At 43.7% G+C, this 285709-nt stretch overlaps 4 protein-coding genes and 1 non-coding gene across 7 annotated transcripts in view; 2 read left to right on the top strand and 3 right to left on the bottom strand.

Moving 5' to 3' along the window:
- C19H1orf159 (chromosome 19 C1orf159 homolog) overlaps window positions 1–21771 on the bottom strand; it is a 27811-nt gene extending 6040 nt beyond the window's left edge. Inside the window, exons 1-8 of one of the 3 annotated variants that reach the window (XM_034753404.1) lie at window positions 21678–21771; window positions 19734–19860; window positions 14002–14159; window positions 13752–13842; window positions 11287–11362; window positions 8741–8845; window positions 7332–7397; window positions 5322–5456 (exon numbers count right to left, since the gene is read on the bottom strand). In XM_034753404.1, coding sequence (XP_034609295.1) covers window positions 5322–5456; window positions 7332–7397; window positions 8741–8845; window positions 11287–11362; window positions 13752–13823 — 454 coding nt within the window. In that variant the 5' untranslated portion in view covers window positions 13824–13842; window positions 14002–14159; window positions 19734–19860; window positions 21678–21771. The remainder of the gene's footprint in view (window positions 1–5321; window positions 5457–7331; window positions 7398–8740; window positions 8846–11286; window positions 11363–13751; window positions 13843–14001; window positions 14160–19733; window positions 19861–21677) is intronic. The other 2 variants (XM_034753405.1, XM_034753403.1) reach the window with 2 other exon arrangements.
- Window positions 21772–64634: 42863 nt separating this feature from the next.
- Window positions 64635–225826, top strand: TTLL10 (tubulin tyrosine ligase like 10). The gene is made up of 16 exons (XM_034753514.1): window positions 64635–64797; window positions 158889–158983; window positions 170054–170204; window positions 172473–172679; window positions 173760–173949; window positions 180940–181601; window positions 196329–196497; window positions 197564–197682; window positions 199794–199914; window positions 201642–201727; window positions 202770–202941; window positions 208356–208527; window positions 213353–213493; window positions 215650–215766; window positions 223693–223786; window positions 224569–225826. The coding sequence occupies exons 2-16, from the start codon at window positions 158954–158956 to the stop codon at window positions 225369–225371; spliced, it is 3234 nt and encodes a 1077-aa protein (XP_034609405.1). The 5' UTR covers window positions 64635–64797; window positions 158889–158953; the 3' UTR covers window positions 225372–225826.
- A 4695-nt stretch (window positions 225827–230521) lies between these two features.
- On the top strand, window positions 230522–245746 carry LOC117868112 (pleckstrin homology domain-containing family N member 1-like). The gene is made up of 12 exons (XM_034753722.1): window positions 230522–230791; window positions 231287–231365; window positions 231626–231685; window positions 232029–232175; window positions 234448–234534; window positions 235402–235474; window positions 236076–236212; window positions 238309–238455; window positions 239810–239896; window positions 240835–240910; window positions 241531–241607; window positions 242262–245746. Exons 1-12 carry the CDS (start codon window positions 230703–230705, stop codon window positions 242331–242333), a joined length of 1131 nt encoding a protein of 376 aa, XP_034609613.1. The 5' UTR covers window positions 230522–230702; the 3' UTR covers window positions 242334–245746.
- A 4809-nt stretch (window positions 245747–250555) lies between these two features.
- Window positions 250556–262444, bottom strand: TNFRSF18 (TNF receptor superfamily member 18). Its single transcript, XM_034753720.1, has 6 exons — window positions 262190–262444; window positions 259198–259341; window positions 256874–256961; window positions 256280–256377; window positions 254998–255123; window positions 250556–253614 (listed from the first exon to the last, which is right to left on the bottom strand). The coding sequence occupies exons 1-6, from the start codon at window positions 262353–262355 to the stop codon at window positions 253472–253474; spliced, it is 765 nt and encodes a 254-aa protein (XP_034609611.1). The 5' UTR covers window positions 262356–262444; the 3' UTR covers window positions 250556–253471.
- Window positions 252198–252270, bottom strand: TRNAK-UUU. The gene has a single exon. It is a non-coding gene; the product is annotated as a tRNA-Lys (tRNA).
- Window positions 262445–285709: the final 23265 nt, after the last annotated feature.

The raw sequence follows: 285709 nt of genomic DNA, 5'->3' as shown, positions 1-285709 counted from the left end.
AATACTCTTGTACTGATGTCTCCTCCAAAGCAATGGAGGGAGAATTCTCCCTCAAGTGTTAGTTTGGATATTGGGCCTATCGGATTGTTCATTGTGAAGAATTTCTACAATACATAAAAAGCAACAGAGGGTCCTGTGGCACCTTTAAGACTAACAGAAGTATTGGGAGCATAAGCTTTCGTGGGTAAGAACCTCACTTCTTCAAGTGAGGTTCTTACCCACGAAAGCTTATGCTCCCAATACTTCTGTTAGTCTTAAAGGTGCCACAGGACCCTCTGTTGCTTTTTATGTATTGTAGAAATTCTTCACAATGAACAATCTGATAGGCCCAATATCCCAACCAACACTTGAGGGAGAATTCTCCCTCCATTGCTTTGGAGGAGACATCAGTACAAGAGTATTTGGAAATCAGAGCACGTTGCCCAGAAGATGCTTTTGTGCATTAAGGACACAGGATTCTCAAGCTCTCCAGGAAACAGTTATTTTTACAGGGTTAAATCAGTTCTTATTTTGCTCCCTGAGGAGGCCACCGGAGCATCACTTGGCTTTGAAGGAGCTGCCATGGAAGAAAAGCAGTAGAAGCTCGCTGTCAGTGCGTGAAGGCAGCAAATGGTGTGGAGATAGAAGGATATAGCAGTCAGAAGCAGCAGAAGAAACTGGGAGATACCAACCTTTACTGACAACAAAGCAAATAGCCAGGCAAAATGAAATTCAGCCTGGCAGAAATCCTACGAGATTCCCTCCAGTAGGCTCTGAACTCTTCTCCCTCAGATAAAAACCTCGGTTTCAACATTGTGACATGTTAGCACAAAAGGGAACTAGCAGCACAAAAAAGTGGAAATTCTAGTCTAGATGTAGTTAAACATCACAAGTTTGGTGACCTGCCAGATTAGATGTCACAGCATGATAGCTCTTGACCCACTTATAAACACCCAAAGGGAGACCTGTGGTACCTAAACCTATTGAAAGAAACTTGTAAAAACAGGTTTCAATTTGTCAGTTTTCATGATACTAACAGTTTCTTTAGCACAAAATAGCTTAGCATCTAGGTGTCTATTATTGTACACTTTATATTAAGTGCCACCAAATTCACTGGAACTGTGTTATGCAATTAAGGTTACGTGTCACTTTGATCTCACGTTCCTCCTTGCTTGTGTATTGCTCTTATTTACTGATTTCTGTTGAGACTGTCTTGTTTTGAATTGGCTCTGTTAGAAGCTAAATGGAGGTGAGGGGGTACCCAGCTGATCAGTGGATGGATCTGACTAAGAGTAGCTCATTGTTAAACTGGTAGAACCTCTTAAATGGCAGCTATTACACGTGGGGTTGACAGAGAAGGGGTCGGGACAAGTAGAGAAATACAGATACATTTCTATATTATTTCAAAATTTGTGCAGAAGTTGAGCTACACTATATTTACACACTTGCTCCCTGACCAGGAAAAGTTAGGGGGCAATAATGTACACAGTATTGTTTTACACAGATTCTGCAACTGAAGAGAGAGAGTGAAAAATCCAGCTGATTCCATAAAAATTACATATTGGGCAAAATTTATACCTGGTATAATTCTACTGGCTTTCATGAGTTACCACAGGGATGAATTCAGCTCATTAGATTATAGCTACACAGCTGCATTTCAGATTTACATTTCTTTCCAATATTGTTCTACAAAAGCAGAAACTAATGGTGGGCAGGGGAGAGCTCGCAATAAAATGGAAGAATTCCTGTCATAAAATGTGTCATTCCTCTGTTTCTGGGGCTCCCAAATAATCCCACGTGAAACACAGAGGCAAGTGTAGTGGTTAGAGCAGAGGAATAACCAGGAATCTTTGGTTCTCTTCCTAATTTTGCTGCTGCTGCCTCATCTTGGGTAAATCCCTTGTCCTTCTGTGCATCAGTTTCCCTATCTGTAAAGCTGGTATAAAACATCAGTGTGTGGGGCTTAATAAAACTTTCCAAAGTGCTTGGAGTGCCTTGGATGAAAAGTATTGTCAAATTCTCTAAAAATGCTGCCTGTCCACATAGCATTAGTGTGTACCCTAGATATAGACCATTTAGTACCATCTAAGGTGAAGGGCTGGATTGTTGGATCCTTTGAAACCATAAAATAATTCAACTGGTGTTAGTCACTGATGCTGCACAAGAAGCATCCATGCAAAAACTAAACTGAAAATAGTTCTGTATTGCCACAAAAAATATACATAGAGTGCAGAGGAAGTGTTTACTCCATGTATAAGAACATAAGAATGACCATACTGGGTCACAACAATGGTCCATAAAATCATAGGACTGGAAGGGACCTTGAGAGGTCTTCTAGTCCAGTCCCCTGCACTCAAGTATTATCTTGGACTAAGTATTATCTTGACCTTCCCTGACAGGTGATTGTCTAACCTGCTCTTAAAAACCTCCAATGACGGAGATTCCAAAACCTTTCTAGCCCAGTATCCTGTCTTCTGACAGGGGACAATGTCAGATGATTCAAATGAAATTAACAGAATAGGGCAATCATCAAGTGATCCATCCCGTTTATCCACTCCCAGCATCTGGCAGTCAGAGGCTTAGGGACACCCAGAGGAGTTGCATCCCTGACCATCTTGGCTAATAACCATTGATGGACCTATCCTCCTGATGAACTTCCCTAATGTTTTTTTTAATCTATTTGTGGTTTTGGCCTTCACAACATCCCCTGGCAACAAGTTTCACAGGTTGATTGTGCGTTGTGTGAAGATGTACTTCCTTTTGTTTGTTTTAAACCTGCTGCCTATTAATTTCATTGGGTGACCCCAGTTCTTATGTTATGTGAAGGGGTAAATAACACTTCCCAAGTCACTTTTTCCACACCATTCATGATTTTATAGACCTCTATCATATCCTCCCTTCATCATTCCTTTTCCAGGCTGAGCAGTCCTAGTCTTTTTAATCTCTCCTCCTATGGAAGCTGTTCATAAGAACATAAGAATGGCCAGACTGGGTCAGACCAAAGGTCCATGTAGCCCACTATCCTGTCTTCCGACTGTAGCCAATGCCAGGTGCCCCAAAGGGAATGAACAGAACAGGTAAGCATTAAGTCATCCATCCCCTGTCACCCATTCCCAGCTTCTGGCAAACAGAGGCTAGGGACACCATCCCTGTCCATCCTGGCTAATAGCCATTGATGGACCTATCCTACATGAACTTATCTAGTTCTTTTTTGAACCCTGTTATAGTCTTGGCCTTCACAACATCCTCTGATAAGGAATTCCACAGATTGACTGTGCAGCTTGCAGGGATTTCACTTTTTGCACCTTTTAATTTCTAACTAACTTCCTCAATTTTGTGTACTCCCACACTCTGAAATTAAATGTTACAGCATTGTGCTGCTGTGGTGTTTTCCCCACCACAGGGATGTTAATATAATTAAATTTATGGTCACTGTTACCAGGCGGTCCAGCTATATTCACCTCTTGACCCAGATCCTGTGCTCCACTTAGGACTAAATCAAGAATTGCCTTTCCTCTTGTGGGCTCCAAGAAGCAGTCATTTAAGGTGTCAAGAAACTTTATCTCTGCCTCTCGTCCTGAGGTGACATGTACCCAGTCAACATAGGGAAAGTTGAAAGTTGAAATCCCTCATTATTATTGAGTTTTTTATTTTAATAGCCTCTCTACTCTCCCTGAGCATTTCGTAGTCACTATCACCATCCTGGTCAGGTGGTCGGTCATATATCCCTACTGTGATAGTCTTATTATTAGAGCATGGAATTACTATCCACAGAGATTCTATGGTACAGTTTGGTTAATTTAAGATTTTAAAATTATTTGATTCTATGCTTTCTTTCACATATAGTGCCTCTCCCTGACCAGCATGATCTGTTCTGTCTTTCCAATATTAGTATTGGAAAGTATTATTGTATCCCATTGATTATCCTCATTCCACCAAGTTTCTGTGATGCCTTTTATATCAGTATCATTTAATATGAGGCGCTCTAGTTCATCCATCTTATTATTTAAACTTCTAGCATTTGTATATAAGCACTTAAAAAGCCTGTCACTTTTTAGCTGTCTGCCATTACATGATGTAATTGAATGGGACTTTCTTTTCATTTGACTGTTTTTCATCAGATCCTACCTGTATTTTATCATTTTCCATCCTCGTCTCCTTACTAGGACATAGAGAATCTCCATTAATAGATCCACCCTCTAAGGGATGTGTCTGTTGGAACCACATGCTCCCCTGCACCTGTCGGCTTTCCCCCAGCCCTTAGTTTAAAAACTGCTCTGCGGTCTTTTTAATTTTAAGTGCCAGCAATCTGGTTCCATTTTGGGTTAGGTGGAGCCCATCCTTCCTATATAGGCTCCCACTTTCCCAAAAGTTTCCCCAGTTCCTAATAAATCGTAATCCCTCCTCCCTACACGATCATCTCATCCATGCATTGAGACCTTTCAGTTCTGCCTGTCTAACTCACCCTGCGCGTGGAACTGGAAGCATTTCAGAGAATGCTACCATAGAGGTCCTGGACTTCAATCCCTTACCTGGCAGGCTAAATTTGGCCTCCAGGACCTCTCTCCTATCCTTCCCTATGTCATTGGTACCTACATGTACCACGACCACCGGCTCCTCCCACACACTACACATAAGTCTATCTAGAACCCATACCCTTAATCATTTTTGTTGCCCTTCTCTGTACTTTTTCCATTTCTAATATATCTTTTTTGAGAAGGGTCAACCAGAACTGCATGCAGTGCTCAGTATGTGGGCATACCATGGATTTATAGAGTGATATGATGATATTTATGGTCTTATCTATCCCTTTCCTAATGGTTCCTATCATTGTTAGCTTTTTTGATGGCCACTGCACATTGAGTGGATGTTTTCAGAGAACTATTCACAATGACTTCAAGATCTCTTTCTTCAGTGGTAATACCTAATTTAGACACCATTATTTTGTATTTATAGTTGAGATTATGTTTTCCAATGTGCATTACTTTGCATTTATCAACAATGAATTTCATCTGCCATTTTTGTAGCCCAGTCACCCAGTTTTGTGAGATCCCTTTGTAACTGTTTGCAATCTGCTTTGGACTTAACTATTTTGAGTAATTTTGTATCATCTGCAAATGTTGCCACCTCACTGTTTACCTCTTTTTCCAGTTCATTTACACATACGTAGGACTGCACTGGTTCCAGTACAGAAGTGCACAGAACAGATTACAATATGTACATTAAAAATAATGTAGATCATGGAACTCCAAAACAAATGGAAAAGATTTTGGCCTTCTCTCAAATTCCCAGCTAAACTGTAAATAAATGATGAAACGGAGAATGACTAAGAAACACTTTACCTTTATTTCTTCTGTAGAACATATTTGGAAGTTTATTGGCACGTTTGAGGTAGAAGAATGAAGCCACAGACAGTATCAGGAATAAACTGATGAAGAATGTCCCTAAAATGAGAGAGGCTGCCACTTCTGAGCCCCCTGTGAAATCAGAGGAAATAGCCGGTTATTTACTAGAAACCACTAAGATACAAGGGGCAAAGGGATTTATTCTCCCATCACTACTATAGAGAATACAGAGTAAATATGCTTACATTTAGATGAGAGAAGAACATTTATTTTGTGTATCAAAATATCAAACAGAAAACCTCATCAAAATTATTAGGAAACATCCTCCAATACTAATTTTCCTGTGTTTTAGCCTCTACCTACACTATTTTAATTATGTTTTCCTAAAGATATCCACAGATTTTTGTCCCAAGTGTTTCCTTCTTTATCCTTTTCAAACCCGCGGTTGCCAGGCATTGAACAAAAGTGGATTAGTAACCAAAATAATAAGAATACTTAAGGTAAATTTAAATTGCCCAATACAGGATTGAGTCAGGCCATTGGTCATTAAATCTGATATTCTGCCTTCAAAATGGCCAATCTGTAATACCTCAAAAGGAAGTTAGACACTAGCAAAAAAATTTCTCCAGAACATTTGCTCAATTTGCTTAACTTTTATTTTGTTTAAGGTCATGATCACATGAGGTGGCATAGATTTATTTTACGAAGCAGAGGAATGCTGAAATTCTTGTGTTCCGGACACAGAAACAGCAGATACACCACATCTCTGGTATTTACTGTAAATGGAATACAAAGACTTTACTTCAGTACAAATTCTGGCTTCATTCTGTTTTTAATTTGCTTCATTCAGGGCCAGGGACAAAAGATGTTTAATGAGATTTTAAACACTTGGGATAGTGAGATTTTTAGTACAACACTACATAGATTGTCTTAAGTTCCCAAAGCTATTCCCTAGATCTTGCAATTCCTTTTTTTTTAAAAAGCTATATATTAGTCCTCAGTTTCCCTGGGCAGGATAGCTCTTCTTCTTTACCATTTGGGTACAAGTTTCACAGGGCCAGATGCAAAGGCGATTTACCTCTATTACATCACACGTAGTATAAAAGGAAATAAGCAGCACTTGTTTTATACTCATAAATGAATTAGAACTTGATTGAGAAACCAGGAATCACTCACATCCAAGAGCCCCCACTCCCCTTCTGTGCAGATCATAAAATAACACAACTGGGCATCTCCGGTGGGCTCTGCCAGAGAAGTACAGGGATACAATAGCAAGAGGTCCTGCAGGTCAAGATTTATGTGCACTGGCAGAGCTGTCTGGAAGGAGCTTGTATAGCACCCAACTATATGTGAATATTGTTAATGACTATACCATTTACGCTCTCACTTCATGAGCATTCACATTAAGTGGTTATTCTAGAGTAGATCACTGAATCACCTTGTCTGGGATCTTACCTCCAGTAGTGGGCCATACTTCAGCAATCTAGATATTTTCAATTTATATTTGCTTGCAGTACAAGTACAAGTGAAACAATACATGTAAGGAGTCAAGTTGAAGTAACTGGTATAGTTTACAACCAGCTCCAGAAACAAAAAGTTTCAAGCCCTAGAAGAGCCAGTCAGAGTCATTAGGCATCAGGTCTAATTAGAATTGGCAACTGGCATACCAAAAAAATCCCACAACACTTGCTGCAGCATCAGGTTTAAAAATCAGCTGGCAAGTAACTGGCATAACTGTTTCTCTCTGAGCAAAATGCATCATGACAAAACACCATCCTGCAGAAGAAGTGCAGTTATCTCAAAATTTGGCTTTTTTAAAAAATGTAATAAAAACTCCTATAGTCTGGAATAATTAACAACTCTAAAACAGCTGCTACGCTTAAAAATATGGGAGAAAACATCTCACCGAGATTGTATCAAATGCTATGTTGTCAAGCGGATGCAGATGACAACAGGAAAAACTTTAGAGTGGCTACCCCCCAATACAAGACAATTCCATTTACTTACCTATATTCTGTAGAAAGGGGGTTACGGTACTTATATTCATTTGAAAATTCATTCCTCTGGTATCAGCTATATGGGGAAAAATGCATTTTTATGAAGCATTAAATTCAGTGCAGCTTTAGAAAAGGTTTTGAGTGACATAAGTCATCATATCATATCTGATGCTTGGTTTCTCTCATGAGATAACAGCACCTCTACCACTTCCCGGGAGAAATAAAGAAGAGGCGCATGATCACCCTCTTCAGGCAAAAGTTCATTACTGCATTGCCCTTACAGGAAGCCTCTCAAGCTCTTCTGCTAGTTTTGCTAAACAATTTATTAATTAAATGAAATGGACTGCTCAGAGGTAGGGTGACCAGATGTCCCAATTTTGGGTCTTTTTCTTATATAGGCTCCTATTACCCCCCACCCCCATCCTTATTTTTCACTTTGTTGTCTGGTCACCCTATGCTGTCTGGTCACCCTACTCAGAGGAGAACAAAAATGAGAAATGGGGCCTCTTACATATGGGATAGTGCAGTCCAGCTTCCTGAATAAAAGAGTTATTTGAGGTCTGAAGGAATCCTTAGTATGTGCCTATGGTAAATGCCTGTTTCTGAAAATAGTGATTAAATCATTCAAGAAATTCAATGTTAATTATTTGTCTGATGCAAGTTTGTTTGTTCTTAAAAAACAACACCACATTTTGGTATTTGTTTGAGTTCTGCATGTTACGGATACTGAGAGTTCTTAAAAGCCACAGAAAGATATGGGTTGGATATTGCATTTGATTGTAAAGATCAGATATTCTAATACAGGGGTCGGCAACCTTTCAGAAGTGGTGTGCCAAGTCTTCATTTAGTCACTCTAATTTAAGGTTTCACGTGCCAGTAATATATTTTAACGTTTTTAGAAGGGCTCTTTCTATAAATCTATAATATATAAACTATTGTTGTATTTAAAGTAAATAAGGTTTTTAAAATGTTCAAGAAGCTTCATTTAAAATTAAATTAAAATGCAGAGCCCCCTGGACCGGTGGCCAGGACCCGGGCAGTGTGAGTGCCACTGAAAAATCAGCTTGCGTGCCATCTTTGGCACACGTGCCATAGGTTACCTATCGCTGTTCTAATGTGTAAACAAAAGGTGTCTAAAGAAGATTAGGAGACAAAAGATCATCGATTACGGGATGCTGTGCCTCACACTGCTCTACAGCAGTCTCTGCTGGTTGATTTCAGGAAAGTTCTCATGGGTTTGTCACCCAAAGGTGCAGTAGGGCCTCTGAGAATGATGGAAATTTCAGAGAAGAAAACTAGGAATGGAAATCCTCAGAATCTTTTACGGGACAGTCTTGGTTGAACTGAATGTGTATAAAGAGGCCCCAGTGCAAAAAAAAAAAAAAAAAAAAACTGGACCGGGGATGGCAGATGACTTACTATTTCTACAATCGGTCAGATTGTAAGTTGACGCAACAGAAGTGGTTTCATTCTTGCATTTAATGCAACTGCTACTCCCATCCTCATTCCACTCTCTGTAACAACCTGCACAAGAACAAAATGTACACTGAGCTGGAAATGGCATGAGAAATGTCAGGAACATCCTTCTAGTCTCCAGAATCAAGCACCTGAGAACACAGGCTTCCTGCATAAAATGTCTTACTTACTTACTATCATACTACACAAAAAAAAAAAAAAAGCTTTAATTTCTAATGTGCCTGCTGCAACAAGGAAACAAGGTGTTATCCTACATATAAAGGACATTAAGGAGAAATCAGTTACAAGCAAGCACATGCTAGGAGGTTATTTTCATGTAGCTCCATTCACCATTTAGTTTTTTAAATTATGAAAAACAGGAAAATTTTCCAATCCCTCCATGCCATCCCTTCAGAACTCCCAGAAAAGAAGGAACCTCACTGCTTATATTTTTCCTGCCCTCTCCGGGTCCCCATCCAGCTAAAACAAGATTTAAGACCACGTCTGTGTATTATATCACAAGCTAAGGTAGAGAGAGAGGCATAAAGATGCTAAGAACGAGTAAAGGAGCTCCTGCATCAGGATATATTGGACTCAACCCTGTCAATCACTCGAGGGCTAGTAACGAACAATATGAAGTTGGCCTATAATACAGTATTTTTCTATTGCCCAAACTTCTTTGGTATTGTATAGTTTGCATCAGTTTACAAGCACTTAATCCTGTTTGAACTATTCCATGACAGGTAAGTGGGGTCTTTTATATCAGCCATCCTACCAATGAGGGCTGAAAACTGATTAAATTTGTGTCTTCAGTGATATCATTTGTCTCTCAATTTATGTTTAAAGGCACAAGTTTCTATCTTTGCTGAGACAGGAAAAAAAGTTAAGGCACCTCTTCAGCACTAACTTTATTTAATAGAATAAAGCAGTAGTGGCTTCATTCTGGGTCTTATGACCCAGGAGCTGGATGATTAGAAGGATATTCCTGCTAAATCGTGTTACAGTCTAGATCAGGGGTTGGCAACGTTTGGCACGCGGCTCACCAGGGTAAGCACCCTGGCGAGCCCAGCCAGTTTATTTACCTGCTGACGCTGCAGGTTCGGCTGATCACAGCCCCCACTGGCCACGGTTCGCCGTCCCGGGCCAATCAGGGCGGCGAGAAGTGTCGCGGGCGAGGGATGTGCTGGCCGCGGCTTCCCGCCGCCCCCATTGGCCCGGGACGGCGAACCACGGCCAGTGGGAGCTGCAACTGGCTGAACCTGCCGCGTCAGCAGGTAAATAAACTGTCCCGGCCCGCTAGGGTGCTTACCCTGGCGAGCCGCGTGCCAAACGTTGCCGACCCCTGGTCTAGATTCTAAAGCAAAAACTCACTATGTAGGCTAAAATCCAGTCCTCCACAGCCTTTAGCCAAACTGGAATCAATTATTCCATAAAGCACACTATTAGTAAAGCACTGATTGGAAAACAGCTCTGCTGGTAGGTTTTCCTCCGAGGGAAGCTGCACATTTGATGCCCTTAGTAATAAATTACACCTGACATTTAATCTAAACACAAACACACCCACTGTAAGGGCAAAGCCTTTCTATAGTGAATAAGAAGAAAGCAACAAAGTATTTTATCTGACACCAAGATTTCAATAGTTTAACATTTATAGCATGATGCAAGAAGATGTGAATCTATAAGATTTATGGACAACAGTTTGTGCCACATCTCAGATCATTTAAGAACAGAAATGAATGTAGTAATCATGTAATGTTTAAGTAACTGAGCAGCAAAGCATTTAGCTTAGAAAAATAATGAACCTTAAAATACCTTTTAATATTTAATATGAGGAAAAGACAGAACCCATGGTTTTAGTCATAAGAAAGAAAAAACGTGATTTTCAATTCTTTAGTTCTACAAAGAATCAGTAATATTGAAGCATATATGCTATCCTACCGATCTTGAGTCTAGAAGAGTTTGGTTATTTTTTAAAACTTTCCACTTCACCTTAAACAAAGGTGGATTTTTACAAACATTAGATCATCTTTTCTCCTGGCATTGTTGGAGAATGATAAAAGGAGGTGGGAAATCAATTAATATTTCTCTGAAAGTCTGCTTTAAGTGGCACAAAAGGGAACCCACATCATTTCCTCGTAATAAGAGATAGTACATTTGCATCATATTAGCCATGGGTTAAGTCTTTCTTCCCACCCCCTTAGCTGTATATTACTGTATTTTTGTATCACATGTGCTTGTAAATATTAATTTATAGTACACTTTGCATCATACCACTTTATGGTATGTGAAAACTGAAGAAAGAGTTCAGCAATGCCAGGCTACTATCCTCCCCATGTGAGCATACAGTTTCCATGAGAATTGATGAGAGTTACATGTGTTCATACAGAGAACATTCCTCAAGATGCATGTGTACGGTAACTTTTCTTTCCTTCCCTAATTAATTATCTTCTGTGTTTTGCCACTGGCTACAGAAAAATGCTCTGGGAATTTCTCTTGGACAAAGACACTACCTGGACTGCACTGGTTAGTGACTGGACAGGTGCTGTTAGCATCCAATACATCCATACAGCATTCTGGCTGTGAAACCTAAAAAGAAAACATTACAGCACATTTCCCACAGCTCTTGGCTTTATTAAAAACACAGCTCAATCTTACCCAGTACATAACTAATGAAAAAGGAACAAATTACAGCGGCAGCTGAAATTGTATCAATGAACACTTCATTGTCAATTTTTAATAATCAGCAGTAGAGGATACAGAACAGTTTGGATTACGTCAATGAGATCGTTTTGACCAGTCAGCAACTGCCCAAATTAGGGCTTTGCGAACAAATGTAAAAGAAGGTACATGTCAGTGTTGATTTTGGATGGGACCTCATAGAACCACTTTGTAAAAGCACTTGCCAACTTTTCTAGAACAGTGTACAGTTCATCTCCATGGGCTGGATCACTCTCTCCTGAGGTAAAACCCTGGAGGAGATCTCAGCATGGTTGCCATTTTCCCTAATCATTTTCTTTGGCCCTTACAGAACAGGCCATAGGACTACTCAAAAAGCTGCAGATTCCAGGGGGACAGGAGGCCAGGATCATCCATGGTGAGGGTCTGTGCTTCACAGCAGCTCTAACTCCTGGTAGCCCCAAGGACTCCCCAGGGACACAGCTGTCCCAGAAACCCTCTGCAAAAGAGAATCCCCATCAGAAAGGGGACTCCATAGTAAATGTGCGGGATGATGCATGTCTACCTTGTCTCACTTAGTCCTCATTGCTTTCACCTGCACAGATCTTAGACTAGCAGAGTGCGCTCTGTGGGCTCTAGGGGGACTGCTGCAGAGGCAGCTAAGACCTCTGTGCACAGATCTGAGGGTCCTCATTCCTCCCCCATACTCCAAAGTGAGGATAAGGCTGATTTTTGATTAAACTTCACATTTGCATTGGAATTTCCTAATTTCATAGAGCACCTTTAGAAAAGGGAGATTTGCATTAATATTATAGGTGAAAAATATAATGCATGTCAGAATCATGGCAAAAACCAATCTCATATGAAACAGCGTCCTGAATAATACTGCTCTCTTTTTGACGTTTATATGCAGAGAAAGTAGAACTCAGTTATAAAAAAAAAAAAAAAAAAAAAAAACTCTCTCACTGTTAGGATGTCAGTACTATAAAGTGAAAGCACTCATTAGAGCACTTCATATTCATGTAAACAAGCCAAACACCAGATGCTAAATTTTAAAAATAAAAATGTGTGGTTTTGCAAAACAGATACTACAATCATAACTCCTCCCTTACAGAAAAGCCATTCTGTCTCTGGATATCCATGTTGCAATGCATGAGAGTGTCATTTAAGCTACACAACCTCTTCCTCACGGGGCTAAAAAAACAATATGGGCTAGTGGACTGGGCACAGAGGTGGGAGCCAGGAACTTTGCAGTTTTATTAAATCTGATTTTTTTTCTCAAAAATACCAAGGTGTTCAAGTCTCAAAACTCACAGATTCACTGAGCTTGGTGGAAAGTAACTCAAGATCAGGCTAGTATCCAAGCATATGGCTAAAGGGTCAAAGTCAGTCTAAACCAACCCAGCACAGAATTTGTTATTACAGGCAGTCATCAATTAATCAAGCAAGTGATGAGGTTCAAGGATATCAGGAAGAGTGTATCATTCATCCCTGACCTGGTTGAGATAATCAAACTTGTAATGACTGCGGCAGACTTCACCCAGTTAGTCAAGTGTGGGAGGGGAAGTCAGGGAACACTAAAGAACCAGAAAGGCTCACAGTCAATGAAAAATAGGCAGCTTGGTACATACAAAGGCTTATAGGTCAAACTGTCCTGGAGACAGGTTATAAATTTCTGCCCATTCACTGTGTAATAGGCAGCAGCAGTTTCCTGTAACCTTGGGCAGCTTTTTAAAGTTGATTTTAGCTTTCCATATTTTGGACTACTTTTGTAGCTATTGTACTGCCAAGCAGCTAGAAAGATTAAAAGCTTTCAAAATCATGATTATCTATGTTTTTCAGAGTGTGACCAGCTGCATGTCTTCTAGCCAGTGGGTTTGTGTCAGGGTGGGCGGGGGGGGGGGGGGGGGGAGGAAAGTCAAAGCATTGACAGGCAATCTTCAGAACAAGTTCACCCTCACAAGTTGCCAAATTGTCTAGACAGAGCATCCAATCAATACTGCAATTTTGGGGGCTAGATCTTCATTCCTGTTGGGCATGATTTGCTCCGTTGACCTACCATATTGCTCATTGGCACAAACGCTGCTTGGAGGAAGGAAAAGCTGATATTAATTTTTACAGGCAAGTTCTGGGTGTGCTGCTTTTTTTGTGATCAGAAAATCTTCTATAAACAGCATTTTAAGGGGGAAAACCCCCACTTCCTTCCTAAGATAATTTAGCATATAAACAGGCAATTTTAACTCCATTTCATTCATAGCAGAATGAAATTTCATGCAGAGCTATGACATATAATACATACCAAACTTTCAGTGGATTTGCTTGTAACTTCAGCTATGAGTCTAGTTAGGAGAAGGATATATGACATTGCCATGCCCAGGAATGAGAAATGTCTAAATAAAAAGAGAGAGAATGGAACACTATATTAAGGACAAAGAAGATAGAATCTCTCTCTCTCTCTCTCTGCATCCAAAACAAACTTCTGATGAAATGTTAATTTTAACTGAACATAAAGGCTTTTATATTCAGCGTCTCAGAGGAGAAAGACTTACCTTGTTTAAAGGTACAAATTTGAGACACTCAGAATTTTCACTCCAGCTGCAGAGGGGCAGGTTTCTGGATATGGCAGACTGTGTGGTTGCTAGGAAACAAGGAGCCTTATCAGTCTGCTCCAAACAGGGCTATGCAGAGACTATTCCACACCCATGATCTAAAAATCAATGGGATTGCAATACGAACAGTTACTGCCTGGCACCATCGCTGATAAACCTGCCCACAACAACCACCGACTCCTCTGGCTGCAGCACTGAACTGCAAAGGATTCGTATCAGGATACAGAGTAACAGCCCTTCAGAAAGGTAATGCCATAGTTATTCTCCCCAGCACAGAGACCTGAAGTCTTCATAAAGTTTACAAGTTAAGATGCAACATTAGAAGTTTAGCTAGTTAGGATTTCTGGCTGCAATAATTTAAATTAGATTATTTTGAAACTATCTCCATATAAAGCAGAATGTAGTTTTTCAAACTATTGTTACATACATGTGGTGTCTTCTCTTCCCCACTTTTTCCAGCCAGGCCCAAAATGACCCTAATGGAAGTCAATCCCCTTCTCCCAGTCCTAATAAAGTTTAGCTAACCAAAAACGTATCCTCAACTCCTTGATCTGACTGTGCTGTTCAAACACTTGCTATGTTATCACCATGTTATCAAAACACTCTACAGGCAATACAGTGTGTGGTAGCCAGACCCATTTCCCTCTGAAATACTATGAAAAAAATAAACTTTCAAAGCAGCCTACCTGCAGGGAAAGTATATCAGAGGAAACATAAAAGACCCCCCCGATATAAGTCTAATAAGAAGAAAAAGCTAAAAAGGGTGACTGCAGGCTGAAAGCTCCAGATGGGCCTTCAGTGTCATTTAATAAACCGAAAGTAGTTATTGAAGTGTTGTTGAGTAAAAAGGATCCTGTGAGTGAATTTTAAAATAATTTATGATATTACCAAATTATAAAATCGACAAATTATTAAAAAAAAAGCTAAAGGAACCCACATAAACCATGTTAAACAAATTTGACTTCTATATTGAGAGAAAACCTCCTTAAATCTTAACTTTTATAAGTCTTTCTGTTAATACCAAACGATAAAGTAGTCAGACATACTTCTTGTCCCTAACTCCAAAAATTGGACCAAACGGTTTGGTAGTCTTGGTAGGAAAAGGGTCTACCCCTCACAGTGACCACTACTATAATTAGCCCCCTTCACAGCTCTTTCAGACCTAGAGACTGAGGACTTGAATGGGCTATGGAGACACACTCCTCTCTTTCTCCTAGAAGAGGTCCCTCCAGTCAGGGATGATTTAAGCACACGGGCAGAGCAAAGTGGGGGAAAAGACTACACTGCATGCTACCTGGTACAGTGGACATCAAAGAATGTCAAGTCTCCAATGGTGTCAATTCAACAACTTCCACAATTCCATTAGTTCAAATTTAAATTTACACACATGAATAAAGTGGCACTACTGCCAAATGATAAGCAGTCAGTTCAAGTTCATTATGTACTTGGCACTATCTGACATTGATAATTGAAGACTCCAGAAAAAGACTGAGCACTTGATTAGACTTGCTGTTACTGGTGCAGATTACAGTATTTGGAGACAAAGTGTATGTATCCCCCATGAACAAGATGGTTCTCCAAAATGAGACATTTATAACAGAGAATTAATGAACCTCAGGAACGACAGTTACACACATCTTGCTTCTACGTTATGAAGCGCATGCTGAATGCACTGCATTAGGAAGGGAGATCTTTGGGTCACCTCAAACTATAAAATGGGCTATTGAGGGGAGATACGTCAGAAGAAAAAGTGCATTTGAAAGGACTGGAAAAGATTCAGATTTGGGGATTACAAAATTGGACATCTTTAGGGCAGGATGGAAATAAATTTGTAATTCACAAATAGGTCCCCAAACCACTGGTGAAAACAAGGTATATTATTCAACAGCATGTTTAAAACCTCAATCGCTAGTTTTAATCAAAACCTCAATTATCAACATTCTTCTGAGATTACTTAAGAAGACAACTTGTCTAGAGATCAGAGTATAGAAACAGGTGCCAACAAATCCTAAATGATAATACTGCCTCTGCCACTTATTTCTTGTACAGCCTTGGGCAAGACACTCAATTTTCCCCTCCTCAATTTACACATTTGTAAATAGAGATCACACTTACCTATCCTCATAAGGGTGTTCTGAATATTAATCTTTGTTTGGTATTATCAAAATGTAAAATGGTTATATAAATCCTAAGAATAATTCTACTTTGAGTATGTAGATGCAGCTTTGTTTCAAGTATAAAGCCTTTCAATAACAAGTCTCCATAGGATTTAGTTTAATGTCCTCTTACTGTGACAAGAGTCTAGAAATTCAATCGTACCAGTGAAAAGGTAAAATAAAATACCAGTACACTAATACTATAGATGAGATGCATCCAGTGGTCAAGTCTGAGTGACAAAATTCCCTCTAGTAAGAAAATGGAATAATGGAGATTACACAGGTTTTATCACAAGGCAAGGGTAAACATTTCAAAATGACCTACCTTGTGGAAAAATATTCCAGTTTAAAATAGCCTATGTTTTCCACGTTTTTATAATAAACAAAAAGTTTTAAAGCCTTCGCTTGTAACTCATAGTGCAATTGACAAACAAGATCCAAAAATGTCATAAGATTAAAAAAAAATAGTTTGGTCTATTGCCCAGACTGTTACTAAAACCAAATCCAAGTTCCTTGTGGGCTATAAGGAAGCATGTACCCTAGAATTTTCAGGTGGTAGTAGACCAGTTTCTCATTTTTAAACACTTGACTGAAAAATATATTCATCACATGGACTACTTATAGAGCTACATGCAAAGGACACATGCACTTTAGGCCAGATTTTCAGCTGCTATAAACAGACACAGGGGAGACAACACTACTCTTGGTACTTTTCGAGGCAGTTCAACACTGCAATCAATTGTATAGCTTTAAAAAGCATGTTGACAGTGTGTATAGCTTTAATATTTTGAGTTTCATTAATATAGCCAACTCTCAGAAAAAGAATTTGTCTATCTTCTATACCTCACACTCCTCAAAAAGGTAAATATTGCTTCTTTGATTATATATGACTTCCACTGAGAAAATGTCCTCAGCTGTTATAGTCAGATGCTGATCAATTTTTCATCACTTTGGACTCTACACACAAATGTCTGTCAATACTTGCTTCATTAGTATACTAAAGTTAAATATTGGAGAGTCAGAGAAGAAAACTATTTATTTAAATAAGTATTTTCCTGTCATCTAAATATATTTATCTTTCAGGAAAGAACATTTTAATATCTTCTGCACAAGAAAACATCAGTAACTAGATGCTTTCAGAATGACTGGTACTCATTCTTGTTGGACACAAGTTTATGGTATAGGTTCCACACACCTCTTGTATTTCCATCCCTGAAATACATTAGAGTACTAATCAACAGTGAGACAATTACATTTACAGACAGCTACTTGTTCAGAGCTGCTAATGATTGTAGTGAAATAGAACATCTTTCCTGCAGCTGTTCCAGCAGAAATAGGAAATTGGATAAAAATGCCTTTGAATCTTTCCAGTGAATTGATCTTTCTCCCTCTCAAACTATAAAGGCATCTTTTATATTTTATTTGAACCAATATTTGCGCTCAGAGAAATATCTATGAGCAAATAAATGCAGAAGAGTGGAAACCTGTAAATATATTAAGAATACTTGATCGGATTAGGCATAGGACATTCAGTGAAGCGATGCTGGTAACATAATATATTTTGTTTAAATGAAAAGTAATGCTCATGAAAGGAGTCAGACAGAATTAGAAACTCAAATTTGTTATTAATAAAACAGGTAAAACATATGCAAAGTTCCTTAAACTTTGCTGCCAGTGTTTGGATCCCTTGTGCAAAGACAGCTTGTAGTAAGTAGTTCATTCTCCATGCTAATCAAAGTGCAAGACAGCCAAATAGGGCACCAACTTTGATGGTAGTTGTGCTGTGGACATCCATCCACTATAAATCAAGACCATACATCTCATTTTACATGGGCCTTTAGCTATCAAATACTAATAGGCTTATTACTAACACCATGGTCAGCACTTGACCAGAGGGAAAAGACTAGAGGGAAAAGACACTGCATCCCCTATGCAATCAGAAATGTAATACTGTTGACTTTAGAATGACATTATAACAGGAGGAGATAGCTTATTCAGAATATAATGCATAATGAAACAAATTACATCCACCCTGATTGAATTGGCCCTGTCAAAACTGGTTCTCCACTTGTGAAGTAACTCCCTTCTCTCCATGTGTCAGTATATAATGCCTGCATCTGTAACTTTCACTCTATGCATCTGAAGAAGTGAGGTTTTTACCCACTAAAGTTTATGCCCAAATAAATCTGTTAGTCTTTAAGGGGCCATCGGACTTCTTGTTGTTTAAATAAATTAGAAAAACAGTTCTCTGGTGAGTACTACATTTGGCAGGACTTTCACTTTCGGTTTAAAAAAAAAAAAAGACACACAAACTGGAGCCCAGACCATAAGTGCCAACATCCTTTATTTTGAAAACACAGATATTACAATTAAACATTAGTAAGGGTAAGATTCTGTCACAGTATTTTTAGTAAAAGTCAGGGATAGGTCGCAGGCAATAAGCAAAAATTCATGGAAGCCTGTGACCTGTCCCTGACTTTTCCTAAAATCCCTGGGGGGAAGAAAGAGGGGAGGCAAACAGAGTGCTGCCGGGTTTGCAGCTGCTCCTGGGGCAGTGGCTGACCACTGCTGCTCCAGCCCCCAGGGGGCTGACCCAAACCCAGCTGCTGCTCTGGCGGGCTGAGAACCGCTGCTCTGGCAGGCCTGGGGCTGACCCCTGGTCAGTTGTTTGGCAGCCCCAGGGCTGACCGCTGATCAACTGTTGCAGTAGCTGGTCAGCTGTTCAGTGGCCCCGGGGTTGACTGGGCAGCCACCGCTCTGTCCAGCGCTGACCACCGGCTAGCTGCTCTGGCTCTGCCCCAGAAGTAGTCCCGGAAAGCCACGGAATCCGTGACCTCAATGACAGAATCATATCCTTAAACATTAGATACTTCCTATCATAAAATGCTAAAAATAAAAACTAAAACCTTAAGTTATTGTCAGCTCTGATCTCAAGTGCTCGAATAGGCATGAGCTACATGCTTTACATTTTTACTCAGCAGTATTTATTTGGCTCTTGTAGCCTGACAACCAGAAAATTATCCCTTTCCTGGATGCAGGGGTGCTTCTGTAACTCAAGGTTTATTAAAAATAACAAAACTTAAATTAAGGATAGTCATTAGTTATACTAGCATAGGTGTATTTTTAGCATTGTGTCCAGTATTACAATCATAGAATCGGAAGGGACCTCAAGAAGTCATCTAGTCCAGTCCCCTACACTCATGGCAGGACTAAGTATTATGAAAAAATTGTATCCGCAAGTTTGTTTGTTTGTTTCCAGATACAGGTCAAACAAAACAAAACAAAAGAAAAAAAAAAAGGAAGGGAGTGGGTGGTAGAAATTTGGTGCATACATTTCAGGTGGATTCAGTTCCCAGATAAGATTTTGAAATTTTATCATCTCCATTCTGCTGCCAAATGCATTTTTAGTTCTGACCTTTAGTTGCTCGTAACTGTCAGGATATCAGACAGGCAAAATAAATTAGATCCCAGTTTCATAAACCACATACTTGCAAAGGCCAAAAAACTCCCACTTACCAAATTTTTCAGAGGTTCATACTGAAGTACTGGATCTTCCATAAACGCTTTTTATTCAGGAAGGAGGAATTTAACATGGTGTACTGCTAGGTTCTCATTCATACTGCAAATACATGTAGCAAGACACCTACACAGTAGAAGGACAGGCAATTATTTGGGCTGTGCTTATCACAATCCCTTACAAAGGAAAGCTTTCTTAAAAAAAGACTTGTTTTTCCAGCTTCTGTTACCTGTTTTTCCTGATCTTCTAACACATACCCATGATAAGGACAGTGCTAGTTTAGTTGGGACCTACAGAGTTGACATAAGTATATGTGAGGCCTCCTGTAAGCATTGAAACAGACCCTCATTCTATCTACAAGAGTGGAAAATTACACTCACTTTAAGCCTTGTTTCTACTGAAAAGGAGTTAGTTACATGGTTCGAACGTGCCTAAAGCAGCCACTGGGTGACCCAAAACTGCCATCATTGTTCAGTCAGAAGTTTGCAATAACTGCTTCTACAATGACAATTGTTACTGCTACCTTCAAAGTTTGATGAGAGAAATTAATGTTGGCAGGGTTTGTTGCCAAAGTATAGTTACATACTCCAGTTACAGGTGCTTTAGAAATGCTTTTAGATACTTACTAAGCCTGCTCTTGTGCAATTAAAGAGATTAAACTGGTAAACACACTTTAAAAAGTACTTCCTTAAAACAAAACCTAAAATCCAGGACTGCCAAACTATGATAATTTGAAAAAGTGGGGTTTTTTTTCATAAGAAGAACATTACAAAAATTCTTTCATTGGAGAGAGATTCTGTACTGTCAAATCGGCCTAAAAATGTGGGCATTTCCTGGTCTTAGATTTGGTAGAGATCTGATTTTACATAATTTATTTGTAAGGATTGGGAAGAAAAGAGATTTCTATTTTCTTGGCTTCCCCTTACATACCAAAATGCTGCAACCGCTCCCCGAGTTAAAATGTACAGTAGCTTCTTTGCCAGGGAATGTATTCTCCACACCCCCTATTTTTCTGTGGTTCACATTGCTTGCTAAATATATTACAACAAGCTATTTTCTGTCTGCAGCTTTGAAACCTTTGTGTAACTTTCCCTCCCTATACCCACTGCAGGAATTTCACTAATTACTAGTGTTAAGACAGGCATTTGTTTTTATTAAGATTTTGGGTTTTTTTAGAAGAATCCTGAGATGAATAATTTTTGCCGTGCCTGTTTTAATGCCAATTTTTAAGTCACATTCAAGCTTAGTTTACTTTTTAAGCCTTCTTCATTCTGATTAAACTAGGCTGAGCAAAACCCAGTAAAATGAATCCCAAAAATGTGAGCCCCCCCCATCCCCAGAAAGATGGGTGTATTGAGGGGGTTACAGGACAAGGCACCAGGGCCATTTGAATCCCAAATATGTGTCCCCCACTGTCCCCCTTAAAAAAGGTGAGTATATGGTGGGGGGGAGTTACAAGAAGAGACACTGGGGCGTTTCTCCTCCTCACGCCTCATCCCACCAAAGGAAAAAAAGGGGCATTAGTCATTCCCCATCCTCTTGTTGTCTCCCCCACGTATAGAAGATGGGGGCCCCTGACCTTCACTCCGACTTGTCCCCCACAAAATATGGGGGCTTTGATCTCCACCCCGTCCTCCTGATTCCCCTCCCCCGCGACTGCAGAGGGAGGCAAAGCCTTTGGCCCCGCACCCCAGAGAATGTGGGGGGCCCAAGCCCTCATCGCCCCCTCTTTCTACACCCCAGGATGCGGGGGAGCCCGAGCCCTCTCCTTCGCCCCCCTCGCTGGGGGACCCGGCAGGCCTGAGCCCCCAGAGCAGGGGGCACAGGGGCAACAGCGGAGTATCGCCCGGGCATCGGAGTGACTCTGCACCCCCGAAGAGGGGGGTTCAAGCCCCTGCAGGCCCAGGAGGGATTCAAGCCCCTCTCCACGGCCACCCCCTCACCTGAGTGAGGAACCTCCAGAGCCGCCACCAGCAGGTTCCCTTTCGTACCCCCCGCCCTCAGGCGGCGTCCAGCCCGCTCCCTCCTGCGCCTCCCTGGGACTTGTAGTCCTGCTCTGCCCTCCAGCCCACTGGCTCTGGAGAGTCTCCCCGGGTTCGGAACTACAATTCCCAGCGCCCTTCGCGCTTCCCCCACCTGTGTCCCCTCACTCCACAGGGAACCCCGCCGCGGCGCCGCCTCGACGAGCTCCCTTCTCCGGCGCGCGGTGCCTACTGGGAAATATAGTCCCTCGCTTCGGCAAGGGATGAGCGGCTCGCGGGTCTAGGACTATAATTCCCAGAAATCGCCGCGCGGGCCAGCCATTTTGAGCGTTGCTAGGAGACAGAGACGCCCCTGGAGGAGGAGGAGGGAGCAGGTGAGGGGAAGAGTTGCTGGGTAGGGAATAGCCCCTTATGCTGGGGAACCCGACGAGCCTTGTACTGGACCTTGGTGACACTTGGGTTGGGGAGGGTGGTAAGTGTGTGTGTGTGTGTGTGGGACACAGAGTTGGACCCTTTTCCCCCACCCCATCAAGTCAGTTACAAAATGGGTGCAAAGAAATGGGGTTCAGACAGAAGTTTTCAGGATAAATGGGTGGGGGGAGAGGGAGATGGTCCTCCAGGATTTTTAGGGGCTGTCCCCATTTTGTAGGGAGCTCCCCCAAATGCTGCAGAAGTTACGCAAGTGTCTTGACCTGGTTGTGCCATGACATCTGCATCGCAACTCTCGTGAGCACCCCGATTTCAATGAAAGATATGTGAAATATGGGATAATGCTTATTTCTAAAAGGATGACACCCACCCTGCAGAGTTTATTTACACAGACCTACCCTGGTATCAGTGTCTGATCCTTTGACTGATTATTGCTGAAATATGAGACAAGGGGCATTCTCTCTTGACATACTAGACCAGGAGTCAAAATGGGCTTGAAAGGTGGCACTATTCTTTGGAGACTGCCATTTTGTGCTCCAGAACCTAAGCTTTTACTTTAAAAAAAACCCCTTTAGATCTTATGGGTGCAAAGGGAAATCCAAGTATAAACAGATATGGTGTCTGCAGACAGAGTACAACCATTATCTCTGAGAGATGTGAACATCTCAATGTGATGTTAACTCCGAAACATGATACATTACATGACATCACTTGACTATTTCACTGTTGATGTAAGCCAGCAAGAAGAGGAACAATCACATTATGAAGATGTACAGAATATTGTTGATGGCATCTCATTTTGTTCCAATGAGATTGGGAAAGTATCATGATTTATTTCCCCCCCTCTCTGACCTGTGCATAGGACATGGAGACATTATGTTCATTTATTCTGTAGGATAACAAATAATGGACATCTTTTAAAATAAGGGAAGAGCAATTACTCTCCCTATGACCAAGCAATGTCATTGTAATGGAACAAAAGTTGTCCTATAGGGCTACCTGATAAAGGCAACAATCTTATAAAATCCTGTGTTCTCTGACAAGCCTAGATTATGGAAAATTAGATAGAGACACTGCCAGTTGGCTAATTAAGAAAATTCCAATGTCTGAAAACTTCTTTTAAATACTATGTCCAGTGTACATTTAAAAAAATACTTTGAAAATTGCTCTCCTCTTGGTATTTATAAAGGTCTTTTCAGCAAGGGAGAACCTAAGTAATTGACTAATAGAGACTAGTGAAACTGACTACACACAAAATATTGTCAAATACACACAGGTTCACTGTAATATTTAGATGACTGAGTAGATGGAAAGCTGAATGGAGCTCCTAAGAAAATTTTCACAGTAAATTTCAGCTTTACTTTTTGAAAATTGACATTTTTGAAATTTCTTCATTAGCAACATTGAAAAGCAGTTAGAGAACTAGTTACAATGGCTAAAAAGCAAAACCAAAAATCAAACATGGAGGGACTTTTTTTAATCACACTGCTTAGGAACAAGGCCAAAGAAACCTCAGCTCAAAAAAGTTGCTGCTGCTGAACTTTGAGACAGTACCCCAGAGCTTCATTCACCCAGGGTGAACGTACTGTACAAGCCATCCCACCTTGCTCTTGGGACGTGAGAAAAGATAAAATATTTTGAATTTAAGCTTTCTGCATTTTAATTTTGTTTGGCACTTAGACATTATAGTGAGAGATGATTTATAGTAACAACTTCAGATAAACAGATGTACAAAGTAAATTGAAAAAAGCAAAAAAAAAAAACAAGTTTGCTTTTCTGCTAACTTCTTGCATGTTTCACAAATAAATCACCTGTGAACATAAAGTACAAAAAAACCCAAACGGAACATCAAAATTATTACAGATCCAGTGTATTTAAGAGGCAGTCCTTTAAAGCCTATGAATAGTTTTTACAGTTCCACAACTTACTACATTTTTCAATATATGAAGGCTTTGTAAAACTCAGCATCATTTCTGTGTAAGGCAAGATATGTCACTTACAAGTTTACAGATGGAGGGGAAAACTGTGCTGTTTAAACCTGGAATCAGTGAAACATATCAATAATTTACAAGGTAGAAGAAAATTCAGGCACTGACAAACATACCCAGTTCTTTAAATTGTTCTGTTTGTATAACTCAGACCAGCACTGCTGTGAAATAAAATTGCTGGAAAAGAACTTTCTGAATCTTGACACTGCAAATGAGTACACTAAATACCCCCTCTTTAATGCCATTCCCATATTCAGTACTACTGCAACATTTTAAAGTTAGAATAGGGTTCTCTCAAACTAGCTGTATGGTCATGGACACAAATTTCATCAGCTAGCTAACTTTCAGTAGATTGAGTAGATAAACTGGGCATGCAGTCCAGTTAAATTTCTACAGTGATCTTTCCAAGTGAGGATGGTGGAAGATTACATCTTTTTGGGTGCAATATACAAGCTAATAGGCATACTGTGGCAATTAACTACATCTGGTTGCATGATTTCTATAAATTTGTTCTTGAAATATAGCCAATGCATTTATAATATTTATTTTTAAATAATTCTATAGTGGTGCAGTATGGACTCCGCAGCTCTGCCTATCAAGGTTTGTCCATGTAATGTGTCCAGACATCTCCCCAAGATGTTGGCAATCATTAAAATAGACAAAAGAATATCTACTAATATATGAGTACTTGAATGGAGAGGTGTTAGGAAGATAACAACCCCTTGAGTAGATATTAGGGAGAACTATAAATAAGTTTGTTTCTAAATTAAGGAAAACATATTTGTGGAAAGAAAACACCTATCTTACTACATGTGAATTAGCTGGAAGATGAGATCCCAGATACTAAACTATATTTATTAGGCTATGAGAAAGGGAGCTTTGGCTACAGCAAGAAATTTTTCTGGACTATTTTATCTTCTGTCTATCTCCCTATGGTATTTCTATACACCGTAACATCTAGATGCTTACTAAAAGAAAGTTTTCACTGTGAGAAGGGAAGATGCTTTTTCTGATGCATGTAGGTAATATTTCAGTGTTCTGGAACTAAGTCTTGTATCACTTCTGCACTATTTTATTAAATAGGTCAATTTTTTCCTACTTTTTATGATTTGTCACTTTCTATACAGTTACCAATAAAGTATCCTTTCATTTATGACTTCTGTAATTGTGGCTCAGAACTGTTAATTGGACACTCACTGACAGATGCCTGAGGTGGGGGGAAAAGGGGGAAGAAAGGAGGAGAGAGAGAGAGAGAATGAACTCTGACCTTGGTTGTGGCAGAGCCAGGAGAATGCAAGGCCTTAGTGTAAGGTCTCTGATGCAAAAGGAGCTGTCATGGACCACAGAAGGGCTGGGAAAGACCAGGAGACCCAAACAATGTACAATGCGCATGGTTACATGTGCAGTAGTTATTTTTGATAAGCATATTACTGTATGCAGTGATTAACTTTACAGAAACAATATGAAGGCATTATGTAATGTTGCAAAGGGCAGCCTGACATGTAACTTGAATTTTTTTTAACTTAAGACAGAAAAAAATAACAGCTGCTTTTTTTAGGTTATGCAGTGAAAGGATGATTTGTTTTGGGTTTGATTTTTGTTTTGTTTTGAGGGGGCATGAGGCTGAGGGTTATTGTAGAAAACTAGAGGCATCTGAGCATGGTCTGTCCCTTACTAATCTGGACCAATAGCATATTCCAATGAGTTTCAGATCTTCTTAAGGCAAAAGATTTGAGATATTAAAATCAGACTGTGTGCGATATGCAAATTTCATTCATGCTGTCATTATCCGAGAACTGTTTCTAGCATTTATGTCCTATTGTTCTCCATGTGGGTACTTTTAAATGGATGCAACATTGTACAAGCTTCATGTGACTTCAGGTTCTGTTAGGGTCCTCTTGGACTATTGCCATACTGTGCAGGAAGTGAAAGGTTTCTTCACAGAGATTCAGCTATACTATGCAACTTAGAGAGGCTGGAAGTGTCGTCCTTATGATTGCCCCTCACGTCTCCAAATTGCCAGAGATTAGTCTTGATCCCTAGCATTTTACCTGGTAGTTATATTAGGCTGCCAGCAAATCCACTTAATTGCCACAATTTCAAATATTCAAGGTGATTCTCTTAACTAAAAAGTGCTTATTTCTTATTAGTGATACAAGATGGGTGAGGTAATATCTTTTATTTGACCAACTTCTGTTGGCGAGAGATACAAACTTTTCAGCTTACACAGAGGTCTCATTTCTTATTGACCATTTAGATCAAACAAAGCTAAAAGGTAAGTTTCAGGTCTCGATTTTCCTGTCTGTTGCTTGCATCAGGTTTACCCTCGTGTAATTACATTGATTTCAGTGAATTTACACTGGTGGAAAGATGAATCACACCCTCAATATTTAAGAAAAATCTTCACTGAGTTATTGTTAAGGGTCTGCAAAAGGACACATCAAACAATACCTGCCAGGTGGCAATGATAGTTTGTGTTTTGTAATGTATTTGCTCATCCTGTTATCTTCCCTCAAGATTACTTGGGTGACATATAGTTGGACACCCAGGCAGAAAGCTATCACATTTTAGCAGGAGTGACCTACATACCCAAAGTAAAAACACTAAGGCTTGCAAGTCTTTATGTCTGGTCCAGAGAATCTGTCCTAAATTGCCATAATTTTATGGTCCACTAAACTCGAAACAGAATTTTGGTATCTCAAACAGGGAAGCATCTCAACATTTCTGGCATATAAAGATACTCTTGGGAGGACTAAATTACATATTGAATTTGGTAGAACTGGTTAGATTTTTACCAGCAATATTATACAAATCAGACAGTTTCACAGTCAGATATATCTTGAGTTTCCCACCTACACTGTGAGAATTGAGTCATATGCAAGATGTTATCTTAGTTGACTTCTATTGCATGGTTTCAGAGGGGTAGCTGTGTTAGTCTGTATTGAATTGGCCTTGTTAGCACTGACCCCCCACTTGGTAAGGCATCTCCCAGCTTTTCATATATATCCTGCTTATTGTATTTTTCACTCCATGCATCCGATGAAGTGGGTTTTAGCCCAGGAAAGCTTATGCCCAAATAAATTTGTTAGTCTCTAAGGTGCCACAAGGACTCCTAGTTGTTTCTACTTCATGGTACAGGAGGAATCAGAGAACTTCCTAAGAGCTCTTAGTTATTTACTCAATAGCCATTTGAATTAAAACTTGTGTGTTTATCTATTCATGTGGACTATGTTAGCAGAGTGTAGGCCAGCTCGTCTGAAGGGTGTCTAATGGCTGGTTTAAACAATTAATTTAGTCCTTCCAGTTGCTGGTTCTATTTTAGATACAATGAGAATATTTTTGGATCAGTTTTCATAAAATATCTGGATAGCTTGGATCTAATATTTCTCATATTTACTATACTGTTGAAGTGATGAGTTCCAACAGGATTTTTAATGCCATTGGGTGTCACATGCACACCACTTGGCTCAGCAACTGTATTTTAATTACAAGTTTACTTTTTCATAATTGCAGGTCCAAAATAGTTATCTAGAAAGAAGCATGGAATCAGGAAGGAAGAGAAACTGCTGTTTCATGGTGTATCTTGAAGGTTTAGATCAGGAGAAAACTGAAAAGGAAATGGAGACTGTGAGCATCCAGAAGGCATTTCAGAAGTTCAGAAGAAAACGACAGGTAGGCATGATTGATCGGTGTCTAATTGATGTTGGGGTTTGAGATCAGTAATCCAGATATTACCTCTAGTCTAACAAAGAAGAAAAGACATCTAACAAAAAAACGATTCCATAGTATGGGGATGCATGTGTGTCTGATGTTGGTATTAAGCAGAATTGCAGAACTCAAGTGCTTTTCCCCCCCCCAGGATGGAATTTCCTTGTATTTCTTTCTGGCAAATTTGTTAATTTTACAATGTAAAATGAGAAGTAGACATTATTTCTATTTGAAATATTTGTTTGTATTTTTAAGTAGTTACTATCAATACTATCTCAAACATACCAGAATAAAAATTTGGGAACTTGATCCTGCACAGTGCAGGTGGTGAAAGTTGAGTCTAGAAACACATCATAAAAATTAACGAGCAGTGCAGGAATCGTGTGTTAATGAAAGCCACTACTTTACAACTGAAGTAACTCATGCCTAGTAGCATGGGGAGCACATCATTGTGTGCCTGCTGATGGTTACACTTATGTCTCTTCATATATGCCCATTGTCTGCCCATGTCCCATCTCTTTTTGGGTTATATATATGCAACTAAGAGGACTGTTATTTAGGGGAAGTGAGACTTATTACTGCTCAATGTAGAGGTCCGTGTCAACGGTTAACCTAACTTGTGCCTGTGTGTAGCCTCTGGTTGCAGGAGTGCAAGAACCTTGCACTTGCAGGGTCAAGGCCTCTAGGTTGCTGGATTGATGGGAATTTCCAGAAGCCATATGTTCTATTTACAATCAATTTTATTATCTGTAAAATATATTGACCCTATAAGCCTATCACTGCTGGTTTTCCACTGCACTTCCTCTACTATTGTATTCTATTGGTCTCAAGTTGCAGTGGGGGAGGTCTAGGTTGGATATTAGGAAACACTGTTTCACTAGGAGGGTGGTGAAGCCCTGGAATGGGTTACCTAGGGAGGTGGTGGAATTTCCATCCGTAGAGGTTTTTAAGGCCCGACTTGACAAAACCTTGGCTGGGATGATTTAGTTGGTGTTCGTCCTGCTTTGAGCAAGTGATTGGAGTAGATGAACTCCTGAGGTCTCTTCCAACCCTAATATTCTATGATTGATGTCAATGGAATGTTAGGACATACGCAGTGTACTCCACAGCATAGCAGGTTTATTTTACAACTGGTCAGTCGCTGATAATAGTTCTATTTATCGCTTTTGCTATTGTGTGTGCATATGCGGCATATTCAAGACTGAAATTACTCTGGTGCCACATGGGCATCTTGCCACATCATGGCACTTCTGTTTTTTAAATATGATATTTCTGGTATCTATCTTGGGACTTTTAATGAGGCCTCTTTGCAGCCCATTTGAGCATCTGTTATGATCAATGAATCACCATATTAACCATGGAAAATGAGTCAACTGTTCAGTTGCATCTGATGTTTTTTCATCATAGTTTCAGGCTGATTGCACCTGAGTAATGATATGCAAATTTAAAATCTTTTAGATTCCACCCAGTGAATGGGTTTCTTATGGGTAATAAACTGGATTGCCTGCATTGCCTGGTACCCAAAGAGTGTTACTTGGCACATAAAGCTAACAGGAAAAATGACCACATGGGGATGAACCTGATAATGTCACATGAGCATCATGTCTAAATTTTACAGATAATTTATTCAAAAGTCACAGAAACCAGTTCCATATTCAGGCTGGTTTTGGACCATTCCTCACTGCAAGCAATAATCAAAATAAATCTTCCTAGCTGGCAATAAATCTTCAGCTTTGAATTTATTTACTTTTCTGGGTTTATGACATCACCTCTAAGTGTTCACATTTTATTTTAAATAATCGTATGGAAGACTGAGATTTTTTCATACTACTGTGGAATAACCTCTGGACATATTAGGCTGGACTGTGAGATACTAGCCTGGCTGTACAATTCCTAAGTCAATTTGATGACATCTTGGATGGAAGCATATACCACGGCTCATGGCGGTGGCTATAAATGCTTAAAATCATTAGCATGCTAATAATTTTAGCTCATGAATGAGGAATATATGTGTTTCCTTAGAAAGGACCAGTAATTTCTGCTGGTGGGTGGAAAGATTTGAAAAACACACAAGTTACACAAATTGTTAAACTTCAATACTGACCTCCAGGTGTAACAGAGAAAAACATGACCCATAACTTCAATAACAGGAAAAAGAATGAGGAGTACTTGTGGCACCTTAAAGACTAACAAATTTATTTGAGCATAAACTTTCGTGGGATAAAACCCACTTCATCGGATGCATGCAGTGGTTTGCCTGTTGCTAAAAATCAAAGTAATTTCTTGCCTGGAAAAATACTGAACAAGATTAACCAATCAAAATAGATCTGACTAGATGGATACTACAATGAGTGGGAAATCCCACAGAGACCCATTGTTTAAGGAAAAAAATGGGAAAAACTGTTACATTAGTGGGCATACCATCAGCTGCATTTTAACCCCTGAAAAAGATGGCTTTCCACTTAATATAATAAATTTGAACAGTATAGCCAAGGTGGAGAGTTAATTTCTTCATGTTGTCTCTAAATAAGCAATCTGCTTGTTTAATGCTGTGAACTGTTATTCCACACATTGTATTGTAATTACTGTTAAAATGATAGTGTTTTTTCCTTCTTATCTACTCTTGTGTTGTATTCCAGATTAAAGCTTTGTATATAATTGTACTGAGTTTTTGTACACAACCATTTGTGAATGTGCGCAATGGTAAAGTTCTAAAACCTGTAAGACCAATGAATCTGTTATTCTTATATTGCATTTGATGGTGTATTCAGCATTTATATATAAATTATATAAATTACAGTTTAAATGCTTCAACACTGTAAAATGTTCATGGCAGTTTACATGACATATATAGCCCAGATGAGGGGGAAAAGAAAAATATTGAGGGACAAATATGTAAATTTGTCTCTCCAAGCTCTTGCTACCAGTACAAAGATTAAGTACAAGTTATATAAAACATACTAGGGATAGTATTAAAGTTTTAATATTTCTAGTAATATAAAGGTTTCATTATTAGTACCTGGGACAAGGATTTTCAGTTATATATTAGCAACTATTGGAGTGTTATTAAAAATAAATTTCATTTTGTTTGGGTAGGATTTTGTTTTCATTTGAGCTGATGAGCACAAAAACTTGATACTAGTGAAAATACAGTTGGGTGTTTTAAGGAAATCAATTATAAAGGGCCTCAAAAGATATAGTATATACTGGCGTGCTTCATAAGTCTTTAAATTAAACAACGTACTTGCAAATGAATGAGCAGCAGTTGATCTTACAAGATGAGCGGCAATGTCTCTCTCCAAGCTGAGGGTGAGCTGAGCACATAACATTCTTGGGGCAATCCAAAGAGAATTTAGTTACTGAGGCTGAAATAATGTATCATCAAATTCTTACAGTACTGGAGTTAATTTTGTGGTGTATGGTTAATTTGCCAGAAAACTGCTTCACTGATCAGTACTTCTTGCAAGATACAGTGCAGACTTATCATGGAAGACCTACAATTGCTTTTCACTATTTCACTAAGTATATACCAAAGCAAGGTATATAGAGTCTACAGAGAACCGCCTGTAGGAAGCAAAGCATTGCATTTAGTTATATCTCCACCTGGTCTGAGAACCTGGCACATAACTTCTGTGCTCTGCTTTCCTTCCATGCCTTGCTACACCTGTTCTAGAGCAGAAGATTCCACCTTAACCTGGTATGCTGATCAGGGCCGGCTCTGGCTTTCTGGCCGCCGCAAGCAAAAAAAACACAAAACCTGCGGCATGTCCAGAGCCAGGGTGCCAGGGTACAGGGGAACTCCCTGCCCTGCAGATGTGCCCCGGCTAGAGGGGGCAGGAGGAAGGAGCGGGGGGAGAGAGAGAAGGGGGTGGCCAGGGCTTCAGCGGGGCCCCTCCTGCCGTGCCCCCTGCCGGGAGGGCTCTGCATCGCTCCGGTCAGCTGGGAGAGAAGGACGCGGGCTGCCCTGCCAGGCTTGCTGCAGAGCGCTCCCGTCCTCCACGCCGCTGCCCCCTACAGGGCAGCCAGAGCGGAACAACAACAACAAAAAAAGCAGCCGTGCCGCCCTAGGATTGGGCGGAATGCCGCCTCCTACAAGCTGCCACCCAAGCACCAGCTTGCTCGGCTGGTGCCTGGAGCCGGCCCTGATGCTGATTTTCAGAGTTTACTGTGTACCACTTAGGCCTGGGGCTTCCCAGATTTCATTTGAAAAACTATTTTTGGCTACATGAAATTAGATGAACTCAGATACTTTCTCAATTGCATCATGGCAAGACTTATACTGAATGTTAGCCATTGTAAGGCATCATTTGTAAAAGCAGCACAGACACAATACACAATTACAGTGACTACAGATTGGCAAGGAGAGTCTTGGCTGTTGAACTATATGGGAGCATTGAAGAATACTGCTTTATTGTAGAAATTTTGTTATATACTTTGTAACAGGCTAGATGCTGAAAGAATTAAGGTTACACACCTATGCCTCCCCTCCAGTCTCCCTAGAAATTATTTTTTATCAGTTGAAATGTTCTCATTTTCAAGCTCTCCCTCTCTCCCCCGCCCCCTGCAAAAAATATCATGGGCTTTTTCCTGGTGCGCACTGTAACGACACATGCACAGAAGCAAACTCAGCTTTCCTACCCTGCCAGAGGATAAAATCTCAACTACAACTCAAACAACTGTTCTGTCCCTGATACAGCTGTGAAATAATCAGAACAGCACATCTTAAAGTTCTTTTGGGGATCAAAGCAAGTTTCCTTCAAGGATGTCTTTGGCACGTAAGCCACTGCAGTTTCACCATACCCTTCTGCGTTTATCACGATTCATCATCTTTCATCTCTCCTTATTCAGTGCCTCCTTAACCGAGCACTGAATGCTGTGAGGCACAGAAAGATCAGCTTGGAAGGTGAATACCTACAGATTTCCCTGACCCTGAATGAACAAAAAGAATATCTAGAAGAAAAGTTTGAACAGCCCTTGGATTTAAAAGAAGGAGAAAGGGTAGAAAACAAAATAAGAAAATCTCTAAACCCTGCACAGCACTCATGGGATTGATTGTTTTTGGTGAAAAACACTAGAACGGAAGTAACAGGGAAACAGATTTGCGCAACAGGATTTCCTTCCAAGGGGCTTCTAGCAGCTACTGAAGTTGGGTAATTTAATAGCTCTCCCGTCTGGGTTTATTAAGCATGAGGTTTCTACCATTTATCAACCTGTCTTGGGGTTTCACTTTTTCTTTTCCTGAGCAAACAGTTGATAATCTGTAAAAGCCTCTCTCACCTAGAAAATTCACAATGTATTTCAAATAGTATGTATGTAGCTATATACTGAGAGTTCTCTCAAAGGTGAAGGGCATTGTGTCCGTTTAGCACCCCTATAAAAATGGTTATTTCCCCGCTCCCTCCCAGTTTTCAGGAATATCACCATGTGACATCTGTCCTTCTCTAGTTCACGTCTCTGCGGTGGATGCCACCAGCAAAGCAGAGGGCGACTTTAGTTTCTAATATTTCTAAGAGCAATTCACCTAAGAATTATGCCAGCTCCAGAATTTGAATTTTGATTTAAATGGTTCAGTTATAGCAAGGAAGGCTCTAGATGAGACCCATTCACTCAACTTAGATACGTAGGACCCTGGCCTAAATTAGAAATAGTAAAAAAAACCCCCAAAACATGAAACAGTCACAAGATTGGTGAAATCCTACAAAGGAGTTTGCTCAGTAGGATATAGCATCCATAAAATTGAATCCAATTTTTTTTCCGAAACAGAATTATGAGTCAGGCAGTCATCCCATTAGGGGACAGTATAATAGTAGAAATAGCTGAAGGATGGAAATACTAAGGAGGCAGAAGAATTTTAATGTGGTACATGGAGATACAGTTATAATTTGTGGAATCAAATTAAGCAAATGAAACTTTAGGCTGAGTTTTGGGGAAAGTTTTCTGACAGTGAGGCCTGTGAGGTGGCGGAATAGTCTCCGAAGGGAAGTGGTGACAGTTCTGTCACTTGGGATGTTTAAAGTCAGACTGGGAGAAAAAAAAAATATAAAGCACTGGAAGCACTCATAATCCTGCATCTGCTGGGAGATAAGCTGAGAATAGTTCTGTTATGTTTCTAACATCTATGATACTGTCCTTCTCTAGGGTCTTGCTATCATTCAGACAGCCAGAACTAAAGCACTTCAATAACCATTATCCCTGCCAAGAAGTGGAACATTTCCTTCCCCCCTTTTCAAGAAATAATTTTCATCTAGGCTGTTGGATGTCAGATGCCCACTGAATCCAGTACGGTGCCATAGCTCATATCTTCAACATATTTGTCCATCACTAAAAGCCACAATGTGTAATCAGCAGTTTAATTACCCACTCTTTAAACAGTAAGCTACCCCTACCCAGGACCTGTGTTCTGAGTGAACAAACAGGACAATCTCACATTTTTTTCTATATACAGGCTTTAGAAATGTGACCCAAGATACAATCCTAAAAGGCAATTTAGGAAACTGCATGTATCCACAGTGCAGACATCTTATGAGTGTTACACCTGGGGAAATTCTGCGCCACTGCGCAATGCAGAACTTTGCAGAAATTAACGTTGTGTGCGCAGAATTTCCTTTCCCCCACAGAAATGGGCTGCAGGGCTTCTGGCTGCCACTAGGGGCCACTGGACCCAGCAGAGCCCAGCTTGCACATAGAAGATATTGCTGGGGGGGGGGGGGGGGGGGGGGGGGGGGGGGGGGGGGTAGCTAGAGGGTTCCTGGCAGCTGCAGTTCCCAGCATGCCCTAAGGGAAGGAGATGGTGGAATGCAGGAAACTCCATGCAGGCCCGGGACCAAGCATCAGGCTGTTTCTCTCTCTGGATCCCTGGGCTCTGAGAGGGAGGGGGCAGGTGTCTGGGCTTGGGGGGGGGGGCTGGGCGGGGCCCGGGAGGGGGGGGGATGGGGAACCGGGGTAAGGGGGGCACAATGGCTGGGTTCGGAGCAGGGGGAAGGGGAAGAGAAACAGAAACTGTCATAGGGGTTTCTTTAACTCTCTACTCCTGGGGGAACTTTTGAGTGTGTCTATATTGTTACAGACATACTTGCTGACAGGTATTTTGTCAAAATAACACTACATAATCACATCAGTTTCATTTATTTTGTTAATTTATTTCAAACAGAATTTGCAGAATTTTAAAATATTGTGCACAGAATTTTAATTTTTTTGGCACAGAATGCCCCCAGGAATAGAGTGTGATGGACTCACAGGTAAACTACAAGCTTTCGCAAGAGCCTGAGAGACCTTAGGTATGTAGCAGAAGCTTGTTTCTATTTTAGATCCACTCCCTGGCTACTTTAGATGTTTCATTCTAATAAAACTATCATAGGTCCCTACATTTACATAATCCACCTCTTGTCAACCAGGCTCTTGTAAGCAGAAATACTGAATTTTTGACCTTTAAAGCCTTATAAGCATCACATGTAACAAAGACAGGAGTACAGAACTAAAACTGAGCTTTCTTTACTTCATTTTACCTGCATTGACCCTAGCCCTTGATCAACCCAGACAGAAAAACATCCTGCTGGGCTTCCTATGTATGCTTACCTGCTACCCCATTAACATCCTCTAAAGGGGCACATACATCTGCATCACTTAAATATCAGATCACTGCACGGGAGTTTTTAACCCTATACTTATCTTGCATTACACAAAAGATAAAGCTATTTCTCCCCTCCGCCCCCAAATGTTTCTCTTCTATTTTATAGCTAGTATATCTGGCCAAACAGCTTTTGACACAGTCCACTGTGTCATGCCATAAATCAAATTCCCTGTGTCCTTACACAAAGGTAATCCACCCACTAGGCCGTGTTCAAACACTTAAAGATGATTTTCTGGCCTAAGACTTTCTGAAAGTGGAGGATGATTAAACTAGAAAACGGTAAATCAGATCTATGAAAAGACTTAAACCAGAAAATGACAGCATCAGTTTAAAAATATAAACTATAAATATAAAATGTATAGTTTTATAAATTTCCAATTTATAAAAATATGCTTTCTGTGTGGCATCGTTGTGCAGTTACAATTTAAAATCACCATCAATGAAACTGAATGCTGTCTACCAAAAACAACAGTTTACAGTCACCTAATAATTAGCACTATTCAGTCTTAGCAAAAACAACAACTAGGGTGACTAGATAGCAAGTGTGAAAAATCGGGACGGGGGCGGGGAGTAATAGGAGCCCATATTAAAAAAAGCCCCAAATATCAGGACTGTCCCTATAAAATTGCAACATCTGGTCACCCTAACAACAACAACAGGACCAAAACCTCTGTCCCCTAACCTCAGGCAAAAGCTTGGGTAAACACATAGGGTAACATTTTCAAAAGCACACTCAGATTTTGCCTGCCTTGTTTTTGGAGTGGCCAGCTTGAGATACTGTGGGTCTGATTTTTAGCACAACTGTGCACCACAACTCCAGTAGAAGTCTGTGAGAGCTAGGGGTGTTCAGCCCCTCTGTAAATTAAGCCTCAAGGCCCAGACCCTCAAAAAGGTATTTAGGTGAACCTCAAAAAAGTATTTAGGTGCATAACTCCTATTGATTTCAATAGGACTTCAGCATCTACATACTTTGAAGATCTCACTCCAAGTATCTCCGATTGGATACCCAAAACCTAAAGCAACTAAAATTAGAGGCTACTTTTGATTATTTTGGCCCTGGGAGGGACCCAATCCAACTCACTTTAAAGGTCTTGGTAGTTTTCCCAGTCACTTGAATGGGAATTGGATGGGCTCACAGGTCTTGTGCTCTGCTCTGAAAGTTAACAGACATGGGGCTCTGTCACACACATAGAGGTAGCAAGTTCCAGAATTGAGGAAACTTCTGCCCCCTCAGGTTAAAATCTAGCTTCTGTCAAGAGAAGACTCTCAGGAGATCTCATGTGTTGGGATGGTGCATGTAGAGAGAGAGAGAGAGAGAGGGCTGACTGTGTTGTATCTCTCAGGAGACTATTTGAACTTATGGTAGCCTTGTGTGGCTGCCCCTGAAATGTTACAGAGCACTTCTCTGCCCCTGTCCGCAACATGCCATGCCCCATCACACCCTTACATCCAAGAGGGAGTGGCATATATTGGTACTAAACTCCTCCTTTTCCAGGGGGATCTAAGCCAAGTGCTCAATGGAATAGGAACAGAACATGCTCATGATTAGATCTGAGGCATGAAATGAACCTGGTTTGGACTGTGGTCTGTGTTTCAACTTTCTATACAGTAAATTCTGGGACCACCAGACTCACTGAGAGGCAGCTTTGCCTAGTGGACAGACAGCATGGGGCTGGCAGCCAAGAACTCTGAGTTCTCTTAATTCTCTATATGTACAGTGTGGATAATAATCCTCCCCTACCTGATAGGGGTGTTTTGAAGATGAATTAATTAATGTGTGTATAGCACTTTTGAGAGCAAAGTGTTATATAAGAGCTAGGTCTTATTACTGAAGCTGTTGGAAACAGGAAATGAACAAGAGAGGCAGGAAGTAGTTTTGCACAGTCATGGGTTTTAAATCCATATTACATAACTATTATCACTAGAATGCTGTCTTCCCTGAGCCATATTTCAAATGAATGGAAAATATGTGTTGGAGAGTGGGATAAAGCACTGCTTTATACAAATGGGTACCTTCAAAACAAAATATAGCTGGAAACTACCACGTCTGTGAACACTTTGATTATATATTGCATGCCTTTTCGCTATCCTTCATCTGCCTTGAGTCTTTTTGCACTGTAGGCTCTTTGGGGGCAGGAACCGTATCTTCCTATATAGCTGTACAGGCCCAGATCTTCACAGGTATTTAGGCTCCTAACTTCCATTTAAATCTTTTCCCCTTCCTCCTCCAAAATACTCAGTTCAGACATGGCACAGCACGGGGCAGGCACCAAAATTCTACTTTATGACATTGCAGTTTGTTCCCAGATAAAGGATTCTATTACCAAGTCAGCATTGTCATCTCGCTACCACTGAAATATCCAGGAGAGAATATTTGAGGTGAGAGCTTGTATATCATTTGTACTGGTTCAAGAACATGTATCATAAACATGAACTATGTGAACAATAAGCATAACAATAAAACTAGGGTTTGTTACATTCCCTTTTGTTGCAGAATTCCCAACAGCAGAAACTGGTAAAACAGCAAGAAATGTACAACCAACTCTTTTCATGCCTTTCAACAGTTAAAACACCCACACCAAACCACTTTCTTCAAATGTGCCAACCCTACAAACACTTATGCGTGTGCACAATTTTTCTTACGTAATTTCTCTTGAAATTAGTGGGAATACTCATATGCACAAAGTTAAGTGCATGGGTAAGTGTTTGCAGGATTGGAGTCTAAGATCTAAATTGTATACCTGAAAAGTTCCCAGATGGTATCATCCAGGTGCAATTCAGCAAACTCTTTCAGGCTACTGAGGAGGGAGTTCAGAATCAGTCTCCAGATCCTATAAAAATTCAGGGCCTCATTTCTGATCATAGCTGAACATTTTACAGAGGAAGGAATTCTGCCCCCTGCTCTCTAATGTGTGCTACTTGGCAGCCCAAATCTGCCCCCACACTGCAAGCTCTGATGCACAGAGCATGCCAGAAGTAAGATGGAGTGGGTCTATAAAACTGAGCGCTAAGAGGTATTGTGTGAAGCAGCATTCTGGAGTCTTCTGTAAATTAGACCAGTCCTTAGGACTGCCCAGAATCCAAGAGTGAAAAGATGACTTATATCCCTTATATCTCCTTTATATCCCTCCTCCATGGGCTGCACCTTCTCAAATGTACCTCAGCACAGAATTTTAGCCAAAATATTTAATAATGTAGATCTCTCTGAAGTCACTATATGATTGTCTTGAATTGAGACACTAAAGATACAATTCCTTGTTGTAAATGAGCACAGACTGGGACCTTTCTTTACCTCAGATCGTCCAGGGACTGAAAATCCCTTTAGTGTTAAAACAGATTGACAGGAAGGAGGGCACCTAATCTCAGAAAGGATCAGTGAGGGGTCAGAACCACTAGCAATGAACCCAAATTTACCAGGGTGCCTTATATGTGGGAGAGAATTCTGGGACACATTTATATCTTAGATCTGGGGATATTCAAAGCCTATGAATGATTTTGTACTGAGTCTCACATATCCCGAGCTTTAGACATATCTTTTATTCCCTTTCTTCTTCTTTTCCATTTGTCCCCGTCAATGGCACAACCCACAGAGACCTTCCCAGAGTTTTTTTCACCTGTTCTCCTACCACAATTTCTGTTTTGATCAAAGGCCTTACATAATAGAGATCGCTCCCCTGCTGATGCCTACCATATCTATTTATTTTCCTAAAAGAGACTGTGTTAAACCTAACTTAATCTGCTCACAAATCTGGAAACTTATCAAGTGTCATAGCTGAAAATGGGGGAGGAAGCGAGGGAAGAAGGACCTCAGGAGACCATGGGAAGCTTAAAGCTCTTCAAAGGAAAATAATTTGTTTATCGCAAACATGGATCGTTAGCAAAGTGGCAAAATAGATTACAGAAAACCTGATTATTTATTGTGTGCCAACAGTGCGCTCTGCATTGTATAAACATGTAAGAAACCACTTAGGAAAAGCAGATAGATGTACAGTTAGTTTAACTGTTGTTATTGATATACACATTGCTAAAGCACCCATCATCTGGGCATGCATTATGTACATTAGAGATACATCAAATTCCCATCAAGGGATCCTTGCTCTGCTTTTCTCCCTCCTCACTAAGAACTGTTTACTTGAAGAAAGACTAAATCCAGATGGTGGCCATCCAGGGGGACATAGCCAGGGCAATTGTGTAACTGCTAGGAGAAGGTCTGGACAAAGAGATAGGTCTTGCAACATGACCTAGTAGTGGTCAGTTTTGGTCTCAGTTGGATCTCTGACCGAAGAGAATTTCACAGTTGGCAGCCCTACTCTGAGGTTCCCCTTAAATATTTTAGTAGAGAATGATGTCTGATGTATCTGTATTGATGAGTTTGGGGGTGGAGGGTATGTGGAGGTGTCTCTGAAGTAGTCAATCAATTTAGAATTGTAAAGCATGCATGTATGTATATCAGATGATATACATACATATGAAAAATGACTATTGAGTTCATGAATTTCTCTGTGACTTTGGGAGTTTTGTTGCTGCTGAATCAATATCTAGAGCTTTATCTTTCTATCTGGTAACTAGCTGGAAATAAAATATGACTTACTGGTATCCATTCTCTGTATACACCAGAGGGATGATTTCTATAATCACGTTGATTACAGCAATTATATTTTAGTTTCAGCAGAGCCACGCTTCTGTGGCAATATAGGTTGTCAGATTTCAGCCGTGTTAGTCTGTATCAGCAAAAACAACGAGGAGTCCTTGTGGCACCTTAGAGACTAACAAATATATTTGGGCATAAGCTTTTGTGGGCCAAAACCCACTTCATCAGATGCATGGAGTGAAAAATACAGTAAGCAGAACATATATTATAGCACATGAAAAGATGGGAGTTGCCTTACCAAGTGGGGGGGGTCAGTGCTAACGAGCCAATTCAGGTGGAAGTGGCCTATTCTCAACAGTTGACAAGAAGGGGTGAATACTAAGGGAGGGAAAATTACTTTTGTAGTAACAAGGCCAATGCAATCAAGGTGGCCCATTTCAAACAGTTGACAAGAAGATGTGAGTATCAGCAGAGGGGAAATTACTTTTTGTAGTGCCCCTTCCACTCCCAGTCTTTATTCAGGCCTAATTCGATGGTGTCCAGTTTGCAAATTAATTCCAGTTCTGCAGTTTCTCGTTGGAGTCTATTTTTGAAGTTTTGTTGTTGAAGAATTGCCACTTTTAAGTCTGCAAAAAGAAGAACAGGAGTACTTGTGGCACCTTAGAGACTAACAAATTTATTAGAGCATAAACTTTCGTGTGGGCTGTAGTCCACGAAAGCTTATGCTCTAATAAATTTGTTAGTCTCTAAGGTGCCACAAGTACTCCTGTTCTTCTTTTTGCGGATACAGACTAACACGGCTGTTACTCTGAAACTTTTAAGTCTGTTATTGAGTGTCCAGGGAGGTTGAAGTGTTCTCCTACTGGGTTTTTGAATGTTACAATTCTTGATGTCTGATTTGTGTCCATTTCTTCTTCTGCGTAGAGACTGGTTTGGCCAATGTACATGGCAGAGGGGCAATGCTGGCATATGATGGCATATATCACATTGGTAGATGTGCAGGTGAATGAGCCCCTGATGGTGTGGTTGACGTGGTTAGGTCCTATGATGGTGTCCCTTGAATAGATATGTGGACAGAGTTGGCAACAGGGTTTGTTGCAGGGATTGGTTCCTGGGTTAGTGTTTTTGTTGTGTGGTATGTAGTTGCTGGTGAGTATTTGCTTCAGGTTGTGTTTTCTTCACAGCGAGTGACAGGAATTGATATGCTGAACTCTCCTTAGCACCAGATGCTTAATCCTCTGAGCTGCTGAGTGCCCTTAACTTCCACTGACTGCAGTGGGAGTGGACAGTGCTTAGCACCTCTGTGGATTAGGCCTTAAGCTAGTTAGAGTAAATATCCAATGCATTTGGAGGGGACTAAACCTCATGGCAGTTACCTTTATTTAGAATGCTGCAGCCCTGGCCTCTGCATTGCAGGAGGATCTCATTGTCTAAAGCAGTGTTTCTCAACGACTGGTTTGTGGACTGGCACCGGTCCCTGAGATCAACCTGACAGAGTTTAGGAAGGCAGCTGATATCAAAAAGGTTGAGAAACACTGGTCTAAAGTACAGTAGGAAAGATTGAATTTGCATTGGGTATGTAAACTAGTGTTCGTAAGTGCCTAAATCCAGATTGTAAAAGGTTTACACATCATATACAAACAATGCCATCTTCCGATTTACTTAGTTATATGCACATGGCATTACTACATTCCTTCATCCTGACCCAACAGATGCAGAAGGCTCTAAATGCAGTCAAACTGCTGTAATTCCATTGTGCATGGGGCAGATGGAAAGAGGCATTCCCTGAAGTTTGGTCTGTGGCATCTTTCTCCATGGTACCATGGAGGGAAGCTTGTGAGGTAGTGGATGTGCATAGCCAGTGGATTCTCAACTACCTGGATCTAATAGCTAATGCCAGACCCCCACCCCAAACTGTAGTAGCTGGTGCATTACTGCTTCATTTCTGTCCCTCCCAGACCCTAAAGAGCTTTCACAAGGCCCAGAAAACTTATCAGCATCTGACTGCAATTCTTTGTGTAGCGGCACACTGGGGCCTCCCTGTCCTGTGCACTGTACAAAAACGTAAGAAAACATGGTTCCTGCCATGAAGAGCTTACAGTCTAAAACATGCACTATACGAAGGGTGTGGCAGGAGGCTACAATCAAAATCAGAACAGCTCTTAAAAGAACAGTCTATATTTGTATGTGGCTGCACGTGCAAATATATCAGACACATCAACCCTGCCCAATTTTCCATCAGTCTGTTTTTCTCTGTAAATAGAGACAGAGATCCAGATCCTTGGCTAATATACACAGGTGAAGCTCCATTGACTTAAATGGAGCAATGTTGATTTACAGCAGCTTGAGGATCTGACCCAGCAAGTTCTTTGATTTTGTTCTTTCCGCTATCACTATCACTAGATTCCACATTATGAAAACACTCCATCCTTTAAAGTACAACGCTACCCATTCTACAGTACATCTAGTCTAATAGAAGTTATTGAGCCGATTGAGAAACGCGAAGACAGCACGGGGGCAATAGCCACAAAGTATTTTATTATATTAATCTACCAAAATAGCATAATAAATATGTATATGAAAGGTAGGAGAAATATATTAAAAGGGTGTCACTCGTGATCTCTCTTCGCCCTTTGGCTCATTAACTGAACTGATGATTCTCACCAGTGCTCCGAGTGAGAGTGTGTTTCTCCAAAGTAGTTCTGCGTGTCAAAAAGCATTTGTGCGCAGAACCAGAGCTGAAGATTAAGATATAAATTAAGCATTTATGAAGGCACAAAAAGCATCCTGATGTCCTTTTTTATAGCTTCATATAAGGGTAATGGTAATAAAATATTTGACATGCTACAAGGACACTTCACCCTTGTGCGAACACTGATTGCTTTACTTTGTTGCATCTCATTGGGATTGAATTTATATCTCATCCCTATGTTTATATACTCCGATTAGGGCAAGATTTGCTTGTTTGTCCCGAATATATTCTTTAGAATTAAGGCAAACTGAGTTCTTCTCTCATAGACAGGTATATCACTGATATTTTCTTTTACTGTCCAGTATCACATCTAACTTAACTGGCATAGCCCTATCATGCCTCTAAACAGCTGAATGATTCATTGTATATTATGATAAAACAAATTAATATCAAACTGCAGGTATAATTACAGGAACCAAAGCTATGAATTCTTTTGAGTTATGTACCGGCCATAACTGACCACTAAATAGCATTCAACCACTGTGCACAGAAGATCAACTCTGTGAGTATTTCAGACACTCAAGGAGTGCAAAACAAATCTATAGGCCATATATCCTAGGTATAAAAACAACAGTGGTGATATGTACACGGTAAGTATCTTTGTCCCAGCCATCATTGTCCTGCAGGGCTGGTGAGAGGCAGGGAAGGGACAATTTCCAAGTGAGATGTCTGGGCATTTGGGAAAAGCAAAAAAGACAAGGCGTACCTCCCTACTATAAAGTTTTAGGAGGCTGTTATGTCTCAAAGGGCTAGAGCCATGCTGCTGCGGGGTACACAGCCTGACCTGGAGGTATTAGGCTTGCTCAGTGCAGGAGGAGATGAATGCCACTAAGTGCTGACCAGTAGAGGTGACTATACATGTATAACAGGTGTAGTTTGTAGGGGATGTGTGAGAGAGGGGTTAGCATCAGGGTCACATCATTATCCAGTCAAACACTACCCACTAGTGTTCTTCTAGTGAAGTCCCAATCTGCACCCTCCTCTCCGTGCTCTAGGGGAGTGCAAGGCACCAAATAATGGCTGCTTCTTGTGAGAGCTGGGGATAAAGGGGCTCCCTGTGCCCTCTCCCCTTCGAGGTGCCATAATCTGTCCCTGAGGGTTTTTTACATATAATCTGAGCCATTTCCAACAACGCATTTTTCTAGGCATCATAATAACTCTATTTGAGAGATCTGGGAATGGTACTTCCCAATAATAGGATTGTAGAGCATGATTCTGTGTGCTACTCAGCACCATCCACTCCCATGAAGTCAGTTGGAGCTGAGGGCACTCTGCACTTTGAGAGAGGCACTCAGCAGTTTTCAGGATCAAGTCCAGAGAGATTAGAAACAGGAAAGCACTACTACTAGTAGGTCATCTTGTCCAGATCTCTGCCAGTTGAGGATTTGTGCCTACAATAGATTCTCAAATATCAAGTACTTTGTCCAATCTAGTAGTAAATGACTCAGGCAGTGAAGCTTCTATCATTTCTGCTGGGAAACAATTCCCCAGGCTAATAGAGCTCATTGTAAGGCAGGCTGCCACAAGTACTCCAATTCTTTTTGCGGATACAGACTAACACGGCTGCTACTCTGAAACCTATCTTGATAATCAGCCTCATATTTTAGCTGCAACCCATTACTCCAAATTATGCCCCCTCTGACCTCCCAAAACAATGTTAGGGGCTCATTTCAAATGCACTTTCAAATCATGACCGTTTTTTGTACTGCTCTCTTGTTTTCCCAGAAAATATGCATTGCCCCTCCAGACACAGGGCTAGATCAATTTACATCATGGGCAGGGTTGAGATGGCTTGACACACACCCTGCTTGGCTATTGATGGCCTTATTGTCAAAACATCTTTTGTGCTACTTTTAGTCCTGTAGAATGAACCTAGCGAAAGGGAAATTGAACTGTTCTCAGTGGCTAAAGTTCTCTCCCTACTGCACATTTTGAGCAACTCAGCTGGGCACTGGGTGGATGGTAGGGAAGAATCCTCTGTCCTCAGGCTACTGAACAGGAGAAGAACCACCCTGTGGCTGATATTCATGACAAATGGCTATAATACAGCAATTCTCAAACTGTGGGTCATGACCCCAAAGTGGATCGTGATCCCGTTTTAATGGGGTCACCAGGACTGGCATTCGACTTGCTGGGGTCTGGGGCCAAAGCCTCACTGCACGGGGCCAAAGCCCAAGCCCTTGGGCTTCAGTCCTGGGTGGCGGAGTTCAGGTTACAGGCCCCCCCACCGGGGGCAGAAGTCCTTGGGCTTCAATTTTGGCCCCACCAGGCTTTGGAATTGCTGCCTCTCCTCCACCCAGGACAGTGAGGCTCAGGTGGGCTCAGGCTTCACTCCCCACCCCTGGGGTCATGTAGTAATTTTTGTTGTCAGAAGGGGGTCCCGGTGCAATGAAGTTAGAGAACCCCTGCTCTAGTAGCTTCCAAAGCACCTTTCCAGGGAAAGAAGAACCAGGGGTAGATATCTCATCTTTGTTTCTCCACCAAGTCCACATGCTCCCTGCCCAAACCACAACACAGCACAAAGAGCCTCACAGAACTACAGTGGGGTGTGTACCCCTACCATGGTCTCCTCAAATCATGCCCCAGGACCATGAAACTGCACTAGTTGTGCTGCCACAGCGGGACAGCTGCATCAGCAGTGGAGAGAAAAGGAAGATTTGCCTCCCTGTGTTTTGGGGATTATGACGAATAAATAACCAGATAACACATCGGTGTGAATTTGGGCTCTGATTGACAAAGGAAACTGTTAAGGAGTTCATCAAGGGACAGCTTGATTCTCCCCTAGCCTGCATGGCTTTCTGAAGAATAGAGACTGCCAGAGTAAAGGATATATACAGTGTTGTTGTAGACATGTTGGTCCCAACATATTAGAGAGACAAGGTGCGCGAGGTAATATCTTTAATTGGACCAACTTCTGTTGGTGAGAGAGATAACTTTGGACTTTACATAGAGCTCTTGTTTCTCTCACTAACAGAAGTTGGTCCAGTCAAAGATTTTACCTCACCCACCTTGTCTCCCTGAATAAAGGATGTCAACAAACAACGCACTGTTTATAAACTGAAATGATAATACATATTATTAGTGTAACCAGAGATTTCATGGTTGTGGAAGCTTAAACCAGAGACAACAGGGAAACAAGTCCCACAGACTGTCAAAACTTTCTGCCCAGCCACACTTTAAAGAGATGACGCATTCTGCAGAGGTAGATTGGAATAGTGAGCAGTACTTGAGTGACACCTAGTGGTGAACATTTGATTTACAGCCCAACATGCTAAAATTGTATCAGTTTTTTTATATTTTTCAGAATCGATTCAGAATCAGATCGTCAATGGTTCTTTCTGCTGCTTGTTTTTCTGAATACTCACACACTATCCCAGTTCATTGTTGTTAGTCTAAAAAATCCCTGTGCCCGATTCTCCTATTACACCTATGTAAATTAGGAGTAACTCCACTGAAATCAATAGTTACACCAGTATAAAATCTTTTGAGGAGAGAATCAGGCCCCTTGATCTTTTGGATATTCTGGATATACATTATATTAGGGTTGTACTGCATCACTGCTGTGAAATGACAAGATGCGAGGTATTAGACGTCAAAAAGAAAATCAATCTTTTTGATTAGGTCTCTCCAGTCTATATTTATAGCAGATCAAGAATTAATTCAGCAAAACTGAGCATTTGAAATGTTAATTGGCTTGCTTGGTGAATAATTCCTAATATGTACTCTAGAGATATAAAATAACTGGGATTGTTTTGTTTTGCTGTACAGATGGTCTCCTTCTTCTACAATGCAATTTCAGTAAGGAAATTTATTTGTGATTGAGAGCGAGTGTCATAAATAGAAACCTATTATCTGCAGTAATGATAGGAGAAGGGCCTCATGTTAGAATGATCAAGAATGAGGAGAGAAAAAAGCCTAATGTTGCAATTAACTTCAGTTTGCGACCTGTCAGAAACCTCCTTCTTTATAAGAAATTCTGTTTTGGGAAAGGATGAAAGGGGGGGGGAGGGGTAGAAGGAAAATATTCTTTGAAAATCTAATTTAAAGCACATGGTGCCCTCAGATAACAGAGTAAAAGATAATCTGGTTCTACAGGTAAATATCCTGTCAAGAGATTCAGAACTGAACTATGATTAAAATGAACAGAGTGTATAATTTCATGAATAATACACATTTCCACTCAATATTCTATATGTCTGATTTCACAACCAAAGTTTAACGTCTGTGAACTTCTGTAATACAGATCCTTCAGCGTTTCATTTCCTATTTTTAAAGCAAATTTAGTGCTCAAGATTGGTGCTAGATCGGCAGCTTTGATGACCTCTAGTCATCCACAGAGCAGTGCAAGCTTCCCCCCACACCACTTCACCAGTGTGTCTGAGTCTAGATCTGTGATACAGACACCAGTCCAGTAGGAACACAGAAACATCAAATCATTTAACACTGGCAACTGAGCAACCATTATAAAAATAATGCCCTCTAGCTCTAATCTATATCACATTTCATTGGTTAACCTCGGAGCGCTTTACATCATTATCTCCCTTTTACAGGTGGAGAAACTGAAGCATAGAGAAGTGATTTGCTCAGGGTCACCCAGCAGGCTAGTAGCAGAGCCAGGAATAGAACACATATCTCCTGAGTACACAGGCCAGCGTGCTATCTACTAGTCCACCCTGCCTCCCTCTTATTTGGTAATGTTTTGTTGTTTCTGTACTGTCAGGGACTAGATACAAACTGGTGACCTAGTGATTAAATGTTCCATATCACATTACCAATCCAACTGTGATCTATTCCTTTCAAATATAGGATCTCCATACTGCCATCAAAAGTATAGCCAAAAATAATTGGCTAAAGTTACTAAAAATTGTTTTGTACACAATAATCCTTGATTTAGAATGTTGTTACCTATATTAAATGATGATTTAATATGAAACGGCAATCTGTCAATAATAATAGATCTCAAAAGTAGATTTCAAAGAGCTTTGGAGAGGCAAGTAAACATGATCATTTTCATTTTAAAGATGGAGGAACTCAGGCAGAGAGGAGTTACAGTTCAAATTTTCATTCACCCCTGAAAATACAGGCCTGAGGTGTCTGAAGTAGAGCACTCAGAAACTGAGGTGCCCAAAATTATGGTCTAAATGGAAAGAATCACCATTCTGCAGGACATTGGATCAGGCCTATAGTGGCTATTTTGGAACATTTGGGCCTAAATGACTTGCACAAGGTCACACAGCAGACCAGTGGCAGAGCTCAGATTATATCCTAGATTTCCTGACTCCTCCTTTACGCCCTGCCCTCTAAACACATTGTCTCCCCATCTTCTTTTGTGACCTTATTCTATAAAGAGCCGCTTCTGTTGCGAACAAGAGCTGGTGATGAGAAATAGCCTGTCTGGCTATTGAGCGTACTGACATGGTAAAAGGTTAGACTGGCCCTTTGCTATTTAAAAGTTGACTACCATGAGAGGAAAACATAAAACCACCAGAGCTACCCCAGGAAGATCTACAACATGCAAATTGTCTTAAATCAGTTCTCTGTATGCAGGTAATTACATTTTTATGAGGGAGTAAATGTTTAATATCATTGTTTGTGTGTCTTAGGCTGGTAAAACATACTTTAGAGTCTGCAATGCTCCTACTGCTATGGCAGTCCCTTCTAGCAATGATCAACACAGAGGGGTTTCTGCTGCAGTTCAGAGAGCTGCTTTTGCTGTCATTTGAAATTATCTCTGCATTAAGTATTTAATTCATATACCAGAAAGGGGGGGGGGGGGAGAGAGAGAGACTTGCATGGAGGGATGCTGCAAGCCTGGTAGCTCCCAGATTTTCCCACCATTTCTCCGTCTGTCTGTTTGCAAAGTCCATGTAGCTCTTTAAGGTCATGATCCTGTGCCATTGATATCAATGGGAATTCTGTCACTGACTTCATTGGCATGGGATTGAGCTCTAAATCCATTTCTTCCCAAACAAATGTATCAATGCTGCAGCACATTAACATCGGTGTTTTAGTCATAGTTTTTCCAGTCCCTGAATACCGACTGCTGAAGGAGCCATCATGGGCCAGCTGAGCTAGTGAAACTGACGACCAACTGCTGGGCATCTGAAGCATCTGCCTAACCCCTGACCAAGCCTGACAACCTCCCCTCCTCTACAACTTAATCCAACACGAGTCCTTCAACTAGCATTCCCCCTTTGCCTGGAGTCAAGTTCACAGGAGAGCAGAAAGGAGGAGTGGTATTGTTAGGCTGAGGAAGAGGAGGAGGACTGGGTACCTTGTCTTTCATACATACTACCTAATATGCATCAAAACTGTCTCCTGACATCCCCAGCTACCGTTCCCATGACTGGTCTTTGTGTTTCTGCTTTGAAAAGCCTACCACCCTACATTGCACTCATGAGCAACCTTACAGCAAAATCCAATCTCTGCTCAGCATGGCCCTGTGCTGCAAACTTGGGACCTGGATATCAAATGGCCTATCGTTTGTGGTCATGTGGAGCTGGGGTTTTGGTGCAGGCCCACCTCTAGTGGGAGCATTTGGTAAGGAAACAAATTTCAGTATAATGCTTTCCAATGGGTCCTTACGAACAGGAAGGAAAAAGATTTTCAACTTGACTATGTCCCCTTAAATGACTGTCATAGAGAATTGTTCAAGAAAAAATAAATAAAACAACCTCTCACATATTGTTCATACCAGTATTTCAGGTTTATTTATGACTAGCTGACCAGTTAAAGAAATTGCACTGTCCGACTGGGTTAGCCCTTTGAAAGAAATATGATGTGAGAGGATAACAGAGCTCTACAAAATAGTACTATAGTACATCACTGCTTGTGTGATACAAAAGTGTTAAAAGTAATAATTTTCAGTACATCAAGGTTATTATGTACCTATAATAAAATGAAACAATTAACCCATGCACATACATACACTACATCCAGAATAAACAGTTAACTAAGGGTATATAAAAGTGACGGATCAATGACATTTGAAGAGAAGCTGTTTGTGAATTCTCCCACCCTTTTAGCCTAGCAGAAGAATGTAAACTGCTCCTATCTTCTTTTTCTGCACAGTCATGCTGAACGGAGTACATCAAGCTGAGACCAACAAATCCATTGTATTGTTGGGCTCAAAGTGAAATCAAGTGCTGCCTTTTACTTCCTCATTTCAGTCTGGTGATGTGCCCAATGGTAGTATCCTCATTGCAGAGTACCCTTCCTCCAGAAGGATTATAAAGCACTTTACAAACTATACCATGAATATGGCCCATGTTTCAAGGTGAAACATAACAATTGTTCAAGAGCAATACCATGTAGCACTTTACAACAGGAGGTGAAGAATACTGTATCCTTTGAAGCTAGAGAAGAATATCTAGATAAAAATAGTGTAGCTACCCAGTTGTCCAGGAAACAAGGATGAACGTCCCTGCTGTTGCAAAAAGACTTTACATGGTCACATGTGGTTAGGAGGACCTTCTTGCTGCACGTGAGTCTTCCTCAGAAGTTTCCCAACCATGTCTTGAGCATGCCAACCCCTGCCTGGGAGACCTAATGAAATCACAGACCAAGGTAGTTTGGCTATTAAACCAAAGAAGGAAGAGGAAGAAGCATTTCTAAGCATTCTGGCTCAAATATGAGGAAAACAAAAGTGTTTCCATGAACAGATTTATGGCCTCATGGTCCTCATGTAGTTTTATCCCAGGATATTTTCTTAGGTACTGTAACATTCCCATCTGTTTTATGAGACTTAGAGAACAAAATCACTAGAGTTTATGAAAACTTTATTTCTGCTTCTGGAACTCCTCTAGAGCCTACAAAATGTTTTGTAACAAAGGTGCTCTACATTTTAGTACCATGCCAATCGCATAGAAACCTTTTTTAGAAAAGACAATATGGCAAAACTACACCTTGTTGCCCTGGCCCTATTCCATGTGAGTGCCAAAAGTCCTATTGATTTCAATGGAACAGGATCAGGCCCTTAACCAGCAATGAGACCCTATCCCACACTACTCATGTCATCTAAAGGCCATGTCATGGGTTAAAGACTACACCTGTAAAAATGAAGCCCAGAAGCAATTATATTGTAACATGAACAATATAATATATGCCTCCTTAAATCCCTTTTATATCATTTTTACTTAACCCCCTCAATCCCGTTCTTGAAGTCTCCTAAAAAAATCTAAAACCATCTGCCGGGCATAATAAGGATAGCAATAAGAGTAAATGATAATAATGAACAGCCAGATGTGGTAGTGGGGGAACCCTAGAACGCAGACTAATGAGCAGGGGAGGGGATTGTTGACTTTCTCCAAATAAACCCCAATGGTTAGTCAAGGGCTGCAATAATGCCAGGCTTATAGCTCAGAGGGTGGTTCAATTATGCAGTACACAGTACAATTAACTGCCTGCAATTAGAATGAGTGCCTTAATTACTGTGTTTACACTTTGTAACCTCTTTGCTAAGATCAAATAATGTCTTCTCTGCATATTAAGTTGGGCATAAACATATTTTGCTTTCCACTCCTGATTTCTTACCATATGTTAGTTAGCAGAGCCGAGATGGAGTTTGGAGAATGATAGTTACAGTATTTGGGCTGGATGGAGTATAATGTAATAGAAATTGCAAAGTTTTGTTAAAGGCAAACACCAGACTGAAGTGATTTCATGCTTAATAAATATATATGATGATGGTTTTCTATGCCTTTCACACAAATGTTCATAACTACTCCTTCCGTTTCAAAGGTTCATAAAGCAGACTTTTATCGTTTGAAGCCTCTTAAAATATGTTCTCTCTGGTGTACTATTTCCATGTCCCTTTGCATTTTGGTTGGAAATATACTTTTGGCTGCTAAAGGAGCTCTGCCGATGCATGTAAAAATTGGTGTGTTTTTCCACTACTTCCAAGTGGCTGCTTTTTAAGATTTGTGATGTCACGTTGCACAAATAATCAGGGGCGGCTCTATGTATTTTGCCACCCCAAGCACAGCAGTCAGGCGGCTTTCGGCAGCATGCCTGTGGGAGGTCCGCCGGTCCCACGCCTTCGGCGTACCCGCCACCGAATTGCTGCTGAAGCTGCGGGACCGGTGGACCTCCCGCAGGTATGCCGCCGAAGGCAGCCTGACTGCCGCCCTCATGGCGACTGGCAGGCCGCGCCCCGCAGTTTGCCGTCCCAGGCACTTGCTTGGTGCGCTGGTGCCTGGAGCCGCCCCTGCAAATAATGATGCAATATTTCCAATTCATACGAGGCCCAGTCTAGCTGCCATTGAAGTCAATAGCAATGTTCCCACTGAGTTCAGCGATGCAAGCTCAGGTCCACTGTGATTATTCGATCATTTTGGCTCCAATTTCCAAATGTGGGCATTGAAAGCTGGCCCCTATACCACATTTCAACACAAGGCGTCTAAATACCGGTTTTAGGTGTCCAATTTGGCACTTTAATGTAGAATTGCTTTAATTGCTTACATTTATGAACTCAAATTTAAAAATGTAGGCACATTTTTATTTGCTCAGAATTAATGTATGAACTAAAGGAATCCAACAGTTCAGAAAGTGCAGATTCCTGTCCCCATTAGTCAAGAGTGACACAAACATGTGGTAGAGAAAACTTCATTTTAGGACCCAATCTGGCAAGATGCTGAGTAACTTTGATTCCCATTGGACACTCCAGAAGTTAGTTAGCACTTTGCAAGATCAAACCTTATAAAGAAAGTATTATAGTTTCAGATCACTGACAATGGTTCATTTCCATTTTCGTCTACCCACCTGTATACAAGGTCCTATTTTCTTGATACTAGCCTCCAAAGAGAGTTGCATTTTCCATTAGAACTTTTGCCAAACACAGAGTTTTAAATGGGAAACCGAACTTTTCAGTAAGGTAGGAACAAGACTAGGAACTGTCTCTGAGGAGTACACACCTGGGATTCATATACCTGACCACTAGATGTCACCAATTATCAATAAAGCCAGAGCCAAAATGGCTGTCCTGGAGCAGTGTAAAAGGCACCTATAAGATGTCGTATGAGGATAACCAAGGCATAGAGTGGTGATGTGAATTGCTCAAGGTCACACAAACATCAGTGGAAGAATAGGGGATGGAATGTAGGCCTCCTGACACGTAGTTTTCTGCTCTAACCACTACATCCAGGGCTGTCCTTAGGATTTATGGGGCCCTACGCAGTATTATTAAACTGGTGACCCTATGCCCGACTTGGGGCACAGCCACCACCTTTACCTGCAACCCCCCAGAAGACCTCCCCCATCCCTTGCTGACACACACCAAGCTTTGAATGCAGCAAATGCTGCGGCAGCCTGGGCTTGCAGCCTGGGATGGGAGGGATGAGGCAGCAAAGGATACCGAGCTGTCTGTCCCACCTCACGGCAGCAGAGAGTCACAGTTCCCCGCAGAGACCCCCATATCCTCTCCCTCATGCAGAATGTGCCGCGCCGGTGCATTCGACTCTTTGAATATGGCCCCGGCCTAAGGAGACTGCAGCACACTGGGTGTGCAGGAGCCAACCCACTCTTACCCGCTATCCCGGTGGTGCCCCAAATTTTCGGGTGCCCTTCGCAGCCACATATGCTGTGTATGCCTAAGGATAGCCCTCTATATCTGACCCAAATTTTGGACTATTTTGGGAAGTTTTCTGAATATCCACAGAGTTGCCTTTTACTTTCTTTCATGTCTTCTATCTTTAAATGTTTTCTTAAAAGACATTAAACAAATGGCTGTGGTTTGCTTCCTATAAGGAAGTTGACCATGCCCTTGTGATTAGAAATATGCTAATAACATTTCAGTTTTGCAAGAACACATAATGGATAATGGCAAATATATAAATCCATGTTCACTCAGCTTCTCAGGCTTTGCTTTTAGTTAATGTGCAAATATATGCAAGACTTAGCTGGAAAAGCAGGACTTGTTTAAGAGGTTCACTCTTGTAAGAGGAAGCAGCCCAGTGGCTTGGCTTTCAGATCCACTCAGAAGTCTATGTCATCAGATGTCTTTGCAAGAAATGGTTTTACCCTGATGCTTTTGAATTAACTTATTACTTGGCTGTTTTCAAATCTTTAAAAAGCAGCATCTTTTCATGTTCCCGAAGATCACATTTAACTTTCTCGTTGATAAAGAAACACCTACATATACCCTGATGGCTCCCTCTGCTGCAGTAGTTAAATGATAGATGGAGACTAAAATATTTGGGTCAGATCTTTAGCTGGTGTAAATTTGCATAGCTCCAATAAGGTCAATGGAGCTCTGCTTGCAATCGGTATAGACAAGACAGACAGAGAATGGGAAAGAATAAGTATTATTTTCATCCTCATTTTACAGCTGGGAACTGAGGAACAGAGAGATTAAGTGATTTACCCATGGTTTCCTTGGAAATTTGTGGAAGGGCCAGGAATTGAACCTAGATCTCCTAAATCACAATCTAGTAACTTAAATACAAAGCCGTCCACCTGGGAGGGATAAGTAAATTGTAGAGGATACATGTCCTCCCCCAATCGGTCTTGCCTATGCAGTTTTATGTTCTAATGCTATCACTAGTCTTGGGCCCAAGCCAGAGATCAGATCTGGATCTGAACTTTCCTACAATTTAAGGGTGTTCATATCTGGGGTGATAGTTCAGGCCCATTTCTTGTTGTTACATATGGCTCCATGTCAGATGAGATGGCTTTATTTTTTCCTCTTCCCTTTGCTCTACAAATGACAGCAACCATTTACAGAAAAGATTATGCGATCAAAGAGAGGATCATTACCTCCCTGATCCATTCTTTGCCCTTGGCTGGCTGATGGGAACACAACAGAAAATCACAGGCTAGCCATACAGCAGAAGTTCAGTGGTACTTTGAGGTCTGTGGGAGAAAAGGTTAAGTGAGAGATGTCATGGCCCACAGTTGGTGCTTCAGGGCAACAGGAAATGAAAATCAGTACTGTTCCCATCAAAAGTTGACAAGTAACAAACCCAGATATGTTTCCTGAAGACTTATAGAGAACCAGGTTGAACACACCTTGTAGTTTGTTTGATTGGTTTCATACTTTTGTCAGTGTCTTGTCATGTAATCAGACATCCACCAGAAATATAAACAAGATTCAATTTCATTAGTAACCTTTCCTCTCACATCAGACTGGGATCCATCTGCTACCTACATCAGCCGCCTTGTTGCTAGAATCTAGTGCTAACCCAAATAATATTGATTAATAGATTCATATATTTTAGGACCAGAAAGGACCATTCTGATCATCTAGTCTGGCCTCCTGTAAAACACAGGCCAGAGAAATTCACCGAGTAATATCTGCATCAAGCTTATAAATTCTGATTGAGCTATAGCATATCTTTTAGACAGATATCCCATCTTGATTTAAAGACTTCAAGTGATGGAGTAACTTACCTAAGGAAGTGGGATTCTCCAACAGTTAATTACCTTCTGGTATCCTCTGAAGCATTCTAGCAAACCAATCTGAAATATCAGGAGAGCTATTTCTTATTGCTATCCCTAATAGGCATTCCCAAGACCTAACCCAGGGCAATGGGAGGTACCACGGGGCAAATATTTACTTTACAGACTGGGCTAAACAGGATGAAGATACAGAACTATTTCATGCTCTAATTGTAGTAAATTATCACATTATACAGGTAAATTGACATAGGAGAGGTTACTTATCTAGTTGCCTTATCTTAATGCATACTCACAAATGGGGTGAGGGCAGAGATAAGGATGAGATGGGAAGGGAGAGGAAGGCTGAGGGGGGAAGAGGTCAGATAGCAAAGGGGATGAAAGTGAACCAGCTGATATCTGAATTTCTTGAGTCTTGAGGGTTGAACAGAGCATTCCATTAGCATAGAGATGGGCTCCGGTCTGAACACCTGCAAACTTTGGATCTGGAGCCGAACTTTGCAGCTCAGCTTCACCAAAAGTCACGGTAGAGTCTCCCTCCCTGGCAATTGTAGTTGTTAAAGATATGGTGTAGTTCAAATGGAATTATTCTGGAGAAGTTCTGTGGCCTGTATTATACAGGAGATAAGACTAGGTGATCACAAAGGACCCTTCTGACCTTGGACTCTATGAATCTCTAATGAACACAGGCCTATTTTTTCAGAAATGACTAATGATTTGTGGCTGCCCAACTTGAGACATCTTAAATGAGCCTGATTTTCAGAAAGTGCTGAGCTCTTGTTTGTGAAAATTGGGCCCCGTTATGGTGTCTCAAATTAGGCATCCAAAAACCGAGGCACTAAATATCACTAATTACTTCTGAAACTGTAGGCTAGAGTTTATTTCATTGCTATAGCAGTGCAAACAATAGGAAGTGTATTGTCTTTCTCATGTTGTTTTCTTCCTCGCTGGAGATCTCTTTCTCCATAAAGGAGCTTTATATCACTGGACATTAATTGCTCTCTAGTGAGAACACTGAAACTGGGCTCTATAGATGGATTTGTGACTGCGCTGATTGCTTCTGTGAGGTTTTTGTTTTATTCTCTAAATGGATGAGAGTAGGTCAGTGAACCGAGTCACAGTTCACATATACTTTTTTTCCTTTGCTGAAGATGGGGTGACCTCTTGTGACTCTGGGCCAAACACATTACTGGTCTAACTCCATTGCATTCAGTAGAGTTACACTAGGGATAAACTTGCCCTTCTGCCTCTTAGCAGGATGGCTGTGAATGAGAGATGGAAAATAAATACAAAGAACGTATAGTTGTTATAGCAATATATTATTTATTATTTGTATTCTAGTAGTTCTAAATGGATCCCAACTGAGATCAGGACGCCATTGTGCTAGGCACTGTGAGAGACAGTCTCTGCTTCAAAGAGCCTGCAATCTAAATAGATAAAAAGTGGGAGGGGGAAAGAGAGGCAGCTAGCCCAGGCTCACAGTTGGTCAGTGGCAGAGATGGGAACAGAACTCAGATCTCCTCAGTTCCAGTACAGTCTTAACCACTAGATGCGTCTGTCACCCTAAATCATTTCCTTGGCATAGCTCTGAAATATCTTCTCTTTAAAAAATAAAACACTACAGCGCTTTTAAAAACCTTGGGTTGGCTGTTTCACAGCCTCTCTGCCTATGTGCCAATCATCTAAGGCACCTATCACAGTGGTATCTGAGCTACTCATCCTTTTTAAAGAACAAATTCTCATAATAAATACATTTTAAGTCACAGACTCTCTTTTTATATTCCTCTCTCATTGGGCAGGTATTTACATACATAACTTCTGCTATCTCTGATGAAAGTTCAGGGGCGGTTCTAGTTTTTTTGCCGCCCCAAGCACGGCAGGCAGGCTGCCTTTGGCGGCTTGCCTGTGGGAGGTCCCTGGTCCCGCGGATTTGGCGTACCCGCCCCTGAATTGCCGCCAAATCCGCAGGACCGGCGGACCTCCCTCAGGCAAGCCACCGAAGGCTGCCTGACTTCCGCCCTCGCAGGGACCGGCACGGTGCCCCCCGTGGCTTGCCGCCCCAGGCACGCGCTTGGTGTGCTGGTGCCTGGAGCTGCCGCTGTGAGAGTTACAAGATGCACATACAGTCAATACCCATTTGTTCTGTTGGAAATACAGCGCCTCGCTTGAAAAGGGACTGGCCACGTGCTCAGGGATCAGAATAAGCTTTCTCACAGGGTCTCACACTACAATGAATGGGAGACGTGAACTCTTGCGTCTCCTGTTCCATGACATTTTGATGCTTTTTTCAGCCATTTGGTCACCCGGTTCTTCCAGTGGCTGTAGAAATAATGGGCTATTTGCTCAGCTGGTGTAAGGCAACATCACTCCATTGAAGTCAATGGAACTACACGGATTGACACCAGCTGAGGATTTGGCCCAACATGGTTTGTAGCTAAAGTCTATCCTTTGTAGTCTGCTTGAGTTCAGTTACAGATACTCTGAGCTGTTCAACTGTAGCTAGAAAATTGTAAAAAGTGTTCTGGAGCCATTTTGCATTGTGGTTGCATTGGGATTGTCCTGGTATCTTGGTTGCAGAGCAATGGTGTCACATACTTAACAGAATAAGAAACCACAGCCCACTGTAAAATTTCAGGGGACTTGCAGATTCAATGTGGATTTCAGAAGGGTTCTTGATCGTTTGGATTTGCAGACATAATGAGAAGCTCTAAGCTGGACTGTATGCACAGAGACACAAAGAGCTCTGAAGTATCAATGACACATTTTCTAGCAAACTTGCTAATAAAATGGAGAAACAAGAAAAAGGGTTGTGTGTGAATGAGTATGCCAGCTGATCATAGCTAAGGAGGGAGTGATTGGTTTGCTGAGTGTAGTCTGCAACAGAGATGACTTAGGTCTGGTCTTCTCCAGTGAGGTATTTTTGTCCATCCGTTCCCTTGTTTCATTTGGATGCAAATTGCCAGCGATATCTGAGCCTGGCCTTCCCCACCACACTATCCATTCTCTAACAAGGCTTCCTTGAGACAGTGATTAAGCTAAAAGACAGGACTGTCAACACAGAGGACCTATGATTTTTGCATCCTTCCCCCCTTCCGTTTTGCCTGTCATCTCGCCCTTCTGCTCCCTCCTTTCTCAGCAGAAACACAACTTTACCTTCCGCTTGAGCCTGTGCGGGCATACAGATTTAGGGTAAGGCAGTGCCCTTCTTATGTTGGCCACTCAGGGGCACCAGAGTGCAAGGCACGTTGCCCTCTTTGTGTCCCGAAGAAGCCTGAAAACATGGGAGGTGCTAGATAAAATGGGGGAGAAGTTATGTGACATTTTATTTAGTATCTCGGCTTATTCAGCTCACTGCGGTTCTGAGAACTTTCTGGGTGAACACCCTGACAAGTTGGTAGAGGCAATTTACAAAACAAAGTGGGCAAAATGTATCTCAAGAGCCATTCCAGTGAGATGAATTTAACCCATTGTCTTTGATCAGGATGGCTTTTCCCCCAAAGTCTTTATTGTCTGGCTTGCAGCATTAACTTTCTTTGATAACAAGAAACAAAAGACCCTGCTTGGACTGCAGCCAAAACAGCCCCTTTTCCTTTTGATGTCACACTCTGCTTCAGAGGATTCTCCCCTGTCTGAGGCCCAGGCAGATATTTTGTCTAATTATCCCATCATTCTACAACTGCAGGGAATTGGGATTTAACACTTTGCCTGCTGCTGCCTGCATAAGGCATTTGCACCCTGTCAGAAATCATTATTATTTGCTTGAAAAGTGTTCCTTTACGAAGAAGAATGAATAAAGCTTCTTCCCTCAGAGCAAGTTAGGATCAGAGCTTGAGTGTTACTCTTAAAACGATGGGCCAAATCCTGAAAGGTGCTGAGCACCATCAACTGGAGTTCAGGGGGGGACTGTGTGTGCTGAACTCATCAGAGGATCAAACTGGTATTCCTTGAGTAGTTTAGCATGCGTCATGTGTCAAGCCAGTCCTGGATTCCAATATGCAGATGAACCAGGGAGAGGCAGCTTGGCTCAGTGGATAAGGCACGGAGGCCTGGCAGTCAGGATGCTGGCATTCTATTCTGGGCTCTGCCCCAGAGTCACTTCCCCATCCCTTGCACCCTTTGTCTTGTCTACTTAGATTGTAGGTTCATAGTACCTATTTTTAAAAAGGGGAACAAAGAGGACTTAGAGAACTATAGACCAGCCAACCTAGTGTCCATCAAGATACTGGAACAAATTATTAAGCAATCAGTTTGTAAGCACTTACAGGATAATAGGGTTATAAGGAATAACCAACATTGATTTGTCAAGAGCAAATGCCAGACCAACCTAATTTCCTTCTTTGACAGGGTTATTGGCCTAATGGCTGGGGGGAAGCTGTAGACATGATGTATCTTGATTTTAGTAAGGCTTTTGACACAGTCCCATGTGACATTCTCATAAGAAAACTAGGGAAATGTGATCTAGATGAAATTACTATATGGTGGGTTCAAAACTGGTTGAAAGACTCAGAGTAATTATCAAACTGGGGGGTCATATCTCATGGGGTCCTGCAGAGGTCTGTCCTGGTCCTATTCAATATTTTCATTAACGACTTGGATAATGGAGTGGAGAGTATGCTTATAAAATGTGTAGATGACACCAAGCTGTGAGGGGTTGCTAGCACATTGGAGGACAGGATTAGAATTCAAAATGACCTTAATAAATTGGTCTGCAATCAACAAGATGAAATTCAATAAAGACAAATACAAAGTACTACATTTACAAAGGGAAAATCAAATGCATAGCAATAGGGACCAACTGGCTAGGTGGTAGTACTGCAGAAAAGGATCAGGGGCTATAGTGGATCACAACTGAATGTGAGTTGAAAACGTGATGCAGGACAAGAAAGAAGTAATTGGCTTAGGTTTCTGTTAGATATTAAGAAAAACTTTATAACTCTAAGTTCTGGAATAGGCTTCCAAGGGAAGTTGTAGAATCCCCATAATGGGAGGTTTTTAAGAACCGGTTAGACAAACACCTATCTGGGGTGATCTAGGTATACTTGGCCTCTCCTCAGCAGGGGAGGCTGGACTAGATGACCTCTTGAAGTCCCTTCCAGCCCTATGAATTTATGTGCATGTACAGTGCCTAGCATAATGGGGCCCTCTTCTTGGTTGGGGCCACTAGGCGCTACCGGAATACAAATAATAATTAATAAATAAATAACCAGGTGGAACATTCCAAATGTAAAAGATATGGTTACATTTAAACTTCCGCTATAACAGCACCATCACTTACAGACATAACCCTGCCTCCACCACTGCTCCTTAGCACTGGCAGCTGTCACTTTATAACCGCCTCTTCTGTGCTAATAGGCTTTGGAAGGCAGGCTCGTTAACACACTGACTGCCAGGGTAGTGCTTTAACGAGCCTTTCTCAGCACTTCCTATCTTATCTGGAACACGATAAGCACAAAACGTCCTCACAAAGTTGTTATAAATCATATTTTATTGATGCACCTTTTCATTTAAAACGGCTGCCTGCACTGCAATATGGTTGCCTTGGTTTGCTCTGGAGGAGGTGATATTGTATAATGAGCGTGCTGCAAGGTTATTTTGCACCCTCATAGGTGATATGGGATTTGGTGATTCTTTGGGGTTAGATTGTCCTCTTGAGAAAAGTGGCTTTAGCATTGGTTGGAACTGCCTGGCGATAACTTCACCAGCTTGTTGGTCCTGCCCCAAAGGGCATTTATTTCCATTTGTTGCAAATTTTAACGGATAACAGGAAGCAGGGTTTGGGAGGTTTGTGTTTTGGGGATTAAAGCTGACAATGTTAAAAGAAAGGTTTACTGTTTACATAGCTGGTTCCCACAATGAACATTTGTGTGCCTCTTTGTGTGGGTGTGTGTGTGACAGAGAGAGATTGTATTTTATTTGTTGTTGTGAATGCTATGAGGAAACTCAAAGGCAATGACATCTAATGCAGTTCTAGGCTGCATCTGGCAAGGTATTTCCAGTAGAGATAGGGAAGTGTTATCCTCATTATACAAGGCACTGGTGAGATCTCTTCTGGAATACTGTGTGCAATTCTGTTCTCCCATGTTTAAGAAAGATGAATTCAAACTGGAAAGGTACAGAGAAAGGCTGCTAGGGTGATCAGAGGAGAACCTATCTTATGACAGGAGACTTAAGGAGTTTGGCTTGTTTAGCCTAACAAAACGAAGGCTGAGGGGAGATATGATTGCTCTCTATAAATACATCAGAGAGGATAATCCCCAGGGAGGGAGAGGAGTTATTTAAGTTAAGGGCCAGTTTGGCTCAAGAATAAGTGGATATAAACTGGCCATTAATAAGTTTAGGCTTGAAATTAGACAAAGGTTTCTAACCATCAGAGGAGTGAAGTTCTGGAACAGTCTTCCAAGGGGAGTCGGAGCGGGGGGGGGGAACCTAACATGGTTTAAGACTGAACTTGATAAGTTTATGAAGTGGTGGTATGATGAGGTTGCCTACGAGAGCATGTGGCCCATTCTTGACTGGAGATAGGACACTAGAAGGGGAGAGCTCTGAGTTACTAGAGAGAATTCTTTCCCAGGTGTCTGACTGGTGGGTATGACTCATATTCTCATGGTCTAAATTATCTCCATATTTGCAGTCGGGAAGGAATTTCCCCCTGGTCAGATTGGCTTTCACCTTCCTCTGCAGCACAGGGCATGGGTCATTTGCTGGTTTGAACCAGAATAAATGGTGGATTCTTTGTAACTTGAAATCTTTAAATCAAGATTTGAGGACTTCAGTAACTCAGGCAGCAGTTATGGGCCTTCTACAGGAATGGATGGGTGAGGTTTAGGGTTGCCAACCCTCCAGGATTGTCTTGGAGTCTCCAGGAATTTTGCCATGTAATTAAACCTCCAGGAATACATTCAACCAAAATTGGCAATCCTAGTGAGGTTCTGTGGCCTGCAATGTGCAGGAGGGCAGACCAGATGATCATGAAGGTTCCTTCTGGCCTTAAAGTTTTTGAGTACAGAGTTCTATGTATATAGAGATCAAGTTATGATGGTTCCATTAGTCCTATGTTTGTGAGATTTTGTAAAAATGGTAAATTCTTGTATTCGCCTGTTTTATTTTGTAAACTCCTGCATCTTGATCAAATCTTGTTCTCCTGTGTACCTTAAACATTATAAGGAAAAAGTTATGTGTAGCTGTCACTGATGACATTTTCCAGGTATCAATATGGGCCTGTTTCTGACCTCCTTTAAGATGTGATCCAAAGCCCTTTGAAGACAATGGGAATCTTTCCATTGGCTTCAGTGGTGTTTGGATTATGTCCTCACATGCAATTTACACTGATTGATTTCTCTGGAGTTACTCCTGTTATACACTAGTGTCACTGAGATCAGAATCCAGCCCCATGTGTTTTATTGCCATTGCAAGAGTTATGTGTTTGTCATGATATATAACAAATTCAATATCCATCCATTCCTAGCAGCATGCAACATTTAGACACATATTTTTGGCACCAGCCACCATTTTTGCTAACCTGCTTTTTGGCATGCAATTGATGGTGCCCACAAAAAATCTGTTCCAATTTGACATGCAAAAATACCTATTTGCATTTGTAAAATGGATGTGTGCCTATTTTTGCAGGTGCAATTATCTGTGTGCACAAATGTGGTGGGTATGTAGAAGTGGAGTTAAGTTTGGGTTTAAATTAATGGACAGGATCTCTTTAAGTTGGTCTGTTTCTCTTCTCATGCAGTATATCTGGCTACCTGATTCCCAGTTCACACATATACAAACTCATGAGGGAAGGCAGGTGCACCTCGTGTTTCATCCTACTAGACCGTGCATGTTGTATGGTCTTTGCACAAAGCCAGAGGGATTTTTGTTCGATTTCTTTCTGACAAACCCAAAGGCCTAATTAAATTGACTTTACTGATCTAGCATTATGTGATCATCATGAAGAGAGTAATTTTAAATGGATATTTTAATGGGGCTTTAATTGTAATTGTTGAGCACCTGCAGAGTACTAGCCCTAGAGCTTTCAGTGTGGAAAAAGCCAGGTGATAACTTGAATTTAAATAACAATGAAACATACACTAACAACAACATAATGCATTATGAAAAGTCCAAGATTTTGCAATCAGGCCCTGTTGGTATTTTTAGTGTGTCAGCTTTGTGGGGAGTGTGTATGTGTGTGTGTGTGTGCCTGTGCACATGCATTACAGGGTAGGGGTTAGTTTTTGAATCAGGTTTTGTTTTCAAAATAAGCTTAAATTAGCAAAAGGAATCATAAAAGTTATTTAGAGGCGAAGAAGTGTGGTGATGATTAAATAAGAAATTTAGAAATATGTGAATGAAATATTCTCATGTTCTTTTGATGCAGACATTAGATTGTGTCTTTCATCATGATAATAGGGAATTGATTGCTGTGTTGGAAAAGTGTAATTGAGGAGCAGCATGGGATAGGGAAATGAGCATGGGACTGGGAGTCAGGAGATCTGGGTTTTAGTTGATGCTCTCCCACTGGCTTGCTGAGTGACCTAAAGAAACAATCACCTAACCTCTGTATCTCAGTATTCCTAGCTGTAAATCAGGATAATCTGATTTATCTATCTTATCTGAGGAAGATTTTTCAAGGCACAAACAGGAGTTAGACATCTAACTCCTGTTGACTTTCATGTACTTAGTTGGTTTTTGTGCCTCTGAAAATCTACTTTATAAATGCTTTTGTTTGTATAGTTAATGTTTGTAAATGTGCTTGGAGGATTAAATGTGTTATATACAGTAAGGACTTATTATTGCAATAATTTTACTATATTATTATTTATTTAGAGAGGCAGCATTGTCCAGTGGCTAGGACATTGGACTAGGATTTAGGGACCTGGGTTCTACATCAGGCTTTGCCGCTGATCTGACCTGTAACCTTGGGCAAGTCGCTTCACCTCTCCTTAACTTTTATTCTCCTCCCTCGCTTTGTATATTGTGTCTTCCTTAGGGCAGGGACTGTCTCTTACTAGGTGTTTGTACAGCACCTAGCACAGAGGGGCCCAGATCTCAGTACAAATAATAATAAACAAGTTAATTGTAAGTGCTAAGTGTTATTATCTTTTATAAATTCTAAGTGGGTAATTTGTTAGCAACAAATCAGTGAAACCAATAACACTGAATGATGACTGAGAATTCCCACAATAATTTATATTTCTTGAAAAGCTAAAATCTTTTATGTTATGTTTTTTCTATTTATTGTCCCTGCAAAGCAATCCTTCTGTGATAGCTACTTATTTCTGGGGGTTGTCAGGGAGGTGGGGAGTGATACATTTTCCCCTTTATTTTAGGAATCCTCTTTGTGTGAAGCATCAAACTGAACGGACAATACGTGCAAGACCCTGTTTTTCCTCCCAGAGCTGAAGTTAAAAATTATTCAATGTAAAATTCCTGGCCTGTGAAGCAGAGGCTCCGTACTGTACCAGGCAAAGATTTTCACCAGCATTCTCTTGCTTAGCCAAGGCTGAGATAACAGACACTGTAAAGCATTTGCTGGAATAAATCTACTCTTCTGAGATTCCATCGGGGTGTTCATCTTCCACCTTGTTTTTCCTTTGCTTAATAAGGTATTGCCTGAACTTACGGTTGATATTTGAATTGACTTTTTTATTAATATGATCAAGACTAAGTGAAACTCAATCTCATTTTTGTTTGCTTGCTTTTAAATGTCAAGAAAGACTGCAAAGAACAAGTAAGTGGTAGATTGTTGTTTTTTTTTTTTAAAGCAAGGTTGCCTTTCCAGTCAAAGAGTAATTGTACTTTGCAGTGTATAGTGGGAGTTTTGAAAAATGTTTAGGGGCCAAAAGTGTGAAATTACTGCACTTTATGTACGACTCTCAGGAACAGTGAAATAAGGCGGAAGTCTTTGTGATCCAAGACAATTTGCTTGATGCGGTGATTAGTGGTGTAGCAGTTCTGATCACTGGCCTGTTGTGTAAAAAAACCCAGCCAGAAGTTCCTTCCTGGGTTTTTGATCAGTTCTAGAAGGGGTCAGGGACTGTGACACTTTTCAGAAACAGCCAAGGAGTCACCAACGTAGGAAACAGAAGGAAAGGAGTGGAGTGGTTTTTACAACAAAATGTTTAAACTAGAATTGATCTGTAACAGGTATTGATTACAATCAAACCTTTGCTATTTACTTTGAAGTGACATGAACCTCCAGCATCGGCTTATTACCATAGTAATCAGTCACCTTGTGAAATCATCTCCTGTTCAGTGTGATCCTACATTTCTGGTATGAAAGTATTAGCCGAGAACCCTTGAGTTTTCTATTGCTGCACATATTTTTGGATGGGGATATGCAGTGCATCCTACAACAGAAGCTAATTTAGCATCCACATTCTGTTCTCTTCATCTGAAAGGTAATAAAACAAGAAACATAGTTGGATGGAGGGGTTTGGTACATTTCTAAGGCAGGTGAGCGATAAAAATTTTGGAGCATCTAATCCTTATAGATGTTTCCAAGTTTCCATCTGGAAACCAAGCACTGTTACTGATTTACCAAACATTTCTCTTCTTTCTGGGACATTTTCATTTGGCTAGTCCAGTTATCATGGTAAGGTGAGGCCGACAAAGAGAAACATCAAAAACTAACAAATCCAAATAACTTTCTAGGTGGGCAAAACCCAGATAAAAATTATAACTTGATGGAAGAGATGTTAAAAATGTTTCCTAAAATTCTTGTGATCTTGATACTTTCAGTAGCATTTCTAGACAGGCTGTGTCACAATCTAGCATAGTGCTACATGACCTACATGTTAATAGTGATTATCATGAGTAAAACAGGGACAGTAGCACCTAGGATAGCACATCAGAGGTTTCATCTTCTTTGTTTCCACCAGGACCTTCTTAAGTTTGTTACAATAGGCCAGTTTCAGTGCTGGTGTATGTGATCAAAGCTTTATTAAAGACAAAGGAGTTGCACCTGTTCAGATCAAGATTGAATTTGACCTAGTAAGTTTGTTATAAACTCTTTTTATTAAACACCTCCTAGTGTTCAGGACTCCTTTTAATCATGTTAACATTTCAGCTAGGGCCTGCTCCAAAGCCCATTGAAGTCAATGGAAAGATCCCACCAACTTCCATGGGCTTTGGAGCAGGATTTAGCTGACTATCTGCAGCCTTTTCTTTTTCTTTTTCCCAAAAATGTGAGATATTTTGTTCCCTGCCTCCAGTGGGAAAGATATTTATAACAGTCATCTTATCCAGCGGTGACAGCTGAAATGAGCAAACATTTCATGAAAGGATTTTGCCCTTTCAGAAAAAAGTTCTCAAATCACATATTGCAGCACTGCAACCTTGCTGTGCACTTGTTCTTGCTGTGAAAAGGAAATATACTCCTGTCAGATGCCTTTGTTGGACTGGTATGTGCACATACATACTCTTAACATGGTAACTATACTGACATTAGTTATAGATTCCTTTCTTGAGGATGGGATGTTGATTATATGTCCTATAAATTTATGAGACAACCTGTCCCTCCCTCTCCCTCTCATTCTCGGTCTCTTCTTAATCCATCATTGATGGTAGAATTTGGATGGTTTTCCAAACTCGAGGATTTGTACTGTTGCTAGATTTTTCTGATATATACCCTGAAAGTTTAATTAATTCTAGCCCAGAGTGATTGCCATCAGTTAAATTTTGTGCATGAGTGTGTGTGTGTGAATCTCTAACACCATATATGCAACTATGACCCTATATGTGCAATTCTGCCCCCCTATTTCCATATGTACATCTCTCTCTCTCTTTCTCTTTGTCCTCAAAGAGGTACTCTTTCTTCTTGATCCTCAGTGCTGGACATCTCGCCACCTAACTCAGAAGGCCAAGGAAAGTTGGATCCCTTCAAAGCTCATCCGTGCTGCTCTTTCTTTGATTTCTTTGGCTCAAGGCATGACTCCTCTAGGGTATTAATATGCTGCCTTCATAGAGTTCCCTGGGCATCAACAGTTACATGTTATGAACATTTGATGTGGGGCTGTTGCTCAAATTAACACATTTCAAGCAGAGTATCAGCAGTGGAAGCAGAGACAGTGAATTTATTTTCCTATAAACCTAGTTTTAGTAGCAGTTGGTATAGAAATATAGGAAATATTGTCAAGTTCTTAGTGCATACAACTGTAAAACAAGTGTTCTGGATTCAATTCCTGGCTCGGTAGCTGACTTGCAGTATGAGTATGTGCATGCAGTATGAGGAAATTTTCTAAGACTCAGTTTCCCCATCCATAAATTGGTCATAATACTCACTATACAAGGCTGTCATGAGGCTTATTAACAGTGTGCAAAATGCTTTGAGAAACCTGGATGGAAAGCTCAGTATAAATTCAATGTCCTATTTTTAATCCTAGATTATGATTTTATTATACTATACAAGCCCAGGATTAGAAAGAGTGCTGCCATTCAGTGGACACAATGTGTTAGATTCTGATCTCAGCTACACTGGTGTAATTTAGGAATAACTCCATCACATTCCTTGGAATTACCCCTGGGTTGAATTTAGCCCAGTGTCACAATCAGAAGCACTGAAGGACCTGATCCTGAATTCAGTGGGAGTCTTTCTGTTGACTTCAGTGGGCTTTGGATCAAGCCCTAAATGAAGATTTTAAAAACTAGGATTTCTACACCTAGGAAATCCACAGTTTGAGCCTTTGAGATGTCATTTGTGTGGGCCAAAAGGGAATGAAAGTTTTCCTGGGGATACAAGACATCTTGTTGTTAGATTTTATCATGACTTTTAAACTTTCTTGGGGAAGCAGAAAGGGGTTGGTTATTAGAAGCAAATTTTGATGTTTGCTCCCAACAAAATCAGCCTGATTACAGTTTAACTGACCAGGGTTTGCACTCAAAGCCAGAGAGACAATCTCTCATGATAACATCTGACACCCTGTCACTTAGGGTAGCTCAAATATGCACCATTAGGTGTTTGTATGTTTGTTTTGACAAGCAGCTCTTAAAAGTAGAGTGCCCTTGTTCGCTTGAGACAAGAATTGCTGCTTGTTATCCTAGATGCAGAGGATAGGAGTTTTTGATTCCATAATCATGTACAATTCATTAAATCTATGGGCACTGGGTGCCTAATTCCCTTAGGCCCCTTTGATTATCCCAGCCTATTTTGCTCAGTCCTGCATAGTAACTGAGGCAGATAATTTTACTCTATAATCTTGAGCTGTATCTATGTGTGAGAAGATAGCAGTGACTTCATTTACTCTTTTGGGGATAGTAGAGTGCATGTGTGTATGCACATTACAACAAGACTAACAGTTAGCCAAGCCCCAAACAAGAGAAGGGATCCAATCCCCCAGAGGTGGGGGAATAGCACAGGATCTGATCCCCACTGCAGTCTCATTGCCAGAGTGTAATAAGGGGTTTGGAAATGAGTTGTTTTCCCACCCCCTGAACCCACTGTTGGAAAGGCAGGTAGAGCCAGACCGTGTTTTGCAGAGCTTGCATGGCATGTGTGGCCCCCAGAAGAGCAAGGCTGGAGAAGTTACTTGCTTTGCTTGTGCTTAAAGCAGCCCTGTGTGTGTGTGTGTGTGTGTTTGTGTGTGCGTGTGTGTGTGTGTGTTTGTGTGTGCGTGTGTGTGTGTGCGCACAAATATGGCACTTAACCTTTCCAGGTTAACCACTGGCTCTTGTGCCAGCAGGTGTCTTGGGGATTTCTGTCTGGTGGAATTAGGGATATATCTGGGAGCAGGGCTGCCGAGAGTGGGTTTGGGCCCCCCAGCAAGGGTGGACCGGCTAAACAGGGCCGACAAAGCCAGGCCCCGGGCCCCCTTCCGGCCCGCTGGGCCCCAGTAATTTGTACAAGCTCCCCTCCTCCCGTCGGCCCTGTCTGGGAGGAGGAAGGCAACGCCCTCCAGAAACTGGGTGGGGATGTAGTGCAACTGGTACACAAAGCCGTAGAAACATTTGTATGCAGGGAAGGATGTGAGGTGAATGGCTGCCAAGATGCAGGTCACATGGAGGCAACTCTATGAGGGATACAGAGAGTTGGAAGGCAGAGTAGGCTGGATGTCTGATGGTTGGACAGACACAAAGTGCCAGCAACTGAGCCAAGGCTCTTGACCACAGAGCAACTGAATCCGCTCCCATCAGAAGGGTATGACTGGATGCTAGAGAAGAGTGGAAGAGCTTGCTATCAGCTGCATCTCAACTGCACTACACATGTGGTACATCTGTCTGAAGCAGTTAAAGGCTAAGGTGGTCCCCTTTCTAGTTGTCTGTAGAGAAAGTGGAAAGATCAGAAAAGACAGTGATCTGAAATGCCCCCCCTCCTTTATTCTTGAGCATTGTTGGGAAACCAAGCCCACTTGTACTGTCAAAATATGGGAGCACGTTTCTGCTGCTTGCCCTTTAGGGGTTAATGAAATTACATTAGGAAACTCTGCCTAAAACCTAGTCTGCTCTCTGCCAGACATTCCTCCACCCCCTTGATAACTCACTGGCATGGCTTGCGTTTCCCAGCTGACCAGCCAATAGGAGCAGAGTACGTGTTAGCTCTGAGTCAGCAAATATGTCGGTTTGAAACCTGATACCAGGTGTGCTGCAAGTAGCAACGGTTTTTGCTCTTTTAAGATTTATTTTCCCCGATGAAAGAAACTCCATGTTTCTTCTTTGACTCATTCGTGACAAAGTTTTGCTTTTTAATAGTCAATCTATTAGTACACAGCAGCGCAAGAATTCAGCCTTGCAGTATTGGTTTAACTGGGAGGGCTGGGAGCATCTACCTGCAAAACTGACTTGCTTCCTGCCACTTAATGCAGGTGAGCAAAGTATTTAGCCCAGATCTTCAGCTGGTGCAAATCCGTATAGCTCTGTTAGAGTCAATGGAGCCATGCTGATTTACACCACCTGAGGATCTGGCCCATTATATTTATAGCACAAGTATGGCTCAGGAACTCCAGGCCCATCTCCCCTTCATGCACAAATGACACGTTTGGTTCTTACCCTGATTTCAGTCCTTCATGTTCACTTTCCTTTGTTAATTCAAAGGGATATGAAAGGACTTCTTTCTGCCATTGCCCATAACAATCTTCACCAAGAGCCAAGTGAAAGGGTTGCCCACATGGTCTGTACCCATGCATCAGATTATACCAGATTCTTTCCCTTGGGAACTGCCTTGAAGCAGGAGGCCACAAGGCTTCAGAACAAGCCCCAGAAAGAGACACAATTTGAAAAGAGCATTTATAGTGCCTGATCCTATGCTGGTCCTTTCAGTATAATCCAGTCAGTGCCAGATCCTTGGCTGGTAAAAAATAGCATCAATGGAGCTACACCAATTTACAGCAACTAAGTGTATGGCCTTCATTTTCCTTTGGATTCAGTATGCATTTTTGAAGCATTCAAATGTGGTTGTATAAAAATGGTTACAAATCCCATGCCTTGCAGATGTCTTTGTATTGATATGTAGAACTGCAATTGATCTTCTCAGGAATCAACCACTTCAAATTTACCGTATCAACCTATTGCAACAAGAAGGTCTCGCAAGGAAGCTGGGTCATTCCTCAGAGTCCTGCTGCAAGTTGCCACAAAACAGGGCTGTTACTGGGCAACTGGGCAACATAAAACTTTCCTAGCAACCTTTTACTCTCCCTTCATGGGTCTAGAGGAGTACATTGACATACATATTTTAATTAATAGGGGGTTATGTTTCCCAAAGAGGTAAAATGACCCAACTTTGTCCAGATAATCACTTAAATTATGATGTGCAAATTAAAATAAACATATTTTGAAGCACAGCACTCTATGCAGCTCATCTGTAAATCATGAGACTAATCTAGCTGCAGATCAAAATAACCCATAATAAAACAGCCTTTTTGGCTTAATGTGCTGAATATAAGGTAATGAGGAATAAAGATCTGATGGACTTTTGGTTTTCAGGCTTGGGGTTATATATTGTGGGAGGTATTGGTGTTATCTTTAAAAGCAATATCTGCTTGTTATATCTACATTACTAGCTCTTTAAAACCTCTCCTGTGCTCCAGGGAATTTTCAGCCCTGAAAGATAAATTCCAATGAATAACATTGAGTTCCTGTAAGAAAAAGACATTCCCTTTGTGTAGGACAGGAGGCATTGCAAAGGATCAAGACAGGCACAAACTATATCAGGGAGCTGACTTGGAGTTCACCTATGTGGTTCCTACTTCTGGATAGATTTGAAAGATGGGGAAATCTAAATATAGTGTGATGATATTGCACACCTTGCAGTAGTAACCACAGATTGAGGTGTCTGAGATGAAACACATTCATAGAGCCCAACTGGCCTCTTACATCAGTGCAACTCATTCTGACAAAACCAGCCTTTTGAGATGTCAGAAGCCAATAGGGTTTGCTGGTAACATCAATGGACTCGTATTTTAAACTTATTAGCTGGGCTCACAACAACCAGCCAGTCATAAAGGAATGTTTATTTTTAGTGGTAGCAATGGAACAGTATGGAAAATCCACCTCTAGCTTCAAAGCTTTCAGAATAAGGGCCTGCAGCCAAGCCTGAGACCAGCTAGTTGACCTACAGCTGAACATCCTGATTGACCAGACACCCTGGTTGGTTGAGAGGTGTCACTAGGCTTGGTCTTAAACCCAGCAGCAGCACCAGGCCAGTGGCTGCTTAGTGCTTATGCCTGCAGCTGCAATTGCTCCTATGACAACCTTGCTTGGTTCCTGACTCCAGCTCTGACCGTTGGTGTTGTTCTTTGCCTCTCAGCACTAGGCCTAACCACCACTGCCCTGGTCTGTGACAAAAGTCTATCACTAGGAACAAGGGACGCCCCATCTGAGTAAGATTCTTTCTGTTATATTGTAAATCTGGGTCCATGGTGGGAAAATCAGGATAAGTAGCTAAGGTAGCTACCAAATTCATTCTCTGGTGATCCCCAACTCCCACCTTTTCATGTTCTCTGTATGCGTATATATATCTCCTCACTATATGTTCCATTCTATGCATCCGATGAAGTGGGCTGTAGCCCACGAAAGCTTATGGTCAAATAAATGTGTTAGTCTGTAAGGTGCCACAAGTACTCCTATTCTTTTTGGATACAGACTAACACGGCTGCTACTCTGAAAGTTATAAAATCCAGACATTAGTGCATTTTCCCACTTGGCTTCTTCTTTCCTCCTACTTACAAATGCACCATCATTCTGGGAGCAGGTTTGATACATTTAAAATGACTTCCACCCCACCCTGCTAGGACTCGCCTTATCTGGCAAATTGCAGGTGACTCAGACTAACTCTGTGTTATTTGTTTTAGGCAACTTTGTTTTAAAATACTTTTATTTGCCATCTCTTTTCAAACCCATCCCTCTCTCCAGATTCGGCCATGGTAATCTGACTACAAGTTAGGTAAGCACTGAGTCATATAATTAATCCTTTCCCGCCTTTCACCTTTTGGGACCGCTTTGATTGTTGCCTTAGCTAAAGGGACTGAAACCTTGTTAACAAAAAGGCACCCTAGGTTTATCACAGAGTCTGATTTTATGTGGAGCAGCCCCAAAATACTTGCTCTGTCTCCTGACAAGTATCTTTGAACCAGCTACACTAGTTCTGCATGGTAGTAAGGGACTTATTCTTAATCATAAGAACAAGACAGTGCAAGCATTTTATTGACTCCCTGCAGGCCACTGTAGACTTGGTATGTTCTCTGAATTGCCCTTTCTCATCAGCATACAAGGAAATCTGGCTTGGTTAATGCCTCTGGGCAAAGCCTGTTTATCCTTATTTTAGAGCCAAAACTGAAGAACTCCCCCCCCCATTCTTCTTGTATCCAGTTATCTTGTCTAATACAGACAGAACCTGCAAGTCCTTGGATTAGAATTGTACAGAGAAGGCTAGGTTCTCTGTTATCTCCAGTTTCTGCTGAGTGCAGCAGAGATGGTAGGGGCATTCAGAGAATTGGGTATGGCTCCAAAATTCTCTACCCAGCCCTGTCCACAGGCAGCATAGGTTAGAAAAGTCTGGGACTGCTCTAACCTGTACTGGCTTGGCTAGGTTCCCCAAGGGGCCTCCTCCAGCTGGGGACTGCCAGGACACATCATGCTCTTGCACTTCTAATAAAACCAATAATCAGGATGATATATTGGGATTATATTTCCCAGAAGGTGGGACTATCCACTGAATAACTAATAGAGGCAGTATTGCCAACTCTAAATGTTCAAAAATCATGGTAGGTTCCTAAACATCACTGGATTTGGCTTAAAAATAATCACATCCTCTTAAAAAAATATAATAAATTTGAGGTTCTTGTTAAGTTCTTTTTTTCTGGGGGAGCCTTTAAGGTACACTTAGGTCACGTTTCAAGCTTTCTGTGTGACCATGAGGGCTAGGAACTGCTTTTTAAAAATGAAATCTGAGATTTTCATGCATTCACATGTTTCCATGAACTTTAAGAAAAACACTACATAGCAATAGAGTTGGCAACCATGTCCTGGCTTTACCAGTTTGCAGGATTAAGGGCTCTATGATATATTTGTTAAAGACCGTTTGGGACCTTTCAGCTTTCTCTGCAGTATATATTTGCTCACTGCTTTGTGCTCTTTCCCTTTGACCTTTCAACAGTTTATAATACCAGGCATTAGCTGCAATCGTTCAACAGATTTTGGCTGTTGAGAAAGTGGCCATGTCTCAGGCCTTGTAAACTTCTTATAGTTGCTGCTGTGCTCATATCACACAAGGAAAAAATATTGCATCCAGTGCTCCTCCTGGGGAGGAGACGAGGGGAGCAAGACTCATCGAGGCAGAATTCTCATCAGATTGTTCCACAGGGGAGAGGCAGAGCAGGATTTCCTGTCTCTCCCCACCATAGACCTGGTGAAGCTGTGCTGACAAAGCTTCCCCTGAGGGTCCTTTAGTCTCCACAGCAGGGAGGATTAAAGCACTTCTCTAAACTGTGTTAATTTCTGAGTGAGTTTCTCCTGGGCATAGTGGGGAGATGATATGCCACCCCAGGCCATGCTCACAGTCCACCCCTTCTCTTTGTTCTTCCCATGCGTATGCTGGATTCTGTGGAGAGCTCTCTTATGAGACCCTCAGAAAACCAGGGAAAGGAAAACGTTAAAATGGAAAAAGGCACACACAAAGTTTGCTCACTATATAGATCCCCATGGGGACATCTGGTCCGTAGTGATTAAATCTCAAAGGGATTGGAATGTAACTGATATGTAGTAAAATAATCATCCTGTTAAATGTCAGTTCAATGGACTGGACAAACGCACAACCCCGCAAGGGGAACACCTTTATGGAATTCATGCTTGTTCTTTCACTCCAGCGCCTGGCATAGAGAAGTAATGCACTCAGACCTGGAGAGGAGCGATTCACCTCACACCACATGACTGATCTTGCTAGTTGTCTTAGAAGCATCAAAAAAACTCCTGGAGGAGTTGCATCCTACCCTGCTTAGCTGGGAAAACAGTTGGCCAATGCTGGTTTGAACATGGGTGGAGGTGGTTGGGGCATTACAAGGGGCTTGAGGAAAAAAACTTACTTCTCCCAACCTCTATCACCCAGGAAAAATCTGAACTCTTTGCCTATTTGGGAAGCCTATGAATTACCTGAAATTCCAAAAGAATTAGATACTAAGATACTGAATGAATCCATCATATTTAAACTTTTTGCCCTTATTACTAAGAATCACTAATTAAAACTCATTTTCTGCTTAGTGTAAAGAGCTGTTGAACGTTCAAAGGAGCAACTTGTGTATAGTACAGAAATTATGATAAAGTATTTCAGATGGAAACTTTGATTTCTCGATAATTATTCCTTCTATTTCTTTTTAATATTGTAGTCTACTATGCATATATTTGCTTTTCGGGTTAATTGCTCTGTTTTGAATATGCCTGTTAATAATCTCACTTTGTGCTTTATGCTTTCATCATGAGTTAATCATTTTCAGGATTATATACTCATTGGGCAATAAACTGCAGCTTTTTTAGCATCATTCGTACAAAAAATCCTAAAATACATTACAGTGAACTTCGAGTTTTGTGTTTGGATCATTTTGGCAAGAGTTGTGTACACTGTACAGGAGCAAGTACTGTAAGAAAGGATGATGTTTCTATCTGTAATCTTGGAGGCATACATGTTGGAAATGGGGAACTAGTGCTTTAAAACAGAGGCATGTTATAAAAGGAGGGCTAAATTTTGAAATTGAACAATTGTGGACTTATATTTGCATGTGCCATAACCATGTCCATTTGTGCAGATCAGATATTTGTGTGCGTGTAAAAGGTTTATTAGAGCTCAAATGGCTATTTGCAAGCTCAAATATCTGATTTGCATGCACTATCATGGTAATTGTGCTCACAAATAATGTGTGTACAATTATGAGCACATTTTGCATATGAACCTCTAGCCTCCCTTTCTAAAATGTTGAGAAATGCAAAAAATACATTTTCAAATAATAAGGACACTTGAGACTTCAAGGAGTCTACTCCTCTCTTGATGAACACACAGCTTCTAGCATACCCTTAAAGTTATTGAGCATGGAATTGATCCCTGCATGAGTACAAATTTGTTTTCTTATTCATTGCAGTAGGAATGATCATTGTAACCCTCAGCTGATACTTAGGTGGGGGTCATTGGTGCTTCCTTTCGTTGTCTCTATTTGTAAAAATTGGGATGGTATTTTGATCATGAACGTGAATCATGGACTAATATAGTACTGGCTAGAACCTGATATAGATGAGGCAAACACTGTGTTTGCTTCAGCTCACAGCTCTGCCAAATTCATTACAGTCCTAGTCTATAACGCTTTTGGCTTTTCTATTCTTTGTCCCTGCCCCATCCCCACAGCTGTCTGTATACCTCTGTCCTACTCTTCCACACCCTTACTATTCCAGTCCTGGCCCCATACATTGCTCTACCAATGTACTTCAGTTCTGCCTACAACATACCTGCTATGTTTTTCCTGGCTCTTAACACAGCTCTGCCTATAAACCTCATTCTTGGTCTGCAAAACTCCTGTTATCCTATTCCTAAAGCCCCAGCACAGCTCTACCAATGCACCATATTCCTGGCCTCCAACACCTTGGTATTCCAGTCCAAGGCCTTTCCTTGACAAACATGCCAATCCTGTCCAAATGTGTGCTACTTTCATGTGTGAGCCTAGATTAAAAGGAAAAGGAGAACAAAAGAAGCATACAAAACAAAGGAGTGTCTGTAAAGGGTTAAATCCCCAAGTCCATAGTATTTTTTCAAGGCAAACATCCATTGAAGTCAATGGGAGATTTGGCTGAGTAAGGACTTCCAGACGTGGCCCAAATGAAATAATAATAAATTAACAAAATAATGACAGGGAATAAAGAAAATAGATTATAAGACCTAAGACCAATGATAAACCTGAAACAACTGTCTTATACCCCATTCTTCTTGCTAACGCATTAGCTTTCGCAACTATTCAAAGTCAGATCCCAAATGAAAATGAGTTTAGTTTGTGACATTTTAGTGGACTTTTGATCTTTGTACGTAACTTCTCAACCTAATTGACTAACGGAGACAGCAAAATCAACGTTTCTGACCTCTTCATATTTGCTAGGTACTTTAGCTGTCTTTTAAGACAAATACGTCTTTTAAGCTATGGGCTTCTTATTATGGAAAGGCATGTGAATGTCTTTTTACAATAAATTAATTGTTGATTGATTGATTAAGGATCTCATCCTTAATCTCTCTGTGTGGTTATTTCTGGTGTCTGTTTCTGTTTTATGTTCATTAAAAACCCCACTTTAAAAAAAAAGAAAAGAAAAAGCAATTAAAGCACACTTAGGGCCAATAAAAATAAGAACGTACAAACATAAGAATGGCCACACTGGGTCAGACCAATAGTCCATCTAGCCCAGTGTCCTTTCTTCCAACAGTGATGAATGTCAGATGCTTCAAAGGGAATGAACAGAACAGGGCAATTGTCAAGTGATCCATCCTCTCAGCCAGTCCCAGCTTCTGGCAAACAGAGGCTTAGGGACACCCAGAGCATGGAATTGCATCCCTGACTATCTTGGCTAATAGCCATTGATGGACCAATCCCTCCATGAATTTACCTAGTTTTTTTAACCCAATTCTAGTTATATCTCTGGCAACTAATTCCACAGGTTGACTATGTGTTGTGTGAAGAAATACTTCCTTTTGTTTGTTTTAAACCTGCTGCCTATTAATTTCATTGGGTGACCCCTAATTCATGTGTTATGTGAAGAGGTAAATAACACATCCTTAGTCACTTTCTCCACACCAATCATGATTTTATAGACCTCTATCATATTCCTTCTTAGTTGTCTCTTTTACAGGTTGAACAGTCCCAGTCTTTTTAATCTCTCCTCAGATGGAAGCTGTTCCATACCCTTGATCATTTTTGTTGTCCTTCTCTGTACCTTTTCCTTTTCTAATGTATCTTTTTTGAGATGGGGCAACCAGAACATCATGCAGTATTCAAGGTGTGAGTGTCCTATGGATTTATGTAGTGGCACTATGGTATTTGCTGTCTTATTATGTATCCCTTTCCTACTGGGGCCTAACATTGTGTTAGCTTTTTTGACTGCCGATGTAGTGAATTATGTAGCATGAAGTCAATAACTGTTAGCCTGCGTCAGGAAATCATCACAGCAGATACTCTGGGTTAAACACAGTACTTGATCACTTTATATCCATTAATAACATTGGTATCTAGGGAAACTTAGGTAATAAGACTGATCAAAACTTTAGTGAATAAAGTTGATCCCCTGCAGGGACCAGGAAGATTTTTCTCTTCTCTCCCTACAGCATTGCACAGTGGCTATGTACATTAAATGTTTCTTGTCTCACTTGCTCTAAAGCAGGGGTCGGCAACCTTTGAGAAGTGGTGTGCCAAGTCTTCATTAATTTAAGGTTTCGTGTGCCAGTAATAAATTTTACATTTACAGGGGCCGGCAGACGGAACCCCAGACTGGCAGCGGGCTGAGCGGGGCCGGCGGACGGAACCCCAGACCAGGAACGCAGGCGGCAGATGGAACCTCAGACTGGCAGTGGGCTGAACCTGCTGCCAGTCTGGGGTTCCGTCTGCTGGCCCCTGCCAGGAGGGGTCCCGACCACCGGCCCCGCTCAGCCTGCTGCCGACCTGGGGTTCCGTCTGCCGGCCCCTGTAAATGTAAAATTTATTATTGGCACACATAATCCCGGCTGGCAGCAGAATGTCACTAAAAATCAGCTCATGTGCTGCCTTTGGCACATGTGCCACAGGTTGCCGATCCCTGCTCTAAAGCATCAGTTACTGGCCACTGCCTGAGGCAGAGTGCCAGACTTGACAGCCCAGTGATTGCATCCAGTATGGCAATTTCTGTTTCTTGTACTTACACCACTGCACCTAACCCCCTTTCATGTATTTAGTTTAATTGCATTGGTCCACATTTTCAAAGGTGACCACTAAGTTTATGTGCCCAACTTGAGATGTCTAGTGAAAGTATAAAGTCTAGTGTATCTAAATCTCAGGCATCTTCGTGACTCCACTAGAAGTTTTGCTATTTCAATGTTTCTAACAAAATGCTTCTGTCTCAATAAGGACTATCTACACTCATTCCTGTTCTGGCACATGAAGCATTGACATCTGAGCTCATAAGTAAAAAAAAAATTCCCCCTGTATTCTACTGTTCAGATATATCACACTCTGTTTGCATTTGATTTTGGAATGTCTCAGAAAAAAACATTGGGCCAGATCCTTAGCTGTGCCAATTAGAATCGGGCCAGTGGGGAAGCATGGCTAATGGATCAGATTTATAAAGGAAGGTGCAACATTTCAAAGGGGAAAACCAGCAAGGTGAAGAGTTAACATGCTCTAGGGTAATTTTTTCCAGTTCAGCTCAAGCTGCCATTGGATCCGGTTCCAGGGCTTGCTTAAGTTCCTGTACAAACCCTGATTAAACAGGAAAAACCTGTGAATTGTTGGTTTTGAATCCTGGATTGGGGGCAGGGTGCACTCAGGTAACATATGAGTCATGTTTCATTTGAATTTCTAAAACCTTAGAGAGGAAAGGGAAAATCTGGAGGTTTCTATAGGATTAATAATAATAAAAAAGATTTAATCTGTGTTCTCCCTGCATTCTTTCCATTCTTTTGTTAGGGTAATACTAAAAAAGTCCTCCAGACTCACATACAGTATAAGCTTAACTTCTACAAAGTTAAACTTTTCTGTAAGTGCAAAGCAGCATTTCTGTCTTTAAGTCCATTTCTGTACTAGGCTGCAGTTCATCTAGTGATGAAAATGATGTCAGTACTTTCAGTAGTTCTAATTTCTTCTCCAAAGGAGCCATGCATGTACCTGTCTCTTTTCCAAAAGATCTTTTCCCTGGTAAAATCTGTAACAATGTCCTAATACAGGAATGCCCTTTTTGGCATATCAGGCTCGTTTTCTTCTATTTGAACATGATGATTCAGAAAACTAGTACAAGACAAATAAAAGGTGCAGGCTTTCTATAGCTGGTTATAGTTAACCCCTGGAGATCCTGTGGATGTGAAGCGTACAGGAACACAAAGTTATATTCCCATGATATATACTTTACTTTCTTCCAATTGTCCCTTTGCAAAATATTGTGGCCTGGACCTGTCTGGGCATGATGTTGAAGGAGTTAATTGGGACTAGTGAAACAAATCTTTGACTTTCAGGGCTGAATAAATGGGGACTATGACATAGAGGCTTCATAGAATCATATATATATATATGTATATATATATATTAGAAATGGAAAAGACCTATTACTTCATTGATCATAGAATCATAGAAATGGAGGGCTGGAAGGCCCTTGAGAGGTCATCAAGTCCAGGCCTTTGTGCTGAGGCAGGACCAAATAAACTTAGACCATCCCTGACAGGTGTTTGTCCAATGATAGGATTGATTCCACAATGTCTCTTGGAAGTCTATTCCAGTGCTTAACTACTCTTATAGTCAGAAAGTTTTTTCTAATATCTAACCTAAGTCTCCCAGTTTAATCCCATTAAATCATCTAGTGCCTCCCTGGATACTGCCTACAGTATATTTGCTACTGCTTTGTCTCATCTCATTTTCAATACTCTAATTAACTGGGTAATGTGCATGTGAAGCACTGCCTTCCTGCCCTCTACTGGATGGAAAAAGAACTGATCAACTGTGAGTCATAGGCCCTATACTGCTAACAGCCAATGAAGATTAGGCGACATGTAGGGACCTGTGCTTTTGTGATTTCTATCCATTCTGTAAGTGAGGTGCATACACAAGTTGCCATGGGATGTAGTGTAGTTACAACTGACGTTCCTAGGAGATTGTTTATTGTAGTGATTTCACTGCAAGTTTTATAGGGCAGCAGCACATTTTGTTTTTCATGATCTCCATGGAGCACAGAGATTACCTTTTACCCCCAGTGAAAAGACAGAAATCTCAGATACATTTTGTTTCACATCCTGGGAGTATATTTTCTCATTTTCTAGGGGAAGTCATTACAAAAATCTAACAATTAATATTGGAAGTAAGGCTACACTTTGTATAACTAAACATTAATATCCTGCCAAGTGCCACTGAAACAAAACTAGTGAATGGCAAAAATGCCAGAAAAATATCGACAGCTTCCATCAGGCCTAATCTATGCTCAGTGATCAACATTTCGTGACCAAAAAGTGATTTGAATAGTGTAGCTTTGAATCACAGCTTCCTTCCCTGAATTATTGCTGCTCTGATTTTATTTGCAAATTAGGGCACAGACACAGAGATAATTGTTATTTTAATATTAACATTTTTTGGAAAGCAGCCTGAGATGCTGTAAATCAGGATAGCTCCATCGACTTCAGTGGAGCCATTTTATACCAGCTATGGATCTGGCCCAATTTCTTTCTATTTCCAAAAATTAAAACAAGATGATTTCAGATTAATTTGCTTTGAGGTGCAGCTATTTTCCGCCTATTCATTTTGTGCAGACCACTGAACTGATACCAGTATAGCAGGTCAGATATAAGGCATTTGCGCTTTGGCACATAACAGCAGTTTCATATGCTCTGGTATCGGAAGAAACTGAACAATATTACTTGTACTGTGAATGACAGTGAAACAACCACCCTACGCCTACACTTTATTTCCCAGTTGTCAGCCTTGAGAAATGAACTCACTGCTTAAAGGGCTGTGCAACCATCCCCAAATAAAGAATGCGGAGCTGATGTATTGATCACCACTAACTGCGAGGGGCACATTTTCACAGCAGTGGGAAGGGACTTACCGTACAACTCTCCTTGACTTTAAGGGTAGTCGTGCAATCACATTCCCACACCCTATACCGTTGTCACTCCTCCAGTCTTGTACATTTTCAGAGAAGTTAAGATTGCCAGGCTCCCAAATGAATGTAGCCGTATGCTTGTTATTGTGGCATGTGTAATGTGTAATGAAATGTTTTTGTTTAAATAATCCTTCACTGCCTTCCTTAATAAAAATCACATTCTGGGCACTTACTGTGGGCCAGCTCCTCAGGTGCTGTAAATCAACGTAGTTCCACTAACATCAAGAAAGCTACGCTAGTTAAACTTGGCCGTACAAGCCTAAGAATGAATAAATCTGGGTGACCTGTGCCCGTGGGGATAGATCATGTACCCCGATCCCTCCCAATGGAACTAGGGTGTTAGGGAAGCCATGAGGGTGGAGACCAGAGCTGGTGTGGAGGCACAGCACCTCCATCATGTTGCTGGCCATGGCTTCTCACAGATTGCTGGGGATCTGCCAGGGGTTTGGAGTGAGGCTCTGCACATGACAGTATGGGGGAAATCTGTAGGAAGGGATCTTGGTGAAGATTTCCTCCCACAGGGCCACTCCAAGGTGTTTTAAGGTGGGAGTGGGCAGGGAGAGGACAATTGGGCCATGGTGTTTTGAGCGCCCTCTACTTGTAACTGTAATTATACCTTATCTTAGAACAGGTATTTACCTATTGGATTATGCTACACAGAAACATAACAGGCAAAGGCTGTGTTTGTGTTTGGAGAACAGGGGTGCACTGGCAAGGCAGAAGTGGGAAACTTGCACTGTAGCTGACAGCTGTTATTCCTAGTGAGAGTCTGGTGTCAGAGTGAAAAGGTTCATTACAATCACAGAAGAAGATGGTGTGTTCTCTTTCCTCCCTCTCAGGCCTTTAAATCTCTCCTTCATGGGATCAGATAACAGTTATCACTTTGGGTACCAAGTACCAGACTGGAATGTTTGGCAGGAGGCAGACGTATTTTGGCTGCAGTATGCTTTATGGAGTAATGTTTTGCTGCCCACATGTTTTCAGACATTAACCCCGGAGTCAAGAAAACTCAGATTTGTTGGATTTCACATTGAGGGTGGGTTCTGTCATCTGGATCACCATCTATCAGAAGCAAAGTAGTTCAGGAAACTCATACTCACTTGTCATCCCATCTAAATTTGGTCCTCGGAGAGGAAAAGCCCCACTGAGCCATCCCAGGTCCTCAGACCAGGGGTGGGGGCAAGTGGGGCAATTTGCCCCAGGCCCCGGGCCCTGCAGGGGCCCCCACGAGAATATAGTATTCTAGAGTATTGCAACTTTTTTTTATGGAAGGGGCCCCCGAAATTGCTTTGCCCCGGGCCCCCTGAATCCTCTGGGCAGCCCTGCCTCAGACTCCTTTTAGAGTCCATCAGAGATATTTACAGTCTTAATAAATGTACAGTATTCACAGTATCACCAGAAAAGCTTCAGCTTTCACTTAGATTTAGCTGGTTAATGAGAAAAAGGGGACATATCTGAAATTCTGTCCAAGACTGATCAGAAACCATCTAAGCTTGAAACATGTACAATTAAGTCTGTTCCGGTATAGTGGATGGAGGCCTTTCCCCCTCCCTACCTTTCCACCACAGGACAAAGCAATAGTTTTGGCTCTGTGACCTCTCTAAGCACAAGGATGGGATGGGTGACAAACTAACATTGGCATCAATGTTCAGTGCCCCAGAGTGTGCGTCTCTGGGCAGGATTGGGAGTGAGGGAGGGGTTCATCAGGGATCTCCCGTATAAAGACACCATGGTAGAGCACATGCTACATCACTGATGATGAGTCCATACTTTGCAATGCCCCACAAATATAATGCCTCCAACCACTGCCACTTGGGTGGTGCTCCATCTGACCCTGGTCGTGCAATATGTCAGTGCATGTCTGTTCCTCTGGATATCTTGCTTAGCTCAGTGATGAGTTTGGTGGGCATCCATCGTTCACGTATCTCAGTTCAGAATGCTAATTCTAGTTGGTGCACTTCACAAAGCCACTGTGCTACACGGTTCAGTACAACTGGCAGGGCACTTCTCAGGAGAGGCCCAGACCTGGACTTGTAGTGGTGTTGATGGGCAGGACTGAGATACATAGCCACCTCTGCATGGAAAAAGGTTTACAGGGTGCATGCCTGCATCACAGTACCCAGCTCCAGCCCTGATACTACTTGTTTCACTTTTATGAAAAGTAAATTAACTCAAAAATATAGTGACTGAAATGATATATTTCTTTACAGTCTTTTGATTGCTTAATCTGGAAGGGTCTTGGCCAAGATGATAGTTAATTACTCACTAGCAAATGGAAAATGTGACTAGTGCAATATTAACCTTCAGCTGGCTCCAACGTGAAGTTTGGCAAATATAGTTAACTTTTTATCGGTTTTACTCAGAGTTGTTCATTGTGTAGCTTAAAAAAAAAAGATCTGGGCTGGTGAGCAATTCCAGGAATTCCACAAGAACATCCCCCAGCAGACAGGCTGAGTTTTAGGTACTTTTTACTTGTATGAGGGTTTTTTCTTTGCCTGTTGTGCCTGTAAAAATGCTGTTGCTTCTTCTTCGGACACCAGTGTCAACTCTCTGCCAAGCATGGCAGGTGGCCAGCCAAGGCCTCACAGGTCAGCTTCCCAGTGAAGGAGAAATCAGTGACGAAGAGTCCTGGGATATTCTAAATATAACTTGTTTTATTTACATATATACACCACTCCTTGATCAGAGGGGGGTCAGACACATGCAGGCAAGCTCTCCTTGCAGGAATCTAAGATCAAGACTAGCAGCCACTTCCCAAGAAGCAACCCTTCCTCAAGAACTGCTTCTTATCAAAGATCAAGGCTGAGAACAAACTGTCCTGCTGCTCACGTGGTTCCCTCTCCAGGCACTGTTGCCGCTACACAAAACCTTGCATAACAAAAACTAACAATGCAGCATGTCCCACCAATACTGAGCATTGGCTCAGACACTAAGAAAAAGAACTTGGAAGACTGTGTGTAACAGAGCCACCTGGTGACATCTGCCATAACAGACATGAACATTAAAACAGGGCCAAATCCTAAAATCCTTACCGTGATTTTACTCAGGTGATTTCTTCAACTCTCACCCATTATATATCCCCCTCATTCCTGAGCAAGCTGATTGAGACACTTGCCTCCAACTCCCCCTAAAAGCTGCTAATATGATGGGCCCCTCCGAATCAGGCTTCATGCCAGGACATGGAACAGAGATGGCATTGGGAACACAGATGGATGATTTCCATCATTTCTTTCAGGTCACACCCAAGAAAGTTGCGCTAAGCACCTCCAAGTCCAGGGATCCTTCACTCCCCCATCCCGTTCAATAATCCATGTGAAGCCACTAAAGGAGTCTGGGAAACAATATGGACTAAAATGCCAGCAAAACGCTCCCTATGCTCCACATAACCATCTCACCAAACCATGTCCTTTGTCTCCTTCACTCGCTGCAGACTTCATGCCATCTTCCATGTCACCAACGTGCTTGAGACAGCCATCCAGGTAAAGTATCTCAAGTGCTCTTCTATGCCTCCTTCAGAAAATACTGAAGAGCTCACCATTTCTGCGAAACATGTTGGATGTAATGATCTTTCAGCAGTCTATGTTTCTATCTTATTGTACCATAGGTTATTGAACCTTTAAACTTGATTCTCTTTAGGACAAGGACTCTGTCACTTGTTTGACACATTTTGCCTACTGTATATTGCCATTTTAGCTGATGGCACTATATAAATTAGTAATGATAATGATAACTGAATTTGCCCAGGGCTATCCCAAACCCACTTTGCAACATACTGCTTTCTGATCCCACATTTGCTTGCTTCTTAAAATACATTAAATTAGGACTAGTGTTGGAGCGCCCTCTGCCATTGTGTGCCACTGCATGCCGGCCTAAGAGCACAGGAATATTGGCATCTGTTGGGCCCTCCAGAGTGGTGCTTCTGATTAACAAAGCAATTGTGGAGCCGATTAATACACTTTGGCAGGCCCCCTTCTTCCCTCCCAACTATAGCTAAATGGGCAGAGAGGAGATACTATGTCCCTTCTAAAGGTTTTGTAAACCCCTGCTGTCACTCGCCCCAAGCTTTTTGGTGGTGGCAACAGCTAATGAGTGGCAGAGGTAGGGGCACTGAGCATTGACAACGAGGGGTAAAGAATCAAAGAGGCTGGCCTTCTTTTGGTCATAACCTTTATTTGACAGGAGGTCTACAGCTTGGAATTGCTAACCAGCAAGGTCTCCTAAGTCGCTATGACTTCACCCTATGGGAAAATATCATGAAGTTTAAAGACAGGCTACTAGAGGACTCCAGACAGGAGTTGACTCCGATAGTAGAGGAAGACAAGCTGGTGGCAAGGACAGCTCTCCAGGACAGCTTGGGTGCGGTGGACTCAGCAGATCCATCCATGGTGTCTGCCATATCTCTGAGGCAGTGTTCGTGGCTGCAGTCATACAGTCTCCCTCCTGAATACAGAAGACCATCCAGGACTTGCCGTTTGAGGTTCCCTCCCTCTTTTTGAAAAGATAGATGATAGGCTGCATAGACTAGAGATTCCAGGGTAACACTGAAGTTGCTTGGAATCTACACACCAGTGACAAAGAGGAAGCAGTTTCAGCCCTAGCAGGCTCACAGATCTCAGCCCGATGACCTGCTGAGAAAAAGGGGTGGGAATTATAGGACACAACCTCCACCTCCCTCATCATCTGTGACAGCAGGTTCCTCTCAACCAGCGGCCCAGTAGAAACATGCATTTTGAAGGATTTGTCGAGGGCAGGACACCAGTACTTACAGACCAATATGTTCCTACCCATATCTTTGCCAATCATCTATCCCATTCTTGGACTCCCATCACATCGGATTGCTGGGTCCTTAGCACACTGGATCTGGGATATTCCCTTCCCACTTTCTTTCCTCTACCTCTTCAGGGACCATTCCTATGAGACCGTTCCTCAGTGGGAAGTTCCTCTGTTCCTCAGGGAAAGGGTTTTTATTCCCATTATTTCCTTATTCCCAAAGCAAAAGGTGGTCTCAGACCTATTGTAGAGCTAAGAGAGTTAAACGGGTATCTGAAGAAAATAAAGTTCAGCCTGATTATTCGAGCTGCCACTATTTTTTCCCTGGAACAAGGTGACTGGTACGCAGCCCTTGACTTAAAGGACACCCACTTCCTTATAGTGATCTATCCAGACCACTGGAAGTTTCTCACATTTGTAAAGAATGGAACCAACTACCAATTCATAGTACTTCCTTTTGGCCTATCAGCAGCCTCTCTTGTTTTCACAAAGTGCCTGGCTCCAGTAGCTGCCTATCTGAGGCGATTGGGGATTCATGTGTTCCCCTACCTGGATGACGGGGCTGATGAGAGGCTGGTCCAAGTGTCAAGTACTGTACAGTGTCACCGTCATCCAGTCTACTTTCAGTGCACTGGGGCTGTTAGGACAAATCAATTCTAAAAACCTGTGCAGAGAATAGATTTTATAAACCACAGTGTTTCTGTCCCAGTCAAGTTTCCAAATGCTCTGAGACTTGGTCTTGGCTCTAAAAGCATATCCCATTACTGCAGTGCACTTACCTCAGACTTCTGGAGCACATGCCAGCATGTACCTACGTAGTACAACACGGCAGACTGTGCCTCAAAAGGCTTGAGAGATGGTTAGTGCCAGTGTACGTCCCCTCGCTGAACTGGCAGACCAACCCTTGGAATGTTTGTGTGGGAGTTCCCTTCGTTTCTCCACACCCAGTTCTCACGCTGGTCATGGATGCTGTGACCGGTTGGATCACAGAAACCCCCTTGGGGCTGCCAACTGATGTGTCAAGACTACTTCTGGCCCTGCTTTCCCTGTCAGCTTGGGACTCCAGCACCCTGTCTTGTTGAGCCAGACACGCCAGGCTGCTCCAACACAGGCCCAGGGTCTGACCACATGCCCCAAAGCTGCAGACTTAACTGAAAGCAATTTAAGAAGTGTTCCTGTCTTTAACAGTCAGATGCCCAACTCCCAATGGGATCCAAACCCCAAATAAATCCGTTTTACCCTGTATAAAGCTTATACAGATATATATACAGGAAGACTTACATGTAAAACGGAGCCATCTACAGTCAATTGTTCTAGTTGATGGGAGCCATCAAGATTCCAAACCACCATTAATGGCCCACACTTTGCATAATTACAATAGGCCCTCAGAGTTATATTTCATATTTCTAGTTTCAGATACAAGAGTGATACATTTATACAAAAAGGATGACCACACTCAGTAGATTATAAGCTTTGTAATGATACCTTACAAGAGACCTTTTGCATGAAGCATATTTTAGTTACATTATATTCACACTCATCAGCATACTTTCATAAAATCATATAGAGTGCAACATCACAGATGCCTCATCCTTGGGCTGGGAAGCACACATTGGAATCTTGCAAACTCTAGGGCTGTGGTCCTCACAGGATCTGAGGACTCATATAAATGTCAGCGAGCTATCTGTCTAGGCTGTTTGGCCTTCCATTCACATATTGTGGGGGGGAAATCTGCTAGTGTTAATGGACAACACAGCAACTATGTTCTATGTAAACAGACAGGGAGGGGTATGTTCATCCTAACTATGCCTGGAGGCAATTCTACTTTGGGAGCTCTGCATAACCAACTCCATTCACCTCAAAGCTGATTACCTCCCAGGAAAGCAGAGCATATTGGCAGATCTTTCTCCATTCACTATTTGTACATCAAGACAGGGCCAGGTCCATCTTTCAACATGAGATCAAGCAACCCGCAAGCCTCTGACCTTCAGGAGTGTAGTCGAGCACCTTAACCACCTCACCACCACACCTCAGTATGTCTGCATTATGCAGTGGGATTATTTCTTTATTTTATTTTTAAAGTGACCCCTTGCTTAGGGTCCTTTCAACATTATTAAAACATAAGAAAACCGAATTAAAAAAACCTAACTTTTAAAAAGAGAAATGAGTCAGGGAAGCAAACTCCAGACTTGGCTTCTCGTTCTGCTCTTTAGGGAACAGAGTTACCTTGGATTTACAACCACACTACAGAGAGAAGACTTTGGCCTGAAGAATTCAACTCAACATTCATTTTGGGGTAATCTATTATTATTTTTAACTTGCACCCCTGATATTTGGAAGCACAGATTCAGTGACTTGGGGAGGATTAAATTGACTGTATCCTTAAAGGTAACAGGAATCAATCCTTTAATCTGCTGTTACGGTGATAATAACGTACTTTAGGTTGCTCCTTAAAGTGTTAAGATAAAATTAAAGCATGAACATTTTTAACACTTAATTTAAGTTTCCCTTTTAGTGACATCATTGACAGTGTGACTGACATCAGATGGGATAGTTCTGCCTTTTGTTTCTCCTGCTGTGGTTTACTCAGAACTACAAAGTAAAGTGAAAGACAAGCTAATCTACAGTTGGTTGCTGCAGGATACTATTTTATTCTGTTAATCATTTAAAGCATGACTGACTGTGTCCCAGAAGAATGGAATACACCATCATTTTTTTTTAAATGTGCAAATTCATATCAAATGTGAATATTTGCTGTAAGTATTTTGATCAGCATTTCTGAGAGTCACTGGTATATTCCTTGTTGTGGCTGGAAGACTATTCAGATCATGCTGTCTATAACAAATCCCACTCCTTTAGCTAGAGTAACTGGCTAAGCAGAAATGGGGTTATTTCTTAAAACAAAATGTCGGATGGGATGTTCAAAGCATCCTAAGAGATTTAGGTGCCCATTTCAATTGGATTTGGGTGCCTAACTGCCTTAGGCTCCAATGAAAATCCCACCCATAATGCCCCAGGGCTATCCTCTCCATACTCCTGACCAGGACTTTGGAACATCCAAAGAAGAGACACCTGCAGAGGAGCCATGCTGGGCCTTATATTGAGCCCAGTGCATGCTGGGTCAGGATTCTGGGAGATTAGCCAGCATTGCAAGGATGCCCATACAGAACAGACAGGATCAATAAAGCACATAATAAAGCTCATGATTGAGTCTCAGCCCCTTGATTTAAGGGGCTCCCAGTCAACTGGGGCGTAGCACAAGACATGAAAAAGAAAGAAGATTTTCCGTTGTTAACTCTAGAATGCAAGAAACAAGGGCTCCTTCTCTTGCACAGATTATGTAAACCCAGTGTGCATGCTACAATGCTCTAGCATTTGGGTCTAACCACCTACAAACATTCATAAGGGGAAAATTATCTTATTTCAATTGAATTACAAGACAAATGGCATGCAAAGCAATTAAAAATAGAATTGCAATGCTTTGAATGGTCTTCCAGCAGAACCCTCTCTACTATAATCAACTAAGCTACATGCTTGTTTTGGTTTTACGTAGGTTTATTTGTTCTAATCACTAAAGGTTTAAATTAGGTGGCGTGAAACCATTAGAATACACCCAACACAATTTAATCTAATTTGAGAACACCTGCCTTCTCAATTAGCTTTCAGGTAGTTTTGAAATGCCAACATCATCTGGGTACTCAACTACTTCTAATGGCAAAAGAGAAAACAGGTGCTTCAGTCTTTTAAGTAACCAATGGGACATGATTGTGTGTTGCTGAGCAACAGTTGTGTCATGGATTGTTCATTCATTGCTCTAAAGTCAAAATCATCCCAGATAATTCATTTGGCACTGGATTATTTCTTTAATTGGAAGGTAGAAAATGCGTGACTTGAAAATAATCCTTAACCACCAGACACTTTTGCTGTTTCAAGACAGTCATTGTGTGTTAAACTGGTGTAACCTTTCCCACTCTCACATGGGCTCTGTGTGCACACACAGCTGGGTCAAAGGGGATAGAATTTTGCCTAAGGAAGAAAGATACCCAATTCCTTTTGAAATTAAATAGGATTTAGTTTCCTAGCTCCCTTAACTTTTTGAAAATCCCACCCTTAATCCCTGGAGTTACACTGGAATTTTAGGAGTTTTAGGGTTAACATTTCAAAAGCATGTCTATATGGTGTGGCAATGCGCACTATGGGGTGTGGTTTCTAATGCGCACAAATGTGTTGTGCACTAATTGGTCCATGTAGACCCTGCTGGTGCACACTTAAAGTTCCCTAGCATGCTTTAAAGTGCACAAGGGAACACTTAGTTCCATTGGCTTAAGCCAGTGTTTTACAGGATGCAGCCTGGAGGTTCCTTGTGTTACTGCTAAGTAAAAAGAAGGCCAAGGTGGCTCTTAGGGGCTACCCCAGCAGGGTCTACATAGATCAATGACTGCATAACACATTAGTGTGCTTTAGAAGTCACACCCCCATAGTGTACATTGCTGCACCGTGTAAACATGTCCTAAGTAATTTAGGAGCCTAAATACCATTGACTTTCAGTGAAATTTAGGCTCCTAAGGGCTTACGGTACTTTTAAAAATAGAACTTAGGCTACGAAGTAGAGCTGGGTGAATAATTGATTTTTCAGTTTGGTGGCTGAACTGAAAAATCGGGGGTGGGAGGGGAGAAACAACCGACAATTTCTCAGGTTTCTTTTACTGAAATGAAACCCCCCCAAAAATCCATTTTGGGTGTATTTCACCCTTTTTATTTTGTTTTTGTTTTTTTCAGTTAAATCTAGCTAAATTCCAAAATAAAAGATTGTTTCAAGACAAAAAGTCAAAACGTTTCATTTTGAAAATGTCAAAACAAAATGTTTTGACTTGTTCAGACTTTTTTTCCCATCCATTTTTTTTCCAGATTAAACTGTTCACTGAATTAGACCCAACAGTTTCAGTGAATCCAAACTTCATTTTTATTCACCTATTTTTTTTTTTTTTTTTTTTGCCTAGCTCTACTCCTGAGTTGCTTAAATGCTTTTGCAATGCTTACCAAGTTTGTGGGATGAATTTGGTCCATTGTGTCCTTTGTGTAGGAGCTGCCTGCCTGTAACATTATCAACTCACTGATCCAAACAGCTACTTTGGGAGAAAAAGGAATTTCTGTGTTTTCAGAAAATAGGAGGTAAGAGCTCAGGGAAAGAGGCCATAAAACAAATTAGCATGGATCCTCTAGGCATTAGCTCAAAACATTTCATTCCTTAGAGATGAGGTACCTTCGGGGAAACAGGAGCAGCAAAACAAATTATAAATGGAAGTCAGAAGATGCAAATGATGAAATAAAAGAACAGAAACTGCAGGAAAGTGGATGGTGTCTGAGAGTTGCTTTTGGGCTGAAAAGGCCTATGCAGTTTCTCCTGCTTTTCTTACTAAACAAGGATTCTGATATTGTTACTTAACCTGTTAGTCATTAAAAATACCCATAAGCCGGGAGTGCTTGTTTAATGAGTTAACTGCAGAGTTTTCTGGAGCCCATCCAAATTATCCAGTGCTTTGTGGAGACCCCATCCTTGAAAAATGCACCTTGAATTAATATCTGAAATCAACAAACTGTTGTAACTAATCCAGAAATAGAAATAATTTATTTTCAAAGGTATCTTGACCTTCACAATGCTTGCTGTGTTCTATTAATCTCTTGCCACTTTCTGCTATGTGTGTTATCACATCAGGCTGATTGTGCTGCGTCACATAATACAAACAGTGCTCTGCAAGTCAAGATTGAATGGCAGTTACAGGTGGGCCTAGTCCTGCCCTGGTCAGTGCTATGAGTCTGATTCTGCACCATTGAATTCAGGGGGCGATTAAGCCATGAGAGTGACCAGGAGCACTGACCAATGCATCCTCTACTCCACAAGTCCTGCAGGATTCTATGGGATGGGCTACAGGGATGCATAGTGGGACACATTTTTTAAGAAGGAACTGAGTGTATCCCTGGCATAGATAGTGCATAGAGCAGAATGCAAGTAAGGGGGCAATGGGGCTGGCCCCCTGACTTCTACAGATTGGTACTGAGGTAGGGGAACCAATTAGGTTACATAGCGTTTCCTTGAAGGCTACATTGAAATCCATCCATGTTGTTGCATTGAATGGGTCAGAGGGAATTGTTCCCCTACCCACTAAAACACCCATGCAGCACAGAGTAGGATCCTGCCCTGTACTTGGATATTTCGTATGTGGTCAATGAATAGCTGTTTCTAATTCTGCCAACTGGCTGGTGGGAGCAGAATGGGGCTCCTTGTGACGAGTGTTGTGCACATGACTGAGAGTTTACTCAGCCCCAAATTTTGGACGACTACGCAGTTGCTCAGGCCTTTTGGATGTTGGTTGGAGCAATGTTTACATCTGTGTTTCAACCAGCCTAAAAATGTGAGTTCATGATTGGAGCACAGGCTCATGCCATATAAATGAACCCTTACAGGGTGTCAGAAAGAAAGAAAGAAGCTTGTTTAGCTGCTACATCTCATATCTGAGAGACAGAAACCAGAGAGAACAGTACTGACTCCCTTGGGGCATAGCTGTTCTCATCTCAGACTAGTGCAGGGAAAAGGCGTTAACTCAGAGCCCAATTAGGAGGCCTCCTTTGAGACAGTTGCGTTGCAACAGGTGACGTGACTCCAAAAAACAATCAAAAAGAGAATAGGAAAATACCAGACACACACCCTCTGGGTGTACCAGCGAGAAAATCGGGGGGGGGAGGGGGGAGGGAAATGATTAGCTTCCCTCATCATGGGAAGATACATCTGCTGACAGCTATACAGAAATCATGTTAGACAAGTGTCTACTGGTTTCTACCTAACTGCAACTCCTTGCCATTTTGATTTATTGGCTGTGCCCTCCCATGTCTCCCCACCTCTTAAAAAAAAAGAAAAAAAAAAGACTCTTATTTTGAAGTATTGAAATGAGTAGGGTCAGTTCATCCCTGGTAGATCTATTGTCTTCAGTATATTTGCTCCAGCAATGAATTTCAGACAGTGAACCCAATTCTGCACTGAGACACCATGAAAACTACTGACCACACCAGGTTGCACAGAATATAAATCAAAACTGAATTTGGTCCTATTTGCATAAGGAGTTGCTTATTTTCATATCAACTGTTCAGGCTCTGCAAAATGTACACTAGAACCTACGTTCTTAATGTACTAGGGCCTAGTGCACATTAAGAACACAGGGCCATTTTAATATGCAGGACCTGATTCTGACAGTGGCTTTATCACAGTGGAATTCCACTGACCAGTAAAGTTCCTCCTGATTTATAGTACTCTGAGATAGAATCAGATTCCATATGGTGAGCCTCAAAGTAACTTGAGAGCGACGGCATTCATCCACTGAGTGCTGACTGGTGTTCTCAACAGCCTCATGCAATACAGCACCTCTTTTAAAGAAGCCCTTCATTGCTCATCGTCAACTAAATTCAAGGGATCAGAGTCTGCTACCCTTCCTTGCACTGAATAGTGCCTTTGGTTGAGGTTTTCAACGCTTACTAGAGCAGGGACTCTGAATCTGGGGGTCACAACCCCCAGATAGGGTAGCAAACAGGTGTCAGGTGGCATAACCATCTGGCCTTTCCATATTGCTAAATGGGATTGGAGGAGGATTATAAGGGGGTTCTGGTGGGAAGAAGGAGTCACTGCAGGGAAAACTTTGAGAACATCTGGACGAGGGTTGTTAATCACACAACTCCCATTAATTTCAGTGAGAGCCGTGTAGCTAAATTCCGTAGTTGGCCATGAAAATTTCAACCTTACTGTGAAAGTAGTATCATGGAAATCAAGGAAGTACTGTTCAACTTGAGTGAAGATGGCAGAATCTGACCTTATATATTCAGGAAAAAAGCATTTGCTTTTTTTCCTGTGTACCTATTTCCTGATTTTCTACCAGCTACACCTTTTATTATAATGATCCACCAACATTAAAAAGAAACTGGGAATCTCTTTGCTTTCAATTTAAAGTCTATGCATTCAATTAGCTCAATGGCGTTCAAAAAAGAAATAAGACGGGAGGAGTAGCAGCACAGAGCCTGGCTTGTCTAATGAACTCAGCTAAACAAGGGCATACCAAGGTCATCTAGGTATCCTGTGTGATAATGACTCACCCAGGGAGCTTCCAAGATGGCCAACACCCATCCTTACTGACTATGCTAAAGACAATGATTCAAACTGCATAATGCAGCCTGCTGCAGCTACAAAGGGAACTGATATTTCAGAGTGTCCTTTGTATAGGGGTCATTTGGAGGTTGGCAACTGAGAAAAAACGGGCATGTTCTAACAAGTTGTATTTCATTAATGTAATTTCATTTATTAAGCACAAATTGCTTTGTTTAATTGACACTGAGTTTGGAAAATAAACCAACAAAAGCCGGGTAATTCAGGATTAAGGGTGATTGCTTTCTCCTTAACCGCCCCTTCCAGATTTTTAGTGGATTGTATCAAAACATCAGGCCATTTGCAGCAGATCTCCTTTTTTACTTCAGTGGAGAATTATGCTTAAATATTAATAGCACAATATGGCCATCACCTTTATGCAGTCGGATATTCCTTCAGATTTCAATTATAGAGAAAGAAGAAAACTGAACAGCAAAGGCGAAAATTCCTCTCTCACTCCTATCAGTGTAAATCTGGATTAATTTAGAGGAGTTACTCCGAATTTACACGGAGCAAACGTGTTCATTGTCTTACTCTGATCAAGCCTATTATCCCATCACAGGATACAAATTCCTCCCATTGAAGTCAATAGGAGTTATTCATATTTTCCAAGTTCACACAACCCTTATTCATCTCAGTTAACTAGAGTGGAGTTTTGTCTGAGGACTTCAGCATTGGACTCTATGGATGTCATTAGTACAACAACACAATTGAAGAGACACAGGAAATTAATTGGACGCAATATTTTAGAAATTAATTTATGTCTCATCAGAATGTTTTTGTGAAAAGTTGAAATTAAATGGTATAGATCCAGATGCCCCACTCCTTTTCTTCATCCCTTTTGCTGATTTCATTTTTCTCAAGTTATATTAAGCTTTTTCAGAAATTATTGGCACCGAAACATGGATTTTTATTCTCTTTTCTGGATTGTTAAGTATTTTGCTTCTGGTTCTCCTGTTTTGTTTGTCACATATTGTTTGGTCTTTTTTTTTGTGATTGTTGTGTTTGTTTCTTTGCAAAACCAGGTGACTAAAGCATTTGCAATAAATAAATTTCTATGCAATTTACTAACACTATCTGCTATGCTGATGTGGCAAGTTGATGAAAACATGCTAAATATATTGGACTGGCATGCAAACAGATTGGGTTTACTGTACGTCATTGGTATTACTGGGTGAAGAATTTCTGCTATCTCAGAACTCTGTCTCAGATGCCAATAATGATACATTTCAGAGCCAAATTTTGCCCTCAGATATGTGCATGCACAACCCCACCCAAAGTCAGTGTGTGTGCATTGGAGGGCAGGATTTTGTCCTTATTGTGGACAATATTCTCTCACTTGTGAGAAAGGGAGAAATAACCACAATTATTAGTGTTAAAGACTCCATTATTACAAAGAGAGCTTTCAGAGTGACTGAAAAATCATCCTCTTAGCCTGGTCAGGGAGGGATGCTGAAATGGTTTATTGCCTAACTTATATTTGCATTGGCTGGACTCTAAAGACAAAGTAAAATCTATGAGTACAGAAGCCTACAAGTCATGCAAAGCTAATTTGATTCAAGGGTTGTTGTTTGCCATTGCGTGAATATGGGTGAGGGATGCAATGGCCAGAGTGTAGTTTGCATAGAGAATAAGTGGAAACAAAGGGCCTGATCCAACCCCACCGAAGTCAGTGGAGGCATTGACTTCAATTGGTTTTGGATCAGGCCCCAAGAAAATGACCCAGGGAGAACAGAGAGCGCAATCAGTTTTAATCCCCTCCTCCCACCAAATAGCAGTTTAGAGAATTCAAGGTGTTTATTTGTTACTAGTTCTTTTCTTGCCCCTTTTGGCCCCTATGGCCTCACATCTTTGAAACCAACTGTTACACAATAAAGAATTTCCCATAAGCCACCACCACCACTTTGATTTAGCGGTTGCAGTCTTCTGCCAGTGGCCCCTCCTTAATCCCATATATTGCCAAAAGCATGTCAGGAGATGCTTTCTGTTGTGCTCCAAGTACCAGCTCTGGTGAGCCAAATTCCATTGGCATTCACTCTCTGCTGAGAATGGTTTGCTAGCAGTAAAGCCTGTGAAGAAGTAGGAGCTGTAGCAGTATCCCATGTAAACCAATTAAAGGACAAATTGTGTTTGACTTTTGCACAGGTTCATAAGTGAAGGAGAGTAAACAAAGAGGCTTTCCCCCTCTCATTTGCACCTGTGTCCAAGAACCAGACTTAATCCCAGTATTTGCCTTCCAGGAGTACAAGGAATGTTCAAGGCTAGCCATGACAGCTGTGCTAGCCTTCTGAAAGGAGATGGGTTGGCACTTGGTGGAGCACCATGACTCCTCTCCCGCCCGCCTCCCCTCCTCCCCCCTCCACTGCACCAGGCAGGAGAACTGGTCCCACATAAGAGGAATGCATGCTGCACCCTGCAAAAGGGTGTAGCAAGTGTTGCTGTGGTCAGCACAATGTGTCCAGGAGCTCTCCTTAGGAGGACACCTCCTCATACCACAATGCAGGCACAATCTAGCCCTGAGGAACTAGATATATATAGGACAGGCTGTGTATCAATCAGCCAGGGCAGAGAGCTGCAAAACATGATGAACACCAGAGCTGGGGAAAGTTAGCAGAACATCACAGAAGGTGCAGTTTGGTTTCAGATGGAGGCGTGGTTCAGGTTTTTACAGTCTTTGGATTGGGCTGCTGATCCCTAGAGTGGCATGAGTCTACATCTTGGCCTCATTTGGGTTGGGCTGGCTTTTTTGCAATAAGATTTCTCATCAAAAAGTGCTGCAGATCTAAGGAAAACCTCATCTAAATAGTTGATTTATGCCAGCTGCCCAGGCAGTTATGTTTACACAGCGGAGGCTGCGAATGAACTGTCTTCCCATCTGTTTGTTTAAAAAAATAAAACCCATTTGACAGCTGATGTAAGGCTCAGTCTCTGTGCAACATTAAATTCATGACTGGAATGGAAAAAGAACTGGTGTTAATTTTCTCCATTCTCCACACCTTGCAGCCCAGGGCACGTTCATGCCATTTTCCTGTCCTTCAGAGACCAATTACCTCAGGTGAAGTCAGATATGGAGGCTGCGTTGCTAGGAGTGGGCAACGGGGACTCGGGGCTTTGAAGATCTTTTTAAGACTAGCAAGATGCAGAAATCTGGAATTAACCCTTTATCAGCCCACAGGAGGTGTTCGTAGATTGTGAATCACTGAGCAGTCTGAGGAATGGAGCATACACCTCCGCTTCCATACTGTAGAAATGTACTGATCCAAACTTCCCTTATCCAAATCCCACTGGTGTCCCAAGCATGGGCTTCTCTCCATGGGGATTGAGATGAATGACACCTGGATGCTGTTCTAAGATAGCCTATGCTTTATGGGGAGCTCAGGTCCTGGAGCGTGACTCTGGAGGGGGATGATCTGGTGAAGATGTGTGCTGTTGGAGTCCTTGATGCTTCACTCTTATGGAACTTGGAAGACTTGCAAGAGTTCCTCCAGTCCCTATGGCAGGCTCTTCCTCCAGCAGCAGGGGAGTATGGGTATGTGTTTGTCTGCCCAGCTGTCAGGGCACCCTGACCACAGGCTCCACAGCATGGTGGCCATCTCCCCAGATAATCTGAAGCTTCCAGGGTTTTGCTGCATATTAACGAGTGTCCAATGAAAGCCAGTATTACCCTTGGAGACGCAGCAAACTGAGCATGAGCTTTTCAGTGTAAAGACACAATCCTCATACATATTGGACCCAATTCTGCTCCCTTTGAAGTCAGTGCCACAACTTTCATTGTCTTTAATGGTGCAGGATTGGATCCATGCTAAGTCAGTGACAGCTAAGTGCCTTGTCTGATAGTGTTTTCTTAACCCTGAGACAGTTTTCTTGTTTTCACTTTATTAGGCAAATGAATAGTGCATGGTGAAAACCACATTAGTATAGTCTAATACTTCAAAGTATGTATAAGACAAAGATTCTGTGTTGACAATAGAGGGGCCTATTTTTACCACTTGTTGCATCAGCAAAGGCTTCTCCTTTGGTCTAGTGGTGGCCCTTTACACTGATCTCTTGAAGGGCATTGGTCAAATCACAGAGAAAACTCTGCTTTCACTTACATCGGTGCAAACCTCAAGTTACCCCATTGATACCAACGGAGCTGCACCAGCTTTGGTTTAGCCCAGGAGTGGCAATGAAGACCATCCAAGGCCAGCCCCTTCTTTGAGTTAGCAGAGGATCCAGTCGGGAGACGTAAGGAAATCCATTGGCTTCAGTGGAGTTATGCCTGCTCACACCAGCATGGAAGTTGGGCCCTGGTTGCCTGTTCACACCAGCTGATAATGTTGCTAGTGTGCTCCATTTTCTCTCCCCCGCGTCCCTTTCCTGAGGTGACAGATGTTACATATTTTCAGCTACATTAAAAACTGAATCCTATCTATGGCTTTGAAAAGATGTTGGAACCCCATGTGGCCATTTTTCTGTCTGCCTAATGGGGAAAAGAAAAGCAGCTGTGGTGAAGAAAGGAAAACACTGAGGGTACCAGTTCTGTGATCTCCTCCTCTTCTGATCACAGTCTTTTCTTGGTTTAGACAGTAAGGGCTTGTGATGAGCATGCTGTTCTCCCATTGACTGTGCAGCTAGGCAGATGCATCTCAGAGCAGTTTACTCCTGTGTATCTATATCACAACTTCTTTCCTGAGAAAAGGCCTCTTTTTTCTGCTTTGTTCCCTGTAATTATATGCAGCACAGAGTGGATGGAGAGAGAAGAACCATAATTAGGATGTTTCGACAATCATTTCCTGTGCTGACTACTAATCTCCTGCCAACCCTACCACTACTGCCTTTTTTACACTACCTGCTCCCGCACTGAATTTAAAGCCATTGACTAGGCCAGCTGTCAACAAAACGCAGGTTGCATCCTCTCACGACAATGCATATAGCCGATTTTCCTGCACCCCCTTTCTAACTGGGATGGTGCTTTCAAATAAAGAGTGCTATTAGGAATTACAGCACTTTGCATTCCTGGAGTACTTGTTCACTGGAGTCTCTCAGAGTGCTGTGCAAACATCATTAGGCCTTTGTGAAGCAGCTAAGTTTTATTGTACTCATTTCACAGATGGGAAAACTGACGCAGAGTGAGTTTCCAGGTGAGGCCGGGACAAAGACAGTGAAAGAACCCAAGGGTCCTGTAATTCATTCCCCTTGTCCAACCAAAGATCTCTTGGAATCTCCATGAGAGCCCTGCTGAAGTCAGTTAGGTTAGGTTAAAATAGATCTCCTGACAGGTTTTGCAATACCATGATGTGAAAGGGTACATATTCATTTCTTGCAAACAACAGCTACACCCTAAGAAAACATGCTGCATTTTTCAAAGACTATCAAAAGTTACTTCATTACCAGCCATTAGAATAAAGAATAAGAGGTGGAAGCAACAAAGTTGCAATCCTCTTCTTTACTGTTGTTACAGAGCCCCAGTGGCTGGGGATTTCTGGACAGCATTGGGGCTCCAGCTGTGACACCTTCCTTCCCAGGCATGACTCCAGCACCAGAGGCCAGGACTAGAGCTGGGGCTTAGTCATTAGGGCATCGCTATGTCACCCAGGGATTCTCCCTACATTGGGGGATTTCCCAGGTAACTGCTTAAGCCATCACTGTGGCTCCTTTGCACCCTAGAGAGGCACAACGAGACTGGAGCAGAGCCCAGGAGCCAGTCTGCTCATTGTAATTAAACTCTTTATTTTTCCAATATATTCCAGATTTGAGAATGAGAGAGAGAGAGAAAGAAAGAGAGAGAGAGAGAGAAAGGAGGGTTATGCCATGGGGACTTTTCAGAATGTTGCAATAAGCAAAATGGGTGAAGTTTTCCTTGTTTGAAATGTCACTGGGACAAGCTGACATCTGGTCTTTATGAGTCTGATATGCAATTCCCCATGTCATTATAAATCATTCTAACAGGAAGGAACAATCAATGTCCATCCATTCCTGGTTGACTCAGGGATGTCTCCCTTTCTCTTACCCAGCGTGCCTCTTGTGCAGAATGCTTGGTTTGAAAATCTATATTGATATATTTAGGAGCTAATTAAAAACCCCAATTAATTTCTAAAACACAAATAAATTTGAATGTTTCCTCTTGGATCCTAAGGCTAAGCAACTCCATCAGCTTCATTTTACTGTTCTCAAAGCCTAAGAAGGAAGAAGTCACTGCTCTAGAGAATACAATTTGGTTTTTTGTTATACCTTTCGTAACCCGGCTACTCCAAAGTGCTCTTTAAAGTACCGAGTTTGGCACTAGTGGTAACAGTGCAGCAAAATCAAGCCACTATCAGGTGCTTAACATATCTCACAGGCAGTCTTTGACATTATAACTTGATTCGCTGAGAGGAAATGTTAGTCAGGACACTGTAGCTTTCTCCTGCACTTACCAGAAAGATCAATGGGATCTTTACATTCCACCTGGCCAGAGAAAATCATCTCTGCTCAGGGACAATCAAGTTTAAGTTTCCAGATAGGTCATTAGTTCAGTGACCTGGTCAAAGTAACTGGGGTATAAGTGGGAGGAGACCCAGGCCCACAATTTCAGTTGAAATGAAGATGCGTCATCTTGGAGCAGAAAACAAAATTATCTTTTTGGAGAGGTTTGAATTGGATGAAACAAAAAAAGAGTCTCTTGGTTTTTTTATTATTTGCCTTTTTAGACTGAATTCTAGCATGAACACGTTGAAAAGGTCACTGTCCATCAATTCGGATGCTGAATCATACTCAGATGGCAAAGACTTGTGTTTTCTTTGCACTGTCATGGGATGTGTCTTTGTAATTTTTGTGTGTGTGTGCATTATTTGTCATTTAAATGCAGAGAGTCAGTGAGGCACCAGTTACTTTCCTCATTTGAATTATCCATGCAAACTTGATTTGTCCATTTGTATCTGAAAACTCATTTCACTGCCTGTGTTTTTGTTTTATTGGTTGCTGATCCATTGCATGTTGGAGAACATAGCACTCCCAGGGATACCATCCAAATACTCTTTTCCCAGGTATCAGAATATTATGGAGGGGGAAAGCCCGGAGATATAATTTTCCTTAGGTACAATAGCTGCTTCTGACATTCCAGCTTTTGAAGTTTTTATTTAGCCAAATGGCGATCTGCTAAAGATTCTCTTTATTTGCATCAAGGATACATGAGGCAAGTGAGCATTCATGAGCTACTCACCCTGCTGGTATGTCCCCACCACAAACCATAAAAGCTTGAGTGAAGACTTAATACCCACATCCTGTTCCTTCATGCACTAAACCTGTCATTGCAATATTTTGCTTAACATAATACATCTCCCGGAGACTTTCATGGTGAGAAAGCACCCTTCCTCCCCCACCACCTCCATACAGTCTCTCTCTTTGTTGTTATTATTATTTATTATTTGTTTATTGCTGACTGTCCGCTCAGTGCTGCACAATGCACAAATTAAATCAGTCCTTGCCCTGAAGACTTGCATAGATAAGAGAACCACGGTTGAATTAAGGCAATTTGGGGACCTTATATGGGTCCCCCATGGTCCTTGCCCCATGTGGCTCTGCCCCCAGGATGTAGTCCCACCTCTCCTTGGAGTGTCAGTAGGTTGCAGACTTAAAACAAATTGAATGATTCATACCTCTTGAGCTATTTCTTCAGCCTTTCTGCACACCCAGGCAGGCATCATTTACCCTCAGGTTACATTTTCAAACTGTTCTTTGCATCCCTAGAAACATAATTTTGTTTTAAAATGAAAGATGAGATTCTGATCTCATCACATGACTCCAGGAGCTGGGGTCATGGCATGGCTCTATAGTGCCTATGCTGTAAACTAGTCCTTAATGGAACACCCTGGGAAATTCAGAGGTGGAGATAACTTAGAGGGTTCCATCTTCCCATAGTTGCCATAAATTCATTTCATATGGTCATTACACAAGAAGTGGGTCTCTATGAGGTATATAAATGAGGAAAGGATAGTGGTTTGACAAATTAGCCTTGGTAGTTCAGTGCACACATAGGGAACAGCATGGCAAAATACATGGAGATGAGATATTATTGATCCGTTTAGCAGCTCCTTGCTTTCCCTTGTTTCCTGTTATTTCAGAGATTCATAGAGTTTAAGGGCAGAAGAGACCATTATGATCATCTAGTCTGGCCTCCTGTGCATCACAGGCCAGAGGATTTCATCAAGTGTTTCTTCGGTGCAGTGGGTCAAAGAGAAGAGAAGAGGAATACTGACACGTTTTTAATGTATTTGCATTGTGAAATTGTCTTGTGTCTGATCGTGGTAGGCTGGTGGTTGTTGTGTGAAGCACCACATCTGAATGGCTTGGAGAAAGGTCTCCTTCTGAATACAAGAAGTTCTGAAGGAGTTACTTATCAGGTGGTGTGCCATTTAAACATTAGTTGACCACTGAAGGACAAGAAGGCATGGCTGTGTAAATGTCAGCACCATCCACAGTTGATGTACAATGACAATAAATAATAAAAAGAATAACATTGGCAGGCAGTGTAAGTAATGCAAGGCAGGACTATGACGATCACAGTAGCACAAACCAAGGAGCAATTTTGCCTCAGAACAAGGAGCAAGCACTTCTCAATGCAGAGACAATAGCTGCTTCTGACATTCCAGAAGGGAGGAGAATTAGTTAACTTCCATGGAGTTTAGAGTCACCATACTATAGACTTTCATCAACTGCACCCTTACCATAGTCATCTTTGTGGGACAGAAGTATGATACAGTAACACCGGCCCGATTGTTCCCTGCCTCACATTCTAGGCAGACATTTACACTAGTGCAAAACAGATTGAAATGCTCCCATTCTGATCTGGTAGCATTTTAGTCCTGCTTTGCAGTTGCTTTGCCTATGTGAAAATTATGACCCAATACGCAGTGCAGTGAGAACAAGGCCCTGTCAGTCTTTCAGAAAACCATTACCGAGTGATTTAGGGCCTGACTCAAAGCCATTGAAGTCCATGGGAATCTTTCCAAGATTTTTAGTGGGGTTTGGATCAGGCGCTGTGTTTGCAGTTACAACAGCATGGAGATTTCAGATGGATTTTGAAGAGCAATGTTTAAGAAATTGAGACGTATGGGCCTGATTCTGATCTCACTCATACTTTTTTTTTTTTTGGTGCTGGGGTAATTCCATTTCCCTTTGTGGATTTACTCCTGATTTATTCCAGCGTAACTGGATGCAGAATCAGAACCTAAGTATTTTTCATTTAATGACAATACCAATAGAAATACATTTGAATTAACTTCCCCATCCCACCCCAAAAAACTGCCCCCTCCTGCCAAAAAATAAACCATATAAACAAAAGAAATACTAACAATATACTTTATGTCTGGGGGAGAGAGGGTTAAAGATGCAGTGAATGAACGTGACTTCCTTCTATTTGTTTTGTCATGTGTGCTTATGAGATTGTATGGGCTTGTCTAGGGAAGCCAGTGTATTTGTATTGTAAATGGAGATGGCTGAATAATCAAACAAGGGCTTCAGTTTTATTGTTTCCAGTACACCTGCAAAAAAAGAGTCTGTATTCTCCACCCCATCCAACTTCCTTTTACCTTTGCTCATGTAACTTTATAGTGACTTATTCATCTACTGCATTAGACTTTGAAACAAAAGCTCCTATTTGCTGCTGAAATAATACATGCACTTGTGGAGCGCCTGAAATCCATTTATTTGAGCTACCCTTGCCCAGTTAGTGACATCACTGACTGCATCCAGCTGGTTGGGGATGTTCATTCAAGCTATGAATTCTTGAGGTGGCTCTGTTCACAGGGATATATGAATCATTGAGACAGATGGGAACAATGCAAACGGCTGCAGGTGGACAGGTGCAAGGTATCCAGAGCCAGGAAACTTGTTTTAAGTTTAACAGCCTGGTAGTTGGTTGGAGCTGGAGCAAGCCCGTAGAAAATGGTCTTCCAGATATGGTTAGGTTCTTGAGCCTTCATTATATTGAGCTCTTGAAGTCAATAGAAATTGAGGGTGCTCAGCACCTTGGAAGATCGAGGCCCAATCCCTTGATGCATGCCTGCCTACTTCCTGTTTATACCACTGGGAGTTATCCTCATGCACTGTGGGAGAATAAACACCTGGGAGCAAAAACAATTACTACGAGCACTCTGGGCCCTCCCACCTGGAGCACTTTGATGGAGCCTGCCTTTGTTTTCCATAGTTTGGATATTCAGTTTGTTGGCATGAGGCAATGCTCTCATTTCCCTGTGCCATTTGCATAGAGTTTGTATTTTATAAGCTTATAATGAGTTTTTCTTTGTCTAGGTCTGGCATCTCGTTTGCAGTTGCATGTTCACCCTCACCCATGCCCTCCCTGCTTGCTGTGATTTGAATGAGTAATCCCTGACATTTTATTCTGAAGCAGGTGGCTCTTACACATCCTGACTTCCACATTCAAATGCCACAGGGAAATAGAGGAAGGCACCTGGGCTGTAACTCATTCCATGAAACTGAATAGAACCATCAGCCAGCCATTTAATATTAAAGGTAAATGTACTCATGGAAAGGTAACGTTTACTCTGAATAAATATGCCTCTTGTTCACAGTGGGCTGAAGGGACATTTGCTATTGAAAAGGTTGATTGCTACAGAAATAGTAGGTTCTCACCTGATCTTTATCTGCTTTACATTAAAGATGTGCTCAATAAAATAAAAACCCATTGGCCCTTGGATCTGAACTCCCATGAACTTTGAGGACATCAAATTCTGAACCTGGAGTTGACCTGAATTTTGTACATGGATCCAAACCAAAACCCTAGATGTGGGCTGTCCATTTGGGGATGTTCAAAAATCAGAAATGGAATTACGTGCTACAGCTTGAACCTTTCTCTACTTTAGAGAAGCATTTAGGGTAGTAACTTAGGCTGGAGCTTTGAGAGGTCTTTGTCCTTCACAATCTTTTGAAAGTGTGTGTGTGTTATTCCAAAATTACCTCGGAATTAGAGATTATCTTCTGAATGGTGCAAATGGCTGGCTATATGATGGTGAAGCAAAGCTGAGCAGTTCTGTGCCAATGTCAGAACTGTGACCAAGACCCCCTGTAAGTCAAATACCGGTGAACTTCAGAGCAAAATGCTTCAATACGTTATAGAAATAGTCCCTCTCTGATGCACTCAGAATCATAGACGTTTGAGATGGACAAAGCTCGTTAAGTCATCTAGTTCACTTATCTGTCAATGCCGGATGTTCTCTGTTGTACATTTGTTTGTGTTCCCAAGTCTGGTTCACATGGTTATACACTGCCCCGTTTCATAAGGAATCCTCCATTTAGAGGGCCAGATTCTAACTTCTGTTCCAGGAATTTTGCACTGCTCAGGTTTTCCCCTCTGTGCCCAGCGTGCATATGGCCACCATAGTGGCTGGTTGTTACCCCCTCACTTGTGCCTTGGGGTAAGGAACATGTCCAGGAAAATGGGTGTAGCTGAGGCATTTCCACATCCCAGTCACTTCTTGCTGTTGGAATGGATCCTAAAGGCCATGGGCAGCTGGGCATAAGATAGAACAGCTGTCAGGCTGTCCTAATTTACATCTAATTTGCACAAGACAGTCCCAGCTTGTGACCAGCCCTGGGATCAGGAAAGTACAAAGGTGGCTAACCGCCACTTTTGCCCCCTTTTTCTCATTGGTCCTTCGCCAAGCCAAACTCAGCTAGACCAGAGAAGCTGGCTCAGAATTAGGAGGTTGCTCCTTAGTGCCTGAAGAATGGATTGCCCTAAAGTTAACTGGAGATTTGGGTGGAGAGCCCTCATGCCCCCAGCATACAAACCCCAGCTACACCCTCACCTGGGCATGAAAATGCCTTTCTCCACTCCAGGCTAGGAATCAAATAATCTAGATGCATATTCAACACAACCCAAAGAAATAATTTGTGCTAATAAAATAGTAGCTGGGAATCCAGTAAGACAAACCCATTTTATTTCTGAGGTCCCTTTGCATAGTCGGTGCTAGGCATGCCAGACCCATACTGCCATTGCTTTTGATCTCCTGCCTTTCCTATATAGCAGAGTCCCTGGCTCAAAGGTGGCTGTGCATATCAGACTCAGGTAAGAAGCCACCAGGAAATAGGATTTAAAAAAAAGCTGTTTAGGGAGGGGATCTTGTGTTTATTCAGTGCAGTATGGAATTGTACGTCAGGGCTTGGGTTAACAGCTGCATGCGCGCTTTCTGCCCTTTTAAAGAAGCCAGAAATGAAACTCTCTGCGTGGTCATTTTGTATTCAAGTGAAGATGTTTCCGGGCCAGTGTTTGAATCTACAGAAACCACACGCTGCTTGGTCTCCCTTAATTAATTTATTTAGCAAGGGTTTGGGATGGGGGATATTTGATCAAGTGACATCCTTTGTTTCCGCCCCTTTGTAACATGGAGCGTCATGTCTAGTGCAGCAGGACTTAAAAAACAACTAAGTCCACTACCCTGCTCACAGCATTTGGAAAGCAAACGTGACAAGTCATGTAGGCATTTCTGAAGCCACATGATGCTGCAGTGGTACGGCCACCTAATAAAAGATTGTATGACTGGAATCCTTCTACCGTACTGCACAAGCTTAGACCATACGTTTAATGTACATAAGAAAGCCCTGACTTTGAAAGAGGCCTCAACTCAGCCTCTCATTATGCCTCTCCAGGGAAGAGTGCAGTGTACGCGTCCTTCAGTAACATGCTCTGTCAACTCTGTTCCTCAAAATGGCAGCTTCCCAGACAGACAGAGCTTTTAGACATTAAAGTTGAAGTATATGGAAAACCAAGTAATAAAACTATATAACGTACACTACAAGCTTTGTTAGGGTTAACTTGGTTCCTGTCTTCACTTCAGAGCTCACATTTGTGCTTGTGGGGTTAGAATTTTAAGAATGGCGCTGTATTCACTCAAATAGTATATAGCTCCTTTCTTAGAATTCTAACTTGACTATTTAAATTAAACTTGACTATTAATTAATTATCAATTATTAATTAAAAAGGACCTCAAACCCTGCTTGATTTTGTGCCTTTCATGGTACATACGTAGGTTCTGCAGCTGACATTATGTTACAAGAATTCTATTCCCCCTAGCCAGTGCATCCCTAATTTTGATGCAACCTGGATGTAGTATGCTCTGGGGAGTAAAAGCTAGATTCATTGTTGTAGTTTTATATGTGTTTACCTTGTAACTGGGTGACCTGAGCTGCTATGAACCTGTTTTAACTGCAGAGTTAATGGGGAAGATTTTTCAGAAGGTAAGGTGTGTCTTTACTGATTAGCTAAGATGAAAGCCACCTGACCCTGAGCAAACAGCTTCTCATCTGAATTTTACTTTAACCTTATTTACTTAATATAGAAGGTTAAATCAAGCAACAGCAAAATGTGTTTTTAACCCTATCCCCTCCGGTGTCTTTCATAGTTCTACCAAGTATCTAGTCCATGAATTTATGTTAAAATGTTAATCCTATTGTGGAATTGGCTTTTTGCTGTTCAGCAGATACATAGGTGCGGTATTCAGAGAAAGTGGGTACGTATAAAGTTAAGTTTCAACATGCAATGGAAGCGCAGAGGGATGTGGGGGGACTTATTCATTGTGGAATATTGTGTGCTAATGATTCAGACTTCTGTGCAAAACAAGTTGCAGCTTGGAGGCAGCTCAGTGGCAGAACTGGTATGGTGACTCTCTGATTAATTCTCACTCCTGGCACCGGATGCTGGTGAAGTCAGGGTAGTATTAACAGTGTCACGCAATGTAATCAGCTCCGTGAGATCAGTGACTGATCCTTGAACCATTAAGTGTGCATAAGAGGTTAAATCATCCATATGTGTGCAGAGATCTCAGCAGTACCAGCCTTGCTTCTACAAGTAGGTGTCTCCTTAGGGAATGCAGGCTCTATTCTGTTCTCTGCCATTGGCTTCCTGTGTGATGTTGGCCAAGTCACTTCACTTCTCTGGGCCTCTCTTTCTTCATCCATAAAATGGGAACAATCAGTCTTACTTGATTCACAGGGAGTTGTGAGGTTTAACTCTGTAAAGTGCTTTGAGATCCTTGACTGGAAGGTACTAAAGAAATGTGCATCATTGTTATGATGCTAACATAATAACAAACATTGATGTCATGTGCTCTCATCTGGGGTATTGTGGTACATTTTGGGCTCTTCTCCACACTGCTGAGAATGACGAGGTCTTTGAGGTGTGGTGGATTGCCCATCACGTGACATCTTTACACTAAGACTGGATGTCTTTCAGAACACTGTGCTTTTGCTCAACCACAAGAATGGGCTTGGTACAGGAAATACTGGATGAAATTCTATGGCCTCTATTGTGCAAGAGGCCAGACTACATGATCATAAAAGTACCTTGAGGCCTTAGAATCTAAAGTCGGTGAATCAACAACATTTGCAATTACTTTAAGTTAAAATAGGGGTAATCAAATCTCGTGATTGAGAGTGTCAACATGATTTCTGCAGGACTGAAACCATCTACCTAAGTTGAAGCTGTGCAGGATACAATGGGTGGAAGGGGATAAAGTACAGAGTATATTAATTCAGTATCAAAGAGGAAGAGAAACCCCAACTGAACAAGAAAAGCTCATACTTATTAATAAAATGTCAGTTCCTTCGCGCTTCAGTTAGTTGTTAATCACAGAGACCCCTGTGCTCTCTGCGTCCTCATGGGAGGGCCCAGGGAATCCTCATGTGACCCTCCCTTCCCTTGAATTACAAGAAAGGTTCATCATGCATTACCTTGGCTCTGACAGTTCTCAGATCCTTACAGTACCCTAATTCCCTCTTCTCCCCTGCTGGGGCTCCCTCCTTGGAATAGTCTGCTCACCTCTTCCAGCCTTGCTTGCTCTCACTCCTGAACACTAAAGCTTTGCAAAATGTTTGAAACAAAACCTGAGCCAGCATGAAATGTGGGTATGGTTCTTTACGAGCACAAAATGCAGGCGAAGTTCATTGAAAGGTTTACTGAGCACATGGGCCAGATTCTCTGCTCATGTAAACGGGTGCACAGCTCCATTGGCTTCAGTGGAATTTTGCCTATTTACACCAGCAGAAAATGTGGCTAGGTATAAGTGCTTGTCTAGCTGGATAGACATACAGACAAACCAACCAACTGACCCTGGGCAAATCTATGGTTTTGCATCAAAATCCTTGCATGGCCCAGTTTAGAAGATTCAAATTCTGTTCTTAGTTACACTAAGAACTTAGGTGTAAATCCATAGCAACTCCACTGATTTCAGCACAGTCACACTGGATTTATACTAGTGTATCTGAAAGCAGAAACTGGCCATATATCTTGAACCATATAACTATCAACCCCTAAAACGAAAACCTGTGTTAAATCAAGTGCTTATAGTAGGAAGCGCGTACAATTTATGCATTAACATGGATCTAATTCTAAATAACTACGGTGATATCATCAGGCACTCTCTCCAGCTTGTTCTGAGAGATGTATGTTTTGCTAATATGATAATATGCATGCTATGGACAGGAGAGTGACATTTAGAGCCAGATAATATCTAAAATTCTAAACCTATATAATGCATAGGCCAGCATGCAGTTTGGAGGAATTATATTCTGCCACACTCTCTGGACTTCTGACATCACGTCTGCGTTGCTATTTGAAGAATCGTAAACTCCTGTTCTGTGAAGGACTTGATTGTTCTATAGGATTTAGAGCCTTCTAGGCCACTGGTTCAAATCCAGTTTAAATTGAGTGGTGAAAAGTAATGTCAAATGGCTTGGGTGAATCTACCTATTTCCTAGTTACTTGTCCACACTTCTTCACCACAACTGGTCCTAACTGGCTGTTTCATTGTCAGGATCAGCAGAGAGAGACTGAATTCCCCACTCACTGTAGAAAAGTCCCTCCAGAATAAGACTGTGGCATGACCGCAGGAAAAGCTTTCATGTGTACTTCTGTACGACACCTGTTCTGTGGATAAGGGGAGGACTTGAGGGCAGCTTCGATGTCTTTAGTTACATAGAGGGCTCTCATCACCATAGTGTCAGAAATACCTTTTGCCAGCAATAAATTCACCCTCCCCTCCCTCCCAAAAAACCCCTTTCAAACTAATTTAACCCCCCACTCCATAGCTTTTCCCTTAGTCCTGCTTCAGCTAGTGAAGGGCATAGGGCAGACCTTTTTTAAAAGGAGAAAATATAAAGGGAGGGAGTGGAGGAAGAGGGGTTGAAATTTCCAGCAAATTAAGGAGCATTCAGCATGGCTTGTGTGTGGAGCCAGAGAATTGCCTTCCATTGCAGCTAAATGTCTGGCTCCATTCACCTGTCCGGGACACAGAAGCAGTGGCTGGGACCATATGAATGTACAAGAGATTAGCAGTGTAGGAAAACACCTGCTTCCACTTAAGTGATCAGAGAGGAAACAAAAGGCAAGAAAAGCTATAGCCTGAGCAACACGGGATTGGATGAAAACTAATATGAAGCCTGAGATTGGCAGTTGGCAGCCTTACCCATCAATTTAAAACAGTTGAGAATGCACCAAATCTTTGGATTTGAAGTCTTGCTGCTATGAAGATGAAAGACATTTTCTTCCTCTTTTTCCACTTGACTGGGGGAAAAGAGGAGACCAACAGGAGTGGGCAGACAAGGTTAGGCAGACCAAGGTGCCAAACTGTTATGCTTTATAATAGTCTGCCGCAAAAGGCTGATAATGCAACAAGAGGGGAAGAGAGGAACCACTGAAATGGTGGTTTAAAAGTTCCAGCTAAGTTTCCCTTTCCTGCTTTGTAAAGAAGCATGCCTTGGATGCCTTAAGGGCTATCTGAGACTCAGTGCATTTGTAATGTAACCCTCCATGACATGTACCTGTATATGTAATGTAACCGTCCATGTCATGTACCTGTATATGTAATGTAACCCTCCATTTTTAAGTGCCCAGTTCAAGACATGGGGAGCCTGATTTTCAAAGGTGCCAAACACTGAAAGATCCCATTGACTTTAGTTGGAGTTTTGGGTGCTCTTGAAATCAGGCCCAATGTAGGTATCTCATGCTGGATTCTGAAACATTAAGACACAGCAAATCAAAGGCCACAAAAAATAAAATTATTTATGTACACACACACACACACACACACACACACCCTATATATATATTAACCTCTCTGTAGCTCACTTTTCCTGTCTGTAAACTTGCAATAACAATGCTGACCTACTTTATGAAGCCTGATGCATAAAATGCTTTGAGATCCTTAGAAGGAAGCTGCTTTAGAAGCACAAAGTATTATTAAGCTTCATTATTCCGCTTGCTGTAAAGGCCTGAAAAGGAACAGCATGTGCTTCTGGCTTCTGACAAAAGCTGGTAGTCTCAGACACTCACCATAATACTTCAGACCGTGCCACTTTGGGGATGTTGTGCACGGACTACTAGCACGTCAGCCAGTGGTCGCTCATAGTGCTCTCATTAATGCTAGAACAGGATCCTATCCTGCTGTATGAACAAAAGAAAAGAGGCGCTCTCTCTCCCTTCTTCTCTCTCCCTTGTGCACCAGTACAGTACATGGCACAGTTTCTGCTCCCTGGAAGTATAATCCTATGCTCTGTCCAGTTGGATTGCCTGGCCTAACTCATCATCTAGGTGAGGGAAAGAGAAGAGGCTGTCCCCTTGTGTTTATCAGATTCAAAAATTCCTTTTTCCTTGTGCATTCAAACTGGTCCTCAGTCCAACTTTCCTTTCTCTTCTCCACTGCTTGTGCTGCCTTAGAATCGACCCAAAATGTACCTCTGACCTTACACTACAGCTCAGGCAACATGTTCCACTACAAGGTGTTTATGTCCAAGCCTTCCCTCCGGGTTACTGCACCTCTCCAAACACGAGGAAGATCATTATGTCTTTCTTCTCCCCCTTTGCTTGCCTAACATGTTAAGACACAGAAACCTGTTGCGGCTATGACTCTGATTCCTGACCCGACAGGTGGTGCCGTGAGTTGAACTTTGCTCTCACAAACAGTCGGTTTCACGTATCACTCTCCCAATTAGTTGACTCGCCCATCTGTGTAGAATTTAGTAAACCCGTTTATTGTGTCATTTAGTAATTCTGCTAACATGTACAGCTGCTGTGATCTCAGATGATGTTAAGGAACTTTGCTTGAGTATAGGGGCCTGTATGCGTAGGCAGAGTGGGCTCAGGATTCCACCCACAATCTAATCTCATTACAAAGCTGCAGTAAAACTAAGTCTCGGCTCTCACACTGGTAGCCTAGGAGTGTCCCCAAGAAATCCAGTGTTACAGGAAGTAGTACAGGTGACTGTGTGCCTCTTTGCTGTAGGTCAGTACTAGGAAAAGAAATTGCCATACCAGTTCAGTGGTCCAACTAGTGCAGTAGCTTGTCATGAAGAGTGGCCAGAACAAGGTGCAAGAAACCTTGTAATGATGACTATGAAATACCCTGGCCATAGGGGATATTTCCTCCCAGGCCATATTGTGTTTGACTTAGTGAAGCATGAAAGTTTATATATTTTATCCTATCTAATGTAACTGTGGGTGTTCTCATTAGCCATCTAATGTCCAATTCTTTTTTGATTCCTACCAAGCTCTTGGTGTTGATGATGTGCTGAGGCAGGTAGTTCCACAGGTTAATTATGTACTGTGTAAAAAAAACCCTTTGAGCAGTTTTAAATATTGCCTGTCCATTTCATTGGCTGTCCCCTTATTTTTGTATTATGAGAAAGGTTAGGATGTACTCTACTGCTGAAGGTGCCAAATGTGTTACAGGTTATTAAACAGACGCTCGGCCGTCATTAAAGATCCCAGAGCACTGTTTTTACAGAATGTGTTGCTTTTACCCCAGTTTCTACCCATCTTTGACTTCAGATGCAAATCCTGCAATCTTTACTCAACCTCCACTTCGGCAAGACTCTCATTAATGTCAATTAGGGTTTTACCTGAATAAAGATTTAATAAGAATGTCAGGATTTGGCCCACTGTTGTTTAGTATTGGTGGCACAGATTAGCTGATGTGTTTAATAATCTCAAAAATCACCGTGTTTCAGTAGCAGATGAAATAATCTATACGCTAAACACAGTGAGATCCTGTAAGGTCAAAAATGCAAAATACATATAAGGTTTTATCAGTGTGCTCTTATTATGGAGTTTTATGAGCCTGGAGCCAATGTCTTTAGAAGAAGTATATGAGAATTTGTACTTTGGGGGTAAAAAACAAACACAAAAAACCCTGTCAGAATGTTCCTCTTGTCCAATGCGGCATTCAGGTGATCTCTTGTTTCTTGCTGGTAGGTCAAGATAACAGAAGCTCTAAACTGGAATGCCCAAAAGCACATCAAAGTTTTTGTAGGCACATAATTTGGATCTATATATACAAGCTGTTTTCTGTATGCACAAATGGCTGGTTAGGTGCTGAACCTTCACAGCCACCCTCCTTCAACTTTACCTGTGCAAAACCATAGGTGTACAATATTGAGTATGTACATGGCAGTGTTGAAGCCCATGGTGTTTCAAGTTTTTGCTATCATATCTTACAACCAGGTTGCAAGGATCTTGGGCTAAGAAGCTTAATATTGATCAGGAAACAGTTTGGCAATCAAAAGGATCTTCATGGATGCTTAGAAACGGCATTTAAATCCTTCCCTTTTGAGTCTGATGCCAAGCCACTAATTCTGGCTATTAGCTAACCCGTTTATTGTGTCATTGAATGACAGAGCTTTGTCAGAAACCTGAGCTTTGGAGGTCATCAAGCCCCGAGGACATGCCTCACCTCATCAAAGAAAACAAAAGGATTTATTTACAGTTGTTGTTACCATGAGTGTTAAAAGGCAACTTCAAAGAGGTTTAACCAAAATTAGATCATTATGATAATACATCAGTATGTTTCACCACTGGTGCAGACCTTTTCTGTGTTCCTTTGCTGTGTTACATAACAGCCCCAGGACTGTTACTACTGTTTGGTATTCCTTTTCCAGGATTGATTTCATGGACATTTGAACACTTTAGTAGAATGATGTCTAGCACCCTGGGATCCCCCAAGTCCATGACAAGGGACCTTTGTGCTATGATACTACGAATCATATGTAATAATAATTATTAATAATATTGATAATACAAATTAGAAAGATAAGAAATATAAAAAGCTTTTTTTAAAATTTCATACTCACATAATAATACCAAGCAGTATAATCTAGTGATTGGCAAACAACTATATATATAGTATCGTGAAAAGGAGTGAGTGTTTAAAGAGAATGGTCATGTGGTTAAAGTAATGAAGAAGATCTAGGTTTCCTGTCTGCCACAGGCATCCTGTGTGACTTGGAGCATCACATAAATCTCTCTATGCTTCAGTTCCCCTATCTGTGAAAAGGGCATAATAATGCACCCTTATATGGGTGTTGTGAAGCTAAACTCATGAAAGGTTGCGGAGGTGCTCAGGTACTATGATGATGAGCATCGCAGAAAAGCCATAGTATCTCTGAGTGATTTTGCATGGCTAATTATATGCTTAACAAGCTTGTATTTCCTCCATCTCTAGTGCTTAGCGGAATCAATGTGGATTTCAAATGGAAACTTTGAGTCATAATTCTCATCAACCTCTAGCTGCCTCCTTCAAATAGGGCCCTCACTAGCCTTGTTTATTCCTTATGTTTTACAACATGTGATAGATGGATTGATATCCTTTTAAAGGTAAATGGCTCAAATATGGAATAATAATCAGTCTGAAAGTAGGATCAATATAACAGAGAAACGTGTACGAGAATCTGCCAAGAAGTTTGGCGTGTGTAAATACAGTTTATCTGCCATCAAATGGCTCCTGTTTATTAATAAAGAATGGGGACACAGTTTTTTGACGATGATTCATTAGGAGTTTATTGCTGATAAAACCAAAGCATGATATTTACATTTGTGTAATCTTTCCTTTCCTAAGGAAATAAATTATTATTTTATCTTGATGTATCATTATGAGACTGAAACAGTCCTTTCTGTGGGTTCAACTTCTAAGCCCTAGAATGGCTAGACAATCATCACATCATAATAAATGAATACAGGATATGCAACTGCAGCTGAAATTTATAAAAAAAAATGTGCACAGTGACTGGTTCTCCTTGGAATTGTACCTGTATGTTTAGAATATGTATAGTGAACCTTTTGACTAAAGGGTCTGATCTTTTATCCCTAGGACAGTTAAATTGTGGATTCTTTAGCTGTGACCCCTCCCTATAAAACACGCAGACAGTATACAGATAATGTTGCACATTCTTGTATACTTCACAAATGGATAGTGACACTGGGCCAGATCCAGAGCTAGTGTAAATTAGTGTAGCTTCATTGACTTCACGATTGACTTCACTGAAGCTACGCCAATTTACACCAGCACGGGATCTGGCCTCCTATTTCTCTTGGTCAGTTATCCCTGTTGGTTCTAGCGTCTAGAACCTTATAAATGTATTTCTTCTACTAATTCAACTGGCTAGAAGCCTCTTTGCAATGCGTATGGATGATAGAAATCTTTCCAGCTCTATTTGATTATTTTTTAGTCCATGTAATTTGTCTTAATGATGGATTTATGTTGCCTGGGCTTGTCCAGATTAGGAAAATAAACTGCATTTAATAAATATGTTAACTAGCAAGTAAATTAACATGCTTTTAATCAGGATCAGCTTGTTGGTAAGCCCTACTGTCTTTGTCTGTATTAGGTGCTAAGTGTTAAAAAATTGTTAATTAACACACCTTTGCTTTGAAGAGTTTATCTGCACACCTAGAATTAGGTGGTGCTTTATCCTCCCACCTTTTTAGCAAAGCCCTGATCTGGTCCTGGGAAGTTCTGCTTGCAGATCTGCACCCTCTGTGAAGATTAGAGGTGAGATTTGGCAATGAAACTGGCACTCTGGCAGGATTTTAGTTGGGTATTTGTCATGCAGAGTTTGAAGAGCAATCCTTATGAATTATATTTTGAAAAGCAGGTCTTTATACTAGTGCCTACAATTTTCACATGTACAAATTCAGATGTTGGATTGAGGCAGCTTCAAATATGAGGCTCTCTATGTCCGTGAGATTTCAAATGTCATTGTCCCGTGAAATGATCTGGCTTGGTTATCCTTTGGTGGGGCAAACCCTGTTCCTGCCCACTAATACTCCTTGAACCTGTTTCTTCTTTGTTGTGGTACAAGGCCCAAAAGACAGTAAAACTGGTGTCATTCAGCAGCACAGTGAGGCAGGATGAAAGGATTGGTACAGGTTTCTGCATCTCCGGCCTGTATGCAGAGCTGTGCTCTGCAGAGACACCCTCTGTCCTATTGTGCATGAGTGGGCAGAGTGAGGGATGGATCGCCTGGCATGTGTGGATCTGCAGCTCCCCAGGTGGGAGGGGCTGCAGCAGTCACTAAGCCTACAGTGGCCCTGAGGCTGAAGTAGCAGCCAAGGAGTGGCTCTACTGCCTCTGCACGGCTTGTTGCAAGGATTTTGACCAATCTGTGACCTCCAGAGAATACCCTTGTGTACAGCCCACGTACTGGAGCTGTGCCCTGGGAACAGGGTTGTCTCTGTACACACTGAGAATTATCCATCATAGATCGGGTCAGACCATAGGCTTTAGTTACTATCATATTCATGGGTACTAAGCTAATGGGTGCTCTGTTAATGCCCCAGATGACTGGACAGATAGAGCACAAGGCCATTAATTAATTATAGATAAAATAGCAATTTTCTAAGGAAACTGTAAAGGGAATCCATATAATGTTTCAATATTGTTGACAGGCTGGATTGTCTGTTAGAAGTGTATCTGTTTTGAACTAACTCTTATGTACTCTCATGATCTGTGCTCTAGAGATACGAGAGAGAGAAAGATGGTTATAATCTTAGCTGGGCATCAAACCTGTGGTCCAGTCTGACATCTCAACCGAGCACCTTTGCCTGATTTTTATCAATTGGCCACTTGGGCAATCAAATGTAGGGGATACATTTTCAGGAGGGTGGTCATCTTATTTATTTTTAGGTGCCATTTGCAAATGAATTGCAGACAGAAATCAGGTACCTGGAAACCATCTCCTCAGATTTGCATCCGCAAATCATTTTGCAGGCACAACAATTCAGATGCAGCTATTTCAGGCACAAAACTGGGGGTTGGGCTCAGCTCAAGTGAACATTTATCCCTTCGATTCCAGCTCCTGTGACTGGTGGAAGAGAAATAAAAAGCTGACTTGTTCAAAAGCAACAACATCCCTATGCCGACATTATTATCACACTGCATGTTGTCCCTTGCTGGAGAAATCAGTCTTATGCAATTAAAGGTTTCCAAGGTTTCTGCCTGAGTTAGTTATTGAGGATAAGTTGTGTCTTAGGGGAATTTTTCTGCCAGTTACACTAATTAGCACGATAATTTGTCATTTCATTAAACACATCTTCCATGGGAAACAACAGCATGTTTTCTTCACAACAAGGAGCAAACATTTTATTTATTGATTGATTTTTCTTTCCTTTTTTGATTAAGTTGCTTAGAATTTCCTTGAACGTGGCTAAACGATGGTATTTTAAAAAGCCACAGCTTTCATCATTTGTTTTGCCATCGCTTCTGATTGTGTGCTCGTATGTTACATGCTTTTATTTAAATGGTAGCGCTGAGAGTCATCCCAGTCTGGGCACAAATGTTCTTTTCATCCCACATCTTGCTCTATTTATTTCAAGTCAAATGCAGGATATGTTTTTTTAAGAGTTGAAATGAAAGAGTTATTTAACAACTAAGAGTCCTGTGGCACCTTATAGACTAACAGATTTATTTGGGCATAAGCTTTCGTGAGTAAAAACCTCACTTCTTATGCATCCGAAGAAGTGAGGTTTTTACTCACGAAAGCTTATGCCCAAATAAATCTGTTAGTCTTTAAGGTGCCACCAGACTCTTTGTTGTTTTAACAGACGTATTGGAGTCCAGATGCCTCCGACGAAGTGGGTATTCACCCATGAAAGCTTATGCTCCAATACGTCTGTTAGTCTATAAGGTGCCATAGGACTCTTTGTCGCTTTTTACAGATCCAGACTAACATGGCTCCCTCTCTGATATTTAACAACTAGTTACTAGCCTAAAAGCATGTACTGTGGGAGGGCAAAACATGGCTTGGTAGAAGAGGCAAAAAAATTTAGCCAACATTTTTAAAAATAGTAGTCTAAAATTAGCCTCCTGAGTCCATACTTAGGCACCTAAGAATGGAATTTTCAAATGTGCCTGAGTAACTTAGGAGCAGAAGTCTCAAGAATGTGTAGCCTCCAGTGTGCCTGTCATCCTAGTTCCACTCTTAGCTACCTAAATATGGACATAAGAACCTGATATTACATCCCTGTTTTTGAAAATATTGGCCTGAGTCTGGAGATGTGAGTTGTGGCTGGGATTTTGAAAGGCACTCAAGGAGTTTGGCTCATAAAAAGTAATTGGGAGTGGGACACCTAACTTCTCTTTGTGCCTTTGAAAATCAGCCCTTCTGTGCCTGAGTCTACTAGCAAATTTCTGTGTGCCCAGTCCTTGGGCAAGACATTGAATCTCTCCACTTGTGCCTTAATTTCCCCCTCTCTATGCTGTTTTGTTCAGTGAGAGTTATTTGAGACAGTTATGCAGCAAACACATCTATGTCAAGTAAGTGGGATGGGACTACTCTGGGTTAGGTGAATTCAGATAGCTCTAACGGAGCAGTTAAAGCAAATAGCAGCTAATCAGTAGGTATCAGACTTGTACTGAATGAGCGGTTACTAGTACAGGACTCTTTTGACTTTTTTTTTAGCTTCAGTTAAAACCAAACAGATGGGCAAAAAGGAGTAGAAATTGTTACCTTCGTGAATAGTGCACTAGCACATTTGGGACACCTAACAAGGCAAAATATTTTCCTTCTTCTTTCCTTTATGTTTTAAAAGACACATTTTTAGTAATATATTTTAGTGAACACAATGCTCATAAAAAGCATGGGCCCGACAGTCATTGAGAATGAAATCCTCCATCCACTGAACAGGTACAGCAAGCTTCCCCTCCATGTCGCAACCCTCCCTTGCAGTGACCAATGCATGTGGGGAGGGAGGAGTTCATTTCCATTGCCCATTCAGTCCTTGTCCTGTCTGCTGAGATTACCAACAAAGGCCAGAAATTGTGGTTTGAGTGACCATTCCCTATCCTTGATGCTGTAGACTACTTGAACATGGCAGCACAATATAATGTTCTTATTAGAGATGAATATCTCCCTCTCTGGCACATGGTATTCATAGCAACAGGAGGATGGAAATTGTTTCCCAACAGAATTGTTTGTCTAAGATTATTCATTCCCTCATAAAACCTTAGTTGCCAGTTGGCCCACATTCTTAAGCAAATCTGAAGGCCAAGCAGTCATTTTAAGATAGAAAACTGCTAAGTTTTGTACAGCATGTTGAACCTGGATCTTCACCTTTCAGAGAAATTATTATTTATTAAACCATGGGGAGAGGTGGGGAGACTTGAATGCCTACTGCGGGTCCATTATCATGAAAAGCATGTCTGCGTCATGCACGTCAGTTTCACTACTGGCCTATCCCAAAACTTCAGGACACACCTGTTAATGGCTAGAGGCAAGCAGATTGGTTGGACATAAAGAATGCACCTGCGCAGGGAGGGGTGAAGAACTACATGTAAGCCGAGCCCTTAGACATTCTCTGTCTCTTCTCAATTCCAGCTTAAACAAGCAATATCGCTCTGGGCTGTGAAGACAATCATGCACATTTGAATCCTTTGCTTTGCTTTACTTTTTTTTTTTTTTTTGCGGGTTTATTTTTATAGTTTAAAACAATTGTACAAGTATTTTGCTTCACTGTGTATGATTTTTTTTGTTTTGTTTTTTGTTTTTTTTGTTCATTTTGTGAGCATCACGCCAAGAAAACCATACGGTCCAAGTTCGTCTTTGCCAAGACGTGGAAAGATCTGAAGAAAAAAATCCTCGCACGCACTTGCCTGATGATCATTACTTCCTTTTTGTTACCCACTTGAAGGTTGATCTTGGTTTGGGAAAAGGTTATTGTGCTTTCAGCACTGAAGTTACTTAAATGTATATGTTTTCATGGTCCTGTAAGCCATAGTGTCCTGGTATTGTGGTGTAGACAGATCAAACTAGCGCTAAGTATGATTTTGATACTATTTGCAACCGTGTAAATCAAAATTCTCCTTCCTTATGTTTTTTTTAGGAGACTGTCTTTTTTTCTTTTCTCTTTCTCCAAGTAGACTGAAGGGAGGGGGAGGTTGTGTTAAAACTGTATCAGGTTTTGTCTGTTCTAAGTTGGGGGGGAGGGGTAAAAGGCACATGAATTCAAATGTTCATTTTACAAGTAGCCAAACCAGTTAGGACAGGTAAATGAAGAAGCAGGAAATTCAATAGGAGGGAACCAATGGGAAAAAGCCAGTTTCACTGAGTAGTCATGGCGAACTTTGAAAAGAGACACATTTTGGAAAGGTTATTGTGACTGAAATGCAGCATTTAGTATGAACTGAAAAGGAAAATTCAAACATTTCTTGAGTGATCAGATACTGAAATGAATCAAACACAGCCAGCGTACGTATTGGTAGCTATCCCCATTTCTGGTATGAACTTATGTTATGGTCTCCCCCGCAATTTGTTTTATTCATTTACATTTTTCAGTTGGTTTTAATTGGTTTGTATTGTAATATATTTTTAATAATGTTGCAAAGAAACCCATGCTTTTTGTTTTAGACGTACAATTAATTGCTATTATTATTATTATTATTTGTTAATTGAAAATAATATTCAAATATTGTACAGGGGATGAAGGAAATTAATTTAGATTTTCCATATGTCATTGCTATTATTTAAACTAAATGGGGGTAAATGAAAGGCCTTTTGTTCCAGCTCAGAGTCATCAGTTTCAGCTTATGGGCTTGGAGGAGCCATTTTGGGTTCATTTGTTTATTCTTTTCTTTCCTCAGGCTTTTTTAGTACATGACAAAGTGAGCATAATTGAGTCTTTCTGCTTCTTTCTAATCTTTCACTAATTCACTCAAGTTGAAGTGGAGCGCCTGTGCCATTCCAGACTTGCCTTTACTTGTGCTGTCTAGTTGGACACTAAAAAAAACGAGACATCAGATAAAACAAAATTAGCTGCTTCAGTTTGAAGCATGAAGTCTAACTGTGGATCAAAATGGCATTGGATGGCTAGTCTGCTTTCTCAGTACCTGAATGGGAGAATAGTTGTAAGAGTGAGGCCCCATTTTTTGTCTCGGCTTTGGCGTGACGGCTGTTGGGTGCTGTTGTTGACACAATAAAGTGGGTGAGAGTTAGGTGTGTTTTGTAAGCATGGAGACTTTTCTCACAGTTCATTTGTCCACATGCAGGAAGACGCAGCTAGGCTTTGTGGACATTGAGGGAGTCAATGGAAAATGTTTGCTCAGCCTTCCCCTCCACCCCTTATTAAAACTGCCTTCTGGAATGTTCCAGGCCAGTATTAAGTCAGGCAGAAACCTTTTTAGACTGTTTAACCTTTCACAAATGCGGAACCTAAATTTGGCCTGATTTAAATGCTCCAAAACGCCCTGGATTTCAGCAGGGGCTGTACAAGCTCACCTCCAAAAAACTATTGTCCTGAAAGGCACAACTCAGGCAATATTACAGGTCTGCCCAGACCATTTTTCACGGAGTCCCATTAATTAAATTTCACCTACATTTTCCTCTCACAATTGGAGGCTTTGTAAATCCAGTTGAATGTAATTTTTTTAAATGATAAGAACAGTGATTTACAAATTATTTATTATATTATTATACAGCATTAGTATGGAAGTGTTTGAGGGCCCATTTATTTGCAATAATGTACGGGTGGAAATATTTACTCATAAACTAAGTTAGCAGCAGTGCTTACTGGCCAGTTTATTTTGATTCGTGAATTTAGGGGTGCTCTTAATCTTAACATAGTCTTGATAGTTCTGAAATGTATTTATTGGAAAGTCTGTGCTTCAAACTGCAAATTTTCATGAGCACCTAAAGTTAGGGACCTAAATAGGGACATAGGTGCCTAATGGCCAGATTTTGAGGGGAGGGATAGATCAGTGGTTTGAGCATTGGCCTGCTAAACCCAGGGTTGTGAGTTCAATTCTTGAGGGGGCCACTTAGGGATCTGGGGCAAAATCAGTACTTGGTCCTGCTAGGGAAGGCAGGGGGCTGGACTCGATGACCTTTCAAAGTCCCTTCCAGCTCTAGGAGATAGGATATCTCCAATAATTTAATTTAATTTTTTAATTTAATTTTCAAAAGCACTTAAGTGAAAGTCTGTGGGATTTAGCCAATGCTTAAGTCACTTTTGAAAATGGGACTTAGGTGCATTTGAAAATTTTATTTTACATCAGAATTGAGGTCCCTTAAAACAGATATTTAGGCTGTTACAATCCAGATTCGAGTAGCTAACTTTGTGAAATGTGAAAATTTGACCCCTAGAAGATAGATGTAATGAAAAAAATCTAATGGAAGCTAGGATCCTTCACAGATTTATGAACATGCTTAACTTTCCCCACTTGAGTAATCCCAGGAAAGGCAATAGGACTAATCACGAGTAAAGTTAATTGCATTTGTAAGTGTTTGCAGGATCTAGGCTCGATAAACAAATCATGTTTTTTCCTGAAAGTAAAATTGAAAAAACTCTAAAGGCCCGATTTGCAGAGGTGCTGAGCCCCTCCAGCTCCCGTTGCAGTCAATGGGAACTGTGTCCGATTGGCATTTCTGAAAATCAGACTGTAAACTATAGATAAAATTATGCTATTCTAGATTTCAGATCCTGTGGAAGTTGGGAAGAAATTTGACATTAATTTCCCGTGAAGTCAATGAGTTTAAATGAGTGTAACTGAGAGCAGAATTTGGCCTGGTGCGAGTATTTTGTTTGCACTATTGAAGGTCCTATAAAGATTAAGAGGAGAGTTTTCTTTTATTTTTTTAAACAAACAAACAATGCTGATTGCTATTATTTTAGCCAGAGACTAGAGTGAATGAAATTCCAAATTAAAATATGCTTAATTATCCTACATAATATACTAATGAAGTGTCTGCAAATTGCTTCAATATCTTTTTCAGAAAGGAAGTAAATTTCCACTTCAGCATTGTTAGGATCCCTATGCCTTTGAAGGTTTACTCATCTCAGTAATGGTTGGGTTTTTCCTTAAAGCGCCCTTAGTCCAAGAGAAATGCAGAAAGGTCACCAAAGTGACAATTTAGTCCATGTCTTATCAAAAGGCAAATAATGAGTTTTAAAATTACAAAAATGCAAATTGGGGATAAAATATGGATACAGTCACATGTTAATTGGTTAGATGTTTTGTTTGCTAAATTATACTGTCCTTTACATATTTTGGGCAGGTGGAAGTGGCCTGAGGAAATTACATATTATAGGTGGGATACACATTTCACTTTAATTAGACTTTTTTTTTTAATGGCACTGTCATTAGAAAAAGATACGTTAGCTCACAGTTTTTTAGCCTGGATAAAAAAGAATCTTAAATAGTCAATAAATAGACTGAACTTTAGAAACAAAACTTAGCCTACATTCAAGCTTTTAGGCTTACAAACAAACCTGCCTGTCCTTTTAGACTCCAGGTATAGCTTATCTGATGAAGCTCAAAGATAAAGGCTTAAGTTTCACATGCTTTGTTCTTTTCATAGTCCCTGACTATTGATTAAGGCTCAACCATACAGGTTAACTAACAAGTTAGTTTTTCACGCTAGAGTCACATTCCTCTCCGAAGCTGCAACTACCTGGGTGAAAACTGGAGACTCTGCATTCTCCTTTGGAGGATAATTGATACCTGATTGTTTTAAAGCTGGTGGAACTTTGCCTGACTGTGTACTTCAGAAAAGAGGAGGGGGAAGGTGAGAGAGTGGAGGAGGGAGGAGAGAATAAAGGTAATGCAGGTACAATAGCTAAATACTAGTGCTGAAAAAAAGGGAGGGGGGAAGGGATTCATTTAAGTTCCTTGTTTTCCGCTCCTCTTCAGCCATTCTTTCCTTTTTCTCAAGGCCTGAGCATTGGTAATAATGGTGATGATTAACTAAATGAAGTCGGTAACCTGGGCGACCATTAGGGTGGGTTTATATTTCATGGGTACCGAATGGCCAGAGAAAGCGCACTATTGAGGACTCAGAAAACTGAAAGATTTTTGGCGTTTTGTATGTTTTGAATTTTGCTTTGCATTCTTTGCCTTGATCTTTCGCCACGGTAAGGTTACAGCCACTTTCTTATTCCTTGAGGATCCCCTCCCTTTTCTCTTTCTCATTCCCTCCCTCCTTGCAACTCTGCTGCCTTCACTTCATTCAGAAGGGTCTTTCTTCTGCATGTGGGCCTACCTTAAGGTGGTACCATATTGGGGTGGATGAGTTGGGGAACAACGTGTATTTCTCCGTGTATTTCTCTTATGCTAGTTTAATCTGTTTTGAAGTTTTTCATTACATGGCTTGGATTTTTACTGCTTCCACCATAGCAATTTTGTGTTATCTTTCCAGGGAGAGTGTTTAATTTTTTGTTAGGACCATATTTGCATTTAGGACACTACAGGTGAGCTGTATGCTTTGTAGAACAAGAACTTCATCTTGCTTGTTAGGCCTTTGCTGGGCATGAATTGCTTATTTCATTGGCAATGGTGAGAATTGTAGTGGAACATTGGTTCAATATTATTTTTGTCCTTTTCAGGACTGATAACTTTATGTGTGCAGCGAGTATTAAATAATACTGGCTTAAAATAGAGGTACGTAAAAGTATGGAGTGAATTCTGTTATCAGTCCAAATAGAAATAACTGTGCTAGCAGTTTTTAAAATGATAGTAAACTGGATACAAATAAATGCTTGTGGAATTGAATATTATAAAGCTAAAGCAATAGGGTTACTCTTGGGTGTGAAATAGGGATTCATCTCAGTAACGCATATATTAAAAGTGGTGGCTGCTTTCATTTTCTCTCTCCTGCGGGCTGAGTTGGTTAATGGAATCCATAATTCATGTGTATAGTGCTCCATGCCTTTTGGGAAGTTCTCCGTCTTTTACTTTGTCATTGCCATGTTGTGGCTTAGAGGACACTATAATATGTTGGTCAGTTAGTATTACCAATAGCACTGAGTGACCTTCTTAGGGAACATTAAGAAGGGCAATATTTCAGTTTGTGTAATTCCTGGCAGCTCTTTTAACAAAGAAAAATGATTGTGACTGTTTAATACAAAAAGACCGTAGTGAGTTACAATGATAATTAAGATACGTTTAATTGTTCAAACAAATACAATAGCCTGGCCAAAAAAATTGCATTTATATATCCAATTTTAGCCAATAATTACAAAAAAATCAGACAGTGGTTTATAATAATTGCCACTAAACTTGCATTAATTAGTAGATAGACCATGTATGATGAGAATGAAGACGTATCTCTTCAAAGATGTGTGTGATAAACTTCTAGAGCCATCTTCTAATCTCAGCTGCAGCAGCCTAAATCCCATGTAGCCCCATTAACTTTATTGGAGTTACTCTGGATTAACAACAGTGCAGCTAAGATCAAAATGTGGCCTCCAGTCCTTTAACTGCCAACATAATTTTAAAATGGCCACATTTTCATAAGCGATGTACACGTCTTGCAAAACCATGCTAATGTTTTCCTTAAATTCAGTATTTATATTTCACTTTTCAAATCTGCTGTTCCCTATGTGGAATATCTTCTGCATGGTGATTACCAGAACAAGAGAAATTAGAGTAAGCAGATACAGTTTTGTGTGGACAAAGACTCAAAAGGCTCTTTCTCTTGCCATGTGCGCTACTATTGTTTGCAGTCATGCAAGACCATGCAAGGATTATTATTTGAATGGATTTGTTGTAAAATGGCTACAGCAAGAGATCTGGGAAGAATTTAGGATTCCTCTGAAACCATATCATGCCTGTTGTCTCTTGTAATAGCAGACTATGCAACAGAAATCAGTTTCCATTGCAGAACACTAATGTGCAGACCGTGAGGGACATAAAGAGAAGGAAATTTGCCAGCCATTGTGGGGCTGAATAATCATTAACACCACAGCAAGGTGTAAGAAACAGTATGCAGTTAAGAAATAAACACCGTTTTATAACTGCTTGGGCACACTGGCATTTTCCAGCTTACCCTTGAAACTTCTTTGGAAACAGTTTTTTGTTTGTTTTTTTGAAAGTACTAATGCATTCTACTGAATATAGCAGAGTTAGTTAAAGCTCCCCTTGTCTGGTTATATTATTGAGCCTACCAGGTGCTGAGTTTTCATTGAAGAGAATGCAGGACAAAGGGGGCCCAAAAGAAGGATTTTCCTTTGTTTCAGTGTGAATAAGAAAAATCATTGAAGCTCTGCTGTCTAACTTACCATTTTATGAAGTAAGAGTTTACATCTCTTTTGAAATGACAGAGGAGCTACAATGTGTTACATTTAACTTTGTTCCCTCTTACCTTACTACAGACTCAACTTAGCTCCCATGAACCAATGGGGCCAGAATCAGGTCCTACAGTCAAACAAGAGGGAGGTTCCAGAGAAAGATATTTCACACTAAAGGTGATGGAGGCCATCAGGGAGTATTTGTGGTAACCCCAATCTATACAAGTGACTCCTGTTCTTTCAATAGTATTGACACCAAGCACTAGAAAATGTGCTGTAGCTATAGTGAGGGAGGAACTGGATGACCTAACAGGACTTTTCCCCTAACTTCTCTGATTGCATGAGTTCCTATTTTGGAAATGTACATCGAGTGCTGTAGTGTGCTTCCCTTTCATGGCAAATTCTGTTCCCTGTGGCAGACTTGCGCTCCGGATATGCACCTTGTACATTTAATGGCTGTTTGAAGTGGGTATAGAGTGGCTATGTTTGGGTGTGGAGCATAATGAGTGGATATGATGATGAGGATGGATTGACCCTCATTTGGTGAGATTTAATGTTCAGGGAGTTTTTGGTTCCAGTTCATATGATCCAACGGAGAAGGTCTCTTGGTCCCTTTCTCGTAGTGAGAGAATGATGTCGCTCCGGCTCACGCCTCCTGGTACTGTCGGTTGCTGATGATGTGCTCGATGTAGATGTCCCTGGACCATCGGATGGTGTCTGAGACCATGAGGTGCCGCATGAGCCGTGTGTAGTGTCGACCGATCCCGCAGGTCCGCAGCACACGCTCATTGCAGGGGTCCCAGGCGCCCAGGGCTCCAACAATCAGGGCGTCCATCTGCACCTCATAGCCCTTCGCTCTCAGGGTGTCAGCCAGGGGGGCATACTTCTCCAGCTTACGAGCTCTGGCTTCGCGAAATGCCGGGGTCCTGTTCTCAAAGGAGACCGTGACGTCAACGAGGATGATCTTTTTCTGGACCTCGTTTAATACTACCAAGTCAAAATTCTCTCTCTGTTCAGATCAATGGAAGCGTTTTATACTCATTTCAGGCCCAATTAGCACCAGTGTGAATGATGACACAAGAGGCTGAGCTATGGAGAATTGGACTCAGAATCTTAAATATATACAGAAGGGTTTATGAAGTCTAGACATCCACAAATAAAAACAGAGCCCATGTTCTTTCTTTCTTTACTATGAGGAAGTATGGAAATCACAGGGGATTTGGTAGTGGGATATAGAGCCTTTCATCTCTGGCTAACTGTTATGACTCTAGTCTAGGTTGATAGTTAATTGAAATCATTACATTTGATGTCTCTTTGGTGGCCTGTTGGTGGATCTAATTTCAGTGCCTAAGAGACAAGTGTGTCCACCCCACCAAACCCATCAGCAATTGAATGAGGGAGGGTAAGAAATGAATGGGCATTACATTTAAAATAGGCAGCTAAATTGTTTTCCATCTCTTTGAAATGGTGCCTCTGCATGTGAGGCATGTTGGCAGGATACACCCATTATAGAAATAGAGAGCTGTAGTGCTGATGAAAAATGCCATATTGACCACACTGGAGACCAGATTCTCTGCCGTCATTGTAAAATGCACATAGCTAAAATACCTACAGTACCTCATGAAAAAAATCCTTGGACTCCTAAGCAGTGTTAGCTGAAGTGTATTTCAGATGAGAGGTGGAATTATGCTGAGCAGTTCATTTGAACTCAGATTTTTCCTATCAGGAAATGACGGTCTGAAATACAAAGCCTGCTCTGTTAGGCATTTAGGGCCAATTTCTGATCTTAGTAAAGAAAAGAACAGTGGAAATTTCATTAAATTTTGCCCTTTGGGTTTTACTTTTCTTTGTCTGCAGATCTGGCAAAGGACAGGGATTTCAACTTTGTGCCAGACAGAGCCTGTGCCCAATACTAGATGCTGTAGAAACCTTCTGTACCTTTTTCCTTATATGTCCACCTTATGTATATTGTTTGCATTCAGATCTAGAAGGCATTTCCTGATTATTTCTTTATTGGACATAATAATATAACAGTGAATAATAGTTTATGAGGAATAAGTTTTGGCTAAATTTTCAGGACCCAAACATCTTAGTCAACATACATTATGTAAAGTATGACCCAGATATGCAAAATACTGTACAGGTATGTAATAATTGGCCACAATTTTCATAGGTCATTCATTATGGGGGGGAGGGACAGCTCAGTGGTTTGAGCATTGGTCTGCTAAACCCAGGGTTGTGAGTTCAATCCTTGAGGGGACCACTTAGGGAGCTGGGGCAAAATCAGTACTTGGTCCTGCTAGTGAAGGCAGGGGGCTGGACTCAATGACCTTTCAAGGTCCCTTCCAGTTCTAGGAGATGGGAGATCTCCATTAATTTAATTTAATTTAATTTAATTTACTTTTAGAATCACAAAGTATACAGAATCCAGAAAAATGGTATATCTGACCAATATATATTGCAACACAATGAGCCAAATTTTTATATGATGTAACTTCTTTGAAGTCAGTGGAGTTACATCAAGCATCAGAGGCAGTGTTGCTGAATGGATAGAGCATTAGTCTGGGACTCAGGAGACTTGGGTTCCATTCCTAAGTCTTCCCCAGGCTTGTTAGGTAACCTTGAGCAAGTTACTGCACCGGTCTGTGCCTCAGTTTCCCCATCTGTAAAATGGGGATAATGATACTGCCCCACTTCATAAAGCACTTTGAGATCAGCTGATAAACAGCACTATATAAGAGCTAAGTATTATTAATTATTATTCTGAATTTGGGCCATTCTATTTACGCAATATTTTCAGCTGGTTGTATTAGCTGGAACAGGGTATTTGGAGATATGAAGGATGCAGATTGATACGTACTGTATCTATTACAGAGGAAGAAGCTGCACAGATAGTCGTGTAAGCCATTCACTGGTTGTACAGATACAAATATATCCTGGGAGTGATGTACACAGTGTACCTGAGATCTAGCTATAAACAAGAGAAGTGTATAAACAAATACTCAGTTATTGGATACACGCCTATGCAGGATTTTACAGGACAATTATCACAACTCTGAATTTCCACAGTAACTTGCATGTGTTAAATTTTTCTATATCTTTCAGATGTGACACAGAAAAATCTTTTGAATTCCTAGTCTGATCCCCACTCTTATTGACACTGCAGTAAATGAGGAGTAACGCCATTAAAGTCAACAAGCCAGATACTGAATTGGTATAGAATGGCTTAGCTATGTTGATTTCAATGGTGCTACATTGATTTACACCTGCTAAGGATCTGACCCAGCGATGTTACACTGGTAGAAACCAGTTTTAGTGAGATTAGAATCAGGTCTTTTCCTCTTTTGGCCAAAACATTCCTCATTCTGGGACCTCCCCCATCTCAAATGAGCAGATAATGTTTGGGAAATGGTAAAATACTGACAGATCAGTATTTTGGGCTTGTAATCTCTCAAACAGAGAAGTGTCTGGGTGAATCTCAGGGACCGTAGACCTCCAGTCATTCTCTTCATGATACAAGAATCGGAGTTAGTGCCAATGAAATTCAAACTGAAAAAAATGTTCATATGCATGTTACAGTTTTGACATGCCCTCTGCTTCACTGTAGCAGTTGTGGCTATTTGAAAGTGTTCAAAGGTTTCAGCAGTAGAGATCTTTGCCTGTAAAAAAGAACCATTGTGTAACAAATGAGCGGTCACTGACAGATGCCATAATATTCTATAGTATATTGTTTGATTAGTTAAAGTGGTCTTGGATCTCTCCCTAGCATTGTTTTGCTGTCGCAGCCTCAACAGTTAAATTATTTATCTTTCTTCTAGACCACGATCCCACCAATTTAATTGTTTTTGTCCCAAAGTAAAGTGTTCCCTACAGAGCGAATGGGATTTGAAACAAGGTAGTGGGGCCTGGTGAACTGCCAAACTTGCTGGGCCCAGCCCTACACTATCTAAAAGAGAGTGTGGCTGACTTGGATTCCCCCTACTGTATCTTTGACATGGCATCAGAAGAAGCTTAGTGAGTCCAGAGGCCTTTTGGCTATACCCGTGTGTCTCTAGTTCCCTGGAGGTTGACGTGAACTTGTGATTTATGACAGCACATTCAAATGTGCATGTACAGCATTGGAGCACCTTGGGTTGTTGTTTCACTGATTAAGTGATTCAAACTAGATAGTGCAATGTTATGGCTGAAAATGTAAACGAATGAAAAGCAGGAGGCTGTTCTCAGCTACAGTGGTCATCTTTAAAAAGATCTCGACACTCGCCAACAGTTGTTATATCCCAGTTATTTCCTACTCTAAATTTAAGGGAAAACTGGTCTCACAGACACTATTGTTTGAGAACTGTTGGCAAATCTCGACTAATGGTGATCTGTGTCATGTACCAGCTCCCATTAACTGCAGTGGGGGCTGTGAAGTGTATCTAAGGGCAGGAGGTGGCCCTGGAAACTCCCAAGTTACAGTCCCCACATATTGATCACATTGCACATACGCTAGTCAGTATATTTAGGGTCAAATCTTCATGTGCACAAAGCCCAAACTAATGGGTTTCTAGTGACTGACCTATATCAAGGCAGACATGGCTGCATTTTGCAGCTGTTACATCAGTCTGCAGGCTAGAGTGCAAGATGGGGCCCACTACACTTTTTACATGGGCTGTGGAGATTTTGGTGCTTAGTTTTGCATAGTTTGTGGACTCACAGACCTATCTTCTGTCTATAAGTATTTCTGAGATCCATCCCCGTATGCGGGTATCCAGGGATCAAGTCCTGCCCACAATCTCCACGCTTCTGTCTAAAGTGTCACTACAGAGCCCAGCCCCTTGTGGGACTTGCCTGTGAACTGCTTCTTGGTCACTGTAACGGTGGCAGTTGAGCTGCATTTGGGCCTTTTATGGCAATGCAAAAGAGGGACACCATTTACTATCAAAGAATTAAAGATAATACTATTTAGAGCAATATACAATAGTGAAGTCAAGAAAGGGGAAGCAGTTTACACCACCAGTTAATCTGGCCCATTATGTCTGAGTTATTTCATTTTGATCAGCGCTTCCTGTTCACATAGAGCATCGTCCGAATATTGCAAACAGTATCAGTCACTGATTAGGATAAAATTGACACTTCATTGATACTGTAGTGCGGCCAAAGGCCCCATGTAAAAAAAAATCAAAAAAATCTATTGGCATTTAAGCATTGGGACAGTCCTGACTTAGTATTATGTAGACACATAGCCCTGTTACAATCAATGGAAGGCTCATTTTCAATGCATCTGTTTTATGCAGTCACACTGGAATCTTTGCAATATCCCAGGAAAATGCTCAAACCCTACAGAGCTGTAATAACTGAGGAAATAAAGGAGAAAAATTGTGAAGCATTTCAGGTTCGAACTCTAAACCACAAACCTGAAGAAGTTCAATCTTTGTGGTGCCACATCACCATTAACTTGCTCTGCTGGGCCTAGGTCAGCACGTGGATGAGTGAAATCATCCACAGTTCTCAGATCCTTGCAAGACATGGTGTGTTGTAGGCAAAACAGGGTGAAATATCCAAAACCTTAGCTCTTGTTTTTGCCAGTTTATTTAAAACATTTCCTTTTGATTTCAAGTGCAATAAACTGATGTTTATGGTCCAATTATAACAGTATTCCCTGTAATTATTTTAACTGTGGTCTTTCTAGCAAATAATTTTTCTAATAGTATTATGTGGGTAATAGTGCTAGATGCCATGTATCAAAACACTGTCCAGTGTTTTTATTATTTCTAAGCCCTCCATAAATATTACACTTTATTTCAGATGCAACTATCACATGTAAAACCTAGACTATTTTAGAGAGAGCAACTATTGCCTAACGCTCCTTTCAGTTGTCTTTTTAATTCCATGAATTATTGATGTAAAAAAATGAAACCTCCGTTTGTAGAGGCTAAATGGAACATGTCTATCTGTCAGCTGCTTTTGCTATGCGTTATCTTTTTTGACAGTTACCTAATAGCTAGGATGAGATGGGGTGCAGCATGTTCTAGTAAAAAAGCAGAAGTTCCTCTGCAGTGGACTAGTTAACCATTTGCTGAGTGCCAGCACAAAATGGGGAAAAGAAAACCCAGGCTGCTTTATATCCAAATGAGGATGGAGGGGCGTGCTACACAATTCCAGGCTTTAAAAGTTGATGGGGAACAGGCACAGAAGGGCTATTTTTTAACGTCTCTTGTAGGGATCAGAATTTAGTGACTGGAATTTTTCCTAATTGAAAATCTTTGTGAATCTTTGAATTTAAATACAAGGGTTTATTAATCTACCTGCAATATAACATAACCTACATACAGAACAGGTTAACTGACATACAGACTAGGTTAGCTTACATACAATACTATGTACAGGAGTCTTTTTTTTTATTTTTTTTTTGTCTCCCCATCTTCTGTGGTTTGAGAGTTTAACTGAGATTAGTTGCAAAATGGTTTTGATCTTTGTGCCATGATTCCCCTTCAATGTGTCACTTTTGACTTTAGCTCGAGCATTCGTATTCAAAAAGGACACTGCCGTTGGGAGAGGTATGGTGGCTGGCTTTTGAATTTGGTACCTAAGCAGATCCTTTTGGGGTTTTGTTGTTGCTGTTGTAAATTAAACCTGTGGATCTTGCATTCACAAATTCACCAACTTTCTACTGATTTGAAGTCAGTTGGAAACAAGAACCGTTTCTTTTCCCTCCTCCTCCAGCCGCAGATTTGACATCCCTGAATGCTTCCTGAGTTAATCCTGGAGGCCATTTTACTGCTTCTGACACAGTCACCGATCAAAATGGTGGGGGCTTGGCAAAGGTCTTAGCAACAGAGCAGGCAACGAGGAAAACAAAAACAAACCCAAAAAACCTTACCATAGCCGGTAGGCTCTGGCAGCATTATCTGTCAGCAGTATCTGGCAAACCGGGATTTCCAGCTGGTTTCAGAATGCGATGGAAGGCATGTTTGTCATTTTACAGGCCTTTACTTTTCAAGAGTGTTAGGTGTCAATGTTTAGCCTCTTTGTGCTGAACAAATTGCACTAATTTGTTTAGCTGCTACTCAGGTTTTTAAATAGTCCAGGTGACCCTGTGTTTTCTGTCTCTCTCTCTCGCTCGCTCTTTTTAACCTTGTGATACGACTCTAAAAATCCACATTTACAGAATCTTATGATGTTATAGTTGGGAATCTGGAGGGAGAAATACAGTGCTGACAGCTTCAGAATTCTAATCTAATTCCTTGGTATTAAGAATTCCTCTGTGATAAATTTGCACTCAAAGTTCTTCTCTTTGAAGTTAAAAGAAAAAATAAACCTGATTTAAAAGATGACTCAAGAAATCAGCAAATATCAGTTGCCTAATACAAGCACAGGTAAAGTTCATATGAACATACTTAAAGAGAGGTTGGATCTGTCAGTAGTTTACCTCTTGGAGTTGGGCCTTAGTGTACATTTAACCATAGCTTGAGATCCAATTGCTTACAGGGTTTAGCACTTTGCCTTGTTGCTGTTAACTTACGGCAGCAGTTAGGGTGCATTACATAGGCTGTGATGGTTGGCTGGGCTTAATTTACTATCTTGTTACCTCCATCAGTTCCAAAGACTTGTTGCACTAGGAGCTGTCGGATTAGATATATCCGACATGATCTATCAGTATGAGGGAACAGTAAGCTTTAGGGTAAAGGGAAAGCCCTGGTCCAAAATGATCAGAAACCAAAGTAGGTATATTTTTTTCTGCTAAATTATTAGAAAGTTGTAATTTAATCCCTTCTCCCAAATAATTATCACAAAAGGTTGACGATTATATGGTGGCATTCTCCCTCTCTTTCTTTCTCTCTCTCTTTCTCTCTCTCTATTATTTTTTTCTTCTTCAAGTAATCAGGCTTTCTGACTGGTGGTTTATCTGCTGCTTGTAGACTGCGACCCTGGGATGCCATTACCATCTTACTGGGCAGCATTGGATGTTTTCTGTGTTTCTAATACTGCCTGGTAATGATGATTATGGTGTCTCGCACACAACGTGGAAAAGTTCAACAGCGAATTTGGAACCAGAGGTTAGTGGCCAATATGGAAACTAATACAAAGAAAAATGGTGCTTGACTGAACATAATTTTGAAGAACTCCCAAGCATGAGTAAAGCTAGAATAAAATGCTTTGGGTGTCTAGATTAGAAGCTAAAAACAAATGTGAGAAAACACTTTTTCTTAGATTATACTTTGAAGATATTATTTAAATGAACATATAAATATAAAACCATGCATACTATATGAAGCTGAACACACTTTTAACAGAACAACGATATAATAATTAGTTCCAAACAAAAATGTGAAGTTTTGTAGCTGTGAGAATGCTGATTTAATCTTTTCTGTCCATTTTTAAACTTCCAGACAGTGTGTTGTAACTTTATAGAAAATATAATAAGAACAAGTGAATAAGGATTTATTAGCAGTAACATTTTGGATCCCTGCTTTCAAACTTTGCTTCATAATCAAAATGATTTTTTTCCAGCTAGTAAAAACTGATTTAAGAATTCTGACCAGCCATCTTGTTATGAAGTGTCAACTTAAACATCCTTAACTTTTTGAGTTTTGTTTTTTGTAGTTTGCTGTCCCTTCTCGCCGCAGCAAATTCCATAGATGGTACCTAGCTTCCTTTCTACATTAGTATGTTATAACAGTGGAAATTGTCTAAGAAGGTGTTTTTATTAGCTGTGGGCCAGAACCAAAATCTTGTATCTGGATCAAAGCTCTACCACTTAGGTCCATCCACAATGTTTAAAAGACACCCAAACATGTAAAAACAATTTTCTCTAAATATTTCTCCATTATTTGGGAGATGTTTGTAATATAATACATTGGAAGGCAGAAAACATGAAGGGGCCTAATCTCATTTACCCTAAAACTCTTTTGCAGCAATCTGGCAGCATAGAGTAGCTTTAAAGTGGGAATTGATTACACAGCATTACACCGGCTTTAAACCCCCTTTTGCGCTGCTAGAGCAGTGTAAAGGGGTTTTAATGGAAATCAGAAGAAGTTCCCAGATGCCTTTTGTGTCTTTTGATTTTTTACTGAGAACTGAAACAATGCAGGAAATCTGTTCCTTCCTTCAGTTATCAGTTATTAAAGGCACCGTAAATAATGATTTACAAGGATATCCTTGAGAGGGTATAATTGCTGTTAGATATTTTTATCTTACACATGGCATTATTTTATCTTACACCTGTTTCAGCCCTCCTAGCAGGTGTTAAGCATTACAAAAAGTGTCAGCAACAACAACAACAAAAAACCATAAGGGTCTCTCACACATATACTGGGTGCTGTTCATTTTAACTATTTGAATTGAAATGTTTGGTTATTTCCAGGAAGTTATTCTAAGGTGAGACTGTGTAGATTTCATGCAATGCACAATGGGTGGCAGGTACCCTGCTGGATAGTCAAACATCTGTGACAAGCTTTGTGTTGAAATTAATATTATTATTTATATTACAGTAGTGCCTAGCGACCCCACCTGAGATCAGAACCCTGTTGTGTTGGACATTGTACAGACCTAGTGAGACAGCCCCTGCCCAAAGAGCTTGTAGTCTAAAGAGACAAGACAGACAAAGAACAGGAGGAGAAACAGAGGGAAATGATTCACCCAAGGTCACAGAACAGGTTAGTGGAAGAACCAGGAATAGAATCTAGATCTTTTGAGTAATAGTCCAGTATCCTGTCCGCTAGTCCAGTGGTTTTCAACCTGGGGTCTGCGGACCCCTGGGGGTCTGCAGACTATGTCTAAGATTCCCAAAGGGGTCCGCACCTCCATTCGAATATTTGTAGGGGTCCGCAAATGAAAAAAGGTTGAGAACGACAGTACTAGCTCTTTAAGAACTACATGAAGATCTGGCCACTGATCAGGAAATGCATGATATGGAATAATTGTGGACTATAGTACGATCCACCTTGCATATGTTACACAGTATATGCTAATCTTTTATTATAAGGTTAACAAATACATGATCAGTAGGAGAGATACTATCATCTTTGGCATTATTTAGCAGTACGTTAACTACGCTGGTGAGTCTACTGTCACTTTTGCCCTTGTTTAAGACCCAAATTTACCCTCATCCCATGATCTTAAAATTAGTCTTGTAAACTATTTACATCAGAAATGCCAGCTCAGAAGTTGTAGACAATGTTAAGCTAGCTCTCATTCTTTGAAGCTCCTTCTGTACTCGTTTCTTCGGTATGTCTTTCTACCAGCTGGGAAGGTTGAAAACTAGGACTGTTTACTGACCTTCAGAGGATGGGGAAAATGTAACAAAAGGTGCAGTTGTTGCTTTTACATCACCGCGAAGTAGCACAAAGAAACTGCCATGTGTTTCTATTTTAGACTATTATTATACCAACTTTTTATTTTTAGATCATCTCCTTGGATAAATATTTTTGTTTCCAAAAATACAGATTTTTTTCCTACTTTCCATTATTGCCAGAAGTTTTTTTTCTTCAACTCATCAGCTATACAATAAGCCATTAAAATGGTTGCTTATTTATTTAGGGCAATGTTTATTGAGCTATTTCCATTAGTTTTGATGAGAAGTGAGTTTTCTAAAGACTATGGAAACATTAATGGATGCTCCATTCCTCCAAGTGCTGGACAGACTATGGTCCTCTGTGGACATCTTACTAGACAGTGCTGGATTTTTTGGATCTACTCTAACACTGTCTGGTAACGATGTTTAAAGGGTGAACCAAACCACTACGTGCATCAGAAGAAATGCTTCAGAAACAAGTTTGCACCATGATTTAGGCGAAAGTGGAACCTTTGGACAAGCGGGGTAAGACATTAGCATTGGTATTAGACTCTGGTAGGTTACAAGTCTTTGAAGATTCAGTAAAAGCCTAGTGAATGTCAACAACGGACACAACGTCTCTGATTTCCGATTTGAAATAAATATTTCAAAAGCTTTGTAGGAAATTATTCCATGCGACAAATTAGAGAAGTTTGTAAAAGAACAAAATTAAACTTCACACTGGCATTTAGTGGAATAACTCAACAGTTAGAATTTGGGCTTCAGTAGTAGAATGAAAAAAAATGCAATTGTCTCCCACCGGAGACACTATAATGCATTCACAGCTCACAAAAGTGGCAAGGCCTATTACACTACACTTTTCCTGTCCATCATACTGAAGGGTTTGTTTGTAGCCTGCCATTCTTGACCAGTAACGGGGGGAAAGGGCAGGATGCTGCTTGTAAAAGTCTGTCTACCCACAGTTATAGTTCAATGATCTCTGTGACTGAATCTGCCATGGAGTCCCCTTTGTTGCCACCTGCCCCTGTTAGAGGCCAGAAAAACTTCTGTTGCAGGTGGGTTAATTCCTCCTATCACACCATTTAGAAATGAGTCAGTTTAATCTAACTGAAGAACAATTATTAAACTCTCACATCCACTGTACACAACAAAGTAGAATATAAGGAGCCGCTCCCTCCCAGAAACTCATTTTAATTGTGTAGTGACTCGAACAGAAATATGTTATTGCATTCAACTCAGGGACAGATGAGGTTTCTGATTAGAAGCGGATTCTGGTTTTGTTTAACAAAGGGAACGACCGTTTTGAAATCTGGCTACCACCATGCTGCTTTATGAGAAAATCAGTTGGGGTTGGAGGGGAGGGGCGGGGGATGCAGGAGAATACTTCTCCTGCTGTAGGATTATACATTCTGAAGGATGACTCACGACACCCCACCTGAGCTGTGTCCTTGCTCACATCTGAAATGGGAGTGGCCCCTCTTTCACTCTCTCTCATGCCTGAGGGATTTGTTTGCTAGCCTAAGCTATGAATAGACTGTGCCCTACCCAGGTGTAGCTGGAGAATGGCTGCTGTTGACAGTGCTTCAAGTTTGAGCACTGGCAGATCACTCCTGGGAACGTGAATAGCAGCTAAGGACCCTTTTGTCAGAATTCGGACCTCATTAGGTATGTCTACACAGCATTTTGGAGTGAGCGGGCCTTTTCCAGGGGTGAGTTCATTTGCATTTTCCAACTCTTGTTGCCTGCACGATATTTCTTTTGCTGAAAAGGAAAATAAAATGATTGGAGGTCTTCTCTGTGTGCGTCACTATAGCAATAAACAGACTTTGAACAACTCACTAGCCAGTGTAACTGGAAAGTCAGTGATTCAAAGAGTCATCATAGCACCATGAAAATCCACTCCCTTTTCCCAGTGCAGGCCCATTGGCGTCAGTGGGAGATGCACGGTCCAGAAAGTGAAAATATTGCTGAACACACTATGGCCCTGATCCTGGAAACACTCGCACGCGTAAAACACTGAACTAAATGGACCCACTCGCATATTTAAAGCCAAGGCATGTGCTTGCAGGACTGGGGTCTAATTAGGGACAACTAGCATCAGATAGGGATAAGCACAATTTTCACCGACTGCAATGGAATCTGCACACATGTAGCTCGAGGGAAAACGTTGGCCCTTCATCTTTATCTGCAACAGTTCTCAGTCCCTGTCTGTCTCCCTGACTTTATTTTCTCCTCTATTCCTTGTAATGGATGTCCATACTTCCTACACTTGTGTGCACAGCTCAGAGAGAGTAGAGATCACTTAATTACCAGGATTTATATTTCAGAATTCCATGTCACCAAATAGAAGCACTGAATTTATCGGCCAGATCCTCAGCTAGTGTAAGTCAGAAAGCACCACTGAAGTGAGATTTTTTTTACCCACAAAAGCTTATGCCCAAATAAATCTGTTAGTCTTTAAGGTGCCACTGGACTCCTGGTTGATTTTACTGCAGTCTGTGGAACTATGCCAATTTACCACAGCTGAGGATCTGGCCCTATCTATTAAAATTCTCCAATCCCCAGCATTTAGAGTTCTAGCTCACTCCAGTGTTCCACTGGAACTGCGTACACACACTGAGAATAGACTCCATAGTTCACAGTAGAAACTCAAGACCTGGCACTTTCATTTTTAGTGCTTCAATAAACTGGGAAAAAATACATTGAAACAGATGTGCTGCCTGAGTCTCTTCTTACACTGAAATGAATAGTTACACTGGTGTCAAATTGGTGTAATGGAGTGGGAAATTGGGCCCACTAAAGGCAGAAGGATACCTTATAACTCAGCACATGAAGTTTAGAGACATGGCTGAATCAAAATCCCAGGTCTGCATAACCTGGGAATTTTGCTTTGGTTTGGCCCACCACAATTATGGAAATTTTGCCAATGGATGTTACCATCCCTAAACTCTGTTGCTGTTCAGTCTAAATGTGAACTTTGTGACTTAGGCCCACCTCTGTAGTGGGGGAGAGAGTTTAGGAGTAAGAAATTCTTATTTGAGGAGGCTCCCAGGCGCAGCTCTGCTCTGCCATTCGCCAAAAGGATGGAATTAACCCAGTATAGAGAGCCAGCCACGAGCTTACATCCCTTCCCAATAGGTTTGGCACATGACTCCATGCCAAAAACAACCGTTATGGAACACAGGAGCAATGGAAAGTTTTTAATTAAACTTTCTGTTGCTTTTAAAAACATTTGCATGTGCGGCAACGTGAATTCAAACCGATCCAAATTATTATCTGCATAGCTTGAAAGCAGCCGATTATGCCTGCTTTAAGCACATCGGTTTAGTCAAGCTGAGGTCTCTTTGTGCTAGAATGAATACAGTTTGTGCACTGTTTGGTGAAAGGGGTTTCCTTTGCAGGTGTATCACTCTCAGTAAAATAAAATTAAGATGAAGGGGATGAGGGAGGGAGAAAGTATCTGTTGGTGATTAGCCATGGTGTTACTTATTAACCGGTTTGAAAGTGATTCAGGAAATGGTGTGAAATGCGAGTGACTCTGCAAATTGGCTTTTAACTAGCATTTAAACAAGATGAATTGTAGAGCAAAGCCACTTTCAATATATCCTCTCTTTTGAAAACACACTCTGAAGGGTGCTGAGCGTGGATTGATGGGACAGTAAATCAAAATGGAGATAACTGTAATCAGGCACCCACTGAAGATGCACAGAGATGTTCAATTTAAAAGAATGTATTTCTGCATATGACTCAGGTCAATTCCTCAAAGAGATGATTTATACCTAGGAAAGTGGCCATTCTTCTCCTGGGGAGGCCAGTCGAATTTAGAGTGATTTATTGTGAAAGGCATGGAGAGCCTAAGAAAATTCCTCTCCCCCAAATGGTCTGGGCTTGATTTTTTTCTTGCTTACACCAGTGTATTTCCCCGGGCCTTACTGATTTATAATGGTGTGAAAGCTATCTATGCCCTTTGTCCACACCAGGCTTTTCTTCTGAAAAGATTCCCACCATTACTAGGACTGACAGGAGCACTAGACAAGATGAGGCAATGGCGACCAATGGGATTGCCGCCACCATGTTGTGAGAAGAATTATATTATTCAGGCCCAGATCCTCTGTTGAAATCAACTGGAGGTAGGAGCCTAAATACCTCTGAGGGTCTGGGCCTCAGTTCTCCACAGTAGCACTCTGACTGTAGTTACTGACAGAAAACCTGCACAAGAGTCAGTCATAGTGGGAAATTTCCCAACCAAATGGTTGTTGTGGACACAGCTTTTGCCTTGAGGTGGGTTCAGGTCCTTTACATTGTCTTGGGAGTGGTGAAGCCCACATACCAGTAACCTGGAAGCAGTTGGCTTTTATTTAAAAAATGCTCTTTATCAGCAAACAAATCAAAGTTAAATATTTACAAGATAATTACAAACCTACCTGTGGGGCCCTCAGCCCCTCCTCCCTTTGCCTTTATAGTCCGTGAATTCTGAAACAACCCCACTAATGTTGATTGCATTTCCTCTAGCCTGAGTGCCTGCTGATTGATGTCTTACCAGACAAAGTTAGATCTAGCTATTTTCGTCTAATACTGTCTGGTAATGCCGTCCATCGCATTGGCTAAATCTTCGCCTTGACAGAAATACAGAGAAAAAGTTTGATCATGGTTATTTCAGTGCAGCCAGCGGAGTCTGAGCTCTGGGCCTTTGCACTGGAGTTTGGGTGTGTTTTAAAAGCCCATTCAAGTGTATTGGTTCAATGTCTGCCTTTATTATACGTAGGCCTGTGCTGTAAAGCCTGCAGAGATATAAAAAGGCAATAAGGAAAAAGTACAAGTGAGTATGAACTTGCATGTCCCTATCACATAGGTATGGAAAGGTTATTTTGTTGATTGGATGTTCATCTGCATTGATCCTCAAGCCATTTCACTGCATCAAAGAGATAACTGAGATTTTAGTTGCTACCTGCAACTCATGTAATTCTAGAAATGAGCACCACAGCCTGGAAAAATGGGCACAATAGACTGTAATTTTTTATTTTAAATTAGGATGAAAATAATCAGTGCAACAATTTGATTAAAGAATGTGAAACAAAGGGAGAAAATAACTCATGCTGAAAAAATGTTTGCCAAAGAGACCATTCAGGCCGTATTCTCAGCTAGTATAAATCAGCATAGCATCATTGACTTCAATGGAGCTATGCCTGTTTACACGAGCTCAGGATCTGTCCTGAATTTGTATTGACCTTTTGGTAAAAAGCAAGGTTGGAAACTAAAACAGTCTCCTAAGACAACTACAGCACAGGAGGCTGTCCTCTCTGACCTTAAAATTTTTCCTCCTATGAAGGACAGACCTGGTTAGACATTTAACAAAAAGAACTCTATTGAGGGCTTTTAAAAACAAGGGAAGCTGTGTTTCCATTTCATTGCCCTGCCTGGTCAAACAAAAATCACTTCTCTGAGTGAACTTGGGCCATTTTGTCATCCGAGATTGTTCATGGTTTCATGTAGCTGCCATTATTTGGAAATTATTTGTTAAATCAGCAAAAAAACTTCAAGAGGCCAATGGATTTTGTTACCACACTGTAACTTTAAAGAAGGAGGTATTTTATTTTTAAACTCAACTAGAAAGGTGGTTCAAAAGAACTGCAATTTTTCTTTTTTAAACAAGGGATGGTCTTTGCAGTCTGCAGCTTAAATTGCTTTAAAAATCAACGGCGGGATTGTGGAATCTGAAGCCTCATAAAAGACTAGTGGCGCTGGTTAGAAAAGCATAGTTAGTTTCTCTATACGGTTCCTCGTGCAGCTCTTCTGAAGCAGACTTCTGACACCGAACTAATCTAATACATAACACCATCTTCTCCTGTCCACTCATCTCTGGTAACAAATAGGCTAGTTGTGCCAAGTTGTGAGGTACTTTTCTGAGGCAACAATGAACTGCAGGCACAAAACTTTGCAGGTACCAACATATTTAGGTGTGCAACTACTGTGATTTGTGCTGGCAATTTATTTTCAAGTGTATTTTGGGGATGCAAAGTGCACGGCCAACTGAGAAAAACAACGTTAGCACTGGACTGAGATAGTCAAGCTCTGTTTCACATGTGACCACAGAAATACTTAAGCTGGGTCTCTGTCTGTAAATGAAAAGAGAGTGCATTTACCCACTCTGTCACAAGGCCCACTAGCAGTGATTATTGCTAATTGTTAAGGATAGGCAGATAGTAACTGCCATATAAAGAAAGGCAAATGGTCCACCTTATATGATATCCTGCCAACAAGAGCCAATGCCAGATTATTAACCCCCTAAAACAATATACCTAATTGTGCAATATTATTCAGTGGGCAGGTATGAGGAGGAATTTCTTCCTGACCACAGCAGTGGATCATCTTATGCCCTGAAGTATGAGAACTCTCAATTTTTATATTAATGCAAACGTGCTAAATTGTCATGAAAATTTGCCAGGTACAAAATCTATCGAGCCCACAATTGCCATGGTGGTGACAATGATACTGAAAAAAAATATGATATTTTATTTCTCTTTAAAGAATGACTCATTCTGGGTAAGCAGAATTTGCACAGATGTTTTTGTGTAATTGTTGATACTCTTCTTCTGCATATTCTAATCCTTTTTTTTTTAATCTTAATAAACTGTTTCTCTCACCAAGAGATTAATTATATATTGCACAGACTGTTATTTATCCATTTTAAATGTGCTACCTTTGAACTTCAAGTGAACTCTTGTCTGCCCTCTCTACACCCTGTCTGACCATTCAACCGTCCAGCACTTACCCACTGGATTTCACTCAAGCCAAACCTTCTTTTAATAGGATCCATTCTGTTTCTCTTTCCCTCCGGTCCTGATCTAGCCTCTCAATATGGCACTCAAGCTTCTTTGAAGTAGAAAATGTTCCTTGAATTGAAGCAAATTTGCCAGTTCACTGACACAGCTCTTTGCTAATTACCTGTAAGAAACTAACTTGTCTTTCAGCAAAATGTGTTCTTGGGTAAATTACTAGTGAAAATCTTGTTTGGTATCTTGACCAGCCAGTTTAAAGGGTGGGTGCGCAAGAGAAGTACCCTAAGGATTGCGATAAAAGAAGGAAAGGAGGGGGAAGGTTTAATTGCAGTCGTAAAGCTTAGCTCACCCACTGCGTTACCATTCATTACCCTATTTGCTATGATGGGTTGAGTATTCTAACTGCCAATATTTAGTAACTGTTTTATCACCAAAAACCACATGCTTGGAATAAATGTGTTCTCACAAAGATTGTTTTTCCTGATTCTACCAAGAAAAAATGATTGCATTGGCTGCTATTGTACACGTTCATATTTATTATGTTATTTATTTATTTATTTACATGATTGACCTTGCTGTAATGCTGCCTTTTAATGTGGATCCTTATTTCAAAACCTCTCATTGCATATGTAATAAAAAAAACCAATTGACTCTCCAGCCAGTTCTGAGTTGTATTTATTTTTAAGCAATGTGGATTTTGTGCATGACTAAAAGGAAACTTTCTGAAGAAATCTGTGTTCCACTGATATGTAAATTCCCTCTGATGAATCCAGGCCAAAGGTGCTGATGGCTCTGTTGCTTTGACTTGCTGTATCAGGAGGTTCAAGAAGTTGAACAGATTCATATAGTTTAAGGCCAAAGGAGACCAGTAGATCATCTACTCTGACCTCCTCTGTAAAACAGGCCAGTAACATTTCACCCAGTTATCCCTCTATCGAGCCCAATAACTTGTGTTTGGCTAATGCATATCTTCCAGAAAGGCTGCCAGTTACTCAATTATGAAAACAAGGCTGAATCCTGGTCCCAGTAGCTGAGATGATATTGAAAATGACATTTCCTTGTCTACACTGAGCATAAAGTTGTGGTCTGCATTGTGTGTTACCTGATTCAGTTCTATAGCGAAAACAGTGCCTATGAGGCCAGATCCAAAGCCGGCTGAGGTCGGGGGAGTCTCTCATTGTCTTCAGTTCCCTGATGCGAAACATCTCAATACAGGACATAACGACTGAGGCCCCAAACCCAAACTGATGTTTAACAACACCGCTTTGTGGCCTTGAGGTGGGAGAAAATCCAGAACTCTTAGCTTACTCTTTCAATAGGCAAAACTCCCTGTGAAGCCAGGATTTGTGACTTTAACGCTAGTGTGGAATGAGGAAGGACTGCAGGATTTGATCCACAGCTCCCCGATAGCAGTGAGTTTTAATGATGCCTTAGTGGCCGACTATAGCCGGGGCAGGGCTTTAAGTGGCACAGAGCCAAGTGGTCAGAAACATTTGGGATTCAGAGGAGCATTCCCTCTGCTTTGCTGAATCTTTCAGCACTGAGTCACAGATAACCCAGCTTCCTTCCCCGAAGCTGATGTTCCAACCCACAGAATTTACAAGCTCAGCCTTTCGCTCCTGATTGCTTCATGCTCCCTGTCTCTTGACAGCTACATGACTGGACACATACAAGTCCTACACAAACCCTCCTCTCCAACGGCAGCCATCACCTCACCCAATCAGCAGGCTCAACCGAGTACAAGCACTTCCTGCTTAGGTGGGATTAAGGTACTGTGCAGAATGCAGGCCCATGACACAGGATGAGCACTTCTCCACTGATGACTGAGATAGATATTATTGCCCCAAGGAGTGATGGACCATATAGAAATGAATAGCAGTGTAATGTAGAAAGGCAACTGAGTAAATAATCATGTCATTCAGGATTTAAAGAAATGGGACTGATTGAAAATTCCAGGTGAGCCAACAAATCCTTTCACAGACAAACAATGCTGTAATTCGATGCTCACTCGTGTGCATCTCAGCTTTAAGATTGGTCCAAATAAGATGTCCCATTTGGAAAGCTTTTTAATAGAAGCTTTCATGGAAACAAATGTAACTTTGGTGCCATCTGCACTATGAAAAGCTACCAACTTGTATGAGCCAATTACACCACTGTAGCATCTGCTAGGGTCAGAACTCTGTTTTAATTGTGTTCCCAAACAGAGCTTAAGAGTGGACTTTTCCAGGTCTTGAGCTTAAAGTAATAGCTCTGTCTTGAAGGGTTCACGGGGCTGAACGGTGCACCAAAATCATGCTAATTAGCTGCTTCTGTATTTTAACTGGCTTCTACAAGAAGACAGATTTTCAGAGTGTAGACAGCACCAAGGTCCAAAGAAACAACAACATGGTCTTGACAAGCACAGGCAGAGAGATGTTAGTTTATGCAGCTTTATCTGTTGAAAATCAAGTCTGTAGCAACATCACAGTAATGTCACTTTGACTTGTGAATACAGCTTTACACCTGGAGGACCAACTTTTGTGTAGTCACTGCCAATCTGTGCCTCATCCATTTTCACCTGGATTCATCAAATTCACATGACAGAGAAGGGTAGGACTGATGGGGGTGAGCTGTGGAGGGAGAGGATGCAAACAATACATTATTTAGACTGTGTTGGGCTCTTGGACTTTACAAGTTTATTTGCCTAAAGAGTAAAATCCCCTACTTTTTTTCTAACGAAATCGATACTGCAGTTTACAAGATGCAGATTTGTATAATAATTCCAGCAAAGAGAGAAAAACCTTTGCACAGAAAAAACACCCCTAACACTCTTTACCAGGAGCATTCGGACACCCACTGGCCACTCCCCTTATAACCTTGCAGCACAGATTTTTTTCTTATACACTGCAGCATAATCATTATGGTTCCTGTTTCTGCAACCAGGAATAAGTCGAGGGGAGTGTCGCTTGAGTGATAATTGCAGTATCGTAGGAGATAAAAATATATTCGTCACTCAGTCCAGACAAGAGAGACTCAAAGAAATCTCCTTCTGAAAGAAAGGCTTCCCGCCTTTCAGCAAAACATCTAGTTTCCCTTGATTGATAGGTGAGACAGAGGAAGCAAACACAGTCCCACCAGATGGGTTATCTGAGTCTGAATAGCAGACGGTGGGAAGGTGGAGCTCCGGTAGAACAGCCTGTGCCCACACAAGGAACGAACTGAAGTCATCTGAGTTTCTCGCTGGTGTAATTATACCTTACATTGTTGCTCAAGGACTTATTGCAAGGAAACAGCGGGTAAAATAAGCTACTGTTTATGCCCACGTTTTCCATCTCACTTAACAGGAGACAGAAACCATTCTGAAATGTGCAGCTGCATCAAAAGGGCTTGTTGTTTTGGAAGGAAAATCTTAAAGATCCTTCCTATTGAAAATTCCTTTGGCCCCGTTCTTTGTTGCTGAAACTCACCTACGTTCAATGGGCATTATAGCAGGGATGGCTTTGCCCCCTAGCTTTGATTGCCTCTGTATTCTGGCTATGGTAGCAAATGTGATTCTTCTTTTTGAGCCAGCAAACATATAATAATCCACCCACACTGGGGTCTAGTAGGTCCTCGCTTCAAGCTTGTAGTTTTGAGTTGTATTTGTAGCGCCAATCAAAAGTGTCCTATTTTCTGCCTTGTCTCTTCTGACATCCCCCCCTCCAAGGCCTAGCACAACTGTAAACATTTCTGCATCTGATGTACTCAGAATCCTGTGACAGTCAGAAAACAACCTCCTGTAATGCTTCTTGCTATAAACTCTCCAGATGCATTACAGGCCTTCAGAAACAAGCTGCAGTTAGCAGGTTAATCTGTAAAAAGCAACAAAGAATCCTATGGCACCTTATAGACTAACAGATGTAATGCTATTTTAAACCCCTATCGTCAAATGCATCCTCCTATATAACTTCTAACAGACCTAGAGTTTGGCCCCATTGAAGTCAATGTCAAAAGTCTCATTAACTTCAATGGGGCCAGGATTTCACTTCTAATGTTTTCAGATCATAAACCATAACCTGCTGGAGACATCCTACCTGTGAATTTTGTCCTGCCAATTTATAGGGGCCTCTCCTGAGGTGAATTGAGCATCTGCAACTCCTAGTGACAGAGATGGGGCAGAGTAGATATGGCAAAGATAAATGGTTTGGCTACAGTGAAAGTTGTAGGTGCAGAATCTCAAGTTCTATCAGGATGTCAAATTCTTAGTTGCTGGGTAAAAATTCTTGCTTCCTGATTGCAGTCTTTGAGCGCACTAGTGGAAATTGTTTTTTTATTAAAATATTTTTTTCAACAAAAAATGGCTTTCCTCACCAAGATGACACTTTTGTGGAATATTTTCATTTTGATCAAAGGTTTTGTTTTGCTGTTTTTTTTTTGCTTTTTTGCTTTTTTGACAATAAACTGAAACCTGAACATTTGTCAGTAAAAAAAATTCATGTTTTAGTCAAATTGTCAGGCTTTTTTTGTTTTTTTTTTACTGAACATGTTTGTTCCTCCCTCCCCCCAATCACCCGCCAAAATGTTTTTCATCAAAAAATTAAAAAGTTTTGCTGGAAATTTTGAAAAAAATTTGGATATTTTGCAAATTTCTCTGCAACAAATAGTTGACGTTTCTCTGATAGCTCCAGTGTTTGACTTCTTCCACTGGACATCTTTAGGGGATGTTTGACTGTCCTAAAATAAAATTCGATAATTAAAACAGAAGAAATAGTATTATGGCTGGTAACTGATATATGCTCTAGGGATGCTGGGAGAATTCCTAACTCTCTTGTACAATTGAAAATCTTTGGCTCACTTAATGTTCCATGATTCACATAAGTGGATTAGCTACATCCTGTGGAATTACGTGATTGTGATTCCATAATGTTCTTTGCATAACTGAGGACAGCATTATACTGAACATAGCCACTAAAGAATTCCTGTTCCCTGACCTATCTTGAGTGCAGTGACCAACTCACGGGTCTGCCAAATCTACCCTGAACAGCGGTTCAAAATTGACTTTATTTTCAGTCATAATGTTTTACAGTAATGACATGGTGCACTTCATACAGATTCTTTCACCTGTGGTACTCCAAGCACTTTGCAAATATTAATTAAGACTCACACCAACCTTGGGAAATAAGTTGCTTTATTCCTATCCTTGTTTTACAAATCAGGAAACTGATGCAGAGAGGGGCAGGACTTGTCCTGGATCTCACAGGAAATAAGTGGCAGACTCAGGCATAGAACCCATATGTCCAGTCTCCTAGTCTTTTGTTTTAACTTCCTAGTAGTTTCAACATTTTGGAGATAGAATGTCTTTCTTGAAATTCAGCACTTCTCACCCTTACAATGTAAGTGTTAGAACTCACAATAAGCATGCTCTGAGTTTCCTAAGAGGTCATCAGTAAAATCAGGGAAGAGCAGACACACCTAAGATTTCAATGGTAAAAAGCAAGTAGGAAAAAACACCCTCAACTCCACCAAATGTCCAGGCCTTCTTTATATATATATCATAAGGAAACAATAAAGGAGACAAGCCTACTATATTAAAACCCGTTCAGAGCACCATCAGGTGGGCAAGACAACACAATCAACAAAAGATTAGGGCTTTTTTCACTGCCGTCCATGTGATTTTCCCCCCCACCTCCTTGAATCCTCATGACGTCAACCCGAAGTCTGTGCTGAAGCTTCTTAATTAACTTCCTCTGGGGAAAAGTCCTTTTATTTTCCCTTTATCAATTTATTTTGGGTGAGGCAGGAAGAGGTGGAGTCAGCTCCCAAGCCAGTACATTTAACAAGCTGCTCCTGGCACCGCTGCTGTAATCTAAATTGACTCAAGCACAAAGTTCAGGACATTTAGATTCGGTGGGAATGCTGAATATATGTTTTGGCTCATGGAATGGGTTTAAATGTAGGAGAAACTACTTAATGAATTATACCCCCTTTTCTCAGCTGTATTTCTCTGCTTCCCAGATAAAGAGGCACACATCTCTACTGATGGCCCAAGCTAGGGGAGGATGTGTGTATATTTCATGGGTGGTGGGATATCTAAATCTTATTGCCAAGCCAGGATGAAGTGGGAGGATGCAGGTATGTCAGTATAACGTCTGGAAGAGGCAGTGTTTCTATGGTGATTTCTGCCGGTTGAGCTTTTGGGAAATCAACACTTTTAAAGGAACCTGAATTCCTGTCTTCAGTGGGTTGTTATGGGGAGCTTGAGGGATACTTCTCCAGGAGAGATAAAAGTGAAATTCATTGGAGGGACCAAGGGTGGGTTATTTATTACACCCCAAGGACCTATGCTATGTCAGCTGGAGGGTGTATTCTCTCCCATTGGATGGGAAAAAGGTATTTTGTGTGTGCGTGTGAGAGAGAGAGAGTGTGTGTGCATACGCCCATGTGCAGAGAGCACAGGGAGACAGCAGAACAGTGGCTAGAGCACAGCAAGGCAGAGGCCTAGCAGAGGCCGGCTTCCTGTATTAAAAGGAGAGGAGAAGGGAGGAACCTGTGATGTGCCCAAGGAGAGATGTAATCAAGGGAGAGAAGTCATGATCCCACAGCATGCTCAGGTTGCCAGCACAAAGGGGTTCACGCTCCATCCAACGTAACATGTGAGTATCAGAAGTAGCCATCACACAAGCAATCCATCCCCGCCCTAGGCTGGTTGATGATCCCATCATCACCTGGGAGTCCCTAGGCTGCAGATTCAGCAGCGTTCTATTGAACTGACCTGGTGAGCGGTATATGCCTTGTACAATCCGTTGGAGGATACACTGATGACAAGGCCTGAATGCAGTTTGGGAGGGCATACAGGTCAAACTGTGATATAAAGTAGTAGTAATAAATAGACCCCTGGACAACAGAGAGAACAGAACCCAGGAAAGATATTCAGAAGTGCTTAAAGGATTTAGGCACACAAATCCCACCGACTTGCATGTAGACCTGTGCTCCTAAATCTGTTAGGCATTTTTGAAAATCTCCCTCTCTAATATTAAATTGTATACATTATAATATAATATATAAAGATATAAATTATATACAAACCCTGTGGGGCTTGGCTGAGACCAAAGCATCTCACTTGAGATCAAAGCCATATTTGAACCCACATCTCCAAAGGTAAATGGTTTAATGGACTCTATTAACCCATTACACCAGGCCAGGGCAAGGGAGAGGCTAAGCAAACACTCCAGGGAGGAATAGCTTCATTTGGATTGCTAATTCTATTTGCACACCAAACATCCACTTTAAACACACCCGTTCCTGTTGCTAGCCCAACTCATTATACACTATCTGTGTGCGGCTCCTCCCAAATGTTGGACAAACAAATGGAAAGGGAGAAAGAAGGGTTTACCGCCCCTGGACTAAGGTAACCCTAGAACACTAGGATGAGTTAATGACTTGTGATTCTTTGGGCTCTGTTGACTTTTCTCTGGCCTTTTTCTCTTTTAGAATAAGTCCTAAAAAAGTCATTTTAGAAGCATTCATTTCAACAACACAGGAATTGTATGTAGATTACAGTATTTAAAAACAACATTACCAAGCAAATAGTCTGGAAGCCTCTAAGCCAGCTGTGTTTGTATGGTCAACAAAGTCAGCAACATGCAGCCCTGTTTTTAAACTCTGTTATTGCAGTTTTCTTCCACTACTGAATAGCACAGGGCTAGTAACTTGTGTCTGGACTAGAGCACACAGGTGTTAATGGGTTCACAGTTCAAGGCCTTTCCTTAGGCATTTGATCTCATTACCCTACCCTGGATCTGTCTTGTCTAATTAGGGCATGGCTGCACTTGCAAATGTAGAGCGCTTTGAATTAAACCAGCCTTCCTGGAGCGCAATAGGGAAATCACTGCAGTCTGTCCACACTGACAGATGCAAGCGCATTGGCGTGTCCACATTTGCGGCATTTGCAGCGGCATTGGGAGTGGTGCATTGTGGGCAGCTATCCCACAGAGCACCTCTTCCCATTCTGGCACTGTGGCTTGTTGGAAGGGTGCGGGGGATGTGGGGCATTCTGGGTCCTGTCCCAACGCCCCGTGATACATCGGTTCGCATCCCAGCAATCCCTCTGCTTCCGTCCACAATTGGCGCCATCTTTCAACGTTGTTTGTACTGTGTGCTCTGTCTTCCCTTTCGGTCTGCGGGAATGGAGCCCGAGCTGCTGAGGAATACGCTGACGAGTCTCGCCAGCACATCGTGTTTGGCAGTCAAGTTATTCCTTAAGATCCAAAGTGACAGCAAGGACTCCAACGATGATATCGACTCGAGTAACGCATACGACACGAGATTGCTTGTGGCATTCACGGACATGCTCAGCACCGTGGAACGGCGCTTTTGGGCTCGGGAAACAAGCACTGAGTGGAGGGATCACATCATCATGCAAGTCTGGGATGACAAGCAGTGGCTTCAGAACTTTCGGATGAGAAAAGCCACTTTCATGGGACTGTGTGAGGAGCTCGCCCCCACCCTGTGGCGCAAGGACACGCGATTGAGAGCTGCCCTGACAGTGGAGAAGCGGGTGGCTACTGCAATCTGGAAGCTGGCAACTCCAGACAGCTACCAATCGGTCGCTAACCAGTTTGGAGTGGGGAAGTTGACCGTTGGAATCATGTTGATGCAAGTTTGCAGGGCCATTAATCACATCCTGCTCAGCAGAACCGTGACTCTGGGTAACATGCATGAAATTGTGGCTGGTTTTATACAAATGGGTTTCCCTAACTGTGGAGGGGCGATAGATAGGATGCATATTCCAATTCTGGCACCAGCCCACCTAGCCTTCGAGTACATTAATCAGAAGGGCTATTTCGCTATGGTTCTCCAGGCACTTGTGGATCACCATGGACGTTTCATTGACATTAACGCAGGCGGGCCCGGAAAGGTGCATGACACACGCATCTTTCGTAACACTGGCCTGTTCAGGAAGCTGAAGGCCGGGACTTTTTTCCCAGACCAGAAGATCACCGTAGGGGAAGTCGAAATGCCCATTGTGATCCTTGGAGACCCCGCTTATCCTTTAATGCCATGGCTCATGAAACCTTACACAGGGAGCCTTGACAGCAGCAAGGAGTGGTTCAACAACAGGCTGAGTCGGTGTAGAATGATTGTGGACTGTGCTTTTAGCTGTTTAAAGGGCCGCTGGTGCTCTCTGTATGGGAAGCTGGACCTGGCCGATAACAGCATCCCCGCGGTTATATCCACGGTTGTATCCTCCATAACAGTTGTGAAGGGAAGGGTGAAAGATTCACTCAGGCATGGAACTCGGAGGTTCAAAACCTGGAGGCTGAATTTGAACAGCCAGAGAGCAGGGCTATTAGAGGGGCCCAGCGCGGGGCTGCAAGGATTAGGGATGCCTTGAGGGAGCAATTTGAGGCTGAAAGCCACCAGTAATGTCTGGTGTCCCATTGTACCTCAAAAAGCTTGCAATCTAAAGGCAGGGCTACACTTGTGAGTTAGAGCGCATTAAAGCAGCCCAGTGTGCTCTAACTCACAACCCGTCCACACTGGCAAGGCACATAGAGCGCTCTGACTCTGCGGCTAGAGCGCTCCTGGTACCCCACCTCGGCGAGTGGAATAACGTTTGATGGGCCCCTGCTGGAGTGCTGCAGCGCCAGTGTGGATGCCCTGGTCTATTAATGTGCTCTGATCGGCCTCCAGAAGTGTCCCACAATGCCTGTTCTAGCCACTCTGGTCATCGGTTTGAACTCTACTGTCCTGCCCTCAGGTGACCAACCGTCAGACCCACCCTTTAAATTCTCTGGGAATTTTGAAAATTCCCTTCCTGTTTGCTCAGCCAGGCGTGGAGTGCTCTCAGCGCATCTTTCCAGATGACCATGTCTCCACGCGCCAGGCGATCCCCAGTATGGAGCAATGGCGAGGTGTTGGACCTCATCAGTGTTTGGGGGGAGGAAGCTGTCCAGTCCCAGCTGCGCTCCAGCCATAGGAATTACGATACCTTCGGGCAGATATCAAGGGACATGATGGAAAGGGGCCATGACCGGGACGCTCTGCAGTGCAGGGTTAAAGTGAAGGAGCTGTGGAATGCCTACCGCAAAGCCCGCGAGGCAAACAGCTGCTCCGGTGCTGCCCCCGCAATCTGTCATTTTTACAAAGAGCTGGACGCGATACTTGGGGGCAACCCCACCTCCACTCCGAGTACCACCATGGACACTTCAGAGCCCAGTCCAACAAGGCAGGAGGAGGAGGAGGAGGAACAAAGCGGGAGTGAGGGTGCTGAGGAGGAGGAAGCCACCCCGGCAACCCTAGATGCATGCAGCCAGGAGCTGTTCTCAAGCCAGGAAGAAGGTAGCCAGTTGCGGTGGCCGGTGGTTGGGGAAGGACAAACACCAGGGGAGGTTCCCGGTAAGTGGCTTTTATTTTGGGAAGGAAGTTTTTCGGTGCGGGCTCTTGGGGCGAGGAGGGTTAGGGCTGCATGCATGCCTAGATGTGGAATAGGGCGTTGATGTGCTCTCTCACATCGTGATACTCGGCCTCAATGCTCTCTTCAAAGGTCTCATCCAGAACTTGGGCAATGCGCTTGCGCAGGTTTCGTGGGAGAGCCACTGTGGTCCTTGTCCCAGTCAGGCTAACATGTCCGCGCCACTGTGCCATGAGGGGCGGGGGGACCATTGCTGCACACAGGCAAGCTGCTTATAGGCCAGGGCGGAAGCCGCATGGTAGTAGAAGACCCTCCCTTGCACAGTAGGGCCCTGTTCTTGGTTGGTCCGTAGGCATTACTGTAATAAACATGATTAATAATAATCAGTATGGCCACATAACTAGAGCCTTGCAAAACATCTGCAATGAAACCCAAAGCTGGGTGAACTCTCTCAGCTTTAAACTTCGTTGAGAACACAAAATTCAAACCAGCATCACTGAGGCTTGCAAAATGTTCGGCAAACACGGGCCAGGCTTGGAATGAACCAGAGCTTATTTATGGTTTCAAGCACAAATTTAGGGTGAAACTTTCCCTTGTGCAGTGCAGCGGGTCAGAGTTTAAGTCCCATTTGAACCATACTTTGAGGACTTAAGTAGAATTTGAGTCTCTCAATCTCACTTAAGTACTTATATGGTGCTCATTGCTGTGGTATCTGAGTTCCTCACAGTCTTAAATATATTTATCCTTACAACATCCCCCTCAGGTAGGGAAGTGCTGATAGCCCCATTTTATTGATGGGGAGCTGAGACTGAGAGAAAGTCTAAGTGACTTGCCCAAGGTCACATTGAAAGTCTGTGGCAGAGCGGGAAATTGACCCTGCTCTGCCGAGTCCGAGGCTAGCACCTGAGCTGCTGGGCCATCCTTCCAACCCTGAACCAGCTGAGACTCACTGGATCTGGATGGGGGTTGAGTCGAATTTTGGTGGTTCAGCTCTGATGAGAACAGCCTTCCTTGAGCTAGTTCAGCACCTGCATTCCCCATTTCAATCAGAACAAGAAGTACAGGGGTGCAGAAAAAATGGGGAGGGGGCAGAAAATGATCAGAACTTTACTGGCTCTCAAAACAGATTCAGTTCGAGGGGTCAACTCAAGTTCTTACTGGAGCTGAACAGCTTTGCCCATCCCTGTTTATACTGCTAGGCACAAGCCACTGAGAAATACTGCACAGAAAGCAACCAGGCCCCACCTTTATGAACACAGACTATGAAGTTAATCATTGTCCCAGCGCTGCGTGTGTTGGTCTTGGCGAGGACATTCAAGGCCACAGTTGTAACTGTCAGAGGTTTAGTGAGAACGAACCAGCCCTTTGGGTGTTCCCCTGTATGAGATGCAGAAGCATCAAGCACAAGTCCTTCCATTTTAATCTGTAGTGAACAGACCATGTGTGAGATTAACATGATTCGAGTCAGGAATGATTCACAGCATGTGCATGCACCTTTCCAGGAAGTGACTGATCTCCCGTGCCTGGGAGCTGAGAGTAGTAAAAATAGGCCCTATCTGGAAAAGCTCACAAGGACAAGGAATATTTTAAAATGAGGATTTATAAGATTTGACCGCATGGAGGAATCGGTGGCTCATGGATGCAGAGCTTTCACCCCTGGGTCGTTGGTTCAAATCCACCCCAGATTGACTGTGACTGAATCATTGTTCTCGCTTATGCATGGCTAGTGTCCTGTGTGACATTAGTTTCTGGTCAGTCTAGTTCCCAGAGGGCATTCGCTTTACAAAGGGTGCCTCCCACAAGTGATGCTAATTGATGCCGTAATTAGCGGTCTCAGACAAGAAGCCATAGATTGACTCGGGCACTAGAAGTGGTCCCTCCGGGTCAGGGTTAAGGTGCAAACCTGAGGCAGTGCAGAGACGCTCCCATTGCTACTGGCCATGCTGGATAAATAGAGCACTTCAGTTTGCAGGACTTCACTCCACTCACATAAGAAAAGTGAGAGCAGCGTGGTTCAGATTTTCAAAGGTTGGTCTCTGTGGTCAGTGTGGTGTATGGAAATGTGGTTGCAAAACTGAATCCACCACTATTTGGAGCCATAACCAATGTCAGATGGGTTTCTGTTACCTGATGGTCCTGCCTCTCAGGTGTGTCGACATTAAATGACCTTAACTGAGGCCAGAAAGGACTGTGGGAGCCATTTTGTGTCTGCAACTATTTGTGCTGGCAAAAATGCAACTGCAAAAACGGCAGCTTATTTAAGACTAGGAAAATGTGGCCCCGTGTGTCATTCTGAAGTGTCTTATTTTTCAACCATGGCATATTCTGTGCGTACCTTGCAATCCCAAGATGGGGTCCGTGTCGGAACTGCTCAGAAGTTACAGCACTAGCTTTGGAGTGATATCTATCCAATACCAATCTGTTTGCCTCTGGCAGCCTGCTGAAAGGATTGCACTGGGATATCTGTAAGACGGCTATCAGGAAATTGGCGCTAATCAAAAGCTTGATACTGAAAGCATTTGAATGTTTCTCTTTCCTGCCCTGAAACTGCAAGCAGCCAAGCCACGTAGGGTGACCAGACAGCAAGTGTGAAAAATCGGGACAGGGGGTGGAGAGTAATAGGATTCTATATAAGAAAAAGACCCAAAAATCGGGACTGTCCCTATAAAATCGGGACATCTGGTCACCCTAAAGCCACGGGAGAAGCCTCCTGACTTACTCTACCTGTTGCTGACATCACTCCAGATTCCATCAGGCATCCAAGAAACAGGTTCAGACTTGAACAGCTCTGGATTCCGAAGTGAGCTAAGAGCATTTTTAAGGAGGACGCAAGATTTGTGAGCCTAAATAGTGGAGCTACAGGAAAAGCTGGCAAGTGTTGAACAAGAATCCTGCCAGTCAGTGAATTGTACCTATAAACCCTCCCAAAGCACTTTACACAATGGGAAGCCAGGAAAAGAGATGACTAAATGAGCCACAAGATTTTGCTAGGGATGCAGAGGGTTATGATCCAGTGTGAAGAATGCTGGATTTATGTAACTAATATTAACACAAGGAATCAAACACAGAGGTCTCAAACCTGAGAATCCGCCACTAGGCGACCACTAATGATTACAGGATTTATGCTCATAAATTCGCCAAATATCAGATTGAGAACAATATCTCAGCTGATCTCAGTTACACCAGAGTAAATCAGGGGGATGTTCACTGACTTCAGTGGAGCTATTCTAGATTGATATGGATGCAATGGAGTTCAGAATCAGGACCAGAAAGTTTAAGGTTGGCATAGTGAAAGGAGGCAATTAGGTGCCCAAATCCCATTGACATGCAGTAGGAACTGGGTGCCTAACTTCCCTAGGTTCATTTTAAAATGCCTGCCTAATTTGCAATGGGGGCAAGTTCCACAACTGATTAGGAAGCCTGCACCATATGGCTGGTGCGTAAATCCAGCTGATTATTTTATTACAGGCCCATTCCAGGAGCCTCACTCTTCCACTGGAGTTTGACCTTATTAAAGAAATTGTTGTTAAACTCCTAAGCAATCAAAAGCAGGTGCACAGAATCTGTATATCAGGGGTCGGCAACGTTCGGCACGCGGCTCGCCAGGGTGCTTACCTTGGTGAGCCGCGTGCCAAACGTTGCCAACCCCTGCTGTATAGCATGGCAGCTCTACAACAGTCACAGACAAGACCAGCATCTTGACAGTCAATAAAATAAGCTTTTTAAAAAGGATGTGTCCCAGGTCACATCTGATCCTTCTTCTATCCCTCTTGAATTGCTTGGGTCAGATTCCGAACTCAGCTACCCTGGTATAAATCCCAAGTAAGTGCACCAAACTCAATAGAATTGCTCTTGGCTTGCACTGGTGTAATTGAGATAAGAACCTGCCCCCTTGTGTCTTTTGCTTCATTCTTCCTTTTCGCACCCTGCTATTTATTAAATCATGTTGCTATAGTGCCCAAATCCCTCCTGTTCTGCAGCCTGCCAATTCTCTAGGCTCCAGGGTTCTTAAGGTGCAATATTAAATTCCTGTGTGCATGTAACTGGTACGTTGCCCAGTTCATGTGAGAAGGGCATTCATAAAACAGACAATGTCTACATTGGAAAATCTCATGTGGGCTGCAGTAATCAGCCAGGGTATTGTCCATTCTGTCGTCCAGGGTTAATGGTTTTCTTGAGGGGGAGTTGAGGGCTCAGCAACCTATATGATCAGGTTCCTTCTTCCCAGCCCTTTGGACACTTTTGGAAGAAAGCTACCCTATAGGTCCCTGAAAGCACAATCAGGGGCCAATCCTTGAAGGCATTGAGCACTAGCAACTTTCACGGCATTGGGAGTTCCAGGTTCTCAGCCTATCTCAGGACAAGACCCACAGAGAGAAGCATTTCTCTCAGGAAAATATTAAATTAACATCAGCAATTCTGAGCCAGCTCCCCATCTCAGAGCCCTATGGTCTCAAAACTGGCTTTGCAATCAAAAGTAGAACTGTTGTGAAGGAGGAGCTGGCTTTTAAGCTTATTGCCTGGAGGGGGTGTGCTACCGGGAATGAGGCTAGAGGAACAGGTAAGAGAGGACCCATAGACCCTAGACAGGAGAGCAGAGCTGTGAGCAGAACCATGGGAGTGTGAGAAATGTTTGAAATGAAATTTCAGGCAAAAGTTTTTGGCATTTTTGTCTCAGGCCAAATTTAAATTTTTCAAGCAATTTCTGTCCAATGGTCCTTTTCAGAATGGAGCCCGCTGATATTTGCCGTGTGGCACATTTCTGGTCACCCGTCTCAGTAGCCAGGTGACATGCACCCCTGCGCAGAGTCTCAGCACAAGGTGAGTACACTACTTCAATTCCACTGACGCTCAGCCCTGTTCTGAGGATGCAAGTGGGACTTAAATGGGACATAGCCCTTGTGGTATGATGGGTGGAACTGGAGAAAGAAAGTCAGATTTCAGTGGGGACTTAGTTTGGTGCATCACCAGAGACTCAGAAGTGCAACCTGGGCCAAGCTGCTCCCAGACATGAACTGGCCTCTCAGTGTGTAACACTGGCCTCCATGCTTAATAAAGATCTCTTTTCTGCAACTCTGTCCGCTTGCTGCATCACTTATTGTTCATAAATCAGGGCTTGTGCTGGCCCTCTGTGCAGGGCTGAATTTCACCCCAGTGATGGCTAGAAACAGACTCTCATCAGCCCATGTCTTTGGACACAAAAGCGGCCCGTAAGCAGAGCTATGATTTTTCAGCTGAACATCTGCTTTTTTCCTTATTGAAAAGGAGACTTGCTGGCGCTGATAATTAAACATTCCCTCTCTCTCCTTGAGAGCATCAACATCCGGATTGCTCCCATCGCTGGCTGGCCTTGGTATGGAAAGGCCGGGAGTGATATTCAGACTTGGATCCTGCGTATGGCAGTGCAATGCTCCACAGCTGTGCCAGCCAACATTACAGTTTAAACATTAAACATTCTGTGTCAATATTCAAGTTCTTGCTCGGGTTGTTAAGCCTGTATCAAGGCAGGAAGGAGACGGGTTTACAATTCCCAATGCTGGCTCCGGCTGTAAAAGATGAGGCCCTCTGTCTGCATGGGGACGTGTTACAAAATGGTCTGATTCAAAGATGACACAACGTGTGAGCACATGCAGCAAATCCAAATGTGAGGTGCTCTCTGAGTTCCCACAGGGGCACCAGAAAATGGGCCCACTTGGCTTAGAAGGAGAAATTCTCACCCTGCCATCCAAGTATAGACAAAAGGTAGACTGCATGGGAGCGCAGCTTTGCCGTAAATCTCTCCGATATCACATGGTGCTGCTGCAGTCTGGCTTCCATCTTTCTGGGCTTCATTCAAAGCCTACTGAACTCAATGGAGGATGTGGCAGATTCCTTCTTAATAACATGCACCTCCCCAGCAAACTCAAAATCTTGGCTCCATAAGAACGGCCATAATGGGTCAGACCAAAGATCCGTCTAGCCCAGTATCCTGTCTTCCGACAGTGGCCAATTGCTTCAGATTGAATGAACAGAGCAGGGAATCATCCAGTGATCCATCCCCTGTCACCCATTCCCAGCTTCTGGCAAACAGAGGCTAGGGACACCATCCCTGCCCATCCTGGCTAATAGCCATTGATGGACCTATCCTCCATGAATTTATCTAGTTCTTTTTTGAACCCTGTTATAGTCTTGGCCTTCACAACATCCTCTAGCAGACCTTGCAGGGCTAGAGTCCATAAAAATAACAATCTTGATCCAAAGCCCTCTGAAGTCAATGGAGCAACTTGGATTGATTTCACTGAGGTGTGCTTGTTTTCATTGGCGGGGGAGAGCAAGACATGCTTGGAACAGACTTTCTTTTCCTTGGCTTTCCGACCCACCCTAGCACAGAAGAGGAGGGATGTGTCAGGGAATTTGTCCCAAGGAGACAACACACTGCATGTTAGAAGGCCGTTCACAGTGGAGAAATGTATCAAATCTAGTTGTTTTAAATAGACATCCATTTGCTTTCACATTTTCCTCACAATTCTGACCTCCCAGCCCCTGCTTAGTGCATCCCCGTCCTCTGTGTGTGTGTGTGTGTGTGTGTGTGTGTGTGTGTAAAAGAGGCGGTAGTGTTTTCCAAAGCAGTTTGATTTTAAAAAGGGCTCTACAATATAAAATCAAAGATGTCTCCCCAGATATTCATCCATGTGCCTGTTAGAGACAAGGAAAGGTCCCCTTGTGTCAAAGCAAATCCCTACGGTGTATGCAACTGTCAAACTGTAATGCTGTTCCCCCTCCCCCCCCGTGTTCTTTACCTTCAAATTTCCAAGAACATTCCCTGTGCGTAGCGTCCAGAGTCTGCAAATTGCCATGGTTTACAGAATCCTTTATGTCTCTGTCTGATCAAAATGACCACGTCATATTTTTTTAAAGCAGGGAGCTTGATTCTGACTGTTATTTCTTTATCCCAGGCCAGTAACCACCTCATTAAATTCCTTAGGAACATCTTTTCCATCCTGTTCTGTAGAGAGTATGCACCCGTTTGATCATCTGCATTCACTCGCTAGCATGCGAATAAGCCCATCTGTTAACTGTTCAACTCCACATGCCAATCTTTATTACATAGGCCTGGGACAGAATAGTCCATGATTTTACCTGGCAGCTGGTTTCTTCTAAGAGAATGTGCCTTTCCCCACAGGACATTCTTATGTGGATCATAGCATTCTTGACATTTCAAAATGACTTTATCCAGTAGTTCTCAGCCCCTGTCAGACACACACCCTCCCGCCCCAGAGATGCAGACCTGTGGGCCTACTCCATGTAGCAGAATGGAGGATTTCATCCTCTCCAAGTTCTCTGCAATACTTCTTGATTAAAGGAAAATTGAGAAGTGCTGCAACCAACCCCTCCAGTCGTTTGCCAGTTTCCCTGAGTGATTCAGGTCCCTTCCTTCGCATCACTTTTGCCAAAGATTTAATTTTCCTCTGGCACTATGTAATAAGGGTCAGACAAACAGGATGGCTGGGAAGAGATTTAATTTTATTTTTTGGTCTCAATCAAATCATGTCGCAGTTACAAACAATGATACCCCTTTCACATGGCAGGAATCACTAGCTACAGAGGCTGATGCTCCTTTTCCAGGGGAGGCAGGTGGAGCAGAGCTCAAACACTGTCCTTTCATCTCTGGGGCCATGTATCAATTGGTCTCCTGCATCAATGACAAAGTGGACGATACCACGTCTCACGTACTTTGCTGGGCAATAGCATGAAAGGGCTCCCTGCTTGAAAAACTAATTTAGCTCTTTATTAAAAGAACTGTGCACGGAAATTCTGCAACGGCAGCTAGCATTCAAGCCATGTGCACACAGACTGACTTTCTGGTGCCTCCTTCAAACTCTTCCCTTCTGCAATCTGGGCTCCTCCGTCCAGGTTCCATGCAGGTTGCCTCACACCAGATGGTCCTCTTTGGCTGAAGGTATGAAATACTAAAATCAAAATAGTTATTTAGTGTTTCACTGCAGGCTCACCAAGGCCAAGCAAGGCTGGGGTCTTGACAGTCCTGTATTGAATCAGCTGCATCCGTGTTTCCCAAACTTGGGACGCTGCTTGTTTAGGGAAAGCCCCACGTGGGCCGGGCCGGTTTGTTTACCTGCCGCATCTGCAGGTCCGGCCGATCGCGGCTCCCACTGGCCGCGGTTCACTGCTCCAGGCCAATGGGGGCTGCTGGAAGTGGCGGCCAGTATGTCCCTCAACCCACGCCGCTTCCAGCATTGGCCCATTGGCCTGGAGCAGCAAACCGTGGCCAGTGGGAGCCGCGATCGGCCGGACCTGCGGACACGGCAGGTAAACAAACCGGCCTGGGCCGCCAGGGGCTTTCCCTAAACAAGCGGCGTCCCAAGTTTGGGAAACACTGAGCTACATAATAATATTTACCCACTCCTACAAATTGCTTCTCAGTGGCACCTCTACATGCTCCTTTCACCTAGAGCACTTTCAGATGGCACCAGTATCCCCAGGAAGAGCTGCTCTGAGGAAGTGGGCACTTACTGTCATGCAAGCAAATGGTGCCGAGAGGAGATCTAGGAATGCAATAGCAAGGGGTATTGCAAGTAGAAACTGTATTGCATTCGTAAGGCCGTGGAGTGGGAAGATAAGGAGGGCATGAGCGTTGCAGGCTCGGACTCAGGAGCATGGAAGATTTTGCAAGTCAGGACTGAGGTGCACTGTCAGAGCCATGTGCGCTGCTTGGGGCTGCAATCTCCAGGACAGTGCAAGTCAGGAATAGCAGAGATTAGAGTACTGGGGAGACAGAGAGGTAGAGATGGGTACAACATTCCTGATTTTAGTTAGTGTTAAATAAGCATTCAAATCTAGCAGATTCAGCCCAGATTCACCTCTCCCCCAAAGATCCCGAGATGGAGGTTCTGCATCAGCAGCAGTGGGTTCTCCTTGACTAGCAAACACCATTCAGCGTTCCTCAAACGCGCACTCCTCTGCTGTTAAAATGTCCCTGCCCTTTATTTTTTCCAAAGCCAGCTGTTCCACAGCCAGCCAAACCCAGACGGGAAAGGTGGATTGAGTGCTCTCGAAAAGGCTCCGCATTTCACTCGCCGCTTGCCAGAAACGCCCCTGCAACAAAGAAGAGGCCCCCAGAGCCCTGCCAACTGCAGATTGTGTTAAATCACCTGAACCCAGTGCAATGGGTTCCTGGCAGTCCAGGCACAAACAAAGGGCCTGGCAAGCCTTTTCCCAACCCTTAAGACTGGGGCAGGGGAGGGGATCGAGCGTAAAAACAATGACTGGCCCAGGGCATTTCTTTTCTGGAAGGAAAATAGTCGATCAAGTGGGAAGGAACGGGTGGGAAAGAGAGAGGAGAGCTGTTTGAAAGCAGCCTGACTGGTGGGGTTTGGACAAGTCCTTATTGAAACTTCAAAGGCAGGCAAGTGTTGTGCCAGCTTCCCCCCCCACTCAGTTCTCTGCCAACACACCTCGGTCCTGACCTACGGCACTTCCCGGTAGTCCAGTACTGATGCCCTGACACTGGCTGCTAATCCTGGTGGTCAGCCCCTGCTGCTGGTTCAGCCCTTACCACAGCGGCCAATGCACTGTAGCACTGATCTACCGCAGCCTCTCCTCCGCCTACCCTCACGGCAGCCTGGGCTCCTCAGTCTTGACAATTCCAAATAGTCCTTCGTCTTGCAAACCTGAGCCTGTCCCCTGCTCTGCTTTAATGCACTCCCAGTCGTCCGTCTGTCCACGTGTTCACAAAGCGTTCATCGCCACCACGGCATTCGACCTGACTCAGAGTTCTCCCTGGTATGCCAGTCCTGGGCTTTGCCAAAAGTCTCCGCCCTTGCAATAGCCCTTTAATTCTATTTTTGGCCCTCTTCATAGCACTCCCAAATATTTAGATGCTTATTCATACTGAGCCTCCAAACCTTTGGAGAGGCACCCATCACTGGTCTAGAGGAACTGTGATTTTAATCTCCCTCCCCAGCGTATCGCCTTGTGGGCAGAGGGAGTTAGAGTGAAGAAGTAAATATGGAAAAACAGCTGAGATCATCCCTCTGCTGCTGCTACTGAGTTGAGTGGGGTAAATCCAGGAGGAAGTTAATCCGCTATCACTGGATCTATGAGCCAAATGATTCATCGCCGTGCTGCCCAGTACCAAAGTCTGTACAGAGACCACGGGGAGCAGTCTGGGAATGCTCAACACCCTTGAAAAAAAACACAGGGCTTGCTTGCCAAAAGTTGTTAGATTTTTTTTTTTTTTTACTGTTCTGCCACACCTGCTGCCTGAAACTGCGTTTTGGTTCCTGGAACTTCCAGCCTGGCAGAACCGAGTCCGTGGAATCACAGAAGCCAAGCACCTGTGGCCCAGTTCTGGTCTGAGTTACACTGGTGTAACTCTGCAGTATCTCCTGCAATGGAGTTATTCCAGATTGACACCAGCACCAAGGAAATCAGAATTTGGCCCTGCAGTTTGAAGAGGAGAGAGGCTCCCAGTCCCAGTTATCTCTATTCAGTGAGAACCACCAGGAAGTCCCGGGGAGGGAGGCTAAAGTGTGATAAAAACAAAACAATTTTGCATGGCTGAATATGAAACACCGTCGACCAAAGTCCAGACCCAAATTCCACTGAGGCAGAGCTTCCATACGTATCAATGGAGCAAGAACAAGGACTCGGGGATTTGCCCCCTCCAATAATACTTGGCATCTTTATAGCACCTGTTGTCCAAAGGGCTCTCCAAACATTTGTTAAGCCTCGCCCACCGATACAGTAGGCTCTCTAAGAACTAGCATGCTCATTTCACAGGTGGGCACAGAGTCGAGGGCCTGATTAATATAAGGGCTGAATCCAGCTCCCAGGGAAGTCAGTGGGAACTGTGGGTGCTCAGCACCTCTGAAAACCAGGCTCCGAAGCCTTGCTTCAACTGTCCCTGAAGTCCATTGGGAGTCTTTCTATTGACTTCAATGAGAGGAAGGTGGGTCGGATGCTGGTTGCCTTGCCAGTGGTGAGGCAGCGCTTCAATATCAGAGTTTTAGGACCGGGACCCAGGTGGTTCTGTCTTGTCACTTAATAATGTCCTGCCAGCTGCACCTCCCTGAAAAGACCACAGCAGGAGGTGGAAGGCCCCTGGCAGTTAGTGGTGTATTTTGTGCATACCATTTTCATTTTGATAGAAAAAGATTCGTCTCTTTTCCTGTTTCACAGGCCTTGTCCTGGCTCATGAAACAGTGACACACAAACCACTCAGTGCAAAATCTGCCTTTCTGTAATCTGGGAATTTTCATGGTTGGAAAATGGCTTGAGTTTCATTTCAGCCCCGCTCTGATGGTATGTTTTTTGGTTCACCCTTAGTAACTTTGTATCTGGTTCTACCCTTCCCACCTTCATTGGACGAGGTGAAAACTGTGCTCCCTGCAATGTGATATCCCTAAGGTTATACGCAGCCCCACCTCTGACTAGTGGGGGTTACAAGGAAACAGGGATTGGGGCCAAATTATCCCATAACGGCCTACTGCAGAGGTTCGTGCACCTTCCTCAGAAGCATCTGGTTCTAGCCACTGTCAGAAACAGGACACTGGAGTAGATGGACCATAGGTCTGATCCACTCTGGCAATTCCTGTGTTCCTGCGGGCCAACAGGTTGGTGAGATGCTGAGAGGCAGATATGCTCAGTTACCACTGGAGAAATCTCCCTTGGCCCATTTCTGCAGGAGAAGGGCAGTTCAGCGCCTTCATTATCCGGTGTATTGGAGGGAGGGGGCTGTAATGAGATCTTGTCTTAGCTGATGTAGGGGGGAGAGCTCAAGGATGTGTGGAATCATGCTAGAAATTAACCTTGTTTTCGGACGGACACCAGCCTCGCTTCCTGTGTGCTGAGCCCTGGCTCGGTGATTATGAGCATTAGGTGACGTAGGTCAGTTGCTGTGAATTTACTCCACACAGGAGAACAGAGGCATGAAAGTGTATCTGCCAGGACACTCTCAGGCAGGGCAGGTGACTCCCACATAAATAATGCTACTGGGATTTTAACCTCTGGCTGCCAGAAACCCGAGCGGTGGGAAAGGCAGTACACAATAGCTGTTTGCTTTGCTTTTCCCTGCTTCCACGCCTCACCCGCTGATTCTCATTTTGCTTAAACTGGTCTGCCTGGCTGAAAGTGATGTTACTTCACTGATTTGGTGGGTCATAAGTTGCAGCTGAAAATCCAGAAGCTCAGATTCTTCTGAGCCTTAAACATAGTTCAGAAGAAACAGAGAGAGGTAAAAAAGAGAAAGAGAGAAAGAATTTCCAAGTTAAAGGATTTGTGCATCTCAAGGGAATCATCCAAAGCTCATTGAAGCTAATGGGAGTCTTTCCATTGACTTCACTGGGTTTTGGACCGGGCTGCGATGGTGCAAGGACATACACACTTGTTCAGACAGCTTTTGCCCTGAACAACAATGGCTCTACCCACAAAAGACTTGATTTTCCGTGGTGCAGAGCCCCTAAAGCGCCCATTGATCTCAAGCAGAATTCAGGGTGCTCAGTGCTTTGGCAAATGCTGCCCATTGTGGTAAAGATGGTTTGATGAAATTGTGAACAGTGACTTCAGTTCCAGGTGCCCTTGTACAATGTTGTGACCTTCTTATTTATCTGACCCAGACAAGAGGGGGTTGTATTTCCCCAAAGACTTGAATTTCAAGATCATTTTATAGCCAAAGCACCTTATAGACAAGCAAAGCGCTGTAAGATGAATTTCCCATATCTTTCCTCCACGTGCAGGAAAGAGGTGGTGCTGGTTTCATTAGCAGACCGGAACAGAACTTCCCCAAAGTTCTAAGGTGTTCAGATCTGAGGTTGTGGTTAGACCCATTATAAAGCTACCCTAAAAGCCAGCCCCAAGGCATGAATCCAGATTTGAGGCCTCTCCTTTCTCTACCTCCAACACTTTGTCCCAGAGGTTTGGTTTGGGCCCATCACTAATTTTGGGCCCATCACCAAGTTTAATGTTGCGAGGAATGCAGTTGTCCAATCACAGAATCATAGAAATGTCGGGCTGGACGTGACTTTGAGAGGTCAACTAGTCCAGCCCCCAGCGCTGAGGCAGGACCAATGAGAAGGGGGAGTGGCCTGTTTCCTCAATGAGAGGCACTCTTGCTTTCTCTGACAATTGCAAGATGTGTAGGACACAGTAGATCAAGTAGGAATCTTTTTTCCAGGACCTGTACTAGCAGCACAACACATGTAAGCAGCGGCATGATGGTTTCTTTGCCTTTGGCTTTCTCTGGCTGCAGATAGCCTTATTCAGGAGGATATTTAGCACCCAATCTTTGACTCTGGCCAAATCAGGCTGCCCCCTTTATATGTTGCACTTGAGACTAATGCTAGAGCTATACCAGAAAGGGACACTTTGCTAAGCACATATGTACTGCTTGCTGTACTCCCTGGCTATCGACTATCTCAAATCTTGAATCCAGAATATTGAGAAGCCTCTGCTGAAAACCTGCTACCCATAATCTATAGGAAGAAAATCCCCATTAGAATGTAATATAAACATCTCACAACAGCATCTGTGGATGCAGCTTGCTTCTGGGTGTCAACTGCATTCCTCATTACTGGGAGGCACAAGAGTAAAGTCTGCATTAATTACTAAGCGTCTCAAAGTGCTTTATAGGCATTAATTAAATCCTGGGAGGATTTTACAGATGGGGAAATTGAGGCACGGAGGAGCAAAGTGTGCCAGTGGCAGAGCTAGAGGAGGCCTTCCTCACTCTCTATCCCGTTTTAACCACACAAACACTCATCTTCCTCCAAGAGGTTGGCTTCATCCACCCAAAGAGTGCTTAACCCCATAAAAAGGCATCATCTGGGAAGATTGCTGCTGTCAGAAAGTGCAAATGCCATGCTAGAAAAAAATAAACTATAATAAATGGTTACAGTGCCAGCTACATCTTGACTGTTACCCTGCATTTGTGGCCAGCTTTATTAAAACATTGTTTCCTGAGAAACACGCTGTACTGACAGAGCAAGAAAGCAGGGCAATCAGAATGTATGAGCTGCCATCACAAGTCACTAATAAAACTATCTTTGAATGAAAGAGATTCTCTGGATAGTCCAACCCTCCCACAGCCAGTATCAGGAGAAAACGCCATACTGTCACCCAACGGCTGAGGCTGGTATTCCATCATAAAGTGCATTTCTATCAGCCCTAAGTGTTCGTTTCAGTACAGTTCCTGTTGAATGGAGCATTGCTATTCATCTAAACACAAGGATGATCTGTATCATATGGAAACAGTCCAGACTTCTCACATAAGCTACCCAGATCGTAGTTTTCCCTCCCAGCACTGTATCTTTCTATAGTGGGAAGCAATAATATTTCCAGGGAAGATTTAACACAAAAAAGCAACGTTGCTCATAGACAGGCATCATCTTTCCCAGCAGAAAAAATTACCATAGGATGCTCACACTGCCTGCTGCCTTCATTAATCTATTTAATTAAGTCAGTCCATCAAATGTTAGAGCAGAAGGCAGAGAATCGAGATGCCTGGCTCCTATTTCTGTCTCTGCAACTTACTCACTGTCTCAGCTTGAGCAAATGTGTTGATCTCTCTCTGTACCTTTGTCTCTGTGTTTAATGGGGAAGCTCATCTCTATACAGAATGTTGAGTCCCCCGCATGAATAGTGCCATGTAAGTGCAAAGCAGTATTAGTTCATCAGTCCTATTTTCATTTTTTAAGGAATCCTTCAAATAATTATGCAGTTTAATATTTTTATTAATATTAATTTTATCTGTTTTGATTTTTTTTGGTATTTGGTACAGTGCTCTTAGCTTATGGCAAATGAGAATCCTGAAAGAGAAGGATAACCTTATTATATATGCTGGGGTGGGCATGTTATTCCTTACATAAATCTGGATACATTTTATAGTCTGGAACTAGAGTATAATACTTCTCTTTCATGCTGTCATTGCATCAATGGATCTTGTAAGACTTTTTGGGGGAACATAGACAAACATTTTAGTAGAAACATTCCAACCATAAACTTCTTAAGCAGCAATGTAACACCAGCCAACCACACTACAGTCAGCGTTCTGAAAACAAATGACTCAAATTTGGTTTTTGCAGCTTTTCGTGTCATCGAGAACTTTTTGATGGTGCAATTTCCTGCTGTTTTCATTGTATCTATACACAGTAGCCTATATCTGTATAGGATAGGATAGGATAGAACAGTACTTGCACTTCTATAGCATGTTTTAGTACAGGGTCTCTAAGTACTTTACAGACAGTTAATTCAACCTGCCTTCATAACTCTGGGAGGAAGGTATATATTCCCCTTCATTTTACATATGAGAAAACAGAGGCACAGGGTGTTAAACTGAATTTCAAGTCAAAACCCAGAAATCTGACCCCTCAGTCCTTCCTGTGCTCTAACAATTAGGCATCACTTCCTAGAAGGAGTAGCATCTATCGGAAGTATTTGCAATCTCACAGGTTGCTGTTCTCCCACCCTGTGGTTTTCCTATATGACTCTGTAAAATGTGGGTGGCTTGACCATGANCCTCCCACCCTGTGGTTTTCCTATATGACTCTGTAAAATGTGGGTGGCTTGACCATGAGCTGTGTAAACCAGGAAGTTGGAAGGTAAGCAAGGGCGAGGTTCTGGCTTTGTCTGTATGAGCCACACATTGGAGCTAATCAGGCACATCGAGCACGAAGGTCACTGTGACCTCCAGGAAGAAATGCCAGAGTATTCAGAGGCTTGGCACCTCCTCATTCGGGGATGCTGGCCGAAGCCAGAGCTAGAATTGAGTTTGGGCCAGACTCCGACTTTCACTGACTTTGCGCACTCCCCTCTCTAGAAAAAAAGTTTTGTCTTGAGAAAAAACAGACAGGGCTTGCTGCCGGATTTTCCTCCTTTCCTCCTTGTATTTTGATTCAGGAGGAACTGCAGATGCTCCGAGGGAAGAAACTGTCCATACAGAGCAGACTTCAGGATTCCGACTACCGGTGGCAGCTGCGGATGAAGTTTCTAGAGCAGGCAAAGAGTTACATAGGTGTGCCCTACGCCAAGAAGTATCACGAGCCGGGCAGTAAGTGCAGACCCTTTCAGCCCATTCAGCTTTTCCCTGATGAAGCAGGTGTTGTCACTACTGTCCCTGGTGATAGCCGACTGACAGTTCATGCCTTCCTTAGGCCACAAATGAATGGCAACTTCTCTTATAGACTCATAGACTCATAGACTTTAAGGTCAGAAGGGACCATTATGATCATCTGGTCTGACCCCCTGCATGCTGCAGGCCACAAGACCCTTCCCTGGACTCTGCCGTTGAAGTCCCCAATCCTGTGTTTTAGTGACTTCAATCGGCAGAGACCCTCCTGCTAGTGATCCCTGCCCCATGATGCGGAGGAAGGTGAAAAACCTCCAGAGGCTCAGCCAATCTACCCTCGAGGAAAATTCCTTCCCGACCCCAAATATGGCGATCAGTAAGACCCCAAGCATGTAGGCAAGAGTCTCTAGCCTGACCCTTGATGGCCATTATACTATTTACATACCATCGCTTGGTTTTCCTTGGCTACTATGTTTTACCATTAAATCATTCCCTCCATAAACTTATCTAACTTAATCTTAAAACCAGACAGGTCCGTCGCTCCCACCGTTTCCCTCGGAAGGCCGTTCCAATATTTCACCCCTCTGACGGTCAGAAACCTTGGTCTAATTTCAAGCCTGAACTTCCCCACGGCCAGTTTATATCCATTCGTTCTCGTGTCCACATTAGTACTAAGCTGGAATAATTCCTCTCCCTCCCTTGTATTTATCCCTCTGATATATTTAAAGATAGCAATCATATCCCCCCTCAGCCTTCGCTTTGTCAGACTAAACAACCGAAGCTCCTCTTCTCTGGCAGTTAACATAAAAAATATAAAGGACATAGAGTCATAATCAGGAGTGAGATTAAGGGTGTCTAATTTGGCCTGTCTATATTCATGTTACCCCATCTTAGACTCCATTATTATCATCATCCTCACTATGGTAGCACCTAGAAGCCCCATCAGAGATCAGAGGGCCATTGTGTTAGGAGTTGTACATACAGCTGGTTAGAGAAAGAAGTTAGAATCTAAATAAACAAAAGGTGGAAGGGGAACTGAGGCACGGAGCAGTGACGTGACTTGCCCAGGATCAGTGACAGGGTTGGGAATAAAGCCTAGGTCTCCTGACTCACACCCCAGTGCATTATCCATTGACACATGCTCCCTTAGACGTCCCTAGACTAACATCTACTTACTATCAGGCACCCCATCTAGGAACTTTGATTCCTTTGGATTCAGTGGACCAAAGAGGTCAAATTCTCCTCTTTCACCCCAAGCAGTTCTACTGACCAGACCATGGCTGGTACGACACATCTCTCAGAGGGACACAAAAGAGGAGTGGAGCAAAAAAAGCCAGCAAGATGTTTAGAGTTCCTAAATGTTTATCAAAATGTTTAAATGTAAATGAAAGGGGCATTTTTCATTAAAAACATTAAATGAAAAATTTCCAGCCATCTCCAAAGCTTCAATTCCACATACTCCACGTTACATCTGAAACATCTACATAGATCCTGTGGATTTGATGAGGCCATAGAACTAGCAACGAGTGAACCTTTTTTGTCAAGAAGTTAAGTTTGAATAAGCATCCAACAGCTGAGGTGATTTTGCCGAACCTAATCCAGCATATCCAAACTTCTTAGATCTGCAAAACTGGGCTGGAAATCTCACAGGATTCCTGCTATTTCCAATTTTCAGTCAAGCTGGAAATACCATGAAAAAAGACATCCTTGTAGTATTTTGGCACTTCACATTCCAGTTGAAAGTGCCATCCAGAAATACAGAGGCAGCACAAATCAGAAACGATGGAGGGGGAAAAAATACCAAAACTGCGAAAAGGTCCAGTTCAGGTTTGGTTCCAGAAATGGGTGGAGATTCTAGGACGTGGCATTGAGGCCTGTAGCTGGGAATTATGGTTTTGTCCACATTAAGAACATAAGAATGTAAGAATGGCCCTACTGGGTCAAACCAAAGGTCCATCTAGCCCAGTAGCCTGTCTTCTGACAGTGGCCAATGCCAGGTGCCCCAGAGGGAATGAACAGAACAGGTAATCAAGTGATCCATCCCCTGTCGCTCATTCCCAGCTTCTGGCAAATAGAAGAACAATATACATTGGTGTGCCTGCCCCTAGACAAAGCTGAATTATTGTGCAAAGCTTCCTCTCGCTGCATCTTTTCTCACAAAGCGACTCTCCTGTCCTCCTGCGGGATAAAAATAGAGGTTCCTTTGTCGTCTTGCTGACCTACTGGTGATGTACTTGCCTTGCTCCCCAGCTCCAGAGTACGAATCCCCACTCTTCCTGGATTGCTGTGGACTAATTCGGAGGGTGGTGCATGACTTAAAATCGGAATTTGGCTTTTGCATCGGTCCAGGAAATCAGGCGTATCAGTACGACACACTCCCCATCACTCTGCCCAGTGAGGAGCACATGAAGCCGGGAGACCTCATCTTCATTTCAGGAACGTACTTCGACCCAGACCGTAATGTCAACAAAGATATCTATCCATCCACCCATCCTCTATGTACCTCTATCTATCCATTTCTCCACCCATCCTCATATGTACTCCCACTCCCTTTCGTATCCGTTCATCCATCGTTACCCATACATATCACCTCTATCTATCCATCCTCATATGTACCCCACATGTGTATCCCCCATCCATCTAATCTCAGAGAGAAGCATACAACACAGCTGGGGCGGAGGGATAGCTCAGTGGTTTGAGCGTTGGCCTACTAAACCCAGGGTTGTGAGTTCACTCCTTGGGGGGGCCTATTAAGGGATCTGGGGCAAAAATCTGTCTGGGGATTGGTCCCCCTTTGAGCAGGGGGTTGGACTAGATGACCTCCTCAGGTCCCTTCCAACCCTGATATTCTATGATACTGTTACAGTAGCTATGAGCCACCACACAGGGCTGTGAATTTGGATTTGAATGATCCAGGTTAAATGAAGTAATAACCCTCCCAAATTTTTACACCTTTCTGGAATTAAACTTAAAACAAACGTTTTGTGAATTCTGAAGATGTGGGTTGGGCTGGTTTTGGCCATTCTCATGACTACCTTTGCAATTCCTGATGGAACCAGACCAGAAAGGTGCTTTTTTGGTGTGGAGATTTTCAGCCATATCTTTCCAAATTTTCAGTGCAATTGTGAGAATTTCACAAAAAGTTGCCAGTTGAAGTTGTTATTACTGGACGGCTGTTTGGTGGCCTGTATGCCATGAGAACAGGAGTACTTGTATGCCGTGAGTTTGCTGAGCCTGTTGGACAGGTTTTCACATCACAGACAGCCCCAATCCATTTGGATTTCCTCCTGGGAGTTCTTGGTGGGGGCAGTCTCTGAGGCGGGATGGATAACTGAATGGATATGGAGACTAAACTGCCCTCTCAGCAGCAAGGGTAATCCTTTCTGGTCAGGGCAAGACACACTGATTGAACAGTGACACCGTCTGTCAGTGCCAGTTCTATGGATAGACAGTCTCCAAGGCTGTCAGCCCAGCACTTCCCAGAATGCAGTTTTAAAGGCAACTTTGAAAAATGCAGTCACTTCCTTGTCATTGCAGGAAGGAGGCAATTCCATGACATTGTCCACGTGGAGATCTGGCTGGGGTCTGGTGAGCGCAGCCTCGGGGCCAGGTGGAAAAGGGGCAGACTGCAGATCTTTGATTCCTACAGGTTTGTCTCTCCCTCCTATGGAGACATGGAATATCACTTCAAGTCCATTGAAACTTGGCTCCAAGGCATCTGTGTCAGGCAAGTATCACTGGCTTTCGTAATATATACAGTACATATCAGCCTGGGATGCCTGAGGCTGGCAATCTCATGATCAAAGAGATATTTTCCATGTCACTTGCCAGGGTTTTTGGTGTGGTTCTGTTCTAAAATGTGACAGGAGAAAATGGCCCCTTCCTATACCAGGGGCCTGCTTCCTGGGCCAATCTCTTTCTTACACTGCAACCCCTTTATTCCACTCTAGAATTGCAAAGAGGTAATAATCACACTACAGTCAGCTTTCTGAAAACAAATGACTCAAATTTGGTTTTTGCAGCTTTTCGTGTCACCGAGAACTTTTTGATGGTGCAATTTCCTGCTGTTTTCATTGTATCTATACACAGTAGCCTATATCTGTATAGGATAGGATAGGATAGAACAGTACTTGCACTTCTATAGCATGTTTTAGTACAGGGTCTCTAAGTACTTTACAGACAGTTAATTCAACCTGCCTTCATAACTCTGGGAGGAAGGTATATATTCCCCTTCATTTTACATATGAGAAAACAGAGGCACAGGGTGTTAAAGTGAATTTCAAGTCAGAACCCAGAAATCCTGACCCCTCAGTCCTTCCCGTGCTCTAACAATTAGGCATCACTTCCTAGAAGGAGTAGCACCTATCGGAAGTATTTGCAGTCTCACAGGTTGCTGTCCTCCCACCCCGTGGTTTTCCTATATGACTCTGTAAAATGTGGGTGGCTTGACCATGAGATGTGTAAACCAGGAAGTTGGAAGGTAAGCAAGGGCGAGGTTCTGGGAGGTCACTGTGTGGCTTAGAACTTCCAGAACATCTCTGCCCTGCTCCCCCTCAAAGCACCCGGGTAAGGGTCATGCCAGAGTAAGGAGATAGAGGGAGGGAGCCTGCTGCTCTCTGGCTTTTCTTGGCTGGCATACCAGCACCTAGGGGAGTGTGACAAACTGGCGCAGCTTAGAGGAGCCTTGAGGCTACTTGGAGGCAGTCTGGAGAAGGAATTGTCCCATTTAGAATCAGGTTATGCAGCCCGGCCCCTCCTTTCCACTAGAACATTGCTCCCTATAGGCCCCAGAAAACCCCAAGAAACTGTTAGTCCTGGCCAGTGCCCTAAGGACTTTTCCGAATCCTCGCCCAGTCTCTCCTCCTGTTTGATCATGCAGTGAAGCTACAAGGCCCAATTCACAAGTGAGCACAATGCCATTGACTTTCCCCTTTGCACTCCAGTGAACTTGCCCTCAGTGTTAAACTGGGGACATCACATTCACCTTTATGGCAGCAGAGAGGTTATAAACACGGGTTCCTTCAATCCAGGATCAAGCCAGCACTGACCAAACACTAGATCAGAAAGGATTCATGCAGAATGACGTGGCCAGTAGATTTAGTTTTTGTATAAAAGCTTCTTCCCACCCTCCCCCATCACCCAATATATTCCTGTCTCTAAATCTCTCCCTCTTTTTGTGCTAGCCCGGGGTTTCCTTAGCTTCCCACCAAGTGTGGAATTGGCTCCCACCTAATAGCAGAAGTGCAAGTGCTACCTCGGTTAGTTAACTCATTCCAGTCTATCCGGGAGGCCAACTTGTGACCGCAGTTCTGTTGAACTCAGCTTGTGGTCCAGTGCTTTTTGATCACGTTCATCAGTCAGGGTTTGGTGCTATGCTATAAGCAGCATTTGATAAACCAAAAAGCGATTGTTACTGTTCTGCTGGCATCTGCTGTATAATTTTACAAAACCGCCAAGAGATAGTGCATTGGCCCCTTTCTGATGTCTCACCCTGCAGTATCTTGAGCTTTATCTGGGGATTCAAATTCAAAGTTGTTATTATGACTTCAAAGACCTTGGTTGCATCGAGAGATGCAATTTAGCTGTTGCCGCATAAATAGGCCACAAATTAGGATTTGAAATTCAATGGAAATTCATTCAGAAATGCCAGATAACTGCATAACAACCACCACATATTGAATCCTAACCCAGAATGTTTCATAGCACAGTTAGAAGACCAGGGTTGGAGGCTTTCATTATTTTTAATCCTAATTTTCTGTGGGAAAAGAGTATGTTATGATGATTTTTTTTAAAATGTAAATGCGTAATTTTTTTCCAAGAACCATTTAATTTCTACCAATTGTTCATTTCACCAGCATGTCATTGCATTTTGCAAAGTCACTAATTCTGGTCTTCAATTGGCAATCTTATGATCAAGGGGTGTCCCGAGATGAGATGAACTACCTGCTTCTGCTTGGACAACGATAGAGTATAATATCCTCAGATGGGGTCAACTGGTGTAGCACCATTGACGCCAGTGGAGATATGAGGATTTATAGCAGCTGAGGACCCAGTCCTCTTGATATAAATATTATCCTCGAGATTTTATTTGCCTTACTGAGGCAAAACTCCCCCGTGCCACTGCAAAGGAGAAGCCACTGTTATTATGCATCTACATGTAAAGGTAGAATTTCTAACTTCCAAAACACTCTCCAGATCAGATCCTTGAATAGGTCCAAGGGGCACATCGTGCAGGGTAGAAGGGTGTGCGCATAAAGGTGATGTAAAGCTCGTTTTTGCACTTCCCCAGCCCTGGGGCTGCCACATGCCAGGTCAGCTCCCCAGCCTGTTAGAGCAGCCTGAAGAAGATTGTAAATGACATCAGCTGACAATGCCCCCGAGTGACCAAAAGAGCAGCGTTGGATCAGCTAATTGGAGGGAAGCCCTGGCCACTTCCCTTTTACGTTGGCCATGCCCCTACGCTAGCTGCAGGGATTGAGGCAGTCTAGTCCCCACTACACTGGCTGTAAACTACTGGAGGATTCCCCTAAATTGGGGTGATTCTACAGAGCTCAGTTACACCAGCTCCGTGGCTAGGTTCCACAGGCAGTAAGGCATAAAACACCCACCCTGCACCCAACCCTCTGAGCCTCCTTGTTCTTCTACCTGTTATTTGTACTGAAAGAAAGAACCAGCCATGAGCCAAAGAACCACCAATGACCTCCACTATACACAGTTTAGAAACCCCCAGTATTTTAGTGCTATACATTATTCTACTAATTTGTGGATAAACATTTTGGGACAGATGACTACACGGTGATCCAAAGGCCTTGCATATACACATACGCACAGGCAAGTCTAATGACTGCCTACACAAACAGGTACTAAGCATACAGTTACATAATCTGAATGTGCCTATGTCAGTCGTTTGTCCGGGCGGTGCCCATTTTGAACTGTACCTACTGCAACATACTGAAAGGCATCAGCATAGAGATGTGAACAAAGTCAGGAGAAATGAAGCGTTGAGCAATGAGATCAGTGACTGCACTTGAAGGACAGGTACACCACAATCAAAATTCATACTGGCAGCCAGTCTGAGTCTAATTTTATCAGGTGATGAGTGAGTGGTGGTGCAGGGGGAAGGAAAGGAATTAGCTTTTACTGTTTGCTTTTGAGTGACATCGAAAGTGGGTGTAGTGTCTGTCAACACAGGTGAAGCCTGACCTTTCGAAGACTTGAAGATGACCATGGACGACTGAGTTGAAACAAGCCAGGCAACAGGAGTTCCAACCACCAAATTGGTTTCCCTATCTCTCTGCTACACATGCTCACTCTGATGCACGCATGTGCACCCACTCCAACAGCAGCCCTCCCGTGACTCTTTATCACTGCAGAGCTTTATCTAAAAACACACACACCTTTGTAGAAGTCACTCTGCATGTTAATGCTGGAACCCCTTCCACAATTAGCAACAATCGCTAGGCAGCTGTTGCTAGGAGACTGGCCCTTGTTTATAGTGCTGAGGGTTTTCTGAACCTGCCAAACAACTTCTTTGGAACCTGTGTATATAAAGCAGAGGCAGGTTTGATTTCAGAGCCACCACTTGCTGTTGTGAAGCTATCCTTCTCCACCCAGTGAGATAAGCAATCCACACTCTACAGCAGTGTGTCTGCTGCTCCATAACGCGATGGTTTGGTTCCTTTAGAAGCTCTCTTTATGGCCCTGCTAGAAGCCAAGTTTTCCAAGCAGAAGGAAGGACAGGGGACAGTGAAAGCTTTGCTGCGGCATTTAGTGTCTGCTGAGCAAAGGTTAGAATTTCCATTACTTTACTTCACTTTAAGATGCGTTTGTTCTCTTTGAAAGAAACAAAACAAAGCGGAAGTTCTGGTTGGAGCAATTCTAAAATCAAGGTGGAGATAAAGATACTGACTTATATTGCGCTGATTGGCTTTTCAATCAGCTGTACACGTGAGCCAATGGCAGAGTAGTAGTGTCAAACTATGCACCTACTAGAAACAATCTTCAATATTTTAATGTTCAAAATGAACGCTCGAAGAACTGATCTAAAACACACTGTGGCAACGTCCTTCTGTGCCTGTTCTCTGGGCTGAGTCAAAGCTCACAAGCTTAGCAGCCTGCTTTCACAAGCTAGTCTTCCTCACCTCCTGTCTTAAAAATTGTTGTGTAGTGTTGCAAGCTGCTGTGCATCACACCCCACAAAGGGGCTGAAGTGATCTTTAAATCTACTTTGTAACGTGGTGTGAAGTCCTTTGGGATGAAAGACACTAAATAAATGCTGGCTGGAGTATTATGGTAGCATCACCTTTTTCTTATGGCTAACGTTCATTGTACTTATTAGAATCTGTTATAGAGAACCAGAGATTTGTATATTGCTGTATAGACAAACTCGATGAAATTCTCATTTACATCAAGTCCCTTTTATACCCCTTGATATGTAAATGTAAAGACTGAGGCCATAAAATAGGAGAAATTATCCTACCAGAGTGGTAGGCACAGAAGAGTAATGCTTTTAGGGTAGTGTGACCAGACAGCAAGTATGAAAAATTGGGACAGGGGATAGGGGGTAATAGGAGCCTATATAAGACAAACCCCCAAATATCGGGACTGTCCATATAAAATCGGGACATCTGGTCACCCTATTTTAGGGTAAAGATTCAAACTGAGGCAAGGGGATTTGCTCAAGTGATTCCCCTAACCCCTGAGGACACTTGTGAAGACAATTTGTCTCCCAGAAGGCTATGCCAGTGACTGAAGTTAAACCCTGGGCATAATGCTGAGATGAGAACATACCACCCTGTTTCTTTCTCTCCATCCAAAATTTCATGAAATTAGAATGCACTTTAGACTAAGGATAGGCTCAAGGCCTAAAATCTGAGCTCTGATTTTGAACACTGCACAACAGTGATGTTTCAGACCTGGGGTTTTGGTTCAAACCCGCTACTGAATAGCCACTCGTGAAATAATAATAATAAATACCTATTATTTAGACAGCACATTTCCATCCTGAGAGCTAATAGCTTTTGGCAAACGTTGGTGAGCGTTATTAGGAGAGCGGATCCGAACATTTTCAGCTGAACAGTTTTCCATTGGAAAACGTGATTTGTTGACATTGAAACATTTTGCAGGAACATGTTGATTTCGACAAAATTTTGTTATGGAAATGAAGCATTTTGAGGATGTGGAAATGGAATGTTTTGACATTGTCGATATGGCATGTTTCAGTTTTTCATTCTGAAATTACTTTTAATTTCCATTTTTTAAAAGTTGAAATTGGAGTGAACCAGTCTGATTTTATCAACATGAAATGTTTTGATTGACCCCACGTGAATTTTCTTTTACATTTTATTTCATGGGAGATTTCAAAAAGGTTTGGTTTCATTCCAATTCAACGTGAAAACAAATGCCAAAATAATGGAATTTCCCATGAAACAAAAATTCTGGTTCCTGCGCAGCTGTGATTGTTATCCCCCATTTATAAAGGGGGAGACTGAAGCATAACAAGGCACTGTGATGTGGCCAAGAACACCCAGTGAATCAGTGGCAGTAACTTAACATTCGCCTGCTTCTCCCACCCACTCACTCCAATAAATCACAGCTTTCTTTTCAGAAGGAACAAGTTTTAGGTAGGTCCATTTTGATGCCTTATTAACTTGGCATTGTCATTCAACCTACCATATATACTCGTTCATTAGCCCGTTCATTTATAAGTTGACCCCCCCCAAGATGGTTAGGTAAAAATAGCAAAAACTGTATGACCCTTTCATAAGCCGACCCTATATTTCAGGGGTTGGCAAACTTTGGCTCCCGGCCCGTCAGGGTCAGCTGCTGGCGGGTCAGGACGTTTTGTGAACTTGGAGCGTCTGCAGGCATGGAGCCCCTCAGCTCCCTGTGGCCGCAGTTTGCCGTTCCCAGCCAATGGGGCTCCATGCCTTCAGATGCTCCAGGTAAACAAAACGACAATGTATTAGATATTCAATTCAATGATTCCATAGAGTTTAAAATCATCAAATTTTGGTGTTTATAAGCCAACCCCCGCTCTTTGATGCATCACTTTTTTACCAGAAATATTCGGCTTATGAACAAGTATATGCGGTATGTTATGTCTAGCTCTATGGGAGCAAATAACACAATACACTTCTGTAATTTCCCATTGGTCCTGCCTCTACAATAGAGATTACACAACATACTGTATTTAGCCATGACATTTATAAGTTTCCTGGAGGAACTGTCTAACCCAGTGGTCTCCAAAGTGGGGTGTGTGCACTCTAGGGGGTGCGCAAGAGGCTCCTTGGGGTTGCGTGGCAGGAAGAGCACTTTTTTTTTTTTGCTTCATCAGTTCGGGCAGGAGTCCGAGCGGCCTTTTTTTTTTTTGCTTTGGCAAAAATGGTAGAGCTGGCGCGGCAGGGTGTGCGTGCTCAAAATTTTTTTACTGATAGGGGTGCACGATCAAAAAAATTTGGAGACCACTGGTCTAACATTTGCTAATCATAGACTATTACCCTAGCTTGGAAAACCTATTTCCACACCTCCCCCCTTGCTCTAAGCAGTGTTTCAGTTCCTCAAGCCTTGTGAATTAAGCAGCCTTTTCTTAAACAGACTCTTTGCTTGCTGCTTTTACTCTAAACCCTTCCTTCTCAAAGACTGGTTACAGGCCTGTCTCACTAAGGTTATTTGGTGTCAGTGCCCTAATGGAAGGTCTCATTTGTTGTCTTCACAGCCATTGCCCAGAACACAAGTGGGCTTCCGTTAGAGAGCTTCCCGGCAGGAAGTCTGTCTTCTATCCTGAGGCTGAACAGCAGGAACCTGCTGACGATGATGGAGGTGGCATGGAAAAAGAAGGCGAAATGCAACTGAAAAATGAAGACACCGCTCCCAGATCCCAAAGCATGGCTCAGGACATAATGGGCAGGACCAGATTGAGGGAGAGCACCCATATAATTGCTGTGGATGTACAGGGCATCCCAAGAACTGGGTCTAATGTTAACAGAGAGGATGAAGTAGAAAGGGGGTTAGATACAGAAACTAGTAAAAACAGAGGACAGTCACCAGCGAGCATGCTGCTGGAGAGTAACCTTACTAAGCCGGACTTGGAAAGCAGTAACTGTGCACGCCCAGTTGGAAATTTGGGTCAGGATAAAGGTTCTGAGAAAGCCCAAGAACCAAAGACAGCGACAAAAGTCGCATCTGAGGCCAGCCAAGCAAACGATAGCAAGGAGAACAGTATAGATCTCAAGCCTTCCCAGATCATCCATGATTCTGGTGTAATTGCTGAAAATGCCCCTTCAAGCTCCAGATTAAATTCCAAGGGAAAAAAGGGAACCAAGTCGATGACAAAAGAAGGAGCTAAGCAGCTGGTTGGATCCTCATCAGCTGATACAGGTGAATCTTGGTGCCTTGGCTCTTAAATGTCAATATCTAGTCATCAGGCCACCTCGTCAGTTGGCATAAATACCAGTGGAGTTACAGCAATTTACATCAGCTAAAGATCTGATCCATAACCTTGTATGCAAGGTTGTATACAGTTGGTTGCAACTGTATTGTATACAATTGCTACCTCTTATTAACAACACTGAAAACATGGGTGTGTGCCTTGCCTCTAAAACAAATTAAGTTAGAATGTACTGTCAGTGGCAAACCTCTAGTGAAACTGAGATAATTTAAATTAAGCTTTTAAGTTGCAAATTGGAAACATGGAGAGAAAAATAACCTCTCCATTAGCAGAAAATGTGGGTGAAGAAAAAACAAATCTCTTCATTAATAGGCAATTTGGCTGAAGTGCCACAACATTTTCAGTGATAAATACAACAATCAGCTTTATCTTCTGATGTTTGCATTGTTAAAAATCACGGATGTATGTATATTAGCTCATTTCAAAGGGAAAAAAATTAATAATGAGATAATCTTCAGGAACATTTTGATCTTTAAGAAAGATGCTTTGACAATTTAGATGGAGTGAATGAGAATTTCAGGTAGGTTTAGATAGCAATCTGTTAGACCACCCTTTCTATGACAGTAGACAAAAGCAGACCCTAGGTTGTCAACTGCTGATGCTTTTTGTTTCTTCTGATAATAAATTTTCAAGAGTATAGAGTGGCAGCATTGTGTGTGTGTCAAGAGCAGAAGCGTTATGAGGCGCTTATGCATGGACCTCATCTTGATAGACACAGTTTTAGTTGCCTAGATACTTTTGAAAATCCCACTAGGTGCTTAAATACCTTTAAAAACCTGGCCCTGAGTGACCACAAATTCCCAATTAAGCGAAATTCAGAGATGAGTCTAATGATGTCTCAGATTCAGATGGAGTAATTTACTAGGCCCAATTACTCCATTTTAGGCTCCCTTAGTCTTCACTCCCACTTAACTGACAAGTATCTTTTAACCCCTCCGACACGTCTCCTTTGAATCTGCCCCACTGACTCTGAATCTAAGTTACTATAACTCCTGGGATGAAGGGCCAAAAGAAGGGGTGCATAGACTCACCTCTCAGCATAGACTCACCTCTCAGTGTGTCAGCCAGTCAGCATTGTTCATTGCCAGGATGTCCTGAAGATGACCCTTCAGTGGTGGTTCTTTCTGGGAAGGACAATGTAATGTCCCCATAGCAAGCAGCGCCCTCCAGGTTGGAGATAGGTTGGGTAGAGCGAATTACCAGCTCTATTCCAGTGTTGCCCCTATTCTGGAACCCATGGTTCTGTATCCTGGCGCTGACATGGAATCATAGAAGATTAGGGTTGGAAGAGACCTCAGAAGGTCACCTAGTCCAACCCCCTGCTCAAACAGGACCACCCAAAATGTATGTATCTGTCAGAGGAGCTTGCCTGAATACTCCTGGATCACCATAGTGGTCTAATGGTTGGCGGAGGATGGGATGAACCAGTACATTAAGGACCTGATACCAAACCCATTGAAGTCAACGGAAGTCTTTCCACTGACGTTCAGTGGGCTTTGGATCAGGTCCTAGTGCACGGGAGTAAGAGATCCGGATTCTAGTCCCTGCGCTCTATGACTTCTCTGACACTCTATGACACTGGACAAGTTACTTTACCTCTCTGTGCCTTAGTTTCTCATGTGCCAGTATTAGTATTACTGTGAGTCATCCCAAAATAGACATTAGATCCTTTGAGGCCTCCTAAACTGTAGACAACATTTGTGCAGCTATTTGCTTATGCTCACTTTTAAATTCACTTTTGCACAGGATTCTGTGTGTTCAAAGTGGGTAACGGCAGGCAAAGTATCATTTTAGATGCACAAATATGGGATTCGGCGCATGCAGATAGATGCCCATGAAGATTTGCAAGGCACAATTCAGAAGACTCATTTGGTATTTTGGTTCCAGTGGGGTTGCATGGGGGAAAGCAAGACCTGAATTTGGCCCCTCTGCTGTGGATGGGGTTTTAAATTAATAACTTGGATAGACTGGAGGATGTGTTTCATTATCCTCTCTTTAATAATTAGCTATCCAGAGATGCAAATCACACAAATAAATGCAAGGTAAAAGGACTTATGATTAAACGTTATGTGTCAAAAGATTCAAAGAGCAGGAGAGTTCATCTGTAATCTTTGTACGGAGACCCGGGGGATGGGCCACTTTGATCTTCTTTCTCTGTGTAATTATGGAATCTCCCAGTATTAAACAGAGACAGGTACGTGTTCAGCCTAATGGAAGAGTCTCCTTATCAACACGTCAATCGCTGCAGTTTATTTCATGAGTTCATGTCTCAGGATAAATGGGATTGTTCAAAATTGGTTAATTTCTTAGCAACCTAGCAAGGAGGATAAAAGAGCAAACAGCTCTAGAGAGAGCAGGAGTGAATAACTGAATGTTAAAAATAGACCTATAAATATTTAGATCCCCATTTCAAAGTGTAACAGTAACCGTGCTATAAAACTGCAGAGAGAAGAGACCAGCTTTCGTGCTGGACGCCATTGCTAACTAGCTGTGAAAACAGATGTGTCTTGCTATGAACATCTTTTCACTCACTCCTCATCAGCACTACTGACTAGCTCCCCATATTACTCCTGCTGATAATGCTTCCCCTCCCCCTGCTCTTGACCCATACTACCAGTCATGCTCTGCACACCCAGGCTGCTCAGGTAACGCTCCCCACATGGACTCAGGTCCTGTGGTGAGGGGTATCATAGAAAGATAGGAAAGATTAAATATATAGCTAAGAGTGAGAAGATGCCACAGACTTTCTGTGTGACCTTGGGCAAGTCCCTTTAACCGCTCTGGGCCTCAGTTCCTCATTGTAAAATGAAGATAACAGCATTGCCCTATCTCACAGAGGTGTTGTGAGGATAAACACATTAAAGATTGCAAGGCTCTCGTATGAGAGCCAGATACAATTGTTGTATCCATCTCTCTCCGTTATTTACTTCTCTATTGATCACATTCCCCACCTCACGGCAGCCGTTTTAGTCCTTCTCAGGTTTCTATACTTTTGGTCATATTTTCACACGCTGATGTAAAGAAATCTTCCTATCTCTATATTATCCAGGGAGCATGAGGCTTGTAAGAGAGAGGTACAGTTAGGTCCACATAGAGGCTATATTGATACAGTACCTCAGGACATGTTTGGCAACAAGGAGGAGATATAGCCTTGCAGCCATTATATGCTCACGTCCCAGAATTTGTTATTTTTGGTGTTGTTAGCTGAAATAATAAAGGGCTGGGGAAAACATGTCCCCTTCCCCCCCGTCTTCCCTCCACTCCACTGTTAACACCTATAGATATCCTGGATATCAGAGACTGGGTGCTAGAGATGACCTCATTTGAGCTTCCTAGAATTAATTATTAGACTAAATGTAATTCCCTGTGGTAACAGTTTATTCGCTTCACTAAGGAGGAAGAAAATTGACATCGTAGAGGTGTCTACATTTAGAGAGTGTTCTGCAGTCGTGGTTGCAGTATTTTTGTATTATGTAGTGTTCTGTAATTGCACATGTGTTTGTATTTTTGAAAAACAAAATGAAATTAATTTTTTTTAAAAAGAGAAGAACGAGAAGAGAGTTTTAGGCAGAAAGCCAGGAAACGCACTCTGTACTGTTGTTATAGTCCCAATCACGGGCCAGGGTTCCATGGCGGCAGGGGCTGTATAAACAAGCAATACAAATAAGGGTAAATAAAAAAGACCGTCCCTGCCCCATAGAGTTTATACTGAGGAAGTAACACACTTTGCTAAGTGGGGTGAAGGTAGCAGGGAAACACTAATAAAATAACCCTCAACACAATTTATTGTAGACTGAATGTGTAGATGACGCCTATGACACGCACATTACAATGCAGGTAAATACTTATAAAATATTTCAATGAGCAAAATCTTGGCCCCATAGAAGTCAATGTCAAACTGCCATTGGCTTCACTGGAGTTAGGATTTCACCTGTGAACACAAATAAATTGCAATGCACCATAAATTAGAAATACGGTAGAACAGGTAGCCTGGGAGAACAGTCCAAATGGCTGACAGAGAATCTGGGGTCTCCGTAGTCTGCCTGCTTCCTGCTTCGTTTTTCACTTTGGGGCCCATTCCTGCTTCCACTTAAGACAATGGGAGTTTTGTTTCTGCCTTTCATAGGGGTGGAATTATGTCTCGCTGCTCCTTTGCCCCTGTACTATCTAGGCCAGATCCTGAGTGAGTGTCAACTGATATAACTTGGTTGGCTTCAATGGAGCTCCTCTAATTACCCTCGCCCAGGATCTGGCCCTCTGTATTTGAGTTTTACTCTGCCCGATTCTCAGTTCTGTTTTTTCCATCGCATGTTTCCTGTGGATGCTTTTCTTCTTCTCCCTTCTGCTCCTTTGTTCATAGCAAAACATGAACCCCTGAGATCAAGTTGAACTTTCCAACCCACCATGACCAAGGGAGTTTGAAATTTGGCCAAACGAGTTTGCCCATCCCCATTGATGACACATTTCAGGAAGTGCCAATTAAACAAAGTTTCATCCAACTTCCATTAATGTCAACTAGAATTTTTCCATCAACTCCAATGAGAGTTGGATCAGACCCAAAGACGGCAGCAGTTCTAGGGTTATCTGAAAGCACATGATCTTTGGCCTCATGAATCATCAGAAATAATGTGAAGGGATACAGTGCAGCCGAATACCTCCTGCTTTACAGGAAATGGAAGTAATGTCCACTCAGAGCATGTTATTGGCTGAGAACCTCATATCTGTTGTGTTTATTGGAAGCTTCGTTAGTATAACTTTTTCACAAAATCATCTCTTCTTCTGTTTAAAAAAATGCTACTGATTAATCAGGAACTTTGTAGTCAAATAATGCAGCGTGGGTTAATTGGTGGGTATCCATGTTCCACTTGGTATTGCAAGACGACGAAAAGGTGTATGTTCAGGGCCCCTTACTCAAAATAATTTTTGCACACATATTGATTTGTATTTATCTGTAGATTAGAACTGCATAAACATGATAAAAACTTCTGCACGGACATTTTCCCTTTTCACTTTGGGCTGCTTCATGACCCAGGAATTTTGCTAGTCACAGAATCTCAAATGTTGCTCTGAACATTCAGTGGAAAAAACTCTGCTACAGATGCAATAGCCCGTCTGCACCCATAGATTATACCCCTTGCCCTGCTGACTTATTTCAACCAATGGGGTGGCAGCATGCAAATGAGAGGAATGGGGTGTTAAAAGGGAAGCAAGAAGAAGGTGGTCGATGTCATAATACAAGCATTCAGCAGTGAGTGGAGCTGTGCTGTTTAGACGCAGCAGTGGGAGAAAAAGGTGTAACTGTGGATGTGACTTTCCCACCATTCCACAATGGGCCGTGGGTGGAGAAAAAGGATTAGGGAGACAAGGAGGAAAGGCCGGGAGAGCCACCAAGACATAGAATGCTCACAGGGCAGAGAATCCAAAAGGTATGGAATCCGTGTAACTTTCACAGGTATCAAATAGATCAGGAAATCCTACACTGGTGAGCAGCGTCTTCCAGCAACATTACAACTGGATTTTAACTGCTAGCAAATGCCACAACTCCCCTGCCTCCTTCCTTCCTCTTCCCCTCCCACGCACACATACCAAATGGTTAGTGGATGATGTAATGGCTCATTTTAACAGCCTGGTATGTGAGGCTAAGGTGCTTCGGTGTATTATACAAACAGAGTCACAGTCCCACATGGAACAGAGCTGAAGAGCCAGAAGTACCAAGTCAGCATCACTAAACCGTGTTATGAAGCTAGATGGGAGTGTGTGGTGTAGTGGATAGAATAGGGGCATATAAATCAGGCCCTTTCGGGTTCTGGGCCTGGCTCTGTAACCTGGGATAAAACATCTCTCCGAATCTGTTTCCTTATCTGTGAAATGGGAATAATACTTCCCTACCTCACTCAGGGGGGTTGTGAGGGTTAATTAACTTAAACAGAACAGCAGCATGTAATTATAATAAACAAATTTTGCTATTAACAGCTTGACGGGGGGGCTAGAAGAAGTTCTGTTGTGAAATACAAGGGGTCGGGGGTGGGGGCGGACTGGAGAACTTTTGGCAGAAGGAGGCAACCCAGCAAGAAAAAAAATCATAAAAATACCAAATCAGAGAGGAGAGCCTGGAGTATTTTGGAGAAGAATTTAGGGGGAGCAGGTCCTCATGGGGGCTTATAAGAATATAAGAACGGCCATACTGGGTCAGAACAATGGTCTGCCTAGCCCAGCATCCAGTGCCAGGTGCTTCAGAGGGAATGAAGAAGGAATAATCCATCCCCGGCATCCACTCCCAGCTTCTGGCAATCAAAGGTCAGGGACACCCTGACCATCTTGGCTAATATCCATTGATGGACCTCTCCTGTATGAATTTATCTCATTCTTTTTAAAATCCCATTATATTTTCGGCCTTCACAATGTCCCCTGGCAATGAGTTCCACAGGTTGACTGCATTGTGGTGTTTCTCTCTTTCTCTTCTGCCCAGTACACTCTATTCTATCCATGGCGAAAGCATATTCATTAGAGATCCTTCTGTAAACTGACACTGTAAACACAGAGTTAAAAATGTGGATAAATTTCAAAGGGTGAAATCCTGGCCCCATTGAAGTCAATAGCAAAACTCCCATTAGTTTCACCCAAACATATTAGCATTGTCAGGGTATCAGATATCACAGGTTCTATTATAACGTGATATTGTGTGAGTGCAACTGGAGTCATAGTAATTATCATCTGCCTTGTAAACACACTTAGTCCTTTTCCCCAGCACAATTTATCGCTGTATTAAGCTGTGAAACTCTTTAGGAAACAACATACTGATTGGTCCCCCACCTCCAATACATTATACCCCTGGCAGTTAACCCAATTCTAAGTTTCTAGGCCATGTCTGACTGATGTCGATAGTTGAGGGAATTATTCATATATAGATTATGTAACGCTGCATGCTGCAGAAAGGCTTTCAAGTGGCAGCTTTCAAATAAATGATCTGAGAGAATATCTTTGGATTTTTACTTTTTCATTCTTTATTCAAGCTTTTTGGATCTGATTTTCAAAGGCAATGAGCACACATGACTTCAACCGAAGCCAACAGAGTGGCAAATTCTCAGCCCCTCTGAAACGGAAACCTTTTATATTTTATGGCCTATGTTTTTTATTTCACTGGAGGCAAGAAGAGAGCAGGGAGGGTGAGCTAACACCCAGATCCTAGTTTAAGGATGGAGCAGCCGTCTCAACTTTTTAAAACTCAGTGAAAAGGAGTTTGGGTCTGATGGGAGGGGCAGGAACAATTTGTATAGTGGGGGTCCTGAGAGCCATTGAGCAAACTCTCAATCCTGTATATGATGGAAACCACTTCAAGCCAGGGGTGTGGCAGCTCCCCAGCATCTCCAGTTCCAGCACCTGAGAGGGCGTAGCCAGCTGCAGTGAAGGCAGTAAGACCCTGATGCTCTTTAGACAGGGAAAATAAACACAGACTGGGTGTCCAGTCCAGGTTTTGGATAGAGATAGATGAAAGCCACTGGATATGAGTGAGGACACACAAGTTCTGGGAAATTTCCACTCTGAATCCAGAGCCTAACTTCATAACTGGCCCACACTCTTCGGAAACCTCATCTCTCAACACCCCGTAACTTTGGATAAGTCCAAGTCCCGAGCTGAACTTTGCAGTTCAGGCAACTCTCTATTTTGATACTGACCTGGTTGTTCATATGAAGTTCAGTCTCCATGGCCCATTCACTCCTTGGTCTTTTCGGCTGAGATAGCAGATAAGAGGGACAAATGCAGTGGTGGCTTTTTGTGATGTGGACACCTGGGCACAGAGAATGGTACTGGACAGAGACCACCAACTCTTTTCACATAAAATAGATCACCACTGGGGAAAGGCCTTTGGACAAGATTCACAGGCCTGGTCAAGATTCAGCCTCCCCAGAGATGAAAGGATCCAGGTCCTAAGCCAATGAATTCCTTTGCGTCAATTAATTGCTTCTCCTGATAACCTGTTTTGGAGAGTGTGTTTGAACAAGGGGAAGGTTAATCAGCTAGAAATTGTCCACCGAAAAGGTGTTAGTTTGTATTCAAGTTGGTTGATTGCTTTTTTTTTGTTGATAGTGACAATATGGTATGTGGCATTCGAGTGTTCTGTTTTGTTAGGGCTACACACAAATGCTGCATCATTAACTGGTATTGTTAAAGTCGTACAAACCTCCCCCCAAGACATGGACAGGTATATCAGTCTAAATGTGCTTCCACTGCAATCGTTTATTCCCGTATTGGAAGGGAAATGAGATATACTGGTATAAGTCACCTTTATGCAAGTATAACTGATTTCACCCTAGGAGTTGTACCAGTATAACTATATTGGTTAAAAATCACATTCCTTTGGTGACATATTTATACTGGTACATGATCTGCATGCAGATCCAATTCTATTTGAGATCGGAAAATATGAAGACGAACCTTTCAGAGTTACTATCCACGTAACAACCCCTTCCCATCTTCTTCAGCCTAAATCAGAGTCACAGATGACATCACACTAACATTATGATCACTAAACCCAACTTTTAGATGTTATGGCTTCAGGGCAAGATGCAGATGCACCATCGATTGCCTCAACAAAAAATGTCTGCAAGAAAAGGTTGCTTTGCTTTCCACCCTTCTTAACAATCAAAAGGCCCCCATACTTTTCAGGTAGGAGAGATGGAATACCTATTGTTTTAGAGTATAATGCTACAAGTGCTGTGCAGATGAAACACCAAGGGCTTGATTCGCCATTGTGTTTCTTCCGTAATACAGCTGAATAATTTTGCTGAAGTCAAAGAGGTTTCAACAGTACGAAACTGGAGTAAAACGGTAGTAAATCAAGCCCTGTTTGTGCAATAAATGGTGGGACCTTAATGTTTAAGGTTTAGAAAAGATTTCCTTTTTTCTCTTTTGTTAGCCAATGCTTGTTAAAGAAACTGCATGCTCTCTGACCAGGAAGCTCCTCAGAACTACCTAATGAAAACCTTCCAGGTCAGATAATGTTCTCCTAGAGATCCTTGATTAGATTACTTGGCACATAAGTGTTTGGAGATTTCACCACATCAGTGACAATTGCTCCTTAAACAGTTAGGAGACAGGATTTCCTTTACTGACAGCAGAGAGAGAGAGAGAGAATGAATGTGTGCGTATGACCTAAAAAGAACAGGAGTACTTGTGGCACCTTAGAGACTAACAAATTTATTAGCGCATAAGCTTTCGTGGACTACAGCCCACTTCTTCGGATGCATATAGAGTGGAATAAATATGCATCCGAAGAAGTGGGCTGTAGCCCACGAAAGCTTATGCTCTAATAAATTTGTTAGTCTCTAAGGTGCCATAAGTACTCCTGTTCTTTTTGCGGATACAGACTAACACAGCTGCTGCTCTGAAATCTGTGTATGACCTGATTTTGAAAAACCAGTGTCAATGCGTCACTTCCCCTTTGTTTTCACCAGCAAAATTAAAGGCACAATCAATGCCAGTTAGACATGTAAATATTTGATTTCCATTAACTGTGTACACAAATATTTGTGTGTGTTGGAGGGGAGGAGAGAACCAGATTTTAAAGCTTTGGACCATATCATGAAAATTCTTAGTACACCAATATTGAATGCCACCCATTCCCCTGGGAGTTTTATATTAGCAATACACAATATAAATCCAAATATAACTGATCTCACAGAAAACACAATATAGTCAGAGCAGAGCGTATTTGAAAAAGTGAGTCCTGTGAGTCCTTGGTGGTTTCCCCAGGATTCACCCCTGTTTTACAACTTTAACCCTCCTCGTCTCCACCATTTACCTAGCCAAGAATCCAAAGATCCCTTTGGAAACATAGAAACGATGCATGCAACTCATTCAGTTTCTCTTCTGAGCAACACATGTTATTTCTTTCATCCGCTAAAGCGGAATACAGCTTCTGCAGTACCCTCAGTCCGTGCTCCTGCAAATTCCACCATCCCTGTCTGCCAGGAGAGACCATCACTATGAACTGACTTAAGGTCTCACACCACCATTCTCGTAGGCCACTTGGTCTATGTATGCCAAACCCCAAACCCTTGTCACGATGCACATTGCACTTCATGGGCTCCTCACAAGCAGCCCTTACACTCAGGCAAAGCACCCAGTGAAATATTCCCCGAGTGAGGACTTCAGGACCTGGTTCTTAGACTTTTAACAACTACAAGAAACCTGCACCTCCTGTGTCACTTGGCTGACAGAGAATCACTTCTGTTGGTGCTGGGATCTTCCATACACAAAGCTACAATTCTGATTAGTTCAGAGACACAAAGGAGAACCTGCTGGGACTGCAGCGGGCTGCACCCGAGCCAGGTTTTACTGTAGGGTGGCAGGGCGTGAGATTCAAAATCCTTGCTGGGAAGATGGGCTTTTTGAATGGTCTCCAGCTCTTAATCTCAATTGCCTGACTGCTTCCCCAGCACACACAGGAAGAGCTCCCACCCATTAGCCACAAAATCTGCCTGTGAGAAAAAAGGAGTAGCGGCTTCGGATGTATTCTACACACCCACACGTAGCCCTCTGCACAAACCACCGCTGAGAGGAACACGAATAATTGGTGCAGCAGGACGGTGTGCATACATGATGGCCGCCCTCCGGGCCAGCACACCAGGGATTTCCAGAGCTAACTGCAGGAGCTGCTACAGCTTGAGCTAAAGGGTCAAGGCACTGTAGCTGGGGGCTGTAACAACTCATCTCCTCCGTGGATCAGCACAGAGGGGGACCGATCACACCCCAGTGAGTGACACTTGGAAGCCACTGATGGGGCAATAGGGTCTCTATATAAACATCATTCCTGCTCCTCAAATGCCCCACACAACTCTTGGCATAGGGGGCCAGAGGCAAGCATTGGCCTTTTCCTGGATTATTTTTTTAGGGGGGGAGTCAGGTGGACAACTCAGCCCCTTCGCTCTGCACTGCACACAGGTGGTTTTTTTTTGGTGAGTGTGTATGTTCTGCACCGTGGCAGAATTAAGCCCTACATGTGCTGTAAAGTATACACAGAAGAAAGGATAGCAATAGTAGAGATGGCTTTTATCTGGAATAATGAATTGAGTGGGAGAGCTGTGGGCACAGTCTCACACCTCTATAATAATGCCTTTCCCATAAGCTGTATCCTTCAGCCAGCAAATGGCAAATATTTGAAAACAAATATGTTTAATGTGTCAGGAGACTGTCCAGCGGCCACGAAACAAACAGTATGAACCCAGGACTGGGCCAGGCACTTAGGTCTTCTGCCTTCAGAGGCAAGAGTTTGACTTCTAATAAAAACATCAGCCAAAAATTCACTTTGTGATCGCCCTGGACCCTTGAGGCCACCAGCGTCTGGAGGTTTTGCAGGGCTGACCAAGTGCCATGCCCACCTATGACCCAGCCTAACTGAGAATGAGAGAGTCATAATGTTAATTCCAAACTCTTTACCAGGGATTTATTCAGTCCTTGCTTTGGCAAAACTCCTAGTGGGCTTAATTCTGAAAATCTTCATTCACAGCAGTCATTCCTTGCTCGGGTAAATTCCATTACATCAAGGAGACAGATTAAGGACTAAATTACAACCTGCATCTCTGGGCCACACCTGTCCCAGGGTTGGTCCTTACCTGTCCCAGGGTTGGTCCTCTTTCCTGTCCATCCCATTGTATTGTCTCTGGCTACTGACCATTTGCTTGCCTGCCCTTGCTGTCTCTGACCTCCTCCTCTTTCTGCGCCTAGCCACTCATGGCAACAGAAGGAGCAAGTGGGTGCTTTTAGTGGCATTCCTGGACAACACACCTACCCTGCTGCTGTGCAAGGGGTCACAGATGTGAACTTTTTGACTGCAAGGTGTTATCCTGTATCGAAGAACTAGAGATGGGCCAAACCCAGGATCTGAACGCTCCTGGACTTTTGGGAAATTCTGCTCTGGGTCCTGATCTGAATGATGGAGCTAATCTCCAAGGAAAGTATCAGGTGTGGCTTACTCCCATAATGCTGGGTCACCAGTGGTAAGTGACATTTAGCATTAACAGGTTCATCTCTGTCTTCTTTGTTCACAGATTCCACATATTTAGGAAGCAGCAAGTTCAGGTGTATTTTCGGAAAGGAATTGCTGAAAATCATGGGCATTAAGAACAAACGCAGTAGGAAACCCTCTCCTTTCCCTCCTTCTGTTCTTTCTTCGTACTTATTAGATGGCATAATAAATAAATAATAATAACAACAAATTGTGATTGTTAGATGCATGTATAAGATACCCATCACCATAGTATCTGGGTGTAATTTATAAGGTGCAAAGCTCAGTGTCTTAACATTTCCAAATTAAGGAGATGATAAACACAGGAACTTATTTTTCCAAATCCTTGGCTAGAAAACTCTGCTCTTCAAGAATTTTGTAACAAGATCCAGTCACAAGAGTAAAAAATAACAATAATTGATAGTTTCTATCCAAGTAATTCTTAAAAGTACTTTCGAGGGTCTATAGATTGTGGATCCAATTTTCAAACGTGGGCATCCCATACTGAGACACAAATTACCACTGGGTAATTTACCCTGTTACCGTACAAATTACCATATAAAATGGGCATTTACTTGCCTAATTGCTGATGTGAGCATCCAAATGAAGGCAACTGCATTTGAAAACTGGGCTCTGTCCTTTTTCAGCTACCTCTGATTCCAGGGAAAGATGGAGGTTTTAATGTCAAAATTTCTGACTTTATTTAGGTTCTCATCTTTAGACAATTTAGACTATTCATTCGTATTATGGCTGAAGACCTTCCAAGCGGCCCAGTACTTTTATTTATGGTTTGATTCAGATTGTGATTGTTTTAATTTGATAATCTCTTAGAATCAGCCCTTCAACTGGCATAAATCAGTGAAATTCCAGTGGCGTTACATGGATTTACTCCAATGGAAGAGCTCTCCGTCCATCTTTTTTCTGATTTACTGGAAAACACAGAGGATATTATCCCACAGCTGCATTGTGGCTGTGCTCTGGTCCCACTGAAGTCAATATCAAAATTCCCATTGACGGGATCAGGCACTATATGAATAATGCCAAGAGACTCCAGGTTCTCAGAGCATCAGACATCGTTGCATTTATTAGGTTGCCTGGCAGCAGGGGTTCTGGAACAATGAGTGATCGGGTTTAGAAACTGTCATTGCATCAAGGTTCTATATCTGGTCTGTACAAAGAAGTAACTGGCAAACAGCCTTAGGTATGGTAGCTGAAATGCCAGGGCATTATTTCCCAGCGTTTTCTAATTATTCAACACAGGGATCCACCCTCGGTTATTATCTATTGGTACTATAATAGCACCTAGAGGCCTCCGTTGAGCTCAAAACCCCATTCCACTAAGTGCAGTACAGACACATAAGAGACAGTCCCTGTTACAAAGACCTTACAGTCTAGAACAACAATACACACAGTAGAGGGGATCAAAATCATTATCCCCATTGTTGAGATGGAGAACTTATGCACAGAGAGAATAAGTGACTCACACAGAAAATCTGTGGCAGAGGCAGGAATGGAACCTAGCTCTCCTGAGTCCTAGTCTAGTGCCTCGCCCACAAGACTGTCCTTCCCAAAATGGCCCAAAGTTAGAATTATGCCTGCTGATTGCTGGCACTGGATACCAGCCTCATTCTCTTCAGGAAATCACACTGCAGTTCTTGAAGACGGGGCCAATCTCATTAGCTTTGTTCTGAACATCATTATTATCCCCTGCCAGTTCATCAGCCTCTGAGCCTTAGTATCTGAGAATAAGTAACAGAACCATGGCAAGCCCTGACCTGATTAGTTACCAGTCTGAAGCGGGCTGAACGTTTCTCATTCCCACCCACACAACTCCTACAGTCATGTCACCCCAATTAATTCGTGCCGTTCCATTTCCTGGCCGCCTATCACTGAGAACGGGACCTGAGAGTTGTCACTTCCTGCATGCGCAGCGAAATTCTATAGGCTTCAGATAGACTTATGATCATCTGCTTCAAAGCGTGGTTAGACTCGCTAGAGTCAATGTCGTAACGTAGTGGCTTATTCTTCACTCCCGACCTGTGCAAAACTCCCGCCAACTCTGTGGTCCTGCATTTCTGATATGAATAATTGAGTTACAGGCATTTTTATGGTCCCATCACTAGCATACCTGGGAACCTTACAAGCATTAAACAAATCTATTCTTGCAACACCTGCTAAGATAGGGAGGTGCCATTCTCCATTTTACAGCTAGGGAAACTGAGGCATAGAGGGATGAAGTGACTTGCCCAAGATCATATAGGAACTCTGTGGCAAATCTAGGAATTGAACTCAGATCTCCTGAGTCCCAGCTGAGTGTTTTAACCATAAAACCGTGCATCTCCTCTAATCACTGTGAATACTGAGTAAGACTGTTACCATGGGCCAATGCAAATTTACAAGAAGTTTTTCCTGTAAATCTCTGCCCTGTTCCAGTTTTTTTTTATTTTGTTCACACATCCAAATATCTGCCATCAGTTTAATATCCGATCCCTCTTCTATCTAGGGACCATGCCCTACACTGGCCATTGAATAGACTAGACGATAGAACATCATATGTGCTTTTCCATTGCTAGCTTCTGCTGAGATAGTGCTTTTGATAGAGAAGACCTCGCTAACCTGGCTCAAGTCTCCCTCTTTCTAATTCTTGCAGCTGCTTCCAGCGCATCTGAAGTGGAGCTGGTGGATGAAGCCAAGTCCAAAGGGAATAAAACAAATCACAAAACAGTCCCTGAAGTAGATCAGCTGGAAGACAAGAAGGTGGAGGAGCCTCCGTCGTCAGGGCCGTTCTTTTACATTGGCGGTGCTAATGGGGCTGGACTGTAAGTCATTCTTCTCCCCAGAGACTTCTGTGTAGTTAGATTAATAGATTTTAAGGCCAATAGGGACTATTATGATCATGTGGTTTGATCTTCTGCAAAGCATAGGCCTTAGCCCCTCCCCTCGCTAATCTCTGCAGTATCAAGCCCCTAACTTCAGTTTAGCAATAGCACGTCTTGTCGAAAGACATCCAGTCTTGATTTCAATACTGCAAGCGATGGACAATCCACCCTGGCGCTCGGTAGTTTGTTCCAATGGTTAATTATCCTCACTGTTTATAAATTGAGCCTCTCTCTCGTCTGACTTTGTCTTGCTTCAACTTCCAGCCACTGGATATTGTTACACCTTTTCCTGCCAGCTTCAAGAGCTGAGTACTATCAGAAATCTATTCCCCTGCAGGTATTTGATCACAGCCTACAAATCACCTCTTAATCTTCTCTTTGATAAACTAAATAGATTGAGCGTCTTAAGCCTCTCACTGGAAGACACTTCCACACATCCCACCTCAAGTCATTCTTGTAACTTTCCGATTTGCCAACATCCTTTTTGAGTTGCAGTCACCGGAACCTGACACAGAATAGAAGCAAACTCTGGGGCCCTGTCTCGCTCCTTGCTACGGTTCCATGGGCTTTCCTCATTAACTCTTCAGGTGCCACCACACTGGATTTACAAACACATTCAGTTTTTCCAGTGGCTACTTAGCTGTTCTCTCTTCCCCCTCATTTCTGAAGTCTTAGGCTGAGAGATTTCTTGCCAAGCCACCCACTACACAGGGCTCCCACAGGTACCATTTTCCCCCTAATTGAAATAGCCCCATTTGATCAGCTCAGCCTTCATTAACGAGGTCTGTACCACCATCATCACCACCTCTCAAAAACCCCAGTACAGTCCCACAAGGGTACACTCTAATGAACTAGAGAGGGGAGAAGCCCCCTCTCCCCCACCTCAGGGCTTGTAGGTGTTGTTGAGTCAGCCCTCTAGGGACAATCTCAGGGAATTGAAGGACTCTGAGCTAATTAACTCTTCATTAAAAGCAGGGGCTGCTTTGCTATTTTGTTCTCCACGCAGGGTGAGCGTCTACTGCAGGAGCAAAGGCTGGCAGCGTATCCATGACAACAAAAGGGAGGATTACAAACTGAAATGGTGCGAGACCAAGAGCCGAGAGACCTATTACAACTTCAAAGAAGGTAAGAGGTCAAAGCGGTGGCGGGGAGAGCGAGGGAATACTGGACTCGCAGAGCTACAAGGAGGAGGAGGAGGGTTTGGGTTCCCCGGCAGGGCACCGCTACAGGAGCGACGGACACATAGAACTGAACGCGAGCTGTTTTGTAGCAGCTGGGTAAAGAGAACATTAGAGCTGCCTTTCAACCAAGTAGGTGAAGCCTTGGTGGAGAAGATGCCGCTCTGATTGCTCAGACACCATTGTGTAGCACCAGGGACACTGAGGCACAGAGGAGCTAAATTGGAACCTTCTAAAATGGGGTGTGCTTTGTCCTCTATGAAGTAAATTGCTAAATTTGCTCTTCATTTCACTGCTCCCTCTCCGATCTACTCTTCTCTCTCACCCCCTGCAAACGCTTCTCTTATGCCTGATCTCCGCTGCCTAGCTACCGGGTCTTCTTCCCATTACTCATGGCTGATAGATCCAGGCCTACTGGTAGCTCTAGTCCCCGAGAACCTCTGTTCCTCTCATTTAGCAGTGGCCCCTCCTCATTCCCAGCAGCACTGATGAGTTTGAACACATGTGCTAGCAGCTGGGAAATGAAATCAGACAGTTCTCCACAGCCCATCAAGTGCTCTGCAAATCACAGATTGATACCACTGGCCTAGAAGACTTGCCTAAGATAGCACAGGGGGCAACTCAGATCGGCTGCCTCCCAATCTCTTGCTCTTACTAAGAGACAATCCTACACCTGAACTCTTTTCAAAGCCACACTGTGCTGTAGGGGGTGGGGGGATGGCAGTGCAGCTCCATATTGAGACCAGGGGACAAGTTGTCTTCCAGTATAACTTGGTTTACCTCCCCTGAGGTCAAGGGAGCTGCTCTACTTCATGCCAGCTGAGAAACTGACCCTCAGGAGGCATGGATGCTTTAGAAGGGGGAGCATTGCATACATGCTCACTATCCTTAAATGGGACTTGAATAATCAGAAAGAAAAGAAGCCCCTTTACAAGGGTTTAGATCCCAAGGAGCCCTGAAAACTCTAAACCTCCATGTAAAAGGTCAGGCTGAGCATTCTGTGGATCTCCCTGGCCTAGAGATAAATCTAATCAGCATAACCAGGCTTCTTGGGGCCCAGCCAAACTCCCCACAGGAAGAGCCTGAAACTAAGAATTCACAAAGGCCTCCTTCAGCCTGGTGCCTTATCGGATTTCACCCCAAAGAGAGAGGCTTTGTACAGCCAAAATATAAACTAGTGGCTGGAGGGCTTTTCCCATACTCTCCCTCCTAGGAGCCCTGGGGCCTAAGTGCACCCAACCCCTCCCTCTTAAAGTCTGGGTGCTGGGGAATTAATACACCACAGCTGGCCCAGCAATCCCTATACTTAGGATATGCAGCTGTGCTTATTCCTTCAGGCAGCACCAGAGTGGGTTAACCCTTTCCCTGCCAATCCATGGGCAGGGTCTGGAATTGCCACTGCAGTTACAGCGGGAACGTGTGCCAGCTATTTGGCCGGATTATGCCATTAAAGCACAGCCCTGCGGCAGGGGATGTGGCAGGGGGTCACACTGCAGGGGGGAGCATTTGCAGGCTAGAATTCCTCCTGGCCCCTGGACAGCAGTTCCACCAGGCTTTGGCAGGGACAGAGTGCATGTTCTGGGATGCCACATCTCTGCTGGTGCATGTATAAAAGGGCAGGAGACATTGTGCCACCTTCACCCTGGCCCTACACATGTGCACCACAGCCCAGCACGCTACCTGCATTATCTAGTCACGCTCTGGCTGTCCCCTGAAGGGGGGTACCAGGGAGGAAGGGAGGGGACAGGAAAGCTCCCACATTGGGCACCTACACAGGACCAGAGACAACCTGGCTCTGTGTATATAACAGTATCACCATTGCACTGTAAGTGGCAAGCCGGGCAGCTGCTACCGTGGCAGAGCAAACTCACTCAGGAACAAGAGGTGCTTTGAGGGAGAAGGAGAATGTGGTCCCTCCCCTCTGGTTTCAGGGCAGATCTCAGCTCCTCAGCAGGCCTTTTAGCAGATGGGGAATTTTACTCTGCAGGCAGGATTTACCTCCACATCCCAGACCAGGCTGTGTGGCCCATGAAGGATATGTTTTGTTTTCTAATGCAGGCGAACAGCTTCTCTACCAGATCCCCAACAATAAGGTCCTCACTACTAAGATTGGCCTTTTGAGCAACCTGAGGGAGTATGAGCGGGTGATGAACAAGATCAGCAAGAACTTGAATGCCAAGTAAGGACTGCACATCCCTTTGGGCATTACACAGCCAGAATATAGAAACCTGTGCCACTTGGGGAGGTACCATATAAAGGAGAAGTTGGACAGATGGTCACCTCGTTGATGGGATGAGAAATCATCTGGTAGAGATGGGCTTGTGAGACCCATCCTGGAAATCCTTGGTTTCTCCACCCTGTGACTAAAACTGATTTCTGATTAAGCTTTGATGAAACTCCACCCTCTACTTTGATCTTAGACATTTTTCAGAATCATTAAGCTAGCCAACCAATCCTGTTTGTATAGCTCCACTGATGATGGACAAAACAAAGATTGTTTTAAAAAGCCATCGTGTGCCACTATATTTAACTTTGACTTCACTAACTGTCACACTGATTCATGCAAAGTCTCATAGCAAGTAACCCAGCATGGTACAACACAATCAGATCTGGGGACATCATGCTTTCTCTTCTTTTCTAAAGTCTTGTATGCTCTTCTTTCTTCTCCTCCATCCACTCATCTTTTGGAGTTATGTTTTGATCCAAAGCGCACTGGGAGTTAATGGAAGTCTTTCCACTGATTTCAGTGGATTCTGGACCATGCCCTGGATGACTGATCAGAGTGAAGTAGCTTTTCTCCTGTACTCAGCTGTAGTTAAGTTCAATGGTCCATGTTTTCTGCTTCAACCTTCTAAAGATCTTAATCTTCACTTCAAATGAGCTAAGCTTACGTGGATGCTGAGTGCTTCATTTTTAGTAGGCTTTAACTTGGTGCATAGTTTTGGGGGGTTCAGTTTTGCTCCTCCAACTAACTGTGTCTGCATTTTTGTCTCTTCACTGGCATTAATATTGGGCTGCAGTCACCCACCTATTCTGGAGGTTTAATCTCTTTTGTTATTTTGAGTATGAAACAAGAGGTATAAAAGCCATGGCGGAGGGCAGGGGGAAGGGTTTTTTTTTTTTTTTTTTTTGAGCCTTGAAGGAGTAAATTATAAAAATGAATACATCTTTTATCTATACCTGGGACTGTAGAACTGCCTGATCCCCAAAGATACCAGTTGTAATGAATCCCCCCATGAAAGATGAGGTGGGAACTCTTGAAGCTCTAGAGCATTTTGTAAATATCAGATACAGCACCTCTGCTGCAGTGTTATCTGTACCGCAAATAACCTCTGCCATGCTTACCTGAGGCCCTGTCTGTTAGTTTGCAGCAAACCTAGTGTGTAAAAGACATCATCAAGGCCAACAGAAATTCTGTAGAGTGTAATGAAACATTTGGCCATATCTTAGCATATATTCTCCAGCATTCCCTCCTGGGACTTCTTCCATTATTCAGATTTGGAGGAGAAGCTCTAGTTTTGCCCAAATCCTTGTCTATCTGTGATAAATAGTCAATATTGATTTACAAGCTGCTGCATGTCCCAAAGTCTTGAAGCGCTTGATGCAATATTATTAGGGATGGGCTCAAGACCCAGAAGTCAGATCCAGATTTGAACTTTCCCAAAAGTTGGAGTCTGGGGTTGAGAGTCAGGCTCGCCTCTAGAGGTGATCAAGAAAAACATTGTTATTGTGAGTAAAAAGCCTTCCCCAATGGAAATAAAAGAGTACAGGGGAAGAGAAAAGGGAAAAAAATCCATAACCCAAGTCTACAGTAAGATGTGTCCCCTACCTCTTGTCTGATGGGAACTCAAAAAGGGCTGTATGGCTCAGGAAAGGTTTTTTGGCTTATGGTCGGTTCTCCCATAGGATACTGAAGATGGAAGACTTCTTCCCAGAATCCTTTCGGCTGGATATAAAAGATGAGAGAGAAGCTTTCTTTGAACTTTACAAAGGTGACTAGTCTTTGCACATTGCCAATGATGAGGTCAAGTGTTCTGGGAGAAACATTGTTTTTTAGATGGCGTAGTGATCCCAAAGTAATTATGAAAAAGCAAACAATAAATGAGGGGCTTCCCTGCCCCGCTTTGCTCCCCAGTACCTGCCCACTCCTTCAGTTACCCCAGAAATCCCTGAAGTATTAGCAAGGAGCCTATGGCGTCTCTGACCTGCCCAAGAATCAGTCACGCTACAGCTCCCAGCAGTCATTTCAGACGCTGTTCTGGAATATCACTAGGGCTAGAGAGTGAACAGTAAATGTCCTGAATCCCAATGAATATCAGCAACATATGGGATAGTCATCTAGACCCGAATACTGCTGACAAGTGGGCTACTCAGAGAACGTGACTCACCCGACCCCAGTTTCTCTGACACGTAGCCCAAATATGCCCCTTCAACATTCCGATTGTTTTGATTGGCCCAGAAGTTGCCCACCCCACTGTCTCTAGCGATCTGTCAGCTGCCTTGTAGGTATCTCCTTGCACAACATCCCCTCCTCCAAGCTGTCCAAACCCTGGAGACAGACTCTTGCCTTGGGCAGTGTCAGACAGAGGCTCCCGCCAACTTTCTCCCTTCAGCTGTTCCCTTGGCCATCATCACTAGACATCATCACCAGCGCTTTTGTTTGCCCGCTCGCTTCTCCAACACACCAGCAAAAGCATCCCGGAGGCCGGCTACAAATGCACTTGAAGGCCCCATCATTCAGGAGGTGGAATCAGAGTCCAGTCTCCAAAGCTAGTGCTATCATGGTAGAGCTGAGACCAACTGGCAAAACCCGGCTCCAGATCTTACATGACACCAAAGCTTGGGAATGTGCAGATCTTAGGTTAGCCCCAGGCCCTTCTTTATTTGTGAGCTACGATATTTAAATATATATTCAAATGAGCATGTTTCAGCGCCCATTCATTGAGCACGTTGGTGTCTCGGGATACCATGCTATAGGGAATGTACAGTATCCATAACGACGCTGTAATCTAATAGACTCTTTCTTGTCTGCAGACACACAGATTTGGATCTGCAAACCCACCAGCTCCAACCAAGGGCGAGGAATTTTCCTGCTTAAAAATCAAGCAGGTGTCAACTCGCTTCAGGCCAAACTCCAGAGCATCGAGGAAGACCCTCTGTACAAGAAGGTGCCGTACAAAGCTCCCCAGGCAAGAATAGTGCAAAGGTAGAGAATGCAGCAGGCGGGCACGCCATTGCATCCATTGGTAGTCCAGCTATTGCTGGTGACAAAGGGGAAGAAGGGTGTTCCCATGATGTTGGGGCAGAACTGGAAGAGCTGGGTTCCCCTCCTGAATCTGCCACAGACATGCTCTGTCAGCGTGGGTATATTGCTTTGCTTCACGTCCCTTCTCTTGGCCAAATCCAGAGCCCCTTGCTCATTTCCCACTCAGACCTTTGTAAGGGAAACTCCCTCTGACTTCAGCTTGGAAACGGAAAAAGAACTGTGCCTGGCGCTCTCCGCCCCTGTGTCATCCAGTCCCCTGAAGGTTAATGTTTCCGAAAGCATCTGCCTGAGCACTGACATGTTTGGGATCACCTCCATGGGCCTGATCCAGTGCTCCAAGAATTCAGTGGAAAGGTGCCAGCTGACCTCCATGGGCACTCAGTCAGGCCTTATTGACCTTAATGACTTGAATTCCTTCATAGCTGTTTGATGGTTCCCACCATCTCTTCTCAGTGGCCTAGGACTCACTATGCTTTGTGGGTAGAGGGCTATTTTTCAGCTGAGCCTGTTTCAACACCTTCATGTCTGACATTTGGAGATAGGTCATCGCCATCAAACAGGAGGTTTGAGATGATCTCTATCTAACAATGTAAGAATGACTTCCAAAGGCCAGATGCTATAGCTTCATACATGACAAAAGCCTTGTATAGAGCCATTTGAATTAGGTATTATCCCAGCTTGTTACACCATGCCAAGATTTCATACACCATACAGCTGCAGCATCTGTGCCACCCATTCTATACCTACTATATATCTGTTGTAGTCTGCCTGGTAGCTGTGAGCTTCTTGACCTCAAACAGGAACTGCTCTTGTAGATACTCATGGCCGGTAGTCAAAAGAGACACATGCTTTCTTTGTAAGAACTTCACAGCTAACTATATTTTTTAAGCCGAAGCCCAGAGAGTCTCTGGCTACCAAATGTTATTGCTGTCTCCTTCTGATGTCTCTGCAAGTGTCATACTCCAGGGGACTGCAATAACACCATACAGCTTTCTTTTGTCTAGTATCTCTCTTATCAGCTGCATCCCAGAATGCTTTGCAGAGTTGAATAACACAGCCCTGGCAGAAAGAGAGTGAAGTTAGACTAGCAGAAGCAAGGGAGAAAGTTTTCAGCTGAGATTTGAAAAGCAATGACAAGCTGATGAGGTGGACAGGGGCAAGAAGGAACACAAACAGGAGCTGTGGTGGAGCAAGCTCTCCCCCAGGCTTTGTGTAGGGACATAAGGAATAAGGACCCAAATAAAGAGATCCCAGTCCACTAACTGCCCACATACAAACAGCAGCCACCAAGGTGTGAGTTAGATTTCAGATATCAGTACAGTCAACCCCATACAAGAGGCCCTTCCTTGGTAATCTCCCACTCTAAGGCACTGCCCCAAACTGTCCCCCAAAATAAAGGGGTGTGTGTTTCAAAAACACTCAGCAGTGGCTTAGCACCTATGTTCCCACAGAAGTCAATGGGAGTCATTTTAATAGGAGCAGAAACAAAGCCAACCCTGAGAGCCTGTGAAAATCCACACCCATAATACACAACTCAGCCCCTCTTTATTAGACACATCCTTATCCAACAAATATTTGTTGGTCTCTTGAGTGGTCACATAAGACAAGGTTCATTCCATTTTGCTGGTGGTGCTCGAGAATTATTGTTATTATTAATTATTTGCATTACCATAACTCTTATGAGCCTAGTCTTGACCTTGAACTCCATAGTGCTAGGCACAGTACAAACGCAGAACAAAATATGATCTCTGCCACAAAGAATCCAGACTGGGCATGTGCCCAGACGGATCCAGATAAGAGTTCTTCACTGCATAATCTTTCTACTGACTCACCCTGTGTCCTTAGGCAACTCACTAAGCTGCTCTCAGTTCCCCATCTTTGAAATAAGGATAGGAAATACTCAGCTCCCAAGTGAGCGCTGGGTTGATTAATTCATTGATTTTTCTAGAGTGCCTTGAGCTTCGTGAATGAGTTGCACTACAGAGGTGCAAAGTATTGTCATTATTTGTATAATGAGCTGCAAGTCACAGACATCCCTCCTGGCTTTCATGGGACAGCCTGGATTCTAAGTGGCTGTTTGGTTCAGTAATCTTGAAGCTAGGCTTCCAGGGCACTTCAAGCATCCCAGTGACCAATACTACGCTATCATGACATAATATAGTGTGATCAAGGTGTGACATGCCACATGGCATGCCAACATCATAGTGCGATATACTAAGGGCATGACAAATTTATCATAATGTGACATTAGCATGTTCCATCATGGTGCTGTTTGCATCACCCCACCATGCCACTGGGTCACAACTCAAACATTCTGATATTACAACTTAGCAACTTTATCCCAGAAAGTCAAGAACACAAAACTCCAACCTTCCCAGCCAACTCAAGCAATTAGTCCATTTTATCTTTGTCAGACTATTACAATAAATCTCTCTATAAGGAAGGTATTAGCCAGTCTAGTTGGGGTGGACAGGAGAGCCTTGTAAGAGGGCAAGTCTGAACTGCCAGCCGTTCTGTAGTAGGACAGGTATGTGTATGTAGTAGCTGGCACATAGACGCAGAGGAATTGATAGCCTGGATCAAACCCAAGGTCCATTTGTCCGGTATCCTGTTTCCAACAGTGACCAATATCACATGATTCAGCGGAAGCTGTAAGAACCCTAAAGTAGCACATGTGGGGTAATCTGCCCCCAACATTAGGTCTCATCCTCATAGACTTTAAGGCCAGAAGGGACCACCATGATCATCTAGTCTGACCTCTTGGACATCTCAGATCACAGAACCTCCCCCGCCCTCTCCTGTAACAGACCTATGACTTCTGGCTCAGTTACTGAAGTCCTCAAAGCTTGATTTAAAGACTTGAAGTTACAGAGAACCCACTATTTTACTCTAGTTCAAACCAGTGTGTGATTGGTCCCAATGCTGCAGAGAAAGGTCCTCTGCCAACCTGACCTGAGGGAAAATTCTTTCCTGACCCCAAATCCTGATCTCCAATAGCGAGAGACAGGCTTCAGGATGAGGTTTACCATCCCGTCCAAAAATGTTGTTAGTTTTAACTGTTAGAACTCTGGGTATTCTTGTTATCCACATAAATGTCCACTCCCCTTTCGTGAGAAGGGACGGCGTACTATTCCTAAATGATATCACTCCGGTGATGGCCGTGTGTGACGGGTTCTTTGTATTCAAATGCAAACTCTGTATACTCTCCAGTAAATATTAGTCACTCTTTAATTCCATCCCACTCTACAAATGTGGCATAAGCTTTTATTCCTTTAGTGTTCAAATGCTCAGCTTCTCTTCCTGCCATTTCACTGTGCGTCCTAACAGTGCCCTCTGCTGTCAGTGTCCACAAAGAAATGTTGGTTTAGGCCATAAGATGAATGGGTTTGTTTTGCCGTGTGTAATGAGACTATCGAGTTTTTAAACCAACTAGAAAACTCAACATGAACTGGAGAGCTGTGCTGCCAGTGGGGAGTGGGAGGGCAAGCTGATTTATCTGGATGTGTCAAGAAATTTAATCTTTCACTTTCTACCTTCTGCAATGTGTCCCTTGTTTTCAGGCAGGCAGAAAAGAAACTCTCCAGTATGACATGCTGCCTGAAATTCCCCTTCTGGGAACTGCCCCGAGTCCTACAGCAGAAGGGGGTGGGGGGCTACCCCGTTATTCTGGCTATATTAATTCCATTGATTCAGTGGTCTGTCCTTGTCTAGTCTGCCCTCCTCTATAACACAAGCCATAGAACTTCCCCAAAATAATTCCTAGAGAAGATAGTACAGAAAAAACATCCCAGCTTGATTTAAAAATTCCAGTGATGCTGAATCCATCACAACCTTTGATAAATTGTTCCAACGGTTAATTATTCTCACTGTTAAAAATGTATGTCTTATTTCCAGCCTAAATCTGACTAGTTTCAGTTTTCAGCCACTGGATCATGTCATACCTTTCTCTGCGAGACGGAAGAGCCGTTATTAAATATTTGTTCCCCACGTAGATATTTATGGACTGTAATCAAGTCACCCCTTAACCTTCTTCTCTGCTAAGCTAAATAGACTGAGATTTTGGAGTCTATCACTATAAAGCAGATTTTCTAATCCATTAACCATTCTTGGAGCTTTTCTCTGAACCCTTTCCAATGGGAGTTAGCCACGTAAATACTTTATTGAACCTGGGCCTTAGTTTTTAATGGGACAGCATCTCTCAAGATTTGTCCCAGGGTAGCTATAATTTAGTGTACCTTAGTGATTTGAGTAACTCAGTGAGAGCTCGAGTTTGTAGCAACACGGCCACTTCCAGGGTAGGACTGAATTGTGACATCGCTATTAACGAATGATAATGTCACTGCTAAAAGCAATCAGAGCTGGGGGACATGAATAGGATGAGAGTTGAAGTGTTGTCTGTTATGGAAAATGACTTTCTATAATTGCCCCCGAACTTTTTTAACCAACCTGCTCTATTTACAAGTTAAAAGATGGATGTTTTTCTAACTGCCTACCTCGCAAACGCAACCTCACAGCTAAAAGTCTAGAGGGTTTCTTTCTAGCTCAAACCTGGTCAGCCTATTTGACAGGTCTGTTGATGACGCATGAGCTAGAAAAGAATCCATGTCACTTGCACTGTGGTGGCTCAACACAGTTGAGAGATGCTAAAGTGCTAATATATTTTAGTGAGTAAAGTCAGCAGCTCCGATATGACGCTGAATACACACGCAAGCCATAGATCTGATGAGTGAAATGTTGCCGCTTTAACACGGTTGCTTTTCAGAGCAGAACTACACTTGAAGGGACAGAGAGAGAGAGAAGATGGGTGAGGTAGTATGTTTTATAGAACCAACTTCTGTTGGTCGAAAGCTTGTCTCTCTCATCAACAGAAGTTCATCCAATCAAAGATATTACCTCACCCACCTTGTCTCTTTAATATCCTGGGGCTGACATGGCTACAACTACACTGAATACTTTAAGGGACATCCTTATTTACACACAGAGGGACCTGCATCTGCACTCCTCACTCAAACCACTCTCCCATTTGACTCCACTGGGAGTTTTGCCAGAGCACGGATGACTGGATCGGGCCCAAATGTCAACAGAAGTGAGGGGAAGGGAAATATAGGACAAGAAAGTAGCAGTTTAGTGGGTCATTTGATTTTGTTCATCATCTTTCAGCTTCTGTTAAACTTAATCTGTTTGGGTAGCCTCTCACTCCCATTGATCTAAATCCAAACTTATGGAGTAAAGAGATCAGAGGCTGATCCTGGGTCAATTGAAATCAACGGCGACAGGCGTGAGCTGTTAGCTCCCCATGCTACAGCCCTTCATGCCCTTTCTTGATGTCACAGCTTGCACTTTCGCTCTGGCAGGTATATCCAAAAGCCTCTGCTCCTAGAGGGGAAGAAGTTTGATGTCCGTTCTTACCTCCTCATTGCCTGCACGGTGCCTTATGTATTATTTTTCGGCCATGGCTATGTCCGACTTACCTGCACCCACTACAATGCCACTTCCGATGACCTCACTGCTCATCTGACCAATCAGGTAAACTGAAACTATATCCATCTATCCACCCTGTGTGATCTGATTGGATAGTGCCAGGAGGTCCCTTTCGTGCCCATAGTTCGGTAAAATGATGGACTAGACGTGTCACTATTAGCAAGTGGGGAAGTTGATTTAGGTGCATGCTGAGAGGCAGTTCTGACAGAGGGGACTCCCAAAAGCAGGAGGTGAGAGGCTACTGATGTGGTTCATGAGTATGTGACCCTAGCACTTTGGCTGGTATGGGAGTGATTGGATCAGGATCACAAATGCATTATGGCCAAATGGACAGACTACTGGATTTGGAGTCTGTTCTCTGCCACTGATCTGTTGCGTGATCTTAGGTGAGACAGTTCCCCTCTCTGGGTCTCTTTTCCCTTCGTCTGTCTTGGGTATGCCGATCGTAAGCTCTTTGGGACAGGGACAATATGTCACTTGACTGATATGGGGCTGCCATAATTCAAATAAATAGTAATCCTGCATCATGCAAAAGTGTTTTTAATAAAACAGGTCTCTGGCTAGCTCTTGGAATTAAACCTTGATCTTTGCCAGCTTTGCTACCTCTGAGTGAGATCCTTGCACTGGCCCTGTTATCTGCCAAACACCCATCCCACCCTCTCTCCCGCTAGTAACAACCCCTAAGGGGGGCAGAAGCTTCCTGTGAATGAGGAGGCAGAGGGATAGGAGGGGGGAACAAGGCAAGCTATTGAGACTCTCGGGGGAGGGGAGGAATTGGATCCAGGCTGTGAAGGGGCCTCCTGGTAGGTCCTACAGCCATTCCTATGGCATTTCGATAGCAGCTGGTGCCCAGTGCCCGGTGATTGGCACCCTGACCTCTGCCCAGGTTTTGGTGCCCTCTCCTGTCCCCCACCTGCCCTGGTGGTTGGTGCACTTACTCCTGCCCCTCCCCCAGGATGGGTGTCTGTGCCAGGACCCACGGCAGCTAGAAGGCGGGACCTGGGCTGGGTCAGGGAGTCCTACTTGCTCTCTGGTGCCTGGCCCAGTCTCACGTGCTGCGGTGGCTGCTCCAGTCCCTCCTCCAGGTCCTGCTCTCCTCTCTGCCCCCACTTCCCTCCCATGCACGTGGGGCCAGAATGCAGCTGGATGCCGCTCGAACCCCCACAATGTATTGTGAGGGTGCAAACCAGTGAGTGGGGTGGAGACATTGATCCGCCACCCCCAATATTTCCACACACACCTGCCCATCCCCCCCAGTTCCATGGCCCGTGGTGATCCCACTGCTCAACATATGCCAAGCAAGTGACCAAAGTCTGCTGGAGGTTTTGCTTCCCAACAGCTAGGGCTGACCCCGGCGGTAGAGAGTAAACGGGCACTTAGGAAAGAAACCACAGGGAAGAAAACCATTTTCCCTGTAATGCATTTGCTCCCTCCAGTGGAATGGTGTGTTCTGAAGAGCCAGGTAGGGAGCTCTCCCAGGCTCGCCCACTTTGGTTCTTGCAGGAGTTTTATTGTTATTGCAGAAAGGTAGCTCAGGACACGGATTATAGCCACTTTCTGCAATATACGCTATTATCAACGTGTTTTCCTGGAACAGAGTTGTTTGCTCAACTCGAGGGCTGTGCACAGGGGATTTCAAGTGCTCAGGTGAGACCCTCTGGCACAACTGACATCAAACAAGGGACAGGTGCTTATTAGCAGAGCATAAATTACCTAGAAACCTGTCGGGAAGAGGGGGGGAAGGTAACTCACCTGAGCAGCTGGCAACATGTAGGACTTTTTTTCAAACTACACTTGATTCCGTCCTGCCTCCCCCACGCAAGGAAGCCAGCCATTTTTCTCTGCTATGTTTCAAATGTCAAGCAGAACCATTTCCCACAGAGCACCTCTACGAAAACACCCTGCAGTTGGATAACAAGGTAGCTTGTTCCTCTTGCTGCAGTGAACTTTGCTTTGCTAAACACCAGCCCTGTTTGGGGTTAAATGCACAATCATCTATAGCTTGACACAGAAAGTGTAGAATCAAAGCTTTGTTCCAAATGTATTTATTTGTAAACTTACACAGAGCCTATGACTAATTTGGCATCCAGTTTCAATGCTTAATTAATTATTATTATTATTGTATGTGTTATTGTATTACCCTAGCACCTAGGAGCCCCAGTCATGGACAGGAGCCCACTGTGCCAGGCGCTGTACAAACACAGAACAAAAAGCCAGTCCCTCCCTCAAAGAGCTTACAGTCTATGTATGGGCCAAATTCATATCTGATTTCGGTCCATTGAAGTATACGAACCAACGTTAGCACATTTGATCCACTTTGTTTGCAGATGGACTCAAACCAAAACCCTGATTCATGTTCGAAATTCTGGCCCAGATCCCAGTTTTGCTGCTGGTCCCTGTCTTAGTTTTGCATTTTACCTTCATCTAATCCCAGCTAAGGACACATCTGGGGGAGCCGAGGTCTTGCACCGAGGACAAACACTCCCTTTCTCCCACGCCACCTCATTAATACACCCCTGCCAGCCATTCAGTGGCTTTCCGTCCCAGGCGTCAGGCAACAGCTCATCAACAGAGCGGGGCTGATTTTGTTTCCCAAGCAAGCACAAGGGAATCTGAAACTGGATCATGAAACCTTGGAAGGAAAGCTGCTGTTGTGTGTGTTTCCATCGCCAGCCTCCCCACCCCCCCTTTTTAAAGAGCTTTGCCGTGTTTTATAAACCATCTGTGAAAGGTTCTCTCGGCCCACATCAAATTTGTAGTTATTGGGCCAGACCCTCGTCTGATGTAAATCAGTGCACCCTGTTGAAATGAATGGAGCGCCATTGATTTACACCAACGGAGGATTTGTCCCATTATTTTTTACAAATGCGTCTTGTTCCTTTGACAAGATGAAGTTTGTTCCGTCCAGGGCCGGGGCCTTGTGAGGAGCTGCCGCAGATGCTCAGCAGCTCGCAGGATCAGGCCCTCTGTTTTCAGGGGGCACACGCTGGCAGGAGCCCATCTGCACTTATCTTATGAGGACAGGTGGGTGTGGGAAGACAAAGGACCCCTCTGCTGACACGTCATGGGGATCAACAAGTGCGAGGCCTCGTTTGCCTCTTGCCCCGCCCAGGGGACAGTGCATTCAGCTGAAACCAGGGTGAGCCGCGTGGCAGACAGCTCCACTAATCAGAAGTTTTGCAGCTTAGCAGCGATTGCATGGCAGATACGTTTGCAATCCTGCCCAGCTGTTGCATAAGGAGAGGGGATTTATCTCTCCCTGGCCGATGCAAACACCCAGGGCTTGATAAGGCTCCACCTTACCCAAGGATTAATGAGCCAGCGGAATTGAAACTCCCTCTCCCTGGTTTCCTCTGGAGATACACACATGTGCATGTTTCCCAGGCGCTCCCTCGCCAGCAGAGAGACGCTCTCCGGAAGTGGGTTTATTCCTGGTCGTGTCGGGGAGGGTTACACTAGGCCGGGAGCATGGTGAGCAGCGGGCTCTGTGCTCACAAAGAGAAATGCCTTTTTAAAAACAACACTGCTGCTGCTGCTTTAACACAGTTGCTGGGTGATGGGGTCTGCTGTAAGCGTGCATCACAGGCTGCCTGCCCCTCAGCTGGTATCATCTAGGCAGCAGCCGGGGAGGGGAAGGAAAAGGATAATATAGAGCAGGGGACTGGGGGAGTATGGGACTCCCAGTCCCAGGGTCTGATTCTCAGTGACTTCATTCCAGGACTTGGGCAGGGAATGGGGAAGGGGGTTAATGTAGTTTTAAGCCACCTTTGGAGCATTCAGTGTATTCTGGGGCCATACAGGGGCCTGGCCTCCATGAGGCTGTTTCTCATGGCTCTGCATGGGTCCCCAGGAAGCCGAGAATAGCTGCAGTACAGTGCCATGTTCCCAGCAGGCCTCCAATCCAACCCTTAGTCCTGGGGCTGCAAGCAGGGCTGGGGTAGAGCGATGGGAGGGGCTGGGGAAGGCTTGTGCAGTGAGTGTTCTTGGGGCTGTTTATCCCCACTCCAAGCAGCATCACGGGGCCTTAATGCAACTGAGAATCAGGCCTCTGGACTCTGTTCCCAGCTCCGTCACTGACTCGCTGTGTCTCCTTGGCCAAGTCACTTCACCTCCAGGCTGGGAAGCAAATGGACTTTCAGGCTTGGCTATGTGGCACTTTCTAGCAGGTCCTCTCTGCACTGTGACCACTAGGTAGGACACAGGGTGTGCTCAGACTATCCTTGTGTCCACACTGCACCCCTAGTTCTGATTGCACTCAGACTGCCTGAAACTTGTGCATCAAGGGATCGATCCTTCGAGGCACTGAGCGCCCTTAACGCCCACTGACTTCAATGGACATTGAGGGCACTCAGCACGACTTAGTAACATCCTGCAGGATCAAGCTCTAGGACTCCAGGTCTCATCTCACCCACCCCCATATTTCCCAGGGTGTCAGCAAACTCACTCATCTTAGCAATTCAAGGGGCCGACCTGCACCCTGACCTTCAAGAGGCCAATGGGGATTGTGGGTACCCAGCACCTTCCTGAGCAGGGTCCCAAAGCAAAACAAGTCTGGATCTTCCAGCCGGGAATTCTGACATGGGAGCCAGAGCCCTAAAGCCATCAGAGCTAAACCTTCTGAGCAAGGGTGCTTGGGAAGAACAGACTGGCCACAAATCCCAGCCCATAGCCTTCCTTCTGCAGTGCTCACTTTGTATCTGCTTGCTTTCCCATCTTTTGGGCCAGATGGCAACTCAGAATATGGCTTGAATCTGGTTCCTTTATAACCATTCCTCTCTTCCCCTCCCCATTCCTCAGGGCAGGGAGGGGGAAATCTAAGCCTTTTAACTCACCATCCCTTTGCTTTCTCCACCCCCCCTTTCCCCTCCAGTACATGCAGAAGAAAAACCCCCTGTACAGTCAGCTGAAGGAGGAGACGGTGTGGCGGATGGAGCGCTTTAACAGCTACATTAATGATAAATTCAGGCAAGCCAAGGGCCTCCCCAAGGACTGGGTCTTCACCGTGTTCACTGTGAGTGTACGGGGAGCCCGAGTGCATGCGCGGCGTTAATTAGGCTTCCTGGAACAGGAGGGAGGGCAAATCTGCTTGCTTCTCAGGTGCCTGAGGGGAAACAGAGGTGCATCAAGTGAGGAGAAGGGATTGGCAGCACCATAGTAACCGTTTACCAGCAGATGCTGAATGCGGCAGCATTTTACTCTTAAAAACCACCCTAAAATATGCATCAAAAACTACTGGATTCTTTCGTCTTGTTCATGTCAATGTAGACTTTATTTTTACATCACACTTTGAGGTGACTTGTCATGAAAGAGGGTGATGGGCAGCAATTACCTGGAGGAGTGCTATAGTGTTATCCACAAAAAGAACAGGAGTACTTGTGGCACCTTACAGACTTTTTGCAGATACAGACTAACACGGCTGCTACTCTGAAACCTAGTGTTATCCAGGCTTCCAATCCAATGCCACGGTACTACAGTGACAAGTCAAGGGGCGTCAAAGAGATGTCAAAGAGATGTCCAGCTTGACAGGACTCAAGCCGAAGTGTGACCGCACTTTTGAAGGCCTTTGTATAAGCCCGTTCATTTAAGGCCGGATCCCTTCACATACACGCTGTTCTTAACCTAAGAACGGCTGTACCGGGTCAGACCAAAGGTCCATCCAGTCCAGTATCCTGTCTACCGACAGTGGCCAATGCCAGGTGCCCCAGAGGGAGTGAACCTAACAGGCAATGATCAAGTGATCTCTCTTCTGCCATCCATCTCCAACCTCTGACAAACAGAGGCTAGGGACACCATTCCTTACCCTTGCAGTGGGACTCACAGACTTTAAGGTCAGAAGGGACCATTATGATCTTCTGATCTGACCTCCTGCACAACGCAGGCCACAGAATCTCACCCACCCAGTCCTGTAACAACCCCCTGACCTATGTCTGAGCTATTGAAGTCCTCAACATGGGTTTAAAGACTTCAAGGCGCAGAGAATCCTCCAGATTGTGGCTGGATAACCCCTCCTATCATGAAGAGTGGGACAGACCTAAAAGTCTTGATTTCCACCCTGCACTCCCATCTTGCACAGGCCGAGAGGGGAAGGAAGTTAGGGATGGAGTCTCTGGGGCCAGCCGGTTCATCAGCTTGACTTGGATGGTGCCGTAAGGTTCCACGCAGCTTGAAACATATGCGGTGGATGGAAATGAAGGGAGCAGAGCTCAGAAAGGACAAGGGCTGTTAAGCTTTGTTGTGGTGCTGTTTAAAACGACACCCAAAGGAAATTAAATGCTAAAAACATTAAGACAACATTAGGTTTTTCACCCAAAACCTTAGGGAACCAGCTAGGACGCAACTCGGGCTAAGTTTGCCAAAAGTTTCACTGCCGTTCTGAAACCTTTCCACCAGCCTGGGCTCAGGTTATTGGACAGAAACCATAAAACACAATCAGTTCAACTCAAAACCAAGCAAAACCTGGCAGCGGCTGCTCCGTTTTGCCCTACGTTTTTGGCTTCTTGAACACAAAACTCAGGGAGTCTGTGAATCGTCAATTGCCACATTTGTCCCCAAGTCTGGTTGTCCCTTTTAAAAGAGTAAATGAAGAAGTATTTCTAGGAAGTTGGTAAACACTTGTTCTGAGTGAGGATCCAGGCTCAGTTCCATGGTGCAGTCAGTGTGATAGCACCATGGAGTAGTGGGTTCAAAAGCAGTCCCCAAGGAGGAAGTCAGAGAGATGGGTGAAGGTCGCATATTATGTTATCCGGTAAGCAGTATTTGTCCTCAAGCTTCCAACCGGAGAAGGAGCACAGGGGGTGGCTGTCTGCTTGAAGAAGGGAAGGCTTGTGAGGAAATGTTGTTCACAAGCCAACAGGGTCTGTGGGTCTTATGATCTCAGCTGGAATGGCTCCATGGCCCGCCTAATATGAGAAAATCCACTCTGGAGATAGTGGGTGTCTCTGGAAATAACACTTAGATGGGAAAATCTTGCCCTGAGATGTGGGTTTTGTGCCCCATTTCACATGTGATTTGGCTCTCAAATCCTCTCACTTTACAAACCTGGGAAACCGTCTCTATAGAGACAGGGAAGGGGAAAGTTTGCTGGGCCGGTTGGCCTGTCGCGACTAAGACGTTGTGCTCCTGTGTGTTTGGACTGACCCTACGATGCCGTTATTGTGTGTATTTCAGAAGAGAATGCAGCAAATCATGATGCAGTGCTTCCTGGCTGTCAAGTCCAAGCTGGAATGCAAACTGGGCTACTTTGATCTCATTGGCTGTGATTTCTTGATTGACGAAGACTTTAAGGTATTTAGCAAAATCTTGTTCCCTTTATGCATGCAGCCACTTCTGAGGAGGAAGGAGCCAAATGTTTAACAGCGCATAGCAACCCTTCCATAACAGTTTAGGGTGGGAAATGAATACTTTATCCAGTTAAAACTGTGATTGGAATTTGGGCAGGAAGGTGGATTTAATAGCGAAAAATAGCACGGGATCTTTAGTGACCAGAAGCCCCCGGTCTCAATTTTACATCGCCTCTGAAAGATGGCGGGCCGGATACTCAGCTTGTATCAATCAATGCATCTGCCTTGACTTCGAAGGAGCGATCCTGATTTGCACCAGCTGAGTATCTAGCATCGAAACTCCAACAACACAGAGACCCTTTCAAGGCTATGCTCGGGCATTGGATCGTTTACTGATCCGCCAGTCACCAGCAGAACTTTCTAGATGTTCCTCGTAGGTTTGCCATCCACGAACTGATCCATCCCAACACGACTTAGCTGGGGAGAACTGATAGAATCACAGAATAAAGTGGTAAATTGGGACGTACAAACAGAGAAAGAAAGAGAAGAATGGGGAAGGGACTGGCTATAACCATCACGTTGCCTCAAAGCATCAAAGTCCTATAGAACCACCTGGCCTGAATACAACAGAAAGCCATCTGGTTCACTTTGCTTTTGTAGACCTGTTGCTAACACAGACGCTAACTCAAACATATTCCAGCAAACCCTACTACAGAATAGCAGTCATGTATGCAGCACAGGGCACGGTGCCCACACAATAGTGTCCTTTGTGCAGGAAATCAATGGCAAGAGAGAGTTAATGGCAAAGACATAGAAACTGGCACATCTCAAATTTCGGTGGCAATTGTCTTTTTGCAATGTTGGCATGCAAAGCCCTGGCTGTGTAAACCTGCAATAGAAAGGGAGATCCAATATCACTCTAGTCTGGCAATCCCTCTGTGGTTAATTAAAAGCGTTAGCTCCGCTTCAGTGCAAACATGGCCCCTGGAGACTATTACGTCTCTATGTATTTTGTATATGGACAGATAAACAGATCGGTTACTTTAGAATGGTTTGATCTATAACCGTGTGTGGTGGGGGGGTGATTTCAGTGCTGAGAAACAGGAGACCCAGCAGTGATGAGCAGGTTTGGAAGTCTGTTAAAGTGGGTAAAGGGAGTAAAGCAGGAATTTATGTCTGTATTTGTTTATCGCAGGCTCTTCCCTGTTCTCTTGTCCTGTAGGGAGACAGTGAACCTGATTCTCCGTTCACGTACACCACTGTCAATTAGAAAAAACTTCACTGAAGTCAGTGGAGATACCTCAGAGTAGAACTGGTAGAAGAGAGAGGAGACTCAGGCCCAGCGCCTTTAACCCAGTGTTTACGTCTGTATGAATACCATGGTTGCTGGGGTGATTGTGTAGTTCCTGGCTGGGCTTCCTGTTGTGTAGGGATCTGCACCCATAACACAATGGGCCTGGTTCTCCTCTTCACCGTACACCAGTGACTTCAGTGGAGTCTGATTCACATCAGAGGAAATGAGATGCATGAATGTGCTGTGTTCTGCACCAGAGCAGGGCTCCCCTTCTAAAGGGGCGCGGCTGTGATGTTCATGTTTCTCATTCCCCAACGGCCCATGTGGAAGGGCGTGGCTGTAAAACAGGGTGGAGGGACAGGCTGGATGACGGAAGGGCTTTATAGTGGCAGGCATCACTTTTGAGTTCCGTTACGTCTTCAGCTCCGGTCCAGGATGAAAGGGATTGAAAGACGTTGCCATCTGATGGATTTCCAGTGGCCTAGATGATACAAACCTTGGGGGGTGGGGGTGTCTTTAGGGCAGTGTGGCATATCCCCTTGGTTGTCAGTCTAAGCCGGGAAACCGAGGGCTAACTGGGTCACATGGATGGAGCTCTTCTCTCACACCTGGAACTCCCTCCAGAATGAGGAACGTAGGTGGGACGGGGGAAGCTTGCATCAACAATGCTTGTGCTGGAGCTGTGCTATAGGTACAGGTGATCTCCCCCAGAGCTGTGCGTCCAGCACCAAACTCATATACACACAGTTAAAGGAGTGAATTGACGGGAGGGAAAGTACCGGTAGAAAGGGCTAATTTGAGCTTTCTCCCATCCACGCCCTTCCTTCCTTCCTCCTTGTTCCAAATGTCTAGACACCCCTGAATCACTCCCCAGGAGGGCTCCAGGGTCCCGCATTTGCCTGGTGCAGTCTTTGAAAGGCATTTCTGTCCCACAGCATGGACTGCAGCACATTGGTTGCAGTGTGCATGCAAACAAGGCCCGTGGAAAGGACCCACAACCCCTCTGCAGCGCCGCCCACTCTTGTCTCAGCTGCAAGGAGGAGTGCATGGGGGGGGGGGGAGCGCTTGTTTGGCATAGCTGTTCTGTCTCCTCAAATAGTTTTGCCAAGACCCAGGGCACAAGACCCAGGGCTTAGGGTGAGTTCATTTAAATGGTCTCCAGTCAGGGAAGCAGCTGACAGGAAGGATTGCATCAACCAGGCAGAAGGGCCGCTCTCCTCAGGGAGACAGGCGTGTGGATCTTTTAGTAGCAATAAATGATCCATCCATGATCAGCCATTCAGCCACGGAAGAGCAGACTCCAGCTTTGCCTGCCAATTTGTGAAAGCCAAACCCGTTGGGGATAAAGGGCCAAAGTCACCCATGCTGTGAACAGGTGCAATTCCATTCATTTCAATGGCACTGCTGCCCACTGGCTCCTGAGATTGTTGGGGCCCTGGCGTGGTGCGACAGAGAGACAGATGGTTCCAGGCCAATTTCAGGAGCTCAGGATAAAACCTGCTTTGGGTGCAGGGGAGAATCTGCCAGCTAACTTTGTGACCTTTGGCAGCGCTAATTGGTTCCCTTGCGGGGAGTTCAACAGAGACTGAAAGCCCCTCTCACTACTCCAGTGCGCTCAGGATTTCAGCCCCATCCACACTGTAACCTGAGACCAGGCCTCTTTAGTATTATTATTAATTGGCTGCAGTGCGGTGATTCTGGATCAGGACCCCATCGCGGCTAGGTGCTGTACAAACGTGGGCCCCACAGAGCTCTGGGCTCGGGACCACACTCCGCACCAGCCCTGCAAAGCTGCTTCTGAGCTGGGGATTCACATGCAAAATAAGCACAAAGAAGCACAAATCTCTGCACCCCTCCCCCAGCCCCCCAAAGGGGTGAAGGAGTTTGTATCTGAGGTTGCAGCTGTAGCCAGTATCTTCTTCATTAGTTATGGAGGCTAAATCTTTTAAATGTTACTTTCCTGGCAAGAACGCACACGCTCCAAGGTAACCCACACAGATCACTGTTTGTGTGTATAAGCACATGCATCCCCCACCCCCCAAAGTGTATGCATTGATGGAACCATATTTACTCCACAACTAGTTTCAAAGGCAACACAAGAGATAACACATAACAAGCTCGGGGGGGGGGGGGGATCGCAGAATAACCACTAGCCATTGTAGCTTTTATAAGGGCTGCCTTTTGTTGACAAAGTCGCTGGCTAAAAGATGTAACATGGCAGGAGTTATACGTGCCACGGGAAAACTAAACTGCCCTAGGGAGAGTAAATGGCCTCGCCCAACGGGTATGCCCTGCAGAGACTAGAGAACAGGACTGGAGGAAAACAGTGTGGAAGCACAGATTCCCCTTTTTATGTCCAGAGAGTAAAAAAGGTAATTTAATTATTTTATTTTTAAGCATGACCTTTGTTTGGTGTTGGGATTTTGCTTCTTCTGCAGTTCATAGTATTAAATCGTTCATAGTATTAAACAGCTCTTTAGAGCTTCAAGACTCTGTACCAACATTAACTAGTGAATCTGCACAACACCCTCCCTAGGCAGGTAAGTTGCAGTATTCCTATTTTGTACATAAGGAAACAGACACAGAAGTCAGAAAGTTAAACAAACAAACCCCCCACCAGCACCCATCCAGGCACCAAAATAAATACTCCAGTTTTCAAACAAGTTGAGCACAGTGGGTGCTAGGCCCTTTTGAAAATGTCACCGGAGGTGCCCCAATGGGGGCTGGTGGGGGCCGAGTACGTCTGAACATCTGACCCTTATTTAGGTGGCTAAATGCAAGCTGAGCTTTTTTGAAAATCTGTCCCAGAGAGGCCGAGGGTGTGTAGGCCCCTGAAAATGCAGCTAGGAGTCTAATGGGATTCTCAAGAGCACCTAGCGCTAGCTCACATAGATTTCAATGGGAATAGGGTGACCAGATAGCAACTGTGAAAAACGGAACAGGAGGTGGGGGGTAACAGATGCCTATATAAGAAAAAAGTCCCCAAAAAACCGGGACTGTCCCTATAAAAACGGGACATCTGGTGACCCTAAATGGGAATTAGGCACCTAATTTGCTTAGGGGCATTTGAAAACCCCACTAGGAACCTATTTACATCTTTAGGTACCTAAGTCCCTTTGAAAAACTGGCCCTAAATGTGTTGTCCAGAGCCACAAAGAAAATCAGTTTCAGAGAGACGCAGAAGCTCATGGATTCTGGTCAGGCACTCAGGTCCCACCTGTTTTTTTCTGTGAACAAGCTAAGATAAGGCACCTTTGGAACAAAACAAAAGGGGATAATGCCGCTTTCACTCCAGTTCTGTGCATCTCAAAGGACTTAAAGCAATGGGACAAAGAACTGAGGCCTGGTTTGGATCTCACTGGCGCTGGCGTAAAGCAGGAGTAATTCCATTGAAGTCAATAGAGTGTGACACCGAGTGTGAGTGAGAACAACCCCATTTATATCATATGTTGCGATGAGGTGTATTGAATGCAGCCATTATTACAGACCCAGCAATAAATTCTATGTGGTCTTGAATATTAGAGGTTTCAGAGTAGCAGCCGTGTTAGTCTGTATCCGCAAAAAGAACAGGAGTACTTGTGGCACCTTAGAGACTAACAAATTTATTAGAGCATAAGCATATGCATCCAAAGAAGTGGGCTGTAGTCCACGAAAGCTTATGCTCTAATAAATGTGTTAGTCTCTAAGGTGCCACAAGTACTCCTGTTCTTCTTTTTTGAATATTAGAGTCCCCTGGGAGATGGGCTGCTACGTAAGACACCACCACTATCCCCTATTATTTTCAGAGACCCCAAAGAAATCTTTACTTTCCACTTGGCCAGCTGCTACAATTAAGCAGCGCACAAAGGACCACCCCGTTTATAGGACGTCACTTCTCGAGGTCAAAATTCTTGGGAAAAAGAATCAAACTCTCACCCAAACCTGCATTTCTTCTGAGCCCCAATGCTCAGACCCCTGAGGCCAGGGCTGGCTCCAGGTACCAGCTGAGCAAGGGGAAGGGGCGGCATGTCAGGCTCTTCGGTGGCAATTCGGCGGAGGGTCCCTGTCCTTCTCGGAGGGAAGGACCTGCCGCCGAATTGCCGCCGAAGAAGAAAGCGGTGTGGTGGAGCTGCCGCCGACCGCGACTTTTTTTTTTTTTTCCGCCGCTTGGGGTGGCAAAAACCCTGGAGCCGGCCCTGCCTGAGGCAGTAGGAGTGGTGGGTACAGAAGGAACACAGAATCAGGTCCATTGGTAGCCATTAGCTGCAAAGTACCATGGGATAGATTCTAGCCACAGGTGCTCAGATGCTACAACGATGAGAGCTGTATAAGAACCAAACAGAATAGAAAAAAAGAAATTAAGTAGTTGATAATAAAAGGTCATTTGTCAAATGCTGACTGTATGCAGTGCTATTTAAAGAATGAAAGAAGGCATGTGCCCAGCCTTGAGGAACTTGCAGTTTACCAGTTCCCTGTCATAGGTTAGAAAGCCAGGAGAGGAGGGATGGTCCAGTGGTTATGGACACAGGAACCCAGGGTTCAATTCACTCATCTGGAGAGGCAGGGGCGGCTCTATGTTTTTTGCTGCCCTAAGCATGGCAGGCAGGCGGCTTTCGGTGGCGCGCCTGCAGGCGGTCCGCTGGTCACGCGGATTCGGTGGCGTGCCTGCGGGATGTCCGCCAGTACCGTGCCATTGACGTCCCCGCTGCCGAATTGCCGCCGAAGCCACGGGACCGGCGGGCCTCCCGCAGGCGCATAGCTGAAAGCCGCCTGCCTGCCCCCCTCACAGCGACCGGCTTGCTGCGCTGGTGCCTGGATCCACCCCTGTGTAGAGGTTTGGTTTCCTGACTGACCTTGGGCAAGTCACTTTGTCTCTCTGTCCATCTGCAAAACAGGAATAAAAGTACGTCCCTACATCACAGGGTTGTTGTGAGGATCAACACACTGAAAACATATGAGACACTCAGAAGCGGTACCAGTGGTTCTCAACTTATTTTCCATTGTGGGTCATAGAGGCAGCTCTCTAGGTGTTATGTGGGCCGCAGCCACACAATATATATACTGCCTGAATGGCCCCGAGGATGTCACATGGGCCGTAGCTGTGTGCTGATTGGGCCACAAACAGCCCACGGGGTGTGGGTTGAGAACCACTGACCTATACTGATGGAGGCCATATAAGAGAGGTAGCATGGAGAGCTTTGCTCTTTCTGTTTGTCTGTTTCACTTGAAAGCATGAAAGGGACACAAGACACTAACCCAGGTTCATCTGTCAGGACAAAATCTTATGATCTTGTATTGGGGGCGCTGAGCAAAGTATTCAAAGATGGGGAAAGAATATTTGCCAGAAGCTATCAGTGGAGTTTAGGTGCCCTCTAGTGGTACCGGTAAAATATTTCCATTTCAATGAGAGCTGCCTTTGCTTTCATTTCTACTCTTCTGAAGGAGACAATCCACACTTCAAAGCCCCTTTTTGTGTCTTTTCATTTCTCTAAACAAATGGAGAATTGAGAGTTTTATTTTTCCTCTCAGTAAAAGAGGGGGAGAGGTGAAGGGAAAATTACTAATTCAAGTGATTTATTTCTAGGGGAGAAGGCAGGAACGCTTGTTGAGGAAGACACACTGGCTGCTTCTAATGATGGGCTCTTTCTCCACAGCATTTCAACATCAGAGCACTAGTCAGTCTTAGGACAATTATGTGCGTACACCTCCTTTTCTGCCTCCCTGCAAACGGCTGAATGCTCTGAATCTCCTAGCAAGTTCTCAGCATGAGTTGGAGAACCTGTGCTGGACACAGAGGCTGAATAGAGGGGTTTAGTTCACTGGGCTTTAAATTTGTTGGGGTTTTAATGGAACCGTGCACAACTCAGTTGCTTTGTTTTGTACAGATTTGTGTGAGCGTTCGCTCTGGTTTCATCACTGCTGTGTCTCACTTGCACCCTCGGATTTGAAGGAGCCTGACAATTCAAAGGAAACCAAGCTGAATTTAACCCAGACATGCAAAGTCAATGTTTCATGGTTTCCAGATGAAACCAAAACTTGGTCCTAGTCTTGCTCAGAACTCAAGCCCTGGAATCAAGGCCCTGGGTTCATTTGAAACCAGGCCGTCATGGTGCTTAATCTTGATCTCAGGCTCACTTGAAATCAGGCTTGTCAAAGCTTCGCCCCTAACTACCTGTACAACTTTGCCACCGGTTCATTCCAAACTCACTTGATAGATGTTATGGAAGGACTATATAAAAAAGACATAGGTAGATATACACATGTATGTGTAGATAGTTAATATAAAGAGCACAAAAGAATATGTAGCGTTGTTCCTAACTTAGTAGGCTCAATAAAGCTGGTGTTGTTAAGCCCTGCAAATGGCTACCTCTTAACAACAGATTCACGAATTTCAGCAAACCTCACGAGTGTCTGTTTTTTAATGAAACCACAAGCTTGGCGAACGTCACCTGACTGCAGGGCTCCTTATGAAAGTTTTGCACAGCGCTAGTCAGGTCACAGTCAGACTGGAGACGTGATTAGCCCCTTGCTTATGTTTTGGCATGTGTTGGCTTGATTTCGCGCCGCCTGTTCTCACGTTCATGAATCAGCATCGGTGCAAACTGGGGGGGAATAAATGTAGCTTTCAGGCTCTTGTCTATGCTCATCTCTTTTTAGGTCTGGCTCCTGGAGATGAACGCAAACCCTGCGTTGCACACCAACTGTGCAGTGCTGCAAGACGTCATCCCCACCGTGGTCAATGGGACTCTGGGTAAGTAAAGAGCCCTGCAGTCCATGTCTCAGTTTCCCCAATGCTCTCCATGAGACATGCCCACCTGCAGCAAAGGCACAACAACATGGCTTTGGGCATTATACAGAATAGGAGTCAAGTCAGGTTCTGTTTGCATAAGGGTTTTCATGGATCTCGAACTCTGGATGGGTCTAACGCCCATTGCAATCAATGGACAGACCTGCTGGCAAAACTGGCGTGGGCCCCTTTGTGCACTAAGGCTGGGACTCTCAAAAGCTCTTATGGGACTTAGTCCTATTGACTTTCAGTGGGACTTGTGCTCCAACATCACTTAGTTGCTTTTGAAAATCCTACCCAAGACTGTTTAGGATTGTGGCTGTTTTTAGCCACCTGCTCATTCAGGGCAGAACATGTGTCTGAAGATGTTTTCTCTTACTTTTATGTAAAATGTGTGGGCTGCGTTTTTATAAACTGCCCTTCAAATTGTAGCTAGACATTCCTGCATATGCAGCTTTCACATGCACATTCTTTTGCAGGCACAGGGATTAGCAACACGCAGGCACAGTCTATCCGACTTGGGCATTTATATGGCCCCCATTAGCATTGTATTTAATGTAGTTATCCTCACAGCAGCCCTGTAAGGTAGGGCAATGCCATTGTCCCCATTTTACCAATGGGGAACTGAAGCACAGAGGGACTTGTGAGTTGCACAAGAGGTTTATGGCAGACGTGAGAGTGTGCAGTAGAGTTTGGTGTGTGCGTAGAGGTGTTTAGCCATGTGATGATTATGTCACCTGTCACAGATTTGGCTCTTGAGATTTTCAACAAGAGCTTGAAAGGCCAGAGGATTTTACCCTTGCGGACACAGAGCCATTTTGTGCTGCTCCATAACGGAGGTACGTCTGAAGCTGGACCGAGATCCTCAAAGACCAGGAACACCCTGGGTATCTCTAGGAACCAAAGGTCATTGACGGAAAGCACCAGCCACCTTGCTCGGCATTCTCCCAAAGCGGCAGAGAAGCCTCCAAAGAAACCAAGTGACTCTGGGGAAAACACCATCTCCCCTCCTCAGAAGGTTTCCCAGAGAACTGTCTTAACTATGCCACAGGTGCAGGTCACTGACATACACAGCATCTACGCCTGCCATCCTTTCAAACCCACAGCCCGAAGCGGCCAGGTGAGCAGTACCTGCAACCAGTACATTATTAGGCCTCTGACATTCTCAGTGGAAGGTAGCCTGGCAAAGCACCGCACAGACGATGGCTCAGAAAAGGACACGGCCAGCACTATCGTTCCCACAGCTGCTGCTTCAAAAGAGACCGCTTATGGCGTGTGGTTACAGCAGACCTTCGGGATTAAATCTCCCACACCCACTAAAGAAGACCTGGCCTTCATCAGCTCCCAGATGGTCTCTCTGCACCTCCAGTCCAAGGTCTCAGGTAGCTCGCCTTGCTTGGGAGGCCACTCCAAGCCGCTCTGCCAACCCCTGACCCACCCCACAGCCCAGGAAACACCATCGACCAGTGACAGCAAAGCAGCGGCTGTATCCCAGGGCGCCGAGCCGCCTCCAGATGATCAGAAAAAGGTGTCCCATCGCGGGTCTTAGACTGAGATTGCTGTGTGTTGAGTATATGATGCTTTCCTATAAGGAACATAAAAAACCCCCCAAACATTCTATATATCTGTGACGTATCTAAGCATTTTTTGGAAACAGTCACTGATTTTTAAAAGCTGTTTTGTTATTTTAAAAGAAAGAGAGAGATGATTGTGCAATACACTGACTACTGACCACCAATGTAACCCCCCCCATAATCAATATGGTTCACTCCCCTCCTCCCACACAGCTGTCAATTTAGAAAGACCATTGCACTTCGATTTTTGTTTTTTTAAATAATAGCATCATCCTATAAATCCTTGGAATGAGACTGAAACCACAGCGTGTGATGCCCTCTTCCAGAGTGTTTCTTTTCAGGGCAGCTGAGCAAACTCAGTTATACCCATGTATGCCATTGTGTGTCCTGTGCAATTATGTATGTAATGTGCACTCCTAATCATGTATTATTCCAGATATATGCGCACGTGTTCTTGTTTATGCACCAGGCACTCACGTTCCAGGGATCTATTATTCACAGTTCTATTAGCATGATCGTCTAGAGCCGTGGTTCTCAACCTATTTACCGTCGTGGGTTGCATATGCAGCTCTCTCTGTGTTAAGTCAGGCCACATCGACACAATATTTATACTGCATTTACACTGAGGCTGTCACATGGGCCGCAGCTATGTGCTGTTTGGGCCGCAAGAGGCCCACGGGCTGCGGGTTGAGAACCACTGGTATAGAGGTCTGGTGTCCCTAGCCTCTGTTTGCCAGAAGCTGGGGTTGGGCGACAGAGGATGGATCACTTGATGATTCCCTGTTCTGTTCATTCCCTCTGGGGCACCTGGCATTGGTTACTGTTGGAAGACAGGGTACTGGGCTAGATGGACCTTTGGTCTGACCCAGTATGGCTGTTTTTATGTTCTTCTGTCAGTTAAGCTAGTGAGATTTCCCAGCCCTCTGTTGCATGGTCTGCAGAAAGATGGTTAATGGCATAATACTTTCTATAGTGGTACATTCCATTTCCACCTGGGATGAATCATTCCCCCCCCCCCCCCCCCCATCCTGCTGCACTTTGTTCTGCTGCCTTTCCCCCAGCTACAAGGAGCCACCCTCTTTTCTGGACACCACACTATGGCAGGGAACAAGGCACAGGTCCTCCAGCTCTGACCACTCAGAGGTGTGGTCTTTTCCAAGCCCCTCTTTGCTCAGCAGAAGGGTCAGCGGGAGGGCCCCATGCAACAAACTAGTCCCAAGTGAGTCACCTTCGTTGTGCTTGGAACCACAGCGGCTCGAAGGCAGGACTCCTGAACAGCATTCCTGTTTGCACTGAAACACGAGTGGGCTTTTCTGTAAAATCCTGCCTGTACGCATTTAATAACCATACTTAAATAGCATCGTATCAACCTGAACAGAGCCACACAAGGCCCTTTTCCCCCACACGCGCTTCCCGTGCAGTAAGCCCCCATTTTATAGAGAGGGAAACTAAGGCACCAGGAGTCAAAGTGACTGGCCCAGAGTCACAGAGGCAGTCAGTGGCAGAGTGTGCAATCCAATCCTATATTCAGCCCGTGACCTCTCTCATTGCAGAGGATCATGGGAAAGGCAGCAGTTCCTAATCTGATTTAGGCCACATCTACACTATGAGCTAGGGGTATGTTCTCAGCATGGCTCAGCCGTACCTCCGCTGCCGTTACTGCGTGCTACGATGGCTGTCCTGCCACTCGCACTCACACGAGCTTGATGAGAAGTAGTGCGAGTCCGTGTACACGAGCAGTAGGGTCACAGCTCTAGCTGGTAGTGTCGATGTAGTCTTAGGGACTGTGTGTGTGCCAGGCCCCGGCACCCAGATGTGAGGCCTTCCTATCACCATGTAAAAAACACCTGCCCCACCCCGCCCCGCATGGCCCTGGCCAGAGCAGGAATCGTTCCAAATGAGGTGCGAGGCTGAAGGGCGAAGGAGACCTAATGTCCCAGGTTGTGCCTGATCGTCTCATCCTACCATAGCATGTCATTCAGGGCTTGTGAGTCTTCCCTTCCCTGGCTCTCAGCACTCAATAATTCCCCTCCCAGGGTACATCCCCCAGATCTGTGTGAGCATAAGGTGATCCCATGACCAGACGCTATCTGCTGGGGCCTGCACTTTCCCAACCACCATGCGTGGCTCCCTCCAATCCCTGCACATCCCCAGTAAATCACGGGTAAGCCCCTCGTGTCGTCAGAAGAGGGCACAGGACCCACCCTTTGCTTTCTCCTCCCCTCGCTGGCGGCAAAGAGTGTCTGCACAAGGTGCTCACGCAGAGGGAGGGGATTTCCTTGGCTTCCCCCACCCCACGCAAACCAGCCACTGTTTGCAGCGCTCGTGCTGTTCTGAGCATGGTGAAGACAGACCTGGAAAGCCAGTGCTCGGCTAACTCCAGCTGAGCCGAGGCAGCAGTCTGTCTTTAGAACCATCAAACACATCCAAGGTTGCGGAATGAGCTTCCCTGACTATTCCAGAGCCAGCCTGCCTCTCCAGCGGTGCTTAAATCACTAGTGCGGACGAGGTGCCAGCAGTCACGTTCTTGCCTGGGCCTGCTCTGAGCCACTGTAGTTAAAACACCAGCAGCTGGTCTACGGTACCGTCCCGCTGGCGGACATAAAGAAAGGCTCATATGGCACCCCTGATTAGCAAGGGCCTTGCAGTGAGGGACAGGGCTAATGCAAACATTCATTTCCCCTGAACCCAGGATGTTTTTTTCTGCTGATAACTGGCCTGGCCCAAATCAAATATCTCGGGCTAAATTCCTCTCCGGTGTGTTTCCATAGAACTCAATGGCGTTCCATCACGGAGGAATGTGTCACTTTGGTGGCTGATGGTTTTATTGCTTGAAAATCCCTGATGGCTTATGGCCGCAGATCCATTACACTGGGGGACAGAGGTAGGCAAAACACCTAAAACTGGGGCCCCGAGCCCCTTCGAATGTAGAGACTGAGGGTTATTGGATTTGGAGCTCCCCCTCCAAGGTTGAATCCTAAACCAGAAGCAACCTGCCTTCTGGTTCTGATTTGGAAGAGCCTTTTCCCAGGAGATTTTGGCCCAAGATGGCAGAAATCTTGCAAAAACCAACTAGCTCACATGGCTTCAGCTCATGAGAGTTCTGCTCTGTCAGTTCCAAACCTTCACCCCAGCCTTGATCTGGAACCAAACTCTCATTCTTGAGCTCAGTTCTGCTGGTGGTGAGGGCTGAGTAAAGATTGATCTTCCCTAATGAATACCACTGGGCTAATTAATGCAAATCAGGGCAGGCCTGATTCCACAGACTGCAGTGATGCTACTGCATGCTGCAGAGTTCTTCAGTTTCGCTGTCATCACGTTATTATAAAGGGACTGTGTGCACCCTCGGCCCACCCAGCAACTCTTGAAGCTCAGTTCAGCTTCAGCGGAGCATTTCTCATACATCACTCATTCAGGAAGTGTTATGAAACTCAGCAGCAAGCACTGGTTGCTGCTTTCCGAGAGTGGGGAGGAGTTAGACGTACAGTTTGCTGCTCTGTAGGCTGGTGACACCACCTCAGAGCATCACTAGACAGGCCTCCACAGCTGCTTCCTGTCCTTTCAGTTCCGTTCGTGCCTGTGCGTTAAAAAAAAAAAACAACACCCACCGTTTGTGTTAACCCTTTCATGTCCATGAGATGCAGGACATGAGGTACATCTAACAAAGTCGATTACTGCTCTGACTGCCAGTGAGCCTTGACCAAAACCCAGCTCCGCTCCTAAGATCCTCCAAACTTTGGGGAAGTTCAGATCCAAGTCCAAATTTTACAGCTGACTCCCTGCCTCTAAAATGGGCCAAACCAAACCCCAGAGCCTCGCACTCCTGAGCGCTGAGGAAGTTCAGATTTGGGTAAAATCTTCACAGCTCGGGCCTATTTCTGCTGAGAACCCTGAGCCCGTTGATTTATCCTCAGCATCCCAAGAGGCAGGACAAGGACCAAGTCAGTTCAGTTTGCATCTCTACCTAGGGAGGTGGTGGAATCTCCATCCTTAGAGGTTAATAAGGCCCGGCTTGACAAAGCCCTGGCTGGGATGATTTAGTTGGGGTTGGTCCTGCTTTGAGCAGGGGGTTGGACTAGATGACTTCCTGAGGTCTCTTCCAACCCTAATCTTCTATGATTCTCTCTCCTTTCCCCCCTTCCTTCAGCAGCACCTCTTTCCTTTTCCTCTTCCTCTCCCTCCACTGTCTTGAAAGAGACCCCTCCTGCTTTGTCCACCAATCCCTCAGGTACTAGAAGAGTCACTACCTGACTGGCCAGCATTCAAGTCAAACCAAACCCTTTGTTTCATAGAATCCCAGAAACACAAAGAGGAAAAGGACCTTTATTCAGGCCCATCTTCCCCACCCACCCTGGCCCTGCGCAGCCCCATTCTCAGTCCAGTTTCAAATTGGTTTGGTAATAGGGCTCTCCCCCCAGGGAGACTATTCCATAACAAGCCATGTGGCAGAACAATGTCCCATTCCCATCGTCTGCGCTGTCTACACAGACTGTTCAGAGCCCTTCCATGGCTAAGCACCCACCATAGAGTTTATTTACATGGCTCTTCCCACCACCTTACTCATCCATACATCACCTGTACCAGTTGCTCTTCAGCCCTTTGCTGAGGAGAGGAGAGGAGAGGAGAGGGAAGAGATCTCTCCACCCAGAGATCCTTCTTGGTTCTGGCTCTGATAGCCAGCACCTCCTTCCCGGGCCTTCTTCTACCCTCTGTGCTAGTGGGCTACTTAACTCTTTTGTCCTCCCCAGCCCAGTCTTATGCACTGATAAGGCACAGTCAGGTCCACCTGGGTGGGGGGGTGTGGGGGGAATAACTGGTGTTTACGTGATCAGCTGGCTCAGCTGTTGGTTCTCAGTACTCTCCCACAGCCTCATTCGTTGGAAATTTGTCCCCAAATCCTGCTCTCGGCATCCCTCCGGGTGTGTATTAAAGATGGCTTTCATTCTTTATTTTGGTTGGGTTTGACAGTCAAACTGTCACATTTGCTTACCCCCCCTGCCCTCCTCCCCCCCATCTCCTTAGCCGGAAGCTGTGACACTGGGGGATGGTAGAGGAAAGGTTTTCAGACCAACAGGAAACACTTTTACATCTCAGATCTTCCTGCCTCTAACCCAAGCATGTTCTTAATGAGCAAGTAAGCAGACGGGCACGGCACATTCTCCTCCCGCCATCTGTGCTTTTGCCTCATGCTTACGGACCATTTGTTAGAGACAACATTGGCACGTCAGCCTGCGATTTCGGACTCGACCCCGGGGGCTGAAGCGGCTGAGGGCAGGTGTCTTGCCTGGGGGAGTTGGTGAGAAGAGATGGGGTGCTGCAGCATGAGTGCCCGGCGAGCTGCATCGGCGGGGACATGCCAGGATGAGATGGAGCTGCTGGAAATAGGTGGTAGCAGGTAGGCAGCGTGTCTTTGAATCTGGATGTTTGGAAGAGCTTGATGGCCTTGCTGGATACACAGAGGTTACCTTCCATCTAGAGCAGTGGTACAAGCTTTTGTACTGGTGACCCCTTTCACATAGCAAGCATCTGAATGAGACCTCCCCCCTTATAAATTAAAAACACATTTTCATATATTTAACACCATTATAAATGCTGGAGGAAAAGCGGGGTTTGGGGTGGAGCCTGACAGCTCACGACCCCCCCTGTAATAACCTCACAAGCCCCTGAGGGACCCCCAGTGTGAGAACCTCTGATCTAGAGCCCACTGGAATATTCCTAGCAATCAAGCAGTTAACAGCTGAAACGGCCATGTCAGAATTTAGTCTCCTGCCTGAACATGACATTAACTTTCCTGTCCATGTCACAACCTAGATAAACCCCATAGGACAAGTGAATAAAGGAACTTCTCCTATTCATCTTCCGTTTCCTGTCCCTTCCTCTCCCATGACAGAAAATGGTCCATTTCAGAAGCGCAGAGTGAAGGCTCCCTCCATCTCAAGGATCCCGTGACCGCGACTGAGACAGGAGGTGTGAGTATAAGCAGAACCTCACAAGCCAAGAATCACGTGTAGAGTCAGGTAGGAGAGTCCGGGTCTGTTTATTTCAATGGGGCATGATGTCATCATCACTGCCTAGGCTTTTCCACTCCAGTAAGGCACCTGACACCATTACATGGATAGGCCCTGAGCCCCAAACAATGATGAATGGTTCTCATTATCGCAGGGTGCGGGGAGGTCTTTTCCCCTCCAGTTTTACACAGTCATACAAATCCACACACTGTTTCTCACAGAACCTGAGGCTAGCTGAAGAGGAAGATTTTCAAGGGAGGATCAGCGAGCTGAACCCACAGGTGAGTCTAATGACATTATGATTTGTGTCAGGCTAGCTCCTAGGGGCCACAAACAGGCTCAGATGCTGGGTGTTGTCCCCAGAAGCACCTCACAATGCTCTTCGCCCCATTGTACACAGAGACATCTCACAGTAGATTAATGGCAGGAGCTGGGAGCTAAGTCCAGGTCTCCTGAGTCTCAGTTCAAGCCAAGACCATCCCTTCCTCTCTGAGCCTTACATCCAAACACCAGAGCAATGTCTAGGAGTTTGCACCTAGATTCCATTGGGTCCACCTCCAGTTTCCATATGTTTTTCAGGACACTTCCCACCAGCTAATAAAGAGACGTTGTTTTTGCTTCCAGGCAGAAGTGCTGTGGGGGAGAACACGGGAGGAACTAAGGAACTTCCTAGTCACACAGCCCATCACTGGCTGGGAAGGGAGGAGCATCCACTCCCTTGGGGAAATAGTATGGTCCTCACTGGTTCTTATGCGCAGCTGTCACATGCAGGTAACCATCCTCATTCTGTTTGCACCGTCTGTCTCTTTAGCAAGGGATTTCCCAAATGCATGGGGGGAAAGCAATGTATTTTTAAATGGTAGGAGCAGAATGACTGGGGTAATTTGGGCCTCAGGCCCACAACAGGATCTGCTATCATGCTATTGTGGAAAACAGATCCTGTCAAATTAACTTGATATCTTTTATTTTTTGATGAGCTTACAAGTTTGGTGGATGAAAGTAGTAGTGCTGATGTAATATACTTAGACTTCTGTAAGGCATGTGACCTGGTACTGCATGACCTTGTGATTAAAAAACTAGAACCATATAAAATTAACATGGCACCCATTACATGGATTAAAAACTGGCTAACTGATAGATCTGAAAATGTAATTATAAATGGGGATTTGTCATTGAGCAGGTCTGTTTTCAGTGGGGACCCGCAGGGCTAGGTTCTTGGTCCTACACTATTTATCATTTTTTATCCATGACCTGGAACAAAACATACAATTATCACTGATAACGTTTGCAGATGACACAAAAATTGGGGAAGTGGTAAAAAATGAAGAGGTCAGGTCACTGATTTAGAGTGATCCAGATCGTGTGGTAAAGTGGGGCCAGCAAAGAATATGCATTTTAATATTGCTAAATATAAATGTATATGTCTGGAAACAAAGAATCTGAGAATGGGGGACTCTATCCTGAGAAGCAGTGACTCTGAAAAAGATGTAGGTGTCATGGTGGATAATCAGCCGAACATGAGCTTCCAATGCAATGCTGTGGCCAAAAGAGTTAATGGGATCCTGGGATGTCTAAACAGGGGAATCTCAAGTAAGAGAAAAGAGGTTATTTCACCTCTATATTTGGCACTGGTGCAACTGCTGCTGGAATCTTGTGTCCCGTTCTGGTGACTACAATTCAAGAAGGATGATGATAAATAGGAGAGGATTCAGAGAAGAGGACGAGAATGAGTAAAGGAATAGAAAACACCTGCCTTATAGTGACAAACTCAAAGAACTCAATCTATTGAGAAGGTTAAGGGGTGATATGATTACAATCTATAAGTACCTACATGGGGAACAAATATTTAATCATGAGCTCTTCAATCTAGCAGACAAAGATATAACACAATCCAATGTCTGGAAGTTGAAGCTAGACAAATTCCAACGGGAAACAAGGTACATTTTTAACAGTGAGGGTTATTAACCACTGGAATAATTTACCAATGGGCATGGTAGATTCTCCATCACTGACCATTTTTAAATCAAGATTGGATGTTTTTCTAAAAGATACACTCTGGGACTTATTTTGGGGACATTCTCTGTCCTGTATCATACAGGAGGTCAGACTACATGATCACCACAGTCCCTTCTGGCCTTGGAATCTATAAATCCCAGTGCAGAATTGGAGCCATACTTTGCTAGGAGGGAATTTGGGATTGATGGTGAAAGATAAAAATTCAGCTTTTTTCACCGAAGTCAGCTAAAGGTGGACAGGTCTCACACGAGCTTCTTAGAACTGGTTGACGTTTTTCATTCAAAATGTTGTGTTGATGACATTTCGTTTGTTTAAATGGAAATATGCATGTCCAAAGAATTCTGAGATGTTTTAATCAAAAAGCAAAAAAAGAAAAGAAAAAAAAAACTTTTTTTTTTTTAAAAACTAGTTTTCTGGCACCAAAAAAGAAAAAAAAGTCTTTGGATTTCATTGTTTCAGGGGAAAAAAAACATTTCCAGACCAACCCTAGGGCTTCCCCCTTGTTACTGTTGCCAATAACATGACAAATAAATTGTCTCTCTGTAAGATCTGCATGGGATCACAACTGAATGAATTCCAGCTGAGAAAAACTTCAGCCTGATGTCTCAGGTCATGTCTACACAGGAGCTCTCAGGGAAGTTAAGGCAAACAGAGGCAGCTAATATGGGGATAAATAATATCTAAACTCCTTGTCTCGCAGCAGCGTTGTGGTTAGTTGATTCGTGTTTGAGATCCTCAGAGGAAAGGTGCTATAGAATGGCCATGTATTCAGAGTAGCGATTTGCTTGAATTTTGGCTCACCCCGGGCCATCTGCTACATTACACAGCACAGCTCATAGCTCTCTTCTATGGCCCTTAAACAACCTGCCCTGTTGGAACCAGGAGCACGTATAAATGTATGAAATACGGCAGTGATGAAGAATGGGTAAGGCAAGGAGCTTGGGGAAATTTAATCTCGATCATATTTTATTTTAAATATGTCTTAACATTTTAGGACGATGATGATAATAAAACCTTATTTCCACAGGAGATGTCCGAACGGTACATTGTGCTGTTCCCCTTCCAGCTGTTGATTCTATCAGTGGATCACACGAAGAAGGCGTTTGTCTACCAGGTAAAACACAGGGTTCCCTTTGTACCATGTAGAGCCCCTGTTCACTGGAGCACTGGGCTTCATCCATCAAGGCCCCAAGCTATCCCTTTGCTGTATGTCTGCGGCACAAATACAGTAACTAAATATCAGAACAGGGGCTCAACTAGAAAACTCTCTAGCTACAAAAGGAGCGTCCCAATCCGTGGGACTCCAAAGCAGAGGAAACCAGAGGGAGTCCCGGCCTGACCATCATCGGGGCGTGATGAGGAGGGAACAGACAACAGAAGGGAGAGAAAGACATCACAGATGTATAGAATTATGAGCTACAGGAGCCAAATCAAAGAGTAAGGCATGTTGGCCAAAGCTTGGGGTATGCCAACCTGGCAGGGTGATGGGGGGGAGGGGCACAGTAGGTGTATGAATTAGCATGGGGAGCACTTTAACACCACATGGCAGGGTTGAATAATAGCAATACACACTCCTCCAATCACTTGCCATCCCTAGAGCTCAAAGCAGCACTAGATTTCATCCATAGATGCTTTACAAAGGATGTCAGTATCATTATCTCCATTTTACAGATGGGGAAACTGAGGCACAGAGCAGGGCAATTACTTGCACAAGGTCATCGGCAGAGCCAGAAATCAAACCCATGTCTCCTGAGTTCCAGTCCAGTGCTCTAGCAACTAGGTGATGCTGCCTCTCTTGAAAGAGCTGGGCCCAAGTGGCATTTCATTTTCCAGAAGTAGGGGACCAGCTTTCAGGAGGCAGGGAAACACTGGATGTGGGGGAAGTAGAGCCTGGCGTTATGGGAGAGGGCGTGACTGAAAGAGCGCGGAGAGGAGGGCATCACAATGATTGCTTTCTAACAGTAATTTCCCACTGCTGCAGGGCCTGCTTCCACTGGCGGGGATGAGTGTGAGGGATGTGCCGAGTGACACCGGCTGCGTGTTTGAAATGATGGGTAAGCCTTCTTTCTAGACGCCTGTGAAAGGCTTAAACAGGTAGAAGATCCTCTTGTGATGACAGGGGAAAGAGGGCCACTTGTCCCTCTGTGTTCATTCCAGGCACCTCCTCATCCCTCTTCCCATGAACAGGGGTGTCCATGTGCCAAGCGCATGCAACAGGGAGAAGGCCCAGGCAGGGCTAGGGGCATTGGGATTCCCAATCTTCACATGTAAATGCGGCAGCCACTGATTCTCAAGCCAGCAAAGCTTCATTGTTAACTGTGACCCTTCGTGCAAAAGTCACCCTAAATGATAGATCCTCCTGAATCTGCTCCCTCAAAGTGCTGAGCCCACCTCTTAGAGGCCAGTGTCTTTTCAAGCAGAGCAGGACAACTGTCTAGTTCTGATGGGGACGAGCCCAGAACCCACCATCACGGACCACAAGACGTGGATGAGCTTGTCTCAGCATCAGGACTAGAACTGGTCCCAAAGGAGATGCCTGCAAGGCAGGCTTCCAGCTTGTGAAGTCTTGGGGCGGTGGGAGAAATTCACCCATCAGACCCAGAGGCAGTTCTGTCTTCTTCCTGGAATGCTAGAGCTGTGTGTTTCCTTCCATAGGGCCCATGATAGAATCCAGGATCATCTCATGCCCGAGTCCAGCTGAATTCCACATCTGGGTTCTCAGCATCCAGCAGCACATCAAGATGGCAAATGCTCACTGTCCAGCCCACCCCAGCAATATCGTTCCTTTCCTGGTAAGCCTGCCCTGCTGCTGGTGGTGGGTAAAGCCCGGAGTAGATGCGGAGTGAATGGGATGGGGGCAGGAAACATTAGTGGCTCCAGAGTGCGGAGAGAGTGAAGTCCTCTGTGTGTTCCCATTTGGGGGTATGATGCACCAAGGCCAGAAACAAAATACCAGAGCGATGGACACCAGGCCCATCAGCTGCAGTGAGCCCAGCCACCCCAAGCACAACCCTGTGCTACCTGAACTGACAATTAACAACCTGTTCTAGTGGCTGGAGGCAGACTCTAGATGGAGATGTGACCCCTTCCTCCAAGCCAGTGTACACCCTGAGGACGCCACAGATCCATCATAGGCTGTAGAGAGCAAGTCTGCTAAAAACACTGTGAACTTTCATACCACTGGCATTTAGTTTTTCTAACTGGCTGAGACACATTCAGCCGAACGACTGGTTTTCTGAGGCACAGAATGGGGCTGTGATTGACAGACCATAGGGACATAGTTAGTCAGGCCAGACATTCAACCTTCCTGTTAGTTACTGTCCCAAAAAGGAAGATTTGGTCTGAAGTGTCTACTGGTCTGTACCATACAGAGCCTCATAAGACACAACGCAATGTCATGAAGTGCTACCAGAGAACAGACGTACACTGAAGTTGAGAATAGTCATGCATTTGGATGCTACTGAGGGATGGCATATTTTAATGCAGTGAATATTCTTAAGGTTTTTCATCCAGTTCTCCCCTTCAAATTCTGTCTTCATGTTTCTAACTAGGAAAGGTTCAGATAAGCCCAGACCCAGCCTAGTCCATCACTCCTCTCTCGAGCCTGACCACCTGAAAGTTCAATTAAGGGTCCTCTTTTTCCAATCACCTACTTAGTGTAAGGACGTTTCAGGACCAATTCAAACAGGCCCACGGGTTACCTCACAAACCCAAGGAAAGCCGACAAACCCACCGCTCACACAGAGTTCTTAGATCTTATTCCCCTTTTTAGCAATAACGTATCTAGCAATCCTGTTACATGACAGGGACTTTCCTTGTTTTCCCTAAGCACCCCCAAAAATACAATAACAGGGTGTTCAGATCTTACTATTCTTTGCCAGGAACCTTTGTTCACACTTTTCCATCTCTAAAAGATTATACAGATGTTATAACACCCACACAAGCCTACAAAACCTACATCTCCATTGCTTATACATCTACTAATGCATTGCTAATCAATGGTCCACTAGATACAGATTAGGCCTTTATTGTGTGATAAGGGGTAAGCCCACCTAACCAATGCATAACTCCCTTACCCTTAGCAGCTCATCCCCCTTCCAGCAATGGCTGCTTCACCCAACCTGTCCGTCACTAAGTCTCCCTTTCAGAGAAAGGCCCACTCCACTCCAGTGCAGCAAGACCAAGGCACTGCTTGATTGTCCCCGCTGCTCCTATGTGCTAAAATGTAGCTGTGCTGTAGGGCTTACAGACTGCACAGGGGACTGAACAACTTGAAGTGTGTAAAATCTCAGGGACGGGGAGAGAATAGGCCACGGTGGTTGGTTGGTGAGAAAGGCTTTTCTCAAATCTTCCAACAAGGGGAAAGGGTGTTCAGGCTTATTCTTATACCATTTAGAGACAGGCCTTATTAAGAACTCCAGACCCAAACCGCTTTGAATTTGGGGAAAATTCTCATTTGGATCACGCCCATTTCTATAACTGGGCCAAAATAGAACCTCACATCACACGAAATGTCCCCTCCCAAACCTGGGGGAAGTTTAGCTTCAGATGCAAATTTATCTAAGGTACTTATATGGACCCCATTCCCGTAGTATCTAAGCACTTCACATTCTGTAATATCTTTAGCCTCACAACATCCCCGTGAGACAAAGCAGTGCTAATATCCCCATTTTACAGATGGGAAACTGAGGCACAGAATGGCTACGTGACTTGCCCAATGTCACACAGGAAGTCTGGGGCAGAGAAGGAACTCGAGCCCAGCTCTCTTAAATCCTATGCTAATGCCATAATCAGTGGAACATTCATCTAACACCTTCAAACCTCTAACAAACATCACACTTCTATTTTTATTCTCTTCGGTATTGCATTCTGATCTGTCTCGGAAAAGGTTCCATGTGATGAGCAGTGGAAGAAACGGAAGCTGATGAAGCATCTGTTTTACACCACCATTCTGAAGTGGGAAGGGAAACCCATCCAGCACCTAGGACGGATACACTACCTGGCCATGGTGCAGGTGGCTTATGCCAGCATGGGGGTAACGTACAGCATCTATTGCTCTAAAACATGTGAATCACCTTAGAAGGACTGGAAGCACCTGGAGCTTGGGTTCACATGGAGTCACTGGACTGAGATAGCCTGGGGTTCTAGCTAGATGAGTGCATATGGGAACTACAGCTGGTCAGGAATTTTTCAACCCTATCAGTTTTTCACCATAAAATGCCGATGCCTCAAAACCAAAACTGTCTGAGAAACATACATTTCTGACATGAAAAGTGTTGGGTTTTTTTTGAGGCTAGATGACTTTTCATTTCAAAATTTTAGTAAATTTAGAGTCAAACAAAAGTGAGAAGGGTGGAAATGTCAAAATTAAAATAAAACATTTCAAAATTGTCAAAACCAAATGGTCTGATTAACCCAAACTGGAATTTTGTCACTGTTTGTTGGTTCACAAGAAATTTCGAGATTACAACGTTTCTTCCCAATTTAAAATGGCAGAACTTTTCTAAATCTCAAGAATTCTCATGGGCTGGGAAACCCTAAATGAATCATCAATGACTTTTGGCTTGTGCGACATTATTATTCCATAAGCAATCTAAAAGAAATCAAGTATCAGCCAAATAGTCTAGTGAAAAAGGATCCCACAGTATCAAAGAGACAGACACAGATGATTTGTGAGTATGTAAAATATCCCTCATAAGTAGGGTGACCAGACAGCAAGTGTGAAAAATTGGGACGGGGGTGGGGGGTAATAGACACCTATAGAAGAAAATGCCCCAAATATTGGGACTGTCCTTATAAAATAGGGACATCTGATCACCTTACTCATAAGGTATCAAATACCTGTGTATTGTGATGTAGAGTGAGGTACAAACACACAGACACATTGCATTTACATGCAACTATCTGTGAGGGAGGAAATAACACAGATTCTAAACTGATCAGTTTCGTAAGCCTTGTGTATTCTCTCGCATATATACTGTAGAGGATGTTGTCATGTATTTCTGTCCCAGATATGGACTGGCTACAGAGCTTGCTTATACACCCCAGATGTGTTCATCATAAGATCCTTTAATGCTCTGCCAGGTATGACTAAGGCGAGCTTTAATCCTGTATTTTGCACATCATGCCACCTAGTGGCTGAACAGTATAATGCAGCCTAGCATTCCATGACAGATGACCTGTCAATATTTTATATTGTAGCTATAGCAAACAAAGGGGAAATACCTGCATGTGGGGTGTGTGATGACAATGACGGAATGCTTGAAAGTGACCCTGTGATTTAGGATCTCTCGCCACACCCATTTTACATCACTACACATTCTGCTGTCAAGCTAAGACTGCCCTATTAAGTACAAGTTAGTGACTTTGCTATGTACCTCTCTCTGCAGGACTTTAAAGAGCGGCTGCTGGTGCTGTTTCCAGAGGATCTGGTTTTCCTCTCCGTCGACAGAGAGAGAACCTGCATTGCGTATGAGGTAAATAATGAAGCAGGTGCGGGGACTGACTTGGGAAGGAAGGTTACCGAGCCTGTAGCGCGTGGTTAAATGAGAGCTAAGGGGGGAATCCAAGAACCACCCTACAGGTGCTGGAAGGGAGAGGGGTTGATTAGAGTGGCCCAGGGAGGAATAACGAGGAGATATGGGATGAAGCTGAGCTAAGGAAAACTTGAACTGAATATCAGGAAACGTGTCCTAACAATGAGAGCGGTGGAATCTTCTCCCAGCTGTGGAAACCACCATGCTTGGGATAGTTAATACTAACCCGGGCAATCCTGCACTAGTCTGAGGAGACGCACTTGGTGACTTCATACCCCTTCTCATTTCCCCCACCTTTTCTCTGGCAATTCCTGGTAAGGCTCTATTAGAGTCCTTAAAAATCAGTGGGGTGGTGTATCAAATGGTCTCTGATCTCCATTTCTGCCCTAGCTCAGAGCTAACCCCCAGGACGCTCAAGGTCCTGGGGGTTAGCTCTGAAAACTCAGCTCCTAAACTTCAAAGCAGTCGCCACATGGGCTGACATCTGTACTGCTGAGTAACAGAAACTGAGCATGACAAGGTTGGTGAGCAAATATCTTTTACTGGATCAATTTCTCACCCACCTTGTCTCCCTAATATCCTGGGACCGACACTGCTACAACAGCATTGCAGAAACAGAGCAGTTACTTTCCAAGGAACTGCATTTATAAGAACATTGCATCCAGAGCAACAGATGCAGCAACAAAAATAACACGAAGGAACCACAGGGACAGAGCTGGGTCCTAAATATCTGTATTTGCTAAATAGACACATACATCCTGCCGCTCTTACTGGATGCTAGCCGCTTCTATAACATAGCACACCATGAGCACTATTAGAGGGATGCTACCCTGTGCCTGTACACTGCAGGCATTTTCTCTTTCCTTTTCTCTTTGAAGGGAAAACTCCCCCTAGCTGGGATCCAGGCAAAGGAGAAATCTGCTGTGCTGGGGCGGCTGGAATTTGAAATCACCGGTATGCCAGGGATTGATGATCGTGGTGAGGGTGGTGAGAATTGATTGTGCCATGAGGATTTTTGCATTGCAATGGAATCAGCTGTCCCTCCCGTAACTGTTTAGTCCAGGCCTGTGGTAAGGTGGCCCCAGGTGAGGACACTAGGCTGGACAGGCCGTGGTTAGCTAATGGGGCTACAGGCGCTGCCTGTGTCCAGCAGCCTCACTGAAGGAGCCTCTTCCCAGCCATTATCTGAGCCCAGCCTTTTCTCTACCACAAGAGACTCTAGCTACATAAAATCAGCCTCCTTTCCCCTCCACACCCCTCTGCTCAGGCTACACCCAACCCAGGCCAGAGCACTCCCCTTACTGCTGGCTATCAGGCTTTTATGGTCTTCTGTGTTCCCTGATTGGCCCATCTGCTCCAGCCCTGTCTCATTACTCCACCCTGTACACCTGTGAGAGATCTGAGCCGGTGTAGGGAGGGGAGGAGTGGGGGGGGGTTAACTCTTTGCCTGCTGGGACGCAGCTGGAATACCTGTGCCCTCTCCCAGTGTATGCTGATAACACATGGGCCAAGAAGGATGCGTGGACTATTCCTGCACCAAAACGTTCCCACATGCCTCACTGTTCTCTTGGCAGGAAGCCTGACGGAACCGATCCTGGTCACCTGCTGCACCGCTGAAGATTATGAAAAATGCCTCTTCTACCTACAAAAGGTCCTCGTCAGACATGACCCCCATACACTTTCTTTGCTCTGTGGCTGTTGTGGCTTCTGCTTTTCCAACCTGGGACTTTCCCAACCTTACGCACAACTGCTTATTCGCCTCCTACTTCTCCCTCTCACCCCCCCCCGGGATAAGGGTCCTCCATGATTCAAAACCAGTTAGCACTCAGGGTGACCATTCAGCTTCCTTGGAACTCATCCTCCCACCTAAAGGGTTCCTCATGGGGGACCACAGTACTTTTTCCTAATCAGAATGTAAGTGTGTATCACAGACAATCACCCTGGAGGTTTGAACACCTCACGTCCACTGCAGAAAGCATAAGCCACTACAGCTTGACCTAAAGGGCAGAGACCGCTAGCTAGTCACTTTTAGTAGAGTCATATGCTCTGTGGATCATGCACAAAGGGAGACACGTGGCATATACTAAACATTTGATTGCCTCTGCACCATACTTGGGGTTCACAAAAGGGTGAAGGTGAACTGGGCTGCAAGATTTTAAAAGTAGAAAAGCTCTGAGCCCCTTGAGAACTTGGACTGAGAAAGGCTGCACCTTTTCTGAATGCTTAAAATCTTAAAAGCGCTTAAAGTCTTTCCAGCAGCGTTGCTCTATTAGTGCATTAATCTGCTGACATCAATCTGTTCCAGCCTGAGCAAAACCTTGACACTGTGACTGTCCAGCCGCCACCCATGGTACCGAAGAAATCGCTGCAGCGTTAGAACTATGGAGCCTATGGAAAAGGCCCAGTGACAGCGCTGACTGTAGGAGCCAAACTGATGGCTAAGGATGCTGGAGGAAGGAGCCCACCACTGGCAAAACTAGAGATGGACCAGAAATAACTTGAATCCAAACCCCTCCAGACTGAGAAGGTTGAATTGTGAGTCCTCGATCTGAACCTACCCTGTGGGGTATGGTCCCCAGCTGGACTCATTCATTTGTGCCCAGATTAGCTGCTGTTCCCGATGGCCTGTTGGAATCCCCTGGATATAATCCCAGTTGATCAGACTCCTTGGGGAGGAATCCTTCCTGGTTTGATCACTTTATTTATTGGCTGCTGCTTCTTGGAGAGAGAAATAACCTAAGGTAGTGTGTAAATAGGATGAATAAAACCCATCAGCCCAAATCCAAGCCTTGTGCAGAAAGGACCATTCCTGTGACAGAGTTTAAGGCCAGACGGGACCACCCAATGACCTCCCCTATAGCACAGGCCACCAACACCCGCCCACGAAACCCAGCACCCAGAATGAGACCAAAGTATCACAGCCCAGAGGAGACTAGACCAGTATGTGCCACAGGCAGAGACTAGGAGGGATGGAGGTGCACCAGTGCCTGAGGCCCATGAAGGAGCAGGGAAATAATCAAGTGTGATATACCCAGATAATCCTGACTAGTGACCTTCACCCACCTGCTGCAGAGGAAGCTGACCCCCACCCTGCCCCCCGTCACTGCCAATCTGAGTTGGGGGCAAATTCCTTCCCGACCCGACATACGGCGACCAGCTAGACCCTGGGCATGTGAGCGAGAACCAGCCAGCCAAGCATCTGAGAGAGAGACTGCTCAGTGTCATGTCACAGCCCTGGCCCTCTCCATCCAATGGCCCCTCTCCGCCCGTGGCCATCCCGTATGCTTCCAAGGAAGGAGATTGATAAAAAGAAAACTGGGATACATTGGGAAGTGAAGGGAATCCCTTCCTGACCCCTGCAGGTGGCTGGCTGAAGCCCTGTGCATGAGCTTTTAGATGTAAATCAGAAGCGACCCCAAGGGCTGCCCAGCCCTGCCCCCCACCCTCACAAGGAACCCCATCACACTCTCTCTCAAAACTAATTAAGTTGTTTGCTTCCCAGCTCCTACGGGAGGCTGTCCCAGGACCTCCCTCCTTGGATGGGTAGAAACCCTCTTCTAATTCCCAGCCTGAAGTGGTTTAGGGCCTGTTTACCCCCATTTGTTCTTATGCTAACGTTGTCCTTTAGCTTAAATAGCTCTTCTCCCTCCCTGGTGTTTACCTTTCCCCGTCCCCTGGACGTATTTAAAGAGCGTAATTGGGTCCCTTCCTGGGGGTCCCAGGTTCTGAGGCACCTCACTACCACCTGCCCTTAGCATGAGGCAGTGGTCCGTGCTTGCTGTGAATCAGCTCCCTGAAACCACCAGCCTCTGGCAACACAAGTACTCCCTTCCAGGTGTCCACTGGCCTCATGCTCCCTCTGTGGGCGTTAGCAATGAGCACACACTGACCCCTGAGTCCTCCGAGCAGCCTTCTGCAGCACGCACCCCTGGTCCACTGAGGACTCCCAGAACTCTCAGATCCACTATTCCCAAAGCTGGCAAAAGTCAAATCAGGGGCCCCACTTTACTGAACCCACCACACTTAGATATGTATATATATATAGAGAGAGAGAGAAAACAAGAATACGTTTATTATTAAAAACAGAGATTCAAGTGATCGTGAGTAAGAATATTGGACATAAATGATTACACAGAAAACAAAATCATACCATACTTCCTAGAGCCTAAACTTAAACCAAGGCATTCCCCCGTCTCCTGCAAGATAGCTTATCCCGAATCCTTTTCCCAGTGTTTTCAACCAGATGGATCGAGATCCCCTTTTCACAAAATCAAGCCAGATGGCAGCTTGTCTTCATGGAAGGAGCCAAGGGTGTATTTCTGCTCCCCCAAATATACCAGAACAAACCTTTGATGTTCACCTTCAAATAGGGTCCTCCCACCCCCACTGCTTACCTCTTCCTGTTAATTTCCTTCTGAAGTCTCTGCCAGCACTTCAACAGCATTTGACTCAGCATGCTAATAGATTGTATTGTATGACACACAATACCCTGTGATCCACCAGGGAGGTAAGTGTCTCCCGCCCCATGTCTGGAGAAATCGGTCTCAAGACACGCTACCTTTCACTGGCCTGCTTTTACCTACAGACCTAGCAAACATATTCTTAGTATATATACACAATTCCTCACTTATTCTCTGTCCATACAGCTCACAACGGTTAGGATGACCAGTGCAAAACAGGCTTTCAGTAGAGAACTACACTATCCCTTTTGGTGAACCCACGGGATCCCTGTGCCCGTGCCCTGTGCCAGTTGGCATCAAGAGCATCCTTGAGTCACAGTAATCATATCGCCTTCTTTTTTGCTAGGCCAAACAAGCCAAGCTCTCATAAGATAAGCCCTCCATCCCCCTGATCATCCTAGTCGTTTTTCTCTGCACCTCTTCCAGTTTGAATTTATCTGCCATGAACATAGACCTGTCTCTTCCTTGTGTTGGTATGAATCTATATTATGTCCTGTCTTGCAGTTCTCTATACTTCATCCTCATTTTCCCTTAGGCTCTGGTCCCTGGCAATCTCTATTATCTCTTACTCTTTTCTGCAGGGACTGGCTTCCCTTCTTTCCTTCCTCACCACCCCATTGTCTGCCTCCTTCTCCTGCTCATACCCCAGTGCAGCAAACCTGTTACTTGGCCACCACTAGCTGTTCTTTTCCTCTGCCTTATTCTCATGGTCATGTTCTCCCATGGATCACCCTCCTCTTCTGGCATTTCACCCTCCGGGTCCTTTTGTTCAGCAGGTGTCCGCAATTCTCGAGTTGTCTGTGTCACCTGCTCTCTCCTCTCCTGCATTATACCTTCAAATCCTTGTCTGAATTCCATCAGCTCCAGGGGCATCTCTAAGCCTTGGATCTTCTCTGCCATGAGCTCTGTCAAGCGAATTTCATGCATAAGTAGCTTCCCGCAGATACCCACTCAAGGATGCTGTACATCCTGCTGCTTCTGTATCCGACCATCTTCTTTGTCTTCTCACCTCCTCAGGTCACTTCTAGTGCTGCCTCAGTAGCCATCGTCTTCCTTTCCTAGACCCTATTCCTAGAAAAAAACAAATGGGGGGCAACCCAAACTGCCACAGAAATGCTGATCTCCACTGTTACCTGCTACCTGTTTGCATTCAAGTTCGCTAGTGACTGGCTTTTAAACCTAACCAAGCGAGGTCAGCACCTCCCTTTCCATATTACATCCATATTTAGGAGCCTAAAGCAATGGCCTGATTTTTAAAGGTGCTAAATAAATTAATGGAGATATCCTATCTCTTAGAACTGGAAGGGACCTTGAAAGGTCATCAAGTCCAGCCCCCTGCCTTCACTAGCAGGACCAAGTACTGATTTTGCCCCAGATCCCTAAGTGGCCCCCTCAAGGATTGAACTCACAACCCTAGGTTTAGCAGGCCAATACTCAAACCACTGAGCTATCCCTCCCTCTACAGCACCTATTGGCTACCATGGGACAACTCACATTACTCATGGAAGAGCTGCAGGATTGGGCCCTTAATTTTTGTTTCAAGGGCTACTCATGGTGTTTCCAGAACTCAACATGAATTCTCCATCCATAAGCCACTGGTCCGGGCTATCATCTATAATGTTAACTGACCTCCCACGGTTTTGTTTCTTATCATAAACAACCAAAAGAGCATCAGGTAACTCAGGAAATGGTGTCTGTTTCTAAGAAATCTGCCTTTGGGTCATAGCTTAATCAGACTTCTGGTCTGTTAATGACATCTTGTGTATTTTCCATAAACAGTAAAATCTGCCTTGAGAGAGGCTTGAGGAATTGACAAATAACAGGTGCTAGACGGAGGTGGCTCTTCTGATAAAAAGATAAGAAGAACTGAACACAATATGCTTGAGACATTCTAGGGGTCACTCTCTTAGGGTCAAGATAGTTTCCAGGAAGGATGGTGTCTTGTTTAGAATCACAGAACTGGAAGAGACCTTGAGAGGTCATCTAGTCCAGTCCCCTGCACTCAAGGCAGGACTAAGTATTATCTAGACCATCCCTGACAGGTGTTTGTCTAACCTGCTCTTAAATATCCCCAATGATGGAGATTCCACCACCTCCCTGAGCAATTTATTCCAGTGCTTAACCACCCTGACAGTTAGGAAGTTTTTCCTAATATTCAACCTAAACCACCCTTGCTGCAATTTAAGCCCATTGCTTCTTGTCCTGTCCTCAGAGGTTAAGAACAACAATTTTTATCCTTCCTCCTTGTAACAATCTTTTATGTACTTGAAAATACTATACATATACTTTTGAATAGGTTTCATTGTATATTGGAGAGAGAGAGAGAATGTGTGTGTGTGCGCGTGTGCATGTGCATGTACGTGTGTGCGTGCGCACACACGCGTGCTTTTGGGATTGGGACTGAAATTTAGACCGGAACTCAGATTCAAATTTTGCAGTGACACAAACACAGATCCAAATAAAGATACAGAGCTCTCTGAACAGAAACTGTAATGTATGAAGATTTCTTTGCCTAGGGACTCTGAACGGGTAACTTTTGTTTTCTTTGAACCACGTCTCAATCATCTGTTACTGAAATGCCCCAGGAGTTACAATCACGCACAGTTAGGGGTTTCCCCCCTGAATCAGAACCATGGGACGCCAAGAACTGAACTGATTTTTCCGTCCATACTAAGTCCTTGGCAAGCAGTTAGATAGGTAGGAAGTAGAAATGTTTCTTTAGCCAGGCATAAAGTGGATGGGCCACTTTGCAAACTTCCCCCATGGACTATAGCTGTGTTCAATGCATCAGTACTAACAGATAGCACCACCTGCTAGTCCATCAATAGTTGAAACTGTTCTGCTAGTCCCCGGCCTATCAAACAGTTTTGCTTCTCCTTCTTGACCATGTTAGCGTTATCTAAGCACTGTTCTCCAGCTCCAATGATACTAAGTAGCTGGAAAACTGGCTTACCCGGCCGTCTGGAAATCCCCAGTTCCTACAGCAGAAGAGGTGTTGAGACAGGAGAGAGGATTAAAATAGTAGATGATACTGCTGGTTTGGACTGTGGGCAGAGCCGTTGGAGGGCACAGGCAGGGCCAGATTAAGGTTATGAGGGGCCTAAGGCTAATGGGAGGGAAAGGCCTAAGTATGAATGACATATTGTAAAAAAAACCCGATGAAGTCATCAAACATTTCTCTACATACATATTTGCATATTATTTATTTATGTAAAATTAACATGTTTATTCTACTCTCGCGACACGCAATTCTTCAGATACTTCAGAGTGAGAGGTAGCACAAGGGCTGCTACGGTCTCCTTCTCTTAGGCCGCCTTCTCCTAGGTGGTGGAGTGCTCATCTGTCTGAGGATGAACACTGCAACATTCCCCATCCTGCTCACCTCGTTCCACCTTGTGCTTCTACCCTCAGCTCTTCACGGGGCACAGTGCAAAGCCAAGCCCTGTAGGTGTTTCCCCCATGCTATGGACTCTACACCAAAGGTTCTCAAACTGTGGTCTGTGGACCACCGGTGGTCCGTGAGCTCCATTCAGGTGGTCCATGGATAGTTCCCTCTAAGGTACGAGCCTGGGCTGTGGCACACAAGAGAATGAAGGACTACCCACCTAATTAGGTGCCTGGACCCTGCAGAAGACGCACATGTAAGGTGAGGTGGTGGCCTTGGGGGGATTAAGGGGTAGGTGGGAGGGGGCAGTGGGGTGAGAAGAGGGGGTGGGGGGAATTTGGGACATGCAGGGCTGCGGCGGCCAAAGAGGTGACTTTCCCCAGCTCCAGGGCTGCGGCCGCTGGGGAGAAACAGCCCTCCTTCCCAGCCTCAGCTCTGTGGCTGCTGTGGCAGGGGAGTGACCCCTCCTCCTTCTCACATCCATCGCATTAGAAAGGTAAGACGACTGATATTAAAATATGAGTTGTGTGCTTTTATTTGTAGAACACCTTTTTTTAATTTTTTTTTTTTTATATATAGCGCTTTTATCCAAAATGCTTTACAATAGCTAGCTAACAGTACAAACAATGTTTGGAAAGATAATTAAGTGGTCCACTGAGACCCTCCACAATTTTCAAGTGGTCCATGAAAAAAAAAGTTTGAGAACCGCCGCTCTCCACCACACACCCTATCTCACTCTGAGAAGCAGCCAGCTTTTATTATGTAAAAGAAAACCACTCAGGAGTAAAATCCAGTGAAGTAGAGGAAATAGTAGTGGGAAAATGACACTGGGTGGCATTGCATTTTAGGCGGTCTTGCTCTGAAAGCTGCCTCCCAGTGTTGCACTGGCTGAGGACAATGAATTACTGTTTTCATATTGAACCCAAATATTATTTGTGGGATGATACCCAATTTGTGTAGTTAATCTCCAGTGATTCACCACATCAGGCCACTCAGTCACCAAGCTCTGCCACAATTAGAATCATAGAATAGAATCATAGGACTGGAAGGGACCTCGAGAGGTCATCTAGTCCGGTCCCCTGTACTTATGGCAGGACTAAGTATTGTCTATTCTAGAATGTGTGATCAGCAGCTCTGACATGAAGCTTTTTAAGCATGAGTTCTGTGTGCACAAGCCCCCTACGGTTTGCATTTGTTTGTTTTAAGCTTTCTGTAAGAAAAAGGTAACAGCTAGAAGTGACTCAGATCTTTAGATGGTTGCCCAGTCATAATATTTAGCACTTCTGTACCATGTTAGCTCCTCAGAATCACTGTACAAACATTAAACAAACTTAATCTAAACCCTTTCAGCTTTTAAATGACTAGGAGTTGGCAAAACAGAGCTATTCCCTGTTGTGTTCTCTGCCCCGCTGAACAAAAAGACTTCATTGAAAATCAGCAGCTTAAAAGAACTATTCAAGAACCAAGGATCTTTCAAAAGAACAGTCCAACCAAGACTGCTGTAGTGACACCCTTGTTACATCAGGTCTATTTTTCGTTTCAGGCTGGTGTAGAATGAAGGGAGAGCTTCCTGTTTCATTTGCCTGTGTAAACCAAGCAGACCTTGCTTAATCTTTTCCCCTTAAAGTGCTCAGAGGTTAAGGGAGGAAAGTGAATGAGATTCTGCCTATCCCAGGTGTGAAAAAACAGAAAGGACCAAAATCTAGTCTTGTGCAAAAATCTGTTCTCCCTGAAGTCAATAAGGCTACCAGGTGTAATTGTCAGCAGGAATTGGCCTGTGTTCTCATTCCCATCTCGAATCACATTCCAGGCTTTCCCAAGTGGAAAATGTTGGGTAAGAAGTTAGTTTGAGTTGGGGCAGAAAAATGAGGACTAACTTCAGGTTTATTTAGCTTTAAATTTTTGGAATGAAACTCAAAAGAAATCAAATGTGAGGTATTTTTATGATGGATTGAACTGCTAGAGAACCAGCAAATGGACAGAACCTGCCTTTAGCCTATTCAGCCAGTCTTTCTATCATAGCCCCCTAAGAAGTGGATTTAGAATCCTTGCGGGAGAGGGGAGGGAGAAACCTACAACATTGTATGTTGAGCTTCCTCCAGTGCTTTTGTAACCCCTTAAAAGTACAGAGATGCGTTGGCCTGTGGAACTGGGCTGAGCATACCCCGCCACCCCGACAGCTAAGAAGAGCTCTGGAGAAATGGGGGAGGGGTAATGCCTGCTCAAACTACACCCACGGCTAGCACGGGTTCCCGTGGTAACTGGATTTTTAGCATCTGGTCACCAGTGTTAACCAGATCCCCGGCAACGTGTTCCTGCAGCGCGGGGGGACGCAGCAGGCTGCTGGCTGAGCTCCTGCCAAGCCAGGGGGGCTGCTTTGCCTTTCCTGCTGGCAGGAGCGCTCCAGCAGGGCTGCGTGAGCAAGCTCCCCCCCCCACCCAGCCGCGCCCCCTGCCCGACCAGTAGGGCCTAAAAATAGGAGGGCCTAAAGCGATAGCCTTATTAGCCTAATGGTTAATCCGGCCCTGGGCACAGGAGTGGAATAGCAGGGGTGTGCAAGGGTAAGAGCCAGGTGTCTATGGAAGAGCTGAGTGGAGAAAACTGCCTCAGTCCAGTCAAAGGCAGGGAGATAAATCCGCCAAAAGAAGAGAATTTAAAAACAAACAGAAAACAGCCACCCAAACCCCCCCAATTGTTCTGAATCTCGGCTCAATTTGGATCAGCTCCATTGATATACGAGTCAGATCTAATGTTTATTTTGCCTTTACAAAAGGTCACAAGAAGATTTTTTTTTAAAACATACATCGTAAACAAAATGGCTGTCTAAAGCAATGCACAGAATGACAGCTTCCAAACACTCACGCCTGGGGCAGCAGCAACAGCCTTTGCTTAGCTGGCAAATTGGAACAAGGAGGACATTCACTTTAACAGTAGCAAGGGAACCCCTGGGATAGCGCAAAGCAGCATCAGTGCACCAGAACATAAACTCTCTGACAAAGCCAAAGCCATCCTTTGGGGTCCGTTCCCTCTGGGTCCTCCCGTTCACCCTGGCGGTGGATCTGTACATTCCACACTGGAGCAGAACAAACCCCGTTCTCTTCCTCATTTTTATCATTTGGCTGATGTGATTTAGCCGCACCCGTGAGAGTCATGGTAAATGTTGGAGAATTAATGGGGAACTGGTCAAATTTCACAAGGTGGTGGGTGGAGGACGCAGGAGTAAATATTGCTTTTCCCGAGTAAGAATTATACTTTGAAATCTTTGGCTGAAAGGCATTAGAGAAGCATCAAAGGCTTTACAAACACCTGTTATGTGACACAATACCTCTACTACAGATAGGGAAACTGAGACACAAACAGGTTAAGTGACTTGCCCAAGGCCAGACACCAAGACAGTGGCAACATTAGGAGTCCAGACTTCTCATCCGGTGCTATAACTCACAATCTTTCCCACCTGATCTCACCCTTACAGTTACTGCACCAAAATCACAACATTCGGTAATACACACAAAAGAAGCAAGCAAAACAATGTCAGAACAATAAATCCCTACGGAATCCTGCTCTGGCAGTACGAGGGTGACACCCTGAAATTACGGGAACATGTCAGTGTGAGGAATCCAATAGTCAGCCCACATGATTATAGAATGTGCGATCAGGAATTGTAGAGACATACCGAATTGCTTTCAAAATACTTCCGAGCTGATGAGATTCCTCTGTTGAGCAGGCCTTATCAATGGGACTGCATTACATTCTTTTTACATGTCTGTACAGCTAAGGATAACATAGTTTATTATCATTTTATAGAAAATTGCAATTTCTATTCACCATGCATTAATATTTCCAGTGCTTGCCTTAACTTATAGGCGTCACTTCATTATCTCGCCAGAAATCAGAGGAGGAAATTGACGTCCTGGTTTGAGGTAGGTGGTATTTGCATATTCTTTATATGAACTCTGACTCAAAACCTCATCCTGGCTCAGGGAGCTTTTAGTCATCAAGAGATTTCTCTCCAAAGTTATCGGTCTTTCCTGGAACGGTGGGGAGGGCAGAGCTGGGAAACTACATAGCAGTCAGATGGCGTCAAAGAAAGACACTGAGTCTTAGCCAAAAGGCCACATCCTTTGATGCAAAGTAGCTCCGTTGAAGGAGATTGACCCCAAAGATGAATCAGAATACCAGAGTTGGAAGGGACCTCAGGAGATCATCTAGTTGAACCCCCTGCTCAAAGCAGGGCCAACTCCCAACTAAATCCCCAAATGGCCCCCTCAAGGATTGAACTCACAACCCTGGGTTTAACCGACCAATGCTTAAACACTGAGCTATCCCTCCCCCTAACATGAAGGAGGATGTGCCTTTTAAAGTTCTTGGGAGATCCCACAGGAGAATGGACTCTCTGTACCTGGCCAGGGACTTGAACCCTGGACCCCCAGATTAAAAGTCTGATGCTCTACCAACTGAGCTAGCCAGGCCAATTTGAGGAGTTAGCCTTTTAAATTAAGGCAGAAGGGATTCATTCTACCCATGGTGGTACATCAGCATAGCCCTACTGAAGTTGCTGGTCACGTCCATTACACTTCGCCAATTTATACCAGCTGAGGAGCTAGAACTTGGGAGCACGATTTTCCCTCAGCCCTGCCCAAAAATGTGAGTCGTAGCCTTTGTTTTGTTTAGAAGCTGGGTGGGGATTAGTTACAAAGCAGATTCTTTATGGTTTGTAAATAGGCCTCAGGTTGGGTTGCTGATTGTTTGTATTTTTAATTGACTATTCCTCAAACAAAAATGGCTCCCGGGGCAAAAATTCTCCATGTAAACGTTCTCTGAGGCGTCGTGAAACCCCAAACTCCCCCATGTTCTCCTATCGTTAAGCCAAGGCTCTTGATCTGCTGCAAGAATCTCTGCAAACCCACACAAGGGCCATTGATTGTCTCCAGAGCAGGGCTCACAGACGCGTTAAGTGACGTAGCCTCAGACTGGAAACTACATAGGGACAAGAGCTGTGCACTGAGATTTGCACCATCAGCAAAAGCGTCAAGGAAATCCTGTTTCCACTTGAGAGCAAAACTATTTCACAGATTCAGAGAGCGCTCCCCTTTTTCACCTACAAACGGAAGGCAATGGGGGGCAAGTAGGATGCAATATGGTTGACTGCAGACTTGCATATTGTATATGGTCCTTTAGCCACACTTTCCCCCCCACACACACACACTCTCTTCATATATGCCCAGGAGACACATGCGCCACCTTGGCAAAACAACTGATGAAAACTACAGTTGAGTTCCCCACGGACATACTCACATGGCCAGGAGAGAGGCAACAGTAGGGCCTCATGGAGAGACCCTGACACTCCACGGAAATGCCACGCCGTAAGGGAGGTACCTCAGGGTCATGAGCATGTGATGCTCAGGGGAAAATCAGATCTGGTTATTCTAGTCCCAGACTGAGTTCAGAAGGGCTGGACTCAGAAAAGGAGGAACATGCAGCTAGGATTCTGGCGGCACTAAATGTCAGCTTGAGTTAGTTGTTCCTCAATTTCTAACACAAACCCTGTTACAAAAGCCCACTTCTTGCTGCTATGTTTAAAATTGCACCTTTGCCCCTCCTCCACTCTACGTTTGAAAAGACAAGCCCAGCCCTGCTCCTCTGGCAGCGGCTTGCACTCCATCTGCAACTTCAGTGTGACCCCACAAAAGGGCAATAAGAGAGTTTTCCTTCAGCGGTTTTGCCTCCATGTTCTTCCTCTGGGAACTGGCAGCTGTAAGTATCTTCGACCAGGCGGCACACAGGCGGCAGCAGAGAGCTGGGATGGTCAGGCTCTGTAGGGAGCACACCAAGAGAACGAGCCAACGTTAGATTTGCGGTTGTAAGGAACAATGCTGTGCCCTGGGGAAGCAGCGTTTCACGAGTGTCTGACAGGTGCACCATATACGGCGATGAATGAGCCCACTCTTGCTGTCTACCCGGAGATGTTAGGGTATCGTATCGCCTCAGAACTTGGAGTGAGTCCAGGTGAGGCCCACAAATATCTCAAGTGCTGCAACCCACGTGGAAAACATATACTGTGCACTATACACCTCAACACAATGGCTAGTACCTCCTGTTTTGGAGTGTCTGCCAGAAAGTAGGATGCTTAGGGGGGGACCTCCATGATAGACCCTCAGCCAGGGATTGCCTCATTTCTGCCTTCAAGTGGATGGATCATAAGCCTGAAAGGACATGACTGGATCTTTGTCCATAACACTGGGACAGATTCTCATTGACGCTAAGAGTGCGTCTACGCTGCAGCGAGTCTCAGAGCCTGGGCGAAAAAGAGCAGTGTGTACGTTCGGGCTCTGACTCGCTGCCCCAACCCCGGGTTTTGGAGCCCAGCATCCAGCCCAAGCCCAAACTCCACACTGCTATGGTTAGCCCCGCGGCGTGAGTCCCACGAGCCCGAGTCAGGGGACCTGGGCTCTGAGACTTGCTGCCAAGGGGCTTTTTTCGCAGTGTAGACATACCTTAAGGCCCCTTTGCACTGCTACAGCATTGTCAAGTGCCTTAGTGCAAATGAAAATCTGACCCTCGGTGTTAGGAGGGGCCTGTTATAGATTAAGCCCAACTACGGCTCAAGATTCTGAACTACATTATACTTTTAGAAGAGCGGGCAGTATAATCTTTGCTTGTCCATTCCTCGCACACTCGCACCCCCTGCAGGCCACAAATACTTGTGCACGCAGCATAGACACACAAAACCAGCCCTCCCCGGCTGGTTGCTGCTGTGTAAGCAAACTGGGAAATGGTGCCTATACATTCAGAGTGTCTGCTTCATGATACACATCACATCTGCAGCTACATGGTCCCCATGCAGCTCTCTGTCCTAGCAACGAAGACTCGACAGCACGAGCTAGCAATGTGAGTACATATCCACTGTCCCAAGTGGGTTTGCACAGTTCGCGCTGAAGCCTGGACTGCCACCTCTCGACTGCTATTTTAAGCCTTGCTAGCTAGATTAAGGATAGCATGAGTGTGCCGACCTAAGCTGCAATCACACCTCTGATTGCAGCGTAGACAAACCCTAAGTGGCTTACCCAAGGTCACATAAGAAGTCAATGGTGGAGCAGGGAACTGACCCAAGTCTACCAAGTCCGCAGGGCCTTAACCACTGACCCATGCCTTCCTCCCTTCAGTTACCATGGAATAGTCCATACAGATGCACTGACCTTCAACGATGTGCACTTTCTCTTTCTTCAGTGTCCATAAGCAAAGGTGCAGGAAGAAAGTCATCAGGATGAGAATGAATACGCCCATTGCAGTCAATATCGCCAGGATGGTGGTATACTTCGAATCTGATGAGGAGGGGGGATGAAATGAAATACATGACCATAGATAACCTGACCACAGCCCAGCCCTATGCTACAGTGAAGCCAATGCTTCCAAGGAAATGAGGGAGAAGTGCGTTAATCCATGCCTGAGTCAGACGGGGAACTGTGAAACTAGGAAAGGGAAAACCATAGTCCAGGTTATTAATCACAAAGGTCAGAACTGGCCTGGGAACATGTGTGCAGGAGATCATTGTTTGTGGATAGCATGCACGATGTCTGCATTGCTTAAACAGGGATAGCATGCACAATGTCTGCTTTGCTTAAACAGGGATAGCATGCACGATGTCTGCATTGCTTAAACAGGGATAGCATTCACGATCTCTGCATTGCTTAAACACGAGAATCCACCTCTCTCTGTGTTGTAATGAGGACCTAGTATGTCTACGGCACATCATCCATTTACCTTTGACTTCAATGGAGTGTCACATGGTGCAAGTCAAACCCAGCCCAGGGTTTCCCTGAAGCAACATAAAACGCAATGGACCAAATGTTTACCCTTACTGCAGCTCCAGTGACCTGGCCCAGTAGAAATAAAGATATCTGCCTACAAAGGGCCTGAGGCTGCTGAATTCCCTCAACTCCAATGATCTCTGAGCCCCATCAGAGATGCTTGGTACCTGTCAGGATGGAGCCCAATATTTTTTTCCATCAGTAACTTGAGTTTCCAGGTTCTGCTGCTAATTGACACCTGAGTGAGTGGCACATGGTGAGTGACACCAACTGGCACATGGTGGGGGAGTCAGAGACAGAAGGAAATTTGAATGTGGGTGATTAACGGCTAAATTGTGTCTCTTGAGAGAGCCCTGGTAAAGAGCAGCAGATGCCGGATGGAAAACTCTGATAATCTGTTTGCTAAGGAACAGTTCTATTACCACCCCTACATTTCTCCTCCTGACCCTTTAATGGGTTTTATTAGTAGTAGTAATGTTTCATGATGTTCAAATCTGCGCTTCTCAGCAATTCATGCTGCTTCATAAATACCGCAGGGAACTCAAGGGTTATTTCTTCCATGCCAAGCAACCATGATGGCACAAACCCAGGAGTGTGCCTTTGCCTGGAATCTGAAATGCCTTGAGGAAAGGAAGAGTCTGAAGTAAATGATCTGCCATCCAGGACGTACCTTGCTGCTGAACTGGGGTCAGATCTCCAAAAATGCCACATTCCACATTATTGGTACGATTTCCTGGCCTGATTGTTCGTAATCCAGAACTCTCACAGCTAAGAAAAAGGGAAAGCATCGTTAAGAACATCTCTTTCTGTTTCTGTCCCCTGCTTCCTCCTTCTCTCCCACGCCGCCTGTCTCTCTTTCCTCTATTTTTTATTCGTTTAGAGCACAGCTGGCCAAATTATGGCTGCCCCTGTTGGATACACTGGACCAGTTCTGCTGAGAAGCTGGTTAAGATTCAATCCCACCCAGACCCAGTTTCACACTGTATCCACACTTGTGTCAATTTGTGGCTTTGACCTGAAAGTAGGTGGAAAACGTGGGGTTTTTTTGGTTTCACCGAGTTTCACTTTAAGATTTGTTGGGTACGAAACCAAAGAAAAGATTCATGTGATATCCTGCCAAGCAAAAACACCTGTAATAGTAACCCAGCAGACTTTTGGATAATTAATTGCTGTGGCTTTAATTTTTTACAAAAATTTAAAATTAGCCACTTGAGGTGTGTATCATGAACATTGCCAAAGAAGAGGTCTATCCATAAATACATACTTAGTCCAAGGCCTACAACAGCTGTTCAGAGTGTCAGAATAGGTTCCAGTTTTACAGGGTTCACAGGTGAATTTGAAGTGATCGGTGCCTAGGAGAGAAAAGAAAGGGGATTACTTCTGGGCAGCAGCGTTGCTCCATAGGAAGACAAGTATGGTCCATTTTCAAGTATTTGAGAGTAAACATGGAGAATGGAGAGAAGAGCTAATAACTGATGACATCAAGAAAGGGAGGGGTTTAATGTCTATTTTGTTTCAGTCTTCACTAAAAAGGTTAATGGAGATCAGATACTCAACACAATTAATATTAACAACAAAGGGGAAGGAATGCAAATCAAAATAGGGAAAGAACCAGTAAAATATTTACATAAGTTAGATGTATTCAAGTTGGCAGGACCTGATGAAAATTCGTCCTAGGTTATTTAAAGAACTAACTGAAGCAATCTCAGAACCATTAGCCATTATCTTTGAGAACTCCTGGAGGACAGGTGAAGTCCCAGAAGACTGGAAAAGGGCAAAGACAGTGCCTGCCTTTAGAAAGGGGAACAAAGAGGACCTGGGAAATTATAGACTGGTCATCCTAACTTCAATACCTGGAAAGACACTGGAAGAAATCAATAAACAATCAATCTGCAGATACCTGGAGGATAGTATGGTTAGAAGGAATGGCCAGCATAGATTTGTCAAGAACAAATCATGCCAAATCAATTTAATTTTCTTCTTTGACAGGGTTACTGGGCTAGTGGACAGGTGGGAAGCAATAGACATGATATATCTTGATTTTAGTAAGACTTTTGGCACAGTCCCACATAACATTCTCATAAGCAAACTTGGGAAATGTGGTCTAGAGGAAATTACTATAAGGTGGGTGCACAATTGGTTGAAAGACCGTACTCAAAGAGTAGTTATCACTGCTAAATTGGAAGGGCATCCTTCAGACATCAATCCTAGGTCCAGTACTATTCAATATTTTCATTAATGGCTCAGATAATGGAGTGGATAGTATGCTTATAAAATATGCAGATGACACCAAACTAAGAGAGGTTGCAAGTACTTTGGAGGACAGGATTAGAATTCAAAATGACCGTGACAAATTGGAGAATTGAGCTGAAATCAACAAGATGAAATTCAATAAAGACAAGGGCAAAGTACTTCACTTAGGAAGGAAAAATCAAATGCACAACTACAAAATGGGGAATAACTGGCTAGGTTTTAGCTCTGCTGAAAAGGATCTGGGGATTATAGGGGTCACAAACTGAATATGAGTCAACAACGTGATGCAACTGTGAAAAAGGCCAATGTTCTGGGGTGTATTAAGAGGAGTGTCGTATGTAAGACACAGGAGGTAATTGTCCATGTTAGGAAAGATGTGGACAAATTGGAAAGAGTCCAGAGGAGGGCAACAGACATGAGAAAAGGTCAACCCGCCCTGTGAGATAGGGAAGTATCATTCTCTCTTTTTTATCCATAAAAAAATAAGGCAGTGAGAGATTAAATGTTTTTCCTGCCAAGGTCTCCCAAGAAGCCTGCGTGTTGCTGAGCTGGGATTTGAGTCCACCTCTTCTAGGTCTCAGGCGAGTGCCTCAACGACAACACCTATCTCCCCATTGTTAAACTATGATTCACTGGTAAATTAAAACCTGCTATTCCAACTTCTTGTACTCTATTCTGGTTTTTTTAGTTCCCTTTTCATTTCCCTTCTTTGAATATTCGCTGTTATGCCCCAGAGCGGTGCAAAATATTAGCAATTAGATTTGAAACCTGATACTTCATGAAATTGGACCAATTTAATGACCCCTCCCCCCGTCCAACCCTATGCATTTGGTTGGTTTACACTTAGAAAGAGGACTTTTTTGGAGTGAAACTTGGCCTAATTTTCACTCTGTCCATCCATCATTTTTATATTACGCTCCTCAATGTAATTTCTGAATAAACAAAGATGATCTTATTATAGAGTAAAATACTAGAGAAGAGTTTTTGCAGTGAAATGTGAAGAATTTTGACATTTTGCCTGTTTGGCTGCAAAAAAACACATCTTTTGAGGTAAAATTTTTACAACTCCCCTCCCGCCCCACCACCACCATCATTTTAGAGCTGCAAAATAGCCCAGAAAGAGCTAGCAAATGTTTGTTTTTTCAGGATCTGAACTGTTTTCTTCACGGACTTCAGCCACTTCAAAGCTGATGTGTGGCTTGCTGGGCGTCTCCTCCTTACCACCAGAAGGCTTCCAGAATGCACCCGTGTAGAGAATGTATGTACAATGTCTGCTGACCCTCCCCACCTTTATGGAGCTCAACTTGGCAGACTCATTTGCGTTCCTATAGTTACCTGATTTGTTCAGCTCCGTCCCCGCCTCGCACTGAGGGAGTGGACTGCAGGTCGTACATGGAAGATTACTACACTGGTACCCAGGACTACATTTACAGGTCGGTTTCAGGATGTCAGGGCATGGATCCGAAAGGCCGCGTGTCACTAGGAAAGCAAAGTGTTAGACTTGGTATAACAGAGACCAGAAATGGACTCTTGTTATTTAACCATGGGCATTACTGGGTGATGCTAGAGAACCTCCTTCTAGGCAGGAGGGTACCTCTGGGAAGGATATATAGACATGGGGACAAACACGCTCTCAGTTATGTGGGTGGAAATCCGGAAGGGCTCTGTTTCAGTCAGTGGGGTGGCACTGAAGTAAAATGTGGAGAATTTGACCCACTGTGTCTTTCCAGCACATTGGGATTCCCAGAGCCAAGTATGTTGTCAGGGTGGGTGAACCCTGGGGCCAAAGATAGCGCCCAGAAGTCCGTGGCTGTCCCAACCGTTAATGGGAAAATGCAGCCAGTGAGTCCCAGCATGCAATGTTTCATATTAAAAATGCGGGCAGTTGCAGCCCACTGGTACTTAATGGAAATTTCAGGCCTTGGTACTGTGAGGTGATGAGTGCTGAGTGACCAAAGGGAGCACCGCATAGGAACGAGCTCTGCATTCAGCTCTCGGGCTTCCTGTCTGTTGGCAATACCCTGTGTAGTCGGGCAAAGCCCCTGTGTCAAAGGACTGCCCACAGGATTCCAGACCACCAGTACCACGGTTCTCATTCCCTGCCCCTTCCTGGCATTCAGACATTTACTTCCAAAATAAATTGGCACAGAGTCAAAACCAGAGAGCCGACTCCCTCCCGCTTCCAAACCAGGTGCAGCTCAGCTCCAAACCCAGATCTGAACTCTGCAACTCGCGCCCATCTCTAATTTCTGAAACCCTTTAAAACAAAACAGAACAGCAAAGCGAATGGTGAGAGACTCCGGAGGTCATGAAAATTAAGGACTGATCACATTCGCCAGGGCCAGGGCTTGTGACACCAGGCCCAAGGGGGCTATTTAGAGGAAAGAGAATTGCATGTTTTCCTAGCAGTTGGGTAACATTGAGGGCGAAACAGGGAAAGTACAGATTAGTGCAACAGGACATCAACCAAAAAGGTATGTGGCTGTGGTCAGGCAACAGCGATTTCCTGAGCTGATGCTGGGGAATTCACCTGATACTCCCCAATTCACCTGTCACTCATTGGCCCCTTTTATTGTTTCCATTCTTGGATGGTTTGGAGCAAAACTAATGGAATGACTTTGGCATGTAAAGAAAGTGAGCTGCAGGAACAAGGAGATATTAGAATTCTTTGCTCTGTGCATAAAAAGCCTGTGAATTACAGGCTAATAATGAACCACTCCTGATCACCCTCAATTTGCAGCCAACTCGAGTCACTCAGCACCTTATAGGATAAAGGCCCTGGGGTTTGCTGAGCTGCCATTGGCTGGCATGAGATTACCTACCTTTTTCTTCTGGTGAATTTTAATTTTGGTGAACGAGGCTGAGTTGGCAGACTGCCCTGGGGACCTGAAACCTTCCATGCACAGAACGGGAGCAGCCTGGACAGCAAAGCAATCTCCCCACACGCTGCCCCACTTGTGTGTCTCAGCGCTGCCCCGGGGCTGAAGGGGAATTCAGTCCCCATGGCCCATTCATCCTATGGCCTCTCTGCTGAGACAGCCAGCTCAAAGGTGTGACTGGCTGAGGTAGATGTGCGAGACGGGGAAAGTGGGATGAGACCCACTCACTCACTTAAGTCTAGGGTGGGAGGGGACAGGGGACTTCACTGTGTGCAAGCATCACACTGACGTCATCTTCACATAATGCAACAAAACCCTTGTCTAGGCAGCAAAACTGCCCGCGAGAAAAATGGAACACCACAGCTGATAATGTTGCCATTTCTGTATGAGAACAGCATTTGCTGTTACATCATCCAGGGTAAAATTTACAATGGCTTCCAATCCTCTTGCTTCCAAGCATCAGCTGATCAGCAGTTGCGGGGTCAGGAAGGTACATCCCTACTAGCTGTATATTGCACAATTAACTGTTTGCTCTGAAGCATCCAACATTGGCCACTGTCATAGACATGATAACAGACCAGAAGAACCTTAGATCTATGCTGGTGTGGCAGTTTATAGATATTAAAGGTAGAAGGGACCATTATGATCATCTGGTCTGACCTTCTGCATAAGACAGGCCATGGAACCTCACCCAGTAATTTCAGCATCAAGCCCATAACTTCTGAGTGAGCTACAGCATATCATTTAGAAAGACATCCCATCTTGACTTCAAGACTGCAAGTGATGGAGATTCCACCATGTCCCAGTTGCATTTTTCCATGAACATCCTAAGACCTGCACACAATTTGGAATGACCCTGAGCCTCTGGGCCTGGGTCCCTATTACCTTGCACCTTTGGTTGTCATTTAGGCCTGTGCAAAGCATTATGATTTAGTGGCATTTGATACCCATTTTGCAAGGCTGGGGGAGAATCCAGCTCTCCTCCTTTTGGTCCCACACATTAGAGCATTTCTAGCCCAAATGCAAAGGATGTGACTACCCTGCTGGCTGAGAGATCTGGCAGCGAATCCTAAGGAGAGCTGGGCGTGGCCCAACATGCTAGAAACAAACCACCCCTCAGCTTCGGGATGGTTCAGCATCCAAAGCCAGATCCAGATTTTTCAGCCTGCTCCTTCCTATCCCTGCAAAAGAGACAACCCAAAACCGGAGAGCCCCACACTGGCAACCTTTGGGTGCAGGCAGGTTAAAAAACAAGAACACAAATCTAGTCTGAATTTTGCAGCTTAGGCCCCTCTCTGATAACAAGAAGGGGGAAGCCCGGGCTTCTTCTTTCCTTTGCACATACTGCTGCTCCTGTCACACTGAAATTTCCCTTCCCCATGTTTATTGATTCTATGGTCAACATGCAACGTGGACAAGACAGAAGGAACCTTCCCTCACCCCCTTACCTGAATTGCACTTGAGACAGTTTGTAATACCCTCCTTGGTCACCACTTTGAATTCATCATTGGAGCATTCGGTCGCCAGAGCCAGCTCCACCCTCAGCCACAGGTCCATCAACAAAACCAAGCAGATCCCCTGCCTGGGGAGACGGAGTCTTCTTTGCTCAGCCATGTCTCAAGCTGCTCTCCCTGTGGGTTGCTGCAGCTCAGGTACCTCGGCTGGGCTTATTTCAGCTCTGTCTCTGCCAAGTGCCTCCTGTCTCTCTGATGCTTTCTGAACGGGTAGAGCACTTTTTGTAGCATGTGGCTACCGCCTACGTGTGGTTTTCTTCCTCTACGCACAGTTTCTGTTTCGAAGGGGAGGGGGCAGGGAGAAAATTGACATATCCTCAAGGCGTCGTTATTTGAACGCAGTGCAAAGTGGCTGGAATTGCTACTAAGGACAGGGTTAAGGGGCCACTCACAAAGGAAATCAGTGAGGATGGCGCATCCTGGAAGCAGCAGGAGGAAATTTTCAAAGGGGTTTGTCTATACTTGCGGGTTAATTTGGATAAAAGAAGGGTTTGAATGTTGAGCTATTCCGGAATCCCTCCTTGCGTAGACAATCCCGGGGAGTCCCTGTTGCATTCAGCGGTTGATGTTTTGGGGATCATCCAGACCAGTAAGAGGTTCTGTCAGCGCCTGCCTGGTAACTTTCGGTGCCTTAATGCCGTATTGCCGTGCTGTGTATGGCTCAGAGCCTTGACCCCAGTAGCCAGCATACAAGCCTAAAGGTCTCACCCTGGCTCCAACAGCCTAGTTACTCCTTGAACGGTGATCTCAAAAGCCCCTCCGGTCCTGAGTCTCCCCAAATCCATTTCCCGGAGGTCTTCACTACCGGACACTGGGATTTTACTCCTCTGGTTTTTCCCCCCCAAGGAGTGAAATCTGCTCCCCAGTTTTCCATTCACTTTGGGACACACACACCATGCAGCACGACAGAGGCCTGTCTGGGGCAAAACTAATCCAAAGGTTTATTTTAATAGAAAAAGCACCAATCCAAAGAGGAACTAGTAAGGGGAAGCAAGCACATCCAAGTTACACAGAAAAGCAATGTAAAGACACAACCTCAGGTTTTACAATTATACGTTAGATAAAAAAATGCCTCTTCTAGTGCAAATTACCTATTGCCTTTGCTCAGTTTCCCAGTGTGCCCCTTAGCCCTAAGTGGGGATCCAGTCCTCACAGACAGCCCCACACCTTTGAGACGGTCCCTCGGTTCTAGATACCCTTCACTTCAAACCCCTTTCCTTTTAACTGGGTTTGCAGATTTTTCTGAAAGAAAGAAAGAAAGAAAGAAAGAAAGAAAGAAAGAAAGAAAGAAAGAAAGAAAGAAAGAAAGAAAGAAAGAAAGAAAGAAAGAAAGAAAGACAAAGTGGGAGAAGTTCCCTCCTTTCTTAGTTTTCCAAGACTGGGATTTTCTTTTCAGTTTCAAGTTGTTTCAATGTTTTCCCAATAACTTGAGTGGTCCTTCACTTGTCTTTTTCTAGGTTGTACAGTGCTAGGTGCTCGGAGTTAGTCTTCTCTGGCTGGGGAGTTCAGGCTGACCACCTTCTTGCCTGGCTGAGCATCTCCCTTTATGAGGTGGAGCTGCAGGTAGCAGCACGAATTATGAGCACAGTTTTATCCCGACACAAATACATCAATTCACAACCACCGTCTGTCTATGCATCTCATAAGGACCATCACATTCAGAATATTATGAGCTTTACTAAAAGGCCTTACTTGACATTGTTTTACACATAATAATATTGTATTTAACCAGTTGGTTCAATTGTTTACTCTCTGGGGTGCAGACCCCCTGGTCTCCCCTTGGGATATCTGGACCCTGACTGTCACACCAGGGTAGCAGGGAGGGGGCAGCATACCAGAACAGATGGGCCCATTGGTCTGATCTGGCCCATCATGTCTTGTGTCCCATCATTTAATTCCAATAGAGCTTGATGTCTCTCTGAACCCCAACATGGATTTCTCTTGGGGAAGGTAACCCAAACTTTGGGCTCTCTCTCCCCTGCCCATCTCCACAAGGGAATCACTCATGTGTGAATCCCTCTGTATTATCCAGAGAGAGAATTTCTAGCTGCTCAGAGTCAGACACTCTCTGTGGCAATGGAGTTCTCCATGTGGCCCCAGGACAGTTTGGGGCCAGAGTTCTCTGGGCTCGGGCTGTCACCACTGCCCCATCCCTTCCTCCAGGCAGTGGCTAATCAGTAGATCCTATGGGTCTGTGGACTAGGTTCCCTGAGCCTGTGAAGTTCTATATTCATAGAATAAAGAGGGATGGAGGATGTATTGAATCACTCGTTTGACTAATATATTTTTGGACTTGTCAGGTAGCTCTAACTTGGGAATTTATTTATTTATTGCAAAGAGAGACAGGCTACAAATCCCCAAGTTTGATAAATAAATGTAAATGCATTGAGCAAAGTTATACCAAAACATTCTCAGTATAGGAATTCCCTTCTGTTTCACAAAATCTCTAATTCATTAGCATACCTGCTTCTAAGCTCACATAAAAGCATCCAGAGACTTTCTAACCACTACATTCCTCATCATTGCAGACCAAGCTCAATAATGCAGCTTTTCTGATTCAGTCTGTGCTTAGCGTTTCAACCGTCTCCGAACTCTGGACTAGAAAAATCTTGAATTACTGTCCACTTCCTTAACCACCAATGGCCAGGTCCTGAGCTGAGTAGTTCCAGTGAACTCAAGGAAGTTGAGTCCATTTACAATTGCTGAGGATCTGGCCCCAAAGTTGTAACTTTCAACACAGCAGCTGATCAGGGAAGTGTCTGTGAGATGCTCTCTCTCTCTCTTAAAAAGTGCTCCACTATATGCTATATGGAGTGCTCCAGAGAAGCATGAAACAACTTTTTGTTTCAAAGGTGGCGGAAGTTACCAAGGGGACAGCCAATTTAGACTTGATTCTGACCAGCAGGGAGGAATTGGTTGTGAATCTGAAGGTGGAAGGCAATTTGGGGGAAAGTGATTATGAAATCTGGTCAATTCTAGTTCATTCTAAGGAAAGGAGTGAGGACAGCAGAATACGGACAATGGACTTCAAAAAAGCAGATTTTAGCTAACAGACTACTGGTAGGTAAGGTCCCATGGGAAGAAAATCCAAGGGAAAAAGGAGTTCAGGAGAGCTGGCAGTTTCTCAAGGAGATAATATTAAAGGCTTAACTACAAACTATCCCATTACAAAGGGAAGACAGGAAGAATAGTAAGAGGCCAATATGGCTCCAACAGGAGCTCTTTAAGGACCTGAATATCAAAAAGGAATAAAAAAAAAAGTGGAAACCTGGACAAATTGCAAAGGGGAAATGCAAAAGACTAGCACAAGCATGGCTAAGTCACAAAATGAGTTATACCTAGTAAGGGACATACAAGGCAATAAGAGGAGGTTCTTAAGGGGCAAGTAGGCACTCTACTTAGCAGGGAAGGAGAACTAATAGCTGATGGCATCAAGCAGGCTCAAGTGTTTAATGACTATTTTGCTTCAATCTTCACTAAAAAGGTTAATGGGGCCCAGATACTCAACACAATTAATATTAACAAAGGGGGAGGAACACAAGACAAAATAGGGAAAGAACAGGTTCAAGACTATTTAGATTAGTTCGACATATTTAGGTCAGCAGGGCCTGATGAAATTCATCCTAAGGTATTTAAGGAACAAGCTGATGCAATCTCAGAACCATTAGCAATTATCTTCAAGAAATCCTGGAGGATGGGTGAGGATTACATAACAAACACAGTACTTCTCTTTAAAAGGGGAACAAATTGGCCCCAGGGGATTATAGACCAGTCAGCCTAACTTTGATATCTGGAAAGATATTGGAATACATTATTAAACAATCAATTTGTAAGCACCAGACGATAATAGGGTTATAAGGAACAGCCAGCATGGATCTGTCAAGAACAAATCATGCCAAACCAACCTAATTTCCATCTTTGACAGGGTTACTGGCCTAGTGGATAGAGGGGAAGCAATGGACATGATGGATCTTGAGTTTAGTAAAGCTTTTGACACAGTCCCACATAACGTTCTCATAAGCAAACTAGGGAAATGTGGTCTAGAAGATGAAATTACTATAAGGTGGATGCACAATTGTGAGGCCTCAGCTGGAGTATAGTGTCCAATTCTCGGTGCCGTTCCTTAGGAAAGATGTGGATAAATTGGAGAGAGTCCATAGAAGAACAACAAAGATGATAAAAGGCTTAGAAAACCTGACCTTCAAGGAAAGGTTAAAAAAACTGGACATGGTTAGTCTTGAGAAAAGAATGGTGAGGGAGCAACTCAGGACGGTGATCAATTGTTCCCCATGTCCACTGAAGGTAGGACAAGGATTAAAGGGCTGCAGTAATCTGCAGCAAGGAAGATTTAGATTAGATATTAGGAAAAGCTTTCCAACCCTAAGGGTAGTTAAGCTCTGGCATCAGCTTCCAAGGGAAATTGTAGAACCCCCATCATTGGCAGTTTTTAAGAAGAGGCTTGAAAAACACCTGTCAGGGTTGGTCTAGGTTTATTATGTCCTGCCTCAGCACAGGGACTGAACTTGATGACTTCTTGAAGTCCTTTCCAGCCTCTATTTCCATGATTTTATGTTCTACTCAGATGCCATGGTGATGGACATGGCATGAAAACAGATACAATGGAACAAAGTGTCTCCCTGGGATACTTACAGAGCCCCATTATCTCAGCACCTCACAGTCTTTCCTGTATTTATCCTTGCAACCCCACTGTGAGATAGGGAAGCTCTGTAGCCTCATTTTACAGATGGGGAGCTGAGGTCCAGAGAGACTAAGGAAAAGAGACTTGTTCAGAATTACACAGGAAGTCTGTGGCAGAGCAGGGAATTGAACTTGTGTTTAGCCTCAACCACTGGTCCACCCATCTTCTGCTAAGAGCATTAATCTTAGCTCTCTTTTGAAGAACCACAGCTTTGCAGCACCAGCACTGGGAAGTCATACAGAGACCCCTAGCAGCACGCTAACCACAGGCCCACGCAGTTTCGATTCCAAATGTTATCGGGAAGCATAACCATGCACTCCTTTTGTCATCTGCTTCCTTTCTCTTCCTCTGCCTTTCTCTTCCCATTGTAGCTTCTCTCTTGGGCTTTAGTGTCCTCTGCCTTGCACTTTGTGTGGTCACGTTATAGGTGCAAACTGTGGGTAAGGTGGCTTTAAAATGCTTTCCCCAGACAAGCGAGAGGAGAATTCTGAGGCAGTAGCATTTCACACCCACTGCTTTTTCAGTGACGACACCAACGTCAGGGCCCACAGGGGGAGTTTGGTGTTAGTGAAAGGTGCCGGGTTGACAGCCCTCGAGACTGACGTCATCTTCACCAGAGAGCAGACAAACGGCAGGTAACATGAGGCAAACACCCCAGGTGTACAGCAATGTGTTCTCCCCATCTTCCAGGGGGACTCACTGAGAGAGGTAATCTTTTGCCTCGCTGCTGTCACTGCAGAGAGGGAATCAGCTGGGCTGTTGCCCTAAGTCGACAACATCATTTATTATTCCTATTAGCACCAGAGCACCTAGCAGGCACAGAATCCCATTGTGCTCGGCACTGCACAAACACAGAACAGAAACAGTCCCTGCTCTAGGGAGCCTACAATCTAAATAATATTCAGGGAAGTCCAATGACTTGTCAGACAGACTAGTGGTCTCTTCTGGACTTATAATCGCTGAATCTATGAGTCTAGATGGGAGGCTAGAGTGTAGCTGGCTTGCTCAGCTGCCCTGGGTGTAGGGGAGAGGGTGGGGATTTCCTTTGTCCCCTCGTCCGCCAAACAGAGTCAGCCACAATGCTTGCGCTACGTGAGTGTAAGGACAGCTAGAGCCGAGCCGGGCACTCCACCTCCCACGGTGGGCACGATGCATTGGGTGTGCGGCCAAAACCACGGGTCGCTCTCTCCAGGGCATCTCTAGGATGCCGCGACCGGGGCAGCGGGTCTGTGCAAGTCTGCCGCCCCACATGATCCCTTTAGCGAAGGCCCAGGGACCCCCCCAGCGAGGTGCTGTGGAAACATCGCCGCTTTCCTGAGCCTCCAGGCACTGCACCGGTATCCACAGAACCCTGCCCAAACGCCATGCCCGATGTACTCTAAAACCCAGGACGGATCATCTGGAGAGGGTTGAGGAGGGGGAGTCTCCTCTTGGGTTGTTCCAAAGTCCTGGTCAGGAACCTCATGGGGATCAGAGCAGGGCTCAGTCAGTGCTGCTCCCGAAGAAGGCATTTTGACTCCCATCTGCACTCCCCCATCTCCGCTCCCTCCGAGAGCTGCAGTGGCTGCGATAACTCATCATTTAACTCTGTGTCCGTAACAGAGAAGCACACACCTGCACTAACAACGTGCACCACTGTCGCCGCGCTGGGCAGGGTGCTCCCGAACTAACCGCCCCCCAGTCGATGCCACGTCGGCACCGGGAACAGCCGCACCGTTGTCCTTTTGCCTCAGCTCGGTGGCTGTGCGGTGGGGGAGCGAGCAGGGGCCGATCCCTGGCAGAGGCCCTGCCTTTCCCTCCCCTTGCAGCCATGAGCTGTGTCTCGGCCTGCATCCCCAGGCTTCCTCTTTTCCCGCCGCTCAGAAGGCGTCTCTAGCCACTGGTCAGGGGGCGGGGGCAAAGTCCTGTCACGGAAAGAAAATGTTTTCCTGCAAACTAGACGCCCTCATCCGTCCCAGCAGCGCAGTGCCCCTGGGAAGTGAAACTGAGAGCAGCAGACTTCAAGAGGCAGCCTGTGGGCTGGATGTGAGTTCAAAGGCAGGCAAGCATCCTAGCAACAAGCCACATCACCGGCAACACTGCAGGCTGACGTCAGCGATGGGCTTCATGCTGGGGAGTCATGTGTGGGTGGGTGGGGGCACGTGGGGAAAAGTCACAGAGAGGAGAGAACCTTTTCTGAGAGCCGGGATGAGTGGCTTGCTGCTGGCCTCCCAGCCATGCCGCTGTGGCTTTGCTCTGCATTCCCAGAGCCACTCTATCCACGCGGACACGCTGCTTAACAGTCCCTAGAGAAGCCCTGATGGCTATTCTGATCCCAAGAGGTGCTGAGCCAAGGGGAAGTCCACTGGAGTTGCAAGTGCTCGACACGTTCACATTTGGGAACAATGTGTATGTTCAAATCAGCGGCACTGCTATAGGTACCCGCATGGCCCCACAGTATGCCAACATTTTTATGGCTGACTTAGAACAACGCTTCCTCAGCTCTTGTCCCCTAACGCCCCTACTCTACTTGTGCTACCCTGAGGACATCTTCATCATCTGGACCCATGGGAAGGAGGCCCTTGAGGAATTCCATCATGATTTCAACAATTTCCACCCCACCATCAACCTCAGCCTGAACCAGTCCACACAAGAGATCCACTTCCTGGACACTACAGTACTAATAAACGATGGCCAGATAAACACCACCCTATACCGGAAACCTACTGACCGCTATACTTACCTACATGCCTCCAGCTTTCATCCAGACCACACCACTCGATCCATTGTCTACAGCCAAGCCCTAAGATACAATCGCATTTGCTCCAACCTCTCAGACAAAGACAAATACCTACAAGATCTCTATCAAGCGTTCTTACAACTACAATACCCACCTGCTGAAGTGAAGTGAAGAAACAGATTGACAGGGCCAGAAGAGTACCCAGAAGTCACCTGCTACAGGACAGGCCCAACAAAGAAAGTTCACCTGCACATCTACCAATGTGATATATGCCATCGTGTGCCAGCAATGCCCCTCTGCCATGTACATTGGCCAAACCAGACAGTCTCTACGTAAAAGAATAAATGGACACAAATCAGACGTCAAGAATTATAACATTCAAAAATCAGTTGGAGAACACTTCGGTCTCCCTGGCCACTCGATTACAGACCTAAAAGTCGCAATATTACAACAAAAAAACTTCAAAAACAGACTCCAACGAGAGATTGCTGAATTGGAATTAATTTGCAAATTGGACACCATTAAATTAGGCTTGAATAAAGACTGGGAGTGAATGGGCCATTACACAAAGTAAAACTATTTCCCCTTGCTTCCCCCCCACCCCCTACAGTTCCTCGCATCTTCTTGTCAATTGCTGGAAATGGGCCATTTTCATTACCACTACAAACAGTTCTTTTTCTCTCCTGCTGATAATAGCTCACCTTAACTGATCACTCTCCTTATAGTGTGTATGGTAACACCCATTGTTTCATGTTCTCTGTGTACATATATATCTTCCTACTGTATTTTCCACCGCATGCATCTGATGAAGTGGGCTGTAGCCCACGAAAGCTTATGCTCAAATAAATTTGTTAGTCTCTAAGGTGCCGCAAGTACTCCTGTTGTTTTTGCGAATACAGACTAACACGGCTGCTACTCTGAAAACAAGGCCACTGTCCTTCTGGACTAGATAGGACTCCCCCCAATGCTGCTTTGTAATCTGCCGGAGGGGCAACAAGCTAGGACAGATGCTCTCATGGCTAAGCCACAGAACTAGGAGTCAGGAGACATGGGCTCTAATCCAAGTTCTGACACTTAGGCAAGGCCTCAGTTTCCCCATGTATAAAAAGGGGGATAATAATAACTCTAGCCAATCTCCAGGAGAACCAAACAGACAGGAACTAGGGAGGGGTTAAAGGTTCCCAGTTAAATTAGAACAGACCAGGACTTTCACTCAAAACTCAAACCAAAGATGGACCCTTGAACCATGTCTAGTTTGCCCATTTCTTATAGGAACCGTAACCACTCTTCTTCCCTGAGGGGAGAGCAGCACCCTATCTCATTCTCCTCCTCAGTGCACTAAGGATTCCGCATCCCACAAGCTGAGCACGCAGGACATGGAACAGACCCAGGAGTGTTGGGGCTGTGTTTTCTGCTAGCCCTAGAACGACCAGCTCAGGCTGTGACCTGACCCTGCAGAACAGCAATAGACTTGCAAAAGCAGGATAGTAGTGAATGCTACACAGCAATAATACTGCTACAACACATGCTGGCTAATGACTGGAGTTGGCCCCAAGCGCCGATGTTCAAAGGATGCTTGCCTCTGGGGTTACAGTTCAATCCAGTATAGATGCATAGATTTTAAAGTCCAAAGAAACCACAGTCCAGCGGTTCTCAGCCATCGATGTACCAATCCCATGTCACTACAGAAAGCAGCCTCAGGACTACTTCTCCCATCTAACAAGTCAAGTTCAGTCTTTGGATGCTGGGCCATGAATCTAAACTCTCACTGCAGCGCACCCTAGAGTCGTAATGTCATACATGGCTCCACGCAGGGACCTGATGGGTCTGAGGAGAAATGGTCTCAAATGAGAGAGGTGAGAAAGATGGCGAGTAGCTACGTGTGATGCACTGGGTGTGGCAGACCTAATCCAAGGTTGTGTTAAACATTGGGGCTTTATGGCCTTTTACATTCAATGTGGAAGTTTACCTGCTGTATTATCAATTCATGGTATCACCCATAATGTAGTAAACAAGTACCACCTTAGCGCCTGCCACACATGTTCTCAACATACACAACACGACACGTACTGAGGTCAATGGGAATTATGGGTCTGAGCCAAAGCCCAGTGAAATCAACGGGAGTCTTTCCATAGGCTCCAAGACGCTTTGGATCACGCCCCATGCATACAAAGAGTTTGCAAGCCTGGGCCCTAATGCTGCGAACCCGGAGAGGAGTTTGCAGTGTTGTACATTGGCAGCTTCTTAAAGAAAAACATGGTCCTGCGCTTTCCCAATGGAAATGGATTCCCCAGTATGTTGCAAACATCCGATATGCAGGGTTGCCAACTCGCCATTTTATCCCAAGTCTCATGATATTTGGCATGTTTTTTAACACCTCGGCTCCAGGAGCCATGTGCCTTACATGAGACTTGCAGCTTTCAGTCAAACAAAGGGGTGAGTGTTCTAGCCCTCCAGGCAGATGTTAAGTAAAAAGAACCCAAAATGTGTCATTAAAAAGAAAAATCTCATGATTTTTGCACGCTTGAGGTTGGCAATCCTGTATTTACACCAAATGCAGACCAAACCCATCGACCCAGTCTCTCTCACACACACCAGTATACACTTCACACCAGGGAACTGCAGCTCGTCCAGACTTTGCAGCTCCTGCGCGTCCCCAAGTTCCTTGCTCCTAATTAGCACTTCTAGAAGCTGGCAGCCCCCTGGGAGAAAGCATAGCCCGCAGGGGCACACACAAACCGTATGCCATTGTGCCAGGAAAGCAGAGACAGCGCGGCCAGCGGGGAGAACTCTTGGAATGATGCCGCGTCACTCTGAACCTGGGAGCAGAGCATAGATGGGCGGGAATGACAGGTGAGCAGAGCTGAAGAGCGGAGCATGGCTGAGCACTGCTGGGACCTGAGGAGAATGAGATGGGGAAGGCAGAGAAGGGGTGTGGGTGTGCAGAGGAGAGGAAGAAGAGGAGAGAGCAGTGGGAGTTGCAGTCTAGGTCTGAGCCAGGAAACAGAGACTGGGCAGGTGTGGGAGGAGGCATTGAGGGTGGAAAGCTCCTGTAATGCCCAAAGGAAGGGCTGAGCTGGGGAGCGGAGCACAGGGGAAGTTGGGTTGCTCAGGTGGTGCTTCAGGGCAGGCCTGCATAGCGGACACTTGGCAGTGACAATACCTGTGGGACAGGTCTGAGATGGAGAGCAGCAGCTAGAGGGTCACAGGTGTTGCTGAACGGGCGCGATCGGACCCTGCCATTAACTATTTCCCTGCCGCGCGCCATTTTTGTCAACTTCGTTTCCTTCTGATTTAGTCTCTTCATCATTGTGGCAGGTTTTGCTTCAAGTGATGCCCTCATGCGCCGGTACCCTCTGATAGTGGAACACCTACAAGAAAAGACCAATGAGCAGCAGCAGCACATCTGGGCCTAAACCACAGTAGTCAGCAGTGACCTTTCAGTGCCGGTATCTGGGTGTGAGATCGACGGGGCTTTTTTCAAAGTGTTCTTATTGATCTCAGAACTAATGACATTTCACCCTTCAGCATCCTGCCTTGGCCTCATGCCTCGCTCACCCCAGCCTGGGACAGCTGACGGTGTCACCGCATGCCAGCGAGGCTGCTCCTGACCCCACATGGTGCTGCCAAACACCCTCAAATCCCATTCTCCCCCAAAGTGCCATTATCAGACAGTACCGTGTGTTCATCGCTACCTAGGCCGCACTGTCAGGAGTAATATGCTGGGTATATTCGGCAGCAGTCAAGGGGTTAACTAGGCCCTCATTTGACAGGGAATTAGCCATTGCACGCTAAGGATCTTAAAAATAAAATCTAGCCTGCTTTCATCACGAAATTATAAAGCAACAACAAGGAAGAGGGGAATACCTGGGGTTGAATACTGGATCTGCCTGTCTCCTTTCGGTAAGTCATGTCGGACCAGTTCCAAAGCCAGGTGACTAACATCAGGCACCGCGGCCTGATTTTCAGAGGCACTCGAACACTTGCAGTTCCCAGAGACTTCTCCTTTGCCTAAAGAGTAAAACCCACCAATTCCCAGACCAAGCCAAAGAAAGCAATAGGAGCAGAGTTTTAAAAGATGCCTATGGGATTTGAATGCCCAGCTCCTATTAAAATGAATGGGTGGGTCAGGCACCCAAATCCCCTAATCAGCTCTGAAGATCTCAACCAGGGCTTTTAATGGAACCTTAACTGCAGCGCCATGAGTCTGGCCTAATGCGCTGGTTCAGTTGCTATACCATGCCCATGGCTCTCTGTTTCTACTCGTTTGATGTTGTTTTGCCCTGTCTTGCTTCATTTCCAGGAGATGGGGAGCTCTCTGGCTACTGCATGCCAGTAACTCCAGGGATAATGTGGTTTCTTCCACTTCTTTTCATGCAGAACTGGGAGATCATGGAATCGCCACGCGTACCCACTCGCAGGACAGATTATCCTTCTGATGTCTGCCCCATCCCACTCAGTTCTCTGAGAGCGGTATCTTCCCCCGCCATCCTTGCTCATGCTTCTTATAGACGCATATCTACAGGCTCAAGAAGTGGGATTGACCTAAGGTTGAAGCCATGCATGGGCTGTGTGGTTGGAAATGGACTATAGAAGAACACACATTATTAGGGCATCTTCTCCATCCTCCCTCAGAGCGGTGCTGGGACCTGTGAGGTGCTCCTAGCATTGGGATGGATGTGGTACAGAATCCAAGATAAAATAGTTAGATTGGGCGGATAGTCTTTGGTGCAGAGTGAACAGCTTCCTATCTCTTACTCATTTGCACGCACATCACCAGACACAGACTTCACAGAAAACTTCTCACCTGGGGTCACCAGAACTACAAATTTGCTGAGGTGTTGAAATATTTTTTGTGCGTATTGGAAATGAGCACAGCATGATTAGTTCCTGCAAATGGCACCGCTTACACCTGCTGTGGTTACTAGGCTAGAAATGAACACCAAGTGGTAAAATTGTGACCATCATGATAAAAATTGTGATGATGACTCATGATAACACAAGAGAGAAGCATCTGTTCAAACTTGCTGATGTGGAGATGTGTTCTGATTGCTGACAGCGTACGATCAAAGAAGCAACCCTGGTACGTTTCCTAGAGGTAGGTAAGGGGCGTGTTAAATCACAAGCGATGCTCAGAACTGCTGAAGGACTAATAAACCTGGCTAGATTCAGTCACCAGGCAGCTGGCCTTGCCACGCAGCTCTGCAAGTGCATCTTAGTGCCGATGCACAGAACCCCCTGGTTTTAGAGTAGCAGCCGTGTTAGTCTGTATCCGCAAAAAGAACAGCAGTACTTGTGGCACCTTAGAGACTAACAAGTTTATTAGAGCATAAGCTTTCGTGGACTACAGCCCACTTCCTCGGATGCATATAGAATATGCTCTAATAAATTTGTTAGTCTCTAAGGTGCCACAAGAACCCCCTGGGAGTGTAGTCTAAAGAGTCACATACAGTTCTGCCCAGGTACCCGATCCCTGATGCACACCACCCGCTGCGATTCCAGTCCCGGGGATCTTTCCACACCTGCACGCAGCTCTGCCATTGTGCCTCATTCCTGACCAGGAGAATGTCCTCTTAGTCCAGTTGTAGGCTTGGACACAACTCTACCGATCACCTCAGTCCTGACTTGCTCTTCCAATCCCGGGCCTCACACAGCTCTTCCACTGCACCTCTGTTCCGACCTGCAACACATGCTATTCCCAGCCTAGGCCTCTCCCACATAGACAACGCTGCAGGAGTAGATGAACCGTGTACAACAATTTTATTTAAACCCAGGTCTCCAGTAGTAAAGAGTTGTTGCATTAGAGAGCTAGGGTAAAATCTTGGTTCTATTAACGTGAATGGCCAAAATCCCTTTAACTTCAATGAAGCCAGGATTTCAACCCTACCTTCTTTCACAGGGTGAGAAGAAGCTAGGAGATCCAAGTTAACTGGACCAGCCAACAAGAACGGGGTTGGCTGCTATTAAGGTATCTCTCCAGCAGATGTGTCTATCAACAGGAGCAGGATATTAAATTGGAAGGGCCATTGACCCATCTGGGAGAGTAAGTTGTATGTCTTCATGTCTGTTGATTTCTGCTGTGCTAAACTGATACAAGAAACAAACAACAAAACAATAAAAGAGAAAGGCCTCTGGATCTTACCAATTTGGCACCGGTGAAACCAACAGTGGAATACTGCATCCAGTTGTGACCTCCCCACATTAAAAAAAGGAGGCTGAAAAATTGGAGATGATACAGAAAAGAGCCACACAAATTATTCAAAGGCTGGGAAAAAATGACTTACCCTAAGAGACGGAATTCAGCTCAATACACTTAGCTTGTCAAAAAGATGGAGCAGTGACTTGATTACTGTGTGTAAGTACCTTCAGGGAGAGAAATACCGGGTACTAAAGGGCTTTAATTTAGCAGAAAAAGGCATAAGACTTTCCAGTGACGGAGGTTAAAGCCCTACAAATTCAAATTAGAAATGAGAGACATTTTTTGCAGTGAGGGTGGAGAACCAATGGAACAAACTACCAAGGGAAGTGGTGGAATCTCCATATTTTGAAGTCGTCAGATCAAGACTAGATGCCTTTCTGGAAATTGCGTTAGCCATACACGTTATTGGGCTTGACACAGGGATAACTGCGTGAAAATCTTGAGCCTGTGTCAAGCAGGAAGTCTCACTTCTGACCTAAAAATCTACTAATTTTACCCGTATGATTAACCCACCCACTCTTTCTCTTCAGTACTTATATGAGCCCCAGCACCATAGCACCTCACAATCTCAACACATTTATCTTTGCAACCCCCCCGTACTATTATCTCCATTTTACGGATGAGGAACTAAGTCAACGAGAGACTAAGTGACTTGCCTAAGGGCACGCAGAAAGTCTGTAGCAGAGCCAGGAACTGAACCCAGGGGTCGCAAGTCCCAGGCTAGCACTCAAACCACTAAACCGTCCTCCCTCTTGCCACTAGTTTCCAGAGTTTTCCTACATCCCCCATAGGATTCTGTCCTCCTTATTTGGCTCACAGCTACTCCAGGAATAAGCCTGGTCTTCAAATTTACTAATATTGTCCAAACTCCACACTGCTGCTATGTCCTGTCATTGGGGAGAACACTTAACGTGCTGAAGTTTAACAGAAGGATAGAGGGGTCCCTCTGCTGGTGCTACTGGGAACTATTTATAATATAAACCTGAACATTTAAAAAAAACCAATGAGCCAATGCTATAATACATAAGTATGTGAGCTAATAACCCTTTCTCCCTGCTTGTGTGCTAATCGTAAAACGTGCAGAATGTTTAAAAAATAGCAAGATTTCCACTGAGCTAAGAGGGGTTTTTAATGTAAATACTGCAGTGTTGCCAACTCCTGTGATTTTATTGAGAGTCTCATGCTAGGTAAAAGAACAAGAGTACTTGTGGAACCTTAGAGACTAACAAATTTATTTGAGCATAAGCTTTTGTGGGCTACAGCCCACTTCATCGGATGCATGTAGTGGAAAATACAATAGAAACAGGAGTGGTGCCAGGGTTTTTGGCACCCTAGGCAGGGGTCCTTCCGCGCTCCCTGTCGTCGTCGGCAATTCTGTGGCGGGGGGGGTCCTTCCGCGCTCCCGGTCTTCGGGGCACTTCGGCGGCGGGTCCCGGAGTGAGTGAAGGACCCACCGCAGAATTGCCGCCGAAGACCCGGAGCGCAGAAGGACCCCCCGCCGGCAGCGGCAAAATGCCGCCCCCCAAATCCTGGCACCCTAGGCAACCGCCTAGGACACCTAAATGGAAGCGCCAGCCCTGAGTAGGAAGATATACACACAGAGAACATGAAACAATGGGTGTTACCATACACACTATAAGGAGAGTGATCAGTTAAGGTGAGCTGTTATCAGCAGGAGAGAAAAAGAACTGTTTGTAGCGGTAATGAAAATGGCCCATTTCCAGCAATTTTCATTACCATTTCATTACCACTACAAACAGTTCTTTTTCTCTCCTGCTGATAATAGCTCACCTCAACTGATCACTCTCCTTATAGTGTGTATGGTAACACCCATTGTTTCATGTTCTTTGTGTATATATATATCTTCCTACTGTATTTTCCACTACATGCATCCGATGAAGTGGGCTGTAGCCCACAAAAGCTTATGCTCAAATAAATTTGTTAGTCTCTAAGGTGCCACAAGTACTCCTGTTCTTTTTGCGGATACAGACTAACAGGGCTGCTACTCTGAAACCTGTCATGCTAGTTAGTGTTTTTTCTTAAATCCCCAGCTCCTAGAGTCCTGGGATTATGTGCAGCTCTCCACTTTTTCACCCTCTTGGTTTTGGAGAAAATCTTTAAAAAGGGACTTGAATGTAAACCGAAAAGCTAAGAAACCAGAAGACAATTTTTAAAAAATTGTTATTATTTTAAAATCTCATTCTGTTTAAGCCAATCTCATAATTTTTAAATGTTTTGGGTTGGCCATGCTGAACATTTCTTAGCTCCCTTTCACTTCATTGGGTGCATTTGCTAAACTGCAGTATGCCATGGCTAAGCGAGTCAGACTTATAACCTGGTCAGAGTCTGCCCTCCATTCGCCCAGAAGGGGAATTACTGTTTTATGGTACATTGGGGAAAATATGCCAGGCAGGACTGAAGTTTGCACTGGTAGAACAGTGCAGGCTGACCCAAGCGTGGAATATAAGTGGGGTGGCTGCAGATCAGAATCGAGTGCATAGTCAGAACCATGTAAGGGCCCTGGACTGAAATAGCAGTGATACTGCAGGTCTTGAATAAGGAAATTTGGCAGAGCGGTGCATGGGAAGTATGCAGAACACTTGCTTTGCCTGCACTATGGATGTCTTGGCAGTTTAAGACCTTCCTCCCTTTAAAACAATTAAAGCTGGAGGCTTTGCAAAGACACGGTTCCTCTCCTGTCGGGAGTGCTAACGAACCTCCAGCATGCTGTCATCACCAGAGTTCTGCCTTAGCCCATAAACCTGAAGTCTCTTTCCTTGTTCGTTTGCATGTTCCAGCAACCAAGGTGTGAATCACCACACAGAGCATCCTTTACACTGGAAAAATTCCTTTAAAGGAGGGGAAAAAAAGAGGGAGGGGAGAACCAACCTGCAAGCCATCCCTTTCCTGTTTGGCTCACCACATCCCTCGGAAGTGAGCAACTGTCAAGTCTGTCTTGGCCGTTCGATGGGCTAGAGAATGCAGCAGATGAAAGGATCTGGGAGCAGCGATAACATCAGGTTCTTGTCATCACAGATCCATGGAGCAAAGCCAGAGGAGCCAGCGAGCAAAGAGAAGAACGTTATGGCCAAATTTTTCAACAGTGTAACTAACAAATGCAGCATGAATGTTGACTATTACAGTCGAATATGCAGTCTGAAATTAGCTCTAAGGGACAGCTACCCCAGGTGCACTGGTCATTCAAATATTTTAAAGAGAGAGCCCGTAAGCCTGAGCAGATCTTTTTCAAGGTCTGAACACAGCAAAATACTAAGCATGGGCTTAACTATCAGCACATGAGTTGTCCTGTTGAGATCACTCAACCAGTCAGGTGTGACGAAATGAGGGCCAAAAGAAAACAAAAAAGAGAAAGAAAAAACTTCAGGCAGGAAACAGAGTGCTGTAGATTTCTCTCCTTTCATGTAAGAAGTTCTTTGAGAACCTTAGTTACATGATTCTGCCTTTCTGGTGTAAGTAATGGCCAACAATTAAAGTGAGGGGATGCCAGATTTGCATGGAACATAGGTAACTTTGGGAATTATTAGCAGTGTCTAGAGCTGGTTGAAAAACAAGAACATTTTGGGGGGAAAAATTTGACCCTTTTTCATCAAAAAAATTAGACTTTTTTTGACCAGTGCTGGTGACAGCCTTGAAATGAGGGATAATTGAGAGGTTTCAATGGGTGTGCTTGAGCGGAAAGTTAAGCGTACTTAAATACTTTGCTGGAAGGGGCCTGACTTGACTTTGTTTTACTTGTGAATCAAAGGCCTGGCTTCCAGAGGTATAAATCTCATTACTTAGATTATAAACTCTGGGGCAGGGAGCTTTGTGTCTGAAGCCCTTCCAACTCAGCCCTGAAATGCAAGAAGCCAACAGGCCAAGCTAGTTGAAAAATGGTAAGTATGTTTTATGAAAATAAAATAAATAAATAAAATAAAATAAAAAAAGAGGAAAAGATTTCAATTTTTCATGCGTTTTCCCCCCTCTTCCCCCTTCCCTGACTAAATGAGAAAAGGGAGGGAGGAAGGGGGGAGAAGAGGTAAAAAAGAAAAAGGGGGAATAAACCAAAAATCCAAAACAATTTTGACTATCAGTTTTGAAAATCCAAACACTCGGAGGTTTTTTGCTTTTCACCTTTTTTTTGTAATTTATTGTGAAAAAATGAAAATCGTCCACAAACCTATTTGTTACAACTAAATCTCTCTACAAGACAGTAAAGATGGGCCCGTGGCTGATGTCTAGAGAGAACTAGCCAGTACAGTACAACTATACCAACAACCTCCCTACTGGAGCTACAGCTCATACCAGCAGAGTTCTTTTGCTGGTACAGCTTAGACGAGTTCCCCCCATAAAACAAGCTGTAGTGGCAAAAGGACTTTTTTGCTGGGATACCAGAGTATACTCCAGGGCTTTTGCCGGTATAAAGAATCAGACCCCTGCCATTATTGTACCAGCAATTGTTTCCAGTACAGACCTAGCATCACTGACTGAGACAAAGCCGCATGAGCTAGAAAGCATCTCTGGGTCTTCTTGCCAGAAGCCGTCTCAAAAACGGGGAAATCTAAAAAGGTTTAAAAACAGGAACTGGCTCTGTCATGCAGGCATCCACCTCAGAGAAGGGAAAGTTTCTCGCTGTCATGTGGGCAGGCTCGGTAAGAGCAGTGTGGGTACAAAAGCACGGAGCACTTGGTTATTTTCAGATTCTGTGCTCCCCTCTGCGTAATTGCCTATCAGCGTTTTGGGTAGAGTTGGGGTTTTACCACATGCAGGCTCTGCAATTTTCTACCCGGTGAAGAGGAAGGGGTTAAAGTTCATCTGGGCCATCTCTTTTTTTTTTAAGGTTAAACCTTAAAAAAAAAAAAAAAAAAAAAAGAGCTGAATTTTACCGGCGCCAACCTTCAAAATCAAATCAATAAAATTTGTTAAATTCTATAGAATGCAAGGGCCTGATTTTCAGCTTTGTCGTTCTCAGTGACATCAATGCTCAGCCCACCTCAGAAAATGAAGCCCAAAAGGTCTAGATTCAGGTCTATTTTATACCGTTTGAGGCTGATCCAAAGCCCCTTAAATTAATGGGAATCTTTTCCTTGATTTCAATGGGTTTTAGATCAGATCAGGACCTGTGTGTGTTATTTGATTAAGTACATAGGAATTCGGTGGGAATTCTCCCAGTTGACTAGGGAAACCAGAGACAAAGCTATGAGATTCTGTCTCCAGTCTGCTCTCTCTCTCTTTCTTTCACTCTAACGGGAACTTTGTGCTCCTTCTGTTGACTGTGCTTTAATTCAGTTGGTTAGATCAGTGGTTCTCAACCAGGGGTACATGTACCCTGGGGCTGGGGATACGCAGAGGTCTTCCAGGGGTAAATCAAGTCAGCTAGATATTAGCCTAGTTTTACAACAGGCTACATAAAAAGCACGAGTGAAGTCAGTACAAACTACAATTTCATACAGACAATGACTTCTTTATACTGCTGTATAGACTATACACTGAAATGTAAGTTCATTTATATTTGATTTATTTTATAATTATATGGTGTAGTCCATAGGATTATTTTGCTAGCTATTATATCCTACTAATTCAGCCAACAGTATTAATTAATATCTTTCTTTTTTCTGATATTCATCCATTTTATTCTTATATTTTATCAGTATTAATTCCTTGGAATTTCGGATGTGTTGAGACATGTATTTCCTAATAATAAGTCTGAAATGCAAAAAGCCTACCAGCTTGTAAGATCTGCTATATAGCAAAAAGTATAATCAGTTATAAATAGGTTAGCATAAAAGCTAGCAACCTTTGGCACCGTTAAGACTGGTCCCTGAACTTTGGGGAACCAAGGGGAGGAACTATCCACATCACATCACAGGTTTATCCGACTCCTACAACCGGTTGGTAACCGCAGGTACACCACAACTTGAGGTCATCAAGAGAGCCTAGGTTGGCAGTTTTGGAGTGAGATAATTCTTATTAATATATTTAGAAAGTAAGTGTCATAATCCACTAACCTATAGGAGAAGGATACCCATAAATTTCTTAGGGTACAGAAACAAGATTTGGGTATAGTAGGTTGGGCCTGAATTACATAGATCAGGATCCTATAAAATACCCTGTAAGGGTTGGTTAGTTAGTCAGTCTTTTAGGGATAGGCTCTCGCTCCTCTCAATTCTAAGTTCTGGTTCTAAGCTCCATACTCTTCTAACTCCTGAAGCTTCGGTTTCTTGGGGTACGTCTTCACTACCCGCCAAATCGGCGGATAGTAATCGAGCTATCGGGGATCGATTTATCGCGTCTTGTCTAGACGCGATAAATTGATCCCCGAACGCGCTCCCCGTCGACTCCGGAACTTCACCAGAGCGAGAGGCGGAAGCTGAGTTGATGGGGGAGCCGCGGCCGTGAGGACCCGAGGTAAATCGATCTAAGATACGTCGACTTCAGCTACGCTATTCTCATAGCTGAAGTTGCGTATCTTAGATCGATACCCCCCACCCCCAGTGTAGACAAGCCCTTAGAATAGATAGATAGATAGAGTAAAGTACTCCATCTTCTATCACGCTATCAGCTCAGTTTATGCAGTATAGTATAACTACTCAACATTCCTAACCATCGAGGAAGCCAGCACCATCGTGTAATCGGGCATGCCGGTAGTGAGGCTGGTCCTTCACCTCCTATTACTGGGCTCCCAAGGAAGGGTGTGAGAATGTTAGGTTAAGATACTTATAACAGAAATGTTACCAGCAGGAGTTTTGGAATTCTTTTACTGTTTTGCAGTTAAGTTTCATTGCATTCCTTGTTTTTATGTTAATGGCAATAAAGATTTTATCAATTTGCTATTGTCCTCAGTGTATGCATTCTTGCCAGGCACCCCGAGAATCCTCTCCCACTAGAGAACTCTCTGAGTTCTTAAACTCTGGAATCTGAATTGGATAAGAACCTATAAATCTTCTGGTCGGATGCAATCAGTGGCGAACCATAAAAATTCACCCATCAAATTCAGGTCAACAATGGTAAAAATGAGAAAGGGGGCAATTTTTCAGGAACAGCGTGGCTGTGACACTTGTATTTTTGTCTGATTTCGTAAGCATGTAGTTTTTAAGCGAGGTGAAACTTGTGGGTACACAGGACAAATCAGACTCCTGCAAGGGGTACAGTCAGCTGGAAAGGTTGAGGCTCACTGGGTTAGATTATCATTCTGATATGGTTGCTTTTGGTAGAACCAGGTGCAATCCAAGTCAGTCATTGCTGAGCCAATTCCCCACTGTTTTGCCAATGTCCCTCAGTCATGGCGCTGCTGGTGCACCTCATTCCAGCACCCTTTGTTATTCCAATCCTCATCCGCCAGCAAGCTGGGCCAGGACAGCGAAGGATGAGATGCACCAGTCTTGGAAAGCTGCACAAACCCCTCCCCTTGCCTGCAACGTACAAATGCACAACTCTGTTTGACCACCAGGAGAACATTTCTCTTGCAGGAACCCAGCTCCCTAGAACACAAGGTTCTCATTGTGATATGCAGAGAAAGAGTGCTCAGAAGTGCAAGGTCTTATAATAAACACGTTGCCTTCAATGAAACTAGTACAATGTACATCAGCCGAGGATCTGGCTTGCATGTGAATCTGTCTCCAAAGAGGGTATTTGATTCCTTTTCTCTTTCACAATGTTATGACTGCCCAGGAAGAGGGATGGAAATAAATGTCACTGCTGTTATACCCTAAGGTGCTTGAATCCTTTTTCTCATCTAATTTTTAACTGTCCCTTCTAAATTCCCTAAAAGAAACAGGAAAGTTCAAAAAAAATAATCACCCACAGAATCCTTGACTTATGTCAGAGCATGAAGATATTGCTCTTGTTTTTTTTTAAAAATGGTTAAATCCGTTCCTTATTCACTGCTGGCAAGGTGGTTAGTCCTGGGCAGTTGTATACATTTACCAGCATTTCAGGGCTGTAGTCTCTAGAGGACGTAATGATTAAAATGCAGAATGTGGGTTAACAAGAGCCCAGAGAGATATGGCACCCTATGGAGTTAAATCACTCCACCCTTTCCCCAAATTCCATGGCCCAGAGACAATCCTTCCCAGCAACCAGCCTCCCGAGATTCCTGCCTCCTCTGCTAAAGCCATTAGAGGGAGGGTGATACAGCTGTTCATCAGTTCTTTTGTATTCACTGCACTATTCAAAGGAGGATGGTATTTGCCAGTTGTGTTGTTGCAGCTCTGTGGCCTACGGGGCTGACTGTCGTTTCTGGGTGTACACAGATGTGTTTTATGTTTTACGTGTTAAGTGGTGCAGCATTTAAGGTTCATTCGTGATATGTCAATGGCCCACTCACTGCCAAACTCAGCATGTACAGAAACGTCTATTGTGAAATGCCTTTGGAAACGATGGGCTCTCAGTTACGTTGCCTACGCATCTCAGGCCTAACTGCAATGGCATCGTTTCATGGTGTTTCACTGGGCAGTGCCCAGCTCCTCACCAGGACCCCTTATTATGGGGAAGTGAGGCCCCGAGAGGTTAAGTAACTTGCACAAGGTCACACAGGAAGTCTGTGGCAAAGCAGGAAATCAAGCCCAGGTCTCCCACATCATAAGAACATAAGAATGGCCCTTCTGGGTCAGACCAAAGGTCCATCTAGCCCAGTATCCTGTCTTCAGACAGTGGCTAATGCCAGGTGCCCCAGAGGGAATGAACAGAACAGGTAATCATCAAGTGATCCATCCCCTATCACCCACTCCCAGCTCCTGGCAAACAGAGGTTAGGGACACCATCCCTGCCCATCCTGGCTAATAGCCATTGATGGACCTATCCTCCATGAACTTATCTAGTTCTTTTTTGAACCCTGTTATGGTCTTGGCCTTCACAACATCCTCTGGCAAGGAGTTCCACAGGTTGACTGTGCGTTGTGTGAAGAAATACTTCCTTCTGTTTGTTTTAAACCTGCTGCCTGTTCATTTCATTTGGTGACATCCAGGCACAACACCCCAACCACCAGATCATCCTTCCTTGGACCAAATCAATAATGCCTGGTACATTCACAGATCCCAATCTCTGCTTTTGGGTGCAAGAACAGAAAAGTGACATCTCAACCAATTGCTGATTATCTCTCTTAGGTACTTACATGGCCCCCCATTGCCATGGTAGCTGAGCACCTCACAATCATCATTGGATTTATCCTCACAACATCCCTGTCTGGTAGAGAAGTGCTATTATCCCCAGTGAAACTAAAGTGCATGACTTTCAACAAAACTTAGGCTCCCAAGTCACACAGGAACTTTTGAAAAATGTTATCCTGTGCGACTTCAGAGCACAAATCCCATTCAAAGTCAATGCTCCTAACTCTCTAGGGCCCAGGTCCTCAAAGATAATTACATGCCTAGCTCCCACTGGAGTTAGGTGCCTAAATACCTTTGAGGACCTGGGCCAAATCTTCTTTGAAAATCCTGCCCTTGGCCTTCACCTTCATCGTAATGCCTTGTACAAGGCTACGCCAGGCATGTTGAAACCCCCTACTCCCCTTGTTTTGTCTCTCCAATTATACAGATTACACACACACACACACACACCACATTTTAGACAAATGTTTTATTTTAAAAATAATTCCTCCATTTAATACAAAATTTGTATACAATTTTCTGTATTTCACTTTAGGAAATAATTAATTACACTATATGTATAACATATAACAACACATACACCTCTACTCCGATATAACACGACCCAATATAACGTGGTAAAGCAGCGCTCGGGAGGGGGGGGGCTGCGCACTCCGGTGCATCAAAGCAAGTTCGATGTAACGCGGTTTCACTTATAACGCGGTAAGATTTTTTGGCTCCCGAGGACAGC

The sequence above is a fragment of the Trachemys scripta genome, chromosome 19, assembly GCF_013100865.1.
Source record: "Trachemys scripta elegans isolate TJP31775 chromosome 19, CAS_Tse_1.0, whole genome shotgun sequence".
Classification (NCBI taxonomy): domain Eukaryota; kingdom Metazoa; phylum Chordata; order Testudines; family Emydidae; genus Trachemys; species Trachemys scripta.
Note: the sequence above shows the minus strand (reverse complement) of the source record. Positions and strands in the feature narration are given on the sequence as shown.

Bases quoted from the DNA above. Each gene is read 5' to 3' on its own strand.
- LOC117868112 (XM_034753722.1), top strand. From the start codon at position 230,703: ATGGGGTGCTGCAGCATGAGTGCCCGGCGAGCTGCATCGGCGGGGACA. The intron at 234,535-235,401 runs GTAAAACACAGG...CCACTGCTGCAG, and splicing joins AGAAGGCGTTTGTCTACCAG to GGCCTGCTTCCACTGGCGGG. The intron at 236,213-238,308 runs GTAAGCCTGCCC...GTCTCGGAAAAG, and splicing joins GCAATATCGTTCCTTTCCTG to GTTCCATGTGATGAGCAGTG.
- TNFRSF18 (XM_034753720.1), bottom strand. From the start codon at position 262,355: ATGGCTGAGCAAAGAAGACTCCGTCTCCCCAGGCAGGGGATCTGCTTG. The intron at 259,342-262,189 runs GTAAGGGGGTGA...TTGCTTTCCTAG, and splicing joins CTGTCTCAAGTGCAATTCAG to TGACACGCGGCCTTTCGGAT. The intron at 255,124-256,279 runs GTACGTCCTGGA...CCTCCTCATCAG, and splicing joins GACCCCAGTTCAGCAGCAAG to ATTCGAAGTATACCACCATC.
- TTLL10 (XM_034753514.1), top strand. From the start codon at position 158,954: ATGCACCCCTGCGCAGAGTCTCAGCACAAG. The intron at 197,683-199,793 runs GTAAGAGGTCAA...TTTCTAATGCAG, and splicing joins CTATTACAACTTCAAAGAAG to GCGAACAGCTTCTCTACCAG. The intron at 215,767-223,692 runs GTATTTAGCAAA...ATCTCTTTTTAG, and splicing joins TGATTGACGAAGACTTTAAG to GTCTGGCTCCTGGAGATGAA.